Here is a 288358-nt window from a genome sequence, read left to right on the forward strand (position 1 = left end):
CCCTTATTCAAGCAGCAGTTTTGAGATATTTGGAGACTTCAGACAGCTCTGCTTGACCAATGACAAATAATTATTTTTAAAAAAGGAAAGAAAAGAAAAACAGAGAAAGACAACAAATATTTAGGAAATTTTAGCTGCCCCTTTAGAATAGTATAACCATAAAAGGCAAAGACATGAGTTTATATGCATTGCTGCTAGTTTCCCAGGCAATGCCTAGCCTACTCTTAGACTGTGATTCAAAAACAGTGTTCTAAGAAGGCATTCTCCTTTTCAGTTTGCTGTTCCCACTTGGACCGGTATATATTGGTGAGGCCCATGTAAAGCAGCTGGAGCAGACCCTTTTCATCTCCTGTGCCTGTTAATCTCCCTCTTCCTCCTTCCACAATTTGATGAGGGCTTTCTTTGGACAGAGGACTTCAAAGTTTAGAGAAGTTACCCATGTGTGTAGTGTGTTGTGAACTGTGAATGCTGCGGATTCACAGCATTCAATACCAGACAGCCAAAGAGCTGCTCTTGCAATCATTTTGGCTCTCAAACTTTGTTGTTCATCTCATTCTCATTTCTGTGTACATTTGCAAGATGTGTGTAATGTCATTTTCCAAAAATAAAATTTGATTTCAATATTTCTGGCTGACATTCTCTTTTTTAAAAGCATTGAACCGATGATCATATAACCACAAAATGTCCAAGCTGGCAGGAAACTTAGACATTATTTTGTCCAACCCTTAATTTTATAGATGAGGAAACTGAGGATCAATGTATGATGGAAACACCGTAATTAACAGCACAGCATATTTGCAACATATAAGATCTTGGATCTCCCTTCCAGAATTGAGCAGGAATCTAATGATTTCTTTGTATATGTAAGATGCTTTGGCCAAGGTTAGTCTGTCCCATCAGAATAGGTGGTCACATCTAGTACTGTGTTTTCAAAGGCTGAAGAAAGACTCCATGTGGGTTCCTCAAAAATATGTATACTGGCTTTCTGCAATTTCTTTGACTGTGGCTGTTCTCCCTCCATAGGTTGATGGTACAACCACTCTTTGGATAGGGAATGCCTAAATAAGAATTCACCCTCAGGCATAAGTGACTAATTGAATATTTTTCTTAGATATGATTTTATTAATAGGGAGAACACAAGTCACTGGGCTTGTGAAGAGGTTGACTGGAAGGGAGGTAAGAAAGGGCACAGAAAATGGAGGTGGAGATTTTGGAAAACTGATCAACCTTACAATGAATGCCAATCCTGGAGCTCTTACCTGACCTGTGTTTGAAGAAGCAAAGATACCAGTATCCTAGTTTTTCCCAAGGACTGAGATGGTTAGGAATGCTTCCTCCATACAGTATTTTATCAACTAGTCCCATAACCATTACTCTGGTAGAGACAAAGAAAGTAGGTGAAACTTTAGAGTTCCTAATCCAAAGAAATCAGGCTGGCCAGGCCAGTCTTTATCCCCACTATCATCAGGCCCTCATCGCTGATTTCTCATGATGTTACTTTCTCCCAGCTTGGTCTATCCTGGTCTCCATTGCAAGTAAAATCTTTCTAAAAGATTATTTGGATTGTGTCATTCCTCTGACCAGGAGCTTATGATAGCTGTCGATTGCCCACCAGATCAAATCCAACGGCTCTTTATTGTTATTAAGACATCTCTGGAGCACTAATTATGTTCCAAGTAATCTTAGGCCTCCAGGAGCTCCAGCTTAGTGAAGACAGGGCTATAAATAAAAGAGTCAAGTGCAAAGGAGCAAGTGCTATGGGAACACCAATGTTGGGTCAATTAATGTCCCAGGATGACAAGGACAGAAAAACTTCACAGAATTGGCAGTATTTGGGAAAAATTAAGAATTTTCCAAGTGGGCTGTGAGCATTCTAAGCAGATAAAGTAGCATGGGAAATGGCAGAAAAAGCAAGGACCTCTCTGAGAACTGAAAAGTACCTGATGTGGCAAGGTTATAGGCCCAGTACACAAGTTCTGGAAGGGAAACACACATGCATAGTCTGGAATTATAGTTTAGGTGGTTTTACCAGTGGTTTCTCTCTCGCAGTTTCTCTTCCTTAATCTTCCTTCTTAAGCCCCTTTCCTTTCTCCTCCCTTCCTCCCCACCCCCTACCTTTTTGCTCTTTTTATGATTTCCTTCCTTAACAGTTGCTACTGAAAGCCCTCTACACTCCAGGCCCTGTGCTAAGAACCTGGGGATTAAAGAGATGTAAAGGTTTCTGCCTTCATGGTACTCACACTGAAGAGCAGTGCATTACCACCATCTAGGAACTTGTCAGAAAGGCAAGTCCTTGGGTCCTACCTCACATATACTGAATCAGAAACTGTGGGAGTGGGATCCAGTGATTCCTGTTTTAGCAAGCCCTCCAGAGGACTGTGAGACCCTTTCTTGTTCTTGTGAATTTCACTTCCATTTCCTGAGTACTCAGTGAGAACCTAAGTAGTACATAAAATCTCATGGGCCATTTGAATCAGAGTTTGCATCTTGTTCAGAAGAAAAAAGACTCAAGAGACTGTCAATTCTGGCAAGATCTCTATATACTTAGTTTTCTGAAAGAAAAAAAAAAAAGACTACTTTTTCAAGATTGAGACAAAACTTGCATAGGTAAATACATACTGAGAATGAGTCTTTGCAGCTGTTGCAAATGTCCAGGTGGGGACATGAGGAGACCCTAAATTAAGGCCAGAGCAATGGTGCTGAAGAGAAGGGATGGAGTAAGGAGCTGTTGATATAGAAATGACAGTGCCAAATAGACACTGGATGTATGGAAGAAATGTGAAAGAAAGCCCAAACTTGACTCAAGCAATTCAGTTCTAGCTTACCCTGTTCCCAGACATGGTCCTCTGTTCTGCACAGCTCAGTAGCCTCCCTCATACCCACCTCCTCCACTGACTTGGGCCTTGGCTATGCAATGCTCATTTACACTTCATTCTTGCTGACAGAGTCTACCCTTCTTTCCTTGCCCAGAAAAATACCCTCTGAATGCCCTTCCACATTCCCTCCACCTGTCTAAATCTCAGATGTAGCCAAAAACTACCAGCAACGGGACTTAAGGCATATTTATAAGAAAAACAAATCCAAACATGAAGAAAAAACTGCAACTACCCTGAACTTTCCAGGGCAGTTCTGATCTTAAGTATTTTTTTTTTCCTTTTCCAAATAAAGGTGATTTGTTAAACATACAACTGAATGTGATTTTGTTTTCAGACCTTTATTTAAATTTTTATATAAATACACTCACATATTGGAAAACATCCCTTGTCAGTACACACATTTGCATTGAGAGTTTGGAAAATATGGTTTCTTTTTGGGAAAGCTTTTCTCAGGTTTCCTTGTTAACTTGTCTGGTCCCCCGCTCCTCAATCCCCTTGTCTGTATGGAAGAGATGTTGCCTTCTCTATCTCTAATCCTGCCTTTTTAGTATTCCAAGAGAGTCTTTCTGATTGTCTGAGTATGTTAAGCCTGATTGCTTCAAGGAGATAGTTTTGAGTAAACAGGTAATTTCTCTTTGAACCTGGGAGGATGCTGATTTTCTCCAATCAAGAAGACTTGGCTTAAGTGGCTATAATCCCTCTCCCTCTTCCTCCTGCCTGCACAGCCCTGTATGATTCTGAAAATACTTTACCCAATTTAGAGTGTAATGTCCTGGAGGCCTGAATTATGTACCACAATTTACTATTCTCACTAACAAACCAGTTGCATACAGAATTGCAGAATGTCAAAGGTGAAAGAGCCCCTTTGAACTCCTTGTCCAATGTATCCCAAACTTTCACAGGAAGGTGTCATTTGGGGTACTTGTTACAAATAAAATTCTTGAACTTCATATAATCTCATTTCATTAGGATCTCCAGGACAGTGGCCAACGTTGTGTGTTTAACAAGGTGATTCTTTTATTAGGAAAGTTCACAGTGCTTTACTAAATTTACTGTGGGTAGAATCACCTGATGATCTTGTTAAAATGCAGATCCCTATTTATGAGGTTTACTGAGGGAGCAGATTCTGAATTTCTAATAAGCTACCCACTTATGTTCCATGCTCCTTATATGTGGACCACATCTTAAGTAACAAAACATTAAATTCAAACCCCCCATTATTCAGAAGAGGAGGAAATTTAGGCCCAGGAAGGGAAAGGAAGTTGTCCACATTCACACACTTGGGTAGAGGTTAGAGAGGGGCTAGCACTGGGGACTCCTGACTCCTGAACCAGTCTTCCTTCCACATGACCAGGCTTACTACCACCAGGAGGCACTAAAAGCAGCCCAGCCGCAATGGCACTGTTTCCAATCAAAGGCTAATTGGAAAAATTATGCTTCTGAGTAACCAATGGGCACACTGGCAGGGAGTAGACAAAGGATGAGAACAGGTTCAGAATTTATGTCTTATTTTAATTGAAGAAATGAGCCAAGGTCCCTTTACAAGGAGCTGGGGGTGCAGGGTTAAAGTTACACCATGTCCTCCCTCCTCCAGGAAAAAACACACACACCTAAACTAAACTAAATTAAAACAACCAACCGACCAAACAAAAAAACACCACACAAAGACTTGGCAAAGTGTTATAATGGAGGTGCTACAAGGAGTCAGGAGAGCCCAGAGAAAGGGCAGTCTGGCTGCTGGGGTGATGAAGGCTGCTAGATATTGGAGTTAGTATAATGAAGCATTAATGATGAAGAATGAGCTAAGAATTACCCTGTCTAGAATAAATCTTTAGTTTAATGATCCCCTTCAGGCACAGGGTTTACCGAGGGAATGAAACTTGAGCTGAGGCTTACACAACAAGTTGCAGTGTGTTAGGTACAGAGGGGAGGGGTGGACAAGGGAATTCCAGCCACAAAGACCAGTATGAACAAAGGCAAAAAGGTATGTATGATCCATGTCTAATGTGTCTGGAAGTCAGAAAGACTTCCAATGAGGTGGAGAGGCCTGGAATACAGGAGGGTGAGTAGATAAAGACCATGTTGTCAAACAGGCAACAAGCTACATGCTGGATACTGTACTAGGCTGTGGGGGTAAATATACTTGACCCACAGAACTCTAAGTCTTGCTAAGGTAGGCAGTAATTATAACAGAGTGTGTTGAGTGCTATGACAATAACAATCATAAAATGGAAGGAAAACCACAAGAGGCACCTAATTCAGCCTGTGGGGGTTGGGTGGAACCTTCCCAGAGGAAGTGAAATCTTAGCTGAGACTTCAAGATGCATAAAAGTTAGCCAGGGGGAAAAAGAATGTTCCAGGTCAGAGGAAAAAGAATATGTGAAGGCCTTGAGAAAAAGCACTGTTTTGTTGGAGCAACTGAAAGCAGTCCAATATGGCTAAAGTATGGAGTGTGATGGAGGAGAAGTGTTGAGAGATGACACCAGTGAGGCAGACAGAGGACACATTATGTAGGGCCTCTAAGCCACATGAAGGAGTCTGAAGTTCCCCCATGAAGAGCACCCAGGGAGTCATTAAAGAATTTTATGCAGGAGAGTGGGAGGAGCAGATAAAGGTTGTAGATAGATCACTCCTACTGCTGCTGTGTGGAGGCTGTATTGGAGGAACACATGAGCAGGAGACAAGGAGAACATTGGGGTGGGGGGTGATGTACTGATTCACATGAAGAAATAAGTGAAAAATGAACAAAGGCAGTGGCAGTGCAGATGCAAAGGAGGCAAAATAGTGGAGAGACTTTTAGGAGGTGAAATCTACAGGGCTTGGTGAGGGAGAAAAGGTTTCAGTTCTGGCTGGAGGAAAGTGAGCCAGAGGATAGAAAAAAACTTCAGGCCAGTAAGAACTGAAGGCCACTGAAAGGCTTCACCAAGTGAGACATGTTTGGGGGAAGCTGCAGGTTCTCACAGAACCGGGGCTTCTTGAGGCATAGGTATACCAGAGGCAAGGGGTCGATGAGGGAATTCTTCTGTTCCCATCCCTCAGTGCTGTACAGCCTGTGAGTAGAATGGACTGTGGATGGGCATGGTGATTTCTTCTGGCTGAAGAGTCTGGGCCCAGTAGGACAAACTACCAATTGCAGAGTTCTACTGTGAATTCCAGAAGGATATCTCAGCTATGGGGGCTCCCACTGAGCAGCACTCATATGGCATCAGCCTGGGATAATGCAATAGTTCCACCCTCTGTTCTCCCTGCTGCACCACCCTGCAGAGCTTGTTCTCTGCTGAGGAGAATGTCACCCAGGCAAGGGTGTAGAAGTCTGGGCAGATTCAGGGGGTGTCAGTAACTGGGTTTTGTAGTTTTAGGGTGGGAGTAATTCCCCTACTTTCCCATGGACCTTACTGCTGCCTCCCCTCACAGGAGATCTTCTAGCCCCACTTTCTGATCTCCCAGCAGTCAAACCATCCTGGATCCTGATGGCTCTAGTCTACCAAGCCCTGAGCAGAATCCTGGACAGACTGAGTTGTGAGGCTCTGGGGTAGGGACCATTCCCCACACTTTCCCCCAAGCCTGACTGGCACTTCCCCCCTTAGAGCAGATACACTAAGCTCCACCCTCCCAACTTCCTGTGCCCCCATCCCCCTTGCTGAGATCTGGCTCTAGGCAGAATATGGAATAGCCTGAATTTTGTAGCTCTAAGATGGGGTCCTTTTCCCCTTCCATGTACAACAATTGCAGAGCCCTCCTTTCACATGGCCAAATCTTGGTCTTTTGGGGCCTGATAAATTCTACTGGCCTCACTCTGACAATTATAGCAGATCTACCTTATATACAGAAACAAACACAAATAGGAAGCTAAAATGAGAAGACAAAGAAACATGCCCCAAATAAAAGAACAAGAGAAATACCAAGAAAAATAGATAAATTAAATAAAGGTAAGCAAGTCAGAAATAGAGTTCAGAAAAAAATGGTTATAGAGATGCTTGAGGAACTTAGCAAGAACTACAAGAAATTTAATGAGATCTACAACAGTGTGAAAAAGGAGATAGAAAGCTGTCAGAAATTAATACAATATCTGAAAAGAAGACTGAACTGGAAGAAATAAACAGTAGGATGGATGAAATAGGATTAAATCAGTGATTTGGAAGACAAGGTAGTAAGAAACACCTAAACAGAGCAGCAAAAAGAAATGATTTAAAAAGAATGAGGATAGATGAGAAGAGTTTTATGCAACAATATCCACATCATAGGGGTACCAGAAGGAGTAGAGAGAGGGAGAAAGGGATGAAGAATCTTAAAAAAAATAATGACAGAATACTTCCCTAAGCTGGCAAAGGAATAAGACACACAAATTTAGGAAGTGTCAAGAGTCCCAGAAAAGATAACTCCAAAGAGGCTCACACTAAGACACATCATAATAAAATGACAAAGATTAAAGACAAAGAGAAAGAAACAGCCCACATACAAAAGAAAAAAAGGAATCACCTGAAAAGGAAATAAATGAAATAGAGGCAAGCAATATTTCAGAGAAATAATTCAGAGCAATGGTCATAAGGATGCTGAAAAGGATGGAAGACAAATTCAACAATATGTGTAAGAACCAAGAGGAAATGAAAAATAACATTGCTGCAATAAACAACTCTATAGAAAGCATCAATAGTAGACTAGTAGAAGCAAAGTACCGCATCAGTGAGCTAGAAGACAAGGTAGGAAAAAATACCCAAGCAGACCATCATCTAGAAAAAAACTTAAAAAACAGGAGGAGAGCCTAAGGGAATTTTGGCACAACATGAAACAAAAAAACATCCAAAACAATTTCAATAAAGACAATAAAAATATCAAACACCTGGAGGCTAAATAGCATACTATTAAACAATGATTGGGTTACCAAAGAGATCAAAGAAGAAATGAAAAGCATCATGGCAACAAATGACAATGAAAACAAAACAATCCAAAATCTATGGGACACAGTGAAAGCAGTCTTGAGAGGGAAGCTCATAGCTCTACAGACTTACCTCAAAAAACAAGAAACAATGGTAATAAATTATCCAACCCTACAATTCAAAGAATTAGAAAGAGAGCAACAAGAAAAGCCCACAGTAACCAGAAAGAGGGAAATAATGAAGATCAGAGCAGAAATAAACGACATAGAAACCAAAAAACAAAACAAAAACAACAACAACAAAAATCAACAAAACCAAGAGCAGGTTCTTTGAAAGGATAAACAAGATTGATGAACCACTAACCAGGCTCACCTTGAAGCAAAGAGAGAGGACCCAAATAAACAAAATCACAAATGAAAGAGGTGAAATAACAACCAACCCCACAGAAATACAAACAATTTTGAAAAAAATACTATGAACAACTCTATTTCAAAAAAATGGACAACCTAGATGAAATGGATATATTGTTAGAAAAATACAAGCTCCCAAAACTCAATCAGGAAGATACAAAAAACCTGAATAGGCCAGTAACTACTGAAGAATTTGAAGCAGCGATCAAAAATATTCCAACAAACAAAAGCCCTGATCCAAACAAGTTTACAGGGGAGCTCTACCAAACATTCAAAGAAGAACTAAAACCTATCCTCCTCAGACATTTCCAAAAACTTCAAGAGGAAGGCACAATTCCAAGTGCTTTCTATGAAGTCAGCATTATCCTAATCTAAAAACCAGATAAAGACACCACAAAAAAAGAGAACTACAGGCCAATATCCTTGATGAACATGGATGCTAATATCCTCAATGAAATTCTAGCAAATAAGATTCAGCATTACATTAGAAAGATCATACACCATGATCAAGTGGGATTTATTCTGGGGATGGAAGGATGGTACAATATCTGCAAATCAATAAATGTGATACATAATATAAACAAACTGAGAGACAAAAAACACATAATCATATCAATTGATGCAGTAAAAGCATTTAACAAAATCCAACACCCTTTCTTGATAAAAACTCTCAACAAAGTGGGAATAGAGGGATCATACCTTATCATAATAAAAGTCTTATATGACAAATCTACAGCCAACATCATAATCAATGGGCAAAAGCTAAACTTATTTCCCCTAAGAAAAGGAACAAGACAGGGATGCCCACTTTCACCACTCCTGTTTGATAGAGTACTGGAAGTGCTAGCCATAGCGATCAGACAAAAAGAAGAAATAAAAGACATCCATATTGGAAAAGAAGAAGTAAAACTGTCCTTATTCGTAGATGACATGATACTATACATAGAAAACCCCAAAGATTCCATCAAAAAAACTACTATACCTAATAAATGAATTCAGCAATGTAGCAGGATGCAAAATTAACACCCAGAAATCTATGGCCTTTTTATGCACCAATAATGAACTCACAGAAAGAGAAACGGGGAAAAACAATCTCATTTACCATTGCACCAAAAAAAATTAAGCTACCTAGGAATAAACGTAACTAAGGAGTTAAAAGACCTGTACTCAGAAAACTACAGGACATTGAAAAAAGAGATAGATGAAGACATAAACAAATGGAAGAACATACCATGTTCATGGATTGGTAGAATCAACGTCATTAAAATGTCCATACTACCCAAAGCAATCTACAGATTCAATGCAATACTCATTAACATACCAATGCCATATTTCAAAGATCTAGATCAAACTCTCCAAAAATTCATCTGGAATAAAAAAAGAACCCAAATTGCCACAGCTATCCTGAGAAAGAAGAGTAAAGTTGGAGGGATCACAATACCAGACATTAAACTATATTACTAAGCCACAGTTCCCAAAACTGCCTGGAACTGGAACAAGAACAGACATACAGACCAATGGAACAGAATAGAGGACCCAGAAATTGACCCAAGCCATTATACTCAATTAATATTTGACAAAGGAGGCAAGAGCATATAATGGAGCCAAAAAAACCTCTTTAATAAATGGTGCTGGGAAATTTGGTCAGATACATGCAAAAAAATGAAACTAGACCACCAACTTACACCATACACAAAAACAAACTCAAAGTGGCTAAAGGACTTGAATGTAAGATGGGAAACAATAAAAATCCTAGACTCCTTAGGCAGAAAAATTGCAGACATATGTCATAGCAATATCTTTACAGACACAGATCCTTGGGCAAGAGAGACTAAGGAGAAAATAAACAATGGGACTACATCAAAATAAAAAGCTTCTTCACAGCAAAAGAAACCATCAACTAAACAACCAAGAAAGCCCACTGCATGGGAGAACATATTTGCCAATGTTATCTCCGATAAGTGTTTAATCTCCAAAATTTACAGGGAACTCATACAACTTAACAAAAGGAAGATAATCAATCCAATCAAAAAATGGGCAAAGGACCTAAATAGACACTTTTCAAAAGATGACATACAGAAGGCCAAGAGACATATGAAAACATGCTCAAAGTCACTAATCATCTGAGAGATGCAAATCAAAACAACAGTGAAGTACCACCTCACACCTATCAGAATGGCTATCATCAACAAATCAACAAATGACAAATGCTGGAGAGGATGCAGAGAAAAAGGTACCCTACTGCACTGCTGGTGGGAATGCAAACTGGTGCAGCCACTGTGGAAGACAGTATGGAGTCTTCTCAAAAAGTTAAAAATGGAACTCCCATTTGACCCAGTGATCCCACTTCTAGCAATATATCTCAAGAAACCAGAAACACCAATCACAAAGGATATATGCACTCCTATGTTCATAGCAGCACAATTTACAATAGCTAAGATTTGGAAACAGCCTAAATGCCCATCAGCAGATGAGTGGATTAGAAAACTATGATACATCTACATAATGGAATACTACGCTGCTATATAAAAAAAGCAATTCTTACAATTTGCAGCAGCATGGATGGAACTGGAGAGCATTATGCCAAGTGAAATAAGCCAGACAGTGAAATAAAAACACCACATGATCTCACTCATTTATGGATAATAAAGAACATTATAACCTGATGAATAAAAAGATAGATACAGAGGCAGAGAAGCATGAAACAGACTGTCAAATTACAGCGGGAAGGCTGGGGAGTCTTGTGGTGGGAGGAGGTAAGAGGTCAACCGAAGGACTTGGATGCATGCATATAAGCATAACCAATGGACACAAGACACTGGGGGGGTGGGGTGAGGGCATATGCCGGGAGGTAGGGGAGGCCAGGGGAAGGTCAATGGGGGAAAAAAAGAGACACATGTACTACTATTTGTAATACTTTAAACAATAAAATAAAATTTTTTAAAAAAGGTCTATCAATATGAAAAAAAAAAACAAGAAGTGTTGACAAGAATGTGGAGGAATTAGAATCCTTGTGCATTGTTAATGGGAATGTGAAATGGTGCAGTTTCTATGGGAAACAGTATGATGGTTGTTCAAATAATTAAAAATAGATTTAGCATTTAATTCATCAATACCACTTGTAGGTATATATCAAAAATAATTGAAAGCAGGATCTCATTGATTTTATTTGTATACTTAAGTTTATAGCAGAATTACTCACAATAGCCAAAATGTGGAAGCCGACAAATTGATAAACAAAATGTGGTATATAAGTAGAATGGAAAATATTTAGCTGTAAAAGGGAAGAGCATTCTGATATATGTTACATTTGGATAAATCTGGAGAACATTATGCTAAGTGAAATAAGCCAGTCATAAAAAGGCAAATACTGTGTGACTCCACTCACATGGATTCCACTCATATCTAAAGTAGTCAAATTGATAGAAACAGAAAATAACATGGTAGTTACCAATGACTGAGGGTAGGGGAAAAGTGGAGTTGTTTAGTGGGTGTTGAGTTTCAGTCTTGCAAGATAAAAAAAAAAAAAAAAAAAAAAAAGTTCTGGAGCCCTGGCTGGTGTTGCTCAGTTGATTGGACATTGTCCCGTGCACTGAAAGGTTGCTGGTTCAATTCCAGGTCAGGACACATGCCTGGGTTGTGGGCTTGATCCCTGGGGGTGGGGTGGGGGAATGCAGGAAACAGATGATCAATGTTCCACTCTTATATTGATGTTCCTCTCTCTCCCTCTCCCTCTCTCTCCAAAAAATCAATAAAAATATACTTTTAAATCATTCTGGAGATCTGTTTCACAACAATATGAGTATACTTAACACTACTGAGCCATATGCTTAAAATTGGTTAAGATGGTAAATATTATGTTATGTTATATCTATTTTATCACAATTATAATAAAAAAATTAAATGTGACCTGGGTTCAAATTTCTGTGAGTTTCTTCTTTCTCTAGAAACTTCAGTTCCTCTAGCTCCTAAGTTTTTCTGAGCTCTGTTCCTAAGCCTTCTCCAGGAAACTTCTTCAGACAATGGGAAGAGTGGAATGATTCTCTCACCAGGCCACTTCCAAACCACCTCCCTCCCTCCCCAGCCTCTTTTTCTTATAGCCAATGGTTACTCTCAGTCTGTTTCCAGTGTGTTCATGGAATGAGCATTCTCAGAGGTACTGGATAAAGGCTGTTGAGAAAGAAAAAGGTGTAGACAGCTTGTTCTAGCTGCATAAGTTATAAGGAGCTCTGCTCTTGTCCAGCAATAGCATAACTTTGTAGACTTCAGGCAAGCCTATGTTTCCTCTGAAACGTTCTTTCACTGTAGGTACAAAAATACAGTAAACCACGATCCAAAAAAAACCTGTCCACCCATGAATGGCACTTTGTATGCCAGTTAATGTATAACACTTTAGAAAGCTGGGCAGGGAGCATGTTTGCTTTTTTAACAAGAACCACATCAGGGGTGTCAGATGCCAATAATCCCAGGATTCTGTGGTCATAGGCTTTGAATCTGCAGCCAAACGTTGGCATCCAGACATGGAGACCAGTGATTTCCAACCTTTTCACCACCAAGGATTCCTTTTATTACTTTTTCCCTAGGGCCCCACGTTTGGAAAGATTTTTATCTAGCAGAGCTACATTTATTATGGAATAATTCATTTCCCAATTTTTTTTTTTACTCACAGCTTCTGATCTGTATGAGATAACCACACCAAGCTAATACACATTTGAGTCAAAAGCAAAGAAACATGATATAGTACTTAGCTCTCTGTGGCTTTGTCTTGGCTGAATGTACAATTTTTATTCAACTTTTAAAATAAAAAAATAGCGTAAGGGTACCAGTTACTACCTTTAGAGATTGAGAACTGCTAGGACAAGTTATTGGGGGAGCATTAACAGGATAGCTATCAGCTTTAGATGTTCTCAAACCCACAAGTAGAACAGAATCTATCCATCAGGAAGACTCCCTGCTTTATTTCCCTCATACTTCACTAGCTTAAGTGTTTTTTCCCATGTAAAAGAAAAGAGATTGTTCCCAAAACAAACACGACACATATTTAACAAAGCCCTAGCTAGTTGTCTGGTACTATTACAGGACAAGTTTCAGACACAAAAGTCTGCCTTCCCGCCCTCCCCCCCCCCCCCGGCCAGGCCCTGTTCTTCAGTTTTAAGGCTTGCTCCTTATAGGTCAAGGATCTTTGGTCAGAGAGTGTCTTAGACGCTCATATAAACCAAACATCCCTTACCACACTGAATACAAATGGACATGTCTACGTGTCTTTCTACACTACTGTACTAGACTCAGATTGAGGTCAAGGTCCTTATCTTTTTTTCTCTGTATCTCTATATCTCCACCAACCAGATCATTACAATGCCTGACACTCAGCAAAGTGCTAGTGGAATGAAAGACAGTGCGTGCTAGGCTGCATGAATAGTTGAACTCCTGGTAATGGGGGCTAGACTGTGAGCTCCTTAAGGTCAGACATTGTGTCTTATTCATTTCTGTGTTCCTAGAGCCTGGCACAGTGAATGGCACAGTGTGGTCACTCAATTAATGTCTGAGTGAATGGATGAATCACTGGATTCCATTATGCAAGACCTTGTACCCTGAGGTTGGAAACCCAGTGATGACCCATAGACCAGTTTTACAGTTATACAGATCAGGGGCCACAGGTAGAACACCCTCTTCATCATTTATTTATTTTTGTAACTTATCACACCAGTGCTGCCTTGTCTCTGGCTAATTCTTGGCCACCACATTCCCTTCGGTGAGATTCAGTATAGCTTCCTCCTCTTCCTTCTCTCCCTCCTACCTCATCACTCTCCCACCTTGACATTGATTGCATATAAAAACCCACATGCACTAGTCCAATAAAAGCACATGGTTCAGAGTCCTGGAACCCCGTTTTGGAAAGGGTACTGACCCCTGCTATAAAAGAATCTCAGAAAGGATGAAGAATGCAGCCTAGACATGTCTCTCCTGTGGTGTCACTGGGTGTAATTTAAGCAGAGGCATTTCTGCAGTTGTTACACCCAGGCAAGTGTGGGGAATGAAACAGTTGTCTGTGACTGATTTAAACTGTGGTTTTTGACAACTGTGCCCTGGATTGAAGTGTCCCATCTGTTAAATTTAGTGTCCAAGGGAGTTGTGAACATGAGCTCTAACAGCAGCAGCTTCAATTCTGTGGGGTCCTTTACAACTCAGAAAGTGTCTATCTCCAAACAATATTGGGAATTTTCTCTGCATCTAGGGCTATTTAATAAATACAGTTATTCTTGGCAGGATACTGGAATGCAGGAACAAGGTAGGCAGACTGTGCAGGGGGGAGTAAAGGTAATGGGGGGAAGGCTCTTTTTAAATATTTATGAAATAAACAGGATTATCCTTGTGGAAAAGTTACCAAAATGCCCCCTTCTCAAATTCCCACATCTACCTCCATTCTCACTCCATCCCCATCCCTATACCCTTTTCTCTTATCCTGAAAGTCGCCTGACAACCTTGCTTCTAGCAAAAACATTTTAGGCTGCCATTCAAATTTAAATGTTATGAAGACATTATCAACCAGTAACATTTACTGTGAATTTGTTTATCTGATTTATGCTAGTAACATGATACTGCCCTAAGAAAAAGTAATATGGTTCGAATGGAGAAAGGAATGGGACTAGTGGTGACAGAAAAAGATGATTCCTAGGCAAGGTGGTCCTGGGTGAGACTTTCCAGTGGTAGAGGGTAAGAGCGCTACATGCAGAAGACAGGATGGAACTATGGAAATCCAAGAGAAAAGGAGAGCAATAAATACAGGTGAAGAGACCCAAGGCACACAGTTTTGCCAAATGTGGGCTCTAGCTTATCATCTCCATTCCAGAGGAGCTTGATATGAAATAAGTTTTAATTATAATACCCATCGCCAGTGGCAGCCTTCCCAGCTGCCCCAGTCAACTAATCCATGAAGGTCTGTATCGTTATATTTGACTAGGGAGGCTCCTGTGTCTACACATATTAACTCATGTAAACTCAGAACTCTTCCAGATTTAAGCTCTACCTGATCTGATCTCCATTTATTTGCCAATATGAACTCTGAAACGCATTCCTCCTCTTTGTTATTCCCTGAAGCCCATCCCCAACACACAACACATTTTTACCTGACTGACTCAAGGACTTAAACTCTACAAGCCTATGCCCGGTGCCACAAATGCCTATTTTCTCTCAAAGCACTAATATCCTTCCAGATCTAGCTCAAGTTTCATAGATTGCACAAAGAAGTTCCCGATGACTCTAAATTTTACAAAATGGAAACAAAAATTAAAAATGTACAATCTAATGTGTCATGTAGACAAGAAAATAAACAATTACAATAAAAGTATGATGAATGGAGTACCTAGGTTCAAATTCTGGTCCTGCTACTTACTAGCTGCATAACTATAGAAAAATCTTGAACCTCAGTTTTCTCATCTGTAAAATAGGGAAATTAACAGTGTTTACCTCATTAGGCTAATGGCAAAATTCAATGAAATAATGCATGCAAAACACCTGGCATATTGCAGTTCTGTTCTGTTCCAGAGCCTTGGACTGATGGAGTGTTTATCCCTGTTTTTTTAGACAAGAAAAGCTTTGATAGAGAAGCAGAAATACACAGCTTAAGCAGAGTGCCTCTGGGTTCCAGAAGAATGATAACCTATAGGAATATTTAAGAAAGGAAGTGGCCTAACTTCTTGGTAGATACAAGACTGTAGGAGCTATTTGGAAATGAACAGTGTGATGACCATATTTGTTAAAGGCCAACCTGGACAAAATACTACTTGGTAGACAGCAGTAACTCCTCAGCTTCTGGAAAGAGAAGAGAAGGAGGAGAAATATATTCCAACCCCATCCACACATACTCTGTAAGGCACAAATTATAAAGATTTTTAGGGTATTTCTTACTGAGGATAAATACTACTACTCAATTCAGGGAAAACAAGAAGCTAATTATTGTGGGTCTTCTGAGAAGACAGTCCCCAGGTTACATTTTCTCTTGGACTTTTCCATTGTGAAGCCCTTAGTTTCCCCTTTCAGTCTCATCACCTTTGCCACCTCCTCCCAGAAGCAGATGTGTTAAGTCATATGAAATCTCAGCCTTCAAAAGAGCAATTTTAAATCCAGAACCACAAAAATCTTTACTAAGCTTTGGAGCAAGTACCTTAGATACCTTCAAAAACGGATCCTTGCCCTAACCAGTTTTGGCTCAGTGAATAGAGCGTCAGCCTGTGGACTCAAAGGTCCCAGGTTCAATTCTGGTCAAGGGCATGTACCTTGGTTGCGGGCACATCCTCAGTAGGGAGTGTGCAGGAGGCAGCTGATCGATGTTTCTAACTCTCTATCCCTCTCCCTTCCTCTCTGTAAAAAATCAATAAAATATATTTAAAAAAAATGGATCCTCACTGATTAGGAAATAACTTATATTGTTAAAATTTTAAAGGTAGAAAACAGTATGTAGTTCAAAATCTTCCTCCCCATCCCTACTCTCCTCCAGTCTTCCCTGGGTGGAAACTAGTCTTATGAAATTCTTGTGTATACATTTTAACATATATGTTATTTTTCATATACTAGAAAAGTATAATATATTATTTACTTCTTTTTACACATAGTAAGCAAGCAAACAAACAAACATACTCACTCTAAGTTTGTGACTTGTTCAGTGTTCGTATTCCTTGGCTACTGACCCTCTTCCCATGGTTCTATAGTGTTAGGAAGTTTAACTCTCCAAGTAGGATATGGTGAGAAAATTTTAGTCAGAGGAATCAGTGACATCACCCACCCTTGAAACCTACAGCATAACCTCTCCCAAAGTCATAGCCAAGTGGCATCAAGGCATCAAGAAAAGTTGACTGGTGTAGACCTTTACCTGACATCTCACAACTGAGCTTCACTTGGGGAAAGAGTCCTGTTGCAGCCAGTTCCCTGGTTACCCTCCAGAGGGTCCTTGTGTAAATTTCCTCATCAATCTTGGAAGTGTTTATGGGTGCCCCATTCCTGAGGTGTCTATGTTCTCCTGAATGGGGTATCTCAGGATTAAAAACCTATAGAGGGAGGAAGAGAAGGAAGAAAAAAGTTCACAAAAATGCCTCTGGATCCCAAACAGGGGCCCAGATAACTATGGCAATATGGCACAGTGTAAGTAGCCAGGCCTTGCCATCAAAAGGCTTGAGTTTGAATCTCAGTTCTGCCACCGAGATACACATCTTTTATGGAAAATAAGTGTGAGAGTATACAGGAAGCACATCACACATGAAAGATGCTCAATCAAAGTTAGCTGAATCAGAACTGCTAAGGAAAAATTTGCTTGCTGTGCTTGGAATATCATGTCATTTGGAGGTCAGTGTGCTTGTGTTCATTCTCTAAGCTTGAATTCCCATGTCTTCCAGTAGTCCAGCACTCCCATAACTCTTGCAACACTTTCCTTTTTCTACCTGCTTAAATGAGAACATGTTTGGACTGGCCACTAACCTGATTTACTTGCCAGCTTCTCTTTGCCAGTGGACACCCAGGATTTCCCAGGCTGCCTTCTGACTCTGCACTCTGCCCTCCTTCCTCTCTTATTCTATATCTGGTCTATGCTGCAGCAGCGTAGTCAGGTCAGTGGGGATTTTCCAAGTACCCAGAACTGTGACTTCACGATGAATAGGTCCCAAAGGGCCACTTGGGCCTCACTCATTTCAGTCAATCCAGATTAGCAAGGAGAGTTTGGAAAGCGGGTGCTGGTCTGTATTTTCTAGTTGTTGCAGCTGTGAGGATTTAGCAGAAATGTTAACTGGGGCCAGGACTTGGGCAATCACACAGGGTCCAGTGCTTAGAGAGGCCCCATGACTGGTTTAATGTTCTGCCGTCACCGTCTTGAAATTCCATATACAATTTAAATAAGAGGCCCCACATTTTCAATTTTCACTGGGCCTCACATATTATGTAGCTGTTTCTGACTGAGGCCCATCATAATCAGGTCTCTGGGAGCAGGGTTCAGTCTCCCAGAAAAGAGCAGAAGTACCTGCAAAATTATGGCCTTGAATAAAAGGCCTCCAAGTGTGAAATTTGTTTCTTAGAATTTCACACCACACTCCCATTATTTTGCACTCAGTCAGGCATAGCGATCTGTGTGAACTTTCTCCTTGAGCTCAGAGCCCCACCACCTCCAAGTCTTGGCTACACTGCTCAAACTGCTCAAATCTACCAGACCACTGAAAAGTCACCTTTCAAAAGTGATTTCTGCCTGAGTAGATTGAATATAATTTCACTACATATAATTTATTTTTGATTGAAATGTTTGAAGTAATTGTAGATTCTCATGCAGTTATAAGAAATAATAGAGAGATCCTGTTTACCCTTTCCAAGTTTTCCCCAATGCTAACATTTTGCAAAACTCTAGTATATCACACTGGGACATTGATATTGATACAATTTAGCAATGTTCTTCTGATTTCCTGTTTGACTTATAATAATTCTTGTGTGCATTTTAGCCTATATAATTTTATCACACATGGGTTTATGTATTCACCACCACAGTCAAGTTACTGAACATTGCCATCATCTCAAGGATCCTTCAGGGAGTTACCCTATCATAACTGCAGCACCTCCCTTCTGCTACCTCCTCTCCTACCCAAGGCAGACACTAATGTGTTCTCCATTTCTAAAATTAGCACATCTAGGCTGATTGTAGGTTTTGGCTATTACAAATATCGCCTCTATTTTTGACCATGTGTTCTTCTCATGAATTCATGGCCACTTAAATGAGTTAACAAATAAAAGTATTTAAATTCCCTATCAGTCAATGGTTATTTTCAATTTAGAAGCAACACAGTTTAGGAAAAAGCTGGAGTATTTTATAGTTGGAAGAATTTAAAAAAAACAACAGGCTTCATTATTTCTTGTGTGGCCTGAGGTTGGTTACTTAACACATCACCACCATCACCTCACCCTCCACCTAACATCTCCGTCTCTCTGTTAACCAGGAAAAAACAATACCTCTGTGCAGAGTTGTTTCTGTGAAGATTAAATGAAATAGCACATGAAATCTCCTGTAATTTGCGATTTTCCATAGTCCCTTTTTTCTTGGCCCCAGCTGAGGACAGGGAATGGTTCTAAAATAGTGAAGTCAAAATTGTAAATTTTTAAAATGTAGTTTTAATATTCTTAATTATTTATAATAAGGGGAAACATAGGACAAGAATTATTATAAAACCTGGACTTAATAATTAGCTTAATAAAACTTCTAAAGATCTCTAGGAGGAAACTGGAAAAACTTCTTTTAACTAAGTCAAACAAGACATTGTCTTATACCCCAATACCTCTCCCAACACCAAGGTGGCTTAATTAGTTTAGCAACTTATTTCTTTCAAGGTCTATCTATAACAAGCTACAGCCTCCCTTAGTCCAATTTTTCAAAAATCCTACATTAGTAAAGCCCAGGAGAATAATATTTTATTGGAATTGAAAAATATTTCTTTCCCCCGTGTTGAAAATTCTTTGTAATCTTGTTTCCAACTTGCTCCCAAATTTTACTTCACTCTTAGGGTCAGTGACAGTTCAGGCTGCCTCCACCCTTTTTGTTCTAATTCTATAAGCTTTCCAAGAACTCAAAGGGCTGTTTATAGATGTGTAGCTCTGACAAAGAGATATTATCATTTCCCTTAGACCTCGCCTGTTTCTCAAGTTTTGAAATCCCAGAAGACAATCCTATTTGATTTTCTAAGCACTTTTGTGAGTGTGTGATGGGCCTGTCTCAGGGTCTCTTGCTAAGTTGCTCCATTCTGAATGTCTCTGGAATCCATTGCCAAGTATTTACTGCACATCTACTTGGTGCTTCACACTATGGGGAGTGGAAAAACCAGAGGTGTGGTCTTTAAGGAGTTTATAGATTGAAGAATATCAAGTACACACATGAAATAGTTGGAGAATGATTAACTAGAACCCTGCATGATATGATACTGAAACAAAGGGAGATGATTGGAGGTTTCAGGTCAACAGGAAGGAAAAAGACGTCATTAAAAGTAAGGTTGGAGAATCAAAAGATACTCAAAACTTGGATAGATGAAGTGACAAAAAAGAACAGTCAATAGGGAGACATCTTGAGGAAAAACATGGGGGTAAGGTTGAATCATAGTATCTGGCACACAGTAGGAGTTTGGTAAATGCTTTTATTTTAACCATGCATCCAATTCTAATGGACACCTGATCATTGACTTTGTTCTTAGACTTTGCCTTGCACTATTTGGCTCCATCCCACCATACACTATGCTTCCTGGCCTGTGAGTTATAGGTTACCTAAATTCCTGACTTCTCACCTTACCTTTTGTTGATGGCCTTACCTACTTTCACCTACTACCCAATGCTCAGTTTTCTGGGGCTGACCCTCAGCTACAATGTATGCTAAAGGCTTGAACGACATATGTATCAAAAGCATCATCTGCAGCCAATCTTTCTCACCTCTGAATTCCCTAACCCAACACCAGTTAATCGTGGTTATGTTCCTGGAAATTTTTTACAGCCTTGAAAAATAGAACACAAAGACCAGCAAGACCAGCAGCACCAACAGTGGTGAAGCCAATCATGAGAAATGGCTAAAATGACATCCCTTGGTGAAGGAAGGGTCTTGGTGACTAAACAGAAGAGTGTAGATTTGATAGTCAGGGATTAGGAATGACTGCATCCATTTATTTCAATTTCTAGCAACAGAGGCTTCCTTTATAGAGAAACTAGAACCCTTTATTTGACAAGGCAAATTAGTTGCTTTCCTTAATTAAAGGAAGTTCTGCTGACAACCCAGTGAAGCATATTTTTATTTTAACCAGGCCAACAGGAAAGATGTCCAATTTACCCCCTTCCAAAGTCTTGGTTGAACTATACCCCACACTGGTCCAAGGCTATTTGCTTTGGAATCTGACAGTCCATCCTCTTCTGTGGCTTCTGTTCATATTCTCACTGGCCTTGGGGGATTGTAAAGTCAGAAGAAGGGACTGCGGTTAGCTGGCCAAAACCAGATAGTGCTGCCCCACAGCCACACTACCCTGATGTGCAGCAACCTCAACACACACACACACACACACACACACACACACACACACACACACACACACTGGGTACAGCTGTTTTTTCTTTATAGGGGGACTTGATTTTACAATCTATGGTTATAAAATTCCCAAAATGGAGGAAATAATTGGGCTAGGGATGAGGCTGGAGGATGCAAAAGAGCAGAACCCAATACTTGGATGAAGGCTTACATGGAATTCATTAGAATCTATAGCATCTTGGAGAGAGTAGCCACGAATGTGCTCCACAAATCCTGGGCTACTAGATTAAAAGGTTGTTTACCACTATCCCCACAAACTTTTGAAGAAATAACTAAAATGTAACATTTTACCTAGAATATTAAACAAACAAGAAAACAATTCAGACTATAAACTTCCACAAAATAAACAGAAGGTTGATCTTATCTCATTATTCATAGTTATACCCCAAGGACCTAGCATAGTATCTGGCACACAGTAGGAGTTTAGTAAATGCTTGTTGAATGAATAAATTAATCACAGTAATAATAATAATTACAGAAATAAATATTTATCGAGCCTCATTTGTATGCCAGGCAGTGTTCTAAATACTTTACATGTGGTAACTAGCTGATTGAATACTCACAGCAACCTTCTAAAGTAGGCCTATAAATACTTCCATTTTATAGAGCAGGAAAGCAAGGCTCAAGAGGATTGTGCCTTGCCTAAGCATATACAAGAAGTAAACAACAGAACTTGAATGAACTGTTACTTGCTAATGGAAGGCAGGAGCACCCTGGCAATCTCTTGATCATTTGTGGTCTCTTTGTATTGTTAATGGTCAACTAAGTATACTGTGAGGCAAACTCAGGTGGTTATTCTTTATTATTTCCCCTGCCTAGGATGCTATCCTCAGTCTCCTCTATTGTCCTGCCAAATAAGCACACATCACTTCTTTCTTTGTATTGGAATCCTACTCATTATTAAAGATCCGATTTAAGTTTCTGATGGGGAGCACAAGAGACTTTGTTGGAAAGTTTGTAAGGAGGGCATTCTGATAAAAAGGAAGTGTGTGGAAGGCTGCCTGCCTTGTTTATTGGAATTCCGACTTAGGGAAGACTTAGGGGAGTGTCAAAGGCAGTGCCCCTAATTATTCCTTGACCTTTCCAAACAAGTCTGTGCTTACGCAGACCCGGGAGTGTTTACTGGAATCCTTATGCTTATTCCCTGGATGCCCTTGCCTAGAGGACAATGTAAACACATGTGTCCTTCCAAGATTACTCACCCTACTGATTGTATCTAAAGATAAAAATTCTAATAAAAGCCTAACGAGGCAGGCAATCGAGGCTGCTTGGACCCTTGAGCCAGGCAAGCCCCTTAGCCCTCTTTCACAGTGAAACTATGTCAGAGTAATCTGTTCATCTGTCTTTCAAAGGCTGCTGGTCAGCCTTGGCAAATTTCATCTCTTTTACTAAGCTTGCACTGACTACTCTTACTAGAAGAGCTCTCTCTCTCTCTCTCTCTCTCTCTCTCTCTCTCTCTCTCTCTCTCTCTCATAGTACCCATGGGCCATATCACTATTTGATACTTGAAAGCTACATAGCACACTGGTTAAGAGTCAGAATTTAGAGTCAGACAGAGCAGGATTTAAATTCTAGCTCTGCCAATTTACTAGGTGTATGATTGTGGGCAAGTTACTTAACCTCTCCATCAGGAGCATGATCTTTGAACTGGAAAGAGAATTAAAGCCCAAGATAGATGAGGAGATAATAAGGGAGCACTTAGCTTCCTTCAATGAGTTCAAGTTTCCAGACCCAGACAAATTACATCCCAGGATACTAAGAGAATGTGCAGATGTGATCACAGAGCCAGTCTTAATAACCTTTGATAAATTATGGCAAAGGGAAGAGGTGAGCTATACAAAGAGGCAGACAAACATTGGTCTAATTTTTAGTGAAAAGCGGTGGTGGTTTTTCATGGTACAAAATATAGATCCTGGAAACTGTAGACCAGTGAACATGGCCTTGGTCTTTGGCAAAGTCAGGCATGCACTATTAAGCAGATCATTTTCGAGGCTTTAGAAAGGGAGCGGAAATCACTAAAGGTAAGCATGAGCTCACTGAAAGCAAGTCATGCTTAACTAAGCCCATTTCCTTTTTTGAATGGGTATCTAGAATGGTAGGTGAAGGGAATACTATAGTGTAATGTATCTGAATTTCAGCAAGATATTTGAAAAAGTCTTATAGTAAACTCATGGAAAAGATGGAAAAGTAGGAGCAAGGAAGTAGCAGAGTAATAGAGATTGCCTCAAGTTTGAATGACCTTATTAGAAGTTATTATTAATAAGGGGAGGGTTCTAAAGTTATGTTTCAGTATTCTGTCCTATACATTAAGTTATCTAATACTCTTTTAGTCTGGTTGATCAAATATGCAAATAAAGAAACTTGGTAATATAGAGCATGGACTCTCAATGGGAGTGATATAAACCCCAAGAGAGCAAAAATTAGTTGTATAGGAATAAATATATTTATATATATATATATATATATATATATATATATTTATATACAGAGCACAGATATACATATAGTACATAAACACATATACAGCATATCTATGTTATTAAAATTTCATAGAGATTGGGGAAAATGTCTAAAAAGATTATTTATGAGTATGATAAAAAAGGCTAAGAAACATTGTTATACGTAATATGATATTCTAGATGAGAGACTCAAGATCTAGGGAAAAAAAACATAAGGGTTGAAATAAAAAAAACCAAGAAGGCAATGGTTATTGAAGGTGTGCATTATACCCAGCATCTGGGTTAAAATAAAAATAAGTTAGGTAAGCATAGAATCAGGCAAATAATAGTAGTTCATTCAAGAAACAAAGGAGGGTTTTAAATAAACTATGCAGATCTATGCTCAAAAGACACCAGAATGGTAAAAGATCTGGAAACCATGTCCCACGAAGCATGGTATAAATGAATTGAGGATATTTAGCCTGGAGGACAAATGACTGGGGGTGACATGACAGATATTTGAAAACTCTGTCATGTGAAAGAAGAATTAGAAATAATGTAATGCTCATTTTTCCTCAACATAAGGAATACATTTTTAACCATTAGGGGATGCCTAAACATGGAACAAGCTGCTTTACAGAACTTTGTAGATTATCAGGAAGATAATTCTGCACTGAGTAGTAGGATATGTATGGCCTCTAAAGTTCCTTTTCATTCTGATTCTATGATTCCTTACTAATTTTTAAATCTTGGAGATGGAAAAGATGGTTGAAAAGATGAGCCCAGACAAGACACCCACCCTTTGTTTCAAAGCCAAAATGCCATAATGTGGGGATACTGGTGTGAGAAATCTGTCACCCAAGAACCAAATTGGGTGCCAATATTTAACTCCCTAATTCTCCTGGGTTCTGGCATTTTAGGTTGACACTTTCCTCTAGCTCAGTTTCCATCGTGGCATAGAAGGAGAGAAGACACATAGGGAGCTATAGGGAAATGTGAAGGGGGAGTTCTCAGAGACCACAGTTATAGAACTGCTTAGATGTTTCACAGAAATATTGGTATGGAGCCAGTGATTAGGAAGAGCACACATCCTTTCTTCTCAGGCCTCTCCTTGCTCACTTGTTCTCTCTCTCTCTCTCTCTCTCTCTCTCTCTCTCTCTCTCTCTCTCTTAATTACTCCCCCGCCCCCCAAAAAAAGAGACTTGGTGCAGACGGTAGTAATTTCAGGTCAAAAGGTTAGCACCACATTGCTTGGGAAAAACATAAAAATTAAAACTCTTATTTAAAACCCTCCTTTGTTTCTTGAATGAACTACTATTATTTGCCTGATTCTATGCTTACCTAACTTATTTTTATTTTTACCCAGATGCTGGGTATAACATGCATCTTCAATAACCATTGCCTTCTTGTTGTTTTTTTTTTATTTCAACTCTTACATTTTTGTGTTTTGTTTTGTTTTTCTAGATCTTGAGTCAGATCTTTAGATGTGAGAGCTAAAACAAAACAACTTGCAAATTGTGTTCCTGGAATTGTGTCTCAGTGAATGCCTCAGGAAACAGGACCTTGACTGGGGTACAACATAGTATTTTACAGGGGTCTGAGTATCCTGCAGAAACCTTTTGGTTGGCTTTTAAGAGCAAACATGGTTATTTGCTCTCCTTGTCACCCAACATTGCCAGACAGAATCTACACATCCCCATTGCTAGACATTAAGTAAGCTTCTTACAATGTCAGGGCATCAAACTCCATTCACCTCCCCCTTAATGCTCCTTTCTCTGTGTCCTTGGCCAAATGTAACCCATTTCTTCACAAAGCAATGTTTTCTTCCCTGTGCCCCACTAACCCCTCTTTCACTGCCACTCACTTGCTGAAGTCCTCATCATTATCATAGATCCATGTATAAGGGCCATGTCTGAAGACTAACCCACAAGAACTTTCCCAACACTTCAAGCTTTTTCTTGCCATGTCGTTTTTCAAGTAATGTCTATGTCTGCACTATTAACCCTGAGAAAACAAAGTCAGAAATCTATCAGACCCCTCCTATAAGTCCTATTTCTCTTTGGAAGGGAAAATATATTTCAAATGTGGCTTCCTGAGTTTTCCAACTTGTTGGTGGATGGATCTGGAGTGGGCATCCCGTCTGCACATCTGGCAGAGGCGCTTTCCAGATTTTCCTCATGACTCAGGATCAGTTTCTGACTGCTAGGCGGGGCAAAGTCTCCTGAAGTTTCTGCGAGTCACCTCCCCCTGTGAGCAGAGCTTGGTACAGCCCAAATAGTTTTCAGGTTAAGAAAGCCAGAATCTTTGTTCAGCCGCACTGACTGAACAGACTTTGTAGGGGTTACCTGGCCAAGAGCAGCAGCAGCAGCAGCAGCAGCAGCAGCAGCAGCAGCAGCGGCAGCAGCAGCGGAGGCAGCAGCAGCAGCGGCAACTGGGATAACTCAGGTGAGTAGAAAGGGAATTCACAAACTTATCCTGGAATTTTATTTGCTGGATAACTTGATGTAAGAAAGAGGTAAAGAAACTTGAACTTTATAGTTAATCAAAATCCACAGCTATCATTGTATGGTTTGTCTGGATAGAATGTGCATGTGTAATAGCAGTTTGGAAACTTCCAAACTGATGGATTTTTTTGATTAGTTATTTTGGGAAGGATGGTTGTGGTTGTTGGTTGTTTGACAATGAAATTTTTCTAGTGATATCTCTGTGTATGCATGTGTGTGTGTTTTGTCTTCTGTTCCCTGAAATCCCTGGTAAGAAAGGACAAACCTTCCTTAGTCAAGTGAGAAGAACCCAGGCTGATTGTCAAAGCTTCCTTCTAGCTTTGTCTGAACCACAGCTGTGGGCAAATTATTGAAATGCAGGCAAAATCTTGGAACCACACTGTGTACAAAAAGGCCTTTAAGCCCTGGAAGTGGGGTGCACAGGCTGTGCACTGTTACACTGGAGGGAGTGGCAGCAGAGGCTGTTCTGTTTGCACAGCCAGGAGTCCTCCTGTCCTGGTGACAGGTTGATCTTGGCTATTTTATTTTCAGCCCCTGGCCAGCCTGGTTTTGTTCTTCTCTAATTCTTGCTTTGGTTTAAATTTTAATTTGCAGCTGTGGTTCTATACTCTCCCACTGCCCCACCTCAACCCACGCACAGTATGGTCACTGGTGTTCTAGGGGCTTAATGGGACTACTTGGCCAGAGCGGGCAGGGGGTGGAGGGAGGGCAAGAAAGGATTAAATTATTGCAACTGAAAATTGGATGTGAAGATTTGGAACTTAAAGTTTGGTGAAACGCACATAGGAAAATTAAACAAAGTCTGTCACCCTAACAGTCTCTTCTAACTTCAGGATAAAGCATCCTGGTTTGTACTAATGTTTTCTTGAAATTTGGCTGTCTCGCTTAAAAACCTTTGTTGTGAAATTAAGAACCTTTTATAGTCTAAAGGAATTTTTTTTAAAGATTCCTTGGGGACTGCTAATTAACTCTTTTATTCCTCTGGCAGTTTGCATGCATGTACATGTGTATGCACATGTGCGCATGTGTGTGAATACTTTGGATTTGAATAGCATTCTTTATTAGCAGTCTAGGGAAACTCTAAAGACACTTGTGTAGTCAGGAATAAGTTAAAAAGTAGGCTTTTTGCATCCTTGGGTGTTTTCAGTTCCTAAATTAAAAACAGAAAAAGCCCCTTTGTGACCCCAAAACAGTGTTTCTTTGATTAGCCTTGATTTGAAATCATCTCACTTTCTGACAGTTTGCAATTCAAAAACAAAACACCTAAGTGCATTCTTCTAAGAAGAAGACAATTAGAATTTTCCAAAGCAATGTCTTGAAATTTCATGCTTGCATGCTTACCCCGCCCCCTTTTAAAGTGTGGTGAAAAGTGTCAGGAAGTCCTGGTTTTAGTGCTAGCTCTGTCGTTAACTATGTAACCTTAGGCAAGTCCCTTCACCTTCCTATAAAAACAAGGACTTGGGTTAAGTGATTTCTAAGAGTTCTTCCAGCATAATTCTATAAAAATTGGGATTATATTCTCAGAAGGCTATAAAATTAGACTTATAGGATGAGTTTATTTATCTAAGAGGGGGAAAAGGGGTAGTGGGGCAAGTCAGCCAAAAAGGAAGGGTGGAAAAGAAAGGAGATATTGAATGTTGGAGGGGCCATTTTATACTGGTCTTTTAAATGTCTTTGAGTATCTTATTTAAAGCATGTGATCAAATCTCCTCCTTTTCCACTAAGGACAGAAAAGAGATTGAAATTGCTAAAAAAAAAAAAAAAATAAAAAATCTTAATACTACTGTCTTACACTGCTTATCCTTAACAATTTAAAAATATTTCATGTATTTAATGTCATTAGATTTCCCCAATAACACAGTGAGGTGTATGGGGCAGCCATCATGTATAGTCTCATTGTGCTTGTGGGGAAACTGAGGGAGCTGTTATCTACACTAAATGGTGGTATTTTGGACTTGATTCTGGATCAATGCACCATTTCTCTCAATGCACCACCCCCAGGTGTGAGGAGAGGAACTGTTGATTGTGGCTAAAGTGACCCCACAGCTGTGGTTCAGACCTAAAGAGAGTTAGGTCTTCAATATTCAGTTTGCTCAGCAAAAATACCTTATTGTTTTTACCTCTGATTTTGTCCCAAGTATAGCGCAAAGCAAAACTGGGGAAAGGGAGAAAATAGCAAGGGCCAACACTTCAGAGCCATCCCTTCTCCCTCTCTCTCCCTAAAATGCCTTCTTTTACCCTCCCACAACAGAAGTTTGTAAATCACAAACTGGGTTCCTATATCAGTTAATTATCCTCTTTAATAAACTGAGTTAGATTTCACTTTTTAGAACAAAATCTGGTTTCTACCCTAAGACTAACCTGCTGGTCAAGAACAAATGATTTTCCTCTTAAGATTTTTGCCCAGCTTCTCAAGCATTCCAATCCAGTGGGTAACAAAAGCTTTCTCTCCTAACTGTAGCCTTGTGCTCTATGTGTCGGGCTCCCTCAACTTCCCCTGCCAATTCTCAACTTTCTATACTTTGCATCTACTCCTTCCACTTGCCTTGATCCACATGGACTTCTTCCTGCTTCTATCTCTTGGCAGTGGATCCTAATTTAAGTATTATTGCTTAATACTGTTATCTCAGTGCAAAACCCCACACTTGGTTTCACCCAACCATTCATGATACTTGTCTCAGGACACAGTTGTCCCTCTTAGATGTGCATGTTCCCTTTGATAGCTATTTCTTAGCTAGAGGCTTTTTTCGGGTTGATAACTTAAATCCCTAGATTTGATTCTGTTTACTGACTTTCTTAATATGTGGTTATTAACCTAAAGACTCTCTCTTCTTAACTGTTGGGTGTAGCAAGATGGCAAAGAAGGAACAGTCCTTCCTTCACTCTCCTACTCTCTGACAGGGCAAGTTGTTATGACAAACCTAACTTACAAATTTCTGGGTTTTCAAAAGTTTTCTGAGGGTTAGCTGATGAACCCTCGAACGTCAAGGGTTCTGATTCTCTCATGATCATCAAATTATGGAAATAAAACCCTTTTTAATATCCACCATGACAATAAATTCTAGGCAGAGTGTTTCAAAGTTAGGCATTATGTTTGCTTTGGAGGGTTTTCCTTAACTGAGCTAAACAAACAAACAAACAAACACCTTCTTCAAAAAAGGCAGTGACCTAAAGAAGCAGCGTGATGTGATGGAAAGCTGCACAGTAGATCTGGCGTTATACAGACCAGGGTTTGAGTTGACTTTGCAAGTTTCTAGCTGCCCTTTCTCTGAGCTGCCATTTCTGCAGATACAAAATAAAGGTACATACAATATCTGCTAAATGTAACTGCCATGAAGAGATCTTGAACTTAGATGTATATTTCAAACAATAACTTGGCATATAAATGTGAATTTTCTACATAAGGCATTCATCCATTCAACAACTCTTTCCTGAACAATGGTTGTGTGCCCAGTTTTGTGCCAGGCAATGAGGCAGCTTACAGTGTATATCTTGCATTTATGAAGCCCTTTCTACTTATTCAAAATACTTTTAAAAATGTTTTTATTGATTTTAGAGACAGAAGAAGGGAGAGGGATAGAGATGGAAACATCTATCACAAAGAAACATCAGTTGGCTGCCTCCTGCACGCCCCCCACTGGGGATCCAACCCAAAACCCGGGCATGTGTCCAGACCAGGAATCAAATCAGGGACCTCTCTCAGTTCTGGGGTAGAAGTTCAACCACTTAGCCACACCGTCTGGGCTTCAAAATATTTTTTACACTACCTATCTCATTAAGTACAGTGTAAGAAGGGCAGCATAGATAACCCCATTCTCCCAACGTGAAAATTGAGGCACAAAGAAACCAAGGTCACAGAAAATGGAACATAGTTGTACTAATACCTACTCAGAACAGGGGTCAATTCTACTCTGTAAGTATAATGGGACATGGGACTATAGTTGTACTCTAATGGATATCTATCAAAGTATAGGCTGATAGCTGCTATTCCTTACTTACTGGGATCATACTGGTTTTTTAAAATTGAACCTGATTTTCTTTGCAATTAATACTGCTTCAGTCTGTAGACAGGCCTCCTTTTTATAAGCATGATCCCCTTTGCATAGCCATTTGACTGAGTAGGAGGGGGACTGATGGGGCAGAGGACCTTCCCCAAAACAGGAAATACTCATTTATCCAAAATGATTAAGGACTAGGAAGTTCTGGCAAACTACACATTCTAATCACCCCAGAATATCCCCCATTTATAGTCCTCAGCCTCTGGCAACCTACCAAAACTTTTCAGGGAAAGCAAGAGTCACAGTACTGTTTGTTAGTTTGAACACATGCAAAAATTGGGGTCCATTTGTAACAGGCTCCACAAAGGAGCTTGAGCAAACATTCAGATTGGCTCTGATGCTACTTAATGGAAAATTATTACTGATACCATCCATGACTTCAAACACAGTGAAATACACTTTAATTTTAAAACATAAAAGCACAGTTAAATCTGATAACTGAAGGCATTTTTTTTTGTATTTTGCAGTGTCTTGTAGCATTCAATCTGAAAACAAACAAACAAACAAAACAAAACAAAACAAACAAACAAAAAAAAAACAATTGTTAACAAATAAGATTAGGGAAAAATTGTGGTTATTTCCAGCTTCTTATTCTTTGGGTTTAGGAAAATGGTAAGCTTGTTTATATATATTGTAGGTTGCTAAGAACATTAATTTTTTTTTACGTTTCTCAAATAGGGAGACTTCTTTACCAATAAGGCATTTCACTATAATGCTGAAATAACATGAAGCAAGATAGTAAAGAGGTCTGATTAATATTACACTTTTTATAAAATTGCAACTGCCAGTTTATTAAGTGGGTTTTGACCTATGTTATCTGCACAGATAATTTTTAAAGTGATAATTAGCCCTTTTTCAAACCTCATCCATTTTATAGCAGATACTCTATCATTATAATTTTTATTTTCAACCCTCATGTGATAATATAATATAAAAATTATTATCCTTAAAATATATTGTTAAATATTTGGTGCCATCTAAATTTCCCAAAACCCCCTCTTATCTACCATTGAATGTCATTAGCAGATCATTAAAATCATTGCAAATCTATCTTTGTGATCAAGCAAAGGCATTGAAAACCCTATTGTCAATTATCACCCTGAAGTTATTTAAAATCAAATTTGCCTTTCAAATTGTCCTCATAAAAACTAGTTGTTTGAGATATTTGAGTGTGAGGTATTCTAATACACATTGCCTAAAGAGCCACTATATTAATTCTCTATTTAGTCATGTGGGATTTTTTTTTTTAAGAAAAGAAAGCAATGTGTATTGCTATGGGATAAAAATCCAGAGTCCACCAAATCGGTGTAGTTGAATTTCGGAGTCTGCCATTTATCAAGGGCAAATGATGCACATTAGACTTTGAAGAAGAAGACACATAAAATCTTTCTATCTTTCCTTGTCTTTGGAGACCATCTGCTGAGCTCTGTTTCTTGTATTAGCCTTTCTGGCCAGTAATAAAAATGTAAAGCTCTTTAACAATAAAAGAGAAAGAACTGTGTAAAGGGGCTTGTTAGAAGTGAAAGGGGTTGCTTCTCCCCTCAAGCACAAAGTCTGTGGCCCTTCAGGACACCAACTTATTCCGAATATAGTAAAACACAAATTTAAAATTGCTTTTCGCTTTGAACTTCTTTCAGCCAGTGTCAAATGGAAGATTGCCCTTTAAATTGACTCACATTTAACTAACAATGTTAACATTTATTATCTATTTTTCCAATAATATTATTAAGACCCATATTTCCTTGTTTGATTAAGAAACTGAGACTCTCAGAATGGTTTAGGTACCTTACCCAAAGCCCCAAATTAATTAGTTGCAGAGCCTGAACGCTCCCCTCTGCCTGAAAATGGTGACTTTTCCATTAAAGTCAAACTTGAAGTGCCTACCTTTGGGAATAAATCATTGGGATGACTACCATTTGTCTAATCATGTAATCTTTAAAAGACTCGAGGACTTCTTCCTCTAATAACAATTTTTTTCTCATTCTAGACATAGTTCGACACTATGGGTCCTCCTCTGAAGCTCTTCAAAAACCAGAAGTACCTGGAACTGAAACAGGAATGCATCAAAGATGGTATACTTTTCTGTGATCCAACGTTTTTGCCTGAGAATGATTCACTTTTTTACAACCGACTGCTTCCTGGGAAGGTGGTGTGGAAACGTCCCCAGGCAAGTTTCTTTTTGCAATTTCTGTCTCCCTCTTTATTTTAATTATAACTACTTGGTCCACTGTTTCACTCACACAGTCTACTGCATGTAGACCAATTTAGAAGACAACTTTATTATGGGGAGTTTTAAAAATCTGTGTTTCTGGTTATAACTTGAGGAATCTTGAACCTCAGTCAAATTTTGTCAGGTTTAGTAATTTTAAAAGAGCAAAAAAGAAATATACCATTTTTTTCCTTTGGAAGTTCATTTGAGTAAACATGGTGACTCAGAAAACAGCTATACACTTTACTAAGTTGCCTATCACAGCAACTTTATGATAATCTCAGACCAATGCGAAGAAAATCTCCTTATCTGCTGAGCATAAATGAAAACTCTATAGAGAGAAGATGGAGCTTGCAATGGGAGAAGGAGGCTTCTTTGCTGCTGTTTGGATACCATCGTCTGTATCCTCCCACAATTAGCAAAGTGAGATTCAAGTAGGACTGCAGCTCTTTCACCACCTATTAATATGGTTCTTTGTGGAGCATCTGTATGTTGTCTCTGAAGCAAGTCTTTTTAAGCCTTCATTAGCCCTATAGGAGCTGGAGCTCAGTGCATAAAATGACAGGAAGATGGAGTCTAGAGAATAAATGACAACCTTTCTATATCTAAAGGGTGTTAACTGTATAGAAAGATATACTAGCTGGGTTCTTTCCCAAAGTGTGTGACCAGGAATATAAGCCACAGAGGACTGTTATGAAATACAAATTCTCGGATCTTCACAGTATCCTGAAGACTTTCTGATTCTATTTAATCACATACCTTTTGGGGCACTATTATTGACCCACCTCAGTTAGCAAGTTAAGGTTTGCCTTCTTTAATGAGCAAGCTATCACGCCTTATTTGCAATTTTCACAGCTTAAATTCCTAAATGTAGTTCTTACAAGAGCTACTTCAGTTTACGTATGTTGCCACCAGGTGGTGCCAAGATACATCAGCTAAGGCACTTGTTTTCTATGGGATTCAAAGGAGGTCTTTCTTTTTATTTATTTTTTATTTTTCAATTACAGTTTACATTAAATATTGTTTTGTACAGGCTTCAGGTGTACAGTTTAGTGGTTAGACAATTATATACTTTACATTGTGTTCCTCTTGATATTTCCAGTACCCAACTGGCACCATACATAGTTATCACAATTTCATTGACTATCTTTCCTATGCTGTACTTTACACCCTCATGACTATTTTGTAACTACCAATTTGTACTTCTTAATCCCTTCACCCTTTTCAAGTCCCCCAACCTCTCCCCTCTGGCAATCACCAGTTTGCTCTCTGTATTTATGAGTCTGTTTCAATTTTGTTTGTTCATTTATTTTGTTATTTGGATTCCACATATAAGTGAAATCATATGGTATCTGGTTTTTCTCTGACTGACTTATTTCACTGAGCATAATACCCTCTAGGTTCATGTCTCAGTTTTTCCCCATAAAGTACGATAGCCATTGAGAGTATGAGAGCTGGAGACGTCTCTCCATCAGAAGGAAGATTATACTTTTCCTGACTTTATGTGCCTCCAGTTTTTAACATTCCTGCAGATCATTCACCTGCAATAAAATCTGGGAAACGTGAGTAGAATTCACTAGCTATTAATTGAGTATGCAGAGAGGTAAGATTTCCCCCCCCAGAAATGCATGAAGAAAATAGAACTATATTGTCGAACCATGCCACTGTTATGAATGGATGACGATAATAAGGGGGACTATTCTTTTCTGATGCTGGATATAAAAGAAAAGAAATCAGTACGTCTGAAGTAGCTGAAATGGAGGCAGGGATTGGAGGAAGGTTTTTTCTGGGGGTTAATAAATAGAACAGACTTGAACATATTCATAGTCTAAGCAGTAAATAGTAAAGCAGAAGAGGTTGAAGATGCAGAAGAAAGAAAAAAAATGATTGATGATTGATAATTGAAGGAATGAATGATTCCTGGAGGAGGTGGGAGGAAATCCAATGGGAGGCAAAATTGCAAGCCAACATGAAGCCATTCCTCAGATGTGAACCAAGCCAATAGTGCTTCCTGTACTGGCCAGTCTTTTGGCACATCCTTCCTCCTTCTTGGCTAAGTCTTTTGCTTTCATATTCCAAATTCTGTGGATTGAATCCTAGGTGAATTAGCAGGGAAGGAAAAAACTTAATAACTGTGGCAATAGTCCATTTTGCCTGTGAGGTAAGCAATACCTCTTCCAGAGTGAGGGAATGTCAAAAAGAGAGGGTAAATGGGGATGGGCATAAAAAGAATCACCATTTATGGCATGCCTACTATGTATGGGCCCAGGTACTATGTTTAGAGTTTCCTATACATTTTTTCATTTCATCCTTATTTTCCATAGCTTAGCAAGGTAGGTATCTTAAAAATCATTTTGATATAACTTTTTTCTTGTTTAAAAAGTAAAAGTTGAAAAAAAAGTAAAAGTTGATACTGTATGTCCATTTTATGCATGAGAATACTGGGTCTTGAGCCCAGTTGGAGTGGCTCAGTTGGTTGAACATAGTTTTGCTTAGAGAGAAGATAAAAATTTGTCCAGGATCAGACTGTTAACATGCTAGAATTTGAGTCCAATTTTGACTGCAAAACCATTATTATTCACCAAGCTGCCATTTTAGGGACATAGAATTGTATGTCTCTTTTGCTAAAATATACAGTTCTCCAATCAGTTCTCCTCACTGTCCCAATGCTGTACATGATTAATTGATCCATATTATCCCTTTTGAGAGCATACAGTGAGTCTAGTCTTAGTTAAGCCCAAAGGGAGAAGCACTTGAAAAACATTCTATGCCAGCTTCTGTGCAAGATATACTTTCATTCTAGTTGAAGAGATGGATATTGAGTTATCAGAGAGTTAAATAATAAATTAATGCCAGATATAAGAAATGCTATTTTCAAGCATATAAACAATAAATCATGTAAGATTCTGAAGAAGGAGAGATTTTTGTGGATTGAAGTGGTTGGAGAGGGGGCCTCTTATGGAAAGTAGGGGAAAATTAAGGTTCTGGACCACCATCTGAGTCTCCTCAAAAAGGTTTGGTTTCCTTTTCAGTCAGTGTTGAGGCCAAGCCTGTGGTCAAGAACCACGTCAAAGTTCTCTGGCCTCCCATCAGGAAATTTGAGAGACAGCCGTGGGCCTCTCTGAATTGGCTCAGGAAGACCAGATGGGTAGTTGGCCTCATCCACCTCATTGGCAAGGTTGAAATCCTGGTTTGCAGAGTAGCTTACAGACTTCTTGTCCCTTGGCATACCACATAGCCACATACTCAACCAGGCTTATTTGGAAGTCTCTAAAATGGAAGAAGCATGATTATCCTGATATTTTCTCTTTCCTCTCCCATGTTGAAAATCTTCTGCCTTCATAGGCCCCCATATCTGTAATCACCACTGGTAATTGAAACAAGTAACACAAGTCAATCCCCACCATCTTAGGGCAGGATTGAGTTCCTCTTATTTCAGCTTATAGCTTCCTTGCTATGTACTAAGGAGCCACATTAGATAGAGTGTTTTTGCAATTGATCAATGCCCATACCCTTCAGAGGAAAATACTTTGCCTTAATTTCTCCAGTGGTTCCATGGCCCTAGTTTACTGGGTACACAGGTATATTGCTTGAGACATGTACTCTTGGATTTCCTGTACTCCTGGGTTCTCAACCTATAAATTCTTAGTGAATTCTAAAAACTGAGTGTTACTGAGTTACAGTGTGATTATAAGGCTGAAGGTAAGATTTTTATGCTGAAATTTGTTCACCACATTCCCACAGAAAATCTCTTCTCCAGCTTCCTCCAGCCATCCTCTCCTCTTACCCATCTCTGATTTTTTTTTCCTGGATGACTTATACTCAGCTATAATAGTCTCTTATAGAAAGATGCATCTAATCTCAACCTGAAATGGAGCAAAGCTCATGGGAATTTGCATAACCAGCTGTAGGAGAAGCAAGTGCACCTGCACAAGATCTTCTGTGAGCTCTTCTGGACAAAATTTGAGTTCAGTTTTCACTATCATTGCTCTTTACCACATCTCCCACTAGGTAACACTTTCCACTGGGGCCATTTCAATACATTGGATGGGAAGAGGGTGGTGAGGTTCTGGATTAAAATAAAGAAGATAGGAATAGAAGAGAAAGGTTGATGAGAGGAGACATTAGAAACAGAGGACACAAGTCTAGGTGATAATTTGCATGTGAAGGAATGGTAAAAGAAGAAAGACTTCTCCCTTTTCTAATGGAAATTGCCAACATTCAGCTGAATGTAACTCCTCTGCACAGTAGTTTTGGCCTCAACTGTTCATAAGTTTATTTTTCTTTCCATAGATCATGACCCCCACCACCTGAGTAGTCCTGAGTATTTTCCACTGTTAACACATTTGAAGATAATTGAATAGGCCTATACTTTCCATCTATCCTACTTATTTTAAATTCTGCTTAAAAGAAAAAACTTTAACAGCTTTATCAAAATGCAATTTATATACCATAAAATTCACCTATTTTAAGCATACATGCATTGATTTTTTAGTAAATTTACAGAGTTGTGCAAACATCCTCACAATCCAGTTTTAGAACAATTGCATCATCCCAATAAGATCCCTTGTACACATTTGCAGTGAGTAAACACCTTCTACCCCTAACACAAGCAACCATTAATCTACTTTTAGTTTCTATCTAGATTTGCCTATTCTGAAAAATTCACTTAAAATGGAATCATAAAAGTAGCTGACTTCTTTTGCTTAGCATAATGTTTTCAAGGGTCATCTATATTGTAGCATATATCAGTTTGTTCCTTTTTGCTGCTGAACGATATTCCATTGCATGAATATATAAACTTTTCCCAATAAAGCAGTTTGGGGTTTATATATGAAGTCTCCTAACAGACGCTTGATGATTCAAATTTTAAAAAATATTATGTTGTGACTTGGTTGTCTAGGTTGGAAGTGGAAGTTGAGCTTAAGACCTTATTCCCGGGTCCCATATTCAATTTCCTTTGGAGGGGTTAGAAAGGAAGGGAATGTTTCACTGAAGACAATATCTTCATGCAGAAGCAAAACTCCTCCACAGCTAAAATGGACTTCTTGAGAGACTGGTTCAACAATGGTTCTTGCACCTAGGTTCATCTATCAACGTCCTGTCTGCAGATGGTTCAGTATTCTAAGGCTAATATAATGGCACCTTGGACTAGCTCACAAAGCCCACAGGTCCTGAATGGCAGCCCTGAACCTTCTGGGACTACTTAGAGCCCCAGATTTAGTCATAATATACCTATTGCAGGGCTGGCCTCACTTGTATTTACCATGCCACATCACCCTAGTATTGGTTTTAAAGTGTCTCCACTTTTTAAAGTGTCTCTGTTCTTCTGGTTGCTAGTTTTCTAGGCAGGCATTTATTTTAATCAATGTTTATTGTCTTCAAATTGTACCTGTGTTAAGACAAATTCTAGAGATGTGGATGTGGTCGGTGCAAAGAGAGCCACATAGAGTGCAGGGCTCCAAGAATTTTAATTGCACGCCTCTCTAGCCCTCCCAGAGGTGCCTGGCAAGGGAGATTATGTGAGGACAAATGGGAGGGTCTCTCAATGCTCAGCTAAGAGAAGATATTTCCAGAGAAGCTGCTTTTTTTTTGGAAGGCTTTGGCTCAGGCATGGATATACGAAGGAACCATTCCTGGCTTTACTTTTAGTTCTTGACTTCCTATTTATGTGTATTTTCCCCATAAGAAATTATTTTGCCTTGACAAAAAGCCCAGTTCAAGGATCATGTTAACTATGCCAACACAGCTGGGAGCCATTAGGAGCTCAGCAATCTTCCCTCCCTTTCAAGCCACCCAAATATGTGACTATGTGAGCTGTCACCTCTCCCACAACTCCACTCCCTACTACTTTTAGATTTGCATTGGCTCATTACCCTTTACCCTTTCTACCTCCTTAGTTGCTTTCTAGTTTTTTACTTCCTTAAAGAGGTAGAAAATATGGCTTAGTAATAATCTGCTCCCATGTTTTACATTGTAATGCTGATATACAGAATAGATTGATTCATATTTAGTATATTAAATAGAGGAGATTAAATCTTATTAATGAGGTTTAGCCTGTACCCAAAAGTTAAGATATAATTTAAGCAAGTGTTTCAGAACAATTGAGAGCTTTTGTTTGTGATAAGAAAAGAAGTGTAAAAAAGGGGTTGATGACTGAAAGAGGTAGTTGCAGTTCTGTCCCTTGAAAAGCTACACAACATTATCCTTTATGTGGTGCCCATTGATAAACCTAAAGGCAAAAGGATGTAAAGGATGTACCAATTAATGTGTTGGGTTCTTTCTCTAACTGTATATGGTTTTAAGAACTTAAAACTTCAATGCTAGGTCTAGTTACTAGCTGGATGATTAAAGGGGTACGTAACTGCCCTTCTCTGAACTTGATTCCTCATTCGTATAATAAACAGGTTGACTAAATAGTCCCTAAATTTTTTTCCAACTTTGAAAATCTATAGACTTCTAACTTATCATATTTTAAAACCCAATGTTAAATAGCCATCCTTCATATATGAAAAGTGGTGAAGTAAACCTGGGTCATGGGCCAGTTTACAAGGGGAAATGGAAAGTAAGGTGGGCTTGTGCCCAAATATATATTCTGCCATGAATATATTTAGCTTTACACACACACACACACACACACACACACACACACACACACACCATATATGTGTATATATATATACACATATATACATATATGCATACACACTTATATATGCATATATATCAGGACTGGTAATATATATTACCTAGGTCCTCAATTTAACTTCTATTTACATGTCTTTTTGCTCATTTATGTGACCTTTTATGTATTGAATAGAAGTTGACATGCCAAAAATGTTGGCTGAGCCTAGATCTCTAGTGTGAAATGAAAGCCTTGTATAAATTGAAGACACTGTAATGTAAGTCCAATTACTAATAAACCTAGAAAATAAAATTTGTTAATGATCTAAAAGATACTTTTTCACATATCAATGTTTACTGTACTGTTTTTCCATGCTAAGAAACTATTGTATGCATCATTTAAGTCTGAGAAATCATTGTATAACTTTACATCTTGTGCAAAATAAAATGCTAACACCTGATCCAGAAAGAAAAAACTCTGCTTAGTTCCAACTTAGAAAGGGCAAAGAAACAATAAGAGAAAAAATATCAGGATATAGTTCATCCAACACACCCACTTTATGTTCATTAAGTGAAAAAAACAGGCATCTCCCATCCCACAAAAAAATAGTATGGTAGAAGTCTTTCCTAAGACACAAAAGTAATGATGAGACACCGGACATGCATTAAAAACCACACACAGAAAATCCAAAGCTGACAACCCACCTAACCTTCTCCTTTTGGCAGAGGGACACCCAATTAATCTTCAGTTTGGACTTGTCCTTGCCCAGAATGCTTATTCCTTTCCAGAGTTATTTTGGCTTTTAAAGAATAGATGGAATGTTTCATTCTGTAGACCAGACTCTTCATCAAGGAAAATTATGTCCATTAAAAAAGAGGTTTGAGAATCAGAAAAATATAGCTGTCTCTCTTTAATCATTTTAAATGAATATATGTCTAGATTTCTTTCCATTTGAGACTTGGATTTGTTTTTGCTGGGTAAGCAGAATGTCAAGGTACTGGCGAATGGCCTCCTCTAGGAAGCTTTCTTCATCTTCTCAAGACTTCACTGGTATTTTCTGCTTTTTAACTATGCAAGTGCTGATCCTCTGAATCACACAATCATGTCTTCAATTATATGGTGTCACATATGCAGCTATACCTTTGTCCATGCTTGTCTTTCTACCCATGATGTTTCCATATCCCTCCATTGCCCAACTGCCTAACTCTAATGGTTCCTAAGGCTTCAACATGAGCATTCCCATTCCAATTCAATCTACTCACCAGGGAAACTTTGGGGTCTTTCATTTAGACAGTGATTATACTTTGAAAATGCCTCAACTCTGTCTTCATTACATTTTGTTGTAATTGAGTTATTTGGGTCTCGTTTTTCTACTCACAGTGGGAATGGCACTGCTGATGATACATTGGGGAAGACACACACACACACGAACCCCTCCCAAATGTTGCTCCCACTCTATCCAGGTTCCCTCATAATAGCCATTGTGATAATAGAGTGTATGTTGAAATGCTCCTGTGACTGATCTATTAGTGTTGCTGCCATCTATATTTATCCAAAAATGTGGAACAAATTTAATCAACTTTCTATCTAAGCACAATTGCTTCAGAAAATCTCTTCCTGACAAATATGATCAGAATATAATGAGCTAAACCTTAGTTCTCCTCTTTAAAAGCTCACTGCTGAGCTGAAAACTCTTCCAAACTCCAGTGATAGCAATGTCTGAGAGCCCAGACCAGTACATCTCATCCTGTTTCATTGTATTCTCTCCTTCCATTTCTCTTGCCACTTCCTATCATTACCCTTTTTCTGTGTCTAGATGATCTACTGCTTTGTAGGTTTTTTGTTGTTGTTGTTTTTACTGCTTTGTGTTTTTGTCCACAGCCCCCAAATTTCCCTTTGTTTCACCTGTGTAAGTTTCACCTAAGTCATCTTTCAACCCCACCTCTTCTATCCTTCCTAGCTCAGCTCACTTTGGCTCTTTGGAAAGACTTTCCAGACTCTAAGAACCAATTGTTATATCCACAGGACATCTGTGATGACCCCCGCCTGATTGTGGGCAACATCAGTAACCACCAGCTGATCCAAGGGAGACTTGGGCACAAGCCAATGGTCTCTGCATTTTCCTGTTTGGCTGTCCAGGAGTCTCACTGGACAAAGGTATTTCTCCTTCTATGGTACCTTACTCAGTTTCCACCTTCTTGTCTTCTTTAATAATTTCAGTAAAAGTCAACTTGTAATTTCTAGATTGTCTAGTTCTTAAAATCAGAGTAATAACTAGGTAATTTTTTCTATTTTATTATGAGATTTTCCACAAATACAGGAAACTGAAAGAATTTTACAGTAAACATCCATATACACCCCCATTTTCTACCATTAAGGTTTTAGTCTATATGATTTTTCACACATATTTGTTGATCTTTTTCACTTGCAGTATTTTGACCCATATCTCTGCATACTTGTATTCTCTGTACCAACTGGGATATAAAGCTAGGAGGGCCAGGAATAACCAAAATGTGATAAAGACTGAAATAGATCTTTGAAAAAGTTATCATAAATTATTAAGACTAAAACATTTCTGCCCTAGCTGGTTTGACTCAGTGGATAGAGTGTCATCCTGCAGACTGAAGGTTACCAGGTTTGATTTCAGTCAAGGGCACATGCTAGGGTTGTGGACTAGATCCCCAGTAGGGGGCATGCAGGAGGCAGCTGATGGATGACTCTCATCATTGATGTTTCTCTCTCTCTCTCTCTTCTTCTCCCTTCTTCTCTGAAGTCAATAAAAATATATTTTTTAAAAAAGAAGAGTAAAACATTTCTTTGGCATTTAGTTAGAATTCAGGGCAATGAAGCGTTGACTGAATTTGGGACAAATTAGAGCATTTTCTTTAGAAAAATAATTTTAGTAGACTAATGTGTAATTGTATAGAAATGGAGAATTTTCTAAATGTGATTTTACTCAAGTTGTAGATGGAATCTATATTCTATAGAATCTACATGAAAACTCTAGGATGGACTTTCAAAAAAATGAAACCACAGGAGACCTTGTATTTTGATTGAATTTAATTTTAAAAATGCCTTGTTTATTTGACTAAACATGCAACTATGGATATGTCTGTATAGACATTTTTTATGATCAAATTTGTAGATTATTTGTGGGAAATAATTTAACCCCTAACTGGCTGTCCCCAGTCACCCTCTGTGTATTCAGGACAGACGTGTTAATATTATCCTCAGCAAAACTGAACCAGGAAAGCAACAGTTGTAGAAAATATATGCCCTACCTGGACTTCCCAATCTAGATACAAACCAGATGTAGTATTTAGTGTACTTCCTGTTGCCACATGAATTTGTTGGAAGTCAAATTTAATTTCAATATTTGGATATAGTCTGGTGAATAACAGTTTATTGAATATTCTTATATTTCCAGACAATTCCCAACCATAAGGAACAGGAGTGGGACCCTCGAAAAGTAGATAAATATGCTGGGATATTTCGCTTCCGTTTCTGGCATTTTGGAGAATGGACTGAGGTGGTGATTGATGACTTGCTGCCCACCATCAATGGAGATCTGGTTTTCTCCTTCTCCACCTCCATGAATGAGTTTTGGAATGCTCTATTGGAAAAAGCTTATGCAAAGTAAGTAGTAGGTGTTGATGAACACATGAGAAAAGTAAGGTCACGTATTCCCTTGGGAATTCATTCTCTCCCAGCCCAAGTCCCTTAACTTAAATTGGGTAAGATCTGAGTCAAATCCAAGACATTGTTTTGGGCCTTGGATTGGCCCTAAGAAATCCTAGCTTAGAGAGCAATCAGATGTTCTTGTTTCTATTACCCCGCTACCTGCTCCTAGATGTCCCTTCCTGCTGCTAATCAGCAAATAATATGGCATTAGCCTTCAGTTTTCTCCTTGTCTAGTATTTACCCGTAGAAAGAAGTTTCTGCATGGACTGTCCTTGAAAAACATAGCCTAAGCCTATAAATCTCTGACTATAATCTCAAAATAACTTTCATGCCATACCTAGAGAAAAGCCAGATGGTAAAGGTTAGCTGGGAAGAGACTGTTCTAATTCTTGGGACAATATGTCCTTAACTTGGAAAAATAGCTTTACAAAGATAATTTTGCATATTTGTTCCCAGGCTTCTTGGCTGTTATGAAGCCCTTGATGGTTTGACCATCACTGATATCATAGTGGACTTCACTGGCACATTGGCCGAAACTGTTGACATGCAGAAGGGAAGATACACTGAGCTCGTTGAGGAGAAGTACAAGCTGTTCAAAGAATTGTACAAAACATTTACCAAAGGAGGTCTGATCTGTTGCTCCATTGAGGTTTGTATTCACCAAAAACAACTACTCTTTGCCCATTTCTGACATAGGAGACTACAAAATTTAGTAAGGAATATCACCCTTACTGCAGAGATTCATGAAAAGCCATTATGGGACTCAGAAAGCTAACAATCAATACACATTGATGGCTTTAACTTTTTATCCTGTTGTCCTTCTGAGGGGCAATGCGGCATTCAAGCTGATGTAAATAGCCTCTGCTAAATTATGCCTTCTGTCTCTGTTCCTGGATGTTGAGGTTATAGGTTTTTTGCTCAAGGAGTAAGCCAACTGCACCAAATTTTAATGTTGTTCATATTAGTGCAGTACTGTGGGTAGTTTAAGTTTGAATTGTTTAAGTGATTGTTATATTAAATTCTTTATTTATTTCCTTCACTTACTTTGTGTCATGTTAGGTGTTTGGATCAAATTTCTATCTGCATAGGGAGAACTAGCTTCAATCATACTTTGGTAAACCAATCAAGGAAGAGGAGGAACCAGGTCTTGTGTCTCCCAATTATTATGCTCTTATGTACCTTTCTTTGCTGTCAGTCTCCCAGTCAGGAAGAACAAGAAGTTGAAACTGATTGGGGTCTACTGAAGGGCCATACCTACACAATGACTGATATACGGAAGATCCGTCTTGGAGAGAGACTTGTGGAAGTCTTCAGTGCTGAGAAACTGTACATGATTCGCCTGAGGAACCCCTTGGGAAGACAGGAATGGAGCGGCCCCTGGAGTGAAATGTGAGTGCCATTCCACTTTGCTACATCTTGAAAGCCTTATAGTTCTCCCAAACCCATTCCTTCAAACTGCTAGTGGGCTGTCAATGCTCAGTGACATCTGCCAGCTCTTCTTAAGTATGGGGTCTCTGACCTAGCCAGAGGTGAGATAAAGCAGGCCTAATCTTCATGCATTCTGTTTCTTTGGCATACTGCTTACTGTTGCTATTCAATGGCAAACATAACGGATTGTCCTTTTTTTGATTATTTGCTTTTAGTTCTGAAGAGTGGCAGCAACTGACTGCAGCAGATCGAAAGAACCTGGAGATTGTTATGTCTGATGATGGAGAGTTTTGGTGAGGAGAGATTTTCTGTGCTAAGGGAATTGTGGCTTCTACATGGAACTAAAGGGGTAGGTATTAAGTACCATCTTATTTTTTTCCTGTACTCTTTCTATTCAGGATGAGCCTGGAGGACTTTTGCCGCAACTTTCATGAACTGCATGTCTGCCGCAATGTGAACAACCCCATTTTTGGCCACAAGGAGCTGGAATCAGTGGTGGGATGCTGGACTGTGGATGATGATCCCCTGATGAACCGTTCAGGAGGCTGCTATAACAACCGTGATACCTTCCTGCAGAATCCTCAGGTTTGAAATCAATTGTTTTTCCTTGTCTCCAAGTTATCAAGGCAATAAGAACCCAGGCCCACCTTGGAGTATTCCTTTGACATAAATTATTCCATTTGCAGGCATTGTGTAATATTCATCAACCAAGATGCCTAGAGATTGGCCCAGATGCTGGTAAAAATGGCAAACTGTGTCTCTGGAGAGATATACCTTAGAAACATTATCAAGTCTGAGCCCTCTCCTCTAGCTACCTCTCTCCTGGCCATATTGCTTAGTATGGTTCTTTGACACCCGCACTTCCTTCTGATGTTCCCATATTGGATAGAAAGGATCTTCTCCCAGACACTTTCTCAATTAATTTTTCATTTCTTTTCTGCCCAATTGTTCTCTTTTGTGCACATTTAACTATACATGTTCTCTTTGTCATAAAGGTTATTCTTTTGAACTTAATCATTATGTCTCTAGAACCAGGGCATTTCCCCCAGGATTTGAATGCCTATCCTGTCATCTATCCCTCATTACAATGCTAGTACAGGTGATATATTAGTGTTCAAGCCTAGGAATACCCCAAAGCAAAACATCCAAACATCCAAAGCTTGAATCTATAGTAACCTGGATGGTTTTATCCCCAAATGTGCTGATGAGCTAAGCCACAGGCAATAAGATTTCTGAATGTACTGCAGCCTTACATGGGTGTGTATTTTCTTTGCATTGACCTCATTGATAGGCATTAAGGTTGATGGCCTAATTTACTTGACTCATACTTTTCTCCATCCCTTCCATTTTTATTGTCCCTAAAGAAAAGAAACCTCCTATTACTCCCTCCCTACACCTCTGTTTACAATCTGGAAATGTTTTAAGTATCAAGCACATAAACCTAGCTGAAGAAATGACCCTTTTGACTTACTGTTAAGTGTCTGTACAAGATTGACCTTTGGTGGCCTTGAAAGCCTATGGTTCTGCATATGTTTCCTGTTTTTTGCTAAAGGGGGGTAGAGAAGGAGGAAGGGAGGGAGGGAGGGGAGAGAGACAAAATGAAAAAGAGGAAGAGAGAGAGAGAGAGAGAGAGAGAGAGAGAGAGAGAGAGAGAGATCTGATGCCTTTTAGTTTTACTTCACATTGGCACCATGATTTCCCATATGATGTTTGAAAAGTCTTTGGCACAGGCCTGTAGCTTCCTAAAACAGTCGTATCAAAACATTAATTCTCAAGGAAGTTGATCCAGCCCTTCCAGGAGCCACACATCTGCCTGGCAATAGGAGGTTAGCCTAGGTGCCGTGGTCAGTAAACTGACGCTCGCGAGCCACATGCTGCTCTTTGGCCCCTTGAGTGTGGCTCTTCCTAAACCTTAGGAGTACCCTAATTAAGTTAATAACAATACACCTACCTATATAGTTTAAGTTTAAAAAATTTGCCTCTCAAAAGAATTTTCAATCATTATACTGTTGATATTTGGCTCTGTTGACTAATGAGTTTGCTGACCACTGGCTAGGGGGATGCTGCACTGTTAGTTTAAGTTAAACCAGAATAATTTCTGTTTTTATATATTCTGAAATTTTCCTGTATATAGCTTTTACTAATAAGAGGACAATAATAAAAACAAAAACACCCAAGATCTTACCAAGAAATTATTAAAACAAAGCATAATACCTTTGGCATCAAATGGATAGGCATGAAGTTATCTCTCACAATACATGCTGAATGCCATTGGGAAAAACAAGTATTATTATCTACACTTATCAAGTCAATGGATTATCCAAGGCCTCTTTGTGTGGTCAGTGGCAAAGCCTAGAGAATAACTCAAGTCTCTGCTTTCCAAAGCGGAGTTTTCTTCCCTGAAATTTGAGCTGGCTTACCTGAAATGGAAATGCTAACTAAGCTCCTTGGTGGACTCTTTCCCTTAGTACATCTTCACTGTGCCTGAGGATGGGCACAAGGTCATCATGTCACTGCAGCAGAAGGATATGCGTACATACCGCCGCATGGGAAGACCTGACAATTACATCATTGGCTTTGAGCTCTTCAAGGTAGGAATGTGCACTTGGAGAAGAGAGAATGATGACTAAGGGAGTAAAAATTAGGATGGCTTGGAGTTAGGGGAATTAAGAAATGTCCAGGAATAAAGGAAGCAGAGGACCTAGTCCTAGGATCTTCCAACACAAAGCTATGACTTGAGTGGAATGGAACATTTCATTCAATTTTATTTCCAGGTGGAGATGAACCGCAAATTTCGCCTTCACCACCTCTACATCCAGGAGCGTGCTGGGACTTCCACCTATATTGACACCCGCACCGTGTTTCTGAGCAAGTACCTGAAGAAAGGCAACTACGTGCTTGTCCCGACCATGTTTCAGCATGGCCGCACCAGCGAGTTTCTCCTGAGAATCTTCTCTGAAGTGCCTGTCCAGCTCAGGTTGTTTCCTTGGCCAGCCCTGTGAACTCTAATTCTCTGCTTTGCCTCCAAAAGAACAGCTTGTTCAAATTATATTTAACTGAAATGATGGTGGTAGAAATATATTTTAAAGTGGGGTTATGATAAATTCCCCAGTGGGGGATCTGAACTTGAAATCTCTGACCAGCTATTTAAGGGGAACAGGCCTATAGCCTAACATTTTCCACTTATATTTTATCTTCTGTTCTCTGGCTGACTCTCTCTTCTCTTAGACAGCTGGACCTCCTCACTGTTCCTCTATTATGTTCTAGTGCTGGGTCACCAAAGCTACCTTTTCACCCCAACTCTCACTTCTTTGATCTTTATCTGCTGGTCCTTAAAATAAGGGGACAGGAAAACAGTCATAAAATATAAGCCATGTCTAAGGAAAAATGAGCTAGGTCACTCAGTAGTTCATGTTTTTTAGCAACAATGTCTGCTTTGGCAAGACTATCTCCTCATCAAAAAAGGACATTCAACATCAATAATGTGTCTTCTCTTTCATGTTTCAGGGAACTGACTCTGGACATGCCCAAGATGTCTTGCTGGAATTTGGCTCGTGGCTACCCGAAGGTAGTTACCCAGATCACTGTCCACAGTGCTGAGGGCCTGGAGAAGAAATATGCCAATGAAAGTAAGATCTGCAAAGGTGTCTGGGAAAACAAAATTTAGTTTCAATTTTTGCATGTGTGGTTAGAAAAGATGGTCACAAATGATTCTCTCCAATCTTATTTTCAGTCTAGACAAGTCAGGATGGCTTTCAACCATGGCAAAATGGAATGTAAACTATGGGAAAGGCCTAGATAATATTTATTTTATATTCCTTTATAAAGTGTATGTAAAAAAGGAACCAGGAACAAAAGTGCTGGGTCGTTCTGGTACCCCAGTGTTATGCTCAGTGTCCCAAAATGGACTTAGTGATATAGTGTCTTAACTATCTGGAGAGAAATTTAATCATTGTCTTAATAACAAATGTAACTTTGTTCCAGCTGTGAACCCATATTTGGTCATCAAGTGTGGAAAGGATGAAGTCCGTTCTCCTGTCCAAAAGAATACTGTTCATGCCATTTTTGACACACAGGCCATTTTCTACAGAAGGACCACTGACATTCCTATTATAGTACAGGTGAGAATGTGAATAGGGACCCCCAGGGTGGCTCATATTTAGTATTGCACACTAGACTATCCCAAGTGCCTCACATATGTCTAGAATACAGAGCAAGGGTTAACCTGGGTTTTTGTTTGTTTGTTTTGTACTGAAAGGCACTCCCCACCAGGAATAGACACTGACTTCCTTATTAATCTTTATCTTAAATAGCCTCTTTTCCATTTATTTCATTATGTGAAGAAGCCCTCATGATCTCAGGTACTGTAAAAACCCGTAAGAGAAAGCATACCCCTGTTCAGATTATCCTGAACCTACTATGTCAGGAAAGACCACTACAGTTTGGTTGTTCTTCTGACTTAAAGGCTTTGCATCACTGTTACAGGTATCGCCCCCTCAGCCAATGAGGTATCAGGAGAGAATTTTTTTAGTTTTAAACAAACCTTTCTAAACTTAGCATTAGGTTCTAGATGCCACTGGGAAAAGTCCAATCTCACAGAGGGTTACTCACCTTCACTCAACTTGTCTCTCCAGGTCTGGAACAGCCGAAAATTCTGTGATCAATTCTTGGGGCAGGTTACTCTGGATGCTGACCCCAGTGACTGCCGTGATCTGAAGTCTCTGTACCTTCGTAAGAAGGGTGGTCCAACTGCGAAAATCAAGCAAGGCCACCTCAGCCTTAAGGTTATTTCCAGCGATGATCTTACTGAGCTCTAAATCTCCAGCTCCAGAAAAACCTGACAGCTTTCCACCCTTTTATTTTCTGTCAGATGCCAGATCTTATCTCAGATTCATAATCTTTAAAAAAAGAAATTAATAGTAATTAACTTTTCCTTTCTTCTGATAAGTTCCCCATACCTCCCGATCCAAGTAGCATCAGTAGCTACATAACCTATATACCTCCAGCAGCTGGACAGGGGGAGGTGACAGTCTTATCCAGAGATCATATGGATGTTTGCCAAGAAATATCTCTGGAGCTTCCGGGGGTGAGATTTAAGCAGGACAACAACAGTTTGGATAGCCTACAGATGTCTTTGCTGCTTTCAGGTGCCCAATATATCTCCTCTGTAAAGCATGTTGAGGAAGGAGGAGAGGTGATCAAGGCCAAGCTGGTCTAGCCTGACATCCCTGCTCCTTACTGAACACTACAAACAACCCTGCAGCATTGTATTCCACAGCCAGAGCCTGCTTATAAGTCCCCAGCCCTTACACCACCATCACCACCACCGACACTCCCACCATCACCACCACCAGTATCACTACACCATCATCATCACCTCTGGAAAGTGTAGTCTTGCATTAACCTAAGTCACCTCCCATAGTAGGTTTTACTTTCATGTTGAGGAAGCTTCCTTGGTGCTTAATCAAGAGCTCAAGTTCAGTGAGGCCTAGATAGTGGGAAGGGCCTGAGCTCCAGCTCAGTGGAAGCCAGCTGTGTGCCACAAGAGGGAAAACGGAAGAAGCTGCAGTGGGAGACAAAGCCTCTGTCCCCCACCCATCCACACACACACCTACACTCACACACGCGCATTTGGGCGCGCACGAACTACCATTCAGGCCGTCAGTGGGCAAGAGGAAGAATGTATAAGTACCACACACCCTGAAAAGATAAGAAAATTCATCCAGGCATAGTACAGCCAGTTTTGGGCCCCTGACTGCAATGTGAAACCTCCTGCTGCTGCTAGGTTTACAAACAAGCCCATTGTCCTGTGCCTCCTAATATCATTGGTACTGAAGATCCCATCTGAGGCCTTGAGGCTTTGGTTACAACCCAGGCCCCTCAAGCATTTTTCTCAACTGGGAAGCTTCACTCCCTGAGGGTGTTTGTTTGCCCTCATTTTTTCAGTACTTCTACAGAATTTTCTCTAGAGTCAGTCATTCCAAAATGTTCTTCCCTCCATCTCATCTATCAACATTCTACCCCTCCTTTAAGGCCCAGCATAAATGCCACCTCCTCCATGAAGCCTTTCCTAAACCCCCAAATCCCCACTTCCAACAATATTTCAATGCTTCTGCAATGTTAAAAAAAAAAACCACATAGTTGTAGTACCTAGTGTAGTCCAGCACGTATTCATTTAAAAAATATTTTGTAGAGGTTTTTTTAGCTTGCTCATTTTCTATCATATTTTTCAGCCTGTGTTACTTCTGCAGTGCCTTCACTACACTGTTTTACATAATCCAAACCACAATAAAGTTCAAATTCAATAAAGTGACCAGTTTGACTTGATTTGATGGCAAAGGAGAGATGGCAAGAGTGGCCATCTGTTGAGGCTTGTTTTGGAGCCACTGGAGGTCGGGTGGGATGGGGTGGGGGTACTTCTTGCAACCTGAGCCAAGGTACAATTCTGATGGATGCAGAGGCATTGGTTGTATTCTGAAGGTACAGTACTCCATCCAGGTAGGGATAGGGGGAGGTGGGAAAATGGAAAAGGGCGCTCTTCTATTCCATTTTAAGGAATATTTGGGTAGTATTTAGGGTTACATGATTTTGAAATGCCTCTGGGATTGGATTCAAGGTCAAAGACACTGTGCCAAATTTTTCAAGGGCAGACCTCTCAACAGGAAAAAATAACAACCTCTCCCTTTCAGTACCTCCCTTAGAGCTGAATAAATGTGAATACTTCACTCACTTGCTTCCACACTCAATTTGCCATTTGCCCATCTTAGAATAGGCTATGGGAGAAGCTCTTCTCCTTTTTCTTGAGCACTGCTTCCTGACAGGAAAGAATGTCCAGGCAGGGGAGAGGTCTCTGAACTCAGTAGAGCAGTCTTCAGGCACAGCCATCATTCCCTGTCCCTTCAACACTAGCCTAGAGATGACATCTTTAATACAGGTGTAGAGCCTTGTCAGAAATGCAGTATCCAATACAGGTAATGTAATAGTTCTACATGGTCACCAGATGGCACTATGATATTACAATTAACCTCAAAGAAACTATACCCCCGCCCCCCACCTTTTTTTCAAGATGAGTTTTCCTCAAGTAAAAGGTAGAAAAGAAAGGGAACTAACACTTTTTGATTATCTTCTATGTGTCAAACTCTACCCTAAGTGCTTTATATATGTTACTAGAGGCCCAGTGCACAAAAATTTGTGTACTCAGGGGGAAGGGGGGCCCCTAAGCCCGGCCTGTGACCTCTTGCAGACTGGGACCCCTCAGGAGATAACGACCTGCTGGCTTAGGCCTGCTGTGGCAGTGGGCAGGCCCAATCCCTAGGTGCACCCCTGGTTGTTCTCAGAGCAGGGCCGATTGGGGAATTGGGGCGCTGCCCCTGTCATGCACAGAGCAGGGCTGATCAGGAGGTTGCGTTGCCACCCTCAGTCACGCTCAGGGTAGGGCTGATTGAGGGGTTGGGGCACCCCCCCCTGTCACACACAAGGCAGGGTCAATGGGGAGGTTGCAGCGCCACCCCCTGTCACGCACAAAGCAGGGCCAATCAGGGGATTGATGCGCTGCCCCCTGTCACTCACAGAGCAGGGACCATCAGGGGGGTTGGGGCTCCATACCCTGTCATGCACAGAGCAGGGTCAATCAGGGGGTTGGGGAGCTCCCCCCTGTCACACACAGAGCAGGGCCCATCAGGGGGTTGGGGAGCTCCCCCTTGTAACTCACAGAGTAGGGCCGATAGGGGAGTTGGGGCACCACCCCCTGTCACACACAGAGCAGGGCGGATCAGGGGGTTGGGGTGCCTCACCCTGTCACACTCAGGGCAGGGCTGATGGGGAGGTTATGGCTCTAGCCCATCACACACAGAGCAGGGCCCGTGGGGGGCGGTTGGGGCACCGCCCACTATCACTCACAGAGCAGGGCCGATCATGGGGTTGGGGCGCCACCACTGTCACACTCAGGGCAGGGCCAATGGGGAGGTTATGGCTCTACCCCATCACACACAGAGCCAGGCCCGTGGGGGGGAGGGGGGTTGGGGCGCCGCACCCTGTCACACAAAGAGCAGGGCCGATCAGGGGGTTGGGGCACCGCACCCTGTCACACACAGAACCTCAGGGTGATCAGGGGGTTGGGGAGCTCCCCCCTATCAGGCACAGAGCAGGGCTGATCAGGGGGTTGGGGCGCCTTCCCCTGTCACGAACAGAGCAGGGCTGATAGGGAGGTTATGGCCCCATCCCCTGTCACACAGAGCTGCAGGGCGATCAGGGGGTTTGGGCCCTGCCTCCTGTCACGCTGATCCTGGTGCCGGGAGGCCTCGCGGCTCCGCTGATCCCAGTGCTGGGAGGCATATTACCCTTTTACTATATAGGATAGAGGCCTGGTGAACAGGTGGGGGCTGGCTGGTTTGCCCTGAAGGGTGTCCTGGATCAGGGTGGGGGTCCCCACTGGGGTGCCTGGGCAACCTGGGTGAGGGGATGATGGCTGTTTGCAGCTGGTCACACACCCCTCAGGGTAGGGGTCCCCACTGGGGTGCCTGGCCAGTCTGGGTGAGGGGCTGAGGGCTGTTTTCAGGCTGGCAGGTGACGGAAGCTCCCAACTGCTCCTTTTTTTCTTTTTTTTTTTTATTCTGGGCCAGCTTTAGCTCTGAGGCTCCAGCTCTTAGGCCTCCACTGCTGAAAGCAGGTATCTGGTTTGTTTTGGTTCTATAATCGAAACAATGTATAACTCCAGCTCTGAGATCCTGGCTCGCTGAACGCAGGTTTCTGGGGGTTTGTTTAGCTTCTATATTTGTTACAATGTTTCAAACTGCAGGCTCAGAGGCCGGCAAGGCAGGCGGGGAATGTTGGTTTCCTCCGTCACTGAAGCAAGCAAGCCTCATGTTAGTTTCAAGCTGCCTGGCTGCCGGCTGCCATCTTGGCTAGCAGTTAATTTGCATATTTCCCTGATTAGCCAATGGGAAGGGTAGTGGTTGTACGCTAATTACCATGTTTCTCTTTTCTTAGATAGGATTCCCTTTAATACATGTAACAATCATAAGTGCTGACATTATCTCCCAGTTTTTAAAGGATAATGAAATTCATAAACAGAGATGTGAAATAAGGATGTTCAGGCACTAATCATATCATGGTTATTATTTGACCCAGGACCTTTAACCTTTTCCATGAAAATATGCTGTCCCCAGAAAGTGGTAACATATTCCCTACATCTGTATTATTGTTTATCCACTATACTATAACAAGAACTGTGCAGATATACCAAATATTTCTTTCAGAACCTTTATCACTCTAACATATGTATATATGTATATATTTATGCATACATGCATATAATGTTTTGGTAGACTTAGTCCTCCCAAAATGAATCCAGTACACTAATACACACTACTATGTATTTGATAACAAGAACATGAATGAATCTCAAAATAATTATGCTGAGTGAAAGAAGCCAGAAAAAAAAGATGCACCCTCCCTAATTCTATTGATAAAAAATCCAAAAAAAAGGTAAAGTACTCTATAGTAACATAAGCTTGTCATTGGAGAGAAGAAAGGAATAAAAGGTACCTGGATAAAATTTTGGGAGTAATGACTATGTTCATTATTTTGAACATACTCTATATATATTTTGGTTGTGCTGGCTGCATGACTATGTGTCTTTTAAAATTCAACTTATTTTTACTGTAAATAAATTTTAAAGAAATAAAACCACATAACCAAACCATATCACTCTCCCCATCAAATCCTTTAAAGTTCTTATAGGTATTATATTTAAATCCAGACATTGCTATAATTTTTGTTTTCAATGATCATACATATTTTAAAGAACTCAAGGATGGGAAAACAGTTTTTTATATTTACTACTAGAGGCCTGATGCACAAAAATTTGTGCCCTCAGGGTGGTCCCTCAGCCCGGTCTATGCCCTCTTGCAGTCTGGGACCCCTTGGGGAATGACCACCTGCTGGCTTAGGCCTGCTCCCCGGGGAATTGGGCCTAAGCTGGCAATCAGACATCCCCCTGGCAGCCCGGCAGCCCTCGGAGGATGTCCACTTGCCAGCGGGGAGAAGGCTTAAGCTGCAGTCGGACATCCTTAGCAATGAGGAGGTGGGAGAGGCTCCCACCACCACCGCTGTACTGGCAGCCGACAGCATGGCTTGTGGCTGAGCAGAGCTCCCCCAGGTGGGAGCGCAATAACCACCAGGGATAGGACCTGCATTGAGCGTCTGCCCCCTGGTAGTCAGTGTGTGTCATAGTGACCAGTCATAACCAGTTGTTCTGCTGTTAGGGTCAATTTGCATATTACCCTTTTATTATATAGGATAGAGGCCTAGTGCCCGGGTGGGGGCAGGCTGGTTTGCCCTGAAGGGTGTCCTGGATCAGGGTGGGGGTCCCGCTTGGGTGCCTGGCCAGCCTGGGTGAGGGGCTGATGGCTGTTTGCAACTGGTCACACCCCCTTCAGGGTGGGGGTCCCCACTGGGGTGCCTGGCCCATCTAGGTGAGGGGCTCAGGGCCATATTCAGGCTGGCCTGCGACTGAAGCTCCCAGCCTCTCCTTTTTTTTTTTTTATTCTGGGATTTATTTACCTTCTATAATTGAAACTTTGTTGCTGTCATTGGAACTGAGAGCTGGCTCCTGCTCACTGCAACTCTAAAGCCATGGCCTGCTGAAAGCCAGTATCTGGGGTTTCTTTAGCTTCTATAAATGAAACTTTGTTGCTGTCACTGGAGCTAAGAGCTGGCTCCATGACCAAGGCCGGCTGAAAGCAGGTATCTGGGGTTTGTTTAGTTACTATAATTGAAACATTGTTGCTTTCGTAGCTCAGAGCCGGGCCGCGGCAGGCGGGGAACCTTGGCTTCCTCCATCACTGGAGTAAGCAAGCCTCCTGCTCGCTTCAGCTGTGTGGCTGCCGGCCGCCATCTCTGTTGGTGGTTAATTTGCATATCTCGCTGATTAGCCAATGGGAAGCATAGTGAAGGTACGGTCAATTACCCTTTTTGTCTTTTATTAGACAGGATAGAGGCCTGGTGCATGGGTGGGGACCGGCTGGTTTGCCCTGAAGGTGTCCTGGATCATAATGGGGGACCCACTGGGGTGCCTGGCCAGCCTGGGTGAGGGGCTGATGGCTGTTAGAAGCTGGTCACACCCCCTTCAGGGTGGGGGCCCCCACTGTGGTGCCAGGCCAGCCTGGGTGAGGGGCTGATGGCTGTTTGCAGGCTGGTCAAGCCTCCCCAGTGGGGGCCCTCACCCCATGCAGGTTTGGCCAGCCTGGGTGAGGGGCTGATGGCTGTTTTCAGGCTGGCCACACCCCCTTTAGGGTGTGTGTGTGGTGGGGTCCCACTAGGGTGCCTGGCCAGTCTGGGTGAGGAGCTGAGGGCAGTTTTCTGGCTGGCCAAGCCCCCAGGTGACAGAAGCTCCCAGCCTCTCCTTTTTTTCTTTTTCTTTTTATTCTGGGATTTATTTACCTTCTATAATTGAAACTTTGTTGCTTTGAGTGGAGCTCAGAGCCACGTGGCATCGGGAAGCTTGGCTTCCTCCATCATTGGGGCAACCAAGTCTCCTGCTTGCTCCACTTTTTGGCTGCCGGCCGTCATCTTGGTTGGGTTAATTTGCATAGAGTTGCTCTGATTGGCTGGTGGGCATGGCTTAAGGCATAGCAAAGGTATGGTCAATTTAAATGTTTGTCTTTTATTAGTGTAGATTTCTGTTTCTCTGTCTTTATTTCTGAAGTTTCACTATTCTTTTTGGTATCATTTAGGGTCAGCCTGAAGAACTTCCTTTAGTACTTCTTTTAGAGCTATTGATGAATTCTCTTAGTTTTTCTTTATCCAAGAGTGTTTTCATTTTGCCTTTATTCCTGAAGAGTATCTCACTGGATATAGAATTCTGGTTTGACAGTTCTTTCCTTTCAGCAATTTGAAGGCATTGTCAATCTGTCTTCTGCCCTTCATGGTTTCTGATTAGAAAACTAAGTATTTAAAATTATTGTTATCATATATTTTACATGTCATTTATCTCTAGCTGCTTTCAAGATTTTTCTTTATCTTTGGTGTTCAGCAATTTTATTATCTGTCTAAGAGTAGTTTCTTTCTGTTTAAATAGTTTGAATTTTACTGAGTTCTTGAATTCATCAATTTAGGCCTTTTTAAAAATTTTGTTTTATTGCTTCAAGTATTACAAAGAGTATTACATATGTCTCCTTTTTTTCCTTTTGAGTAAACTTCATAATGTCTTCCATAGTGGCTGTACCAGTCTGCATTCCCACCAGCAGTGCATTTTAGGATGTTCCCAGCAATTATTTATTCAAAAATTACTTTCTGCACCAATATCTTTTTCTGCTTTCTTTGGGCCTTTAATAACCTAAATGTTAGACCCGTTGACATTCTCTCAGAGATCTTGAAAGTTCTGTTTATTTTTTCATTTTTTACTGGGTATAATTTTTCATTTTAATTTTTTTCTATTTCATAGATTTATTTTTATTGTTTAAAATATTAAATATGTCTCCTTTTCCCCCAATTAACACCCAGCCACTCCCACCCTCAAGTGGAAGTCCCCATCCCCCCAGTGTCTGTGTCCAATGGTTATGCTAATACGCATGCATACAAGTCCTTTGGTTGCTCTCTAACACCCTTCCCCTATCTTCTCTCTGAGATTGGACGTTCTGTTTAGTGTTACCTTGTCTCAGGATCTATTTTTGTTCATCAGTTTATGTTGATTATTATATTCCACATATGAGTGAGATCATGCGATATTTATCTTTCTCTGAATGGCTTATTTTGCTTAGCATAATGCTCTCCAGTTCCATGCATGCAGTTGCAAATGGTTTATTTGCTTATGGCCACTTAGGCTGTTTCCAAATCTTAGCTATTAAAAATTGTGCTGCTATGAACATAGGGGTGCATATATACTTTTTGATTGGTGTGTGTGGTTTCTTGGGATATATTCCTAGAAGTGGAATCACTGGGTCAAATGGGAGTTCCACATTTTTTTGGGGGGGGGGGGTGAGTTCCACTTTTAACTTTTTAAGAAAACTTCATACTGTTCTCCACAGTGGTTGCACTGGTCTGCATTCTCACCAGCAGTGCACGAGGGTTCCTTTTTCTCCACATCCTCTGTCAGCACTTGTCAGTTGTTGATTTGTTGATGATAGCCATTCTGAAAGGTGTGAGATAGTATCTCATTGTTCTTTTGATTTGCATCTCTTGGATAATTAGTGACTTTGAGCATGTTTTCACATGTCTCTTGGCCTTCTGTATGTCATCTTTTGAAAGGTGTCTATTTAGGTCCTTTGTCCATTTTTTTAGATTGGTCGTTTATCTTCCTATTGTTAAGTTGTATGAGTTCTCAGTAAATTTTGGAGATTACTCCCCTATCAGTGATAACATTGGCAAATATGTTCTCCCATGCAGTGGGCTATCTTGTTGTTTTGTTGATGGTTTCTATTGCTGTGCAGAAGCTTTTTATTTTGATGTAGTTCCATTTGTTTATTTTTCTCTTTATTTTCCATTGCCCTAGGAGCTGTATTGGTGAAGATATTGCTTCAGCATATGTCTGAGATTTGCTGCCTTTGAATTCCGCTAAGATTTTTATGGTTTTCCATCTTAAGTTTAAGTCCTTTATCCATTTTGATTTTATTTTTGTGTATGGTATAAGTTGGTGCTCTGGTTTCATTTTTTTTTGCATGTATCTCTCCAATTTTCCCAGCACCATTTATTGAAAGACTGTCTTGACTCCATTGTATGCTCTTGCCTCCTTTGTCAAATATTAATTGAGCATAGTGGTTTGGGTGGATTATTGGGTTCTCAATTCTATTCCATTGATATATATGTCTGTTCTTGTACCAGTACCAGGCAGTTTTGAGAACAGTGGCTTTGCAATACAATTTGACATCTGGTATGGAGATCCCTCCTGCTTTGTTCTTCCTTCTCAGGATTCCTGCAGATATTCAGGGTCTTTTTTATTCCAGGTGAATTTTTGGAGAGTTTGTTCTAGGTCTGTGAAATATGCCATTGGTATTTTAATAGGGAATGCATTGAATCTATAGATTTCTTTGGTTAGTATGAACATTTTGATTTTACCAATCCATGAAAACGGTTTGTTCTTCAATCTGTTTATGTCTTCCTCTATCTCTTTTTTTGGTGTCCTGTAGTTTTCTGAGTACAGGTCATTTACCTCCTTAATTAAGTTTATTCCTAGGTGCAATTTTTTGGTACAATGATAAATGGGATTTTTTTTATCTTTCTTTCTATAACTTCACTATTGGTGTATAAAAAGGCCATAGATTTCTGGGTGTTAATTTTGTATCTGAATTCATTTATTAAGTCTAATAATTCTTTGATGGAGTCTGTAGGGTTTTCAATGTACAATATCATGTCATATGTGAAAAAGGACAATTTTACTTCTTCTTTTCCAATTTGGATGCCATTTATTTCTTCCTCTTGTCTGATTGCTATGGCTAGCACTTCCAGTACTATGTCAAACGAAGTGGTGAAAGTGGACATTCCTGTCTTGTTCCTGTTTTTAGGGGAAATAGTTTTAGGTTTTGCCCATTGAGTATGATGTTGGCTGTAAGTTTGACATATAAGGCTTTTATTATGTTGAGGTATGATCCCTCTATTTCCACTTTGCTGAGCATTTTTATCAGAAAAGGGTGTTAGACTTTGTCAAATGCCTTTTTTTTGCATCAACTGATATGATTATGTGATTTTTATATCTCAATTTGTTTATGTGATGTATCATGTTTATTGATTTGAAGATATTGTACAAGCCTTGCATCCCTGGATAAATCCCTGGTCATGGTGTATTATCTTTCTAATGTAATGTTGAATCTGATTTGCTAGAATTTTGTTGAGGATTTTGGCATTAGTGATATTGACTTGCAATTCTCTTTCATTGTGTTGTCTTTACCTGGTTTTGGTATTAGGGTAGTGCTGGCTTCATAGAATGAGCTTGGAAGTGTTCCTTCCTCTTGAATTTTTTGGAATAGTCTGAGGAGGATAGGTTTTAGTTCTTTCTTGAATGTTTGGTAAGCCATCTGGCCTTGGGATTTTTTTTTTTGCTGGAAACTTTTGGATGACTGCTTCAATTTCCTAGTTATCAGTCTATTGAGATTCTTAGATTCTTCCTGATTTAGTTTTGGAAGGTTGTATTTTTCTAGAAATATGTCCATTTCCTCCAGATTGCCTAGTTTGTTGGAATAGAATTGTTCATAGTATTTTTTAACAATCCTTTGTATTTCTGTGGGGTCTGTTGTTATTTCGCCTCTTTCATTTCTGATTTTGTTTATTTGGGTCCTCTCTTTTTGTTTCTTGGTGAGCCTGGCTAGAGGTTCATCAATTTTGTTTATCCTTTGGAAGATCCAGCTCTTGGTTTCATTGATCTTTTGTGTTTGTTGTGGTTTTTTTTTTGTCTCTATGTCATTTATTTCTGCTCTGATCTTTATTATTTCCTTCCTTCTGTTCACTTTGGGCTTTTTTGTTGTTCTCTTTCTAATTCTTTAAGTTGTAGAGTTAGATGATTTACTACCATTTTTTTCTTGGCTTTTTGAGGTAGGCCTGTAGAGCTATAAACTTCCCTCTTAGGACTGCTTTCATTGTGTCCCATAGATTTTTGATTGTTGTTTTCTCATTGTCATTCATTTCCAGGAGGTTGTTAATTTCTTCCTTGCTGTCTTTGGTAACCCAATCATTGTTTAATAACATGCTATTCAGTTTCCGAGTGTTTGAATTTTTTTATTGTTTTTATTGTAGTTTATTTCAAATATTATGCCATTGTGGTGTGAGAAGATGCTTGATATGATTTCAATCTTCTTGAAGTTGGAGAGACTTTGCTTGTGACCCAATATGTGGTCTACCTTTGAAAATGTCCCATGTGCATGTGAGAAGAATGTATATTCTGTGGCTTTGGGGTGAAATGTTCTGAAGATGTCCATTAAATCCATCTGATCTAGTGAGTCATTTAGGATTGCTCTTTCTTTGCTGAGTTTTTGTCTAGAGGATTTATCCAGTGATGACAGTGGTGTATTAAAGTCCCCTGGTATGATTCTATTGTTGTCAATCTCTCCCTTGATATCTTCCAGGAGGTTTTTTAAAATGTATTTGGGTGCTCCTGCATTGGGTGCATATATGTTTTTCAGGGTTATATCCTCTTGTTGTATCGATCCCTTTAGTATTATGAAGTGGCCTTTCTTATCTCTTGTTATGGCCTTCACTTTGAAGTCTGTTTTGTCAAATATAAGTATTGCTATCCAAGTTGTTTTTTTTTTTTCATTTTCATTTGCCTGAAATATATTTTTCCATCCCTTCAGTTTCAGTCTGTGTGAGTCCCTTGTTCTGAGGTGGGTCTCTTAGAGACAGCATATATATATGGATCATGCTTTTTATTCATTCAGCCACTCAATGTCTTTTGATTGGTGCATTTAATCTGTTTACGTTTAAAGTTATTATTTATAGGTATTTGTTTGTAGCCATTTTTATTTTTTGTGCCTGTGTTCCTTCTTCCCTTTTTGTTCCTTCTTTTTACACAAATTCCTTTAGCATTTCTTGCAGTGCTGGCTTGGTAGTGATAAATTCCCTTAGCCTTTTTTTTTTTTATGTCTGTGAAGGTTCTTGTTTCCCTTTCAAATTTGGATGATAGCCTTGCTGTGTAGAGTATTCTTGGATTCAGTCCCTTGCTTTGCATCACTTTGTAAATTTCCTTCTATTATTTACTGGGCTAATGTGTTTCTTTTGAGAAATTATTTGATAATCTAATGGGAGATCCTTTGTTGACCATATTACATTGACCTTGTACATAACTTTCTTTCTCTCTCTTGTAGCCTTTACGATTCTCTCTTTGTTCTGAACATTTGCCATTGCAATTATGATGTGTTTTGGTGTGGGTCTTATGAGGTTCAGCTTGTTTGGGACTCTCTGTGTTTGTGTTACTTTTTCTTCTCCAAATCAGGGAAGTTTTTTGATATTATTTCATCAAATAGGTTTTCTAACCCTTCTTCCTTTTCCTGTTGTTCTGGCACACCTATTATTCATATGTTTCTTCATTTCAGGTTGTCCCAAAGCTCCCTTAGGCTCTTATCCTGTGTTTTAATTTTTTTTCTCCAGTTGTAGTTAAGTTTGGGTGTGTTTTGCTTCCATGTCTTCTAATTCACTAATTCAGTCTTATGCTTCCCCTAGTCTACTGTTGAAACTTTCCATGGTGTTTTTTATTGCAGCTATATCACTCTTTATTTCTTCTTGATTCTTACATAAGTTGTTTATTATTTTATCCAGCCGGTTAATGAATTGTGCGACCCTTATACTGAATACTTTTTCTAACATATTGCATGCCTCTGTTTCACTTAGCTACTTTTCTGGTGATTTCGCCTTTCCTTTGGGTGTTTCTTTGTCTACCCATTTTGTCCTCACCTAAGGATCTAGGTGTCCCATCATGCAGGGTCTGTGCCTTGGGTGGCAGTGGCTCCTCAGGTGGTGGCTTCTCCTTGGGCGGTTGTGGCAGAAGCTGCTCCTCAGTTGGTAGTGGCTCCTCTGGTGGGCGCTGGTTGCAGCATTGGTGGCTCCTCTGGCTGGTGGGGGAAGGCTGCTTGCACAGCTTCTGCTCCTCAGATGGGGGCAGGATGCTCGCATGACTGCTGCTCCTCGGTTTTGGGCAGGCTGCCTGTGTGGCTGCTGCTTCTCAGATGGGAGCGGGCTGCATGCACATCTGTGACTCTTCAGGTGGTGCATGGGCCACTCACACAGCTGCTGCTCCTTGCATGGGGCAGGCCGTATGAGACTGTCACTCCTCCACCTGGGGTGGGCTGCTCATGGGGTTGCTCCTTTTTGGAGGGAGTCTGTTGCTCTTGTGTCTGCTGCTCACATGGTTGCAGTGCCCTTGGCTAAAATGTTGGGCCTGTCAGAGGGCAGCATGCTTTGGAACTCATAGGAAACGGTGCCTGGAGTGGCTGGAGTCTTGGTGATTGTGGGGCCACAGCTGAGGTAGAATGTCCCTGGGGTGGCTATAGAGTCCCAGGTATTGCCTGAGGGCACCCTGAGTGGAGGTGTGGCTGGGCTCCCAGTCACAGCAGCTCTACCCTTCAAAAGGTGAGGCTTCTGAGGAAGAGCCGGTTGCTCCGGGATTGTTTGCAATGGTAGCAGAGGCTGCCTAGTTAGGCAAGCCTGTTTAGCCTTCCCCCCGAAAGTCCTGTGGGACCTAACTGTGCTTCAGTCACACACACACACACACACACACACACCACATGACCACACACTCCTCTTTTGCTCCCTCACTCACTCATGCTCTCTCCCTCACAGCTGCCTTATTCCTGCCTCTGTGGTTGGGTCTGGAGTGTTATTGACCCATTTGTGGATGGAGTCTCCTTCCAGGGTGTCTGGTTATGTGGCTCGCTCTCTAGCACACTGGCCAAACAGGATAAAATTCACCCTGACAAGATATGATGTAAAGGGAACAAAACACGAATGTATTCACACACTGATAACCCCAATATAAGTGAGCATCAGAGAAAAGAGAATTAGGGGAGAGAAAAGAGAGCACAAATTATATTGAAGTTAGAAAGTGGTATGAGAGAAAAGGAAAGGAAGAAAAAGGAAGAAAAAGGGGAAAAAATATATATGGGGAGAAAATACCAGAGAACAAACAGGTAAACCAAAACATACATGCACCAAATTCCCAGTGAAGAGGGTGCGGGCAGAATCTTATATACAGAAAGTAAGGTTAAGAATTGGATGAATATGGGGAGGACCTCAGTTCAGTATAGAGAAAGTAGAAAAAGGATGAGTGGATAAGAAGAAAGAGAAAGATAAGATAATAATAATAATAATAAACAACTTAAAAACTTGATTTAAAATAGGTAAAGCATAATAATAAAATAAATTAGAATGATGGGGAAAAATGCAAAAAGAAATAGAAAGGGAAGAAACAAATGAAAAAGGAAAATAAAGAAAAAAGAGATAACAAAATACAAATAATAAAATAAAATAAAAATGAAAATGAAAAAGTGAAGTGTCATTCCTTTGGCTGGTTAAGATTCCACTCTTCTGTACTGTCTGTGGCTTCTCAGTTTCCTGTTTCTGGGACTGAAACTCTCCCCTTAAGCCAATCCTGTGCACTTTCAGGGACTATTCAGATTTTTTTATCCTTTGTACCACTCAGGGCATAGTCTTGGTATGACTGTATTGGTTGCCTGGAGACTGCAGGGAGGGACTATCTCTTCAGGAGAAAATGGCTACCTAGCTCCCATGCATCAGGTATGACTCAGTGCCAGACTCACAGGCACCTTTCCAGGGCCCTCTCCTCACGCCAGCCTCTTCCCATACTCCACAAGTACACACCTCCTCCAGCACCTCAGCCACGGGTGAGTGTCCATATCCAAAAGTCCTATGAACTAGGATCAGTGAAGAAAAGCAAAGACCACAAAGAGGGGAAAGAGCTGTGCCTCTGCAAACCCCTCTCCTCCCAGCACCTCGTGGTCTGGGCAGCCATCCTGAATGCCCCATTTGGGCTCATTCTGTTGTGACTGTGGACCCAGATCTAGAATATCCTGCCACCAGCAGTCCTGCAGACCTCCTTTCCACAGTCAGATGCTGTGCCTGTCCCAACGGAAGCGGCTCGTTGCCGTGCACATTCCCTCTGATCCTCTGGGCTCAGAGGTCTCGCAGTTCTCCCCAGCTCAGATCCCTGATTTTACCATTCTCCAGGTGTCCTCTGCCCTTCCCGGCTGGGAATTGTCTCACCAGTTGTGTCTACTTCGCCAATTAGGGGTGGATGTTATTCGACTTAGTTGCTTGTTCTATCTGCTCTGGGACAAGGCTCAGGGCACATCCATCTATTCCACTGCCACTTTGTCTCTCCTCTGTAGTTGTATCTTGAATGTTAGTTTCTTATTTGTGGGTGAAGTCTCATCACAGATTGGCAATGTGACCCACCCCTGGCTTTTTGTGGAAGCTGTTTTGGACGTGATCATGGTTCCAGCTCCTGTAGAAAAGGTTGTCTGAGGTCTCGCTGGCATGTGCTCACTGTGGGTTCCCAGAGTCCACAGCCTGGAAGAAAGACATCTCAGGGCCTCAGGCTCAGGTACTGTAACTTTGACCGGTGTGGTGTGAATCTTGGTGGATTAGCATCAATCTGCAACTAACTATGATGATCCCGGAGCCTGTGACAGTGGGGGTCGGGTGTCTCATAGTCTGTGGTTGAGGCAGTGAGACTCTGAACAAAGTGATTTCCCTCTCAGAATTACAAGGGGATGTGGGAATCTCAGAGTCTGTGGCTGAAATAATGTGATCTTGTCCAGGGAGGCAAGTCCTCAGTAACTCACCAAGCTGTCCAGGTAGCCACGAGGGGGATTTCATGGATCCTGCTGAGGGAGTTGTGTACCCTTGGTTGGAGAGGCATATGCCCATTGGCAGCTCACAGAGGGCACAGGAGCCCTCTGCAAGGGGTGTGTGCTCATGAGGCCCACATGCTGGATTGGAGTGATTATGGTGTGACACCAGCCCCATAGAGGGAGAAGTCCTGGTTTCTACTTTGGGGGATGTGCACCCTTGGTTGCATACACACGCCCAATTGCTGCTTACAGAGGTGCCCAGGAGATGTCTACTGGGACAGTGGGCTCAGGGAGCCCTTGTGCTGTAGTGGCTCTACCATGGGGACTGGATGCCAGCAGCCGGGGTTGTGCCTGTGGTGGCTCAGAGAAGCACCCAGGGGTCATCTGTTGGGGCAGCGGGCTCAGGATGGCTGGTGTGCTGAATCGGTGCAACTGCAGTTACTGGAGATTGGCAGCCAAGGAGGGGGAAGTCTGAGTTTCTCTTGCCAGGGCCTTGTGCCCTTGGTTGGATACAAGTGTGCCTAGTGGCTGCTCACAGAGGCACCCAGGAGTCACCTGCTGGTGTGGTGGCCTCAGGGGACCTGTGTGCTAAAACCATGTGACTGTGGTGTCTTTGGGTAGGCACCTGAGAAGGGGGAAGTTCAAATTTGTACTGCCAGGGCCATGTGCCCTTGTTTGAATATGAGTGTGCCCAGCGGGGGCTCAAGGACACACCCAGGAGCCACCTATAGGTGCAGTGGGCTCAGTAGGCCTGTGTTCTGGAAAGGCGCAACTGCGGTGTCCATAGGTCAGCAGCCAGGGAGGGGGATGTCCCAATTTGTGCTGCCTTGCATCTTTGGTTGAATTTGCGTGTGTCCAGCAAGGCCTCACAGAGGCACCCCTGAGCCGCCTGTCAGGGTGGTGGGGCTCAGGAGGCCTGAGCACTGGAAAGGCATGACTGTGGTGTCTGGTGGTTGGCAGCTATGGAGGGGGAAGACTCAATTTTGCTGCCTGGGCCTTGCATCCTTGGTTGGATTCCCTTGCGCCCAGCGGTGGCTTACAATAGCACCCTGGAGCTGTTTGCCAGGGCAGCACACTCAGAGGAGCCCTCACGCTGAAGCCAGGTGAGCGCAGTGTCTGTGTACAGGCAGGCGGAAGGTAGAAGACCAAATTTCTGTTGCCAGGGCTGTGCAGCCTTGTTTGGATGTGAGCGCACCCAACGGGGGCTCACAGAGGCACCCAAGAGCTGCCTTTGTGATGGTGGGTTCTGGAGGCCTGTGCGCTGGAAAGGTGTGACTGTGGTGTCTGAAGGTTGGGAGCTGTGGCATGGAAAAACTCAGTTTTTGCTGCCAGGGCGTTGCGCCCTTGGTTGGATTCATGCATGCCCAGTGGCTGATCACAGAGGCACCCAGGGGCCGTTTGCCAAGGCGGTGCATTCAGAGGGGCCCTTGTGCTGAAGCTGCGTGACTAAGGTATCTGTGGGCAGGCAGCCGGGAGGGTGGGAAGTCCGAATTTCTACTGCCAGGGCAGTGTTCCCTTGTTTGGATAATAATGCGCCCAGCAGAGGCTCACCCTGGCACCCAAGAGCAGCCTCTGGTGTGGTGGGCTCAGGAGGCCTGCACGCTGGGAAGGTACAAGTAAGGCATCTGGAGTTTGGCAGCTGGGGAGGAAGAAGTCACACTTACTGCTGCGGGAGCCATGCACTCTTGGAGGTGGACATCCTAGGGCCTGCAGGTCTGAAAGTGGGGCAGCATGATTTTGTCTGGAGTGGCTGCAGGGTCATTGGCAGTGTCCAAGGCCAATCTGGGTGGTGGTGCTGATGAGTTCCTAGAAGAGGCTGCTCTCCCCTTCAAGATGGCATGGGCTCTGTGCCTGAGCCTCACAGCCCGGGGAGTGCCTGCAGTGGTGGTATGTGCTCCCTGTCCACGAGAGCCTGCTCTGCCAGCCTCTGCTACTCCTGCTGGATTTAACTGTCCCTTACTCACTCACACACACACACACACCACACACATCCACACGCTCTCCTTTCACCTCTTCACTCACTCACACCCTCTCCCTCACCTCTGTCCTGCCAGCCACCATCTTCCTCCCTTTCCCTTAATACCATTTTTGAACTCTATATCTGATAAATTGCTTGCCTCCATTTCATTTAGCTCTTTCTCTGGAGAGTTCTCTTGTTCTTTTATTTGGGTCATGTTTCTTTGTCTCCGTATTTTATCTGCCTCTTTGTGTTTGTTTCTATGTGTTAGGTAGATCTGTTATGATTTCCAGTCTTGATAGGGTGGCCTTATATAGTAGGTTCCTGTGGGACCCAGTGGTACTGTTTCCTTGATCATCTGAGTTGGGCGCTTTAGGAATATGCTTGTGTGGTTTACGTGGGCTGTCCTGTTGTAATTGAGATTTAATTTCTATTGGCCCATTTGTGTGTGGGGTCGACATGCAGGTTGGCTTTTGTGAGTCTCAACCTTGACCACAGTGAATGAGCTGCTGTGCAGGTGGTGACGACAGGAAGCAGAATTAATCTCAGCAGAGTCTGGTGCCTGCTGAGATCTCCCTTTGTATATACTGCTTTTGAAACCAATTGGATTCTACTCTGATATTGTATGAAGCTGGCTTCTTAGTGTGTTGGTTTAGGGCAGCAGTTCTCAACCTGTGAGTTGTGACCCCTTTGGGGGTCGAACGACCCTTTCACAGGGGTCACCTAAGACAATCGGAAAACATATATATAATTACATATTGTTTTTGTGATTAATCACTATGCTTTAATTATGTTCAATTTATAAAAATGAAAATACATCCTGCATAACAGATATTTACATTATGATTCATAACAGTAGCAAAATTATAGTTATGAAGTAGCAACGAAAATAATGTTATGGTTGGGGGTCACCACAACATGAGGAACTGTATTAAAGGGTGGCGGCATTAGGAAGGTTTAGGGGATTCTTGGAAGGGACTCTGCACAGACCATTGTCAGATGCTGTTTTTGACTGGTTGTGGGCAACCTATTTGCAGCTACCTAGCAATCTAGTGTTTGTGGCTGCCTCTGATGTGCCTGGGTGTGTGTGGGAAGGACCAAGCTGCACACCAAGACTGGTTTTTATCAGCACCAAGCCAAAGACACCCCAAGATCCACCTCTACTTGCTCCTGCCTGTTAGGCTCAATCATTGAAAGTGTCTCTGGTGGTACTCGAATTGCATAAGGTAGGTTCTCAGTGAATCACTAGGAAGGGACAAGTGGTGCTCACCAGATCAATACAGGTTCAAAATTCATGCCAGTGCTCTGTCTGAGGCCCCTCAGCAAATATCCTACGGTATACCAAGTCTAGATGCAACATGCTGAGTATTCACAAACCTTTGTAGTGTGATGGTGTCTCTGGGAATTGTAAGGGTAAGAATTTATCAGGCACAGACAGACAACAATTTGGCTGTGTGAAAGGAGGTCTTTGCACTGGTTGGGCATGCAAGGGAAAAATGTCCCCCATCCTAGAGCCGACAGCTTAGTCTGACCCAGATTCTACCCAGAACTGGATCTCAGCAGGGTGATGCTACTATGAGTCAGGAAGTTGGGGCTAGTGGATCTCCCAGGTGGAGGAGGTTCCGGTCAGGCTTGAGGAAAGGTAGGGGGAGTGACCACATCCCAGAGTCATGTAACTCAGTCTTCCTGAATTCTGCCCAGCACTTGGCAGGTGAAGCCACTGGGAATCAGGAGGGTGGGACCACCAGGAGACCAGAGAGTGGGGCTAGCAGATTTCTTGTGAGGGGAGGCACTAGTCAGCTTCTCAGGAGAGTGGAGGGAATTACTCCCACATCCAACCCATGCAACTCAGCCACTGACACTGCCTGAGTCTGCCAAGAAATCTACACTCCTGCCCAGGCAACTGAATCCTCAGAAGGGCACAAGATCCACTGTGTGGGCAGCATGGAGTTCAGAGTTGCATTCCCCCAGGCTGATGTCATATTGAAAGGAGTGCTCCACCCAAGAAAGATGGTGTTCATGGTGTGGGAGAATAACTCAGTTCGTGTGTCCTGATTGTTGTCCCTTAAGCTCTCTCTCCAAAGCCACAACCCCCTGTCTCCCCTCTTGAGACACTGCTCTGCCTTTTCTCTGCTGGAGCCCAGAGTGAGTGGCTGCAAAGGAGGTTTTGTGTGTTGACCCTTTAAAGGGTGCCTGTGTAACTAGCAGCCTCCTGCTTCTCCCTGGCAGACAGAATCCCTGATAATTTTCACAGCCAGATGTTATGTGGGCACCTCTTCCCTGCTCTGGTGATATGGGCTGGGGAGTCGAGCTTGGGGTTGAGACTCCACATTTCTCAGCGATCACCTGTGGGAGTGGGGCAAGCCCTTTTTGCAACTCTGCCCTTCCTACCACTCTCAATGTGGCTTCTTCAGTATATTCTTGCTTATAGGACTTCTCTTCAGCTAGTCTTCAGTTGGTTATTCAGGATGACTGTGCTATAATTTACTTGTAATTCCAGTTTGGTCCTGGGAGGAGGTGAGTGTACCTTCACCTACTCCACCACCATCTTGGATCCTGAATTGTCTTTTCTATTTCTTGATGTTTTTCATTGAAGCACAACATTTTTTATTTTGATTATGTCAAATGTATCTATTTTTTGTTGCTTTTGGTTTTGGTGTCATATCAAATAAATCATTATCAAATCAGTGTCACAAGATTTATACTTATGTGCTCTTCTAACTATTTTGTAGTATTGAAGTATGGTAGCAACCATCTCAGGTAGAAATTATAGTTTAACTTTAACCCTGCTGTTTGGCTTATGTACCTATTTGCTTTGTTTAACAATGGACAGGTTATTTTGATTTTCTTAATTATATAAATTATCCCATTCAATTAAATGCCTTGTTGATTGTAATGTGAATATCCCATAGGTTGTGGTCATACTGGTCTTAGAAAACACATTTTCCTTTACCTGGGAAAGACAGCACAGTTATCCCAAGGTCAGAGGGCTCCAGTTAATGTATCCTTCTTGACTTAGTGTTCCAGAGACCCAAAACTGTAATTTAGATAACATGCCTAAGTTTAACCCAGGTTCCTCATTCCAGACCCGAGGGCTCTAGATAATGTGTTTCTGTCAATTCAGTGACCCCGAGACCCAAAACTATAATTAACATGCTGCTTCTGCTTCTGTAAACTGCTTTTTTGCAAACCAGGTTCCTCATTCCAAACCTTGAGATCTAATCAATACCTTTATGATCTTTGCCTATATAAGTCTGGTTTTGCCACCATCTTATCACTGAGATTTGGGGAATGGCCCTTCATAGTCCCCGATTGCAATAAATGTGACTCTTTAATGTGACTTTTTGAGGCGTCCTTCTGTGATTTGCGGGGTACATTATAACAGTATTAGCTCTTACATGTAGATCTTTGAACCATTTTGAGTTAATTTTTGTATATGCTGTAAAGCAAGGGTCCAATTTCATCCATTTACATGTAGATATTCAGTTGTCCCAGGAATATTTGTTGAAAAGATTATTTTTCTATTGAATAGGCTTGGCACTCTTGTTGAAAGCCAATTGACCACAAATGTGTGGGTTTATTTCTGGACTCTCATTCTATTCCATTGATCTTTATGTCTATTTTTTATGCCAATACCACACTGTCTTGACTACGATAGCTTTTTAGTAAGTTTCGAAATGATGAAATGTGAGATTTCTAATTTTGTTTTCTCTTTGAAAATAGCTTTGGGTATTTGGGGTCTCTTAACATCCATATAAATTTTAGGATAAGCCTCTGATTTCTGCAAAGAAGCCTTCTTGGATTTTGAAAGAGATTGTATTGAATTTGAAGATCAACTTGGGGAATATTGCCATCTTAAAAATATTAAATAACATTTAACTGAACAACATAAAATAAACATGGGGCATGTATTACTTTTTAGATAAAAGTAAAACTGATATTATCTATATATATAAAAGGCTAAGTGATGGTCTGATTATCTGACTGGCCGGTACATATGACACGCACTGACCACAAGGGGCCAGATGCTCATCACAGGAGCTGCCAAGCTGTGGTGACTTGGCAATGGTGGTTCTCAGGTGATGCCCAGAACCAGAGAGGTTAATTTACTTTCAATGTGCACAAATCTGTGCACCAGGCCACTAGTTTATTTACATAATGGTTCAGTAACCCTTTTTGAAGATTTTCCTTTCATAAAGGCTCCAATCTCCCTCTTGTGTTATTTCCAGTTTACCTTTTGGAGATAGAACCAAAGACCTTTCTATTAGAACTAGGACACATCAAAAAGGGGCAGCTGTGACCCTTCGGATTCTTGGTTTTGCAGACTCACTTTTCATACAGTCCCAGGGGCTGGGCAAGGTTAGAGGAAAGCTATAATTTATCAATAGCATAGCATTTGTCAAGCCCTGTGCCTTGCATTTCCCCACAACATGGTCTCACTCAGGCTATCAAAGGTATTCAGTTTCCTCAAATTAAAAACATAGATATAGTGCCTGGGGAAAAAAAAATTCTATTGCAATAATTCAAGCAAGAGATATAGTATATTTGGATCAAATCAGTTGCAGTGAAGGTGATGAGAAGTGGTCAGGTTATTTATATAAATGTATAGATATATAAATATATATATACATATAGATATATCCTATCTAATAATAGAGAAACATGGTAATTAACCATAAGTTCGCTACCCTTCCCATTGGCTAATCAGTGAGATATGCAAATTAATCACCAGCCAATATGGCGGCTAATTTGCATATGTCAGAGCCAAGCGATGGAGCAAAGCCCATTGACCCCAGGTAGGAGCAGCCCTCTGCGCTGCCGCCCCTGGGATCTGCCCCTGGGAGCCCAGCAGGGCGCGGGAGTGGAGAGTGAAGCCCGCTGCGAGGGTCCCTACCAGCCAAGAGCAAAGGCCTGGGTTACTGCCACCGGAGGAAAACTGGTGCCAGCAGCCAGGGAAAGGGGCCCCCGACTGCAAGAAGGCACAAGTTGGGCTTAGGCGGCTGCTTCCCTGCCCCTGCACTCGGCTTCTGCAGTGATCAATCAGTGACTGCAGAAGCCCAGTGTGGCAGCAGGGAAGCATCCGCTGCCAGCATCCCTGGCCAGCGCTTCCCTGACCACACCCGGCTTCTGAGATAGGTGACGCCTATGTTTGCATGACACATAACTGACTACCCTCCCTGGAAGCACAGAAGAAGAAGAAGCCCCCAGAAGAAGAAGCCGCCCACCTTTGGTCCAAGTGCCAGCACCTGCGGCTTGCTGCAGCCCAGGAGACGGACAAGCTACCCACCCAAGGTCCCAGGCTGCAGCCACCTGGAGATGCTGCCAGCCCTGTGGTCCAGGGCGCCAGTGCGTGTGGCCAGGGAAACAGGTTCCCTCTTCTTTGACTGCAGTCATTACTTCAATATTCCCCTTCTGAATTTCTCTCCTGTGCTGCAACCCAACTCCACTTTTCTTTTGAAGGATACAGAATAGAGAGAGCAGTGTTAAAAGCTTACATTTTTAAGCCAGTAAGGTTGGTACTTAAACATATAAATGGAAAACTAGACTCCTCCTTAAGGTAACAAAGGCTACAAAGGACAGGGACAGCACATGACCTATTATATCCAGCAATCCATATGGGGACTGAAAACTTTGCAATGATGACAATTAGTGAAGATATGAATCAACTAAAATAGTTGACAGGGACAATTCTTCCATCTTTGAAAATATCTACATCAAATCTGTTTAAATAGATTTTCATCTGCATAATATAACACATTCTGACAAGACCACCACCACTGCCACCAATGTGGTCAGTCAGTGTTGTGTGGATAAGTGTTTAATAACTGAGGGGACCCCCCTCCAGAGTGCACAAATTTTGCGCACCAGGCTACTAGTAGATATATAAATGTATAGACATATAGATATATAGATATATATTCATAAACACACACTCAAAATCATATAGTTTCTTTTTAATCAGTTTCATTAAAGTATAATTTAAATATAAGATTGCCTGATTTTAATTTTATGATTCAATTATGGGTCAATTGTACCTTTTAAAATTAAATCTTTATTGCTAAAAGTATTACATATGCCCCTTCTTTTCCCCCCTTGACCCCCAGTTGTATCTTCTATGGATGCTATAATGCCTCCTGCTAAAATGAATTGCTATATCTGGTTTCCCCCAAGTGTATTATCATAAGGTTTTAATAGTATTACACACTTACTTTGGCAATAAACAAAGGGAAAAATTTTGATAACTATTAAAGAGCTGGTCATTTCAACCAAAATAAATGAATTCTTGTAATAGAAATGTGAAGCATGGGCTTGGTTTCTACAGCACAAGCTCTCACCAATATAGAGAACATAACTGGAAGCTATCCCCAGATGCAAGTCACTGATGTTAGGGAGTAAAGATTTCTTACTTTTAGATGTACATGAGAAAAAATGTGGGGTACACGCTCACACTGTCTGAATAATTCACCAGCTAGGGACCAACCAGACGTTCTACACAGTACCAATTACTAACAATGGCTACATTATTGTGGAAGAAACACTTGTATGTGTTTGGGTTGCCAGCCCAAAATCACCCAGAACAGTGGTTACTATTAAAAGCATCTGGTTGGCCAGGGTATATTTAAAAGGTTAATAATAAAACTAGTTATGATTTTTTGGACTATTATCTTCTTTTATTTTTAAACATTAACATTTATTCTCTTGCAAAGTTTTAGCTTCTTCCACACCCAGCCTTTTCCAGGACATTTTGTCAAAGCAAATAAAAATCCAGTTATGATTTATTGAGTACCTACTATGTGACCAAATAAAATTTGTGATATGGTAATTTTTTTATTCTTCATAACCCCATGAGATATTTTTAGCCTTTTTATTATAATTGAAGCAAGTGAAATTATGAGAGAAGTGAAATGCAATTCTAGTTATGAAATCTAAACTCTTGATTTTCTATTGTGCTAAGGGGGAGCCATAATCTAAGACATTCAAGTTAATTGACAGAACATGATAGAGTCTAGCTGGGGCAAGAGCAAAAGAGGTGGTGGGAACCAGGATGGAGCATTTTCAGTTCAGTACAGTTACCACCTACTGGGAATGACAATTTTCCTCATTTTGTGTGTGTGTGTGTGTGTGTGTGTAAAACTCCACTTCTCAGGGACTTCTTCTATGGGGGGGGAGGAGTGGGCGGTATGGAGATTTACGGAGCTGTTATAATATGTGGCTAGACTAATGTAGAAACTATTAAAAATATACAGGTTGCCCCCACAAGGCATTTTGCAAGCAACCTTGAATGGAACAAGCACCAGTGCAATGTTAGAGTATGATTATAGGAGCTGCATGAAATGGTGCTGAGTTATAGTGAGGCATTGGGGGCCTCTTTGGTGAACTCCAAATGGATAGGGAGAAAAGTGGGGTAAACCTTTCACAATGAACCACAGTGTATATTCCAGCCAATAGGTAATTAAGAGAAAGTCGCTAGGCTGCCATCTATATGTTGGCTGGCAAAGTAAATGCCCCGCTAGGCAAGGTTCATTCCTTTACTTCTTTCACACTTAGAGGCTAGGGAGCCAAATTGGTACTTGGCCTAGCTCCTGCACCTGTAGGTGCCACCTCAGCTGTAGCCAGGCACTATGACAATGATGAGGAACACCATGATCAGAAATTATTCATTATTGATGATAATATATGGAATCCAAATATTTTATCCAAAGGAGTCAGAAGGCTCTAAATTACCAACTGGGCAATACTATCTTTCCACAATCAAGTCTTATAATAGAAATAACCTGAAAGCAAATTATGATGTATGCACTTCTTCAGGATAAAAACAGTTTACCAAACATAATACATTCAAAGTCAGAAAAAAGTCTTTGCTAAAGGTGGTTATGGACCAATAAAACTGGAGATTAGGGTCTTCCTGGAGGGGAATAGTTAGTAATCATGCTCTCTACTTGAATGCTATAGGAGTAATTATATCTCACTTAACTTATTAATTTTAAAAGTTGTCACACATCTATTAAATATGAAGGGGAGTCTGGCCATGGTGGCTCAGTGGTTGAGCGTCAACCTATGAACCAGGAGGACACAGTTACATTTCTGGTCAGGCCACATGCCCGGGTTGTGGGTTCAATTTCCAATAGTGCAGGAGGCAGCCTATCAATTATTCTCTCTCATCATTGATGTTTCTATATCTCTCTCCCTCTTCCTTCTTCTCTGAAATCAATAAAAATATATTTTTAAAAATATGAAGGGGATTTCAGCTACTATTTGCTAATGTCTTTTCAAAAGAATTTAGAATAAAAATGTGGAAAACATGGTGGGTCTATTCATTTGTGTCTACTGCAGGGTAATAGGACACAATGTCAAGAGCCTTATTCTGTAATATGAAATTGTTGGAACATAATATTGCCTTCCTGCATTTTAAAGCACAGCATTTCAGTTTTACCTGTTGTAAAATTAAAAGTTATTTCTCATTATGAATTTTATTCTCATATGACACCATAGTTTGAGGAACCATTCAATCCATGTCCATAGGGAAGAACTCATAAACAATTATATTTGAGTTCCCTGCTTCCCCAGTGAGGCTCAGAAGTGTCTGAAGAGAAAGTGGGAAGTCCTCCTACGTAAGGTGGGTGGGACTAGTGACAGGTGGAATTAAGTTAGGAAGAACTTCTTGATACCAAGGTGATGGTAGTTGCTTGTGGAAGTAGATTGGGGCATGATATCTAGCCTGTATCTTATATCCTTGCCACAACCTCTGAAATGTCATGGGGGAGGTATATTGCAGTCTGTTGCTCTTCTTATTGAACATCTTACTGAGGTAATTGTAGATCCACATGCAGTTTTCAGAAATAATAGAGAGACATCCTGTATACTCTTTACCCCCCCCCCCCATGGTAGCATAGTTTGTTGCTTCTTACTTTGTAGGAATGTATATACCTAGAAACAGGACCAGGGTACTCTAGTTAAATTGTTAAAGTAAAATGGAACCAAACTTCTAATTCCCTCTTGCCTCTATGCAAGGTTGCTTGGGTGAATATGGAGAATTTTAGAGAAATGGCTATAGCACAAGCTGAGAATTAATCTTCATGGGAGGTGGTGACCCTGAAAGTGGCTGGGATATGTACAGGTTGACCTGACAAGCCCAGGATGGGAGAGAGAGAGAAACTAAGAACAAACTTGATCCCAGATTCAGTGATATGCTAGAAATGGAAAAAAAAAACAAAACACCAAAATGGGTCCAAAGATTGAGCAAAATGGGTTGAATCCATGGGAAGGGTTTCTGCTCTGAGGTGTGGAAAATAAAATCAGTAAAAAGTAATTGGCTATGAAACTGCAAGTGGATGAGTCATCCCAGTGCACTACCGAGAGGCTACTAGAAACAGGGAGCGTTGTGAATACTGAGACATAGATAAGTAGAGTGACAAGCACAGTAGCAACAAATAGGACCAAGGTTTTGGTATAGGATTAGTGGATGTCAATGACAGCAGTAGTGCTTGACAAAGGTATGTGAGAAAGCTACCAGATGCCACCAAATGCCTGGGGGCCAGGGTCCCATGGGATGTGAAGAATGATAATAATTTGTGGTGCACCTCAGGGATTGTCCCTTCCCCACTTCAGCGGGTGAGGGACTTAGATGAGGTTAGAGTTCCAGAAATTGAATTAGTAGAGCTGAGCTGTGGAGTAATACATTTATCATTTTCTAGGACTCTTTTTCTTCAAGTTATTGTGGCAAAGGGAAATGCCTTTTAAAATTTTATTTTTGATGGAATATATTAGTAATTTGCTAATGCATAAAAAGTATTCCTACTTCATTTAATAGCTAAAAATAATTGGAGGAAACCTTCCAATCAAGGATGCAAAGATATGAGGTTAAGAGTAAGAGTAGCGCCGAAACCGGTTTGGCTCAGTGGATAGAGCGTCGGCCTGCAGACTGAGGGGTCCTAGGTTCGATTCCGGTCAAGGGCATGTACGTGGGTTGCGGGCACATCCCCAGTGGGAGATGTGCAAGAGGCGGCTGATCGATGTTTCTCTCTCATCGATGTTTCTAGCTCTCTATCTCTCTCCTTTCCTCTCTGTAAAAAATCAATAAAATATGTTTGGGAAAAAAAAAGAGTAAGAGTAGCAACTCAGTAATTTGCACACATGGGCCATAGATAACTTGTCTAAAGGCTAAGTAACAGCTAAGTGCTGGATTCTCATTCCCTTACTTCTTAATATTTATAGAAAATGCCTATTTTGTATGGAGAGATTCAGTAAGAGAAATAAAGCTTGCATGCAAACACAGTGAATTAGGAAACAAGTAGATAGCAGTTGGTAAGATCTTTAATCCATTCTGTGTATCCACTTACAAAAAGGTATCAAATTATATGTACTACTTCAGAGGAGCACTATATCCACTGTACAAGTAATATTGGTGGAACCAACCTCCAGTTTGCTAAGTCTCTGGTGTTTTTGTCTGGAGTATTGAAGACTCAGGGTTTCTGACAAAACAGACCCCAATAGGTGCATCTAACAGCTTTAAACTAGTTTTACTGTCATTTAGTCACATTTAAACATGGTTTTTATTTATTTTTATTTTTTTAAATATATTTTATTGATTTTTTACAGAGAGGAAGGGAGAGAGATAGAGAGTTAGAAACATTGATGAGAGAGAAACATCGATCAGCCGCCTCTTGCACATCTCCCACTGGGGATGTGCCCGCAACCCACGTACATGCCCTTGACCAGAATCGAACCCGGGACCTTTCAGTCCGCAGGCCGACGCTCTATCCACTGAGCCAAACCGGTTTCGGCTAAACATGGCTTTTAAAAGAAAGTCATCCTTATCAGAAATGTCCACAGTGCCTGATGCATAGCAGGATCCCAAGATATGCTTTTTTGAATGAAAGAGTGAATGAATGAATTAATGAATGTTCTCAGTAATGTGGGTTTGGAATCTTGCCACTGACTTAGGAACCTTGATATCAGATATAAGATAAAAATTAAACATTATGCAGATGACTGTACACATTCAGAATTTTTCAAGCAGAAAAATGAATATATATATATATTACATATTATTTCCTTTGGTAGTTTTCCTTTGCCTACCTCTTGAATCTGCCAGGCTTTTGTCCTGAATTGAGTATACATATTCGCCTGAGTTATTCTATGTGAGAACCAGATGGAGACTCTGTCTGAGTTATTTAGTGGCAGACTTTGCAGGACATTTCCTATATTGATCACAAGGCTGGGAATTTCCCTGCCTTGATACCTGTGCGTGCTACACTTCAACCTGTGAAATGGGTAAAATGACCAATGCCAAGAAGGTGGGAGGAAAGGTGACAGAAGGGAGAAGTACCAGCGCATTGATGTTTGTCATTTTTATTTGCAATACTTTAGGTCCAAGTTTCAAACTGCAATATTTTTACACTCAAGACACAGTCATGCACAATCCATATTTCAATTTTCTATTGCTTCAACCACATTTAAAATAACAATATTGGAAACAAAAGTGCTTAAAAATATTAAATGCTGAGGTCAGAAGGATGGAATCATTACATCAGCAGGTCTACAAAAGAAATAAATTACTTAAAAATCAAACAAACAAAAAGACCATAAATACCTTTAATCCAAAGTTACAGAAGAATTTCACTACACATGGGTTTACAGATAACATTTTAAGAAAAGTAATGCACAGCCAAATGAGATACAATTCTGATAAATAATGAAAATGTAGGTCCTCCTCAACTTGCTTTGTTTGGATATTATGAGAATATTCCCAGTAGACATCAGTACCCTATGATCTGACTCCTCCTTGCTAATGTACTGGGATTTAAACTCAACTCACTAATGGTTATGAGATTCTGTGAAAGATTTTACCATCCTTAGTGAATAATATAGTATATGTGGTCCAAAAAGCACACCACACACAAGCACACACATTGAACTCGAATTTCCCACTGAGGGCTGGTTGGCACTCTACTGTAGGCAGGGAATTGGGACCATTCACTAACTTCCATTTTATCCTCTTTCCAGCAGCATGTTTAAATAACTGGCCAATCATTATGGGAATTATAATCAGAAATGCTATCTTTGGTTCCCAACAAGTGGATTTATCAACATTCTTTAATGTTAATAGCATGTAATTACTTTTTTATTTCTCTCTTTGCAACCTGCAAGTGTGTAGGTCCAATCTTAGTACTAGTCCCAACCATTATAATACATGGGTTCTGCCATCTTGTGCCATTTATGAAGTAAATTCTATAAAATCCAGCACTGCTTCATAGGAAAGAAGAGGCTCAAGTATAGTTCTATTCTAGCAAGTGTGACAGTGTATTTTTGTTCTAGTTGCAAATATTGGGTATCGCTTAATGAAAACTAGACTTTACATAGAGAGTATATGTAAAATGAAACTGGGAACACTCAATAAGTAAAAGGACATTAAAACTAAAAAAAGAACAAAACAACTGTGAAGGAATTGGAAGGCTGTCACAAGCTTTATCAACATTCCCTAGTAATATTACCTTCATTTACTTGAGTTTTTTTTTCATCTTTCATAGTGCTATTGTTTAAATGTCACATAAGAGACCCAGGCTTAAACATGTGATATTTACCATCACCTTAAGCAGGTTGAATTTGTAAGGCAAACTATAATATCACAGAATGCTACAACTTTTGGAAAGACCTTGGAGATCAGCCAGTCCAATACTCTTAATGTATAGATAAGGAAACAGCCACAAAAATGTTAAGTGACTTGCCCAAGGTCACATGGTAAATTAGTAATAGAGCCTATAGTAGAATCCAGGTCTCCTTACTCCTAGACTAACACTCCTTTCATTACATCTGACATTTTCTATAACTGCTGTTGATTTCCTCTTAGGTACTAAATCAGGTGAACATGGTATCTGCATAACTGTTGGTATTATGAGATAGCATTCACCTGATGGTAGCTTCCAGAGACTTTGATGGCACTAACCAGCTTCTATAAGTTTATCTTGTAAGTTCGACTATATTACATAGTAGTAAATATTAACTGTAGCACAGTATACTTGTACACAGAAGTGTGCACATGGAGGTGATATATCGGTTCCTGAATTTGCAGATTTGGTTGGATATTGTTTAATATTAAACAGGCATTCCCAATGAGTGAGGAGTTAGGTTATATTTATTTAGTTACTAAAATAATGTGGGATCAGAAAAGAAGAGAAAAAAGTTAAAGCTAACCAAATAAACAATTATATCATAAACAAATCTCAAGAAAAAAATATTTTTTTTTGAAAAATATTTCCATGACCCCATTTATTTTCTTCCCAATCCACATGCAAATATATGTTCAGAATTGTGTGTTAAGTTCACTTAAAATCCAAGGCCTATTAGACTGTCAATTTACAAATGCTGAAATGCAGTCCTCTTGCTCAGAAACTAGGAGAAGCTTGCATCACTGGCCATGCCTTTATTTAACTGAATATTAACTGCAAGTAGCTCAGAAAAGGACCATGAGACTCAACTGGGGATGCCAAGGTTAAGACTTCCATACACATTTTTATGTTGAGAATGTTCAATGAAAAGCCTGTGGATTCTCTAAGTACAGGGTCTGCACTTGGTGAAACTGAGTAGCATCTGAGGCCACTTCCTCACTATGAAAGTCCTCACCTAAAATTTCTTTGGTGAGTTACAAGGAAATTCCCCACTTTTGGTAGATAGTCTCCCTTTTCTCTTTAACAATGACAACCACTGTATACAACCTATAATCAGGCAGTACAGAAAGTACATGGAGGCCATCTCAAGCCAATGCTAGCAGGACTGTGACTGAATGCCAACAGGCAAAATTAGTTCTAAATATTTCTCTTAATGTTTTCATATTCAGCTTTTAATTGCAAGTCATAATAACTTCTAGTTAAATCAATGAGAATTGCCTACTGGTCATTAAAAGAAGAATCTTAACTGTATGATATAATATCATGTCAGAAAAGAAAGTGGGACTTGGAAATTTTATCTTTCTCTTCTTCCAAAATTCAACCTGAAACTCTTCTAAAATGATCCAGAAGGGTGATACCTAAAACACATATGATCAAGGGGGCTAATCAAATGTCACCTATCCAATTAAAGTAACCAAAACAGAAACCTTGATGACATACCAAAGTGGAGGACAGCCTGGTTTAAAGCAGAAGGATGTGTTTAGAGTTCTAATAGCAACATCTCCCTAGCTTTAACTTATATTATAGATAATAGTCCCCTAAGAGAGCAGGTGCTATACCCAAGCATGGGCCAACTTCAGCACTCAAGCAAATATAAAGCCTATGGAATAATTGTAACTATAAAACATCTGTGCCCTGCATGCTCTGGGCTCTGGCCAGAAGGCATTTGTTTCCGGCATCTTTTCTATTTTTCTATTGTCCCCTTTCTGATGTTTATTTATTATAAAGCAATATTATAATAATATCAAAGAAACATTTTAAAAGAAAAATGATGTTGCATAATCCCACCACCCTAACACAACTGATTTCAATTATCTGTGTTCCCAGTCTTTATCCATATGCACACTTATTTTTACATAGTTGTAATCCCTGTTTATGTTATTTAAAAGTGATTTATAGATTCTCTCTGAGAACTGGCAGCCTTTAGAAATAAACAACCCATTGAGCAATGTAATATAATTATTTACACAATTTTTGAGCTGAGAAATATTATTTATAGACAAACTTCTCAAACTATCAAAACATTTATACAGACAACAGGAAGCAATTTCATATTTCTTTTTCTTTTAGCAATGGAATGTGCTTCATAGGGGAAGGATAGATGTAGGGATCAGGTGGTTAAACTCAAATGATGGGTTGCAATTCACAAGCCTGAAAGAAATCTGAATAACACAGTTAAAGAATAATTACTTGAATTAAATCTTATTATATGACTTGGCCATCCAGTAGCCAAAATGTAACATGGACACACAAATATTTACAATGACACATAAAGGAGATCAGCAAGAACGAAGTCATTACCCAACATGGTGACTGATTTGAGGAGATTGTGTCATCCAAAAATCCTCATGGGATTATGACAACGCACCGGATCCTTGTTACATTGTTTTTTTCTTTCTTTCTTAAATAAATAATCTTTACTGTGCTTCACACCCTTCCCTGACTTTCCCACTGCCCTATTCCAATCTCAGGACATTTTGGAATCAACATTTGATCATATGCCCTCATTATTCCAGGGCACATTTTCAATCTCAAAGATCTGGATAGACTCACCTGTGTCAAGATGAGCTTTAAAAAAATCCAGGGAAATGGAATAAACTATGAACCATCTGGAATCCAAGTTGTTCAAGTGTACCAAATGTGAATTCTTCAGCATCATTTTCAGCTTCTCTCTTAATAATTATTAGAAATATACATAACTCTCCAATGGGGGAAGGGACTTTAGAAACTTTTTATTTTAAATTTGACATAGATATAAATTTGTAAGAGTAAAGCCTATTGGGATATATTAGAAAATCTTGGTATAGTGGGATGTGATAAAGTAGTTGGCTTCTCATGGTTAATATGCTGAATTGAAAGCATAAAAGAGCAGCCATTTCTCTGCCTACAGTGATATGAAGAATCACTGCTCCAAGTCTTCCCCCGAAAAAAAAGGCCTTTATGATATAAAAACGATGTTAGTTGACAACTACCTAGTAGGAATCCCCAACCAGGTTTGAGGCTCTCTCCATTGGCAGGGTATAGTTATCAAATGTACTAAATTCTTTTTGCATCCCAGGTATTATTTCATTGAATTCCCTGACACTATGAATGAAAAAAATATTCAAATACTTAATTTTAAATGAAATAAAAATTAACAGTCCCCTTTCTCTCATTAGGACAGTGTGGCATTAAAATATTCAGGCCCAGCCATATTTTTTCAAGATAATGTGGTATGCTTCAAATTAATATTTCCATTTGATTTTCTTTTCACATTTGTTATTTTATCCCATTCATCCCACTGTGGACATTTCTGGGGTGGGGGTTCAAGCCCCTCCCAAATTTTATAGTTAAAGAAAACAATAAGAAAATAGGAAATCCACCAGTGGTGTCATCACCTAAACATAAATATGCACTATATGGTTAGCAGAAACTCTCTAATGAAAGTACTTTCATTATAAGGAATAAATGGATGGTTAGATGGATGGATGTATCTCAGCAGAGAAGGAGAGAGGTCCAAGGCATTGACCTCTTTCCCCCTCCTGCTTAATGTGGATAGGTTCTATTCAGATGTACTACTAATCAAGAAGCTTTCTAAAACACAAACGGTTAGCTTTTCAAAGGCTTCGAGAAACAACTTTGCAGAATTTATAAAATTTGACAATTCTTTCAAAAGAGAAGCATATCCTTTTCTATGCAGATATCCTCTAGATATTTTTCTACTCACAGAAGATTCAAGCAGTGCCAACTGTTGATTTTTAAATAAATAGATACATGGTGAAATAGTAGTCAAATTTTTATGTTTTCTCCAAGCCACAAAAGGAATTCAGTTGGACTTATATTTCTTGGGGTATATGATTGCACACCCGAATTATTTTCACTGGAGAACTTCCAAGTCTTTATGAGCATGTTTCTGAAATTCAAAAGCCCAAAACACTAAGCATGAACACACTATATGCTGAAACAGAAATTGGTGGTCTATAAAGAAAATTGAAACAAGTACTTATAGCCAAATGTTGATTGGGATATAGTTTTCACTGACCTCCCATTTCTTACAGAGTTGAATACTTACAAAAAAAATCTTTGTTCTCCAGATCATTTTAAATTTTAAGATGTTATAAATTGTCAAAATAAACATCTTTTATCCTAAGCAAATGTTAGTTAATGGGTTTGTTTCCCCCTGATGTGTCTATTTTAAGTGCATATATTTCATATGCACAAGAAAGGGCTCAATTAGGTATTTTTAAATTTTGTTTACTTACTGTCCATCAAGAATTTCAGTACTTCATACTTATTTTCCTTTTGGCTCTTGGTTAGCGTCCCATCTTGGTTTAAGTATGGTTTCTCCTATGAGGATTTCCTAGGTTCGGGACCTGGACTCACTCACTCATCAGGAGTCCCACAGTTTTGGTATGTCCTTTTTCACATATCATGAAGTTGCACAAGCTGATTTACATAAATGATAAATTAACTGCCTCTTAAGCATCATCATGAAAATGTGACAGGATTTCACCATCGGAGCTTTATTTATAAAGTTTTTAAAGCCTTTTCTGAACACATATATTGCTCCTTGCTTTTGGAAAGTATCTTAAAAGAAACCTTTTCCAGTGCAAGTGCAGAAAAACAGGTACACAAACCAAGCCACCACTGCAGAAGAAGAATAAAAAATTGCAATTCTATTAGGGCATGGACTTCCACATATTCACACAGTACTTGCTCTTTTTTTGTTCATTTGCTTGTTTTTTTTGTTTTTATTTTATTTTTTGCTTTCTTTTTTTTAAAAAAAAACAAACACATTTTTGACATCTTTTTTCTGGACATCTAATGACAATGCAAGTGAAAAACATCACATTGGGTAAGGAGCTTTGAAAGAGGTTTGAATGCAAGAGGGACTACTCTCTAACTTAAAAACAAACACAACACTATGAAGAGGGAGTGTGCACCTTTGAGAAACGTTTTTCTTCAAAGTGAATGCACAAAATGAGGGGATTCACTACTGGCTCTTTCGCTTCACGGTAGAAGTGACCACTTTATGGCCACTTTGACATTGCTGCCCTGTTTGGGCTGCGATTCAGGCTTACAAATAAATTACATAATCTTAGGGAGTAGGAAAAAGGCTTATAAGAAGTTTCTATTCATTGGAAAGTTAAAGAACCCCCACCCCATTTGACTGTCTTTCTTCCTTCTTTCCTGTAGCAGAGTTTTCAGTCTTACTCATGAGGGAGATGGTGCGGGGTAAGGCTTGCAGTCCTAGCGGCTGCTGTTCTTAATTGCTTCCTTTGCAGCGATAATCAGAGGAGTCAGACTGGAGAGAGGCTTGGCTAATTTTAAAAATGGATGCTGCAAAAGAAAAAAAAAAGGAATAACTGGAATTCTTTCATCCAAACAAGTATAGTACTTCACATTCTCAAGCAGCCATATTTATTTTTATTAAAATGTATTTGAGCACCCAATTAAAGATGATTTTATCAAAATAGTGCCAGCTTTTGTCCTTTATTTATTTTTTTAAATATATTTTATTGATTTTTTTACAGAGAGGAAGGGAGAGGGATAGAGAGTTAGAAACATTGATGAGAGAGAAACATCAATCAGCTGCCACCTGCACACTCCCACTAGGGATGTGCCCGCAACCAAGGTACATGCCCTTGACCGGAATCGAACCTGGGACCCTTGAGTCTGCATGTCAATGCTCTATCCACTGAGCCAAACCGGTTAGGGCTGCTTTTGTCCTTTAGATTTTTTTTTTCCTCTTCAGTATTATGAAATCCTCTGGAAGCTGGCTGGCAGAGCTAGAAACTCAGAGTTGGGGTTGTGTAAAATCTCAGTGTTTACAACAGTCTGACTTTCTGAATTTTTTAAACTGGTGATTTTATTAAGAGCAGCTCTCATGCTTGAAAAAAACGTCTTTGACCTTGACCCTAAAAACAGTGGCTTCCTAACTGCTAAATCCAATACTGTGCCTCCATCATTTCTCTTTTAGCCCCTCTACAGTACTTAATACAAGTGAACATCCCTTCTTTGAGATGGTTTCCTCTTTGGGGGCCTGTGACATTTACTATCTTGATTCTTTTCTACAAGCATGCTCACTGGCTACTCCCTCGCCATCTTCTTCCCTGTTTTCACCGCCATCCACTTCCCATATATTAGAACTTAGCTCTCAGCATCCTCTCTTTCTAATTTAATTCATTTGAGAGATCATTTCAACCTCTCATAAGCTTTATGGAAATGACTCCCAAATCTATATTGTATGACCTAATCTCTTTCCTTAATTTTGGTCCTATTTTTCCAATTGTCTACTGGATATTTCCTTTTAAATGTTCTTCTGTCACCTTGAATTCAACATTTAAAAATATATGTTAAGACTCCCACACAGGTTCCTCTTGTGTGATGTAAACCATAGGGGCTTTGGATTCAGAGCAACTAAATTCAATCCTCTTCTCTGCTTCTTACAATGGTTAAATCATGTAAGGTAAATAACAGTTCCTTGTAAACTACATAGAAGCAAAGACATGTTTTTGCCATTGCATTATCCTATATCACCTTTGCTTTTATTGAATGCTACCAGTGGTTATATATTCTGAAGTCACTTTTATCTCCTTCTGTCTTATGTTCTACATGAAATAAGCTATCAAGTACTTTCTTCTCAATGCTTCTTACAATGGTCTCATGCTTTCCCTAGTTCAGGCCTAATCAACTTTAATTTTGAACTATAACTATAATTCCTCCTTGATCTTCCACCTCCACTTTTAAATGGTCCTAATTCTTATTGCATACTATCAGATTAATCTTCCTAAACAAAGCCTTCATCATTTGATTCCCTCAGATATCTTCAGTATTTCCCCACTGTCTACAGTCCCAACTCTTTAGCCTGGTGTCAAGACCCTTTATTGTTCTATCTCCTGTAACTTTCCACTTGAACTCTTTAGCTATACTTTGTTTTCTGTCCCCTTAAACCTTGCCTACATACCTTTGGTCACACTATAGTTCTACCATCTGTAATTCCTGCCCCCTTTTTCTTCAACCTATCTAAAACTGATCTGTCCTTCAAAGCCCAACAGAACTCCTTCCTGTTTACAGACATTTTCTGATCACCTATACAATCATGGCCGTCATTGGCTTGAATGAGTTTTGAAACAACCTTGCATTATTACTTTTTTGTACCCAAGGAGACTGTGAACTTCTGGAGAGGAGGAATCACACTCTTAAGAGGTTTGTATCACCCACTGCACTTACGCCTTGCAAAGAGGAGTTTCTCAATAAATATCAATTAATGAAAAGAGGACTGCAGGCCATACAGAAAGTCACACAAATACTTAATACCTGTCTTGTCTCAAGCCTACCAGTGGTGTGAATGTCATGTACCTCTTTCCTTTCTAACCTCTAAACTGGGCATTGATAGGCTCAAGTCAGAGAATGAGTTATATGGACTTAAGAAGATATACAGGTTATTGCATATATATATATATATATATGTATATATATATATATATATATATATATATATATATATATAGAGAGAGAGAGAGAGAGAGAGAGAGAGAGAGAGAGAGAGAGGAAGAAGAAGAAGAAGAAGAAGAAGAAGAAGAAGAAGAAGAAGAAGAAGAAGAAGAAGAAGAAGAAGAAGAAGAAATAGGAAAACGATATCTTCATTTATCCTTGGAACATTCATCAGGAGGTATATACAGGGTGGTGGGAAGAGTGAAAAGATGTATAAGTGAAGCACTCAAAAGTTCAGATTTTTCATCTGTAATTTGAGATAGGATTAGCTAGAGGATTAATAAAGAGCCATTCCAGATTTGACATTGTAGGTTTCTATGAGCGCCTGTAAAATATAGGTAGCAAAAGAGAAAAGGTGTAGCTTCCTTAATTCCTTCAAGTTGGCTTATCCCTGGAGTGATTTGGGTTGGGGTGGGATATTTTTTGCCTGTCCCAGGAGGGAGTTCAGGAGTAACGGAAATATATATTGTTTTTGCCTTGAACTAAATCCATGGTTGTATCTTTTGTTTAAATTGAGTATGTGGTCAAAGTCACAGAGAGAACAATCAGTCATTGCTCTTGAATGTTACATAGCTTGTTACATTTCCCTGAGGAACAGTCCCCAGCAGTGAAGCTACATGTGTAATCATGAGCATGTGTTGCTTTATCAATATAAGCATAGACATACCTTGTTTTATTGCACTTCACTTTATTGCGCTTCATGGATGTTGCTTTTTTTTTGTAAATTGAGGGCAAGACTTCTCACCAACAAAAATATTATGACTCACTTTATTGTTATATTGGCTTTATTGTGGTGGTCTGGAACCAAACTTGCAATATCTCTGAGCTATTCCTGAGATATTGCTCTAAATTGCTTTGTGTGTTTGTGTGGTGGAAAGTCAGACAATCCAGGGCTCAAATCCCAGTTTACCACTCAATAGCTATGTGAGCCTTAATTTTACATCTGTAATTTGGGATAATAACACCTGCCCTATAGAGCTGTTGTTAGAATTAAATGAGATAATGTGGGTAAATAATTTGGTACATCATAGGTACTAATTATTATTGTATATACTAACCCCTGAAAGCCATGAAAAGGACAAATGGTTACAGAGGCACTCACCACTGGATGTTACTCACCCAGGCAAGCAGGTGCCTGCCATTTGGCATCACAAGCAAAGGGGCTTTGACCAGTAAAACTTTAGAGTAGCAAATGCCATGGAAATAATTGCATAGTTATGCAGAGAATTACCTCCAGCCAAGAGCACCTGCATACAACATCCAGGAGCACAAGTAAAGTTTAGAACAAAACAGCAACACCAGAGATTTACATTGTTTTTTTCCTTGCAAAATAAGACTCCAGGAAGAGCAAAGGAGATTTATAGATTAAACTGCCAACTTTTCAGAAGAAAGGCAATATGTCAATCAATCATGTAGCAGATGCATGTCTATACTTATGTGCCTGTGGTCTATAGCTTAACTCTCACTAGACATCTCTTGACAGAGCTCTCTTGCTGTCACACATTGAAGTTATAAAAGCCCAATATAATGACTCTTTGTAATTGTCTTATTTTATTTTCACCTGCAAAAGCTCCTTGGCAGATCCTCGCCTATCCACATCCATCTCAAGACAGCGATTTAAAAAGTCACGGAATACAGCCGACAGTCTTTCTGGATTCTGGAGCTCTGGGGTTCCATTAGTAGCTATCAGATATAATGCCTATAGAAAAAAATTAGAAAAATCTATTCAGCACATGTACATATTAGGATTATGAGCTGGCATAGAAGGTACAAATCCAGTTTCTTCTGGCTTATACAGTAGATCTTAAAAATTATTGTATACATAATGGCATTGACATATATTTCAAAGTTTCTATAACATTTAGAAATTATTACTCTTGGCAGTAACTAAGGTGACAGTGAGATGCCCTATCCCCCCAAAATTGGAAATAATGTTATGAGGTTGTTCTGTGAAAGTTAAACCAGTAAAAACACTTATACTATAATGAATGTGTGATGAACCACCTAGAAAATTAAACCAAGAATTGCCTGTGAATCTGTGACTCTAAAGAGTTGGGAAACAAATATACATCCCATCATGTTGACCTGAGTATATATAACCTCTGGAAGGCATGGTTGCAAAGGTGATTGTATGTTTCCCACAATCACCTGGGGTGATTTAAAAAATTCGCCATACCCAGTTCTCAGCCACGATCAATTAAATAAAAATCTCTGGGAGTGGAACTCAGGCATTGGTATTTTTTAAGCTCTCCAGGAGATTCCAATTTACAGCGAACATTGAAAAACAGTGGTCAAGGACTTGTGGCCCACTTAGTAACTCATAAGTACATCAAATTAGAGAGCCAAAAAGTCCCATAGAGGGGGATTCTCTTGCATAATAATGAGTGAGAATTACAATGTAACATGTTTATACAGAGTGAGATGAAACTTTTTTCCCTCCCCAGGATATTAAAAAAGCTCACATTTAAATACTCCAAACAAACAACTTCCTGTCCTTCTCTCCTCCTATCTAATTTTAAATTCCTTTATTGAAGAACAGCAAATGCAGGTGGCAGCTATTAGAACTTCCATGCCAAAATACAAGTCAGTGGCAAATCTAGTTTTAACTAAAAGGAGGTAGTATAGAAAAAGAATCCATAAACTGGCTTTTAGGAAGATATTGATTGGGGTAAAATCAAATGGTGCACATTCACAGCAGATAAATTAAGTTCAAACAGTGTTTTTAGTTCTTGGATAATTAGTGCTTGAAGCACATGTCCTCACAAAAGCATCTTAGTTCCCTTATTAAGAGAAAATTGGTTACTGCAAATTACATTTGCTGCCTCCTCCCAAAACTCTTCTTTCAACTGGCAACAATTCTGCCACACTCTGTCCTTTGCTTGTTTGCTTTCTGCTCTGTAGCCAAATCCAGCCCTAAATAAACAAATTTCTTTTCCTTCTTTCCACTCTGGAGATCTTTTTGCATATTATACTGTTTCATTTTTTCACATTTTGTTTAGTATTCTTAGCTTAATTCATTCTACTCCATATAATCTTGGTCCTCACAAGTACACATACATCTCTATCTGTCTTTCTCACCTCTCAACCCATGCCTAATTACCTCAGGAAATGCATATACCTCTTTCCATTCCATTTATGCAAAAAAAAAAAACACTTTGATAATAGTTGTGAAGGCTGAATGGTGCTAGTGATAAGTGTAGCCAGGGAGAAGAAAGGCCTGTAATTTTGAAGGAAAATCAAAAGTAATAAAGGAACCAGTGCTATGAATCTCTGCAGCACTTCCAAGAGTGCATATCTCCTCTTCTGAATTTCTATAAAAACAATGGCTGTGGTTTTTGTTGGGGGTGGGGCCAATGGTGGTGGGGAGGGGTTCTGGATTGGGAACCTAATAGATGACTCCTTCAGTTTGAATAGTGCTGATCTGCTTACCCTTGTCCCCCATTTAGGTATCAAATGCAAGGCTGCCTTTTACTCAACGCTATATCATAAATATTGTTTGATGTTTGAAAAAATTCTTCAGAAATATTATTTTGAGGACTGCATAATAGTTCAGCATGGGAATATACTATAGTTAATATTGTTGATATGATTTTAAAAAGTTGAAAGGAAACACCAATATGTGAACTGGTTCTCTCTGGGTAGTAGGATGACTGGTGACTTAATTTTTAAAACATTTTTCAATTTTCCAACTTTTCTACAATTTTATTATTTTAAAATTGTAAAACATTACTTAAATTTAAAAGGCTGTGCTGTCCAATTTACACAAAAATCCTTATCTATTTCTCTCTGTCTTCCTAGGTTTCAACCTGCTTTTCATCAAGTACTACTACTTGAAGGGAACAAAAAGCCAGATGATTGATTTTTCAACTGTTGTTTTCCTTTAATTGCAACAGTAATATTTTCAACTAATTTCCATTACAAAAATCCACACTTTCAGTTATATTATGGTCTACACTGGCTTTTGTGGACTAGCCTTGGAAACTACTCACTATGCATAATGCCAGTTCTATGGGAACATGCACTCTGAGTTTCAAATAATTAACTTAAAATGAACTTTTGGAACACATCCTGTGTGTCAGTTGTAAAAGGAAAACTGGTGCCCACAGTCCTGAATATGAGAGACAAATACAGTTGTAGCCAATACAACAATCACAGCAAAAAAGAATTTTACTAGCAAAGTTAAGTCTTAGATAAAGAAAGACTGAGGAAAACATATCCAGGCATGAGTGATCACATTTTGGTTTTATCTGAGTTAGTGAAAACTCAAGGAAAGTGAATGGGTATTAGAAATTAGACTAGAGTGAGATCATGTGGTATTTTTCCTTCATTGACTGGCTTATTTCACTTAGCATAATGCTCTCCAGTTCTATCCATGCCATTGCAAATGGTAAGAGTTCCTTCCTTTTTAGAGCAGCATAGTATTCCATCGTGTAGATGTACCACAGTTTTCTAATCCATTCATCTACTGATGGGCACTTAGGCTGTTTCCAGATCTTAGCTATGGTGAATTGTGCTGCTATGAACATAGGGGTGCATATATCCTTTCTGATTGGTGTTTCATAGAGACCATTATAAACTTTTGAACAATAATAGATACAGAGGCAGAGCTGCCTCAAACAGATTGTCAAACTGCAGCGGGAAGGCCAGGGAGGGTGGGGGTGCAGGAGGTAGGGGGGTAAGAGATCAACCAAAGGACTTGTATGCATGCATATAAGCATAACCAATGGACATAAGACACCGGGGGATAGGGGAGGCTAGGGGACTGTCTAGGGCGGGGGGAAAAAATGGACACATATGTAATACCCTTTGTAATACTTTAAGCAATAAAAAAATAAATAATCAAAAAAAAAGAAATTAGACTAGAGATTTCCTTTTTAGTTGGCTTCTTCTTCTTCTTCTTCTTCTTCTTCTTCTTCTTCTTCTTCTTTTTCTTCTTCTTCTTCTTGATTAAGGTATCACATATGTCTCTTATCACCCCATTGCCCCCCACCCTGCCCCCACTTGTGCCCTTATCCCCCTGGTGTCTGTGTCCATTGGTTATGCTTATATGCATGCATACAAGTCCTTTGGTTGATCTCTGCCTCTTCCCCCCTCCTTCCCTGCCTCCCCTCTGATGTTTGACGGTCTGATCAATGATTCTCTGTCTCTGGATCTGTTTTTGTTCATCAGTTTAGTTGGTTGCTTCTTAAGAAACCAAGAATCATTCTTGAGTCCTCCTTCCTCAACCAGCAGCCTTCCTCTCCCCCACCCTTACTATAATCAGTCTACTAGTTTCTGTTAATGCAACCTACAGAAATGTCTTTCATACCTATCCATTTCTCTTTATAACCATTGTCTCTGCTTAAGGTTGAGTTTCTCTCAGGCTGTATCATAGCCTCCTGATTGGTTTTCTTTACTCAAGCCTTTTTATTCTTCAATCCATTCTCTTTACCAAGCAATCCCATCAGAGATCTCATCATGTCATCCATAATTTTGCTTTGAAAAAAGTTAGTGGCTCCCCATGACTCATTGATGTGGTTTTCAATTGGGTTACCCAAAATTCCCCAAAGGACAGCTAAAAGGAAAAATAGGTGGAAGAGAGAGATAGGTGTAGAGATTCTAGGACCCTGTACCCACGCATATCTGTTTCAATCTAAAAAATATTTCTTTTTTTCCCATTTATTTATGCTTCCAAAACAAAGTTTCATTTGAACCACTGATCCAGAGGATATAGTAAAGATTCCTGAACAAGGCATATAACACCCTTAATGATTTGGAACCTGCTCACCCTTCCTGCCCATATTTATTTTCTTCTCACCTTGGAGTCATTCTTAGTCCCCACCCCCACACACGGGCACATAATGGTCAAAGGTATACACACCAATTTGTTAATAATTTCCATAACTGGAAATGTTCTTTCATATCTGCCTAAAATGCTTTCCCCATTTCCCTTAGGTGCCTACTGAAATTCTACTTGTCTTTTAAGCTCTATTTCAAATGGCAATTCATTTTTACAGACTTTTCAATCTCTCCTAGGTAGATATGGTGATCAACCACCTCAGTTTTCTGGGGACTGTCCTAGGTTTCAGCACTGAAGTTCCCGTGTCCTTCAATATCAAGCAAAGTGGGACAGTTGGTCACCCTGCAGATTGAGTTAGCAATTTCCTCCTTTGAGTTACCACAGTCCTTTGTTCATATGCCCATTTTCACACTTTATTGTGTATACTTGTTATGTCTTTATAGGTCTGCCATCCTGGACTATGAAGGTGGAAATCATAACATGACCAATGCTGGATTTCATGGCAATGGACTCAAAAGAGGGGCTCAATAAATATTTCTGTGGCTGAATGAAATGAGAGCCAAAAATATAAATAAATTTAACTGAGCTCAGAATATAACAGATGACATACAAAGTATTGAAGCTCAGAACCTAAAGTAAACTAATAAACATGTCAGAAGATACACCGAGAATGACAAAAGCAACTTTTTGTAGTTGAACAGACCTGGCATGTGATAACTTCTAATTACTCATTCCTCAGTGTGGGAGAAGGAAGAGAGATCCATGAGCAGTATATGTAAGGAGATTCCATTAAAGGGATGGAAAACTGGAAAAAGATGACCACAACATGATAATCTGCTTTGGGCAAACCCAGAGAAGAAAGGGAAGAATAAGTGTTCTCCAGAACTTGGAACATAGTTCAGAAATTTAGTCTTCTCTGACTGATCTTCAACAGAAAAGGTGCTCTTCTTTAATATTCTGATACACCATTGAACAAAGTCTGTTTAATTCTTAAGTAGAGGTAATATAGACCTTACGATCTATTGACATTATTTATAATATTAGAAAGACAACCCTTGGCCCCCAAATGGTGTCCTTATGCACTGAGATATACCTAGATGTTTGTGATGCTCTGGAATTCTTAATAATCCAAACATCTTGGTAATAACACACAAACAACACAATTTTCACTGGCCCCAATGTGCAACTAAATTTACCTAAGTACTCAGAGAAAACTATTTCACTCAGTTGAAGGAATAATTCATTTTACATTATTGGCAATTTTCTCAGCTAAAAAAAATCAAAGCAGTCATTTTAGAAGTTACCACATTTCTTCAAAATAATCCATATATAAATATTCATTAAGGCAGTTTTACAATAGGACTAACCATTTAGTTAAAAAGCTTCAGTTTCTGACTTTAGTTCATTAAAACAGTTTATAAGTCTAGGTTAGAATGTTAGAAAACAAACTAGGGGACTTACATGGAAATATGTTAATAACCATGAGAGGCCAAAGCACTGATATAAAGACATACTTTACAAAGAAGATAGACTATGGTACAAACATTTCCTTTTAACTTGAATACTTGAGGCTCAAATTACATTTTTCCTATGGATATTCTGTTATAAATGGTGAACAGGCTCCCAACCTAGTTCATATAAAACTATTTAACATAAAATGAAGTTTAACTATAAGACCAAGAAGAAAGGCTATTCATCTAAATATAAATATCTATATAAATACTATGTGCATGGGGAATATTAATATCTAACATTTACTGAATAATTACTATTAGCTCATTTAATCCGTACAACTCTGTGTAGTAGACTCAATTATGATTCCCAATTGACAGATAAAAAAACTGAGGCCTGCAGGGTTAATATTACAACTAGCTTAATATCACACACCTAGCAATGAGGGATTCAATATTTGAATTCAGAGAGTGTAAGTCCAGAGTCCATTCTCCTGACCACTACATAGAGATTGTATACAGTCTCTGAGGTAGGAATTCTCCTACCAGAGGCAGACAAGGACTCTTCAAAAAAATGAGGCATATGTGGGACTATAATGAACAACATAAACTGATTAACAAAAACAGATCCAGAGGCAGAGAAGCATTGATCAGACTGTCAAACCTCAGAGGGAAGGCAGGGGAAGGTGAGGGTAAGAGGGAGAGATCAACCAAAGGACTTGTATGCATGCATATAAGGCTAACCAAGGGACACAGACACCAGCGGGGTGAGGGCATGAGCGGGGCGGGGGGGGGAGGGTGAGGGGGGCAGTGGGGGGATAAGGTCACATATGTAATACCTTAATCAATAAAGACAATTTTAAAAAATGAGGCACACTAAGCGTGAGTTACTCCGCCTCTTCCTCTATGGAGAAAATAAGCCCTCTTGAGGTTGTTTTTCATGTGCTAGGAAATGGTAAACAAAAGGCAGGTAGTCAGAGAGGTTTTATATTGTTTTCAACAGTGTCTATATATATATGTTGACAGTTTATAAGCAGCTTTTACTCTGGTTGTTACCTGCAACCTACTGCTGTTCTGATTCCTTTCTCATTTTAGAAATTTAAATTGCCTTTCAGTGTTTTATGAGAGAGACTTGGAAATGAATGACTTGACACCTTAGTTTACTCATGACCTGGGATGTCAGAGGTTAAAGGCCAGAATATATTTCTGTCTCTAAAGTGTTTATGGATTTCATGAAAGGCCCTGACATTTCTTTCTTTCTAAGAAGAGAGTAAATGGGTCCAAATCTCCAAAATATAGCTTTATATAACTGATGTTGTAGTCTATACTTTAAACTTATTCAATCCAATAGTCCATTATGATTACTGAATAAACAATGTGGTCTAATTTAGCTTTCTACTTGTCTTGCATAGTAGTTCTCATCTGTCACCAAATTATTGGGATATTTTTGTTGTCTTTTAATCCTTAAAATGTCATTTAAAATAACCTAATGTAGATCTACCTTCTTATATGTTGATGGTAAAAGGTAACTAGGTACCACTGACAGATTAGGTGTTGGCCTAGCTTTAGAGTGCTCCTTTCAACCATAAAGGAATGACCACTGCCTGAAAATAAATTCCAGATGACTCAATGCATATGCTCATTCTAATATCTCAGGATTAATAGTGCTTATCAAGAAACGTGGAGCAGGCTATGTGTACTCAGGAAGCAATCCTTGGCAGCCTAAGCATAACCCAAGGTTTAGAATCACAGGGGATTTGAAAGTGGGGGTTGGTGTAGAGATAGAAAAAGTAGGAAAACAAAACGAAGCAGGAGGTAAAGGAGAGAAACTATGAGAAGCAAAGGGAATAAGAGGACATAGGACAAAGACAGGGGTCAAAGGGTAATGGGGAGAGAAGGTGGCTAGTGGAATGAAGAGCAAGAAAAATAAAGATAAAGACTAGAAAATCAGTGAGGTCAAGGGGACCTGATTCTATTTCCCATTATATATACTGGCCCATATCTCTGGTCCTTTTCGCATAAAACATTTCAAAGCATTACCTATATTTGGTATATTGACTTCCTCACCTCCCATTTTCTGTTTAACTTACAACTAATTTATATTTCTAAGGTAACATTTAACATTATATATTTGTTTATATTTCATTTCAGAATATTCAAGCAGGAAGAAACTAACTCCCAGATTCTTTTCCAGATAACCATATTAGGATCAAAACAGCCAGACTGTGATATGATCTGTGAAATGTGCATTTTAGATTACATGAACTTATTTCAACTCATATTTTATATGCAGTTCCTCAGCTGAATAGCTCTGTACACAATAACATACAATTATTCCCATCACTCCACAGACCATTGGTCTCTGCAACAGTTTTACCACTGCAGTGCTCTTCTCTGGCTTCTCCCCAAGATTCCTGCCAGAGTGGGGTTGCCCAGTTTCACATCATAATCAAGTATCTTTACTTGGTAAGAAAAGGGAAATCTTTCCATTCTATGAGATACAGACTTAGTCAGGAGGTGAGGAGAGGTCTCTGAGAAGCTTTCTGAAGAAAACTTCTCTGGAAGTACTCCTAAAAACTATGCACACTCAAAGCATGGCCCTTCCAGCAGTCAGGGAAGGCTGTAGCCTATCCACAGCCTAAGAACACAGAATCAGAGCAAGAGATGCTGAGCTTCCCCTTTTATTTAAGTGAATGTCATGTGGAAGCCCAATACACATGGAAACAAATTAAAAAGGAATTGTTCTGGTGGAATCAAGTATTACATGACCTCTCCCTTGGGCACTTTAAGCCCAAGGAACTCCATGGAATTCCAGAGTCTCCTGGTAACCAATAATCTAACCAAATTCCACTTGTTTGAAGCCATAAGGAAATGGAGACCCAGCAAGAGGTAATCTATATAAGGTTATGGAGCTCCTGACTGGCAGACCTGGCAAAGTAATTCACTGTTCAACTCATAATGCATACAGTTGGTAGTGACATTAGACAGTTCCTTTTCTGGTCTCCTCACATTCACTGGCTATGCCTAGATGAAAAGTACTGATGAATTTTGCCATCTAAGCACTATGGCAATTCTTTACCAAAAAAAAAGAGGTAGAGGAACAGGAAAATGAGGAAGAAGGAGGAGGAGGAACAGAGGGAAAGAAAGAAAGAAAGAAAGAAAGAAAGAAAGAAAGAAAGAAAGAAAGAAAGAAAGAAAGAAAGAAAGAAAGAAAGAGAGGAAGGAAGGGAGGTAGGAAGGGAAATAAAGTCATCCTGATATCCTGATTTTTGGCAATATTGTTAGAACATTGGATCTCCTAGCTATAGGCCTAACAATGCCTTAATCAGGTTAACTTTCTCTGCTGAAATGCTTGTGTAAGACATCTCAGAGTATCCTTTTATCACAATACAAAGACTCTTCTAAAATAATGTTAGAAACAGGTTGGAAAAGGTATACATGTATTTCAAAATAATAAAGGTCAGAAATGTTCTTAGTTATTAGGAAAACCCTGACTTTCTTGTTGAAGTCATTTTTTTTTTTTTTGGGCAAAAGCACAGATTTTAAAAAGCCATAGAATAAAACATGTGAGTGAGTATTTCAGCAGGCAAATATCTACCACCACATTCCATGCTTTGCCTATTTAGAATGAACTTTGATTATGAGGGACTTAACTCCTTAGTTATAAGTCTGATACCTATGGTCACCCCACAGGGGCACTTATATTTCATAGCTGTTCAGAGATTTGTGGCACCATGATCTAAGCACATGCAGATTGGAATCACACCCTGTGCAGCAGAAAGCAGTGGTAAATCACTACATGTTCTTTTCTCAAATTGTATCTTTCTTAACTTTCTTACTTTGAAAACCCTATGTTGAGACTTTCCACTTATTTATAGGGTCACCAAGAGTCTGAGCACAGCACATAAAGACAATCTAATAGGACAATAAACATTACATACCCTTGGCTTATTCCCAAACCATGCTTTAAGGACACCTGGGAATGATAATACTGGATAAAAGAAGGTGAAGGGATTAGCTAAAGAACATATATGCATAACCCATAGACACAGACAATAGTGTGGTGAGGGCCAGAAGGAAGGAGGGTGGGGACTGGGTGGAGGCAGGCAGAGGGTGGTGGGAAATGGGACATCTGTAATGGGACATCAACAATAAAGGTGAAAAAAGTATACATACAAATTATAGCTAGATAGATACATAAAAGAAATATGGCAAAATAACTGTTTAGTCTATCTGGTGGGTATATAGATATCTATTACCCTATTTTTAGAAATTTTCTGTATAATCAAAGTTTTTCACAAGAAATTTTTGAGGAAAATTTGAAAAGAAAGAGTAGGATAAGGGAATATCAGTCTTGGACAGCAGTAGGTCCCCAGTCAAATTTTAATAATTTTTCCCACCCAGCCCCTTTCACCTGGCCAGAGTCTCTTAGATTTTAGTTTGCTGTGAAATCAATTTCTCCTTTGGCTATCTTCTGGGTCATAACTCATCACTTTGAATCGTCTGCTTCTGAATTACAATCTAAATGAGACTTGCAGCTTTGCTATGGTTAGGTCCCACTTTACTATGCTAAATTCCTGACAACCAATGATTCTTAAAAGCTGTCTATCTTTTGACAGGCAATGTTTTCTTCTGACTAAAAAGAAACCTTGTTACTGTTCTATAATTATTTTAGCTGAAGTTATCCCAACCGGTCCCTACTATTAGGCATAGGCTTGCCTTCAAAGTAGGAGGAGTGTCAACAAACCATCAATAAACCTTACTGTTCTAAAGTGGCTTATGGAAAAAGAAGGGAATGCTCCCAGCTCTTCCTGAAATACATTCAAAACAATATTGACTGAGTGCTAGCAAAGTATGCTTGCTTCTCTGGTGATCAGGAAGTTTATGTCTGACTTTAATTCCAAATGAGCACGCGCCTTCAAACCCAGACATTCCAATGCACAACACAAGTTCCAGTGGCTGGAGGAAGCTAGAAGCACTTTGGTCCTGAGTTGCTGTTTTTTGGTTGTTAGATATTCTCTTCTTCTGCTTTTACTCTCTTCTCAAGAAATACAAGATAACCAGAATTTCCCTGGTTCTATAATAAAAAATAAGAATAATATTTACGTAGTGCTTTAAATGGGGGAAAGGGAAAGTAACACATCTACTAGTGTAGACAACAGATCTGAATTTAGATTTCTTCCCTTCCTTCTCCTTAGCCATAGAGATACTGCACTCCTAATCATAAGTAGTCAGACTGATAGTTTTATTATCACCAATATATACAACGTACTCAGAAACTAATATATTTTAATGATGAACTCCATTTTCAAGAGAAGCAAAATTTTAAAAGAAAATGGCATATCATGGAGGTATATACTGAACTAAAAATGTCATTTCTTTTTTGATAGTGTTACTGGACAGATAAATCAGAGAATGCCATATAGAGTTCATCAGGATTTCAACAAGGCTTTGAAAGTGTTACTCATGACAATTTTGTAGATGAAATGAGAAAATGTGGACAGAATGATAGTGTGCTCCTTTCTGATTGAATAACCATGCTCAAGAGGGCTGATGAAGATTTGTTTTTCAATCTAGACAGGGTTCTATAAAAGGCTTGCCACAGAACTTCGCATTTATTTGGTTTAGTCCTTGAAACCTGACATCATTGGTTCTTTGAAAGCTCCCCAGGCGATTCCAGTGTGCAGCCAAGTTGAAGAACCGATTATTACAGGATAAGTGGTTTGCATACTATACTGCATATTGTTTTTAGCATTCAGATGCCTCTTATTGATACCAATAACTCTCTTCCAAAGATCCAATGTTTGATTCCATTCCACAGATGATTAAAGCAAGGGCAGAATGAGAACACTTAAATTTCATTTCAATTTGGATAATGGTTTGGAAAATTACACATAAAAAAGGCTCCATCCACAAGGTCCAGTAAGGCCTTCAATTCAACGTCACTGAGACATTTCACAAATATCAAATTCCATCAGAATTCATTGAAAAGACACCCCCCCCCATTATGTGTGAATGCAAAGTTAATAGAGAGGCACTCTTTTGGTTCTGAGATAAAAACAAACCCAAGATTTGTAATATGAAAATGATTTTGCATCCTTATTTAGAATCAGGTCATTATAATCACAGGTTTTAAAAATTAACAAAAACAAGTCAGGTTGATGATCATAACACTAATATTTGATTTACATATTGAGGGAAAGTTTGATTTTAACATTAGTCACTTTGGTAAACAAAGAATAAGACACATCATTATTAGAGACTACACTAAAAATGTCCATGGGTCACATAACAACATGTCCAAGGTCAATTATGTTCAGTACAAAGACTTCAGGCGGCAGTGGAGGAAGGAAGAAGAAGCTTGTCTCCTCTCTGTCCCTGGAAGGGTACCAACCTCATAACATTAGTACAGTCAATTATTCTGCAACGTTTAAAAGGCATTTTATGAACAAATTAGGTCAATTAGTACAGAGCAATTTACATTTTAAAAAATCCCAACTACTTTATAACTGGGGGTGGGTGGAGTAGTAGGTAATTCCTTGCCTCTATGATGCGTTAACAGGCAAAATTCATAGACTACGTGCTCAGTTGTAACTGACACAACAAAGACACACACACACACACACACACAAAACACACAGTGAAATGCAAACAACCTTTAAATGTATAGCCCTAGTCTTCACCTTTAACCTCTCCCGTTCAGTGTTGCCTGTTCATGATAATATAACTGAACTGTGAAAACCCCCCACTCCTTGAGGGGATGGGAATATAACCAGTGTGGAGGGGAAAGTTTGAGGAAGTGGGGAATCCTATCTCTCCTCATGGATGAGTAAAAAGCCCTCTAAGGATTATTTTTCTCATTTTCTCTTCTCACATTTTTATCCTATATAATAAAGAGCTAATGTGCAAATGGTTGTCACGCCCTCACACCATCACACCATAATGGTTCAGACACTTAACACTGGGGAGAGAGGAATGGGGACCAGCCAGGCTGCAGCCCTGGAGAGGGACAAGCCACCCACCTGTGGCCTTGGGCACCAGCACCAGCACCTGTGTCTGTGGCCTGGGAGAGGGACAAGCCACCAGCACCACAGTCCTGAGCAACAGTGGCTATGTCTGCACCTGCAGACCAGGAGAAGGACAAGCTGCCTGCCTCATGGTCCCGGGCACCTGCGGCTGCAGCCCAGGCAAACCCACCTGCCCATGGTCCCCTGTGGCTGTGGCTGGCCCTGGTGAAGCCGGCCTGGGACCTGGGTGCCTGCAGCCAGCCAGAGGGAGGGAAGCCCGGGTCTCGGGTGCCTACAACTGGCTGGAGGAGGGAATCCTGGGTCCCAGGTATGGGGCGAAGCAGAGGTGGTTAGGGGTGATCAGGCTGGAAGGGGAGCAGTTAGGGGCAATCAGGCAGGCAGGCAGAGGTGGTTAAGGGCGATCAGGAGGCAGGCAGAGGGGTTAAGGGTGATCAGGCAGACAGGCAGGTGAGCGGTTAGGAGCCAGCAATCCCGGATTGCAAGAGGCAGTCGGACATCCCCCAAGGGGTCCTGGATTGGAGAGGGTGCAGACTCGTCTGAGGGACGCACCCCCCCGTGCATGAATTTTGTGCACCAGGCCTCTAGTCCTATATAATAAAAGAGAATCATGCAAATTAACCATCCCTCTGCTACACTCAAGACACGCCCACCAGCCACACCCACAGGCCAATCAGGAATGAGTATGAAAATTAACCCAACTAAGATGGCAGTGGCCATGGAGCTGGAGTTAGCTGGGGGCTTGGGTTGCCCCTGGAGATGGAGGAAGCCAAGCTTCACGCCTGCCCTGGCCAGCCCTGGGCTCTGCTCAAGGTTACAAAGTTTCAATTATAGAAGATAAATAATTCACAGAAAAAAAGAGAAAATAATGAGAGTCTGGGAGCTTGGGTCACTGGGTGGCGTGGCCAGCCTGAAAATGGCCATCAGCCCCTCTCCCAGGCTAGCCAGGCACCCCAGTGGGGACCCCCACCTGAAGGGGCTGTGGCAAGCCTGAAAACAGCCATCAGCCCCTCACCAAGGCTGGCCAGGCACCACAGCAAGACTCCCCACCCTGAAGGGGGTGTGACCAGCCTGCAAACAGCCCTCAGCCTCTCACCCAGGCTGGCCACACCCCCATGGGGTGAGGGTCCCTGCTGGGAGGCTTGTCTAGCCTGCAAACAGCCATCAGCCCCTCACAAAGGCTGGCCAGGCACCACAGCAAGACCCCCACCCTGAAGGAGGTGTGTCCAGCCTGAAAACGGCCCTCAACCCCTCACCCAGGCTGGCCAGGCACCCCAGAAAGACCCTCACCCTGATCCAGGACACCCTTCAGGGAAAACCAGCTGGCCTCCACCTGTGCACCAGGCCTCTATCCTATATAATAAAAGGGTAATATGAAAACTGACCCTAACAGCTTAATGACTGGGAATGACTAGTCACTATGACACACACTGACCACCAGAGGGCAGATGCTCAATGCAGGAGCTGCCCTCTGGTGGTCAGTGCCCTCTCACAGTGGGGAGCTCTGCTCAGCCACAAGCCAGGCTGATGGCTGCCAGTACAGTGGTGGTGGTGGGAGCCTCTCCCACCTCCTCAGCAGCACTATGGATGTCCAACTGCAGCTTAGGCCTGCTCCCCGCTGGCAAGTGGACATCCCCCGAGGGCTCCCAGGTTGCCAGAGGGATGTCTGACTGCCAGCTTAGGCCCGTTCCCCTGGTGAGCGGGCCTAAGCCAGCAGGTGGACATCCCCCGAGGGGTCCCAGACTGCAAGAGGGCACAGGCTTGGCTGAGGGACTCCCCTGAGTGCACAAATTTTTGTGCACTGGGCCTCTAGTTCATCTATAAATGTCTCTCTCTAATATATTTCCGACAATGAGCTAGATACTGTAATAGGTTAGTTACATGCATTATTTCATTTAGCTTTCACACTAATTCTGCGAGATAGATATTGTCCTCATTTTACACAAAGGAAACTGGCATATAAAAGTTTTACATGACTTGCTGAAGGTCACAGAGCTTATAGGAGCCAGGACACACCCATATTTGCTTGACTACATGGGTCATTTTTTTTCATATCAACATGCTATACTCTATCACTCTGTCTTCTTTCCACTTCTTTCCTTTTTCCTCTTCAAAGCCCATAGTGGTGGATGTGTGGTAGTACTGGAACGATTTTAAAGAAAGAAGCACTAACCTAATCCTCCTTTATACTTCTCCTGAAGCTATGTATTTCCTATTTCTCCCCACATGGCCTGGTGACCAGCATCCAAGAAAACATTGGCTTCCTACAGGCTCATGTTATGTTTTCTTCTCCAATCTCTTCATGGTTGCAGTGACTACATTTTTAAAATCCCAAATAAGGGCATATAGCTTGATACATTGTGATTCCATTAGAGAATACAAACACAACACATTTAAAATTAAAACTAAAAAAGTACTTGTGGTGCATAGCAGAGAGATAGAGGGCTGGCTAAATATGGATTTGTTGAATGTTTTCTTGGCGATTTATCACACATGGAGAGTAATGAGCAAAGTTAGAGTACATCCTTATCAGTGGACTTCAACAGGGTGGTCTTTCTGACAGGTCTTTTTGTTATATAGCCTTAATGTAGGCTTCCTGAACCTGGTGTTTTATTAATCTGCAAGTACTTGTTTAGATACAAGGCTGTGGATTCTAAGAGATAAACTGTTAATTATGCATTCTAATCCCAGGCTAGAAGATGTTTATAAAGATTAATACTTGTTTCCTTTTTTTCCTAACAGCTAATGGCCTAGAAAAAAAGATCAGTTGTAATTGAGAAACTGAAGAAGATAATAAATGCATTACTGAGGCCAGTTGCTTTACAAAGTCATTTATTTAATCCGTAAATTTTGAAGGTTGTAAATTACTCATTAGAAGGCAGAAAGCAAAATAGCCATAATCTTGTTTAGTGCCTCCAAATTCCAAAAGATTTAGAGAAGGAAATCCATGGAAATAAGAAGCCTTATGTGTTTTTTCACTGATATTTCTTAATTGGCAAAGGATGTTAAACAATAAGGACAAGCTCAAGTAATTATCCTGATGTGCTGGTCCACAGGTCAGGGGTGGGCTTGATTAAATTAATGGCGAGCTGACCTACAAAGGGTGGGAAAATGCCCCTTCTTTTCCACTGAGCCCTGCAGGCAACTAATCAATGTGCACATCTCACTTCCAGATTGTTTTATGAGTCCAGAGCAATAGCTCATAGCATTCATTGGGGCATCCACTCCTATCTGTTGTTTTCTAATTAATTAGTGAAGGGACTAGGACAAGAGGACAACTAGAGGAATTAGGAAGGAATGAAGAGGAGGGTGCCCCCCCATATATAGGGAATGCAGCTCCCAATATACAAAATGTTCAACTGCAAAAGCAATTAGTTTGTAGGTTTCTTTACATGTATAGTAAGCCACATATATTTGGTTTGAATATGGATTTTAAAAGCTTAATGTGTAAATACTTAATCATATACTAAGGACAATGGTTTTTGTATACTAAGGGTAAAATAACATTTTAGACTCTTAGTGGTAATGATACAAACAATTTTCTTTTTTTCAAATATATTTTATTGATTTTTTACAGAGAGGAAGGGAGAGAGAGATAGAGAGTTAGAAACATCGATCAGCTGCTTCCTGTACAACTCCCACTGGTGATGTGCCCGCAACCAAGGTACATGCCCTTGACCGGAATCGAACCTACGACCCTTGAGTCCGCAGGTCCACGCTCTATCCACTGAGCCAAACCGGTTATGGCATACAAACAATTTTCAAGATGCCTTTGGCATTGTAGGTCTAGTAAATGCACTCTGCACACATTTTGAGAGTAGAATTTGAATCTGTGCATATTTTCTTTTTTCAATAGTGTGATGACTTTTATATATACAACACAGCTTCTGGCTCACCCTTAGGCTATGTACAACAAAACAGCTACTGGCTGACTTCTGTTCTGAGCAAGTATTTCTTTCATATTCCTTTGCCTTTTTCTCTCATGATCAACAGCATATGTGAATTAGAGGTGGTAGTACAAGGCTATGAAATGAAACTTTTCTCTTTGCATCATAACCAGACCATGTAAGGATCAAACTTCTAATTCCATAGTAGCAAACTGAGTTACCCAACACAAACTATTTCCATTCATTTTCTACTTGACAGTCTAATTATGTTTGTGATTTCATCAGACTTGCACTGTGTCTATCCTGTATTCCATTCAATAACCACCAAGCTGTTGTTGCTCAATAAATCATTACTGATAATGAAACAAAATCTAATTTAAAAAATTATAGCTGAATGGAAATGCATTTATTTACTTTGTTAAAGTAATTTTAAAGCAATTGTTTCCTAAATAGATCATTTAACCACAGCATGTGATAAAAATGCTCTTTTCTTCCCCCAGCTTGCTTTAAAAAGAGAAACTTTGCCCTGGCCAGTTTGGCTCAGTGGACAGAGCATCGGCCTGCAGACTGAAGGGTCCCAGGTTCGATTCTGGTCAAGGGCATGTACCTTGGTTGTGGGCACATCCCCAGTAGGAGGTGTGCAGGAGGCAGCTGATCAATGTTTCTCTCTCATCAATGTTTCTCTCTCATCGATGTTTCTACCTCTCTGTCCCTCTCCCTTCCTCTCTGTAAAAAAATCAATAAAAATATATTAAAAAATAAAAATAAATAAAAAGAGAAACTTTTTTAACAGTAGAAAGCGATACTAAAACATTTTAAGGACCCCTGTATTTAGAAATACTAATATCAAAGCCCTGGAAAAACCTATTGATACATCTTAAGAGAAACTAAAAATAACTAATAGTAATTTGGAGCTTCTATATCACTTATACCAGGAAAGAGCTCATTCTGGCCAATTTTGGTGAAGACAAGAAATGACATTTCACCTTTTCCCTTATCTGAAGATGAAGTACCTGAGTTTTAACTTACCCTGAGTGGATTTTCATTAAGGTATGGAGGTTCACCTTCCACCATTTCAATTGCCATAATCCCCAGAGACCAGATATCAACTTTCGGACCATAAGCTTTCCGAGTCACCACCTCAGGTGCCATCCAATAGGGAGTTCCCACCATAGTGCTTCGTTTACTTTGCTCAGGGGTGATCTGGGCACAGAACCCAAAATCAGCTGCAGAAAAGAAAAGTCAGTTAAAATCAGTTCAAATTATATTTTTTTTACAATAGGACACTTTCAAATATGGCTGTACTTTCCTTTGTTAGACACTGAGCTTCCACAACTGCCTAGCTCATATCCTTTTGTACCTGATCTCTCATCTAATCTTGATTTTAAGAGTCTGAAATAACTGACTGATATGATGCCATTTTTACTGGACCTCAATCTTGTTTCCTCCAACTTACAGAATCTTTCAGTCTTCTAATTAACTATTTGTCATTCAAGAGATGGGGTCACTAGAAATTCTGAAATATTACTACCCCCTCCCTAAAATCTGGTCACAATATATAGAAACACAGTGTTAAAAAATTCTGTACTTCAAACTGGGCTCTAAATGTTTTCAAACCAATCATTTTCAATAGCCCTTTTCTTCTCAAGATAGACAGCAAAAGAGCAGAGATCCCCAGATACTCTCTCAAATACTATCAGAACCAAAATACCTACTCAATTTAACAGAGCCATCCATCCCAAGGAGAATATTGTCACTCTTTATGTCTCTATGGATCACTTGGTTTGAGTGTAAGAAATCCAAAGCTTGGAGGCACTATTGAATCAGAAAAAAAAGTTAATTATATCACAAATAATTTTTTTAAAATTAAGTTTAATCTAAATTTTGGGCAGGAGTATAATTTTATGTTGCCAAGTGAAATAGATAATGAAGTGCTTTGACACCATTTTGAAATCATATTACCATTTACATCAGTGATGCAATTTAGCATTATACGTATGAAAGCTCCTGAGTAAGACTAGGACATGAAGAGTGATGGTGTGATAAGTAGCACCAAATCATTAATACAGCCAAACTAACCAATTAATATAATCATACTTTGACCTAGTTATCTAGAGGATATGAATTCACCTTGGTCTTAAATAGATGTAGTAAGTTTCTGTTTCCATTGTATGATTTGATTCGGTAGGTCTGGAGTGAAACCCAAGAATCTGCATTTAAAACAAGTGCCCTGAGCTATTTCTGGACAGCCAGGTTTGAGGACCACTATGAAGTAACAATAGGCACTTGTTTGGAATTTGTTTTGCACTGTAATACTAGAAGATGGAAACAACAGACTCAGGGTCCAATATACCTCTAAATATTAAAAGTTTGATTCATTGCATGAATAGAAAATATATGTTTTTAGTGGATATGTTTACATCTTTGGGGAGGAGGAAATGAGAATGAGAGGAAAACAAAGAAGGGGGAAATTTAAATGAACAATTTAAAATAAAATAAAGCAAAGACTAGCTGAAATTACTTGGTTTTGTGTGTGTTTTTTCTATCAATGGTTCTCAAGTTTCAGTGGTTCAGAGTTCCTAATGTATCTATAGAAAATCTTACTACAAGGAATGTGGTAGATGGTAAGGTCCAAGATAAAATTCCAATGAAGAGAGTTTTTAACATTGAAAAAAATAATATAATAAAATATCCTTGGTTTAAGTTGAAAATAGGTATTATGACACTGTTATTGGAAAAGAGGCAGACACTTAAGACACACTAGAAAGCTATGAGGGATGCCCAACTTATACTGTGAAAGTAACTACTTTCCAGGCTGAGGGGAGATCTTGGTTAAAATACCTTCTAAAAAATGATGTGATTATAATATGGTTTGAATTTTTACATGGCTCACATTGAACATCTAAGACAAAATAACTACCATGTAAAAATCCCTCCAAATCAGAAAGAAGTTCCTTGCCAACATTACTATTTTCCATGTTCACTGGGACCTAAAACCATTCAGGCTTATATATGGTACCCTGTGGATGGCATAATGGAACTCAAAAGATCCATAGCAAAGCAGCAAAAATAAACTAGGGGCTGGGGAAGAGGAGTGCTATTACTTTAGGATTTAAACTGAATTTAGGGTCTCCAATTTTTTTAGTAGGAAAAATGTGCTATTATTACTTTGATGTTATAAACATCCTGAATAATCAGAGATAAAGAAAGGACTGCCAATTTTGGTGTTATCATCAGCTAGAAATTCTCTATTTTCTTACCTCTCTGCAGACAGCTGCTATCTGCCCTTCATCCATACAGGTCTCTGTGACCACATCAGTCAAAGAGCCACCAGCCAAGTATTCCATGACTACCCATAGTTCATCACCCACTAAGTAGCTATAACAAAAAAAGAAAAAGACATTGACTCCAGCCTAAGAAAGTGAGAACTCTTCTATATTCCTATTAAAAAGGTAATTTTCATTCAGTTTCTATGCATTTGATTATATTATATAACAAGAAGAAACATACATTGGAGTCAAGACAGTCTCTTCAATAACTGGTGCTGGGAAATTTGGTCAGATACATGCAAAAAAATGAAACTAGATAACCAACTTACACCATACACAAAAATAAACTCAAAATGGATAAAGGACTTAAACTTAAGATGGGAAGCCATAAAAAATACTAGAGGAATCCACAGACAGAAAAATATCAGATATATGCCGAAGTAATATCTTCACCAATACAGATCCTATGGTAATGGAAACTAAAGAGAAAATAAACAAATGGGACTACATCAAAATAAAAAGCTTCTGAAAGCAAAAGAAACCATCAACAAAACATCAAGAAAGCCCACTGCATGGGAGAACATATTTGCCAATGTTATCTCTGATAAGGGTTTAATCTCCAACATTTACAGGGAACTCATACAATTTAACAAAAGGAAGATAAACAACCCAATCAAAAAATGGGCAATGGACCTAAATAGAAACTTTTCCAAAGAAGACATAAAGAAGGCCATGAGACATATGAAAACATGCTCAAAGTCACTTATCATCCAAGAGATGCAAATCAAAATGATAATGAGGTACCATCTCACACCTGTGAGAATGACTATCATCAACAAACAACAAGTGCTGCTGAGGATGAGGAGAAAAAGGAACCCTCCTGCACTACTGGTGGGAATGCAGACTGGTGCAGACACTGTGGAGAACAGTATGGAGTTTCCTCAAAAAACTAAAAATGGAACTTCCATTTGACCCAGTGATTCCACTTCTAGGAATATATCCCAAGAAACTAGAAACACCAATCAGAAAAGATATATGCACCCCTATGTTCATAGCAGCATAATTTACAATAGCTAAGATTTGGAAACAGCCTAAGTGCCCATCAGCAGATGAGTGGATTAAAAATTGGTGGTACAACTACATAATGGAATACTATGCTGTTGTAAAAAGGAAGGAACTCCTACCATTTGCAAAAGCATGGATGGAGCTGGAAAGCATTATGCTAAGGGAAATAAGTCAGTCAGAGAAACATGAATATTACATGATCTCACTCATTTGGGGATAATAATGAACAACATAAACTGATGAACAAAAACAGATCCAGAGACAGAGAATAGTCGATCAGATGCTTAAACCACAGAGGGAAGGTAAGGGGGAGAGATCAACCAAAGGTCTTGTATGCATGCATATAAGCATAACCAATGGACGCAGACGCCAAGGGGGTGAGGACATGAATGGGTTTGGGGTGGTGGGGCAATGGGGGGATAAGGACACATATGTACTACCTTAATCAATATAGGAAAAAACAAAACAACAACAACAGAAAAAAAAACAAGAAGAGAATATTGTCCTCGCTGGTTTGGCTCAGTGGATGGAGTCTTGGCCTGCAGACTGAAGGGTCCTGGGTTAGATTTCCAGTCAAGGATACCTACCTCAGTTGAAGGGTTCATCCTAGGCCCTGATGCAGGAAGCAACTGATGTTTCTTTCTCTCTCTCTCTCTCTCTCTTTCTCTCTCTCTCTCTCCCTCTTTCCCACCCTTCCACTCTCCCTAAAAATCAATGGGAAAATATCCTCAGGTGAGGATTAACAGAAGAAGGAGGAGGAGGAGGAGGAGGGAATATCAGTGATAGTGAAAATGAGACACTTCCTTAACATTGGAAGAGAACATTTATTGGAATCAAAGGACCACCAGATATGACTGTGCACCATGGAGGAAGGAAAAGAACAGGGAGGTTTCTGTTTACTGACTACTATATTCCTTGTAAAAGCTAGTTTCAGTGAACAGGATCAATGGATAGCCCTTTTGGATAACCCAAATCACAATGTTGACTTCTGTACTGAACTGGCCACATGGCATACAGATGTACAGGATATTTATTCAGATCTTGGCATTATTATTTTTTCATTCTACTGAATTGATTATTGAAATGTTTTCAAGTAGTCACTAAATCAAAGAGATTCATGTTTGTAATGGATTTACTGTGATTATGTGTCAGTTCTGATAGAAGGCAGTTGTGACACTTTATGAAACACTGATTTCTACTATAAAATTTGACCCTCCCTTTTCTTGTCTCCCTTTCCTCTCCTGTACTACTGGTCTACCTGGTGTAAAACACAGAAAGCAAGATCCTAAACTCACTGATATTGTAGGCCCAGTCTTATTTCCTTTGTATCCCCAGAGTACACAGCACCGTGGTGCCAAACGAACACTTATTGAAATTGAGTGAGACAGAGGTTAACCACAATTGAAGAAGAGCTGGTGCTGTCTTTAAATGCCTATGTATGTATGTATGTATGTATGTATGTATTCATTTATTCATTTATTTTTCATAATCCACTGCTAATACCACTGATGAAAGAGACATTCATTACCTGGTCTAAGAAAAAGGTTTGAGATTAAAGTCTCGATTCCCTGGGGCCTCACTGTCAGTTATTTACAAAGCACACATTAAGCAGGGACATTTTAGACAGGTTTCCTCACTTAGACACTCAGAGACTGCACTAGCTTCAGACAAACACTTGATGAAATTTAACGCACCACAGCCCTCTCTTATATGCAATAGGCTATTTCCTGCAAACAAGAAGTCATGATCCTCAAAAGGAAATTACAAAAACTGCTCATGTTTAAAGTCAAGACTATAAAATGTCTTCAAACGTTTGATGGGTGAATAAAGATAAGTGGATGCAAGTTTATCAATAGATCTGCTACTCTATTTTGTAACATTTGAGAAATATTTATAGAATGGATGTTAAATAGATTCTAAATAAAGTAATTTGCCATGAAAATGACATTCCATTTAAAAAAAAACAAGTACACAATTAGAGAGCACACTTACCTATCTAAATAATTAACAATATTGGGGTTCTTATTTTCCCTCATGACCAGAATTTCATTAATAATTAGTTCCTTTTTGGGCTGCTGTTGAAGGTTCATCTGCTTTATGGCCACCTGAATGATGATTAAAATATAAGAATGTATTATAATTATTAGACAAAAAACAAACATCCATATTTGGGGGTATACAAATTCTTTATCTTAAGAAGCTTTGTCTTGGTGCCACAAACCCTCCTTTTCTGTAGTTAATCTCATGCAAACTATCGACTTCAGATACTTTAGATACCAATAAAGAAAACTACAATATCAATCCAGTTGTACCCATTTTTTTTTCCAGGCATAAATGCCATCAAAGAGGAAATCTGATTAATATGAATAAAGGAAAGTAAAAATCAGGATTCAATATTAGCACTTACCTCTTGTCCTGTTGCAATGTCAAGTGCTGTATAGACAGTACCCGATGCCCTGTAAAGGTGAAAATTATCAACTGAATAAGCAGTCAAAGTGCTATCAATATGTTGTCTTCGAAATAAATGTAATTATTTTTAGGAGAAGGATATCAGCAAACTCAAGATTAAAGGATGAAGTACAAAAATAACAACTGTTTTGTATAGTAATTACACGTGAAATAGTCATGACATATTTCTTTTGGTGGGCCAGGAAATCCAGTCAGACTTCCTGGCAGCAATCTGTGTGCCATGGTACTACACAGTAATAAACTGAGCAAAGTGGCGTTGCTCCTTTTAGGAATCTCCTGGAACATTTTAAATACTAGTACTCCTTGGATGTTGCAACAACCAACATGACAGATCTCTAATTAAACTGAAAGAAAATTATATATATATATATATATATATATATATATATATATATATATTTGCTTAGCCAACTGTAAATTATTTACTTTATCATATAAACAAAGTAGCTTTTAAAATATATTTCTAATTCTTAATATCTTCATGTAACAAATAAATCATTCTCAGTGCTGTACTTACCCATAGCTACACAAACCAATAACAATATGGATTTACTGTTTAGCCTTTTTTTTTTCTTTCTGCTATATTTCTCAACAGCTTCTACTATGAGGTTACACTCCATTCCACAATCTTTTTTAAAATGTATCATTTTTTAACTCTTGGTAATACTCATTCTTCCATTATAACTTGAATTACAAGGCTACTTTGCTTTGCAATTAGAATTTGTCTAATAAAGCTGACTTCATGGTAAAATTTTGTGAAACACTTATGCATTCTGAACCACCTCCCCGCCCCCATCTCCAGGAAAAGCAAAAACCTAGTCATTTTTGTGGAAATGTTTGTGGTGGATAAAGGAGGAGGAAGAGGAGGAGGAAGAGGAGGAGGAGGAGGAGGAGGAGGAGGAGGAGGAGGAGGAGGGAGAGGAAGAGGGAGAGGAAGAGGATAGAGATCAGTTCTGTGATTCACCAGGAATAGTAATGCTTTAACAGTGCTGTCTAAACTTTCTGGTAATTATTGTTTCTCATTTGTTCTCTATTTATTCCTTGATGTTTTGTTTTGTGAGTCCAGGAATTCTCTTGCTATGTCAGCCATTTCCTTGTCATTCTTCTCTCTGGATGAGCTAAAATACTTATCACAGGCCTAGGAAGTTTACATTACCTGTTCCTAAGGATTAAACTTGGTGATGTAGTTTAAGGAATATTTGAGTACTAATAGAGATTTGATTTCTAATGTTTGTCCTAACATTAACAATCTGTGTGACCTTAGACTAGTCACTTCCCCTCTCTGTGTTTCAGTCCCCTCACTTGGAAAATAGTAATCACAATAACAGAAAACATATATTGAGCATGTTGCATGTGTCAGACACTGCACTAAAAATTTCATATAAATTGTCTTATGTAATCCTTACCTTATTTCTATAAGGCAAGTGCTATTATTCCCATGTTATAGATAAGGAATCTGAGTATCAGAGAGGTTAAGAAACCTGTCCAAGGTTATAGAGTTTATAATCTAAGCCTGTCTGACTCTCTGACCTGCAAAATATATAAAGAAATGGGTTACTTAATTTTTAAGATTCTTTAATTCCATGATCTAGCATCTATAAATGTTACTTCTCTTGTCACTCTGCATGGGTATTTAAGTATCTATTGAAATTAGAGTGAGAAATCACAATCAATAGGTCCCCTCTAAACCAGGATTTGGTAATTTTAGAAATTCCTTAGGTTTGAGAATTATATTAAACAAGTTGCTCTTTCAATTTTATATGTTTGAAATTCAGGGCTCAGAGCACATAGTTGGTGTTCAATAAGTATTATTTGTTGAATAAACCAAATAATAAAAGTCTTTTTAAGCAAACATGCACTTGCAACAACACCTTGCATTTATGTGAAGAAAGTGTTTTTTCTTTTACTTAAGTCTACATAAAACTCTTCCCTCTTGAAAAAATAATCAGACCTTCCTGATTTTAGAGGCCAGTTCGTGGTTTGCCCTTCCAAACTCAGAATTGCCTGAGTGTAAAGGAATAGGTCACCTCAACCTAGTGGGTATTTCAGCTGTATAAGCCCTGAGCAACTACTCAAATATATATGCAGCATTAAATTTAAAAATGCCTTCACTTGGTTTATTCCTATATATATGTAGACCACTTGCTCAATTCCTTCAGATGCAAAAAAAGTGATATCTGTAAAATTAGATACAGTATTTATCTCTTAGAAGTACAGAGAATTACATGGCACAGTCTGTGTAACCATTTAGCCATGTTCCCAAATCAGAGTTAGTGCTTTAATATGGTAACTGCTAACATTGTCATTGTTGCTGCTGCTGCTGCTGTTATTGGTTTCACAGTAAGTATGACTCACTTACTGAGTTGTTAGTAGGCTCTTCCCATTATCCCAGCCAAAACATTGTTAGCATCCATCACTATTTTTAAAAAGGACAAAGACTATTAGAAAACTTTTTAGAGGTTCCATGTCCTTTTTTTCTTACTAAAGTGGTTTTGCCGTTTTCTTTTTCTTTTATAAGAAAATACACTAAACTATGAGTTCTTTTTTTTAATTGATTTTAGACAGGAAAGGAGAGGGAGAGAGAGATAGAAACATCAATGATGAGAGAGAGAATCATTAATTGGATGCCTCTTGCATGCCCCCTACTGGGGATCGAGCCCACAACCCAGGCATATGCCCTTGACCGGAATTAAACCCAGGGTCCTTGAATCCACAGGCTGACACTCTATCCACTGAGCCAAGCTGGCTAGAGCTGCCTTTTAAGTTTGGAATCCCTTTAGCAAATGAGGAAAGCTTTATCATATGCAGAAACCCTCTGTATAAAATGGGAGCTGTTCTAGTTAAAGCCTAGAGCAGTGATGGCGAACCTTTTGAGCTCGGCGTGTCAGCATTTTGAAAAACCCTACCTTAACTCTGGTGCTGTGTCACATATAGAAATTTTTTGATATTTTCAACCATAGTAAAACAAAGATTTATATTTTTGATATTTATTTTATATATTTAAATGCCATTTAACAAAGAAAAATCAACTAAAAAATGAGTTCGCGTGTCACCTCTGACACACGTGTCATAAGTTTGCCATCACTGGCCTAGAGAGAGAGGCCCAAAATTTCTGCCAAGGTGGCTTTCCCCTTTTTCACCACCTCATCCTCCACTCCCTAAGCCCATTTCCACTGCCCTAGGGGTTAAAACTGTGATTGACTTGGAGTGTAAGGGGGATTCAAATTTAACATCTCCAGACCTTAACCTTTCAAATTCTTGGGATTTTTGTGGCTCCCCTCCCTTAGCACTTCATTAAAATTCCTAGAGTTCTAATCCGAGAATACCAATATCTTGGGTTATATGGAATTGCCAAGAATCCTTAATCCAAAGAGGCTTAAAGACCCTGAAACTCTAGGAATCAGTTATTAACTCAAAAATGAACTTTATTCCTCACTTCTCATTCCCTCGTCTTATTGTACATACACAATTGTCTAGTGGGAACCATTTTTCCCTTCCTTCCAACTCTTGTCCCAGAATTTAAAATGGTGATATCCTCCTCCACTTCAATTCCCACACCCAACCCCCCACCAAAGAAATTGTTAGGCATTTAGAATTCACTGCTTTGACCAATAAGTTGTTGGTTGTCCCAACTTCCAGTCTTTGTAGAATCCTTAATTCAAACACACATATTCAGGTACTAAACTTCAGAGTAAAACTTAGTGCAGTCTCCAACTCCTTCTTAGCACCTCTAACAACCTCTCTGTACCCCAGTTCTGATGCTTTTCCATATTCTAACTGGCACATATGTGAATTTCACTCCTCTTATTAGTTTATTAAAGAACTCTCTTTGTTCACTGATGGGTTAAGAACAACAATACTCACTCCCATCTACTCAAATCTTCCCAGGTTCAAATCTTATCAGTTCCTAGTTGTGTGACCTTGGGTAAATAATTTAACCTCTCCATGGCTCAGGATTAGAGGTTCAAATGTATACAATATATAAAAACCAGTACTGACATATAGAAATTGCCAATAAATATTAGCAAAAATCATCATCATCATCATCATCATCATTATCATCATCATCTATCTTCATCATCATCCACAGACTATAATTTTATTTGTAGGCCATTTAATTACATTAATTCATATTATCTCTCTTTTCCAATTGTATTGAAGCCAGACTGTGGAAGGAAGAACATTTGTTTATGATGGGGCTTATGTGTATCCTATCTAATAATAGACAAACATGGTAATTAACCATACCTCCGCTATGCTTCCCATTGGCTAATCAGCGAGACATGCAAATTAACCACCAACAAAGATGGCGGCTGGCAGCCACGCAGCTGAAGCGAGCAGGATGCTTGCTTGCTCCAGTGATGGAGGAAGCCAAGGTTCCTCACCTGCCGCGGCCCAGCTCTGAGCTCCGGATGCAACAATGTTGCAATTATAGAAGCTAAACAAACCCCAGGTACCTGCTTTCAGTCCAGAGCTTAGAGCGCCAGTGATGGCAACAGAGTTTCAATTATAGAAGCTAAACAAACCCCAGATACCTTCTTTTAGCCAGCCATGGCCTCAGAGCTGGAGCTGGCTCTCAGCTCCAGTGACAGCTATAGAAGGTAAACAAATCCCAGAATAAAAAAAAAAAGAGGCTGGGAGCTTCAGTGGCCCATCAGCCTGAGAACAGCTCTCAGCCCCTCACTCAGACTGTCCAGGCACCCCAGTGGGGACCCCCACCCTGAAGGGGGTGTGACCAGCTGCAAACAGCCATCAGCCCCTCACCCAGGCTGGCCAGGCACCCAAGCGGGACCCCCACCCTGATCCAGATCACCCTTTGGAGCAAACCAGCCACCCCCTCCCGTGAACCAGGCCTCTATTCTATATATTAAAAGGGTAATGTGCAAACTGACCCTAACAGCAGAAAGACTGGGAATAACTGGTCACTATGACACACACTGACCACCAGGGGGAAGATGCTCAATGCAGGAGCTGCCCTCTGGTGGTCAGTGCCCTCTCACAGTGGGGAGCTCTGCTCAGCCACAAGCCAGGCTGACGGCTGCCAGTACAGCAGTGGTGGTGGGAGCCTCTCCTGCCTCCTCAGCAGCGCTAAGGATGTCTGACTGCAGCTTAGGCCTGCTCCCTGCTGGCAAGTGGACATCCCCCGAGGGCTCCCGGGCTGCCAGAGGGATGACTGATTGCCATCTTAGGCCCAACCCCCCAGGGAGCAGGCCTAAGCCAGCAAGTGGTCACCCCCTAGGGGTCCCAGACTGTGAAAGGGCACAGGCCGGGCTGAGGGACCCCCTACCCCCAAGTGCACAAATTTTTGTGCACCGGGCCTCTAGTTTATTATAAGACTCAGCCATTCCCATGATATAAAGAAATCAAGCATTATCCAGACTCAAGAAAAAATAGAGATCATCTAAGATGACACAGCTAGTATGTCACAAAAGTCTCCTAATTTTGAGGAAAAGATTTTCAGTTAACCTATACTGTGGTTCAAGAATATTAAACCAATTATTCAACTGTTGTGTGTCATCATCAATTACAATGTGATGTTTTCTGCTGGGTTCATGTCATTACATTAAATGCTTTACTAACAGTTTCTTCTTGATCTGACCAAGCACTTAGCACCAAAATGAAAAAAAAAACAACAACCACTGGCATCTGTTCTAAAGGCTCTAAAAAGAAACATACAATTCACTATTTCTCCTTTTTCCTCCTAAGACAAATCAGTTTAAGTATCAGCAATCTTCATCAGGTTTTGATGCTTCCTCCTAAGACCCAATGTCAACCCATGATCATGTTAACATACCAAGACAATCTCTAAATAATGGACTAAAAGTAGTAACTGCATCTTAAATACTCAGCAGAAGATAAAGTCCAATTCTAAGAATTAATCATGGTCATAGTCCACTTTTGGCACACATTAAGCAGGGCCATTTTAGACAGGCTTCCTCACTTAGACACCCAGAGACTGCATTAAAGTATTCATGGACATTTAAATCTAAATAGAGTTATAACACATTATGAGTGTGGGGCCAGGGAGCTCAGTGGGTTATAGTCCAATGATAATGAGGCCACAGTTACAGGGCTTAATCTCTGGAAAGGCCAGATAACTCTCAACTACTCATTCCAACATTAAGTTTAAGCAGCTGTTTCACTATGTGCACCACTGGTTTCAAGAGGGCCTAGCCTAAACAGGCAAAAAGGGCAGGTGGCTTAACACAAGCTCCTTACTATGGCTGTAAAAAACAACTTAAAGTGCACAAACTCTGTTAATGGTGGTGGAGTAAGTGGCATCATCTTTATTTATAAGGTACAGCACACAACTCAGTGCTTTTAAAAACAAAAAGCATCTTCCATTGCTCCATAAGCATTATTCTTCACAAATGCTAATCTACTTCTAATCTCCTTCATCACAAAGCCGATTATAACTCTCAGACTACATTTATTTAGTGCCTCATAGCAGTGTTCTACCATGTATGGCCCAATTAGATCCCATGAGGAAGAAAATACTTTTTGGGTGGGTGGCCCTATGCAAAGACTCATCTAATAATTCTACTTTCAGGAATTTATTCTGGTAATAAATTTGCATATGTACTAAACAGCTCATTTTCAAGGATCTTCACTAAAGCCTTGTTTATAATAGCAAAATATTTGAAACCAACTGAATGTCTATCAATGGGGCCTGATTAAATAAATTACAGTACATCCAAATAACAAAACACTACTTCTGTTAAAAATAAAGTACTGACATGTAACCTTTAAGACAGAGGCAGATAACAGAAAAGAAGATAGTTTGTTACTACTTGTGTTAAAAACATACCAACCACACACAGAGAAATGTACCATATATGCCCAAATACTAAGGTGTTTTTTCCCTAAAATGATCCATCAGGAAAAAAAATTGCCCTAAATTCAAATCTTTATAAAATATCTTATGTAATGTGATGATTTTGCATATTCATTTATTTTTATACATAAAGTACTCTTTGGGAAAGACACATTAGTTTGAAATATTCTCAATAAATGCTGGGTTTGTATGCTTATAGAGAGTACCTGTCAGAATTGTAATAAAATGATATAAATAAATTCTTTCTGAAGGTATGACCTCTTAACTACATGTCCTAGACAAGTTTTTACAGGTCATTCTCAACATTAATGCTGTGAAAAGGGATCACATTACCCAAAGATAGGACAGTTGGACCATCAAAAATTGAATGAAACAAAATAAATGGTGAATGTAATTGAATGAAACAAAATAAAAATACAAAAAAACCACATGAGTTTATAAAGATATTTTTAAAAATAAAAGACAATGCCTCCAGAAAATAAGAGAATGCAGAACTGGTTAAGATGGCTGCCAGTGAGGGAGAGAATGTGAGTAAGCGAAAGAGGAGTGTGCGGACGTGTGTGCTGTGTGCTGTGTGTGTGTGTGTGTGTGTGTGTGTGTGTGACAGTTAGACCGTGCAGGAGTCTCAGGCTCTACTAGATGGGGAGCCCCTGCTACCACTGCAAGCACTCCCAAGGCGCTGGCTCTGGCACAGAAACCACGCCATCTTGAAGGGGAGAGCTGCTGTGATTAGGAGCCCAGCTTCATCACCACCAGACTGGCCTCAGATACAGTCCTGGACCCTGCAGCCTCTCCACCCAAAGAACTGCTACTTCATCTGCAGACCCACAAACTCCGGGACTCCAACCTCCCTGGCCATAGGCTCCTGTGAGCCCCAGAGTGCTCTCCCCTCCCGCCAAGCCCACCACCTCAGTTGTTCAGTTCAGATTCTCAGGGTAGGCAGGGGCACGTGCACTGTGCCTTGGGTGCCAGGGATGTCCAGTGAATTCCATGCCAGAGGGCTCTGGGCCTTCACAGGAAGTCATACACCAGAGGAACTGTGCATGCACCCCTGCTGACCCCGAGAATCTGGAGTCAACAACTGAGGCATACAATATGTCAGAAAAAGAATTCAGAGTAAAGGTCATACAGCTCCTAAACCGTCTGGATGAGAAAATCAACTTATGTAAGAATGAAGAGAAAATGAAGAATGATATAGCTACAATAAAAAACACAATGGAAGGTTTCAACAGTAGACTAGAAGAAGCTGAGAACCAAATTGGCTAGTTAGAAGACAGGATGGGAAAACACCCAATCTGAATAGCAATTGGAGAAAAAAATGAGAAAAGCAGGAGAGCTTAAGGAAGCTTTGGGACAACATTAAATGAAGTAAAATCTGTATAATAGGGGTGCCAGAAGGACAAGAAGAGGAGCAAGGAACAGAAAACCTATTTGAAAAAATAATGACAGAAAACTTCCCTGATGTGGGGAGAAAAATGTCACATAAACAGAAAGAGTTCCAAACAAGATGAACCTGAAAAGACCCAACACCAAGACATGTTGTAATTACAATGGCAAATGTTAATAACAAATAGAGAATCTCAAAGACTGCAAGAGATGGTCAGAGAGTTACCTACAAGGGATCTTCCATTAGATTATCAAATGATTTCTCAACAGAAACACATCAGGCCAGAAAAGAATGGACGGAAATTTACAAAGTGATGCAAAGCATGGGGCTGAATACAAGAATACTCTATCCAGAAAGACTATCATTAAAAATTGAAGGGGAAATCAGGAGCTTCACAGACAAAAACAAACAAACAAATAAACAAAAACAACTAAGTTATTTTATAACCACCAAGCCAGTAAAGCAAGAAATGCTAGAGGGACTATTATAAAAAGAAGAAATCGAAAGGGAAGAAGGAACACAGGCATAAAAGATTTAAAAAAAATGGCAACAAACAAGTGCCTATCAATAAAAACCTTAAACATAAAAAGATTAAATGCTCCAATAAAAAGACATCCAGTGGATAAGAAAACATGACCCATATATATGCAGTCTACAAGACATCCACCTCAGAACAAGGGACTCACACAGACAGAAAGTGAAGGGATAGAAAAATATTTTTCAGGCAAATGAAAAAAAAAAGCTGGGGTAGCAATACTTATACCTGGCAAAATAGAGCTCAAGTGAAGGCCATATCAATAGATAAGGAAGGCCACTTCGTAATACTAAAAGGATTGATACAACAAGCAGATATACTAGTAACTCTGGTAAACATATATACACCCAATGCAGGAGCACCCAAATACATAAAAACAAACAAACAAGCAAACAAAAACAACTCCTGTAAGATATCAATGGAGAGATCCACACCAATACAATCATAGTAGGGGACTTTAATACCCCATTGACATCACTGGATAAATCCTCTAGACAAAAAATCAACAAAGAAACCAATCCTAAACGACTCACTGGATAAGATGTACTTAACTGACATCTTCAGAACATTTCACCCCCAAGCTACAGAATATACATTCTTCTCAAGTGCACATTGGACATTCTCAAAGATAGACAACATATTGGGACACAGGAAAAGTCCCTCCAAATTCAAAAAGATTGAAATAATATCAAGCATCTTTTCAAATCACAATGGCATCATATTAAAAATAAACTACAATAAAAACAATCTAAATAAAATACAAATCTTGGAGGCTAAATAGCATGTTATTAAACAATGATTGGGTTACCAAGGAGACCAAAGAAGAAATAAAAAACATCCTGGAAAAAAATGACAATAAAAACACAACAATCTAAACCAATTGGACATAGTGAAAGCAGTCCTGAGAGGGAAGTTCATAGCATTACAGGCCTACCTCAAAAAAGAAGAAAAACTGCTATTAAATTATCTAACTCTACAACTTGAATTAGAAAGAGAGCGAGAAGAAAAGCCCAGAGTGAGCTGAAGGAAGGAAATAATAAAAATCAGAGTGGAAATAAATGACACAGAAACAAAACAAAACAAACAAACAAACAAACAAAAACAACAAGTAAAAAACAAACAAACCCAAGAACTGGTACTTTGGAAGGATAAACAAAATGGACACAGACACCAGGGGGGTGAGGGCATGAGTGTGTGTCGGGGAGGGATGGGAGTGCAATGGAGGGATAAGGACACCTATGTAATACCTTAATCAATAAAGGAAAAAAAATGAACCTCTAGCCAGGCTCACTAAGCAGCAAAGAGAGAGGACTCAAATAAACAAAATCAGAAATGAAAGAGGTGAACTAACAACAGACCCCACAGAAATACAAAGGATTATAAAAAAAATTACTATGAACAACTCTATTCCAACAATCTGGCTGACCTCAACGAAATGGACATACTCCTAGAAAAATATAAGCTTCTAAAAATCAGTCAGGAAGAATAAAAAATCTGAATAGGCCAATAACTATGGAGGAAATTGAAGCAGTAGTCAAGAAGCTTCCAGCAAACTTATGCCCTGGGTCTGAAGGCTTCACAGGGAAGTTTTACCAAACATTCAAAGAAGAACGAAAACCTAACCTCCTCATGCTATTCCAAAATATTCAAGAGGAAGGAACACTTCCAAGCTCTTTCTATGAAACCAGCATTCCCGAATCCCAAAACCAGATAAAGACACTATAAAGAAAGAGAATTGCAGGCCAATATTCTTTATGAACATAGATGCTAAAATCCTCAACAAAATTCTGGCAAATTGGATCCAGTATTACATTAGAAAGATCATACAACATGACCAAGTGGGATTTATCCCGGGGATGCAAAGTTGGTATGATATCTGCAAATCAATAAATGTAATACATCACATAAACAAATTGAGAAACAAAAATCACATAATTATATCAATTGATGCAGAAAAAGCATTTGACAAAATCCAACACCCTTTCGTGATAAGAACTCTTAGCAAAGTAGGAATAGAGGGATCATACCTCAACATAATAAAGCCTTATAATGATAAACCTACAGCCAACATCATACTCAATGTGCAAAAGCTAAAACCATTTCCCCTAATAAAGTGAACAAGACAGGGCTACCCATTTTCACTACTCCCATCCAACATAGTACTGTAAGTGCTAGCCATAGTCCTCACACAAGAAGAAAAAATAATAGGCATCCAAATTGGAAATGAAGAAGTAAAACCATCATTATTCACAGATGACATGATATTGTACATAGAAAACCCTAAAGACTCCATCAACACACTACTAGACTTAATAAATGAATTCTTAATCTAACAGGATACAAGATTAATACCCAGAAATCTACTGGTATTTTTAAACACCAATAATAAACTCACAGAAAGAGAAACTAAAAAAAAAAAATCCATTTACCATTGCAACAAAAAAGTTAAGATACCTAGGAATAAACTTAACTAATGCGGTAAAAGACATGTACTTGGAAAACTACTGTATGTTGAAAAAAGAGATAGAGGAAGACATACTATTAAACAAATGGAAGAATATACCATGTTCATGGACTGGTAGAATCAACATCATTAAAAGTCCATACTACTCAAAGGAATCTATAGATTCAATGCATCTCCCTATTAAAATACCAATGGCATATTTCACATACCTAGAACAAACTCACCAAATATTCATTTGAGGTAAAAAACAAAACAAAACAAAAACAAAACAAAACAAAAATAGCTGCAGCAATCCTAAGAAAGGACAAAGTTAGAAGGATAACAATACCAGATATCAAGCTATATTACAAAGCCACTGTTCTCAAAACTGCCTGGCACTGGCATGAGAACAGACATATAGACCAATGGAACAGAACAGAGAACCCGGAAATTGACTGAAACCATTATGCTAAATTACTATTTGACAAAGGAGGCAAGAACATACAATGGAATCAAGACAGCCTCTTCAATAAATGGTGCTGGGAAAATTGGACAGATACATGCAAGAAAATGAAACTAGACCACCAACTTATACCATACACAAAAATAAGCTCAAAATGGATAAAGGACTTAAACGTAAGAAGGAAAACCATAAAAATATTAGAAAAATCCATAGGCAGAAAAATATCAGATATATGTTGAAGCAATATCTTTACTGATACAGCTCCTAGGACAATGGAAACTAAAGAGAAAATAAACAAATGGGACTACATCAAAGTAAAAAGCTTTTGCACAGCAAAAGAAACCATCAAGAAAACATTAAGAAAGCCCACTGCATGGGAGAACATATTTGCCAATGTCATCTCCAATAAGGGTCTAATCTCCAAAATTTATAGGGAACTCATACAACTTAACAAAAAGAAGATAAACAATCCATTCAAAAAATGGGGAACAGACCTAAATAGACACTTTTTGAAAGTGGACATACAGAAGGCCATGAGACATATGAAAACATGCTCAAAGTCACTTATCATCCAAGAGATGCAAATCAAAATGATAATGAGGTACCATCTCACACCTGTCAGAATGACTGTGATCAATAAACAACAAATGCTGCTGAAGATGTGGAGAAAAAGGAACCCTCATGCACTGCTGGTGGGAATGCAGACTGGTGCAGCCACTGTGGAAAACAGTATGGAGTTTCTCAAAAAAATTAAAAATGGAACTCCCATTTGACCCAGTAATGCCACTTCTAGGAATGTATCCCAAGAAATCAGAAACACCAATCAGACAGGATATATACAACCCTATGTTCATAGCAGCACAATTTACAATAGCTAAAATCTGGAAACAGCCTAAGTGCCCATCAGCAGATGAATAGATTAAAAAGCTGTGGTATGTCCACACAATGGAATACTATGGTGGTATAAAATAGAAAGAACTCTTACGATTCACAACAGAATGGATGGATATGCAGAGCATTATGCTAAGCAATATAACCCAGTCAGAGAAAAATAAATATCACATGATCTCACTCATTTGTGGAATATAATGAACAACATAAACTGATGAACAAAAATAGAAACAGAAGCATCAAACCGACCATCCAACCTCAGAGGGAAGATGGGGTGGGGATAGGGGGTAAGAGATCAGCCAAAGGACTTTTATGTATGCATATAAGTATAACCAATGGACAGAGACACTAGGGGTTGAGGGCATGTGTTGGGGTGTGGGAGTGGCTGGGGAGAGGTCGATGGGTGGAAAAGAAGACATATGTACTACTCTAAACAATAAAGAATCGAAACACTAAAAAAAGACAATGCCTCCACCCACTAAAAAAAATCAAAACACCTCTTATTGGACACCTTTGGAAGTAATTTGAGTACCAACCTTTTACACTGAAAATTAACAATTAAAATGATGCGTTTGTCATGATTTCCCTGTATGAACTACATTCCAGAGTAACCAAAGACCCCTAGCTGATGAGGTAAAGTTCTTTTCAAGAAAAGTATCCTAGCAAGTTAGTATGGAAGGCAGGATAGTTTGTTTTTAAATCACTATTTTGTAAGCCCTAGTGAAATAGTTGATTTTTTGTAATAATCACCAATAGATGACTCCATTAGATGAACGGTTGATCAGGAACTTTGCATTGGAGGGGACAGTTACCCATTTAATATTGTGATCAATCTATGTATCCCTAAAATATGGAACAATAAGACACTGTGTGCCTCCTGATATAGTATTATACGCACAGCACCAAAAATGAAGAAATCTTGCCAAAAGTAGAACCTGAACCTTATTAAGCTTCTTAACTTATCTTCCACTTATAGGAATTACAGGGAATAGAGGAACAAGTTAAATGATATCAAATGAAATTAATAGAGAAACCCAGAACATGGTACATTCTATAAGACAATTACTAGTTTCCTTAAGAAGTCAATGGTAGTGGAAAAAGAAGGGAGATTGATTTAGAATACAGAGACAGGTGATACAAGCAAATGCAATGTGTGGATTTCTTTGGATACTGATGTAAACAAACCAATTATAGACTTAATTCTTCTGATCTTTTCAATATGCATTCATCAAATACTTGCTGAGTATCTTACTCTATGCCAGATACTGTTACAGGCCCTAAGGATGCCAAAGTGAATGAAACCTACAATCTGAAGCAAGAGTTCATTTGATTTCCTTCAAATGAAACTTCCTATAATCCCTACTTGTTAAATCTTATACCTTCTCAAGTCACTATTTAAATGCAACCTCCTCTCTAAGAATTCTTTATTAAACCCCCACCCTGGCTATAAATGATGTGTCCCTCCTTTCTGTCCACTTAACTCTCTGTAATTACATTACAATACTTACTATATTCTGCTCTAATCATAGTAGTTGCAAATGTGTATTTCACCCCTGATAATAACTAGCATTTACTGAGAAGTTCACTGTGTGCCATATACTTTAAATGCCTTCTATCATTCATTTCTCACAATCTATGAGGTATGTGCCTTCTGTATATTATGAATGAGAAAACCAATGCTTAAAAAATTAATTTGCTCACAGCCTTCTGAGTTCAGAATCTGGGTTTCTTCTATTTCTTTGAATTTTCCAGAAATCCTCCCTTTATTCCTTCATAGTTTTCAAAGTTTTAAGCAATTTTAAATGTCTAGACAAGCAAAGATATAAATAGTGTATACATGCCAGTGCTAATATAAGCTATAGGATTCAAATGGACAGAAGATAGAAATGATCATTTAGGGCTAGGACAGCCAGGGAGAGATCTGTGGTGGAGAATAATAATAATAATAATAATAATAATAATAATAATAATAATAAATGAAGGCTAATATGGAAAGTGTCTCCTCAGGAGTTTGCCCTGGAGACTGGGATTTAGATCGCTCACTATGATGTTTGCTGACCACCAGGGGCATCACAGAACAAAAGAAGGGCCCATCTGGCAGCCAGCAGTCATGGAAGGGAGGCCCTGGCCGGCAGCCGGAAGCAAGACACTGGCTGGCAGCCAGAAGGCCCCGATCGGCCCTAATCACCAGGCAGGCCTAGGAACCCTACCCATGCACGAATTTTGTGCACTAGGCCTCTAGTAATAACATATAAATAAAATATGGGAGAAAGTTACATGCATTAGGAATGGGGGTCCTGCTTATTCCTTGATACAACTTTCCTTTTCTCCCTGCCAGATGTTCAGAGAGAGGGCGAAAGGGAGCATAGCAGTCACTATAACTCCTAGAATCTGGTTCTTAACTATTATGTCATGTAATGTGCATTATACATAGTAGTCACTCAACAAAAATTAGCTGAATTTTTTTAAAAAGTTATTTGTTAAACTGGATCCAAACCATCTCCTCTGAGTTGCTTCCTCAAAAGTGTTTTTCTATTATAATGTTGAAGAGAAAACAAATATGAACCTGAAAGAGAAAAAAGGATTTGTTTTTCAGAGTATTCTCATTTAAAGAAAGGCCTTAAAATGAATTTAAATATATTAATAAGAAATCTGTGAGGATAGCTGCCAACATTAGTAAATTCTGCCTTCTGTTACATAGTTGCTCCTTATTCAGGAATTACACAGGCTTGCTAAAGATAGCTGCTGACTAAAAATAAATATTTGACTTTGCTGTCTTATCCTACTCCATTTATTAAACAAGTTATTTTATATAACTATCCTAGAAAGTGAAAATTCTTAAGTCACCACCAGATATATTTCTGACACACAAATGTTGAGTTAATGATAATTTGGGAGGTACCAGGCCTTTTTTTTCTTTCTTGTTTTTAAAACTTTCATACATCTGCTCAAAATATCCACTGCTGGTGACTGTAGAACATTTTTCACAGTAAAGCTGGTGAAATAATGTCATTTTAAACCTTCGTCTCATAGCTATGGCCTCAAATGATTAGTCATGCAATTCTGAACTTGATTTATGGAGGATGGAGCCCAATTCGCTGGCCCCAGGCCTGAATGCTGTGATGGTAGAAACCCATACTGGAAAAATTTAGTTTTCCAAGTAGATGAGTGTGATTAATGGAGAGGCTCTTCTCAAAGCCAGCTCCCACGATTAAGCTGTTGTGCTCCCTGAAGCTGAAAATTGAATACTGGAGCTGATTATTTCTAGCATCAAATGATTACTGACAGAGGTTTGAATGTCACCATTATAATAGGTAAAGGAAGACAATAAAGAACAGACTTAATTAAAAGAAAATAAAAGTTCTATATGTTGAAAGTAGAGGACAGTTAACCGGCTAATAATTCATGAAAAAATCAATTGAGAACAATTCAAGTAAAATGAAAATTAATTTAAGTGGGTTTTTTGGTTTACAGAGAAATAAGTCAATATTTTGATAATTCTTTTTAAAAATTAACAACAGAGAACAAACCTCTAAAAACAAAAATTTAGTAAATTAAAAAAATGATAAAATTACAGTATCAATATGTTAATAAATTTAATCTTAAAAGCAATTTAAAATATATCTTTATTTATATTATGACCATTTTGGTTGTGTGTGTGTGTGAGAGAGAAAATGCACAGTGGAAGGTGAAGATGAATAAAAAGGACAGATCTCAAAGGATAAAGAATTAGATGTGGTAAGGCTGATCAAGTCAATATGAGAAACAGAGATGAAGATAAATTGAGAAAAAAAGAGAGACAGATACAGAAAGAGCAAAGTATGTATGTACATACATACACAAAAACACAGATGTAGAGAAAAAGGAGAGCTAGAAAGACATTCTCATTAGTTCAACAAATCTTTATTGAGGCCAAAACAGATCTAGAGCGATGGGGGGGCAGACAAGGGAAGTTCTGTAGGTCTATCACCTTGGCCAAGTAAACTATTGCTGTGGACCCAAATTGTACAAAATTGTTTTGGGTGGCCTACTAATTGTAAAAGCACTGTGCTAGACACTAAAGGAGACAAAAATGAGAAATAAAATAGACTTCCTACCTTCTAAGGACTTACTTAAAAGTTCAATTGAACCTATAGGTGAAATATCTTCTGGTTTCATTATTCTTTTTTAATATTTATTTTTTATTGATTTCAGAGAGGAAGGGAGAAGGAGAAAGAGATAGAAACATCAATGATGAGAGAGAATCATTGATCGGCTGCCTCCTGCATGCCCCCACTCGGGATTGAGCCCTCAACCCAGGCATGTGCCCTTGACCAAAATCAAACATGGGACCCTTCAGTCCATAGACCAATGCTCTATCTACAGAGCCAAACCAGCTAGGGCTCATTATTCTTTAAAATGATGAACTTATGCCATGGCCAGGTAGCTCAGTTGGTTAGTGTTGTCTGAAAACATGAAGGTTGTGGATTAGATCCCCAGTCAGGGCACATACCAATGAATGCATAATTATGTGGGAGAACAAATCTCTCTCTCTCTCTCTCTCTCTCTCTCTCTCTCTCTCTCTCTCTCTCTCTTCATCCTCATCCTCCTCTCTTCTCTTCCTCTCCCTAAAAATTAATTTTAAAATTATGAACTCACTGGAAATTTAAAACAGACCTTTCTGCAGTGGCCAGCAGGATTTCTGCTTTAATTTTTCATTTTAGATTATAAAGGCTTTACAAAGGTATGCATAAAAAGAGAACTTTCCTGTTGCATCTTCAGAGGTCAGAAGCATAAATAACAACCAGGAAGGGAAAACTCTTTGGTATTCAAAGTCACTTGATGGCCTGATCTTTGCTCTTGGAGAAATCAGTCTTGCTCCATTGCCTGGTATCTGGGAGATATTTGAAACCATCACTTACTTTTTTCCTTTTTTTAAATTCAATGCTATTTTTTGGCTCAATTGGGTCTTAAAATGAATAATCAAAACAAAATTATAACATCTTCCACTCCCCACTTTTCCAAAAACAACTCTAAAAAATCCACTTCATGAATAAATAAATAGCTCCCATATTTAAACCTACAACTAGAACAATGTTGTCCATTAGAAACATAATGTCAGACATATTTTCAAAATTCTGAGAGCTATATTTTAAAAGTTTAAAAGGTGAAATTAAAAATGTCTATAAAATCTCATCTTAACATATAATCAATATAAAATTTATTAATATTTATTATTCATTTTAATCCTATATTTTAAAAATCAGTTACATATTTTATACTTATAGCATATCTCAATTTGTACCAGCCACATTTCAAGTGCTCAATAGCTACATATTTGCCATTTTTGATAGCAAAGGTCTGGAATGCTATTTCTCTGTGGATTGTGTATCCTTTCCTATTTTAACTATACCAAAGATTCAACCTGATCAAAGTCAAATCTAGAATTCACAGCTGGAAAGGGCAGAGGACACCTGGAAAACTGTAAAATCAGGGATCTGGGCTGGGGACAACTGCAAGACTTCCCAGCCCAGAGGATCAGAGGGAAACCGCACAGCACAGAGGCCACGTCCCTTGAATCAAGAACAGTGTTTGTCTGTGGAAAGGAGGTCTGCAGGACTGCTGGTGGCAGGAGATTATAGATCTGGGTCCACAGTCATGAAAGACTGAGCCCAGAGGGAACATTCAGGATGGCTGCTCAGACCACGAGGTGCCGGGAGCAGAGGGGCCAGTAGAGGCACAGCACTTTCCCCTCTTTGTGGACTTTGCTTTTCTTCACTGAGCCTAGTTCATAGGACCTTTTGGACATGGACACTTACCCATGGCTGAGGTGCGGAATTGTGGAGTCTGGGGAGAGGAAAGGGTCCGGGAGAGGTGGCCAAGAGTCTGGCGCTGAGTCATACCTGATATGTGGGACCTAGGTAGCCATTTTCTCCTGAAAGCCCCTCCCTGCAGTCTCCAGGCAATGAACTCAGCCAAACTCAGACTACATCCTGAGCAGTGCAAAGGGAAAAAAACTCTGAATAGCCCCTGAGAATGCACAAGGACTGGCCTGAAGAGAGGCCTTCAGTCCCATAAGCAGGAAATTGAGAAGCCACAGACAGTACAAAAGAGTGGAATCTTAAACAAGCCAAAGGAACAACACTTCACTTTTTCATTTTTATTTTTATTTTATTACTAGAGGCCTGGTACACAAAAATTTGTGTACTCGAGAGGGTCCCTCAGTCCTGCCTGTGCCCTCTTGCAGTCTGGGACACCTCAGGGGATGTCCACCTGCTGGCTTAGGCCTGCTCCCCGGGGGAGCGGGCCTAAGCTGGCAGTCAAACATGACTCTGGCAGCCCAGGAGCCCTCAGGGGATGTCCACTTGCCAGCGTGGAGCAGGCCTACGCTGCGGTTGGACATCCTTAGCACTGCTTAGGAGGCAGGAGAGGCTCCCACCACCACCGCTGTGCTGGCAACCATCAGCCTGGCTTGTGGCTGAGCAGAGCTCCCCCTGTGGGAGCGCACTAACCACCAGAGGGCACCTCCTACATTGAGCGTCTGCCCCCTGGTGGTCAGTGTGTGTCATAGTGACCAGTCATTCCCAGTCGTTCTGCTGTTAGGGTCAGTTTTCATATTACCCTTTTATTATATAGGATTATTATATAGGCTAGAGGCCTGGTGCATGGGTAGGGGCTAGCTGATTTGCCCTGAATTGTGTCCTGGATCAGGGTGGGAGTGTCCCGCTGGGGTGCATGGCCAGTGTGGGTGAGGGGCTGAGGACCTTTTTCAGGCTGGCCACACCCCCTTTCAGGGTGGGGGTCCCCACTGGGAATGCCTGGCCAGCCTCGGTAAGGGGCTGACGGCCGTTTTCAGGCTGACCATGCCCCCCAGCGACCCAAGCTCCCAGTTCCTACCCCCCCCCGGGGATTTATTTATCTACATGAATAAAAGACAAACATGCAAATTGACCGTACCTTTGCTACTCCTTAAGCCATGCCCACCAGCAAATCAGAGTGACAATATGCAAATTAACCCAACCAAGATGGCGACTGGCAGCCACGGAGCTGGAGCAAGCAGGAGGCTTGATTGCCCCAGTGATGGAGGAAGCCAAGCTTCCTGACTGCTGCAACCAGCTCTAAGCTCCACTCAAGGTAACAAAGTATCAATTATAAAAAATAAATAAACCCCAGATACCTGCTTTCAGCCGGCCGTGGCCACAGAACTGGAGCAAGTAGGAGGTTTTGGTTGAACCTGGCAATGGAGGAAGCCAAGCTTCCTGCCCTCCCCGGCCAGCTCTGAGCTCCACTCAAGGCTACAAAGTTTCAATTATAGAAGGTAAATAAATCCCAGAATAAAAAAAAAAGAAAAAAGGAGAGGCTGGGAGCTTCCTTCACCGGGGGGCTTGGCCAGCCTGAAAACGGCCCTCAGCCACTCACCTAGACTGGCCAGGCACCACAGTGGGGACCCCCTCTCCCTAAAGGCGGTGTGGCCAGCCTGAAAACAGCCATCAGCCCCTCACCCAGGCTGGCCAGGCACCCCAGTGGGGACCGCCCACCCTGAAAGGGGTGTCACCAGCCAGCTGCAAATACCCATCAGCCCCTCACCCAGTCCGGCCAGGCAAACCAGTGGGACCCCCACCCTGATCCGGGACACCCTTCAGGGCAAACTAGCTGGCCCCCACCTGTGCACCAGGCCTCTATCCTATATAATAAAAGGGTAATATGAAAATTGACCCAAATAGCAGAATGACTGGGAATGACTGGTCACGATGACACACACTGACCACCAGGGGGCAGATGCTCAATGCAGGAGCTGTCACCTGGTGGTCAGTGCACTCCCACAGGGGGAGCTCTGCTCAGCCACAAGCTAGGCAGATGGCTGCCAGCACAGCGATGGTGGCTGGAGCCTCCCCTGCCTCCTCAATAGCACTAAGGATGTCCGACTGCAGCTTAGGTCTGCTCCCTGCTGGTAAGTGGACATCCCCCAAGGGCTGCCGGGCTGCCAGAGGGATGTCAGACTATCAGCTTGGGCCTGATCCACCAGGGAGCGGGCCTAAGCCAGCAGGTGGACATCCTCTGAGGGATCCCAGACTGCAAGAGGGCATAGGCTGGGTGGAGGAACCCCCCCCAAGTGCACACATTTTTGTGCACCGGGCCTCTAGTCTTCTATAATTGAAACATTGTAGCCTTGAGTGGAGCCGTGGGCCGGCTAGGGCTGGCGGGAAGCTTGGCTTCCTCCATCACCAGAGGCAACCGAAGCATCCTGCTAACTCCAGCTCCCTGGCCGCCGCCATCTTAATTGGGTTAATATGTATACTTGCTCCTGATTGGCTTGTGGGAGAGGCTTGTGGGTGTGCCTTGTGCTTAGCAGAGGGATGGCTAATTTGCATGTTTCTCTTTTATTATATAGGATTGTTTTGTTATCTCTTTTTTCTTTCTTCTCTATTTTCCTTTTTCATTTGTTTCTTTTTTTTCTATTTCTTTTTACATTATTTTTTCCATCATTCTAATTTATTTTATTTTATTTTTTATCCTATTTTTAATCAATTTTTACATTTATTATTATTACTGTTATTATTATTTTCTTCTCTTTCTCTTTCTTCTTATCCACTCATCCTCTTTCTACTTCCTCTATACTGAACTGAGGTCCTCCCTATATTCATCTAATTCTTAACCTTACTTTCTGTATATAAGTTTCTGCCCCCACCCTTTTTACTGGGAATTTGATGTTTGTAAGTTTTGGTTTATCTGTTTGTTCTCTGGTGTTTCCCCCACTATATATATATATATATATATATATATATATATATATATATATATATATATATATATATATATTCATATTCATATTCATATTCATATTCATATTCATATTCATATATATACACACACACATACATATATATACTAGAAGCCCGTTGCATGAAGATTTGCGCAATATGCCTTCCCCTGGCTTCTGGCACTGGTTTTCCTCCTGCACCCGGGACCCAGGCCTTTGGTCCAGCTGCAGTGGAGAAGCCAAGCCTTGAGGCTAGGCTTCTCCCCTCCAGCTGCAGCGAAGTTTGGCTTCTCTGCTGTGGCCACAGCGAGGCTTGGCTTCTCCCCTCCGGCCACAGTGAGGCTTGGGTTCTCCACTGTGGCCACAGCAAGTCTTGGCTTCTCCACTGTGGCTACAGCTGAGAAGCCAAGTCTCTTTAGTCTTCAGTCTTCAGTCTTCACTCTGGCCGGAGCCTTCAGTCTTTGCTCCATGTCTGCATATGCAAATTAACCGCCATCTTTGTTGGCTGGTGGGTGTAGCAGAGTACCAATTTGCATGTTTCTCTTTTATTAGTGTAGTCTTTTTCCATTTTCTTCCTTTTTCTGATTTTTCTTTTCTCTCATACCATTTTTTCTCTCTTCAATATCATTTGTGCTCTCTTTTCACTCCGCTATTTCTCTTTTTTCTGGTGGACACTTATATTGGGGTTATCAGTGTCATGAGTGTTTTCAGTACATTCGTGTTTTGTTCCCATTATGTTGTTTCTTGTCAAGGTAAATTTTGTGTTAGAGAGTGAGCCACATAACCAGACACTTGGAGAGGAGACTCCATCCACGAATGGGTTAATAACACTCCAGACCCAACTACAGAGGCAGGAAGAAGGCGGCAGTGAGGGAGAGAGCGTGAGTAAATGAGGGAGCAAAAGAGGAGTGTATGGTCATGTGGGATGTGTGTGTGTGTGTGTGTGTGTGTGTGTGTGTGTGTGTGTGACTTAGTCACAGTTAGATCCCGCAGGACCTTCGGGGGCAGGCTAAATGGGCTCACCTAACTAGGCAGCCTCTGCTACCATTGCAAACAGTCCTGGAACAGCTGGCTCTTCCTCAGAGTCCTCACCTTTTGAAGGGGAGAGCTGCTGTGACTGGGAACCCAGCCTCACCTCCACCCAGGGTGCCCTCAGATAACACCCAGGACTCTACAGCCACCCCAGGGACCTGCTACATTGTATTTAGTCCCATGGTCACTGAGACTCCAGCCCCCTGGGCACAGGCTCATGTAAGACCCAAAACGCACTACCCTCTGACCGACCCAACACTTTAGACCAGGGCACTGTGACCACATGATCAGCAGCCATGCAAGCAGCCTTCCCCAGGCCGCGGAGTGGCAGCCTCATGCACCCTGCCCCATCCAAGGAGCAACAGCTGTGCAAGCAGCCCAACCCCCCAAATGGGCAGCAGCAGCTGTGCGCACACCCCACCCCTATCCAGAGAACAGCCTGCCCTGCCCGAGGAGCAGCAGGGGCACAAGCAGCCTGCTCACAACCCGAGGAGCAGCAGTCACACAGCCCACACCCATTTAAGGAGCAGTAGCTGAGTGAGCAACCCACACCCTTCTGAAGAACAGCAGCTGTGTGAGCATCCCCCCCATCCAAGGAGAAGCAGCCTCATGAGCAGCCTGCCCCCATCCAAGGAGCAGCAGCCATGCGAGCAGGCGGCCCTTGTCCTAGGAGCAGCAGCTGCATGAGTTGCCAGCCCCGGTCCAAGGAACAGCAGCCGTGCAAGCGGCCTACACCCATCTGAGGAGCAGCAGCTTCACGAGAAGCCTATCCCCATACGAGGAGCAGAAGCCCTGTGAGAAACCTGCATCTGTCCATGAAGCAGCAGCCTCATGAGCAGCCTACCCCCATCTGAGGAGTGGCAGTACCTGCGAGGATCCCACCCCCGTCGGAGAAGTAGCAGCTCACAAACAGCCTACCCCTGTCCCTGGAGCAGCAACTGCATGAACAGCCTACCCCCATCAGAGGCAGCAGCCCTGTTAGCAGCCCACCTCCGTCAATGGAGCAGCAGCCCACCCCAGTAGAAGGAGCAGCAGCCCTGTGGGAAGCCAGCCCCCGTCCAAGGAGCAGTGACCAAGTAAGCATCCCACCCTGGTACAAGGAGCAACAGCTGCGTGAGCAGCCTGCCCCCATCTGAGGAACAGCAGCTGCATGAACAGCCTCCCTCAACAAGCCAGTGGAACCACCACTGCTGCGAAAAGTGCCCACCAGAGGAGCCACTGCCAACTGAGGAGCAACTGCTGCTGTAACTACCTGAGGAGCAGCTTCCATCTGAGGAGCCACTGCCACCCAAGGAGCAGCTCCTGTAAGACTCGACACCTAAATGCTTTGGTAAGAACAAAAATGGGTAGACAAAGGAATCACCAAAGGAAAGAAAAGGAAGAATTGCCAGAAAAGAAGCTAAATGAAATTAAGGTATGCAATATGACAGAAAAAAGAACTCAAAATAAGGGTCATACAGTTCATAAACCAGGTGGATGAAAAAATAACCAACTCATGTAAGAATCAAGAAGAAATAGAGTGATATAGCTGCAATAAAAACACCATGTAAAATTTCATCTGTAGATTAGGAGAAGTGGAGGACCAAATTAGCAAATTAGAAGATAGGGAAGCAAAACACATGCAAACTGAACTACAATTGGAGAAAAAAAATAAAAGACAGGAGGAGAGCCAAAGGAAGCTTTGGGACAACATGAAACAAAGCAACATACGAATAATGGGAGTACCAGAATGACAGGAAGAGGAAGAAGGGGTAGAAAACCTATTTGAAGAAATAACATCAGAAAACTTCCCTGATGCAGGGAAGAAAAAAGTCACACAAGCACAGAGAGTCACAAACAAGATGAAGCAGAAAAGGCCCACACAAGACACATCATAATTAGGATGGCAAATGTTCACAACAAAGAGAATCTTAAAGGCTGCAAGAGAGAGACAGAAAATTACATACAAGGGATCTCCCATTAGATTATCAAATGATTTCTGAACAGAAATACATCAGGCTAGAAAAGAATGAAAGGAAATTTACAAAATGATGCAAAGCAAGGGACTGAATCCAAGAATACTCTGCCCAGCAATGCTATCATTCAAAATTGAAGGGGAAATAAGGAGCTTCTTGGCCAAAAAAAAAAGGCTAAGGGAGTTTATCACTACCAAGCCAGCAATGCAAGAAATGCTAAAGGGACCAGTGTAAAAAGGAGAAATAAAAAGGGAAGAAGGAACACAGACACAAAAAATAAAAATGGCTACAAACAAGTACCTATCAATAATAACTTTAAATGTAAACAGATTAAATGCTCCAATCAAGAGACATTGAGTGGCTGAATGGATAAATAAACATGACCCATACATATGCTGTCTATAAGAGACCCACCTCAGAACAAGGGACTCACACAGACTGAAAGTGAAGAGATGGAAAAATATCCTTCAGGCAAATAAAAATGAAAGAAAAGCTGGGTAGCAATACTTATATCTGACAAAATAGACCTCAAAGTGAAGGCCATAACAAGAGATAAGGAAGGCCACTTCATAATACTAAAGCAGTGATGGCGAACCTTTTGAGCTCTGCGTGTCAGCATTTTGAAAAACCCTCTTAACTCTGGTGCCGTGTCACATATAGAAATTTTTTGGTATTTGCAACAATAGTAAAACAAAGATTTATATTTTTTATATCTATTTTATATATTTAAATGCCATTTAACAAAGAAAAATCAACCAAAAAAAATGAGTTCGCATGTCACCTCTGACACGCATGTCATAGGTTCGCCATCACTGTACTAAAGGGATCAATATAACAAGAGGATATAACCTTGATAAAAATATATGCACCCAATTCAGAAGCACCCAAATATATATATTTAAAAAATTCCTGGAAGATATCAAAGGAGAGATTGACAACAATATGATCATAGTAGAGGATTTTAATATACCACTGTCATCACTGGATAAATCCTCTAGACAAAAGATCAGCAAAGAAACAGCAATCCTAAATGACTCATTAGATCAGATGGACTTAATTGACATCTTCAGAACATTTCACCCCAAAGCCACGGAATATATGTTCCTCTCAAGTGCACATGGGACATTTTCAAAGATAGACCACATATTGGGTCACAAGCAAAGTTTCTCCAAATTCAAAAAGATTAAAATCATATCAAGCATCTTCTCAGGCCACAATGGCATAATATTAGACATAAACTACAATAAAAACATCCAAAAAATTCAATCATTTGGAAGCTGAATAGCATGCTATTAAACAATGATTGGGTTAACAAAGACAGCAAGGAAGAAATTAAAAACCTCCTGAAAACAAAAGACAACGAAAAAACAACAATCCTCAATCTATGGGACACAATGAAAGCAGTCCTGAGAGCGAAGTTTATAGCTCTACAGGCCTACATTAGAAAACAAGAAAAAATGGTAGTAAATCATCTAACTCTACAACTTAAAGAATTAGAAAGAGAGCAACAAGAAAAGCTCAGAATGAGTAGAAGAAAGGAGATAATAAAGATCAGAACAGAAATAAATGACATAGAGACCAAAAAAAAAAATACAAAAGATTAATGAAACCAAGAGCTGGTTCTTTGAAAGAATAAACAAGATTGATGAACCTCTAGCCAGGCATACCAAGAAGCAAAGAGAGAAAACCCAAATAAACAAAATCAGAAATGAAAGAGGAGAAATAACAACAGACCCCACAGAAATACAAAGGATTGTTAAAAAATACTATGAAAACTCAATTCCAACAAACTAGACAACCTGGAGGAAATGGAGATATTCCTAGAAAAATACAACCTTCCAAAACTCAATCAGGAAGAATCTAAAAATCTCAATAGGTCGATGACTATGAAAGAAATTGAAGCAGTCATCAAAAAGCTTCCAGCAAACAAAAGGCTTTGGCCAGACAGCTTGACAAAGGAATTTAAGTAAACATTCAAGGAAGAATTAAAACCTATCCTCCTCAGGCTATTCCAAATAATTCAAGAGGAAAGAACACTTCCAAGCTCATTCTATGAAGCCATCATTACCCTAATACCAAAACCAGATAAAGACAACACAATAAAAGAGAATTGCAGGCCAATATCCCTCATGAACATACATGCCAAAATCCTCAACAAAATTCTAGCAAATTGGATCCAGCACTAACATCTGAAAGATCAAACACCATTACTAAGTAGGATTTATCCCGGGGATGCAATACTTGTACAATATCTGCAACTCAATAAACGTGATGCATCACATCAACAAATTGAGAGATTAAAATCACATAGTCATAGCAACTGATTCAGAAAAAAGCATTTGACAAAATCCAACACCCTTTCTTGATAAAACCTCTCAGCACGGTGGGAATAGAAGAATCGTACCTCAACATAATAAAAGCCATATATGACAAACCCACAGCCAACATCATACTCAATGGGCAAAAACTAAAACTATTTCCCTAAGAACAAGAACAAGCCAGGGATGCCCCCTCTCACCAGTCCTGTTCGACATAGTACTGGAGGTAATAGCCATTGCAATCAGTCAAGAAGAAGTAATAAAAGGCATCCAAATTGGAAAAGAAGAAATAAAACTGTCCTTAATTGCAGATGACATAATACTGTACATAGAAAACCCTAAAGACTCCATCAAAAAATTAGTAGACTTAATAAATGAACTCGGTAATGTAGCAGGATACAAAATTAATGCCAAAAAAAATCTATGGCATTTCTATATACCTATAGTGAACTTACAGAAAGAGACTAAAAAAACAATCCCATTTACCATCGTACCAAAAAAAAAATTAAGATACCTAGGAATAGACTTAACTAAGGAGGTAAAACACCTGTACTCAGAAAACTACAGTACAGTGAAAAAACAGATAGAGGAAGACATAAACAGATGGAAGGACATACTGTGTTCATGTATTGGTACAATCAACATCATTAAAATGTCCACAATACCTAAAGCAATCTATAGATTCAATGCACTCCCCATTAAAATACCAATGGCATATTTCACAGACCTAGAACGTACTCTCCAAAAATTCATCTTGAATAAAAAGTCTCCAAATAGCTGCAACAGTCCTGAGAAAGAAGAACAAAGTAGGTGGGATCTCAAAACCAGATATCAAGCTGTACTACAAAGCCACTGTTCTCAAAACTGCCTGGTACTGGCACAAGAACAGACATATAGACCAATGGAATAGAATTGAGAATCCAGTAATCCACTCAAACCACTATGCCCAATTAATTTTTGACAAAGGAGGCAAGAGCATACAATGGAGTCAAGATAGTCTCTTTAATAAATGGTTCTGGGAAAATTGGACAGATAGATGCAAAAATATGAAACTAGACCACCAATTTACACCATACACAAAATAAACTCAAAATAGATAAAGGACTTAAATATAAGACCGGAAACCATAAAAATACTAGAGGAATCCACAGGCAGCAAAATCTCAGACATATGCTGAAGCAATTTCTTTACCGATACAGCTCCTAGGACAATGGAAACTAAAGAGAAAATAAACAAATGGGACTACATCAAAATAAAAAGCTTTTGCACAGCAAAAGAAACCTCAACAATACAACAAGAAAGTCCACTGCATGGGAGAACATATTTGACAATGGTTTAATCTCCAACATTTACAGGGAACTCATACAACTTAACAAAAGAAGATAAACAACACAATAAAAAAATGAGCAACAGACCTAAATATAAACTTTTCTAAAGAAGACATAAGGAAGGCCAAGAGACATATGAAAACATGCTCAAAGTCACTAACCATCCAAAAGATGTAAATCAAAATGACAATGAGGAACCATCTCACATCTATGAGAATAACTGTCATCAACAAATCAACAAATGACAAGTGCTGGCTAGGATGCGGAGAAAAAGGAACCCTCCTGCACTGCTAGTGGGAATGCAGACTGGTGCAGCCACTGTGGAGAACAGTAAGGAGTTTCATCAAAAAACTAAAAATGGAGCTCCCATTTGACCCAGTGATTCCACTTCTAGGAATATGTCCCAAGAAACTCGAAACACCAATCAGAAAGGATATATGTACCCCTATGTTCATAGCAGCACAATTTGTATAGCTAAGATTTGGAAACAGCATAAGTGTCCATCAGCAGATGAGTGGATTAAAAATCGGTGGTACATCTGCACAATGGAATACTATGCTGAGGTAAAAAAGAAGGAATTCTTACCATTTGCAACAGCATGGATGGAACTGGAGAACATTATGCTAAGCAAAATAAGCCAGTCAGAGAAAGATAAATATCACTTGATCTCACTCATTTATGGAATATAATGAACAACATAAACTGATGAGCAAAAACAGATCCAGAGACAGAGAATCATTGATCAGATGCTTCAACCACAGAGGGAAGGTTAGGGGGAGAGATCAACCAAAGGACTTGTATGGATGCATATAAGTATAACCAATGGACACAGACAACAGGGACGTGAGGGAATGAGTAGCAGGTTGGGGGACGGGGGGACAATGGGCCAATAAAGACACATATGTTATACCTTAATAATGAAAAAATGTTATAAAAAATAACGGTAGCTAATTTCATAAGAAAATGAAATCTAAAAGCCAACATTTATTTTCTGAACCCCCTTAATACATAATATTGTGTTTTTACAATCTGCCTTGTGGAGTTTCCCTTTGGGGCATGCAAAAAGCAAGTTGAGGCTCACATATAAACATAAGAAGGTATGGCTTCCTTACTAAAGTTGTTTTACCATTCCACCAGAGGGTAAGAAGGAAAATTCTAGGTGGATAATAATGGCTATAGAAGCCAGTCCTGCTGGTGAATTCAGTAGGCTTGTCTTGATATTCTTCTTGCACCCTATATTGCCCTCTATCAGGCATTTATTATAGTAGACTTTAGTTCTTGAGGGCTCATACCACCAATACCCATCTCTGTGTGTGCTGAAAAATAAATTAATTCAAATAAATAATTTCTCATTTGCATTAGACATATTTTAAAGTGTTCTATAGCCACACATGTTAGTGGTTATCATATAGGATGACACAGATACAATACATCTCCATCATCACAGAAATTTCTATTGGACAGCACTGAAAAATGGACAGACATACTATTTGATTGGTAAAGTGACAGGAGGCCCCTAGAGACAACAAAACACTTTTTTTTTAAATGAACAAGTGAGGATACCAGTGGTATCAAATGAAAAAGAAAGAAGCAAAAGCACAAGTAGGTAACCTCTTAGATATGCAGCACTGTTATGGCTTCTATTGGGAAAAGTTTAGCTATATATTTCTCCCTGAGTTTGTGCCTCCCTCTTAGGGTCTTCTTACTTTGATTCCCACAAATCACAATCTCCACAAGTAAGGGGGTAAGATATGTCCCTCTTATCCTCTAGCCAAAATGTAATGAATGCTTCCCTTATTTCCCAAGATAACTTGACAATTTCAAAAGAAACTTTACTACAATAGCTAGGGGGAAGAAATAAATAAAATATAAACATCATGAAAAATAGTTGAGTTTATATATAATATATAAGTTTCTGAACCTAAGAATCCCAGAAAAAGCAGTGAGGTGCTTGAAGAAACTCCTACATTCATTTATTCAAAAACAAACTATTGGCTGAGGGGCTAGCATAATTTTGCAGGCACATTAGATATATCCCTTCCTTCTCAGTCCCCTGTCTCATGCAGGAGGCCTCTGAAGTACTATATTGGTTGCTGTCACACAATAATCGGTGCACCAAAATATCTTGTCCCATTCTCTATTTAAGGGCAGCCTTCAAGATCACTTCATTTCTTTAAAGAAAATTTTTACCTGTTTAAAACAGTTGGCAACTGAAGCCCTTCCACTTAGTTTCACATTGAGGCCTGAGAGACATACCTAATTACAGCTGATTTGTAGAACTGGTAACTCCTACCTTTAGCTCTAGTGAATGATTTAGCACCATTGGTTCACATGTCTAACTAATGGTCAGGATTAACTGAGGAACTTTTCCCAAGTTTAGTTTCCTGGTCCCCACTCCATACTTCAGAATCAAGTCTCTGGCAGTCAGGCCTGGGAATCTTTATTCTTTTTTTTTAATCTTTATTTTTAAGAGAATATAGATGTTCCCCTTTATCCCCACATTGACCCCCTCCAGCCAGTTCCTGCCCCACCCCAGGCCTTCACCACCCTATTGTCTGTGTCCATAGGAAATGTATATAGCACATAAGATCTTTGGTTAATCTCTTCCCATCCCCTCTCCCCCCTTCCCTCTGAGATTCATCAGTCCTCAGTCTGTTCCATGTTTCCATGCCTCTGGTTCTATTTTATTCATCAGTTTATTTTGTTCAATAGATTCCTTGGTTATTGTTTCTTTTTTTAGATTCAATTGTTGATAGATATGTATTAATTGCCATTTTATTGTTCATATTTTTTACTCTTCCTCCTCCTCCTTCTTTTCTTCCTCCTCCTTCTTCTTCTTCTTTCTTTCTTTCTTTCTTTCTTTCTTTCTTTCTTTCTTTCTTTCTTTCTTTCTTTCTTTCTTTCTTTCTTTCTTTCTTTTCTTCTTCTTCTTCTTCTTCTTCTTCTTCTTCTTCTTCTTCTTCTTCTTCTTCTTCTTCTTCTTCTTCTTCTTCTTCTTCCTCTTCTTCAAGAATAATCTTCGACATTTCATGTAATACTGGTTTGATGGTGATGAACTCCTTTAGCTTTTTCTTGTCTGTGAAGATTTTTATCTGACCTTCAATTATAAATGATAGCTTTGCTGGGTAGAATAATCTTGGGTGAAGGTCCTTGCTATTCATCATTTTGAATATTTCTTGCCACTCCCTTCTGTCTTTCAAAGTTTCTATGGAGAAATCAGCTGATAGTGTTATGGGATCTCCCTTATAGATAATCAACCGTTTTTCTCTTGCTGCTTTAATAAATATATATACTAATAAAAAGGTTATATGCTAATTAGACCAGGTCGACTGGCCATGTTCCGGATGTCTGACTTCCTTCCAGACAAAGCCATGCTGGTAAGGGCCAAGGCAGAAGCAGTTAGGGGCAATCAGGTCCATAGGGGAGAGCAGTTAGGGGCGAGATCAGGCTGGCAGGGGAGGGCAGTTGGGGGCATTAGGAAGGCAGGCAGGTGAGTGGTCAGGAGCCAGTGGTCCTGGATTGGGCCTAAACCGGCAGTCAGACATCCTCCGGGTCTGGATTGGAGAGGGTGCAGAATGGGCTGAGGGCCACACCTACCTGCATGAATTTCATGCACCAGGCCTCTAAAATATATATATATATATATATATATATATATATATATATATATATATATATATAAATTTCAGAGAGGAAGAGAGAGGGAGAGAGATAGAAAATCAATGATGAGAGAGAATCATTGATTGGCAGCCTCCTGCACACCACACACTGAAGATGGAGCCTGCAGCCTGGGCATGTGCCCCAACTGGGAATTGTACCATGACCTCCTGGTTCATAGGTCCACAATCAACCACTAAGCCATGCCTGGCAGGCCCTTGCTGCTTTTAATATTCTCTCTTTGTCTTTAATCCTTGGCATTTTAATTATGATGTGTCTTGGTGTGGTGGGCCTCTTTGGGTTTCTCTCGTTTGGGACTCTCTGTGCTTCCTAGACTTATATGTCTATTTCTTCCACCAGGTAGGGGATGTTTTCTGTTATTATTTCTTCAGATAGTTTTTTTTCAATATCTTGCCCTTTCTCTTCTGCTTCTAGCACCCGCATCATGTGAATGTTGGTATGCTTGTAGTTGTTCCAGAGGATTCTTTTTTTTCTTTTTGCTCTTCTGATTGGGTGTTTTTTGCTTCCTCATATTCCAAATCATTGATCTGATTCTTGGAATCTTCTACTCTACTGTTGAATCCCTGTAAATTATTCTTTATTTAGGTTAGTGTATGCTTAATTTCTGATTTGTCCTATTTCATGTCTTTGAAATTCTCACTAATATCCTTGAAAGTCTCACTATGTTCCTTGAAGCTTTTATTAAGTCCCTTGAAGTTATCATTAAGATCCTTGAGTAACCTTAGACCCATTGTTTGAACTCTGTTTCCAGTAGTTGGCTTGCTTCCATTGCATTTAGTTCTTTTTCTGGAGATTTCTGTTCTTTCATTTGTGACATGCTTCTTTGTCTCTACATTTTGGCTGTTTCCCCGTGTTTGTTTCTATGAATTAGGTAGAGCTTCTATGTCTCCTGGAATTGGTAGAGTGGCCTTGTGTAGTAGGTGTCCTGTAGGGCCCAGTGGCTCAGCCTCCCCAGTCACCTGAGCTGGGCACTCTAGGTATGTTGGGTCTTGGGCTTCTTATTGATAGGCATGTGGCATGCTGACACCAGCTGTTGCTTGTTTGAGATTTTAGGAATGTCTGAAACCTGAGACAGGACAGGCAATTCATATGGAAAAGCTGCTGCCAACACCTTGGGTGGGGATACAAATTGGATGGGTCGGTGTCTTAGGGAATCACCAGGGTAGAGCAAACAGTGTGAGCCAAGCTGATGGAAACTCAGATATGGCTGTCAGTCAGGCTTTCAATGGGGGAGATCCCAGCACAGGAACAATGATCCCTGCAAGCACCCCACTCTGAGAGAAAGCTACCCCTGAGTTCTTGCTCTGATGCCAGAAAATGCAGTTCCTCCTCGTATGTCCCTGGATCCTCAAATGCTGCCATCTAGCATTGGAGCCCAGAGGGAGAGGAACCATGTAAGTTTGTGCATTGCCCTTTTAAAATAAACTGCATGGGACTTCAGCAGCCTTCATTCACTCAGTCACAATCCCCAATGGTTTTTATAGCCTGAAGTTTTGGATACTCCTCTTTTTGGATCTGGAACCCTGGCCTGGGCATCTGGTGTGTGGCTGGGACCCCTTGCTCCTCAGGATAGGTCTCCACAGCCGAGCTATCTCTCCCAATTAAAAAAAATGTTGCACATGGGTACCGGACCAGCTCATTCTGCACCTCCACCCCTCCTACCAGTCTGAATGTGCTTCTTTCTTTACTTCTCTAGTTGTAGGACTGCCATTCAGCCAGGTTTCAGGCAGTTCTGAATGATGGTTGTTCTGTACTTTAGTTGTAATTTTGATGAGGTTGTGGGAGGCATCAAGTACTGGCATTTACTTGTGCCACCATCTTGGTTCTCCTGGAATCTTATTCTTACTGAGCATAATAGGTGAATATGATGCACTCCATCTCTTTTAGGGATTATTGATCAGTTTCTTCTTTACTCAGAAATTTACCTCTGGATCATTCAATAAGGACTTTCCCTACCCTCACTCTGTAACTTCCCAGTTTGACAAATAAGAGATATCTTAAGCATAACATTCATACAGGTGTAAGGGGGCAGGGATAAAGGGGGTTTCATACACACAAAAGGTTTCTGGTAACCCTACAACTTTTCTTGAGAAATCAGTTTGAATCTTCTAACCAAATGGGATCAAAATGTCCCTAACAATTTAATTGTCAGCCCAACAATAGAGAAGATTCCAGAAGGATATGTTCTAGTTGGCCAACCAGAAAGGCCAACACTGAGGATGAAAACATGAATATAACTCAGAAAGTGAGGAGCATAATTTACCAGAAATCCATGCTGTTATTAAATTTTATGTATATATTTGATACATATATGTTGATATTTCAATTAAGAATCACTTACCCTTGGCCAATTTTTTCAAATCTTGTGTATTTTTTCTTTGGATCACCAACACTCACAATACTTCCTGAGTAGGCAAGGGAAGGAGAGAGAGAGAATGAGGTTGAAACTAATTGATTTATCTTTATGTAATACTAAAAATTAAGATGTCAGAAGTAATGACAAAACATTGGAACAACATTCCTGTGTGATTTCTATAATTTATATGGATAATGATACATTTTCTTAAACAAATAGTAATCCATTAATTTAAGTACTAATAACAATCTATGCTATTTGTAATAAAAATTGATGATGTTTGTGAAACATAAAGAAAAGACTGGTCATAACTCAACATTTATTAAAAGTGCCCATAAACGATATTGTACATTAGGAGATAAAACATCTAAGAACTTATACACACTAATAAAATTGCTATCTTCTCTGATATGAAATAAAATTGAGCACTATACTACATTCAATTATGCTGAACAAATAACTATTAAGCAATTACTATGAACCCAGTACTGTGCTAGGAAAGATGCAGATGGAGATGGAAACAAAGTTTAATCATAAAGTGATGAGACTCATGCTTTAAAAAAAAATACACCCCTGAACCTAGTACCCTAATAGCACTCCAAACATCTTTAAAATATTTAAAGGGTATGATTTCCATAGCATAAAGTTCACCCATTTAAAGTGTACAATTCAACAACTTTTACTAAATTTTTAGAGTTGTACAAATTTACTAAATTTTTTAAAATATATTTTATTGATTTTTTACAGAGAGGAAGGGAGAGAGATAGAGAGTTAGAAACATCGATGAGAGAGAAACATCGATCAGCTGCCTCCTGCACATCTCCTACTGGGGATATGCCCGCAACCCAGGTACATGCCCTTGACCGGAATCAAACCTGGGACCTTTCAGTCCGCAGGCCGATGCTCTATCCACTGAGCCAAACTGGTTTCGGCAAATTCACTAAATTTTATCATGATCTAATATTAGAACATTTTCCTCATACAAAGTTTAAAGAAACCTTATACCTGTTACCAGCACTTTTCACCACCCCTCAGCTTTCCAACTGATTCCTAGGCAACCACTATTGTATTTTCTGTTTCCATTGATTGCTCCTAACTCTGTAGCATAAGTTCATAAGCCACAGAAGAAAACCATTAATCTATCATTTTGAATTTGGAAAAAATATTACTTTCATTATTTCAAAATATCAAATATACTACTCAGAGGAGGAATACTTTCCACCATTTGGAATAAATCCAGAGGAAGTGACAGTTGACTCTTCAGTGCAGTGCTCAAATAGGTGCAGAAAAATTCTGGGACATAGCATTATGGGAGTAACGGTACAGCTTCTCAAAGGGATTACTTTGAAGGGAGTAATTTATTTGGATGTCTCTTACCCTCCTTCCTTTCTTTTTAGAAGCAAACATATCAGTATCATTATATTTGAGTTATATTTTACTAATATGACCGCTGTCCCAAAGAATAGTAGAATCAGTTAGTAAAACAAGATTTACATACATGAACCAATCAAGAGAAGGTCTGTAGATTCTGTATCCTCATTGTCACTGTTATTTACCACATACTCTTCATGCCAGGGCCATTGTCATTGTTCAGATTCTCAACATCTCTTTACCAAGCAATCGTATTAGTTGTTACATACCTCTAACCAGTGGTTCTCAACCTTCTGGCCCTTTACATACAGTTCCTCATGTTGTGACCCAACCATAAAATTATTTTCATTGTTACTTCATACTGTAATATTGCTACTGGTATGAATCGTAATGTAAGTATCTGATATGCAGGATGGTCTTAGGCGACCCCTATGAAAGGGTCGTTCGACCACCAAAGGGGTCGCGATCCACAGGTTGAGAACTGCTGAGAGTCTAAACTCTGCCTTCCTTAATTCCTCTTCCACAATGCCTTTGACATATGGTAACTATATCATTCATAATGTGAGACTGTTTTGGATAAACTAAAATGAATGGTCAACTTACCATACATTTGAACCATTATTCTTTTTTTAAATATATTTTTTATTGATTAAGATATTACATATGTGTCTTTGTCCCCACGTTACCCTCTACCCCCCCCCCCCGCTCATGCCCTCACCCCCCCCCCGTTGTCCGTGTCCATTGTTTAGGCCTATATGCTTGCATAAAGGTTCTTTGGTTGATCTTTCCCCTTACCCCTCCCCTCCCCTACCTTCCCTCCAAGGCCCAACAGTCCAATCAATGCCTCTCCGTCTCTGGATCAGTCCTTGTTCATCAGTTTATGTTGTTCATTATATTCCACAAATGAGTGAGATCCTGTGGTATTTGTCCGCTCTCCAGTTCCATCCATGCTCTGGCAAATGGTAAGAGTTCCTTTTTCTTCTTCCTCTTCTTAAAGAATACCTTTCAGTATTTCATATAATGCTGGTTTGGTGGTGATGAACTCCTTTAGCTTTTTCTTATCCGTGAAGCTCTTTATCTGACCTTCTATTCTGAATGATAGCTTTGCTGGATAAAGTAATCTTGGTTGCAGGTTCTTGCTATTCATCACTCTGAATATTTCTTGCCACTCTCTTCTGGCCTGCATGGTTTCTGTTGAGAAATCAGCTGACAGTCGTATGGGTACTCCCTTGTAGGTAACTGACTGTCTTTCTCTTGCTGCTTTTAAGATTCTCTCTTTGTCTTTTGCCCTTGGCATTTTAATTATGATGTGTCTTGGTGTCGTCCTCTTTGGATTCCTTTTGTTTGGGGTTCTCTGCGCTTCCTGGACTTGTAAGTCCATTTCTTTCACCAGGTAGGGGAAGTTTTCTGTCATTATTTCTTCAAAAAGTTTTTCAATATCTTGCCCTCTCTCTCCTTCTGGTACCCCTATAATTCTGATGTTGGTACGCTTGAAGTTGTCCCAGAGGCTCCTTACACTATCTTCATATTTTTGGAATCTCTTTTCTTTTTTCTTTTTCGGTTGGGTATTTTTTGTTTCTTTGTATTTCAAATCTTTGACTTGATTCTTGGGATCCTCTTGTCTGCTGTTGGATCTCTGTAAATTATTCTTTATTTCAGTCAGTGTATGCTTAATTTCTAGTTGGTCCTTTTTCATGTCCTCCATGGTCTCACTATACTTATTGAGGGATTCATTAAATTTATCGGCGGTTTCCATAAAATTCTTGAAAAACCTTATAAATGTGGTCTTGAACTCTATATCCAGTCGTTTGCTTTCCTCCATTTCTGCCATTTGTGACCTGTTTCTTTGTCTCCACATTTTGGCTGCTTCCCTGTGTTGATAGAGTGGCCCTGCACGCCAGGTGTCCTGTAGGGCCCAGTGGCTCAGCCTCCCCAGTTACCTGAGGTGGACACTCTTGGTGCACTCTTGGTGCCTTGGTTGTTGTAGGATCACTGGGAGGAATTGACCTCCAGGCCAATTTGCTGTGAGAATCAGCTGTGTCTGGAGTGGGAGAACTTCTGTGCTGAAGACACCCTTCTGGGGCAAGACTTGCTTCAGTGGGGCTTTGGTGCTCACTGAATCTGCTCCCCGAGTGTGTCCCTTATGGATCTGAGGGGTTGCAATCTGACCACTGGGTACAGTGGCTCCTGGATCTAAGGAGGTGCTAATTCAGCCTCTGCCTGAGGCCACACAGCAAGAGCCACGAAGAGGCTCAGCTGTGAAGCAATGCAAGCCGCTGCGGGGCCTTGGGCCTTCTCTTGGAAGTTCCGGGTCTTCCTGGCTCGGCTGCAGTTAGGTAGGTAATTATCAGTTTGCAAAGGGCCGGTACATTCACATGCAAAAGCCTCTGCCACAGCCTGGGTGGGGCGGGGTCTCAGGGAATCAAAGGGCGGAGCAAAGAGCTATGGCTGATTCTCCGCCCAGCCCTAAGGAGTCCCAAGTCTCAGTGACCCGATAATTACTGCAAGCACCTCTGAGGGAAAGCCGCCCTCAAGTTTGCCCGCTGTCCGACAGTGCAGCTTCTCCCGGTATGAGTCCTGGGTCCCCAGAGACTTCCTGGAACCGGAGTTCAGAGCAGTCGAGAGCTTGTGATTCAAAAAGACAGCCGTGTCCTCAGGTGCCACCCACTTTCCGCGCGCGAGCAGCCGTACCTCTGCACTTCACCTCTGCAGCTCCTCTGGCTCTCCCTGTGCTTTTCTTTCCTTCTAGTTGTAGAATTTACACTCAGCCAGCGTTCCTGTTGTTCTAGATGATGTCTGCTCTGTCCTTTGAGGTGTTTTTCAATTGTTGTGGGAGGAGGCAATTTCCCGGTGTTTATCTATGCCGCCATCTTAGTTTCTCCTTCTTGAACCATTATTCTTAATTATTCAAAAGTTCCTCCTCATTACAGGATCAAGTTCAAATTTCTTAGCCTGGCATAGAAAGCTCTACCATCAAGCACCATCTAGCTTGTACTTAACCAGTCTAGCCTCATATTCCTTTCTTCTCAATCCTTCCAACTTTATATCCTAGTAATACTATCATTGTCCAAGGCTTTGCAGATGCTCCCCCTTTCCCTTTCCTATTTAACACATGAATTATTATTTATCACTTAAATATAATCTCAAGTCATTCTCCGTTATGATTTTTTTTTCTGATCCTTCTACTAAGGCTAATGTGCTTCTTCTTGAGGACAGAAACCTTGTCTTTTCATTCCTGCAACTTCAGTGCTTAGAATATTGGCTGCTACTGAATTCATTTGTTGACTAAATGAATAAGAACAAGAAAATATATATTCAAGTACTAAACTGTGCCACAGACAATGCCTCATGCTCAGTTTCAACAATGATCCATTCTCTGGGCTAGTGAACAACTTAATTTAGAACTACCGGCAAACAGTATATCTTAAAAAGTAATTAATTAAAAATTTCACTCAGGGATTGCTCATCAGCTTTGTTGTTGTTGCTTTTTTGTTGTTTATTGTAATAGAAGTCCATGTTTCAGGTTAAATTAAGACTTGCATAATATGTGAGTTGTTATATTATAATTCTTTTTCTCTTGTATTTTCAATCTCAGTCAATGATACTACCATCTATCTACTCAGTAGCCTGAATCAGAAACCTGGAAGTCTTTTTTGACTCATCCATTACCTTCACTCCCCACATGCAGTTGTCCACTGAGTCTTGGGCCTGTATCTGTTTACTTCCTAGATATTATTTGAATCTGTCCCTTCCTTCCTACTACTGTTCTAGTTGGGATATTATTATTTTTGTCTGGGCTACTTCAAATGCCTCCTACCTGGACTCCTTATTTCCAGCCCTGCCCACTTCAGTCTAGGCTTCATACCTCTGTCAGAAGTACAAAATTGATCATATGATTATATAGTTGAAGAGTCTTTGATGCTCCCCCAACACCTACAGGGTAGAGCTTAAACTCCTTGGCATGAAATATAAGGTTTTTCATGATCTGGTTCTTGCTTCATTCTCCATCTTATTGGACCACTTTCCCACCAGCAACTTATGCTTTGACCATAACAAATTAATTGTAGCTCATGATCAGCTCCTGCTTAACCTTTTAGCTTCCTCTCTTAAAACTCCAGTACCACCATCCACCACTAATTTTATATTCAAGTGATATTGAATAAGTTAAAATTATCAGGTATATGCCTTCATACCTTCTTTATATGCTATTCTCTGACTGTAATGTCCTTCTTAAGTTTTCTTCCTGGCAAGTTCATACTCATGCTTCAACTCAGCTTCAATGTTGGCAGTTCTAGAAAGCCTTCCCTGATTCTTTTGAATAATGTTAATAATTTCCCCTCTCTGGACTACTACTGTTCTATCTCTTTCCCTTCCACCCTCCATCCCTCTGTCTCTTCCTTTCTTGTTTTTGCCCTTCCTTCCTTCCTTCCTTCCTTCCTTCCTTCCTTCCTTCCTTCCTTCCTTCCTTCCTTCCTTCCCCCTTTCTTTCTCTGTACTTAATATGCCATATATATATATACTAGAGGCCCGGTGCACAAAAATTTGAGCACTCGGGGGGGAGGGAGGATCCCTCAGCCCAGCCTGTGCCCTCTTGCAGTCTGGGACCCCTCGGGAGATAATGACCTGCTGGCTTAGGCCTGCTTCCGGGTGACAGAGGGCAGGACCAATCCCTAGGTGCAGCCCCTGGTCGGCTCAGAGCAGGGCTGATTGGGGAGTTGGGGCACCACCCCCTGTCATGCACAGAGCAGGGCGGATTGGGAGGTTGCGATGCCACCCTCAGTCACGCTCAGGGTAGGGCCGATTGGGGGGTTGGGGCACCGCCCCCTGTCACACTCAAGGCAGGGTCGATGGGGAGGTTGTGGCACCACCCCCTGTCACACACAGAGCAGGGCCAATCAGGGGGGTTGGGGCTCTGTACCCTGTCACACACAGAGCAGGGTCGATCAGGGGGTTGGGAAGCTCCCCCCTGTCATGCACAGAGCAGGGCCCATCAGGGGGGTTGGGGAGCTCCCCCCTGTCACGCACAGAGCAGGGCCCATCAGGGGGTTGAGGAGCTCCCCCCTGTCAGGCACACAGCAGGGCTTATCAGGGGTTGGGGTGCCTTCCCCTGTCAGAAACAGAGCAGGGTGGATAGGGAGGTTGTGGCCCCACCCCATCACACACAGAGCTGCAGGGCGATCAGGGGTTTTGGGCGCTGCCCCCTGTCATGCTGATCCTGGTGCCGGGAGGCCTCATGGCTCCGCTGATCCCGGTGCTGAGAGGCATATTACCCTTTTACTATATAGGATAGAAGCCTGGTGCACGGGTGGGGGCCAGCTGGTTTGCCCTGAAGGGTGTCCTGGATCAGGGTGGGGGTCCCCACTGGGGTTCCTGGCCAGCCTGGGTGAGGGGATGATGGCTGTTTGCAGCTGGTCACACACCCTTCAGGGTGGGGGTCCCCACTGGGGTGCCTGGCCAGTCTGGGTGAGGGGCTGAGGGCTGTTTTCAGGCTGGAGGGTGACTGAAGCTCCCAACCGCTCCTTTTTTTCTTTTCTTTTTTATTCTGGGCCTGCTTTAGCTCTGAGGCTTGGCTCCAGCTCTTAGGCTGCTGAAAACAGGTATCTGGTTTGTTTGGATTCTATAATCGAAAAACTGTTTCAACTCCAGCTCTGAGATCCCAGCTGGCTGAAAGCAGGTTTCTGGGGTTTTGTTTAGCTTCTATATTTGTAACAATGTTTCAAACTGCAAGCTCAGAGGCTGGCAGTGGCAGGTGGGGAATGTTGGAGTCCTCCGTCACTGAAGCAAGCAAGCCTCATGTTCACTTCAAGCTGCCTGGCTGCCGGCCGCCATCTTGGCTGGCAGTTAAAATGCATATCTCCCTGATTAGCCAATAGGAAGGGTAGCGGAGGTACGGCTAATTACCACGGTTCTCTTTTATTAGATAGGATACTAGTACCCCGGTGCACAAAAATTTGTGCACTCGGGGGTGAGGGTGAGGAGTGGGGCCAGACCCCTCAGCCCAACCTGCACCCTCTGTCATGTTCTGGGACCCTGGCCACTCTTGGCCTAGGCACAGGCATACAGACTTGGGCAGCCTGGTTCCCGATTCCCCAATTTATCAAGAGAACAAAGTCAGCATTAGTTACAGCCCTCACAGAACACAGTACACTGCATCTGTGCATACAACTGCCTCGTTCATGTGCCTGCTTCGCCCTACTGAATTACTAACATCTTGAGGACATAGCTCTGTCTTATCCTGCTTCAACTTCAGTGCCTGGCCTGGTGCCATGGACCTGAGAGTGTTTACTGAGTGAGTGAATAATGAGCGAGTGAATTAGTGAATGAATGAGGGAGTAAGTGAATAAGCAAGCAGCTAAGGGGCGGGAACTTCTGCCTCGTTGCCACGGCAACATGGCAGAAGTTCTGGCCCCACTCCCGGCTCCCTGAAGCCCACCCGGGGAAAGTTCCCCCCTGCTCCCAGCGTCCTGGCGCCCCTCTCCTGTCTGCATACTGAATTACTAACATCTTGAGGACATAGCTCTGTCTTATCCTACTTCAACTTCAGTGCCTGGCCTGGTGCCATGGACCTGAGTGGGTTTGCTGAGTGAGTGAATAATCAGTGAGTGAATGAGTGAATGAATGAGCGAGTAAGTGAATGAGCAAGCAGCTGCCAGCAGGGATAGTTCGCACTCTGCTCTGAGCTGCCTGACACAAACCTCAGGAAGTTCCCACCCTGCTCCCAGTGGCCCCACTCCCCTCTCCCAGCTGCATAGTTCGTGCAGGGCAAAGGCTGCCCGGGTGTGCGTTTTGGCAAATCAGTGCATTAGCACCTTCTAGCCTGGGATCCCCGCTGGAGGGCTGTTTGTGGGTGTGGCCAGTGGCAGATCAGTGCATTAGCACCTGTCAGCCAGAATCCCTGCTGGAAGGCCATTTGTGGGCGTGGTCAGTGGAAGATGGGTGCATTAGCACCGGTCAGCCTCAGATCCCCTCAGGATGGAAGTTTGTGGGTGTGGCTGGTGGCGGATCAGTGCCTTCAGCCGGGGATCCCGTTGGGAGGTCCATTTGTGGGTGTGGCCGGTGGCTGATCGCAGGGGTCCCACAGCCAGCCCTGGGTCTGTTCCCATAGGGGCCGCCTGCCACTCGGGTTGCAAATAGCAGACCCGGATGGCAGCGAGGCAGGCGGGATGGCACTGTCCCACCCTGCCTGCAGTATGCAAATTAGCCACCATCTTTGTTGGCAGTTAACCGCCATCTTGGCTGGTGATTAATTTGCATATTTTGCTGATTAGCCAATGGGAAGGGTAGCAAAGTTATGGTTAATTACCATGTTTCTCTATTATTAGATAGGAGATATATATATATATATATATATATATATATATATATATATATATTATATTTGATACCCCCTTATAGACTGTGCCTTAAAGACAGAATCCATGTCTTATTCACCTCTGTATCTTCAGTGCCTCTTTACACAGTGCTGTATATGGAATATTTTGGAAATTCAATAAATGTCTGCTGAATTAAACTCAAGTAAAACTATGCATTTCCTTTTGTATTGCATTGTATATATGTGCCTTTTGTAAATGCACCATATTTTAAGACAGGGATTGAAGAATGTATTTTACTTGAGTTATATGTGTAGAATGCCACCAAATTAACAATTTCTGAGTTGCAATTTCATTTTTCAAATTGTCTCACAGATTTCTACATCATTGAGAACTATCCTTATCCAAGTCAGCTAGTAATGGGAAAGGGCCTGGACTACTTCTTCTTTTTTTTAAAATGAAATATCAATTTTAAAGTCACTTGAAATCATAGTTCTTTTAAGCAATTTCTAGTCTTCTAAGAAAGTTATGCTATTAAGTTGCTGAGCAAACTCTTTTCCATAGACTGAACAAAAGCAAATAAGCTTCAGTCCAAGCCACTTTTTAAATTATAACCAATTTCAATTGGCAGGGTTCAGTTAATGAGGTTTTATGGTAGTAAATTATTCAGCCTTTATTTCCATGGCATGCATGGTAAAATAAACTGGAAATAAATCCTTTCGCAAAGATTACTAAAAGACAACCATTTTGATGACATTCTGCTTCTGAATTTAACTGCTGTTCAAATAAAATGGAATCCCCACACCCATAACCCTTCACAGGAGAGTGTTTGCTGCCATCTACTGATGTTAGGCAAGTACACAGGAGGCCTTGTTTAGTATTCTAAATCATACAACAATTGTGCTTTCAAAGTGACCTCTTTCATCAGAGCCATTATAATTTGCTTTTATACAATTTAATAAAGGGAAAAAAACATTATGACACAACAGGGAAAAAAGTGGCAAAAATGAGCAACTCAAAATAAAAAGGAAAAAAATGATAGCAATACCAGAACAATTTCCTACTAGAGTGATTTCCTAAATAAGAAACAAATTATTCATTTTAAACTAAAGGATTTAAGAAATCAGGAAATACTAGTATTTGGGAATAGGGTTCATGATTTGGTTTCAATGGCAGAAAAGCCCATCAATCTGTTCTCCTACATATTAAACTAAGTTGAACTCTAACTACTAAAACATCGCTTTAGTATAATGAAACTTTTGATTCCTGAAAAAATGAAAAATAATTATCTAACTTAATTTCAGTTCTATGAGAGGGCAAATTAAGAGAAAGCGTTTTGAGTGAGAAATGCTGGGGTTGGTGAGGAACAAGACAAGGAAGTGATTGTAGGGCCCAGAAGAGACAGGCCAAAGACAAATTTCCTGCATTGCACAATTCTGCTGACAGTAAGTGCCTTTTGAATATTTTCACTGAAATGTAGGGTTTTCTTTTTCACAGATTTTTAAATCATCACATGAGGACATGCTTTTATTGATTTTAGAGAGAAAGGAAGGGGACAGAGAGAGAAAGAAGCATTTGCTATGATAGAAACATTTATCAGTTGCCTCCCATATGCTCCCTGACCAGGGATCAAACCTGAAAATCTGGGTAGGCACCCTGCTGGGACAATAACCCTCAACCCTTTGGTGTATGGACTGACACTCCAACAAACTGAGCAACCTGGCTAGGGTGGTTTCTTTATTTTCCAACAGATTCAGATAGACTACAATGAACAAGCCAGACCCAGGCAATCTGTCTGTGTGAAACTGAAAGATGATCTCTCCATTTCAACCATTAGTGATTCCATGGTCTGATCCTCACAATCAGTATCTGCATGGAAGATAAATAGCCTGGAGGGGTTTTTATCTGAGCTTCCCACCTCACAATAATTGGATTCCTGAGACTAAAGGTGAGGCCACCATCACCTCTTCTCTATGCCTATGATGGGGGGTCTACTCTGGTATGGGCTATAGCCATTTCCTCTACCTCCCTGTCTCCTTTACCTAACTCCTTTATATCTCAACACAGGCTCATCTACTTCTTCCCCAAGTTCCAAGGTTCTCATTGATCACAAGGTTCTCACTGACTTCTGCATAGGGGCCATACATTTGGAATTATTCCTGATTTCAAACATTGTGTCCCACTAGAAGATCCCATGCTCCATTTTTTTGAATCATAATAATAAAAGGCCAGTCATGCCCAAAATGACTGATCACTATGAAGTGCATGGAGTGCCTCTCGGTCCCTCTCCCATGGCCCACAGACTCTGATTGCAGAAAGGCTGGCAGCTGGCAGGCGGGCAAGGCGGCAGGCAGGTGGGCGCAGCAAGGTGACCATGGCGAGGCACATATGGGTGGGCTGGGCTGTGAGCACAGCAAGGTGTGCATGGGTAGGTGGAACGCACGGTTTCACACACTAGGCCTCTAGTCTACACTAATAAAAGAGAAAGATGCAAATTAACCATCACTCCGCTACACCCACAAGCACGCCCACCAGCCAATCAGGAACCAGTATGCAAATTAACCCAACTAAGATGGCTATGGAGTTGGAGCTGGCAGGAGGCTTGGGTTGCCCCTGGCGATGTAGGAAGCCAAGCTTCCCGCCTGCCCTGGCTGGCCCTGGGATCCACTCAAGGCTACAAAGTTTCAATTATAGAAGATAAATAAATCCCAGATACCTGCTTCCAGTCCACCCTGGAAAAAAAGAAAAAAAGGAGAGGCTGGGAGCTTGGGTCACCAGGGGGTGTGGCCAGCCTGAAAACGATCATCAGCCCCTCACCCAGGCTAGCCAGGCACCCCAGCAGGACTCCCCCCCCCCTGAAGGGGCTGTGGCCAGCCTGAAAATGGCCCCAGCCCATCACCCAGGCTGGCCAGGCACCCCAGCAGGACCCCACCCTGATCTGGTACACCCTTCAGGGCAAAGCAGCTGGCCCCCATCCGTGCACCAGGCCTCTAACCTATATAATAAAAGGGTAATATGCAAATTGACCCTAACAGCAGAATGACTGGGAATAACTGCTCACTATGATACACACTGACCACCAGGGGGCAGACACTTAATGCAGGAGCTGCCCCCTGGTGGTCAGTGTGCTCCCTCAGGGGGAGCTCCGCTCAGTCACAAGCCTCTCACGTCTCCTCAGCAGCACTAAGGATGTCCAACTGCAGCTTAGGCCTGCTCCCTGTTGTCAAGTGGACATCCCCTGATGGCTCCCAGGCTGCCAGAGGGATGTCTGACTGCTAGCTTAGGCCCGATGCCCTGGGGAGTGGCCTAAGCCAGCAGGTGGACATCCCCCAAGGGGTCCCAGACTGCGAGAGGGCACAGGTCCTGCTGAGGGCCCCCCCCCCCCGAGTGCATATACTTTTGTGCACCGGGCCTCTAGTCTATATATAAAAGCCCAGTGACCGGAACAGTGGAACAACCAGAACAACTGGTGGCTATGATGTGCATTGCGGCAGCCAACCAGCCTGATCCAGGCCCATCTGTCCTGGCCCCTGATCAGCCCCCAACACCCGGATCGGAGGCGGGGCTGGCCGCCAACTACCTGCGGCCCCTTCCCTCCACCAGCCCAGCCCAAAGGTCACTTATTGGGGTGGGCCAGCTGGACCCCACCTATGCATTGGTCCTCTAGTGTTGAATAATATGGTTGCTCCCTTTTTGCAAAAGTAGCATAATAATAATATACAACTATGTATTGTGCTAGGTGTCTTCATTTAGTCCTCACAAAATCCCTATTATATTATATTGTATTGTTATCTCAGTTTTTAAGATGAAGAAACTGAAGTTCAAAATTGAGTGACTTGCCTAAGGGCATACAGCTAGTCTATATTTATGACTCAAAGTCAGTTATTATTCATCTAAAAGCCTGTCTCATTGTATTATCTTAATAAGATTTTTATACTTATGTAATAAAATAGTTATTACCACTTTTTTTTGCATTCTAATCCTAGATTTATTCAACACAACTTTTTTACTCTACACAAGAAAGTATAAACACATTATCTAAAATGCTACAAAGTTACCAAAAAAATTCAAAACAGAAAATTCATAGTACTGACTGTACAGTAATAGCCCAAAAAAGCAATGTACACGTTGTCAAAGTAACCTGAAAGACCACCACGAAGGGGGAGAAGGTCTGTGATGACCTTGCAGAGCTCTCAATTTGCTCACCAATTTCAGAGAAAAAGGAGATGTGCCATATGGATATATGTGCATGAGTACATGTGGAAACACAACCATTTATAACAACTAATATGGGATGTTTAACTCTAGAAGTCAGAAGAGCTCAAGCAGGGGAGTAAGGCCAGGTTAATAGGAACAGCAGTTGCACAAAAGCATGCCTTTTTCTGAAGGATCCTCAGGCTACTAGACTGGCCCTAGGTCATCGATGGAATGGAAAAATGTGCTCCCAAGCTGGGGTGGCACTGCCACCTGGAACTCTGCTCTGTTCTTGCTGGCTCTGCCACTAAACTGACTCTCAGAGCCTGGAAACGTGGGAACTTTCTATTCAGGAAACTGGAGAGCATCTTCTTAGGCACAACCCCAAATGAACTACACTTCTGCAGCCAAACTTGGCCTTCAAAGGAAACGTCTCAATGCCACTTTTGGAAGCCTGCCCCTGACTGAGGATTTGTTTCCTACTGACTGTCCTTCAGCTAGAAAAGTCACAGAAATGAGTTGGATGGGATATAAGTTTCAGGGCAGAGGTTCTGTGGCTTGCTTATCGGTAGGAATTGGATAGGCTCCTGTGGCTGCAGCAGTCAAGGAAGCAGGATCACCGAGGCACCAGGGCCTGTGGGTCTGGGAGTGTGACCTTCTCCTCATCCATGGAGGTGACTGACACCACATGGCGGGTGGTGGTAGCATACTCCTGAGAGGGCTGAATCGCTTGAGGGGTGGCCTAGTCTAGGGGGCCAGCACAGCAGTGGCGGTGATTTCCTGGCCATCAATTTGTCCTCCATCCATGTGCTTCAGCGCCTTCTCAGGTTCATCTGGATTCTCAAACTCCAAGTATGCATAGCCTTTATCAGCGGTTCTCAACCTGTGGGTTGCGACCCCTTTGGGGGTCAAACAACCCTTTCACAGGGGTCGCCTAAGACCATCGGAAAACACATATATAATCACATATTGTTTTGTGATTAATCATTATGCTTTAATTATGTTCAATTTGTAACAATGAAATTGGGGGTCACCAAACATGAGGAACTGTATTAAAGGGTCGCGGCATTAGGAAGGTTGAGAACCACTGCTTTAGATAGATGGGAGTGCATCCTTTCTACAGGCATGTCAATCATTTTAATTTTTTCATAGGTGGAAAATATCTCCATGATGTGATCCTTGGTCACATTCCTGGTGAGCCTACCAATGTGTACTTTGGTGGGTTTAGGGCAGTGGTTGGCAAACTGCGGCCCCTTGAGTGTGGCTCTTCCACAAAATACCACGTGCAGGCGCTCACATACAGTGCGATTGAAACCTCGCGGCCACACTCAAGGGGCCAAAGAGCCGCATGTGGCTCGTGAGCAGCAGTTTGCTGACCACTGGTTTAGGGGAAGGTTTGCACCTTTTCCTTTCCTTTTCATTTCTTTTGGGTGGTTTGGATTTGGAGTGGGTACGCCACTTGTTGTTATGTCTGCACTGAAAAGGACTTGGAGAGCCAGAAGAGCTGCTGAAACTGGAGCTTCTGGATGTGCTGCAACTTCCTGAGCAGCTTGATGCTGATGAAGAGGTAGAGCCGCTGCTTGAGCCAGTGCTAGTACTGCAGCCAGAGTTGGAGGTAGAGCTGAACCGAGATCTGGTGCTGCTGCTACCAGTGGAAGCGCTGCTCTTCTGAGTTGATCCCTGCCACAATCCTTCTTGCTCAACTCCTTGGTGGCCCGTTTATCTTTACAGCGATCCTTGGACTTCTCATCAGAGTAGTCTTTGCATTTGGAAGGAGAAGGAGCCTTAGTGCTGGACTTTTATTATTTTATTTGACTCCTAGCAAGCTCTTCTTTTTCACTCCTGATAAATTCATTCTCCCCTTCTGAGGTATTCAAAGCAGCAATGGCGGTTTCACTTATCTGAACTCTCACTTCTAACTTGAGTCAGAGAAACGATCCCTAATCAATTGCAATTTACGCCATAGCGCAGCATCTTCCTGCCACCTGGCTTATTCCTGCTCTCCTCAGCCACTGAGGTCTGCGCAGCTCAGTAGTCAGGGTTAGGGAACAGGAACGTTACTACCACTTATTAACTATTTTGTACCAGAATTTTACATGCATTATTCTCATTTAATTATCACAATGCTATGAATATGGTACTATTATTATAGCTATTTTATATGAGGAAAAAGAGGTCCAGAATAGTTAAATAACTTTCCCAAAGTGAGACAGCTGTTGGCAATTGTCTTGTAATTTAAATTGGGGCCTTTCTGACTCCAATACCTGCCCTTTCAGCCATTGGTAGAGCTACATAAAATCCATCCTATATAGAGAGTACTAATATGTAGTTATGATTTGTATCCCAATTTGACAGATAAGGGACTGAGGCTTAGAGGGGTTAAATAACTCGTCAAAGGTCACAGTGAGAAAGTGGCAAAGAAAGGGCATTAGAGGGTGCCAGTGGAGCAGGAATAGGAAAGACTGACTTTGCAAACTATGAAGTACAGCTCAGCTGGAATCTGATTCATGAGAAGTAATCTCCCATTTCTTTAGATGTTCTCCCTGCCAAGGTCTTGTAAGTACAAGGTAGGGTTGGTTGTTATAGGTGTCCCACTGGCTAGGGCAGTGATGGTGAACCTATGACACCTGTGTCAGAGGTGACACGCAAACTCATTTTTTTGGTTGATTTTTCTTTGTTAAATGGCATTTAAATATATAAAATAAATATCAAAAATATAAATCTTTGTTTTACTATGGTTGCAAATATCAAAAAATTTCTATATGTGACACAGCACCAGAGTTAAGTTAGGGTTTTTCAAAATGCTGACACGTCGAGCTCAAAAGGTTCACCATCACTGGACTAGAGGGAAAATGATTCTCTCTAGGCCCAAACATTCTCCAACAGAGAAGAAAACAATTATTAATTAAAAAAAATTCAAAGGTAGTTTTCTCCTCTTCCTCATGTTGCTCAATTCAGAACAGAGTAAACAACAAATTATAAAGTAAACAGATCCAGTACTGTTACTGTTTGCAAGCAAAGCAAGATTTTGGCCCATGAAAATAATGCTTCTTTCTCTGTCACTGAAAATAAGGAAGCTATAAATTTAATTATAATAAATCTAAAACAGATACCAAATAATAGTCATTTTTACCAAAACTAGGCTATTAGGTTTTTAACATCTAATAAATCTCATAGGTCATGTTTATATGTACAAGATAAAGGAAAAAATTGAGGCAATTGTCTGAGTAATTGAATTGAAATTATTAAAGCAATTCTTTCATTTTCCCTTTCTTTTTACATATATAGACAGTTGAGACATGCAGATGCAAAATGGGTAGTAGAAATAGTGTAAGCTATTTGAATTCAAACTCTGGCTCTGCCAGTCATTAGTGAAACTTTTTTGAGGCATACGTACACTGATCTGTAAAAGGAGGCTATTAAAATCTAACACAGGGGTTATTGTGAAAAGTAAACCTGATAATGTATGGAAAGTGGCCACCACATAAAATACTCAATAAATTGGAATAATTACTGTTAATACAGCAAATAGTATTAGCACTAAGTTCAGCAATTTCAGTTATGAGTGCTTACAGACAGCTGCAACCTAAACCTTTGTCTTTCTAAAAAAAACCCTAGCTCAGAATGTCTCAACCTCAGCATTATTGAGGGGAAATGAGGGGTGCTGTCATTTACACTGTAGAGAACTTAGAACCATCCCCAGACTATCCCACCAGATGCCTGTAGCACTCCCTGTGTCGTGACAATATACGTCTCTAGACAATGCCAAATGGACCAATGACCCTGTTTGTAGAGTCTTCCTGTGACCTATAGCTCCCCTGAACTGCTCTCTTTCTTTTCAGCGACCTTTTAGATAGACATTTGCTTGAAATAAAATGGCCTTCTATTCACTAATTGAATCACACGATTACATCTTATCTTCCAAATAAAATTGCAAGTTTCTTGATGACAGGAAATTGTTTCCTTAAACGATTCTGTTATGCAACAGACAAGGTGAAGCCCAGTAAAGATATATTTGTTTGCTTATTTTTTCATCCATTTACTCAAGAAGAATGTGTTAAGTGCCTTTATATGTACCAGACACTTTATTAGAGCTGGGCATACAGGAAAAGAAGACACAGTCCATGCCTTTGAGGAGCTCCAAGTCTAAGTGAAGGAAGATGAAAGATTAGTATAATGTGATATTTTTGTCATAAAGGCAGCAAAAAAGAAGGGTACTTAACTTAGACTAAGAAAGACAAAGAAAGCTTTCCTGAGGAGGCAACACTTGAGCTGAGTTTTGAAGGGTAAGTAGTAACTAGATTGAGGGCATTGATCGCAGATAACTAGTAGTTTGTTAAATGCTTTTGTAATATGATTTTAATGAATATATTTCATAGACTTTTGACTCTTTCAGCAGAGAATGTTTTTTAAAGCTCTTTGACCCAGCAAGATAACTGGAAGAGTGTTTTTGCAAAACTGGAGTGACTGTGTATACACAAGCATGTACATACTAATGACACTGTGGAAAGGAGGCTGGGCTGTCAGCATTTTCTGACCATCGTCCCTCTCCATATAGAAATGCTCCTAAAATTAAGGGAAAAGGATATATTATTGTGGCTGCCAGTTTTGATAGACTCTGTGGGGTTCTGATAGACTTATCTGTCATGATTCGTCAGTTGGGAGCCCTTGGGGTAAGATCATAGGATATGTCATCAGACTATTTTCTTCCTTTTGGGAGTGTAATCTTAAAATAAAACTTACTGCTTAATTCATTTTGTCAAGTTTTCAGCTTAATTAATTTTTCAAGTGAAAATATTTAGTTTTTGTCAAATTAGGAGTGTGAGAAAGAGAGTGATCTATAATACACAGTGAGTCCCAAACTTTACATCTTGTGACTTCAGGGAGTATGGAGTTCATACAAGCAGATTCAAACTTCTAAAGAATCAATTACAATTCTATTTAAAGAGAAACAATTCCATGAAAAAAGTAATGATGGCAAAAGACTCACTCAGCTTCTCTAGAATCTCCTCATCTGTCATCTTGGATTTTTTCCTTTGTCGGTCTGTATTTCTATACAAAGTACTGGAATTGGCATTCTCAGCAGAAGGTGGTGTGACCTCTTTACTTGGTGCTGCTGGTGAAGCAATGGATTCAATCACAGAACGAGTATAGATCTTAAAGACAAGAAAAGAAGTTCTACAATTAAAACAGCAGGCCAAGGAAAGAGTATGAAGTCAAGACACTCTCATATCAGTGAGTTTTTGTGTTGTTTTTTTTAATCAAGATAAATTTTCAAGGAGTTTCAGGTTCACAGCAAAATTTAGGGGAAGGTACAGAGAATTCCCATATACCCCCACCCCCACACATGCATGACTTCACCCATTATCAACATCCCCTTACCTGATTGGTGCATTTGTTACAATTGATGAACCTACACTTACATATTAATCACCCAAAGTCCATAATTTATATACAGTTCACTCTCAGTGTAGTACACTCTATGGGTTTGGATAAATGCATAATGAGATTTATCTATCTTTATGGTATTATGCAAAGTATTTACACTGTCCTAAAAATTCTCTGTGCTGTCTATTTACCCCTCCTCCTACCCTGAACCCCAAACTTCAGTGAGCTTTATAAAACAAGTGATTTATATTAAAAAAACATTTTATGTTTATTAGAGCTGGGCATACAGGAAAAGAAGACACAATCCCTGCCTTTGAGGAGCTCCCAGTCTAAGTGTAGGAAGATGACAGATTAGTATAATGTGATATTTTTGTCATAAAGGCAGCAAAGAAGAAGGGTACTTAACTCAGACTAAGAAAGACAAAGAAAGCTTTCCTGAGGAAGCAACACTTGAGCATAGGTATATGGTATATATTTATGTTGTTTACTCTGTTCTGAATTGAGCAACATGAATATGGCAACCAAGTGTTGCCTCCTATATAGGCCTGGTACATGGTATATACCTATGTACAAATATATTGTCCTTGAAAGCTCTGAGGAGCTAGTCCTTTGTGACCCCCATATAAGCTGTCCTAATTCTAGTACTAGTGCCTCTGCTCATGCAAGTCTTCCTATTTGATTCACATGAATTTTCTTCTCTATTTTAATCTCTGGAGCAGTTTTATAACTTAGCACTTATTTGTATATTGTTTGGTATTATTCCCTAATTGTCAAGTGCTAATCTTGTATCCCAAGTTTTGGAATATAGTAAGATGTTCAATAGGTACTAGTTGATTAACTAGACTCTGGTTATATGAGTGTTCCAAATGACATCTTTTGCATCATTTGGAAATAGTCACTTGTTACTTACTGATTTTGTATGCTCAGGTCTTGGTGCAATAACTGGTGGGGGTTCATTGTCATCTTCTTCTTCTTCCTCTTCTTCATCTTCTTCTTCAGACACAGGAGGAGCCAAAGGAGGCTCTGATGCTGTTTTTGTACTCTTATGACAAAAACAAAGTTAAAAGACCAGGTATTAACTCCTCATTGCTTCCCTTCGGAAATGAGTCAAGGGAAATGAAATATTTAACCATATAGGGTTATGAGGGAGCTGCATCTTTTACAAAGCAACAGAACCATCTAAAATTTGGTGTCCAGGACTTGCCCACATCTAGAGATACATTCAGATCATGGTTTAAACAACATAAAAAAATTTAAAGTTATGCTTATTTTCCACTTAGCCAAAAAAAGTGAGCTATTAATTTATTATTTTAAAGTTCCATTTTTTGTAAAATCAATGAGTATATTTTAAAAATCAAATTAATTACTATTAAAGCTTTGATTTTTTTCTGGGCAGATTGTCAATTTATTGATTGACAGGTTGTTAACCAAAAAAATGTTATTTTGTGCTTACAGATCAGAGCATGTGTATGGATATGATATTAAGACAACTCTGCAAATACTCACTAAGTACAAGAAAGCCCATGAATGTTTCTTCCCTGTTCAGCCTCCTGAAATGAAGCACTCAGAAAGTAACAGACATGAAGATCTAAGGAATACCCATCTTCATAAATAATTATTCAGTTTTAACCAACAGGTAAATGGTGATGTATAATGCTAAAAATGCAATAATACCAGCACCACCACCACCAACAACAACCATAAAATCTAGGGTCAGTTCTTGATCATTCATGTCAATATAGGGGTAAAATGGTACCAAAGCTGGATTTTGAAAGAACTATGGTCATGATTCTAAAATTGTGGTCCTCAGAGCAGCATCATTAACATTATCAAGGAACTTATCAGAAATTCAAATTCTTGGACTCAATGCAGATCCATAAAAACTCTGGAAGTGGGGCCTTGCAATCTTTGTTACAATAAGCTTTCCAGATGATCTTGATACAGGTGCAAATATAAAAGCTAGTGAAGTATGATATAGACATGTGTTGTCCAATATGGCAGCCACTAACCTTACATGGTTATTGAACACTTAGAACTGATTAGTCCGAATTGAGTAAAGTTGTAACTGTAAAGTGCATACCAGATATTGAATATGCAATATGAAAAAAAATTCTTAGGCTTTTTACAGAGTATATACATTGACATGACTATATTTTGAATATATTGGGTTAAGTAAAATATTTTATTAAAAATAATTTCACCTACCCTACCTAGCTGGGTGGCTCAGTTGGTTGGGGCATTGTTCTCTACACCAAAGGTTGTGAGTTCAATTCCTGGTTATGGTATATACCTAAGTTGTGGGTTCGATCCCTGGGAGGCAACCAATCAATGTTCTTCCCTCTCCCTTTCTCTCACTCTAAAAATCAATAAAACATATCCTCGGGTGAGGATTAAAAATAATAAAAAATAATTTCACCTATTTTGTCTTACTTTTTAAAATATGTCTACTAGGAAATTTAAAGTTACATATATGGCTTTTATTAAATTTCTGTTGGAAAGCACTATTATAGATTGTTTTTGTTTTTTTGTTTTGTTTTGTTTGTGTATGTGTATATATTTATTTATTTGTTCTCTGTTTATTCCTTCAATTATACTAGTTTTGGCTAATCTTACAAAGAATTTTCATTTCTTGAGGACAAATCTCCAAAGTCAGATAAAGGCAGGCTACTAGTAGATTTAAATAAAAAAAAACCTTAGTCTATGATTTATAAGTTCACTATGGATTTTCTACAATCATGTAGAAACCTATGATGGAATAATAATAAAGTATAATCATATATTTGATTGGAGCCAGAAAGGTTTATCTCTAGTGAGAAGGAAGACACCTTAAAGTTTATAAATAAGTACTTGAAAAAATATTTGATTGCCATATATACATACTGAATGGTTTATAGATTGAAGTGTAGATGCTTACTTAATATTGGTTTTCTTATTTATACACCTATATTTATTCTTTTTTTGTCTAGCAAGTCAGAAAATTATTTATTTACTAGAGGCCTGGTGCACGAATTAGTGCACCAGTGGGGTCCCTCAGCCTGGCCTGCGGTATTGGGCTAAAACCAGCTCTCTGACATCTCCCTTAGGAGTCCTGGATTGCAAGAAGTGCAGGCCAGGCCAAGGGACCCCACTGGTGCATGCTTGGGCATAATTGAGCTGTGGGAGGTTGGCCAGCTGGGGAGGGACCACGGGAGGGCTCCAGGGTATGTCCAGCCCATCTTGCACAGTCCCTGTTGGCCAGACCCCAGCAGCAAGCTAACTTACCGGTTGGAGCGTCTATCCCCTGGTGGTCAGTGCACATCTTAGCGACTGATCCACCAGTTGACTGTCTGGCCCCTGGTAGTCAGTGCACCTCATAGCGAGTGATTGAGTAGCCTTAGCATATCATTAGCATATTATGCTTTGATTGGTTGAACGGCCAACTGGATGACTGGACAATTAGCGTAATAAGCTTTTATTATATAGGACTAGAGGCCCGGTGAACAAAAATTTGTGCACTCGGGGGGAGAGGGGGGTCCCTCAGCCCAGCCTGTGCCCTCTCGCAGTCTGGGACCCCTCAGGAGATAATGACCTGCTGGCTTAGGCCTGCTCCCGGGTGGCAGAGGCCAGGCCTAATCCCTAGGTGCAGCCCCTGGTCAGGCTCAAAGCAGGGCCGATTGGGAGGCTGTGATGCCACCCTCAGTCATGCTCAAGGTAGGGCCGATTGGGGGGTTGGGACATCGCCCCCTGTTACACTCAAGGCAGGGTCAATGGGGAGGTTGCAGCGCCACCCCCTGTCACGCACAGAGCAGGGCCAATTGGGGTTGGGGCGCTCCCCCCTGTCACGCACAGAGCAGGACCCATCAGGGGGTTGGGGAGCTCCCCCCTGTCACACACAGAGCAGGGCCCATCAGGGGGTTGGGGAGCTCCCCCTTGTCACTCACAGAGCAGGGCCCATCAGGGGGTTGGGGCGCCACCCTCTATCACCCACAGAGAAGGGCTGATCAGGGGGTTGGGGTGCCGCCACTGTCACACCCAGGGCAGGGCTGATGGGGAGGTTATGGCTCTACCCCATCACACACAGAGCAGGGCCCATGGGGTGGGGGGTTGGGGCGCCGCACCCTGTCACAGAGCCACAGGGTGATCAGGAGGTTGGGGAGCTCCCCCCTATCAGGCACAGAGCAGGGCCGATCAGGGGGTTGGGGCGCCTTCCCCTGTCAGAAACAGAGCAGGGCGGATAGGGAGGTTGTGGCCCCGCCCCCTGTCACACACAGAACCGCAGGGCGATCAGGGGGTTTGGGCGCTGCCCCCTGTGATGCTGATCCCGGTGCTGGGAGACCTCACGGCTCCACTGATCCCGGTGCTGGGAGGCATATTACCCTTTTACTATATAGAATAGAGGCCTGGTGCATGGGTGGAGGCCAGCTGGTTTGCCCTGAAGGGTGTCCTGGATCAGGGTGGGGGTCCCCACTGGGGTGCCTGGCCAGCCTGGATGAGGGGATGATGGCTGTTTGCAGCTGGTCACACACCCTTCAGGGTGGGGGTCCCCGCTGGGGTGCCTGGCCAGTCTGGGTGAGGGGCTGAGGGCTGTTTTCAGGCTGGGACTGAAGCTCCCAACTGCTCCTTTTTTTCTTTTTCTTCTTTTTTTTTATTCTGAGCCAGCTTTAGCTCTGAGGCTCCAGCTCTTAGGCCTCCGCTTCTGAAAGCAGGTATCTGGTTTGTTTAGGTTCTACAATCGAAACTCTGTATCAACTCCATCTCTGAGATCCCAGCTAGCTGAAAGCTGGTTTCTGGGGTTTTGTTTAGCTTCTATGTTTGTAACTATGTTTCAAGCTGCCAGCTCAGAGGCCGGCAAGTCAGGCGGGAACGTTGCAGTCCTCTCTCACTGAAGCAAGCAAGTCTCATATTAGTTTCAAGCTTCCTGGCTGCTGGCCACCATCTTGGCTGGCAGTTAATTTGCATATCTCCCTGATTAGCCAATGGGAAGGGTAGCGGTCGTATGCCAATTACCATGTTTCTCTTTTATTAGATAGGATAGCCAAGATTTGGAAGCAGCCCATGTCCATCAGTAGATATGTGGATTAAAAAAAAAAGCTGTGGTACATTTACACAATGGAATACTACTTGGCTGTAAAAAAGAAGGAAATTTTAACCTTTTGTGACAGCATAGATGGACCTGGAAAACATTGTGCTTAGTGAAAGAAGCCAGAGAAAGACAAGTACCATATGATTTCACTCTTATATGGAATCAAATGAACAAAATGAACTAATAAGCAAAATAGTGACAGACTCATAGATAGAGAGCAGACTGACAGCTGTCAGGGTTGGTGGGTTGGTGGGCTGGGTGGAGTGGGGATTGAGCAAAAAAGGAAAAAAAGAGAAAAATTCATGGACAGAGGCAATATTGTTGTGATTGAGTGATAAATGGTTATGGACAGGGATTTGACTTGGGATGGTGAACACACAATACAGCGTACTGATGGTGTATTATGGTATTGTACAACTGAAACCTGTATAAATTTGTTAACCAGTGTCACCTCAATAAATTCAATAAAAAATTAGCCTGTTTACCAGGACTCTTTTCAAGCCCCTCATGTCACTGTATTTGCCAATCCAAAGCTATCTATCTATCTATCTATCTATCTATCTATCTATCTATCTATCATCTATCTATCATCTATCTAAAACCCTAATATGCAAATAGACCAAACAGAGGAACAACCAAACAACTGAACAACCAGTAGCTATGATGTATGCTGACCATCAGGGGGCGTGTGCTGAACATGGTGGGCTTCAGCCATGGAGGGATGGTGGAGCAGGTGAGTGGGGGTGCCAGACCAAGGCGGGGTGCCGGTCACTGTCATCACGGCGAGCCTCTAGTGTTTACTGAAAATTCTTTGCTACTGCATGCTGCAGTCCCGCCCAGGACTCACACCTGCTGCCAGTGCTGGCCCCACTTGCACCTGCTGCCTGCCCCAGAACCACTGCTCACACCCACTGCTGGTGCCTGGCGCCAGCCCAGATCGCTCAGCGCTGTCAGTGTGTGCGAGCGGTGGCTCCCACCCCAATCGCCCCTGAGGACTTCTCCACCCCTGCCCCTGCTCCTGAGGGGTGATTGGGGCTGGAAGCTGTCTCTCGCACCTGCTGCTGGCACCAGCCCTGCTTGCACTCACAGCCGGTGCTGGAGCTGCTGCTTACACTTGCTGCTGGCATCTGGCACCGGCCCTGATTGCTTGGTGCAAGTGGTGGCTGCCCACCCTGATAGCCCCTGAGGACTTCTCCACCTCCCCTTGATCCTGAGGGGTGATCGGGAAGCAGCTGCCACTTGCATCCACTGACAGAGCCAGCCCTGCTTGCATCTGCTGTTGGCACCGGCCCCAATCGCTCTATGCTGTCAGTGAGTGTGAGCGGGGCTGGCACTGTCAGCATGTGGGAGCAGTGGTAGCAGGAGCAGGGCTGCTGGCAGAGAGGGGACCAGGGGCTGTGGCAGGAAGGGCCTGGTAGGGGCATGGAGGATGTGCCGAGACTCATCACTGTGCTCACAGCCAGCCTCGCAGCCCACAGTTCCTTTCAAGGTGCACAAATTTGTGCACTGGGCCCCTAGTTTTATTATAACACTGTACAATTCTAACTTGTTCTTTACCTTGCAATACCTGCTTCAAAATCACACAGTCATGCACTAAAACCCTATAAATATTCTTCCTTGACATCCCCTTTTAAAGACACAGCTAATACTATTGAGGTAGGGCTCTTTCTTACTGCTGTAAGTTTAATAAACTTAGCTTTGCTTGATTAACAGGTTTATCTGGTGGCATTTTTGGGAGGCAAAGATATAATGCTGCTACACTTTTCCTTCCAGGCTGAGAATTATTATGTCTAATATGTCTAAAGTTACAAAAATAAAGATATATGGATAGCAAATATTTTTGTCTTTTTGAAAATTAAGTATTTTTGACACTCATTATGCCATACATTGGGTCAGGGGAGGTAATTCTTAATCTGGATTGGGTCCTGTAGTCTTTTAGAATTCCAAAGAGTTTGGCCTATTCTTCCCCTCCCCCCCACCCCTCCGCCCCACCAAAGACAAGTATATACATGCTCTTACATATAATTTCTTTTTTATTGTTTAGAGAATTATAAATAGTGGTACATATGTCTCTTTTTCCCCCATTGACCTCCCCCCTGCCTCCCCCATCCCCCAGCACATGCCCAGGCACTAGCAGGGTGAGGGCATATGTCTTACACATAATTTCAAGGGTTCATAGATCTTCTGAATACTATCCTTGAACTCCAAGTTGTAAGCCCTGTTCTAGAGAGTAAGTACACCATCTAGAGAAACTACCTCAGGAAACTCTTCTTTCTTTGAGTTAATTTTTTAAAAAAATTACATATGTTCATTTTTCAATTTTAATTTTTAAAGGTTAAAGGAATTAAATTTAAGGACTTTGGAGACTTTAGATAATGCAATGTGTCGTCTGGGCCACTTTCAGTGCTTGTTTAAAATGCAGATATCAAGGTTTCATTTTAGAACTACTCTGAAAAGTAGAGTCTTGAAATCTGCATTTTATCAGACTCCCCAGGCAATTCTGATGTACAATAAAGTAAATGAACCACTAATCTAGATGGACAAAGTAAATCAGTACTGCAAATCAAAAGCACAATCTGTCAAGTGTACATCCAGGTTCTCTAGGCACAAATCATGGCATATTTATGTTTTTGCTATTACCTTCCACTTGGAATACTGGCCCAGGATTCCAAATGCATTATGTCACTCTCAATCTACACTAATAAAAGATAAACATGCAAATTTGTGGCACTCCGCTATGCCCACCAGCCAATCAGAGCAACTATGCAAAACCCAACAAAGATGGCAGTTAATTTGCATGTGCAGGTGTGGAGAAAGACTGAAGGCTCCAGCCAGAGTGAAGACTGAAGACTGAAGATTGAAGACTGAAGACTGAAGAGGCTTGGCTTCTCTGCTGCAGCCGCAGTGGAGAAGCCAAGCCTCGCTGTGGCTGGACCAAAGGCCTGGGTCCCGGATGCTGGAGGAAAACCGGTGCCAGCAGCCAGGGGAAGGAAGGCCTATTGCGCAAATCTAGTGGTATAATAAAAATATTACATTTTAAAAGCAGCCTTAAATTGAAGAGCAGGTCCATGAACAGTTTTTAGCATTTAATACAATAATATCAAAGAAGCTACCAGAGTGAGAAGTAAAGCAGATGTTATATGATTATGGGAAGTATCACTGAATTCAATAGCAATTATATAGCCAATATTTAAAAACACTTAATGACTACAACAGTGCTTCTATTTTAATTCCCACCAAGGCTACTAGAGGGTGCCAAAACTTGTGATCACTTCAGGCTATGTCTATAAAGGGTTGTCAATCCCATTAAATCAGATACTGTAGGATAGCTAGGTCTACTGGGAGTGTTTCTAATGAAAAAAATGATATCAATAATAATAATAAAATAAGCACTGCAAAGTGCAGTCGCCCCTTAGAATAGTGGTTCTCAACCTGTGGGTCTCAACCCCTTTGGTGGTCGAACGACCCTTTCACAGGGGTTTCCTAAGACCATCCTGCATATCAGATATTTACATTATGATTCATAACAGTAGCAACATTACAGTTATGAAGTAGCAACAAAAATAGTTTTATGGTTGGGTCACAACATGAGGAACTGTATTTAAAGGACCAGAAGGTTGAGAGCCACTGCCTTAGAATAATAATGAGAACACAAGGTGCAATTATGCATTCCTAAGTAACTGAGTCCCACAGAAATGATCTAACCTGAACTTAAGGGTCTAATTCAGTTCATTCAGTCAATAAAAATACAGCCTTAGTCAAACAGTTTAATCAAATATGTCCACCTGAAGTCCTGCCAGCCCTTCAAACTCAAACTGTCCAAGAGGAAACTCAGCATTTTCTCATAGAAATTTGCAACTCCTGAAAGATGACACCCTATTTCTGGCCAACCACATATCATTTTAAGCCTGCAATCATCTTTGACCTCAACTTCTTCAACATCCAATCATTAACTTAATCATCTTGGAAATTTGAATTTAATCCTCATTCCTACTGCCACTATCTCACTCAGGACCTCATTACGCCTGGCCTGGGGGATTGCAATACTCCCTCAACTGGTCTCCTTTCATCCAGTCTCACCTTCTGTCCTTAATTCATCCTGAACATTTGCTGTCAGACTACTTTTCTCAAAGCATAAGCTTTAATCATTTAACACTCTTGTTCTAAAAAACTTCAACCTTACCCTGACAGGTTTGGCTCAGTGGATAGAGCATTGGCCTGCGGACTGAAGGGTTCTAGGTTCGATTGCAGTCAAGGGCATGTGCCTTGGTTGTGGGCACATCCCCAGTGGGGGGTGTGCAGGAGGCAGCTGATCTATGTTTCTCTCTCATCAATGTTTCTAACTCTCTATCCCTCTCCCTTCCTCTCTGTAGAGAATCAGTGAAATATATTTTAAAAACCCCAAAAACCAAAAAACAAAACTTTATAAAATAAATAAATAAATAAATAAAATATAAAAAACTTCAACCTTTCCACTAAACACTGAAAAAAGCCATATCTCTAAGAATACCACTTAAGGGTGTATATGATTTGGCTCCAAGTTAACTTTCAAGGCTTATTTCTTACTAGAGGCCTGGAGCACAAATTTGTGCACGGGTGCGGTTCTTTGGCCTGGCTGGCGATCAGGGCCAATTGGAACAGTCTCACCCAGTCCCCATCAGGGCTGCAGGAGGTTGGCTGGCCCAGGGGGGTTGGGGTCGCGGGAGGTGGCCAGCAGGGGATGGAGGAGCCATGGGAGGTTGGCCGTTTGGCCTCCTGGTTGGGGCCATCAGGGGGGCCAGCCGGCCAAAGGGAGGGACTGCGGGAGGTTGGCTGGCCACAGGAGGTTGGCTGTGGGAGTGCACTGACCACCAAATGGAAGCTCCTGCATTAAGCATCTGCTCTTTGCTGCTCAGTACACATCATAGTGACTAGTCTACTGGTTATTCCAGTTGTTTGGTCATTCGGTCACTTAGGCTTTTATACATATAGATGATTTCCTTTCTTGAATCTCAGTCTTCATTCATACCTACATCCCTTTCTCTCCTTGCTCTCCTCACTACCACGTCCTTTTCCATGCTTTTCCTAATGCTTAGAATGCCCTTCCCCATCTTCACAGATCCAAATCCCATGTGATTTCCAAGATCTAGCTTAAATGCCACCTTTTATATAAACCATTTTCTAGCTCAACCTTCAATAAATGTGTAGCAGCCACTGAGCTTAAGACCTTGGGACAAGGGCATGCTTCCTTTAACTTCCCCAGCTAAAAGTAATCTATTTTCTCTGAATTCTCATAGCAAATGAACATAATTTACAGTATGTAACATAATCCATATTGTGTTGAGCTTGTTTATGTTTATACTTTTTTCCCTTACTAAACTAAGCTCCAGATTTCCTAGTGATTTTAATGAAGCATTTGATAAAAATATGTTTAATAAGTGAATATCCAGTGGTTTTTATCTCCAAACAGTGATATTACCATAGTTTTCTGATTTGGTAGAATATTTTGGTCATTATATAGATTTAGTTTTAATTCTACAAGCAAAACCAATAGAGGCAAGCTCAAAAAGGCCAATATCTTAGGGAGTATAAACTGTTTACAAAATAAAACTCCTGCACAGACCATCCTAGCAGATTGATGTGTTACATAGTTGACTTACCAAAAAAAAAATAACAATATTTATTTGCCAGGATACCTGGTCAGTATTACACAATAATGATATTAATTAAATCAAGGGGCATAAGTTATGTGTTGATCATGGAAGGTTGGCATTTTTATCTTTCCCATGCTGCTATTACCTTCCTTCACATGCTGTTTTCAGTGTGACCCAATAAGTTGTCATGGCATAGAAAAAGGAGAAGGAGAAATGACCAGTGAGAATACGAGGGCTATATTCTGTTGTGTTTTGGAGAATCTGAGTAAGGCACAAGTACCATCGCCTCACACAAGCTTTGTCTATGAAGAGAATAAGTTTTTCCTCTTGTTATCATCTAAAAAATAATAGTAATAGTAGCTTATAATTAATAATCACATAGGGTGTGCTAGGTAATATACTAAGTATATTATATGCATTAACATATTAATGATTCACAAGTTTTAGGAGGTAGGGTATACCCAGTTAAAGCTGAAGAAAGAGAGGCTCAGAGGAGCTAAGCCATTTTCCCAAAGTTGCTCAGCTTTTAAGAGGAGGAATAAGACTAAATATCTATGTCCAAGGCCTTAATTCTTTTTTTTTAATTTTATTGTTAATTGTGGTAAAACATATATAACATAAAATTTAACATCGTAACCATTTTTAAGTATATAGTTAGTAGTGTCAAATGTATTCACATTGTTGTGCAACCATCACCACCATCCATATCCAGAAATCTTTTTATCTTGTAACATTAAAACTCTGTACCCATCTAATCTAATAAAAGGGCAATATGCAAATTAAATGTCACTCCGTCACAAAGGTGGTGGCGCCCATAGCGTCCTGCACCTTGGCAGTGGAAGGGGGGAGGGCATCTGGGCAGGCAGCATGCCCCCAGGCCAGCAGAAACAATGCAGAGGTGGGGGTGTGCTCTAGGCAGCCGCCGTGGGGCTCAGAGCATGCCCCCACCCCAGCGGACACAATGCAGGAGGGCCTCTGCATGTGAGCTACAGAGGAAACACTTTTTCTGACCACTCATTGGCTAAGCTCCCTGTATGCCGCCAATCGCAGTGTTCTTGATAACTTGGGTAATAAGAATCCAAGAAGGTGATCTAGGGTTTTCCACCACACTCCTAGAGGAAAAAACTAAGGTCTGCTGCTGGAGGGGCTAAGAAAAGTCATATCCTCCCTAGCTGGTTTAGCTCAGTGAATAGAGCCTTGGCCTGCTGACCACAGGGTCTGGGTTCAATTCTGATCAAGGGCATGTACCTAGATGCAGGCTCCTCCCTGACCAGAGCCCAAGTCAGGGCTCATGTAGGAGGCAACCAATCAAAGTGTCCCTCTCACATTTATGTTTCTCTCTGTCTTTCCCTCTCTCTTCTTAGCTCTCTAAAATTCAATGGAAACATATTCTCAGGTGAGGATAAAAACAAAAGAAAAACAGAAATGTCATATCCTATGAAAGAGACATCTTGAAAATGCCTAAAGAAATTTTTCATGGTGAAGGTACTGGAGTCCATGTTGATGAAAACACCTTGATGGCTGCGGCAGCCGGCAGTGGTAGCAGCAGTGGGGTGATGGGGCTGACACCTTCCTCTGATTAGCCTAGTCATCTCCCACAAAGGGAGGCCAGACTCTGGCTTAGGCCTGCTCTCCATGGGGATCAGGCCTAAACTCTCAGTAGGACATCCCCTGAGGGCTCCTAGTCTGTGAGAGGAGGCAGGCCGGGCTAAGGGAGCCCAACCCAGTGCACAAATTTCATGCACTGAGCCTCTAGTTAACAAAAACTCCCCATTTCTACCTCTCCTAGCAACCATTTTCTGTCTCTATGATTTTGATTACTTTAGGTAATTAATGTAAGTAAAATCATACAGTACGTATCTAAATTATACTTTTAAAAACCATTTTTAAAAGATTCTATATATATAAAAAATAGATATGCACAAGTGTGTTCTATTGGACTACCAGAAACACTGATTACAGAAAACTGTTTTAAATGTTTCACTTACCGAAGAATGGGCTGCTATGTATCCATGTGCACTTTTATCTGAAAAGTGAAGATAAAGCTGTCACCTTTGTTTCATAAAGACTGCCTTATTTAAAGGCGATACTTAAAAAAACAAAAACAAACAAACAAAACTTCACGTGTTTGACCAGATGGGAATTCTTCAATTCATTATTAAATAGATATTATGAAAATGACATTTTTTGTTATAATTTATACCCTTACATCCCCAACATATTATCACCACATTATGTTATAGACCTTTAATGAAGGCCTCCAGTGATTCTCATCTATATGGAGAAATATTACGATTACCTACTCCTGGGTTGCAATGATTCCATACAGTAGTCCCCCCAAAGTGGGGGATAGATATATTTAGGCCTGAAACCTGAGATAATACCAAACCTTGTGCATGTGTGTGTGTGTGCATGCACACACACACACACAGAGCAGGTCCTGGAATAACATTATTTCATTCGACATTGCTTTCTTATAATGTTGATGAGATGCTGTAGAAACTTAACTCTTGTTTTTATCAATTAGCCTATGATAAAACTGGTTTCATTATATGTTATTTGAACACAGTTCCAAGAACTATGGAAGACATTAAGTGAGGATTTATGGAACCCAGTTTTTCTGTTCATGTCATCTACCCACAAATTTAATGCCTTTTCCATTTCAACTAAGTACCTATCACATACTGTGGCTGTAATTTTTGCATTTTGAGTTGTGACAGAGAAACTAGCATGGATTTCTTCTTCACAATTATGAATAGAAGATTCATTCCTCCCATAGATCTTAGCAATTTCAGCATATGTTTGTTTTCTTTCCCTAGTAAGTTGACAACTTTTCAGTTAAATAAATCACTTTATGGATTTTCTTTGAAATATCTGAATTGCAAGTATTACTACTCTTGTGCTTTGAGGAGAATTATTAAGTAAAATAGCGGTTACTTGAACACAAGCACTACAATACCTCAACAGCTGATCTGGTAACATAGATGGCTACTAAGTGACTAACAGGTGGGGAGCGTGTGCAGCATGGAAACACTAAACAAAGAATGTTTCATGTTCCAGGTGGGATGAAACAGGACCACCCAAGATTTCATTTTATTACTCAGAACAGCACAAAATTTAAAATTTATTTTTTAATTTTTCCATTTAATATTTTTGTACCATGGTTAACCCTGGATAACTAAAACTATAAAAAGAAAAGCACAGATAAGGGAGGACTACTGTACATATACACTGAGTGGCCAGATTATTATGACCACCTGACATTTGTAGGCAAATTAGCTATAATTTTGCACTGAAGTTGCTACCCATATCTTCAGAAAAAAATCACTTCTACTGTCATGGTAAACAACCTGCTTCCCTATTTATAATGGTCTGGCCCTCTAGCAACTTCAGCGCAAAATTATAGCTAATTTGCCTACAAATGTCAGGTGGTCATAATAATCTAGCCACTCAGTGTATATCCAGAATTTTTACACCACTTCCTCTTTCCCTTTACCCTTTACCCCCTTTCCCTCCCTCCCTTCTACCCTCCCCTCCCCTCCCCTACTCCTCCTTTCCCTCCCTAACCTATTAGTCAGTTGTGACATTAGAGCATCCAAAAAACATATGGTGGCACTTCACTCAACTCAGAATAGTGCAATAAATCAGATACTATTGAGTTTTAACATAACTTTTAGGATTGATTCTTTGTAAGTTGAGAGAATTCAACACAAAACCAAAAGGGTTAAAAAACAGTGGCAACATGGAATAAAGACAAATTTTTAGAATCTGAAAAGTATTAATGGGTACACTGAAATGATTTCTTGAACGCATTTTTGGTTCTCATACCCTATGGTTCTACAGTGTACTTGGAGCATAGCTCTAGATTTCTTCACATTAAACATTTTTTGATGTGTCACCAGGATCTCTTAAATATTTTATTCCATGTGATAAGCTAAATATCTTAAAAAGTTCTCCTTGATGGCTTTTTTCTTCTTTTAGGTTATTTGCCATTGGATAACAGAAGTTAATCTTCTCATTAAAAAGAATCCTATTGAGCATAAAAATTGCCATATGTCTTTAAGGTTGGTCTTTGATATTTGATATGGCCAAATAAGAAACCAAGTATATTCTTGTACCATTGTTGAAGAGATCAAGCTTGCCCTGGAACTGAAGAGCATTATGCTAAGCGAAATAAGTGAGTCAGAGAAAGATACATATCACATGATCTCACTCATTTGTGGAATATAATGAACAACATAAACTGATGAACAAAAACAGATCCAGAGACAGAGAAGCATCAAGCATCGATCAGACCGTCAAACCTCAGAGGGAAGGTAGGGGAGGGTGAGGGTAAGGGGGAGAGATCAAGCAAAGGATGTGTATGCATACATATAGGCCTAACCAATGGACACAGACACCAGGGGGGTGAGGGCATGAGTGGGGTGAGGGGGGCAATTGGGGGATAAGGACACATATGTATTACTTTAATCAATAAAGAAAAAAACAATGCCAAAAGATATGGGTTCATTATAGGTGGGACACTAATGATAGTATTCTCTGTTTTCTTTGAATGTTAAATAAGAGATTGCTCTTGAGAGGCAACCCAGATAATATTTCTCAAAATGCAAAAGTATCATTTGGTATATGTATTGTAGTTGCTTATAGTGCAAATTTGTATATCAAAACTTAAAACAAAGACCAGGTCTATAAGTTAGCAAATGAAGTTGAAATTTGTCAGACTCATGGCCTTTCAATCTCTTAGAAATAGCAAACCATGATTTCTTCTTTAAAGTCTGATTTTGAAATCTGATAAAAATAACCTGGCAGCCACAACATTTGTACTGCATTCTCATGATTAGATGATTCTAAAGAATAAAACACATTTCAAGAAACCATGGTTTGATCCATACATTTCTCACTTCATGAACACATCACAAGGCCTGATCATGAGTAACTGAGTTTCCTGCCAGTGAAGAAACCAAACAATAATTGTGATTGCTGATTCAAACTGACAATTACTGCTTCACTGAACAATTTCCTTATTTCAATTCTAAAATTATCCAAGCACTGTAAGTCTCTTAACATCAACTTCAACTTCCAACTCATCATTTGGTTTACTTCTTTTGAAGTCGTTCAGAGAAGGAAATAGAACTGACTTCAAATACCATACTGGTATTCTCTTCTAATCATGAAGCTCTGAGATTGGAATTTTTTTACTTTATGATATCCTAGATTTACTCTTACCTCCTGATGTAAAGCTCATGTATTTCTGGTTGTTGACTGTTTCTTTGGAATCATAGAATTTGAGAACATCTAGAACTGCTTGTGGGTTCTTCTTCTGTTCCAGTTTTGTTATGTTGGAGGTTTGGAGTAATCGTGCCCATTGCTCAGGAATTCCCTGTGGACAACCAAAGGCAAAGAATGGCATATCAGAACATTCAGCAGCTACATTTTTCTGGTCCAGTAAAGTTCTTCACCAAGAAGCCCATGCTACCTGTAGAATTTCACTTGGAAAACTGAAGTTACACTCTAGATTTAAAGTTAGTAACTTAATAATGCAATCATTCTCTTCTCTAAATAAAACACATAGGTAAAATTAGGATCCAACTTAAAAAGGGTGGGTGGGAGTATGACTGTGATAGAAAAAAAAAAGTGCATGAAAATCACCTCCATATTAACTCTGCTCATCCATGAAATGATGTTCACAGCTTAGCTTATTTTTTCTGGTGACTCAGGGCAGACATAGCAAGACTTCTCTAAATTTGTGCACTGCATAGTATTGTGCAGATCAATAGATTTTATTTTATTGTGAATAATATTAGCTGTTTCTCAGCATGTTGTAATTAGAATATCTTTTAGGATAAAAGGAAAGCCTCACCCTTAGTCAATTCATACTTTTTATATCATAAAATATAATTTGGGAGGTCTAGAGCTTTAATAGAAAGGGTGATTGAGAAGAAACAACAACAGAATTGTGGGGGAGCAATAACCATTGAGATTATAAAGAGTAACATTAATGCTGCTTTGGGTATTTTCCCTGCAGCTTTGTCGGCTCCTCCCTTCATCCCCTGCTTCACACTCCATTCACTGGCCACATAGAAGAACCTGGGGACTGTGACAACCATGCCAAAGCCTTGTGAGAATTTGAAATAATCAGAAGCATTTAGAGCAAAGAGGAAGGAGTATTTGGAAATCTAAACATGGCGAATTGCAAAAATTACATAGAGGTTAGTTTTGCATTAGGCAATCAGTATTCTTTCCTAGTTGTTCAGCCTACAGATGTCCCCATTTCATGATTATTCAACTTCCAAGAGCAATTTGGAGTGAAAAACAGATACACTACTCCTGAAGTGCATTTAGATACAATTTAGGTGGTTTTGTCCTATGAAGTCTCGGCAAAACAATGTGTGACGTGGGCCTCCAGAGTTTGGGAATGACAACAAAAAAGTGAGATAAGCCAAGCAACAACTCTACTGCACACACATGAACCTGCTGCTGCAGTGCTATGACATCTCAAAGAAGCACTTTGATGCAAGCTTCTTTTGGGCCTGTGACGCACCTCTGGGAGCTTCCCTGGGCACATCTGTGAGCCATAGAGATCTGGCTGTAATGGACGTAAATAAAGAAAGAAAAGAAAGTTAAAACAGAATGTGGGACAACTTAGAAGGTGGGAGGAGATGAAACCAATGGGTCTGAATGGGGTGGGGATAATCCCATCTAAAGTGGGGTGGTTATAAAAATAGGGGGGTATTAACTAAATCAGGGGCAGGACAGACTATAGTACAATATATTTAAAAAACAGTGAAAACAACAATATTCCAAAGTTTGGATGCAAAATTTCACTTTTAGCCAGATGCTTCCTCCATAAATACACACTAATAAGAATTATCATTAAATGACTGAAGAAGTTACTAAAAGGTAGAAACATGAATTTGGAAGGAAGAAGGATGGCATTATGAACAGTTTAAATAATAATTTGTAAGTTGTTTTTGTAACGGGTGATCCATCACAGGTAGCCAATGGCCATGAGATGAACTTATAAATTTCAGTTTCCAATTCTAGTTAATCACTTTCAGATTCATATTGTAAGTGTGTATGTGACGAAAATTCAAAGTATGGCTATAGGGTGATGTTGAATTTAACATTTACTTTCATTGATGTGATTTTTCTGTATTTTGTAGATAAAATCATGGCTGGCTTAGAGAAAACTAGATGGAGGATTTCCTACACAGCCAGACTCTGTATTTGAATTTCTTAGACATTTAGGCCAGGGAAAGGGAAAACAATTCATTTCAAGTGATACAGGAATAATTTCAATTTTAATTCTACAATTCTGAAGTCTTGCTTTCTACAAAATAAGATCAGATATAAGGTAGCAACTTTTTCAAAATAAAGACATGTCCAATGCTACAGAAACATGCTTTGACTCAACTGGTTTAATTTGGGATATGGTTTGATTCCTAGCATTTGGGGTTACTCCAAGCACAGTGAAGCAACACTTTTACATGCATTCATCACGCAATTTGATGCTAAAGCCTTAAGCCAAAAATTTGAACTCAGAAGCCCATGCATGATCCCAGTTCTGATTCTAAGTGCAATTAATAGCATTTGGTTAATACTGTAATGGCTAAAGGAGTTATTAAATGTTACAAAACCAGGTATGCATTGCACATAGCCACTAGTATGATCATTTCCATAATCATTCAAATATTTGCAGTTATTATACATTCTCATGGCACTTCTAAACTTTTGTGATAAATAAATAGTCTTGTGATCACTAGACCACAGGGAAAAAAATGCTATCTACTGCAGAAGATCCTCCAGATAACTCTACTTACCACATGAATACACTCCTGACATAATTTCTATTTTCTTTTCTAAGTTGAAATAAACCAGTTAATCAATGAAACCTGACACTCAAATTTGAATGTATGCCACGAAGGCACATGATCAGAAAGCCATATCGTTACTCCAAACTGAGGTACAAATCCCAAAACTTAGACAGCTAATGGAGACCTGGATGTGAGAGCATCAGAAGCAGAAGCATGTATAAATGCCTGGCCATATATACAATAACAACTAGATGTACATCAAGCTCGGGATTGGCCAGTATAGCCCAGGAGAATGGCAGCATGATACAACAGGCCAAGCATCTATCTTATCATAAGAAATGATAATTTATATCACTCATACCATTTTTCCCTCTGATTGACTTGAAGCGACCGTCACAGGTCTAGAGGTCTGGAAGGGGGAGTTCTGAAGTATTTGGGACAAAAATGGCAATATAAAGGGTAAGGACTTGTCATAATTCAATACCCCAAATCTCACCTCCCAACTTAATTTTAATATCAGGGTCCAAGTATATAAACGGTTATAGGGTCCAATTAGCCATAGGGTAATCACCAAGCAACACACCAAATCAGTGTCCAAATATTCAAAATAACAATACCTTGTAAGACAGTTGGATTATATTGCTCAAAATTCAATGTAAACAACTGCAATAATCAAATTAGCTATGCACACAATGAATTAGTGGTACTGTGGAATTAGGACCCAATTTTAATTCCTACCAATGAAATGATTTTTTTAATATATTGATTGATTTGAGAGGAGGGAGAGAAAGAGAGAGAGAGAGAGAGAGAGAGAGAGAGAGAGAGAGAGAGAGAGAGAGAGAGAGAGAAAGAGAAATTTTTTTGTTCCACTTTATGTATTCATTGGTTGGTTCTTGTATGTTCTCTTAGTGAGGATCGAGCCCCCAACCTTCGTGTATAGGGATGATGCTCTAATCACCTGAATTACCTGGCCAGGGCCCAATAAAATTATTTTTAAAAGTTTATTGTCATTTTGTATTTTTAATTTGTAAATTTAAAAAATAGGTTAAGGTGGTAAAAATAAGAGGCAGAATTTGGCATCTTTAAAAATAATATGTGGACAAGTAATTGTAAAAGATCAAGATGACAATAAAATGCATCAGATTTTCAAATTTAGCCTGTGTCTTATCAATATATTCAAACGGATTTCTAACAGATAACTGCATCCAAACAACTGCTTTATTTCAAATTAGGTTTTTGGTAGGAAGGGACAGGTTTTTGGTTTGGTTCAGTTGCATCAAACTCTATTTTACAATTAAAAAGATTGCCTACCACATGTCCCATTCTATCCCTCTCTGGTTGGTTCTCTGGGTTCTAATTGATAGAAAAGTGAAATTGGCTGACTGCAGTCAGCAAGATGATGATGATTCACTTTCCTTCATTTCCATTGAGAACCCATAAAGAAACAAGAAAGAGCTAAAGATAGATTGTATAAGATTTCAAGCAAGTTGAAAAATTTGGGAAAAAAATTTGAAAGGAAACAGAATGTCACATTAGAATAGTGAAGGAGGAAACTTTTACATCAGAAAGTGAAACGGAAGAAAAATATAAAATGATAGTAAAACATAAGAGAAATTTAAGCAGAGGGAATGCACATGGAACATGAAAAGGTCAAAAACTGAAAAAATAAAGTTCATCAAATAAAAAAGGGAAGCGATATCAGACAAAACTTATAAAGTTTAAGTGTTTTACCGTTACTTATGTAATAAAATAGTCATTCTATGACTTTTTAAAAATAATATCATGCTCAAATTATAAAAAATATTATTTGGTGGTGATGATGGTGGTCATGGTGGTGACAATGATATATTTTCTAGGTAGAGCCGAGAGAATATTATCACATATAGTAAAGAACAGAAGCTGGGCTCAAACACAAGGCCATTTGAATAATGTCTCTGACTCCAAGTGGTAAAATTGTTTAAATCCTATCAGTGTCTTAAATTTGTCAATGTCAGTATTTCTTAATGTTCTCTTCTTGCTACTGAGAACATAGAAATAATTAGCTCACATCATTAAGTTCAAGATGTTTACCCAATTTCCATTTCATTCTCACATTGCTTACTTCCTGAATTGAAAAAAAATAGTATAATTTGGCTGTCAATCAAAGATATGGTCTGCTTCTTCGAATTAACTTAATTTGTCATCTCTTCTTTCATTTAATCATACAATAGCCTATTCACTAACCATCATGTTACATAAAAGGAGATTCAATTATTTAATATCTAAATTTATCTCTGGCTTAAGAACCCATGAATCAATTGTGATGGTTCTATCAGAGATGTTTTGTTTGAATGCATTGAAAATTACTCATCTCAGAATGTACATTGTGACTGAGTTCCTTACTAGTGTGGGAAAGATAGTTTATCTTCCAGGTACATATTTCTAGCCACATCTTTTCCTTCTTCCATCTAAAAAAATTTAGTCAGATCTTAAGTATAAAATGCCATTGATCTGAGATCCTGTGCTATTTGAGCACTATAGATATGTGGGTTTTTCTAGAAAATTCTTATTGGTATTTATTGTGGTATATATATATAACCACTAAAGCATACACAATATGTATATCTATCAATATTCCTTCCTGAAGCATGGAATTTGTTTTTTCAATGTCTATAAAATATACTTGTTAAGCCTAAAAATAAGCCATGTTCTTAAATTCAAAGAGAAAAACAGGTCACTTTTACGGAGTTGTTTGTTTGTTTGCTGTTAGTGTATGTGGTTAGCTGATCTGATTAATCCAGACTCCAATGTAAAGCCTGAATTATTCAGAAAGATTGTCTTCCCTGTCCAAGTCGAGTTGATGATTCTCTGATTAACTTCAAATGACAAAGAATAGGCATAATCAAGCAGGGTCTAGGACTACCTCTTCTATGCAATGGTAAATTAGTATTTTCAATCAAGTTGAAGACTATACAGCCATCAAACATTTTTGTTAAGGTGGACAAAATTATTTTGCCAATATTCTTTCCATCAAAAACTTCAAGTCTGACATTTTGGCACATGGCAATTCTTGATTTATTATAAAATCCTATTATAATAAAGGACTTTTTCATGGCTTACAAAACAAAATAAGCTTACTTACAGTGAATTCCCCAGTGACTGCATCAAACCCCACATGAATCGTATGTTCAAAGTCTGAAGGAAGAGAGATCTCTGGGCGTTCTTTCTCTTTCTTCTTATTGGCTAAAGGCAAAATGTTAACATGCATTTATTTGGGATACAGTTTTGGATCCAAAAGTTGTACAATTAGATTAATCTAAAACAGTTAAAAATTTGAAAGACAGTTGCTTTGAACACAATTTTAACAATACTTAACTACAGAAATTATAATTTTATTTGCAGAAGTGGCTGGCAGTTGGACAAAAGTTATTATGTCTAAAAAATTTAAATTTCCAAAATCCAATCCAAACAAAATCTGCACTCAAACTCATTTATGTCCTCTACCAGTCTAATGATGTAACCACCAGGTATCTAGGTTATTGTGTTTAACTGGCTTTGTTGAATCAAATACTGCTTACTAAAGAATAAATTCGTTACACTCAAGTCAAGCCAAGGCTTACCATTAGAAGAAAAAGAATAGAAAAGAAAATTGCTTATGCTATCTATAAAGGTGTTATGAATTGCTTCCATGTTAACCATAGTTAATTGTAAAGTAGCTAGCACATCTTTCATTTACATGTTTACATTATAAAGCATGTCTTAATAGACTCTTGTTCTTCTTTCAACACGAATAATATTGCAAATCAATAATATTACAAATCTTTCTTTATCATTAGAAATGTTTTTAATCATTTACTACCCATAATTTTCCTAGTTAAAAAATTTACTGCTTTTTACTGAATTAATTTTATTTAGTTCTTAGAAACCTCAAACCAGTTCCTTGGTTTAGTCTTTTATTTTATTTTATTTTATTTTATTTTATTTTATTTTATTTTATTTTATTTTATTTTATTCTATTTTGGTTTAGTCATTCTAGTTTGCAGCTATTTTCCATGTCCCTGTTATATTCTGTCCTATTAGCCATTCAAAATCATTGTCCTCAAGTAGCAGATTTTTTCATAATGACAATTATGAACATGCAATCAATAGATAAGTCAAAAGCCTTTAAAAATACAATCACTGAAGAAATTAACATGGGGACTGTAATGAAATCAGTCCATCTTGAAAGTGATCCCAGAGAAGTTAGTGTGAAAATATTGTAAAATGGTATCTAGTAGCTTCCATAATAGACATATAAGCAGATTTGAGCATGTTTCTCTGGTAAGGCTGAAATTCACCCTCAAAAAATAATACTCACATTCCTAATACTGGCAAGTCAGTATGAATCCGTATGCTCAATCAACTTTAGATGTGCCAGAGTGGTCAATTTAGAACATCCTGATTCAAATAGATATTTCCTTGGCCTGAATTTCAGACATTTAATTAACCATAAATGAATTGCTAGTTTTGTGGGTTACCTAGTATAATTTTAAATTCAAAGCCTTTTAGTTTTGAATGTCATTCTTATGGCTTCTTTTCTCTTTCTGCCCTCTCTGACTGATCCATATCGCCAGTCAGGGGACAGAGATATGGGGCAGAAATATGGAAATTCAAGTACTGAGGGGATTAGGATACAGGATTAGGAGCTGGACAAGGGTCACTCAAAGCTTTTGCCTGACCATGGAACACATTTAGGACCCATTTTGAAAAGTACATTATGTACCATATAACTTAACTTCAGTATAGATCTCAATGTTACAGTGAGACTATGTTATTTTTTAAAATATATTTTTATTGATTTTAGAGAAAGAGGAAAGGAGAGGGAGAGAGAGAAACATCAATGTGAGAGAAACTAATCAGCTGCCTCCTGCATGCCCCTTACTGGGGATCAAGCCAGCAACCAGGGAATGTGCACTGTCCTGAACCTAACTGGCGATCTCTCTGAGCATGGGACGATGCTCAACCAACTGAGTCACACCTGCCTGGGCAGTGAGCATACTTTATTGATGACCGTATCTTAACTGAATAGTGAAGTTTAGAGTTTTCTGTTGGTACTTTCATCTTCTTGAATGTTTGTGGACTATAGCTACCATTTACACTTATTCAACTACCATTTTTACTTGTTCAGAAAGGCACAAATAGAACAACCAACTTTCTGTTCTTGCCACTTCCTTGAAGGTGTGCTAGCTACTCATGTAATCATTTCCTTATTTTTATTTTTCCTGATCTCCCATTCATGTTGGACATGGCTAACCATCTCTCTTTCTACTTCTTTGACAATGTGCTCTCAGTCTCCTCCTCCTTCAGTGACAATTCTTTATTTGATTGGCATTGCTTCTCCTTCTGCCTTAGTGCACTCTTTGGCCTTTTACAATCCTTTCTTTACATTCATTTCTCTGGGATGGCATCCACTTCTGGATATCAAGTAATATTACATAATTCCCTATTCTATGGTTGGCAGGGGATACATCCATCTTTTGTGGAACCAGACACTTTATATAATTTAAAAGGAATGCATCCTCTAAGCAAAAAAAATTAAAATTAAAAAATATAAAATTACTAGGGCTCCTCCTAGGGGCTTAGAAGAGTCCCAGGCAAGTGAGAAACTCTGAAGAAGAAGGTTTATTTACTTCATAGTAAATCTACACCTGGTGGTTGGTGATCTTTTGGGGGTCAAAGACCACTCTGAACAATCTGAAGCTATAGAACTTCTGCCCATAAAAATGCACTATACATACATACGTACATACATACACAATTTTGAATGTAATTTTATAAGTTCACAGTTTTCCTGAACTACAGGTTAAGAGCCCATAGCTTAATCTATAACTCCAATTATTATATCAACTTGCATTCATCATCTCTCTTGACAGAAAATAAGTTCTCCCTATTTCTCCATTAGTATTGGCTGCACATTTGAAGCATATTGATTTAGACATAAATACTCCATTTGATCTAAGCTATGTGAACTGCCTTAATGGTATCTCCCTTGAAGGCCGCCTGACTGTCAGTCCCTTACCAGCCTAATCATGCCATTCCCATTGCTCAAGGGCTAAGCATAAAAGACACAGGGAGCCAAAATTTGCTCTTTCTCCATTGTCTGTGTTTTAGTGAAATGATACCACTAACCAGCCAGATCAGAGAAGGATTAAGGCCTTATACTCCTTCTCCTTGGGGAGGTTCTAAATAATGAAAAGATTAGGATCACCCCTCTCTGACATTTAATTCAAATAAAAATAATACTAAAGCATTAAAAAGTAAGGAAACCTAAAGGGTTCTGATATTACTATAATGATTAAGTCTTTTAAAAACAATATACCCCAAATTAATGTTCCGCATTTTGGGTACCCCTGATTAAGCATATGCTTACTCTGGTTATTGGGTAATCCAGCACTGGCCCAACTGTCCAAACCATAAATTTGGGAGCTTCTTGATCCTACTTAATTCTATCTTAGTTTGTCACCAAGTTCTATCTATATCCCAAACTCATCTTAAGCCCATCTTCTTTCTTATCCCCACGAACCATTATTTTGGTCCAATGTACCAGCACTACTCACCTGGTCTTACTCTCTCTAATTTTGCTCCCTGCAATTTATTATGCTGGGCCAGAGTAATCTTTTGAAATATAATAATCTCACTGCATTCTTGCCTTTTTAAAGACACTTAAATGGATTCCCATTACCCATGCTTCTGAGCATGAGATCCAAGGGCCTGAATAATCTGCCTTCATCCCTCTCCATTGTTTATTCTTGCCATGGTCCCTGGTGCCCCATACCCATTTCATGCTCCCTAAACTGCTGGTGTTCTATTTTCTAAAATTTATTTTTCAATACTGTATTACTTTCAGGTGTATAACATAATGATTAGACATTTATATACCTTACAAAGTGAGGTAAGTCTAGAACCCACTTAGAATAATAATATTTATTGCAATATTATTAACTATATTCCCTATGGTATAATTTACAGCTCCATGACTATTTTTATAACTGGAAATTTGTACTTCTTAATCCCTTTCACTATTTTCATCCATATCCTGCTAGCATTCTCTTACTGCCAAGCGTTTACACATGCTAGGTCAAGGCCTGGAAATGCTTACTTTTTACCATTTCCGATTTGGTTTGTGTAGATAACTTCCATTAGTCTTTGTTCTTGAAGACACCCTCTTGGGCTTCCTCTCCTGTTGCAAGTATGTTCCTGTCTTCAGTCCGCAGACAAAGTTAAATGCCCTTCTCTTCATGCTCCCATGGACTATCCCGTGTATACTCTGAGCTTGACATTTATGAACACTAGATGGTTTTTCCTTCTTTATATACCTATTTCTCTAGCTAAATTTTGACATATTTGACAGCAGCCATTGTATCTTATTCAGGCTCACATTCCTGAATGTGAAACCTTCAGGAATTTCTGAAACATTCACCATGTACAAAGTGCTTCTAAGGTTATCTCATTTAATCACCAAAATCTTATAAGGTAGACCATATTATTATTTTCATAGATGAGGAAATCACTCAGTGAGATTAAACCACATACCCAAGTTATATAGCTGGCAGGTGTTAGAATCAGGATTTGAAAAGAGGTACCAACTGTGCCTATAGAGCTGAAGCTCTTAATAGCTTCATTATTTTTTTATTCAATCACATTTTAAAAACTTGACACATTTGAGCCCTAGTCTTCAGTAAATATATAGTGATTGAATTGGAGCTTAGATAAAAACTTTTTTTCTTTTTAGCAACACTAAGATGTTGGTATCTCCTTCAGAAAATTCTGTGAGCATTGGTCATTTCTGTTAAGATTTAGCCTAACCTGAACCTTGGGATAGTAAGACTCAGCCTGATCATCTGTGTTGATGATTGTAGAGAGCAGAAGACCAAGTGAGTATTATTTTTGAAAGCATACCATGCATATTCTATTGGAATATAGAACAAAGGCCACACATTTCTGACTAGACTACAAACTGCAAAGAGCATTTGGCTTTGGGACCCTCTAGGTCAGTGGTTCTCAACCTGTGGGTCGCGACCTCTTTGGGGGTCGAATGACCCTTTCACAGGGGTTGCCTAAGACCATCGGAAAACACATATAAAATTACATATTGTTTTCGTGATTAATCACTATGCTTTAATTATGTTCAATTTGTAACAATGAAATTGGGGGTCACCACAACATGAGCAACTGTATTAAAGGGTTGCGGCATTAGGAAGCTTGAGAACCACTGCTCTAGGTGTACATGAGTTCTGATTTTAACTCCAAGGAACAGCTAATCTTTCTTGTCTCTCATGCTGACACTTTTCTTCATCTTACTACTTTTGAAAGAAAGAAAAGCCCCTCTAGATATCAGTCATCTCCCATATGGTCCACCACAGTGTTCCATACTTCCTCCAGTGGCTAGAGCTTTTCCCAAATTACATATTACAAATATGTAAAATATTTACATATACAAATATTTACAAAATAATTACAAATTCCCCTACACCTTCAACCTCTTATTTTATTTTTTTAATCCTCACCCGAGGCTATTTTTCCATTGATTTTTCGAGAGAGTGGAAGAGAGAGGGAAAGACAGAGAGAAATATTGATGTGAGAGAAACACATCGATTGGTTGCCTCCTGCATGTGCCCTGACCAGAGCCCAGGCCAGGATTAGCCTGCAACCTAGGTACATGCCCTTGACTGGAATGGAACCCAGGCCCCTTTGGTCTGCAGTCTTGATGTTCTGTCCACTAAGCCAAACCTGCCAGAGCTCAACCTGTTCTTTATATGCTCTCTTCACTTCCTGCCTTAAGTTCTCAAATTTCACTGTGCATCATTCTTATCTGGGAAGCTTAAAAAGAGAGAGATGTCAAAACCCCACCCCCAGAGATTCAGATTCAGTTAGTATGTGCTAGACCCAAGCACCTTTCATTTTTAAAGCTCCTCAGGTATTTCCATTAAGCAGCTGGGGTTGAAAACAACAACTGTAAGCCTTACTATCCAATGAAGCTACCCCTTCCACAAATATTTCTGATAGGTGCTTCTCATTCTTCCCCATCCTACGTCCTTAGGTATAAGTGGGTGGGAAAGGACAGAATATCCCTATTTTTTACATAATGTGCATTTGAATCAGTACTACTGCACTTGCCCACAAGTCCCCCTCCTTGAGGTTATTCCCACTTAGTTCTCTTGACCAAGTCCCCTTATCCATTGAGGACTTTGATTACTAGTCTTCATTCCTGCACTCAATACTGCCATCACTTTGTGAAATGTAATATATAAATGGATATCTCGTTCACACTCTTTCCTTTTAACTCCTTGCCTTCCATAAACTCTAATGAACTGGACCACCCTTCCACATATACAATACATTTTCATGACCATCTTTTAAACCAGTGACTCTCAACCAGGGTTGCACATCAGCATGACTTGTACAATTCCATAAAATATCAATGTCTAGGGCCCACCCAGAATCTACTATATAAGGATTCCTGGGTGCAGAACCTGGGCAAATAATATTTCAAGCTCCATACATGATTTTCAGACTGAGTGGAGAATCACAACTACCCCACACCTTTTCATTATCTAGAATAAACCTTTCTCTGAAGTATTCAACCCTGTCATTTCATTCTCTGAGCCCATCTTCCCATCCTGCTAACCTTCTCACTCTCTCAAGCCCTTACTCTATTTTACCTGTTCTTTGATTTCAACAAAACCTCCAGTTCCTGTATGCCTACATTTTTAACCAATTTCTCAGCTCCCTCCTGGTCCAGACTCTATGGCCCATCATTTAAATTGCTATTAAGCCACTGTCCTGGAAATTCTTGCTCTTTGACTTTCTCTTGCAATTGTCCTTCAAAACCATACTCTGACAGAATCCAACCACAAAACCTCCACTTCCATATTAAAGCTACAGAAAGTTGTTGGGGAAAAACCATACAATTATGCATATTGGTGTTCACAGATAACAGTTGGCTCAGAAATGGTGCTTGGCAATATTCTTCTTTCCCCTTGCCAATTTCAGTTCCCACTCTTCTTATTGAATATTCCAGAATTTTATCACTCCAGTCAAACTTTTGTTTCACCCTCTTCTCTCTTACTTTCAGCATATGGAATTCTTTGTACCTCTAAGATAAAAATGGAGGCCATTAGTTTTGAACTCTTTTGACTTCCCTCTCTCTCCCAGTCTTTTCATTTATCTCACATTTCACTGGAAGCAGAGTCCCATCCTTCTGTGTAAGGTTTATCCTTCCACTGGTGTCTAGATACCAGCCCCTCTCACTTCTCTTATTTCTCATTGTATCTTCTATCTCTCCCCTTCTACTGACACTCCTATTTGGCTTAAAAGACATGCTGAGATCTCTTTTGTACTTAAAAATTAAAACCTTCTGTCACCTCACAGCTCTCTCTAACTGTAGTAGTCTCTCAGCCTCTCCTTCTATAAACACCTTGAAATGGCAATCTATGCTTCCTTAGACCTCACTCCTCAAACCACTGAGCCCCTGAGGTCACTGAATATGGCTACTTTTCAGTCCTTACCAATAATAACCTCTCAGTCAAAACTGACATTTATGAACATAAACCTCATGAAATTAATTCTTCTATATATTCTTTCATACAACACTTTTCTAAAGTCTATTCCAATATTTCTGGGTCTTCTACCAACTCTTTAAATAGTATTCCCCAGGAGCTGTCGTAGGTCTTCATCTCTTCTTATTATCACACTTTTCTCCCTTAGGTCACCTCATGTGCTTGTATGGTTTCAATTACTATCTACACTAGTGACTCCCCATATGCACCTTCAACCCTGACCTTTCTGCTGTACCCTGATCCCAAGGAATTAACTGCCTACTGAATACCTCTATTTGGATGTCTCATAGGGCCCTCACTCTAAAAGTAAACTATTCTCCACTGCCTTTCCTCACTTAAAACTAGAACTACAACTCCTCCTGTGTTTTCTACCGCACCATCCTCCAGCTTCCCCTCCTGCTTTCTGAATAGTTGCTTAGTTCTAGTTCTATTAATTCTTCCTCCTAAAGAATTCCCACTGTATTTTCCTCTCCTATTCATAGATACTGGCCCTTAGCCAGGCCACTGCCATTTCTCACCTGTATGATTCTAACAGTCTGACTTGTCTCCTTCCATCTCTCTTCTCCCAAATCCATTTTTCTCCTGTGACTAAAGTGATATTTTGACACACAAAATGATATAATTTCCCTGCTTCAAATGCCTTCAGAATCAAATTCAAAGTCCTCAATATGTCATAAATAAGTTCTCCAGGATCCAGTACCTAATTTACTTCCACAGCTCCCTATCCACCCCTCTCCCATTATCACTCTATGCACTAGCTATTCTGAACTATTTGTAATTGTATTCATAAAACCTCAGCTAATAGTGTGACATGCCTACTGCCTTTATAATGTTCCTTATGTCTGAAATGCCACCCATGTTTTACATGGATAGCTCTATTATTTCTTTAAGACTCACTTCAGTTCAGTGGTCACCTCCTCCAGGAAACCTTCCTTAATTGCCCCTCTCCTCAACCTCAAGTTTGAATAAATGCCCCTCTTCAGTGCTCACTTCTATTTTATACTCACCATGATAGACTCTAATCATTCATTGACTTGTCTGTATCCCTCACTAGGCTATTAGTTTCTTAAAGGCAGGAACTGATTCACCTATGCACCCCAACATCTATTTAGAACAGTACCTGATTCAATAAATATTTAATGAATAAGCAAATGAACAAATGAATGGGTAAATGATCTTCAGTATATGAAATGAGACCCAATACATGGAGACAGGCCATGCATATTTGCCATTATGTGTTGGTGGATGAGGAGACAATGATCCAGGTTCTCAAAGAAGGCTCGGGGGTGGGAGGATATATTTTAGAGTGGTTGTTATAGTTGAAGTTGTTGATGGCATTATTGCTGTTTTTCTCCAACAGTGGGGATGACTCTGTACTCATCAGGCACATCTCTTCCCGGGTGCCACTTTGGGGTCAAAACCATATATTGGCAACACAGATGGGCAGTGTTCAAGGTACAGCAAAACAACAATTCTCCCCAAGATGAAATCCCTGGATTATGCTATACTTGTCTTCTGAAAGCATTTTAGAAAACTGTCACCTGAGTCTTCCTTGTTGTAGGACTTCCACTTCTCATCTTTCCCTAAAATTTCTGGAAGTTTTGTTGGGCCTTCTTATTGAATGTCATATTGGTCACATCCAGAATTATTTTTTAAGAAAACTTTCTAGCTCTTTGAAAACAGAGCATGCGAGAAAAGAGCAGGAATGACAGAGGATAGACATAGAGAAATGCTTTCCCACATAATTTAGCCTGAAAACACAGAACAATGATAATTTTTAAAAAATAAATTGGAAGCATGCAAACCCACAGTATATGGCATAATTTAAAAAGTGACATTTATACACAAAGCTAAAAGCAAAATATTATATAGAACATTTTTGAAATACAGAAATAATTTTTTGAAAGAAAAAAAGCACAGATGCTGCCTAATTCTCAGAAGCAGGCATTTCACAACCTTGGCTTTAACGACCAAGCTCCCTCCTGCTACTGTTCTAGATTCCTTTCCTTTGAATCAGTCACTGGTCAGTTAACAAGTATACAAAGAATTGAGAATCAGTATAGTGACAGATTAGGCTGAATAACTCATTAGGAATTCAATATTATAAACTTGTGATCTAACTGGAGAAATAAGCTGAGAAAATAAAAAATAGAAATTTATAATACCAGATCAAAGAAAATAAGGTGCTAATATGGGAAGAATAGAGTATAAATGCTGTAGCATGTCAAAAGGAGATCATAGAAACTTGTGGGGACAGTGAGTGCTTACTGATGGAGGTAAGATGAGAGAGAAATGTGTATAGCATATTGATGAGGAACTGAGAAGACAGAATGGTGAATAGATAGGGTATGGCCTTGGGAATCAGCAAGGAAGATGCAATTGAAGATAGCAATGGAGAATTTACTGGGAAAGTTTTTTGAACAGATGGATGATATGATAGAAAAGGTGTTTCCTCAAAGACAAGCCAGGTAACTATGTACTTCTAGGTACACATAGCAGGCTTCAAAATGTTTGCTATCATGCAGGCTGAGGAGAAAAATAAATGGAATGGGGAGAACCTATCTGCCACTAACTTTGTTGCCTCTAAGATCACCTACTGGGCATTTCCTGTAAACTGGGCATGTCTGATTCCTGCAACTAGATTGAAAACTACCTTAGGACAGGAAGCTTGTCTTATCTGTAGTATCCCCGACAACACTCAGCACAAAGCTAGGCACATAAAAAGCAGGCAAAAATCCTTTCTGAGTGAATTATAAAACATGCTCCAGGTTAGTCTATATTAACATCCACTTTTATTATATCTGATTTTTAAACTGAGATAGCTATTAAACTAGATCTGCTCAAATTCAGCATGCAGCTCTGATTTATGCACTGGCTGGTTGCACATAGGTTTCTAACCAATGATCTTCCATGAAGTTTTTTGAGGTAAAGGAGGTCTATTAAAATATTTTGTTAGAAGATTTGTGCTGGAGTTGCTGATGTTGAAGCTCTCTTGGGAGGTGCCCTTTTCCCTACCTTGATACTAAAATCCCTTCCCCCTCTCCTCCCTATTTTTTCTCACTCCCCATGCTGATGTGCAATCTATACTGTGTTATATGTTCCTGAAGCCAAACCACTTGTGCAGATATAGGGGCCATTTCTAGCAGGGGAAGTGAGAAAGGCCGGTTAGATATCTGTCATATTAAATGCCTGTTTATCATCTCAGTATTCCTGTACTTTGCTCAGGGAAAGTCATTTTGGAAGGATATAGAAGTATTTTAATGGGTGATCCACTTCCTATGGGTGGCAACCACCACTTTTCCTAATAAATGATATTAGTGACTTGGTGACTCTTCAGCTGAGTGATAGGTACTTTCAGTGGCTTATTAATTTCTTTAATTCACTAAGAGGCTGCTAGTCAATGCCTCACAAGGATCTTTTACAAAATGTTGCCCTTGTGGCCTTTAAGAATTAAGATGTCTTAGTGTTTACTTAACTACCAGAAAAGTAAATTAAGTAAGCACTGGAGTTGTTTTGTTCCACCCTCTGACTTGTGGGTCACAAAGCACATAGTGCCATAACCCCCCAAAGGAAGCTTTCTGAAGTATTATACTTGGGAATAAATAAGTACCTGAGAACAGTTAGAATATTCTGTTTGGGGCACATTATGAGAAGGAATCCAAAGGAATTTATTACCACCTGGATTCATGAAATGTATATTTTCTCTTACATAGGGAGAGATTAATTTTCTAGTTTCAATCTATTTTTTGGTAAAAATGTTATTTTGTGGGTCTTCAAATTTATTTTTCCAAATGGAAATACTACAAACTATATGTGATAATTATAGTGAAAAGTTAGACATAAAAACAGTTTATTCTTGGCTTGAAGTATTTAAAGAAATTGACATTGCAAGGTGGGTAAAAGATTTAAAAAGAAGTTCTACATAACAATATATTTCTGGTTTAAATCTAGCATTTTGAGCAAAATATATACTGCTATTGATCAGATAAGGGAAAATGGGCCCTAATCTTTAAATACTGAATTATGAATGAATCTAAGGGGAAGGATGAGAGCTGACTGTCATATTCTAATATAGTTTTTAAATATTTTAATCATAAGAGCATCAGATACCTTTGTAATAGAAAAATATTTCAAAAGTATGACTACTGTTGTAGTGGCTGATTGAGAAAATGGGTTAGATTCACCAAGGTTTCACCTACCTCTGTAAAGATATCATTTTTATATAATGCATGGACTAAAACCTATTTTCAAAACAAGTTAGGTCACTCCTATTTTATGACAAGCTGTGTGGTGTTCAACCACCACTGGACTGGGATTTGGGGATCTAAATTTTAGGTCTGCCTTGCTTTGTAGTTAGTAATATGGCAGGTTTGTGGAAGTCATTTAACCTCTCTAAACTCCTTCTTTCTGTAACATTGGGCTAATCCTTGCCTCCATCATAAGGAGGTTTGAAAGAGGTAATTGATATAAAAACACTTTCAACATTGGAATATTCCTGTAACTGCCATCCAAAATACATCATCTCATTAACAATATACTTAGTAACAGGGTGTCAGAGTTTGCTGGAGAACTAAGTAATCTGACACTTTTATAATATAGCACTTCCATGCTATGAATGAAGTCCTTAGAAATATAACTACTGGGCTGAAAGAGGATTAAACTGGGATGTTTTAAACATTCACTGCCCTTATAATATCTTACATTATATTAGCAAATCTCAGGTGTATATAGCTGGGAAGGCCCATGGCGGAAGTTTCATTCTCTCGCCCTCAGGTAGGAGGACCTGCTAAAGCCATGAGAGACCTAATAGAGAACCTTGGTAATCATAGTATCCAAGCAGCACATCTGGAGTTTCTTTATGTCTAGTTTCATTCTTTCTGGTGAAATTGGGAGCCCATTTCCTCCTGCCAGGTCTTTAGTGGCTATGGTAAACAATATACCTCCTCCATAAGATAGCAGCCTTTCATGTATAGAAAAACAGTCAAAATGGAACCTGATTCTGCAAGATCCCCTACAAGCCCAATTCATAGTCTTAGTGTTCCATGAGGATGATGGAGGAAAGGAAATGATGGCCCTATGCTAGCCCTTCTAGTGACCCCCACTCACACGTGCTGACAGCCATCACCTCCAATGGTATCATCTTCAAAGATATTCAGCAACAGTGATCATTCTGACAAATCATTAAGAAGTTGATTTTACACCTATCTCCTTCCAGAAAACACACACTGGTCTCACTCTCATTTATACCCAATTCACACGTGCAACAGTTTCAATGGAAAATGTTTGAAAACAAAAAGCAAATATGAGGCAATGTCCTAAACCAGACACAATCTGATCATGTGGATAATTATGCATGGCACAAGTTAGAGAGGAAAAAAATGGAGCCTCATTTGCTTTAAGCAGGAAAGTAACTTTATATCCTTTAGCTAGCATTTTCTCCTTTCAATACTTCATTTTAATTTTTGGTACAACTCTTTTCTTCTCCCTTCTCATCTATCTCCAGTATCTTCTCCACTTCTTAATCTCCCTCTCAAACATTATTTCTTCTCTCAATTTATTTCTCCCTATAACTTACTTCCTTTAGTGCATATATCTCCCAATCCTGCCTTCCATACTTGTCTTGAATTTGACTGCTGGTTTTAGTGGGCTACCATATTCGTGCCCAATTTTCCTGTTTATTGGCCTTGAAATAGAAGCACAGGCCCTAGTAGATAGAGTGCATCATTATCCCACCTTATTCCCATTTCAACCATAGAGGACTTATAAGAGTAAAGGAGTTGTACAGGAGGTTCTTCTCCTGAGGCACAGCACTGACCCTGGACAAGCAAGATGTCATGTCCTTCAGGCTTTCCAAAAGGTAGAGCAATGATCTCCTAAGAGCACTCTTTTCTGAGCTGTACAGGATACTTTGGAGAACCAAGAGGAATGTAAACATCATTCAGGATGCAGCAGTCTCTGACATCTGGCATTCTGATAACAGAACCCACGATTAATAGAGATTCCCATTGATTATTAGTGTAATGATCATAACTTTGAGCTACTGCAAGATCCCAAAGGATCTTCAGCATCACTGAAGAAAGATTGCATACTTTTCAGTCTAGTTATCACACTAAGTATTTTTTATTGTGCATTAATTAGGTGAAAGTTAGTAACGTGCATTGACCAAAACATTTGCTTAACAAGACCATAAAGGATAACTGAGAGTCTTCTTTAACATAATTTTTGCACAGTAATGCTTTCTGCTTTATAGCATATATAGAAAATAGCATACTCTAAGAATTAGAGCAAACTATACAATAACAAACTATATGGCACTTTAAGAACTTTTCACATATATGAGCACACTCATTTAGAGCCTCAACTTTCTCAAGTAAGCAGTATGCAAGCCTGTAAAGCAGGGGTAGGGAACACCTGGCCTGCAGGCCATATAAGACTCACAAAATCATTTGGACTGGCCCTGCCAAGCCATTAGAAGTGAGTTAATTAAATGTTTGACCAACTATAGCAGGCTTACTTTTAAGTAATTTTGTATGGCCCTCAAATCTATAATAATGAAAGCGTAATATGCTAATAAGACCAGACAACCGAATGACTTTCTGGACTTCTGGAAGGACGAAGCAGGGACTGCGAGGGCCAAGGCAAGCCTCACAGCTACGAGGGCTGAGCCCCTTGCATAAATTTCGTGCATTGGGCTTCTAGTGATATTATAAATATCCAAATGGCCCTTGGCAAACAAAAGGTTCCCCACCCCTGCTGTAAAGTATACACACTAAATGAGAATCTAACCCACAAAACACCTGAATTAAATGTTAGCATACCTCTATGATGAAGAATATTTTCTTGCCATCATTTTATAAAAAACATGAAAAAGTTTTCTTTTTTTCTACTGAGTGGTGATAATAAAAAAGTCCCGTTTTTGAAAGTGAGAAAAGTTTCAAAGCGCACTACCATATATTCTTAAGGGAAAATGAAAGCCACTGCTGGTTTTTAGATGCTAAGAATGTAGTTTCTTATTCCCATATATTCCCTTTGTTCTATTGCAAGGGAGTGTTATAGAATAGAAAAATCATAGGGTCTGGAGTCCAAGAGACCTGGGAGACTTCTGGCTTCCATCATTTGCTATGTGATGCTAGGCCAGTGATGGCGAACCTATGACACGCATGTCAGAGGTGACACGCGAACTCATTTTTTTGGTTGATTTTTCTTTGTTAAATGGCATTTAAATATATAAAATAAATATCAAAAATATGTCTTTGTTTTACTATGGTTGAAAATATCAAAAAATTTCTATATATGACATGGCACCAGAGTTAAGTTAGGGTTTTTCAAAATGCTGACACGTCGAGCTCAAAAGGTTCGCCATCACTGTGCTAGGCTGTCTAAGCACTTTGAACTTAAATGCCTCATATGTAAAAAGGGGATAATATAGAATGGTTGTATGGATTGAAAGACTCAATACATGTATAGTGCATGAAATACAGCTTAGCATACAGGAACTCATGGTAGATCAGTCAGTAAATGGTAGATCACTTCTTATTTGTCTTGATTTTATTTATATCCAACTACCTTCTAATATTCCTCTAGGAAGAGGGGCCTTTACTTCATTCCCAGGCTCACCAGCTTCCAAATCTCTCTGGATTCCCACAAACAAAATGTAAATAAACTGTGCTCTCTAAGGACATAGCCCTTCACACAGTATTGCATATCCTCTGAAACACACCTGATGCTCAAGTGCAGCACAGGACTGCTATGCATGCTTCAGAAGACACAGATATCACACAGAATATGTCACCTGCAAATGCAGCCTCACCTGCTTCTTCCCCACATGTTCTTCCAATTTTCAAGTCCTTAACACTGATTTTTTTTAAGAGGTACTATGCCATTTTCAGAGTCCTGGCAGATTCATTTACCTCACTGCCTTTGTAATTTTCTCATGTATTTATTTATTCATTCATGTATTTATTCCCCACCTTGTTCCAAAATGGCTATCAGGTGGCTTACAAGAATACACAAAATACAAATGATAGTATAAATTCAAAGTAGATAAGAAAGTAAAAGGGGGGCGGGGAGATAGAAACAGCCCTGCCTGTGTGGCTCAGTGGATTGAGCACTGTCCCACGCACCAGGAGGTCAAGGTCATGATTTGATTCCCAGTCAGGGCATATGCCCAGGTCGCAGGATTAATCCCCAGTAGGGGGCGTTCATCAGGCAGCCAAGTGATTATTCTCTCATCATTGATGTTTTTATCTCTGTCTCTCTTTCCCTTCCTCTCCCTGAAATCAATAAAAACATTTTTTAAAATCTTAAAAAATGATAGGAACATAAAATGGAGCCTGGAAGAAAGCTAATACAAAGCACATACACACCATAGAGTCCCCATGGCAAGTGCTATGCATGGGCCACATATTTGGCTCCAAGCTTTCTAGTAGCCAACAGAAGAGAAACCTAGTAAATGGTTTCTAGAAACCAACAAAAAAGAAGTAGTCTCACACTTCTCAGGGTACATAAAATAAAAACAAAACCACTTGTTAAGGATGTTCTTTTCCTGATCTAAGTTCTGAAAACTTTCCTATAGTGAAGTATCATAAAATGGTGGCAAATTATCTCTCCAAAGTTGCTCTAACATCATGATTCAGCTCTTGGAATAGTCTCCAACAAAGATAGTCACTCTTGAAATTACATCTACTACTACTTTTTTTTTCTACCTATCTCTTGAAATTCCATTTGTTCAATGAAGTGTAGTTAAAGAGACTTCTTAAAACAAAACAAAATAAAACAAACAAAAACATCTTTCACCAAAGCAAGTATTTTCATTTAATTAAAGAAGTAGACATTGTGACATAATTTATATCAAAAATTTAGAAAGTTCCCCAAATATCCAATGAAAGAAAATTATTAAATAAACCATGATGCCACTATTGCCAATATATGATGAAATATTATACACTTCAAAAATAATATTATGAAAACTTTTTAAAATGTAGGAAAATATTCATGATAAAAATGTAAGTGAAAAAGCAGGATATAAAACTATATATTATGATCTCAACTATGTAAAAATATCCCCAATATAGCCACAAAAATTCTGAAAAGAAATCCACCAAAATGTTAACATTGTTTCTGAGATCTGTGAATTTGGGTGATTTCTTTTCTATTTGCTTGTGTTTATTTTCCAAAGTTTTTGATATTGATGAAAAACTTCTCTATAATGAGGAAGAAGAATTAGGAAGAAAATACCAACCTAATCAGTTATCACTGGTCTATGGAGTTATGGGCAGTTTCAATTTTTCAATTTTCTATAACTGACATATAAATTCTAGTCAGGAACAAAGTTATTTAAAGAAACAAGTATTCTAAAATCTAGCTTTTTGGTTGTTTGTAAGGGCCAGAATGATGCAAATCTAATAACACCTCATAATCATTAAGCACTTAATAATTATAAAATTTATTTTACATTTTAATAATTAATAAATTTATTTATTTTACATTTTAATAATTAATAAATGTATTTATTTTTAATATTATTAAATTTATTTGTAAAAGCATCCTGATATTTATAATTATATTTGATTATCAACAATAGCTTGTGAGATAAGCTAGATATTACTCTTCTCATTTAACAGGTGATGAAATTGAGACTCAGAGAAACTAAGTGACTAGCTCAAAGTCACAATAATCAGTGACACAGTTAGACTTAAACCCAGGCCTCCAGAGCCCAAGTCCAGTGTTCTTTCTATTCATTCAAGACTGACAGTGGTGTAACCTAATCAGTCACTGAGAGGCAGAAACATAGAAACAGTAACCACTCCCTACCTATAAAGATGCTATTCTTGAATGACCCCCAAAGTAGGGGAGTTCAGCTGATGAAATTATGATTTTAGGAGGTTAAAAAAAAAGTAAGAAAAGTGAGGTTACATGTGAATTTTGAAAGCCCTCGTAAATACTTTTTTGCACAATAATATAAAACAATAACAACAGTACATTATATAAAAAGAATGAAAGTTTACATAGCTTAAATTAGTAAAAATGACAGGTTCTACATAGTTTCCATTTTAGATACTGAAATGATTTCCAAAGATAATGAAGATGTACCACTCATTATGGCAGTGGAAAATGGGAGTGACAGTGAAGCAATGAACAGAGCTGGACTATTTCAAAATCATGGCTCTCCATACTCTCAGAGTCATCTAAATTCAACCCTAAAATTGTAATGATTTGCTTGTGGTTTTAGCCCTATCAAGCAAGTGAATTTAAGTGGTACAATCTCAAGTCTTTTTAAAAGACACCTTAGCACTTTGATATAGAATTCAAATTAAATCATTCAAGCTTTTCTGAAGTCAGATTATCAATTGTCCAACACTGGTATATAAATGGCACTACTTGATGATTTAGGCTCTTGCTTTATTCCCATTATGGTGTTGTCAAAAGACTCTTAGAATCTCCTTATAGAGTTCAAGTAAAGCATTCAACCTTCATCTGAATGCAGCTTATCAGCTTTCCAGCACTGGGATTTGATTATTTAAGTCCCGCTGAAGATGGTTTCTGTCCAATGTGACATATTTTTAGGCAGCAGAATACCTCTTTATATAATTCTTCTAAATTATTCAAGCTTTGAAGAGGTAAGGTTTGACATGTAAAGGTATCAATTTTCCCTACTTTCTTGGGGAGTTGCTAATCTTGTTCTAAAATATTTGCTTCTGTTGCTGCAGTTCCATAGATCCTAAGCATCTCCATCATCACTTATGCTAATCATCTCTGGAGTATTGGAATTTTTCTGAAATTCATCTTCTAGCAGCATCGCATCATTTGGGTTAGTGTCAACAGGTTCAGATTCAACTTTAGCCAATGACTGCTTGTGTCAAATATTCATCTGCACCCATAGGTTCTTCTTGATCCAAATATTTTTTTCAGATGGGACTGCTGAAAGATATTCCACCATATCTAGCCAAATTTTCCCTCAGGTTGTATTAATTAAAGGCCCTGTTAAACTATCAAATTTCTCTTTTATTAAGAATATAGCATTAGTGATGGTGTAGGAATCCAATGCACTAGGATCTTCAGACAGAGGAAACTTTGTGAAATTTTGAACAACAAAGTTATATTATTAACTTGGCATTAAGTCTTCTTGAACGACTGGATTAAACACTGATCTAAGGCCTCAAGGATCTGAGACATGAGAGTAGTTATCAAATCAACCTTAACATTAGGATGCACATTGGCAAGTACATCTGAGGTTCTGAAAGGACTGTGAAAAATCAGTAGGACTTTGAATTCAAGATTTTTTAAAAAATAGTCTTGAACTTCCACAAGAAATTACTTGTCAAACAATTCCTTATAGAGAGAAGGAGTCATCCTGGCTTTTCTGTTTGCATGAAAATGCATCGGAAACTTGGCTAGGTTTTTTCTATTGGGAAGATTTGGGCATAGTTTCATGTAGAGTAGTAATGATTTCACTATGAGGTCACCTGAAGTAGTGGCACAAACCACAAATGTAAGCCTTCCTATTTTTGCTGACCTCATACTAGCATCAGTTGGCTCCTACTCTTCAAAAGGTAAAATGAGATTGTTCAAGGGTTTCCAAAACATGGTGGTCTCAAGAGCACAGATTTGCACAAAAACATAATCCCCTGCTTCAATTATTTTCTGAAATTGTGGCAGATACAACACAGAAGCTGCAGGCTCTGGTAGTTCTTTCTTTGGCACCACTGTAACATAAAACTTGGTCTCCAGGTCATGGCATTCCATAAGTTTCTCAAAATATCCCTTGTTACTAGCAAATATTTTTTCTGGACCCATTTCAATGTCTGAAAATATTTCTTCAAAAATTTCTCTTACATGGTCACAGATCCCATACATGGAAAGTGTTTCCTTATTATTTTGCTTGTATTTAATACAGATGTTTAACATCATTTCCAAGTTTTCCATCCTTATGTCACAAGGGATAAAACATCTCTTAAGTGATACAGGTATACAAGAGACAATACTGACCTTAAAAGAATTTGGGTTTTCCTTATAGTACAAATTATGGATTCATTAACACCGTGAAAGCAACCTATGAAGCCGTTTGTTTTGCCTTGAAGAAGCAGATGAGGAATGTTCCTTTTCTCTTCTAAAGACATCACCCTTCTTGCCCTTTTGGCAAGTTTCTGTGGTAACTGTCCCTGTACTTCATCCACTCTATTCTGCCTCAATAGTCACATTTATAGAAGCCATGTTTAAACTTTAGGCTAATTAATGCAACCTGGCAATTACTTACTAGATATTTTATATCCCCCAGTGTTACAAAGTGTCAGCATGTGATATTTAAGCACCAAATGGTATTATGAGCAACACAAGGATAAATGATAATATGCTGTTGTAATATCCAGTGCAAATAGGGCTGGTTGTGTAGGGGACAACTGACAGAAGATGAGAAAGAAAACAAATGACTTGGACTGACTCCTGTATACTCAGTTCAAAATTTTCACAGCTGTCAAAAAGGTGTATAGAAGTAAATCCACCTATAGTCCAATTTCCAATAAGGAGAGCTTGCAGTTTAGAAAAGATTACTGTAAATTCTTCTCTAAGTTATCAGAAAGAAAGTCGTTCATATATTCAAGACAGTATTATTGCTATGATTCCCTTGGCTTAACACTATGAATTCAATATGATGTAAAAGGTAAATACAACATAAGTATATTTTCTGTATACCACAGTACATCAATGCAACCTCTGAAGAAGTAGACATAAATATCAGGCAGTCCTTAAACAACTAATGCTCAAGAAATGACTACCCAAGAAAGAAAGTGACAATGAAAGAATAAACTAGCCCCTTTTCAATGCCCGGCCACTGATACTTTACTTTTATCCCCTCCTCCTGGGAAGATAGAGCGAAGCCTGGCTTTCTTATTCTTCTCTTCAGGGGCCATGGGAAGCGGTTTGGAGCTGTGGTTGAGTGCTGAAGAATCCCGATTGTTACTATTCATCCTCAGTGGGGGAGCTGGGGGTTTCTCTTCATTATCCAGATTGTCAGACATTTTCAGTTACAACTAATTGCACAGCTCCTAAAGAAGGAGGAGGAGAAAACAGGAGTTAAGAAAGGAGAGGTCTATAAAACAATCTAGTAAATATAGGGATTCTAATATCTTAGAAACAAAGGTATTGGTATCATATTGTCTCAGGTTTTTCATTGACCATTTTGAGGGGTTTCTTTTCTAGAGGAAAAGGTACTGCCTCCCTAATGACCAACAGCGGAATTTCTCAAAGAGAAAAGTGAAGGCTATGATTAATCGCTTTTCAAGATGCACACACAAACACATAAAAGGTCCCTTCCTTTTCTTACGATGAAACTCTATTTTCTGCTGTACACCAAGTCTTTTCATGATCAAGTTACAATCTTTCTTCTTTAAATATTCTATCTATCCTGATCATTGCTATGGTAGGGTAGCACAACCTCTTCAGAATCCAAAAATGACACAGATTTGGCTGTTGATTTTAATGACCCATAAGAATGATGTGTTGAATGCTTTGACATTGGGATGCCTTTGGTGTCTGATTCTCACTTGTGTGTACCTGATCTACAAAATATATTCTACTGTTTTATGAGAAAGAACTGAGAAGCAATCTAGTAGCCCTGGTAGTTTCATCAGAGTTTGGGTATACAGATAGAAGAAATGATTTCCCATCTTCAGGTAGCAGGTAGAAGATAAAGCTGAACCAAATGTCACCATAAGCAAAGAGGAGCTCCAAGGAGAGGACCACTTCCTGAGGAGACACTAAAAGCTTATTCATTGTCATATTTTATGTCTTGGAACAGGGAACAAAGAAGTTGACAGGGGTAACAGCGTTGCAAGAATCTGTCTGGGTTTTAGCAACTTATTTGCTTTTAATTTCATTACTTTTGCATTTTGTGCTTAGGGCTGAATATATTTGGGTTTTATCCCACTGGGAGGGTAAAGTGAACTGTAAAGCATGGACTTCCCAAGGAAATGTTTCTGTTTCCAGCTGTTTTCCTATTCCAATTCAAGTTCTTCATTAGGGACCTGAAACTTGCCATGGCAAGTCAGGTGTTAAGAGTAGCTTCCAAGTAAATCTCCAGTTTGAATACAAGAAAAATCAAATTTCATTGCAACAAAATCTCTGTAAATTCAAATATTAACTGGCACTCATTTAGGAGCAAAAGAACTCTCCAAACACAACTTAGCACATCACTTTATCCCAACAATATTTACTATAAACAAATCTAAGTACAACAATAAAACCAGGATCTCCTCATTATCTACACTAATAAAAGAGAAACATGGTAATTGGCGTATGACCACTACCCTTCCCATTGGCTAATCAGCAAGATATGCAAATTAACTGACAGCCAAGATGGCGGCCAATAGCCAGGCAGCTTGAAAATAACATGAGGCTTGCTTGCCTCAGTGACAGAGGAAACCAATGTTCCCCGCCTGCAGCTGCAGGCCTCTGAGCCTGCAGTTTAAGACACTATGTAACAAATACAGGACTTCAGCCAGCAGGATCGCAACATTGTAAGCAAAGGCCAGAAACCTACTTTCAGCAGTGGAGGCCTAAGAGCTGGAGCCAAGCCTCAAGCTAAAGCTGGCCCAGAATAAAAAAAAAAGGAAAAAAGGAGCGGTTGGGAGCTTCAGTCACCCACCAGCCTGAAAACAGCCCTCAGCCCCTCACCCAGACTGGCCAGGCACCCCAGGGGGGACCCCCACCCTGAAGGGTGTGTGACCAGCTGCACACAGCCCTCAGCCCCTCACCCAGGCTGGCCAGGCACCCCAGTGGGGACCCCTACCCTGATCCAGGACACCCTTCAGGGCAAACCAGCCGGCCCCCACCCGTGCACCAGGCCTCTATCCTATATAGTAAAAAGGTAATATGCCTCCTAGGACTGAGATCAGCGGAGCCGCGAGGCCTCCCGGCACCAGGATCAGCATGACAGGGGGCAGCGCCCAAACCCCCAATCGCCCTGCGGCTCTGTGTGTGACAGGGTGCGGCGCCCCAACCCCCCCTCCATGGTCCCTGCTCTGTGTGTGACAGGGTAGAGTCATAACCTCCCCATCAGCCCTGCTCTGAGTGTGACAGTGGTGGCGCCCCAACCCCCTGATTGGCCCTGCTCTGTGTGTGACAGGGGACGGTGCCCCAACTCCCCTATCGGCCCTACTCTGTGAGTGACAGGGGGGAGCTCCCCAACCCCCTGATGGGCCCTGCTCTGTGCATGACAGGGGGCAGTGCCCCAACCCCCTGATTGGCCCTGCTCTGTGTGTGACAGGGGGTAGAGCCACAACCTCCCCATCGACCCTGCCTTTAGTGTGACAGGGGGCAGTGCCCCACCCCCCCAATAGGCCCTACCCTGAGTGTGACTGAGGGTGACATCGCAACCTCCCAATCCGCCCTGCTCTGTGCATGACAGGGGGCGGCACCCCAAATCCCCAATTGGCCTTGCTCTGAGCCCGACCAGGGGCTGCACCTAGGGTTGGGCCTGCCCTCTGCCACCCGGGAGCAGGCCTAAGCCAGCAGGTCGTTATCTCCCGAGGGGTCCCAGACTGCAAGAGGGCATTGTCTGGGCTGAGGGACCCCCCTTCCCCCCCGAGTGCACAAATTTTTGTGCACCGGGCCTCTAGTCTATTAGCACATCACTTTATCCCAACAATATTTACTATAAACAAATCTAAGTACAACAATAAAACCAAGATCTCCTCATTATCTATTATAATGAAAAATAATCTATCATAAATATTTTTAGCTCTTTAATTGTTACAATGCTTATTGTTTTCAGTATTGAACTCTAATTAGGTTGCATCATGTTATGTAGAATTTTTTTTTAATTTTACTATGTTCTAAGTTTTCTCAAATATATACAGCCAGTGAATATTTAAGAATAAGTGATTATTGTTCAGTGGATAGAGCGTCGGTCTGCGGACTGAAAGGTCCCAGGTTCAATTCCGGCCAAAGGCATGTACCTTGGTTATGGGCACATCCCCAGTAGGAGGTGTGCAGGAGGCAGCTGATCGATGTTTCTTTCTTATGTTTCTCTCTCATCAATGTTTCTACCTCTCTATCCCTCTCCCTTACTCTCTGGAAAAAATCAATAAAATATATATTTTTTTAAAAAAAATAAGTGATTATCAATAGCTTCTCCATCTGCATAGATGACTACCAACTAACAATGATTGGCTTGATCTTGATTTGGACAAGAGATCTCTTTTCCGTTCCTAAGTGTCATGACTTGCATTATCTTAAAAAATTAAGAACAATTCTGTGTTGTTGTTTTTTCAGTTAGCATGATAGTGAAAATACTCAGTATTAAATGTTTTGTCACAAATGGCAACAACTTGACAAGTCTCACATTTTCCTATGTAGGTGAAACTACAGTATACAGCAAAATTAAAACTAACTGATGTCAAGGATAAGGCCTACTCATGGATATACTAGTGCCTATTTTAATTAGAATATGAAACTAGTGCTAATGGGTTTACATTCCCTTTTGTATTTGATTTTGGTCCTTCTAAATTCACTGTTTCCCCAAAATAAAAATGAGTTTAAGACCGATTTCATCGGTGGCATTATTCTGTTTTGGACAGATGTGGTTTTAACTTAGTCACTGAGAAGAATTTGCCACCAGAAACAAAGCACTATTTTTTCTTTGGTTTTGTTTGTTTGTTTTACTTTTCTCAGTTCAAGAATGATGTCTGAATATGAGATTATTAAATAAAGCTCAATTATACAAAATCTACCTCATATGATACTGAACTTTGGTAAAAAATATCAATGAAAATTTAAAGTTATTGCAAAAGAACTGTGTATTTAAATAGAAATACCTAAAAGAGAGGTTTCTGAAAAATATATATCACAAGGAGAGAGGAACCACACTATTCAGATGATACATATTTTCTGATTACTGATTACTTGAGATGAAGAAGTCAGAGGAACATGCATGGCCTCTTTAAAATGGTATACAGAGCTAGTCTTGCACAATAAAAGCAAGTTAGAGTCTGGGCCAGTCAGGATTCTAGGGCACCTATGTAATTGAAAATACTAGACTCCTTTGTTCTTGATAAATGGGTGTGGCTAACTAAGTGGCCTTCTTTGTTCCTAATTAAGGGCTCTGGCCAGAGACTCACAAAGTAAGTGCCCTGTTTTTTTTCAGGATGCCTGATTATTTTGACCTTATTTGACCTGGTATATTTTAGGTTGGGAGACAAGGGCTACTTGTAATAAAAAAGAATAAAAAACTCATACTATACTTTCCTATATTACACTAGAAATTCCTGACTGAAACGTCTACCCCACACAATTGATGTGGTCCATATCACAGGTATCTTCAAAGGACCTGGCTTATATAACATACTTTCTACTGCCCAGTAAATTAAATTTGCTTCAATTCCATTTAAATCATCAGAAGATTATAAGAGGAGTTGAAACAAACATTTTATAGGCATGAAAATGAAGTTGAAGAATTTTTGTCTAGTTCCACACCAGGAATATGTAGCATGAACCAAATAACCACTTCTTTAACCTATATATTTCAGATTTGGTTTTCCTCGAATTGTCCTCTTACTAGAGGCCAAGTGAACAAAATTTGTGCACAGGTAGGGTCCCTAGGCCTGGCCAGCAATCAGGACTGATCTGTGGGGCGGACTGGAGGGGTGATCAGGAGGCCCTCGCTGGCACCCGCCTTGGCTGGCCAGGGGCCTGCAGGTTGGGGGCAGCTCCTGCATTGAGCGTTTGCCCCTTGGTGGTCAGTGTGTGCCATAGTGACTGGCCATTCCACCGGTCGTTCCACCTTTTGGCCAATTTGCATATTAGGCTTTTATTATACAGGATTACTTCAGTTCTTTACAAGGTACAACTTATCTTCATCTTCTTCTAATGGTTCCAAATAATTCTGATTTGATGACAAGAGAATAATGCAGGAGCATCTTGTTATCATTAACTCAATTTCAAAGCAAATGCTTCAAAGCACACTTTTAGAAAACTGATGGAGAAAGGGTAGGGACCTGTAAGGAAGCCTTGCTGCTAATGTATTTGTTTCCCAAGTGGGAGATATCTCCAACTATTCCATAAATGTAGATAAAAAGGGGAATTCCATTATGTTATGTTTATAAACAATGCCAAATTACCAAAGCAGGTTCCTCCCCTGATATAGCTTTCTACAAAACATACTGTTTAATGGATTGCTGGTTCAATCTGACTATGATGTCGTTATTTCCAAGATCTTGATAGAGACTATTTTGTTTGGAGTAACTGTAGGCTCTATTTCAAGAATTGTATAAAAGCACCATTATTTTCTAGGAACTCAATTAAAAAAATGTTTATCTTTAAAGTTTAACTGCCGTCATTCCCTTCTGCAACAGAACAGGAACTTACAAGTGAGTGGCACATTGGATCTAGCCACAGGGCATTTGTTTAACTTTTAGAACTTGGCCCTTAGCATTGTAGAGAAACAGCTAACTTTAATGGACAACCAGCATCAAAACTGTTATATCTGTTCACAGATTGATTTCATACTTGAGTACTAGGTTTTTCACAGAGAATTCAAATGGCTTCTGTGAATTGTATATATTTATAATCCAGCCCCTGGGACTTAATGAGGTTCACCAGCACTCAGTAATTACAATATAAATTCATCAGTAAAAAGAAGTGAGCTTCTTGTCTCATGATAACCAAGGAGCCTAAACATCCCTTTTGCAGAGTACTGGGAGAGATTACTCCTCTTTCCCCCTCACTCATCTTCTTTTTTCTCTCTCTCCCTTTCCCCTCACAAAGCATGAGGGCACGCATACAAAGGCCCATATACAAACACATACACACCGCTCTTCACTGACTTGGCTTTTGACACGGAGATCTACTGCAAAGAATTTTAAAGGAATCTTTTTATCAAGACGCATGGGACTTTAAATGAAATGATTAGGAATTATAAATAATTTTCCATCATTCTCTCATTTCTCCAAAATGCATTATCTTAATCAGTGCAGTGCCAAGGTATACATAGAATGCCCCATAGTTTAAAAAAAATGCATCAATATGCATATATCAGGAACCAAGGGAGAGCTAGGTAATCAATTGTACTCTCCCTAATGTGGCCAAAATTCATACTCTGGCATACATGTTGAATAGGATGCAACCAAAAATGCCAATAATTCCCATTGGCCAGAGGTGTTCTATCCTGGTGTGTAAAAAATGAGTCCAGAAATACTATCCCTACAACTTGCAAGCCCACATATTAAGCCATAAGCAACCAAAACAACTATTTTCATCATATCTGGTGCCATCAGAGACAACTGACATGTCTGCATTATCCTGTCTGATTTTAAAATTGAAATAACTATTTGCATAGCTTACCAACAAGAAACAAACTAATACTGGCCTCCTTTCAAAAACAGAAGCCCAGGCCAGCAGATGCAAAGCTATGATCTAATTAATCCAGAGGTAAAGCTCCTAAACCACCATCCACACAAGGTTATTACTACAAATTGGTGAGCACACCAATATTCTTAACATCCTTTTCATATCAAACTAGAAGCAGTGGTTCTCAACCTTCTTAATGCCACGATCCTTTAATACAGTTCCTCATGTTGTGGTGACCCCCAACCATAAAATTATTTTCGTTGCTACTTCATAACTGTAATTTTGCTACTGTTATGGATCGTAATGTAAATATCTGATATGCAGGATGTATTTTCAGGGGTCACGACCCACTGGTTGAGAACCGCTGAACTAGAGGATCTAACATAGGAATGAGATATAACCTAGGGGAAATTTCCAGGGTGAACTTCCCAATGTTTCTGAGATACCTACATAAAAAATGGGGTTGCAAGATATTTTGAGCTGATGACTGCCAAACTGACAGGAGTACATAGGAAAGAAGATGGATTTTAGGATCTCAAAATTAAAGTAAACAAGTCAAAGAACTCTCACTAAGTTAAAAAGGTTAATAATACATGAGGGTATTTCAAATTTTTACAATTTGAGAAATCTTTATAACAAGAATTAGCTCTATACATCAAGACAAATTGAAGATTTAATGAGAGCTTTCAGACTTTCAGGTATGAAGCAAACATAGATTTAAAGTCAGCCAATGTCTATTTAAACAATGATATCAACACTGGGATTTTTTTGTATTTGAGGATGAGGTTGCTTTACTATCAGAATGAATTGTACTTTGGTGGCAGTAAAAAGGTTCTAATAGTTTCCTGCCAGTTCTTTCCTGGCCTCCCTGTAAATAAAAGCATATGTTTTCAAGATGGCTACCTGAGCTTCCACATATTGTCTGGGACTGGGAAACAAACTCTGCTTCGCTAACTAGCCTACACAGATATTAAGTACACGTTATATTGGACACATTATTAGCAACTGAACCAACTGGCTCAGACACTGACTGACAATGAAAGAAGATGTAGTGGACTGGTTTTAATTGCCAAAAAAAGTAATTATCTAGCCTTTCACAAAGGGGACAATGTACTTTAATTTAAAAGAAAGATTATACATTGTGTTGCATTTCTATAGAAACTTGCATCTGAAGATTTTGAGTGACTTTTCAGACATTTCCACAATATGCTATGATTCAAAAGTGTAGAGAAAGAACATTTATCTCATTTTACAAGAAAGAGTAAAAGCATAGTCTTGGCCTCCAGTAGTTCCAAACTCATACTCCCATTCCCAGACTAGGTGGGCAAGAGACAGTTCACCACTAACCTTAGCCAGCTAGATGAGCCCGACTGAGAACTTCTATCATCTTCTTTCAAATTGCACATAGTCATTGTACATGTCATTCCCTCAGTAGGTCATAAGCTCCTTGAGGGTAAGACCCCCTCAGTCATAACTGTAGCCCTACAACTTGCAATACAGTGCTGCCTAATACAGTGCTTTATCCCCAGTAGGCATTAAATACACATGTAAGGTAATGACACTGAACTTTATACATGCTATGCATTTGTTGCAGTAAGCTTGTCATAAAGTCATATAAGTCTATATGGCTACTCAAAGCAGGCCCATCTTTGGAAATATGGGCACTAGTCTAACTGCCAAGAAATTGGGCATGATGAAGAAACCAGCTACCATTATTAACACCTCTTTTTTTTTTACCATATGACTTTGTCATGTCAGTAGAACTTCTATGTCTTGTTCTTGAGACAGACACCAGCATGTAAAGAAGGAAGTAGCATACCCACTTTCCGCATGAGGAATTAAAAGTGTATAAAAGTTAAGTGACTTACCCAGGATGACAAAATAAGTGAAAAAAAATGAGACTAGAATTTCAAACTCTTCTCAATTCCCTTTTCACTACACCTATTCAATGTGTATCCAAGTAAAACCACAAATACACACACACTCTTCATATATACATTTTTATCTTCCCAAAATATTCATATGAAACTTCCAGCTTTTTCACTTAAACCCACTTCAGGATGGTACTTACTGATTTCAACTGCTTTTCTCATCCAAAGACCCAAGGATAGGTGATTTACTGACAGAATTCCCACAGGTTTCGTTGGCCAGTAATACCAATTCTTAGATGGCCTTGCTTTGGAGCTTGTCTGTTCTGGGGCACTCACCAAGGGAGCTCTGCTATCAGAGACAGGGGTGTGCTGTTTCAGAAAGCCTTGTCTGGGAGATACCATTACAGTGTGTAATGGAGGGAAGCCATTTCTAAGATCATTTGATCAGGAGGAGCTGAGCAACTTGTTAGGCAGATTTACAAAAGCAGCCAGACAAGCAAGGAAGGTAACTAGCTCTTTTTACAGCTGCCTAGTTTCAATCTTAGATCCTATAAAAGATAACTAACTACTGACACTCATACAAGCACACTCACATGGAATAAATTTATTTGCTTTCATATACACAAGCAAATGAGGTAGGTTCTGCTGTAGTCCTGTTTTCTGCTAATGGAAATCTTTATGAGTGATTTCCATTGTTTTGAGCAACAACTTGACATTAATTGAATCCAATAAGCCAGCATATTATAGTCGCAAGTTTCAATGATAGGTTGCAAATAAGGAAATTGATAAGTAGACCCAGCATCTAGACCTCATATACTTCATATATTATGTGGGACAAATAGTTCCTTTTCCAATGACTTCTTAAACTTATAAATGTATGCAGCACCATACTTTATTATTTATTGTGTAGGCTACATGAGATAATGCCAAGAAAATGCTAATGATCATCTGACGTGTATTTATGTTTGCAAATTGATGCATTATTACAGGTTTCAGCTTTCCATGTCCAACATCAATGCTTCTACTAAGAGAAAATAAAATGCCTAAAGAGCAGAGGTATACATTTTTTTAAGCATAAAAAAGTGACAACCTTAAAAGGTGCCTCAAAGAAATGTGTGGGGGAAAGGTAAGGAAAGTAAAATCTAGTAATAGAATATTTCCTAGTTCTCAAAACAGAATGTAGAAACATATAACGCATTGAGATGGAAAAAATAGATGCAGACTAATAGCCTAAGTGAGCAGATATGGTAAACCAAGATCTTGAGTGTCTGGGGTTCTAGCTGCTGTGTTACTATGCATGGGTTATAATTATACCCTTTCCTGACCCACTCCAGTGAAAGAGCCACAGATTTCTTCAAACGCAAGGCTAAAATTTCAATTCCAGTAATTTTTAGGGCTCTTTGTATACCATATAGATGCCTGAACAGTGTCTTCCCACCTGTGTGTCATGGCTCATCATTCTAGGCCCTTACTGTAGTCTGAATTTGTCTGTACCCAAATCAGCTTTCTAGAGGGAAGGTGCTCCCTGCAAATCTGAATAAAAGAGCCACATGGTATCAATTGATACCTTGGTATTATTTCTAAACCAAGAATTTAGATCAATGTAACAATGCTCATATTTCAAAAAAGACAACTTACCAAACTGGAGGTCAAAGAATTTGAGCTAGCATAAAATGTAGCATAAAATGCAACAACTCTTTCCCAAACTTTTGTTCCTTGATCCAAGTTCACATGCCTACATTTTAAAAGAGCTGAGCATATATCATAGCATCTTACCTAAAGGTTATGGCTAAGGAAGAATAAATACCATCCGTAACAAACAAAAAAAATTGTTTCTCTCAAATACTGAAGAAAGAATGGGACATGACAAGGTCTACTTTCTATCTATCCTGTTTCACAAATGTTAGAGTATAAAGTTTCAGCTGGCCATGCCTTAGTTATAGGAATATCCCCACCTCTTACCCCCACTAAAGACAAATTTTTGTGTCTTAACAAAAATGGCCATGGGTCTAAGAAAAGATCATTCCACCCAAAGAAAGTTCTTCTGGAAACCGAAAGACAAATTTGAAAGATGACCTTATAACAAAGCATATTGGCTTTCTCATGGTTTTCCTCTTCCAAGTTTATAAAGATCTTCATTTGAAACCTGTTGGATACACCAAATAGTGTATTCCCTTTGCTGCTCATTACCCTACTTACCTGGCTGCAGCTGCTACTATGCACCTATATAAGCTATGGCTCATTATTGGTTCATGCTAGTGTAGATCCTTAGTGCAGCATATGATAAGTTTTGCTTCCCCAGAGCTCTCACACACACACACAAAGAGAAAATTGCCATCTGCCCAAGTCTTTCTGTGTCTTGGGAAGGCCCAAGGCTGAAATCAGAGGATCCAACCCTCACCTCAAAGTAAGATATAGCATTCTGGTAGGAAAATGGAAGATAAAGCAGAAGTAGAGTTTGGTGCAAGGAGCTGAAGTCAGTAGGCCTGAGAAGGAATCAGTTAGTAGTTCCCAAATTATTCCTATGGAGCCTGGACTGTAGCTTATAACACATCCTAACAAAAATTTGGGTAAGAAAAAAGGGAGGAAAGCTTGGTGTTTAATATATATAAACTCGGCAAATGATGTTCATCTCAGAGTATTGTTTTTTTTAATCCTCACCTGAGGATGTGTGTGTGTATATGTATATGAATATGTATTGTAATTACTCACCTGATAATATTTTTCCCATGAATTTTTTTAGAGAAACTGGAAGGAATGGAGAGAGAGAGAGTGAAACATTGATGTGAGAGAGACACATCCATTGGTTGCCTCCTGCATGTGCCCTGACTGACTAGAGATCAAACCTGCAACCCAGGTATATGCCCTTGACTGGGAATCGAACCCATGACCCTTTGGTGCACAGGCTGATGCTCTAATCACTGAGAAACACTGGCCAGGGTGAGGATATATTTTAAAAATTGATTTTAGAGAGAGGAAGGGGGAAAGAAACATAGATGTGAAAGAGAAACATTGATGTTAACTCTCCTGCTGCCCCAACTGAAGATTGAACCTGTAACCTAGGTGCCCTGACCAGGAATGGAACCCTCAACCTTTTGGTGTACAAGATGAAACTCCAACCAACTGAGCCACCTGGCCAGGGTCAGAGTATTCTTTCTCCTTTGAGTTTGATCCTGGTATATTCCTTGCACTCACAATCATGTCAGCCAGCCACCAGTCAGTTGCGTGGCCTTTAGCAGGTCACCTAGCTATACCTATATTCTTCTGCCCAGCTTAATAACGAGGTTCTGTAGGTTACACAGTTGTATAAAAATGAAAATAAAAGACCTTGCATCAGCCTAACATAGCTTTTTACAGAAAAGTAAACTACTTACATGTCTTCTTCTTGTGATTTCTGGTTGGCTTTCATTTCAAAGAATCCTGAGACCAAATCCTAGACCAACTACTCTTTGAGGGGCCAGATCGTAACTGTAAGAAAGTGTCTCTTAAGCAAACCTATCTGTGCATGTATTCATTTATTCAAACAAAAATATTTATTGAAGTTTATGTGCTGGGCATCATTCAAAATGCTGGGAGTAAAAAACTAAACACCCAGCCTTGAGTGAGGCTACATGTTTGAGCAGTGAGTTTTATCCCTGGCTGTCATCTAACATGTATATTAAATACACAGATAAAAACGTACCTACAAAACAAGTAAGGGCATGTATATTGCAAAATAAAGAGTGCAAAAATTAGAAGACTGCAGCAGTTCAGAAAAGAACATGACTCTTTTACTGATTGATATCTGATTATATGAGAAATTGGTGCCAATGATCATACCTTCATACATTAAAAAATTGTTTGATATTGTTCTAAAGAACATCATTGCTTTGCCTTCCATCTCCATGCTACCAACATTCATATATACCAGGTATTGTGTCAGATACAGGCCATATACAACAAGAGGTCAATAAAGACTAGTTCCTCTCTTCTAAGAGCTCACAGTTCAGTGAGAATAGCAGACATGTATACATTCAATAGAGAATGTGATGCAACCTAGGTAGGCACAGGATGCTTTGGATGGACAAAGCAGGAAGGGTCTCTAATGTTCCCAGAGGGATCAGAGGATATAACACATGAGCAGGTTATTGAGGATGAGTAAGAACTCACCAGGATTTGAAAAGTGGAAAGCACTAGATTGGTGTAAGCCATTATTCAAAGTATATTCTAACCAACAAATACCCAAACATAAGTGTGTGTGAGTGTGAGTGTGTGTGTGTGTGTGTGTGTGTGTGTGTGTGTTTAGCTTTGTGCCCATTTCTGTTTAACTAAGTGATACTGGCATTATGTAAGGAAGAGAACAGTTCTCTTTAAATTCTGGAAGAAAGTAACATGTACAATTTTTTTTTAAAGCAAAAACAGTTTTCTAATCCACTCATCTGCTGATGGGCATTTAGGTTGTTTCCAAATCTTAGCTATTGTAAATTGTGCTGCTATGAACATAGGGGTGCATATGTCCTTTCTGATTGGTGTTTCTGTACACAATGGAATACTATGCTGCTATAAAAAAGAAGGAATTCTTACCATTTGCAACAGCATGGGTGGACCTGGAGAGCATTATGCTAAGTGAAAGAAGCAAGTCAGTGAAAGAAAAATAACACATGATCCAATTCATTTATGGATAATAAAGAACATTATAAACTGATGAACAGAAATAGATGCAGAGGCAGAGAAGCATCAAACAGACTATCAAACAACAGCAGAAATGCTGCGGAGGGTTTGCAGGGGGAGGTAAGAGATCAACCGAAGGACTTGTATACATGCATATAAGCATAACCAATGGATGCAAGACACTGGGGCGGGGGAGGTGGGGGGGCATTTGCTGGAGGGTAGGGGAGGCCGGGGGAAGGTCAATGGGGAAAAAAAGGAGCCAAATGTACTACTATTTGTAATACTTTAAACAATAAAATAAAAAAAGCAAAAACACTTGCTCCTGATGTACTACAAGAGCATTTGTTATAATTATATTCATACTAGGGGCCCAGTGCACGAAATTCATGCACTGGGTGTGTGTGTGTGTGTGTGTGTGGGGAGTATCCCTCAGCCCAGCCTGCCCCCTCACACATACTGGGAGCCCTCAGGCATTGACCCCCATCACCCTCCAATCGCAGGATCGGCCCCTTGCCCAGGCCTGACGCCTCTGACAGAGGCGTCAGGCCTGGGCAGGGGACCCTCATTTCCCCCCATCACTGGTTCTGCCCCCAGCCCAGGCCTGATGCCTCTGGCCCAGGCATCAGGCCTGGGCAGGGGACCCCCAGACCCCTCCGATTGCTGGCTCTGCCCCTTGCCCAGGCCTGATGCCTTGGCCAGAGGTGTAGACCCCCATCACCCTCCGATCGCCTGATCGGCCCCTTGCCCAGGCCTGACGCCTCCGCCAGAGGTATCAGGCTTGGACAGGGGACCCCCATCTCCCCCCGATCACTGGCTCTGGCCCCCGCCCAGACCTGAGGCCTCTGGCCCAGGAATCATGCCTGGGCAGGGGACCCCCATCTCCCTCTGATCGCTTGCTCCACCCCCCGCCCAAGCTTGACACCTCTGACCCAGGCTTCAGGCCTGGGCAAGGGGACCATCATATCCCCCCAATCCCTGGCTCCGCCCCCCCCACCCAGGCCTGATGCCTCAGCCAGAGGAGTTGAACCTCATCATCCTCCGATCACCAATCACTGGATCGGCCCCTTGACCAGGCCTGAGGCTTCCGGCAGAGGTGTCAGGCCTGGGCAGGGGACCCCCAGCTCCCCGCGGTTGCAGGCTCCGCCCCTGCCCAGGCCTAACACCTCTGGCCTAGGCGTCCGGCCCGGGCAGCGGGGACCCGCAGTGGCAGCGGCCCCACGGTCGTGGGCTCCGCTTTAGGCCCAGGCAAGGGACCCCTAGCTCCCGGGACTGCCAGCTTCGACCGTGCCCAGCTCCCATCGCTGGCTCCACCCCTACTTCCTGCTATCACTGGCCAGGGCGGCAAAGGCACCTGATTCTCTGATCATGGCTGGGGGGCAGGGCAAAGGTGGCCCCAGGGCCGCCTTTGCCCTGCCCCCCAGCTCTTAGCTCTCCCCTGGGTTTCCGATCACTGTCAGTGGCAGGGGGCTTCTTCCTGCTTTCCCTTTGGCCTCCCTGCATTGTGCCTACATATGCAAATTAACCGCCATCTTGTTGGCAGTTAACTGCCAATCTTAGTTGGCAATTAATTTGCATATAGCCCTGATTAGCCAATGAAAAGGGTAGCGTCGTATGCCAATTACCATTTTTCTCTTTTATTAGTGTAGATATTAGCAGGACAGACTTCTTTTTGAGAACTAACTGTATTAAGAACAGGACACTTGGGAAAAGAAATTCCTTCCTTTCTCTTAGAAGAAACCTCTGTTCTTAGAAGAACTAAGTTGCATCTTGTTATGCAGTTTTAATCTGGAGGTGGTGTTGATTTTCAGTTAGTAAGACTTTTATAAAACCAAAAGAATATCTCTAACAAAATAAGAATGGCTAATTCCAGCTCCACTTCTGGCTTATTCTGTGATCTTGAAAAAAAAATCATTAAACCTGCATGAACTCATTCATTCAGCATTTACACAGTGTCTAGTTTGTTCTTAGAAAGATAGAGGATGCTTTGGAAGGGCAGCAGAGGAAGGGCAGTTAATGCTACCCAGAGGAGTCAGGGGATATAGCATTTGATCAGGGTATTGAAAGATGAGTAGTTTAGCAGGATCTAGCGTGGGAGATGAACAAGGTACAGTCCCTTTTAAAATTCCCAAGCATTCCCCTAACAGGTTTGGCTCAGTAGATAGAGTGTTGGCCTGCGGACTGAAGGGTCCCAGGTTCGATTCTGGTCAAGGGAATGTACCTTGGTTGTGGGCACATCCCCAGTAGGAGGTGTGCAGGAGGCAGCTGATAAATGTTTCTCTCTCATCGATGTTTCTAACTCTCTATCCTTCTCCCATCCTCTCTATAAAAAATCAATAAAAATACTAAAAAATAAATAAAATGTACTGTATTTTGTCCATGGCAGCTCAGTGCAAAGATGACAACAGATTGCTACTAAAGGACAGAGAAAGGAACTCCTAACAGCCTGAGGAAGGAGATTTTACAGAGGAAGTTCACTTAAGCTGAATTAGGAAGAACAAGTAACAAAACCATGGGGAGGGCATTCTTCAGGTGCAAGGAACAACAGTTGTTAGGACCCATGGGATATTATAGACAATATAGTGCATTAGAGGAACAGCAGAAAACTTGGTGTGACTATAGCAAAGAGAAGGATGGAAAAAATATAAGATCAGTAGAGACCAAATGAAGAAGGGTCTTCTAAGGCTTTCTTTGAGGTTTGGACTCTTCTTGTCCAGATGAAGTTTCAAATAGTAGAATGACAAGATTAGCTTAGAATTTCAGAAGTATTACTCAGGTGACTATGTAGCAGATGTCTAAGGTTGAAGACTTAGGGACTTTTTCCCCCATGGAGTGGGGTGCCCCATGTAGCAACATGGAAATAATTTTTAAAATAAACAACACTGAAAAAACAAAGCAGGGGAGAATAAGCACAGATAGTATGGAAACAGAAAGATAGGAAAAGCTAGATTTTAAGAACAGCCTCTATTTTGGACATTGGCCAAAAATCGAAGGGATGCTAGGCATAGTGGGATGAACTGATCTCAGGACTCTAAATGGAAATCTGGGTAGAAATATATTTCTATACTATGTGCCCCAGAGGAGTTTGGTAGGCCTGAAGAGTTTTTTTAGTCTTTAGGTGATTACTAGCTTTATTGAGGTATAATTAAGAAATGAAAATTATATATATTTAAGGTGTACAATGTGATGGTATGATATTTGTACACATTGTGAAGTAATTTCTAGAATCAAGCTAATTCACACATCCATCACCTCACATAGTTACCTTTTTTGTTGGTATAGTAAAAACACAAGATCTCCTCTCTCTTAGCAAATTTCAGTTGTACAATACAGTATTATCAACTATAGCAGTGGTTCTCAACCTTCCTAATGCCGTGACCCTTTAATACAGTTCCTCATGTTGTGGTGACCCCCAACCATAAAATTATTTTCGTTGCTACTTCATAACTGTAATTTTGCTACTGCTATGAATTGTAATGTAAATATCTGATATGCAGGATGTATTTTCATTGTTACAAATTGAACATAATTAAAGCATAGTGATTAATCACAAAACAATATGTAATTATATATGTGTTTTCTGATGGTCTTAGGCAACCCCTGTGAAAGGGTCATTTGACCCCCAAAGGGGTCGAGACCCACAGGTTGATAACTGCTGAACTATAGTCACCATGCTGCACATTACATCTCCAGTATAGCCTTTAGTTTTTGGTTCAAAACAGAATAGTGCCTCAGTTTCTGCTTGTTTGATTTTTGGTTTTTGTTGTTGTTTTTGAAATGAGCATAAACAAGTACCTTAAAATGGGATTATCAGAAACAACCAATAAAGCCAATGTGATAACAAATATAATTATCCTGGAGACCACTTGTATTATCAGTCATTGGATCATCAGTAACATGATAATATTCCCAGAGTATTATAAGAGCACATTATTCTGCTCCTGGCCAACAGGACTGCACATATGAGTTTTATAGAAAATTCATAGACTCAACAAACAAGCATAAATCCTATATAATAAAGAACTAATATGAAAATGGTCGTCACACCCTCACGCCAGCCCACCATAATAGCTCAGACACTCAACACTAGGGAGAGAGGAATGGGAACCAGCCAGGCAAAAATGAGCTCATGGGAGAGGAATGGAGACCAGCCAGGCTATGGCCTGGGAGAGGGACAAGCCACCCATCCCACAGTCCTGGGCGCCAGCAGCTGTGCCTGCATCTGTGGCCCAGGAGGACAAGCTGCCCACCCCATGGTCCCAGGCGCCAGTGCCTGTGGCCCAGGTGAAGCCACCTGCGCATGGTCCCTGCGGCTGAGGCTGGCCCGGGTGAAGCCAACCTGGGTCCTGGGTGCTTGCAGCCAGCCAGAGGGAGGGAATCCTCGGTCCTGGGTGCGGGGTGAGGCAGAGGCAGTTAGGGACAATCAGGCCAGCAGAGGAGCAGTTAGGGGCAATCAAGCAGGTAGGAGAGGGGTTAGGGGTGATCAGTCAAGCAGGCAGGAGAGCAGTTAGGAGCCAGTGGACCCAGATTTCGAGAGGCAGTTGGACATCCCCTGAGGGGTCCTGGATTGGAGAGGGTGCAGGCCGGGCTGAGGGATCCCCCTCCAGTGCATGAATTTCATGCACCAGGCCTCTAGTATTCTATAAAGGCTATGTAATGCAAAATGGACTACAAATATATAAGTTTTGTATAAGTCAATATACTAAGAAGAAAGGATAAACACGGTAACATACTTGATATCTCAGTAAAAATTCAACTAGGAATATCTAGTGGGAAGCAAAACAAATATGTATATAAGCATCTTGTCTTTGAGAGGTATAAACTACATAGCAAGTAATGAAAAACTGAAGGAAGTGTTAATTCACATGTGGTGAAAAAATATATCTCTAGCTAAATCTACTCCTCTCAATACATAAAGCAATATTAATACAGTGAATACAAATGTAATAGCAGCAGCTCCAGCATGTTTATTTTTATTTTTGACAATATGACATTAATTTGGAGATCATCAGCATCAGAGTAAGGTTCAACTTGTCAATCTAACATCTTCAGCCCATGTGTCCAGTTCTCCATTGAGCCATTTCATGACACATGTCCCAGACTCCAAACATTTGGCATAACTCTAGCACAAGCGTGTCAAACTCATGACCTGCGGGCTGCATGCAGCCTACAATGAATATTTTTGCGGTCCAGCCAATATAGCGGTATGTAAGACACATTTTAATAAAAATTTCATAACTTAATTTTTACAACATCCTATTATACTAATTATTAATAACGAACTACAACGTTCGCTAATGACTGATTACTATAATCGTGTGGCATTCATTTCCCTTTCGTGTCTTACACACAGGTGCACCATTTCTCTCAACTAATACTAACAATGAATATTTTAGCAGCTGATTGCCATATTATTAGTCTTGGGCTGACTTGTTTGGTGTGTGCAACAGGAAATATTTTTCTTTTGTAGAACAAGAAAAATAGGTTTATTTGCATTACACTTATTAATTTGTGCAGTTATTCAGTGTCTGGTAAGTTAATGTTCAAGAAAAAATATTAATTTTTATTAAAATGTTCTATTATTTTATATTAATGATTACTCATCTATTTCAGCCCTTTGTATTCAGCATGTCTCTATGGAAATAAACCTATGTTTCTATGAAAATTGAAGCTTTTGTTTTTTTTGTGGCCCACATAAACTTAAACCTTGTTTATTTGGCCTGTGTTAGCCTTTGAGCTTGACATGCTTGCTCTAGCAGCATGAACAGAACCAACACATGCCTTGACTTTTGATGGTGAATGGTACCTCTGCCTCTACCAGCATCAGCAGTCTCTTCTATTCCTCCTCTCAAGTTTCTGTACCACCAAATGAAGGTGACAACAGTGAGGGCTTCACTATTTCAAGACGGACATTGGAGAACTAAAGGGGACATTTAAATTAACAAGAAACATTGGTGCAATGGCCAGATAAACATGTCCTAAAATGAAAGGAATTGAGGAAACCCCATGGGTTAATTCTGTTTTTCACTCATCTTCTTAAGTGGGAATGAACACTGACTCCTAGCTTTTGGTTAAGCAGAAATAAAGACTTAAAAGGAAAGCAGGCAACATGTGCTATGAAAATGGGGTGTTTGGCTGCAAAGAGCCATACTGTTTCTCTGTTATCACAAGGTTCTGTCCTTTTGAAGACACCTACCTCAAAGGGTTGTGGTAAGGATAACACTAAGATCTATAATTTGTAGATCACTTACTATAGGCCAGACATTGTGCTAAATGCTTTCATAGATTTATCTAATTTCATCCTCATTATAACTCAACTAGAGGCCCAGTGCATGAAATTCGTGCATAGATAGGGTCCCTAGGCTTAGCCAGTGATCAGGGCAATCAGATTCCCTGAATCCCTGCCTCTCTGCTTCCTCCCTCACTGCTGACCCGCATGTCACCACTGCACTTGGTTCCCATCACCTCCCTGCCTCCTCCTTCATTCATTCCCTCAGCACCCCACCACTGCTGGTCACCTGCCATGTTCCACGCCGCCCCCTGGTGGTAGGCGCACGACATAGTGAGTGATCAAACTCCCAGTCTCCCAGTCGAACTCCCAAGAGGACACTTTGCATATTAGCCTTTTATATATATACTAGAGGCCCGGTGCACAAAAATTTGTGCACTCGGCGGGGAGGGGGGGGTCCCTCAGCCCGGCCTGTGCCCTCTCGCAGTCTGGGACCCCTTCGGAGATAACAACCTGCTGGCTTAGGCCTGCTCCTGGGTGGCAGAGGGCAGGCCCAATCCCTAGGTGCAGCCCCTGGTTGGGCTCAGAGCAGGGCCAATTGGGGAGTTGGGGCACCACCCCCTGTCATGCACAGAGCAGGGCGGATTGGGAGGTTGCGATGCCACCCTAAGTCACGCTCAGGGTAGGGCCGATTGGGGGGTTGGGGCAACGCCCCCTGTCACACTCAAGGCAGAGTCGATGGGGAGGTTGCGGTGCCCCCCCCTGTCATGCACAGAGCAGGGCCGATCAGGGGGTTGGGAGCTACCCCCTGTCATGCACAGAGCAGGGCCCATCAGGGGGTTGAGGAGCTCCCCCTGTCACTCACAGAGTAGGGCTGATAGGGGAGTTGGCACACTGCCCCCTGTCACACACAGAGCAGGGCGGATTAGGGGGTTGGGGCGCTGCCCTCTATCACCCACAGAGCAGGGCCAATCAGGGGGTTGGGGCACCGCCACTGTCACACTCAGGGCAGGGCCAATGGGGAGGTTATGGCTCTACCCCATCACACACAGAGCGGGGCCCGTTGGGGGGGGGGTTGGGGCGCTGCCCTCTATCACCCACAGAGCAGGGCCGATCAGGGGGTTGGGGCGCCTTCACCTGTCACGAACAGAGCAGGGCCGATAGGGAGGTTGTGGCCCTGCCCCCTGTCACAGACAGAGCCGCAGGGCGATCAGGGGGTTTGGGCGCTGCCCCCTGTCACACTGATCCCGGTGCCAGGAGGCCTCTCAGCTCCACTGATCCCAGTGCTGGGAGGCATATTACCCTTTTACTATATAGAATAGAGGCCTGGTGCATGGGTGGGGGCCGGCTGGTTTGCCCTGAAGGGTGTCCCGGATCAGGGTGGGGGTCCCCACTGGGGTGCCTGGCCAGCCTGGATGAGGGAATGATGGCTGTTTGCAGCTGGTCACACACCCCTCAGGGTGGGGATCCCCACTGGGGTGCCTGGCCAGTCTGGGTGAGGGGCTGAGGGCTGTTTTCAGGCTGGGACTGAAGCTCCCAACTGCTCCTTTTTTTCTTTTTTTCTTTTTTATTCTGGGCCAGCTTTAGCTCTGAGGCTCCAGCTCTTAGGCCTCCGCTGCTGAAAGCAGGTATCTGGTTTGTTTCGGTTCTCGAAACTCTGTATCAACTCCAGCTCTGAGATCCCAGACGGCTGAAAGCTGGTTTCTGGGGTTTTGTTTAGCATCTATATTTGTTACAATGTTTGAAACTGCAGGCTCAGAGGCCTGCAGTGGCAGGCGGGGAACGTTGGAGTCCTCCGTCACTGAAGCAAGCAAGCCTCATGTTAGTTTAAAGCTGCCTGGCTGCCGGCCGCCATCTTGGCTGACAGTTAATTTGCATATCTCCCTGATTAGCCAATGGGAAGGGTAGCGGTCGTACGCCAATTACCATGTTTCTCTTTTATTAGTGTAGACTAGAGGCCCAGCGCATGATTGAAATCATGCAAGGAAGCACCCCACGGGCTGCCGCGGGAGTCTGGCCAGACCTGCGCCGTGGGAGGCCAGGACCCATGCCTGACTCTTTCAGCGCCAGCCGCAGGCCTAACTAGCACTGCGGGCAGCCAGGACCTGCGCCTGACTTCCGCCCAGGCACCCCTGCCCTCCTGCCTGTGTCTGTGCTGGGGCTGCCTGAGCTGGCACGGCGGCTCAGCCAACCCCAGGCCTCCCCGGCCCCTCTGCCTGTGTCCACTCGGGGCTGCCGGAGCCACTGTGATGGCTTGGGCAGGCCCCCCCTGTGTCTGTCTCTGTCTTTGCTCTGGGCCTTACCTGTGCGTGCAACCTCCTCCTGTCTGGTCATGACCCGTTATGGAGTCCCAGACTAATTTGCATATTTCCTCTTTATATGTATAGATAGATGATGTAGATGTGCCCACTTTACATATGAGGAAATTGAGGATTAAGAGGGATAAGTAATTGACTCAAGCAAGGTTACATAGCTAAGAAGTGTTGTTCTTAATGCCACTATCATAATGGATGAATGAGTTATTAAATGTTTTGAAAAGTATAAAATATCATATAAATGCAAAGGGGTGGGTTTCATCACTTAGCACTTTTCACTGCATTCAAGCAAATTCAGGCAGGTGCATTTTCCCTTCCTAAAATTCAGCCAGTCCTGTAAACTACCTAAATTATTTTTGGTGAATCTTGGTATATCAACAGAAACTATCAAATATAAATTGGCCAGGCAACTCTCTAAGCTGTCTCCTCGTGGAGGTAAAACATTTTCATCAAGGTCTATAGTTCGTTTTAATTCCTCTACTTGAGGCCCAGTGACAAAGAGCTCTTTTACACAATCTTCTGGAAAGATGGCACAGCCCTGTGCTTAGCAAGATATCTACAAAGAACTTTGCTTTTGGAAGTGATTTACTTATATCTTGACTGCTGTGCTTAACCACTCATGGGCCCTCAAGACCTTTGGAGCCTGAAGGTCACTGAATTACATGACAAAGATTTTTCTAATCCCAAATTTCAAGACTGTTGCCTTATTCTACTGTTTCACAGTGACTTCATCTTTCTTATTCATATGAAATAACTTAAGGGCAGAGTATGTTTCTTTCACCCATTTGAACCTTAATCTGGGCCTAGTAATATGTGAGGACTATTGAAGAGTGTCCATCCATACTGATAATGCCACTGGAATTCTAGGATTGAGGAAGAGATGCACTGCAACATCTTGACAACATGTTGCTGTCCACATAACCCTTTCAGTTTCTTTATTTTATTGATTTTTTTACAGAGAGGAAGGGAGAGGGACAGGATAGAGACTTAGAAACATCGATGAGAGAGAAACATCAATCAGCTGCCTCCTGCACACTCCCTACTGGAGATGTGCCCACAACCAATGTACATGCCCTTGACCATAATCGAACTGGGATCCTTCAGTCAGCAAACCGATGCTCTATCCACTGAGCCAAACGGGTTAGGGCACCCTTTCAGTTTCTTAACTGAGCTTTACAAGTAGCTGCTCAGAGCCTGACATTGTAATAGGCATTGGGAATCCAAACTAAGATGATGTGATGTCTGCTAGCAAATACGTTTTCAATCTAATGGCAGATGTTTTGGGTGGTAGGTGGTATTCCAGAGTATAGGCATTTCCACATGGTATGCCAGAACCCATATCAAATGGTGGATTAGTCATATTTTGCAGTCATTGTTCTAGAGAGACTATAGCAGAAACTGTGGGCTAAGGAGATTGCTACAAGGGGCTTTCATGTTTCCAAATCTCTGCTAAGGAACTGGGAGGGCACATGGCTCTGGCACCAGGCTCCTGGTCTACTGGTTCACTCCCAGATTTTGTGCTTCTTTTCATCCTCTTACAGGGAAATCTACAGTCTGTCTGGAGTGCAAGGAAGTTTCTTTAGTTTGTCTTTATCCAAGCTTACTGATAAATTTTCTCTGTTAACTTGTTGTTTACAGCTGTTGAAATTCCAGTAGGGTCTGTGGATGCACATGCACAATATAATTTATTTTATCATCTTGCTATCATCTTTTCTTTCTTTCTTTAATTTCATGTCCATGGGTTAACAGGTTAAAAGTAGACCTGCCAGATCAGAGGTGCCTGCTTGTAGTAGGACTACTCTTTCCATGTGTATAATCCACAGGCAATTCCAGAGCATAAACACAAAATTGGAGACACACACTTTAGTATAGGAAAATATTGAGTGCATAAAGAAACACATTCTTCACCTTTCCCTCCCCTTGGAAGAGAGATGAGGTAGCAAGTTTAGCTATAAACTCCATTAAAAAGAAATAAACACCTAAATCCCAACCTCTTTTGGATAGGACTGGGTAAGGTTCTATTAGAGATGATTTCTGTAAGAGGAAACTGGCAAAAGGATATAAAACTCGATATGTGCGTTTGTGCTTTCTCTTTTAAATCCTAGACATAAATTCCACTCCTTTCTGCTCAGGAAAGATCTAGTTCCCATTAGTACCCTGGTTGAGACCAACACTCTTTCTTTGGCCACAGGTTGCTGGAAAGCCTTTTAGCAGGAGTAAGGAGAGTAATAGTGCAAGTAGGAAAAAAGAATGATGGCTGACTATAAACTATTACCTGTAATTGGGTGTGCTACAGAGTGTGTGTCAGTGAAGAGGTGTGTGAATATGGCAATATCAGTGTGGGGTATGTATAAGAGTTTGGCAAAGTTGCCAGGACCAGTTTGGCTCAGTGGATAGAGCGTCGGCCTGCGGACTGAAAGGTCCCAGGTTCGATTCCGGTCAAGGGCATGTACTTGGGTTGCGGGCACATCCCCAGTGGGAGATGTGCAGGAGGCAGCTGATCGATGTTTCTCTCTCATCGATGTTTCTAACTTTCTATCTCTCTCCCTTCCTCTCTGTAAAAAATCAATAAAATATATTTTTAAAAAAAGAGTTTGGCAAAGTATATATGGGTGTGTAAATGAGAGTGTGGGTTGCTATAAGCATTTTGGAATCAATGTGAGTAAAAGTGGATCAGTGAGATAATCTCAGAGAAGGAGTGTAGGTTAGTGTCAATGTGAGTATGTATCAGAGTTGATATGTCCATCTGAGAGTCCAGGTAAGAGTCAGTGGAAGGTCAGGAGAGTGTGTCAAATGAGAGTAGTGATTTATGTATCAGTGACTGTATGGTTCAGTGTGAGTAAGTGTATCAGTGTAAGAGAGGATGTGACAGGATGACTATGAGCCTGAGTGAGGGTCAGTCTATGTGGACTACATCTATATAAGTGTATATATGTATTCTTGTAAATTGATTGTGACACTGAATTGTATGGGTTGCTCCGGTGTGTGCCAAGGTAAATGCAGTCAGTGGCTATTCATGTCACTACATGTGTACTGGTGAGAATGTATACAGCAATGTGAATAAAGGTGTGTCAGTGTGAGAGTAGGAATGTATAAGAATGTGGGTGTGTGGAAAGTGTGATTGTGCCAGTGTGAATATGTGTGATGTACAAATGGGAGTTGGTGTATGAGAGAGTGTACATGTGACTGGACATGAGTGTCAGGGAGTATGACTGTGAGTCCATGAGGATGTGTGGAACAGTATGATTTTAAGTGCAGTTGTGAATGTGAGAATATGTAAAAATGTGACAATGTAAAGATGTAAGCCTGTGTGTGCAGTGTAACTGTGTGTTAATGTTATTTTTTGTGGGTACTGAATGTGAGTGAGCATATGTATGTGTTAGTGTGTGTCAAGGTGACTGCAACTGTGTGTATGTGATTGTGTATGAGTGTGAGAGTAGGGTGATGTGTCTTAGTGAAAATGGCTGAATTTATGAAAGTGAGTGTGTTTGTGATTATATTTGATGAGTTTGGTAAAGAGTGCAATTATGCCTCAGTGAGAATAGGAATGTGAATATGTAACAAAATAAGTTTCCATGTGTATGTGTGAATGTGATAGGATAGGGATATTGTGTCAGTGGTGAGTATATAAGAGCATGTAATAAAGTATAAAAGTTTAATGGGTGAGATTGTTTTTATCGTGTGAGCATATATAAATGTGAACATATGATTATTCATGCACATGTGTATATCATTGTGATTAGTTATAAGTTGTTTATATGTGTGAATGTGAGGAGGAAATAGTGATAGTGCAAATGTGTGGGAGTGATAGAAATTGAACATGGGTTTATCTATGAGAAACAATTAGAGGCAAGTCAGTATGTATTTGTGCGTAGAATATGTGTAACTGTGTAGGAATTTTAGGCTTAAGGGTGACTGTGTGTCAGAATTTAAGAAAACATAAAGGTATGAGTGAGTGAGAACGTGAGAGTGGGGTGTATGGCAAGTATGAATGTGTGTCAGCATGAAAATATGAATGTATAAATGTATGTGGCAGTAAGAATTTGCCTGTATTTAGTGGATTTATAAATATGATTGTGTGTGAGGGTGGGGGAATAACAGTGATCATCACTATGAATGTGTTCGGGGTGAAAAGTGTGAGTTGAAGCAAGTATGATTGTGTGAATGTACAAGTAGGCAAGTGTGCTTGTGAGAGTGTTTATGAGCACTGAAAGGTACCAAAATAATTTGGGATTCTGAGAAATTCTCTAATAAGTGTCTCCCCCAAAGTCACATGTGTCCAGTTATAGGCAATTACGTAGCACCTCTCAACCTCTATCTCCTCATGGGTAAAACAGTGATGATAATAATAATAGGTACCCTGAGATAGCATCACTTTTATAATAAGAAACATATAGTAACTATTAGAAAAACATACTACCTTGTAGAATTACTGTAGAATCAAATTGGCTCATGCAAGTAAAATGCCTAGTATAGTGCTAGCAACAATAGTTACTCAATAAGTACATTATATTGCAGCTGTCACAAAATACCCAGGAGAGACCCGTGGCTTGCTTCTTATTTTAGCCAGTTCTAGTTACCTTCTGTTGTTCAAGATCTATAGAGGATCCTCTACCAGAGCATCTCTAGAAAGCTGAATGAATCAATATCGGCAAGGCTGTAATTTCATACCTTTAATTTCACAGCTGAAACTCTGGAGCTTCCCCTTCATGAGAAGGCATCACATAAACACCTGTCGCTGAGACACAGTTTTCCTTTGTTCTTTAGGCCCAGGACAGGCTCAGTTTGAAAGGGAATTGGATTTCATATTCCTTGTTTGTTTTTTGTTTAGTTTGTTTTTCTCTTGGGTTTTTATTTTGATTTTGGTTGTTTGTTTTTGACATGGGCAATATGAGAGATGCTTAAGTAACTGACAAAGGGACAGACAGAAGACCAGATAGAAAGGCAGAGAGATAGTAAGATACAAACAGATGCCTGGACTGCAGCACATAGCAAAAGAAGGCCAGATGGAGAAGCCAACAGAGAAGCTATAACAGATGCCTGAGGGGTAAAGAGACAGGGAGATGATCAGAGAGTCAGGCCAAGAAACCCGAAAGAAGTAGAGAAAGAGAGAGAGGCCAAAATTAAAAAACTGCTGGGGAGCTGTCAGGCACTTGTGAGAGACTAGAGACCTATGAGTTCTAGTCCCTACCCATGAAGAGCTTAAAGTATAGTTTACCTGCCAAGATTAATACTGCAGAAACCATGCAAGAATTATTTTAGGCACTAGAGAAGAATAAACTATACTACAAGCCAGACTCAAATGTTGTTGGAGAGCTGGGGAAGGAAGTATTCCCTGGTTGGGTGGGAATGCAGAGAGAAGGTTCTGGAAGGTTTAAGTTAAGAAGCTGGGATGATTGGGTTGGAAGTTATGCTTTAAATAGGCAGGTAAAATTAATGTTTTGAGGTAGTGAGGTAGTCGAAGTTATAGGAACCAATTGGTAAATTTGTGGCATGTGGCTGAAATGCAACTTCAGCATCAGGAAAGCAGGAAGAAAAGAAATGATAGCTTGTTTGGAAGCAGGTCTGTGTCACACTAAATCTCTTAGATGGAGCTTGACATTAATGAAGGATTTGCCAGTGACTGTGAGTTTGTTTCTACTACTCTCTCTAGGCTGTAGGTCAAGAGTGTCATTCTCATATTAGAGATGGGGGGAACCAAGAAACCAAGGGAAGCTGTACAGAAAGAAGGGGCCATGCCTTGGGGCCTGGCTGATGAGGCCTAATCAGGGTCTTTAAAAGTAGGAGCTTTGGTGCAAAGGTGGCATTTACCTGGGCTTAGAGATCTCTAACTCCCTGCCCTGGAATCCATTACTCACCTCACACCACCACTGCTGCAGGACCTTAGCATGGGTGGGTGCTGCCCGTGAGAAGGGACCAGGGTGCCTTCAGCTCCGACGAACTCAGGGCTGGGTACACCAGCTGCCACAAGATGCAAGGACTCAGCTGCTCTTTCTTGGGGGAAACCTGCCAAGAGAAGCATTGTGGGGGAGCAGGAATCTCTTTCCCCACCTACTACTACTCCCTCATCCACTCCCCACCCCCCAAAAAAATATCACACACTCACTACAGTGAATTTCAGTAAATCCCTTCAAAAGACAGAGAATCAGAGAAGTATTAAAACAAAACAAAACATTATTACGTAGGAGTCCAGAAAGACCAATGAAATTGGAGTTTCAAGTTGGGAAGTGCTGTCACTTCACCACTCTGGATCGGTTTGCTATCAAGTGGACAAGATCTACCGTAGTTACCTTGGCTAAGCATTGGGAGGACTAAATCAAATATGACAGATGTGAAATATTTCATAGTTACTGGAGGTGTATAGTCTAATGTATCATGGAAAACTGAGAGATAATAGGGAATTCAGGTGGGCTCTGAGGATACCTGAGCTTCCTGAAGACCTGGCACTGCTGTTCACTCCTCAACTCCAAGTGTCTACCTTCATTTCCATTTTCCTTCTCAATAAGCTACACTAGGGTGGGAAACACTCTAAAGTCATCTCATAGCTGCTGATGCCCTCAGCCTCTAGTCCTAATAGGAAATTCTCTCTGCCTTCCCCTATCTCCACCACAGGGATATCTTTTACAATCTTCCCAAGATTTTATTGGGTAATATATACTTGGGTTCTTATTTTTATTTTGTATGTGCATGGCAATTTACCCTATCTTCCCAACAGAGGTTTCCATGTCCAATCTTGAAGGAGATGGAGTCTCTTTAATCCTTCTCTTTTCTGTCTATCCACACATTCACTTGAGTCTCTCAAGGGTTTAGTACTCTCAAGGAGGAGACAAAACTTCCCTTGACAGGACCCCAAGCTCTGCAATCCTTCCTACCCCGTCCCCTTTTCCTCCATGGTGTTTATCCTCAAAGAAAAGCAGCACTTATACGTAACTCACAATAAAACCAGATTCAGGCTAGCACACATGCTATTAGAGAACACCAGAATTCACAGGGTCCTAAGCCAAAGTCAGGGATGGGTGGATGGATGGATAGTTGGATAACTAAAGGTGGAGATAAAAAAAATTAGAGCCTCAGGGAGCCAAGAAAAGCTCCCATGATTCCCACAATACCACTTCTTGACTAAGAAGACCAAGCCATACCCCAGGTCTTCCACTTGTTCCTGGAAAGACTCCAGAGCACATCTGTCCCCCAGGAACCCTGGCATTCCCTTTGTGTTGCCCACATGCACACTCCAAAGAGCCTTTCCAAATCCCACCCACTTTGCAGCTGAGTGGTGTGCCTGCAGCCTCTGACACTGCAGGAGCTCATCCTGTAAGGGGATGAGGTGGGGTGGGGGTGGAGAAGTGAGGGCTGTCAAAGCTCCAGAGAGGGTTGGGGCTTGAAGAGGGCTCAAGACGGATGGCCACAAAAAAACCTTCACCTATCCTCAGAACTGAGGGTTACTCCCAGGGAGGCAGCGTGCATCCATGGGGGCAGAGGTGGGGAACAGTGCTAGAAGACCTGGAGGAAGGGGGAAATGCACCTTACTAACCATGCACCTCCAGGTTTCTGCATAAGATCCAGAGCTTTCCTTAGGCCTGCCTCGACATCCCTTCATTCACTTATTAACTCCATGCAGCCTGCCTCAAACCCACCAGTTGCATAGCTGGAGCCAGTGCAGATGCCACGGGCAGGGCACAGGACTCCACCTGGTGGCTACACTCCTCCTGTAGGCCTGGGTATATGTCCTGAATGAGAATATGGTGGGTGGAGTATATATCTGTGCCAAGTTATGTGCCCTGTGTGCCTATACCATTTTGGGTGTGTGCCAAATCATATCTATATTATGTTGTGTGTATAGCAAGTCTGTATTATGTTTAGTACATGTGCAGTCATGTTTATACTGTGTTGTGTATGTGTATCATGTCAGTACCATATTGTGTCCATGCTGTGGGTCTGTACTGTGTTGTATGTGTATTGCATCTATTCCATGCTGTGTGTGTGTGTACCATGTGGCTAATCCATATTGTGTCATATGCCTATGCCACATTGTATGCCTGTATCATGTTATGTGTCTCTACTGTCTTATGTGTTCACCTGTGGCTCAGGCCTCCTGCTGGACCTGAGATAGGGATCAGTGCACACATCTTCTACCTACTAGCACCGCAGACTTGCTGCATTCCAGCTTTCTGCCAGCATCTCTGTATGGGGACTAGGGCTGCCACTTTGTTGGTGATGGGATGAGAGAAGCTACAGACAACCACTCTTTCTACTACAGAACTCTCCAATATCAAGTGCCCTGACCAGCACTGAAGAATTCTGCAGCCTTTTTCAGGCTCTAAGAAGGAAACTGGGCACTGGGGGTGTAGGGGATGGCCCCTTCTCTCAATCCCCAGCCCCATCCATATATGAGAAGGGCTTACAAGAAGCCACAGCTGCACCTGAGTCTCTCCTTCAGGCCAATTGGAAGGACTGGAGCCTTTCTCCACAGAGACTAAGAGCTGCACAAGGGTTAGCATTGGCACCAGAGCTGGGCTATGGGATGCATGTATGGGTAGCTCTGCCAAAGGTGTCTCCATTGAGGTCACTATAGGGCGTGACTGTGTTGATTGTTAGGGGTAGATTTCTTGAGGGTTGTAGAATTTCCAAAATTCTGCCTGGCTCAGAGAGAGATAGGGGAGAAAGATAAAAGGGAAAGGATCCACAACCAAGCCAGGTCTTTCATTCACCCTTACCCCAAGCCCTTCTCTTTTGAGACTCAAGGTCACTAGTGAATCTCTGTACCCATACCATATAAGACCCCCACAGAGATTTTTCTGGGCTTGATTATAGGGTCCTTAGGAGGTTCTCCACTTGAGCTTCTCTTTTCCCTATTTTTACCATTCACAAAAACAAAAGTGTAGTCATACTGGTGAAGATATGATATGTGGGTAGGGGTTGCAGGTGTGTTTTGTACTGTTTTCCCTCAAATGGAGAGCATATGGAAAAAGAGTGTGCTTTAGAAGGGGTAATTTTGGGGGAGAGGGCTATCCTTTAGCAGGCCTTTCTTTATTACCGAAACAAATGGGCCCACTTCCTAAAATGTCACAATTATTTTAGAAAGCACCTCCCCCAAACAGCACCATTTGAAAGACAAGGAAACTGAGGTACAAACACTCACGCCAGAATGCCTGACTTCTGATTTCCATGGTTCATTCCACACCAGATCCTGATACACTAGTCCTTACAAAACTTACTTCTCCAAATCCAGTCCCCTCCTATCTCACAGCGTAACACTAGCTAGCCTCCATCCCACTGTGTGGCCTCCAATACCGTCCTATTCCATCTCAGGGATCAGTCTCCCTGTCTGTGGCCACGCCTTTGGAATGATTTCCATTCTCTACCAGTATATTGTTCATCTATTTCCAGTCTTCAAGGTTTACCTCTCCCATTTTGCTTCCCACCCGCAGACCTAGAGATAGCTACGCCTACATCACATCCCCTGGGTGCAGCACAGATTGTCCCAACGTGCAGATAATTGACTGAATGTGCAAATCAGACACTGATTAACATTTCCAATTAAACTCCCAGTTAGGCTGTGTGTATTATTGATACCAGTAATCATCTCATATGTAAATGCACATACCTTCCAAAGTCACAGAGCAAGATAAGAAGTGACACATTTCTTGGGGGGAAATGGAAACAGACTGCTAGATCTGGTGGTTTATTTGGTTTGTTGATACCTCTATATCAGATACTACATGTCTGGATGTTACTGGTTCCCAGGCTAGGGCTTCACACCTGAAATGGAGGACTCAGGCCCTGCACACCACTGCACGCCCTTTCTGCCCCTGCTGGAGAAGCCTCCTAGTGCCTAGTTGGCAGGGGAGTCCACCCCAGGCCCTGCAGAGGAAACCACCTAATTTCTGGCAAATGGAGAGGTTGGGGAAAAACAGGACAGCAGAAGCATAAGCTGCACCCCAGATGCCTCGAGAGCTGCACTTACCTTCAAGTATAGTTGTTTTCACCGTCCCTCAGCCTGCACTGGGTCCCATGGGCCCCTGACTGGAAATGAGGGCTTTAATATTATTTATTTATTTATTTTGTTTTGAGCACAGGCAGATACCCCTATATCTGGAGCAAAGACCTGACACTCCCATGTAAAAGCAGTCAACCTACCTGTCTCAAACAGATTCAAAGCTCATCCAGTCCCCTTTGGGTCCCTGCCCCTCTATTCCCTTTCCTTGCCCAGAAGGTAAAATCTGGTTGTTGAGCTGCCACCCATGGATTTTCTTCTTCCCTTGATCAGAAGTAACTGGATCCTGAAGGTGGGTTACATGGGTGGGAATGCTATTGATTCCCTAAATATTGAGATATCATCCCTTTAACTCTGGACTGAGCCACAGGAACCTCAACCACCAAATTCCCCTTTCCACCGGGTAAATCAGAGTTTTTGAGTTCCTGGTAAGACAATGTTGTTTTCTTCTATCACTCTGTTCTTATCTACCTACTCTGGATTCTAGATCTTTACTTTATTTTATTTTTATTTGGGAGAGAGAAGGAGAGAGAGATAGATGCAAAGATTTGTTGTTCTGCTTATTTATGCATTCATTGATTGACCCTTGTATGTGCCCTGACCGAGGATCAAACCTGCAACCTTGGCATATCTGGATGAAGCTCCAACCAACCAAGCTTCACACGGCTACTCGCTTCGACCTCGTAGTAGCTTGGTCTCTGACCTCCTAATAGCAGAGTCTCTAATGGGGACAGCACCTCCCCATCCCCATAATTATTCTTAATTTCCCTCACCTGTCATGTCCACTGCTCTACCTTCAAAGACCTCAGCAAGCTTATTTGCTCTGTATACCATTTCCACCTCCAACCAGAAAGTCTGTAACCTGTGGGAATGGTCAGCTAGCTGGGACATGTTGTGGCCCCTTGCCAGCACCTCTATCCCAGCTGAACCTCCTTTTTCTGTTAGGTCTCTCCTACAAGGCTCAATTGCCAGCTTGAATGGTCTGGTCTTTGACATATCAAGGTACCTCTGTCCTCTAGAGTCTCAGCTGTCATCTTTATCCAGCATACATCCCAGTCACTTTTCAGTTTGCCTCTTTCATAGGGGAATGGGGTACAACATTTGTATTCAGAAACAGAGGCTTACACAGCTGGCTCTCCAAGCACTTGCCTATTAATCATCCATTACCATATTAAGTCCCTTTGCCCAAAGATGGCCCTGATTTAGGGGACTTAAGCACCAAATCACAGACCTACCCAATTATAATTTTGCAAATAGTCCAGTGAAAACCACACTGACCTTCATACATCGGTCATCTCAGAACAGGGCCACAGTGTTATCACCAATAGGAGTGGACTTTCTTCTGTTCCAGCACCTCAGACAGCCATACAGTTGACCTGGATTTGAGTCTGCAAAACCATGAGGGGAGCAAGACTAACATGGCTAAAGGCTTCCCTGCTGAAAGCCATTTTAAAAAAAATAGTGCTGCAACCTCCCCCTGCATGCTTCCCAAAGCCAAGCCACTCACCCTTCTTTCCTTCACTTCTATAGACCATAGTCCAGAACCCTCAAGTCCAGAGTCTGGCACTGGATTCTGGAAGGTAGGACCAAAAACAAAACAAAACAAAACAAAACTCCAAGTGGAGCCTTTAGCTCCCTCCCTCCTGGCACCACCCTCCTGATATATCCCACCCCACCTCTCAACCACCAGCTCAGGAAGGAAAACCTGCTGAGATCAAGACTGTAAAATGTTCAACCTGCCCAAAAGTGCAGCAGTAATCTTGTCAAATCCAGTTCAAAAATTAAGGGCAATGCCCCCTGCAAGCTGAGGAGGACAGGGAAGGAAGAGCCACTGGACCTAATGACCCCTCTCCCCAGACAAAGACAAAGGCCAACTGAGGGACCCAAGGCTTTTTAGGGACATTATTCCATAATTCCAAACCCACAGAAGAAAAGAGTCCTCCTGCCTTTACCCTTCTCCCACCAAAAAAAAAGGGGGGGTGGCAAGGGGATAAGGAAAAATAAGGAAAGGGGGAAAGGTGCCCCTTTTTAAAATAGTCACTTTTTTTGTTTGTTCAGGTCTGGTTCTTCCCCCTATGGACTTGCTAGGCCACAGACACACACCCCGCCCCCTGGAGGTGGGGGTGGGAACTGCCATCCCAGCAACAGTGGCTGGTGGAGGGGGCTCATAGAAGGCACAGGATTTACAGGCTGGCATAGCTTTGGGGACGGATTTTGCCTCCAGCCCAGTATGGTTGTATAAGGCTTGCCCCAGCGTAGGAGCCCAAGCCCTCGGGAAGAGCCCTGACACACCCACTTGTCTGCTTTCCCAACCAGAGATCCATCGAACAGCGCCCTTGGTCTCAGGACTCCCTGGGAGCCACATCAGGGACTCAAGGCTGGAACGCCTTAAGAGTCAGAGGGGGATCTGAGAAGGCAGAAAATCTTCCCAGCCGCCTAAAAGCAAGGCCCAGCCGCCACCCCCTCCCCTGAGTGAGCCAGGTGCCATAAGTGGATTTACCTGCCACTGGTCCAGCCAACCTGTCAAGACCTTTCCTCTACCTCAGAGCACTGGAGATAGCGGGATAGCGCGGCTGCGGAGCCACAACCCCGTGGCTATAGCCGCCGCCTCCGGCCCAGCCAACTCCCCGCCCCCCTCCCCTGTACCCGCTCCCGGACGCGCACCCTTGCTCTAGGCAAGGGAAAGCTGCAGCATCCTACACAAGACCCCAGAAGGCCCGCCTCTGACAGCTGCCAGCCAGAGGTAGAGTCCCAGCTCCGCAACCACTCCCTAGCCCTTCTCTGCTATGACATCATCTGGGCTCTGCGCAGTACATAGACCAATCAGAGGATGAGCATCAAACTAAAATCGCCCTGAGTGGGCTACTGGGGACCAATCTTTTGTTTCCAGGCAGGAAGCGCCTTGGAAGAGGAAAAAAAAATAAAGGGGAGGGAACTGGGAGAGGGGAAGGAAAATAAGATGGAAACTTCTACATGTCAGGGTTGTCTAGGCAGAGGTCTGGCTATCAAGAAAGAGGCTCTTCTGAGAATAGGAAGGAGAGGGGGGTATTTAATTTCTCTTCCTTAACTAACCCTTCAGGAAGACTTGAATTTCAGATAAGTTTTAGGGGAGGAAATCTGTCCAGCTACACGGGCACTCTTTTGAAAGGAAAATGGCTTGGATTTAGGACACCACCTGTCAGGCAAGCAGGTAATACTGATGTAGTCTCTGGAATGCACAGTAAACGCAGGGAGACAGATATGGCACTGGGATTCAAAGAGATGACATTCTTCATAGGGAAACTACCTTGCTGCACATGAAACATATATTTTGGGGGAAAAAACATATCTTTTTACACCACAAAAAGAATAATTGATCTACTTTATATAGATATATTTTATTTCTTTAAAATGTGGCTCTCCCTAAAACCTTCCATGACCTCTCGTCTTTAAAAAAGAATTCATTTTTTTGCTGGTGTCCAATGCCTAAAATCTAACTCCAAAATTATCTTTTACTATACTCAAATCCATACTCCCACCCCAGGATTTGGTAAGCTCATGTAAATCATGCTAAATCTCAGTGAGGAGACTTTAAATTTTCATAAAAAATGACAATGAGCTCTGGCTGGTTTAGCTTAGTGGTTAGAGCATCAGCTCACTGTTTGAATGGTCTTGGATTCTATTCTGGTCAAGGACAGTACCTCCATTGCAGGTTTGATCCCTGGCCCCAGTCTGGACATGTGCTGGAGGCAACTAATCAATGTGTCTCTCTCACATCGATGTTTCTCTCTCTGTCCCTCCTCCTCTCTTCCACTCTCCCTAAAAATAAAAATCAATGGAAAAAAATATCCTAGGGCGAGGATTAACAAAAACAACAACAAATGCAAAATAATAAGCTCATTTGAATTATAATGATGTAAAATATGCCTGTAAATAAGAATCAGAAAAGGACACATAATTATAACAGTTGGGTTAAAGTAATAGGATTATGGGTTATTTTTTCCTCTACACTTTCAAACTTATTTTTTTGTAAAGATAACTATATCCTCATATACTTAAATTGTAAAAATGGGTCATGATACTCCCGGTGCACTTTTATCCAATTTTTGTCAACTCCTCATAACATCCAGCAATCATTTCTCCATAATGCCAACAAAATAAGTTTCAAGACTGGAGTGAACTAATATATCTGCCACTTTTAGAAAAGTCATGCAACAGAACTCTAGATTTACCAGAGGCAACATCTGGGAAAGTTAGAGAATGGGATGCATCTTGGACTAATTTATTTTAACATGTGATGATACTGGGAATTGAAAAGAGAAAAATGACTCTTCAGGAAAGAGGGAGACAAAGACTAAGTGAACTATATACCCTAGATTTTTAAAAGGATAACTTTGCATTTTACTTTGAATTTTCTTGAATTGAAATATACTTGTGCATACATGATTATTACATGAACTTTGCAGAGGATGGCAGAGCTGAATTTTGTATATAGATTTGAGACCAGAGAATATGCTTTTTCTAATATGAGACATGGCTTTACTGGTTTGGTTAAAATGCATATTTTCTTTGGGGTAAAAAAGCCCAGAGTATACCAGATTGGTGGTGTTGTTTCTTGTTGTTGTTTTTTGTTAATTTATTTTTAATCAGGCTTTTTTAAATAGCTTTTTTTTTTGGCATGGTGGTTACTTGTCTTCTAATGGAAAAACACTCATCACCCTCCTTCTCAAATCCCTAATTAATAGGTTGAAATCAGGATGGTTCTGCTAATGATTTTACAGATATTTTTAAAATTAACACTGAGGTTAAAAAAAAGTAACCCATCACAGTAAGTTTTGTTTTTACATCATGATAAATTTTATCTAAAAGTGTTGATCTGAAAATGAATGTCATTCACTTAAACTTTACATTTCTAACTTGTAAAATGCACTTATTCAAGTTATTTTTTAAACAATAAGAATGTTTTTTTTAAGAAATAGAAAGATATAACTGGATTTTCCTGGCTAATGATTTAACTTGGGTCTTCTAGGCTATTGATTTAAATAGTAATTAAAAGGTATTTGATTTCACTCTAATCCTCCCGTATAATTCTGCTATAACTCAGAGCTATTTATGTGGTCACCGCACACAGTTATTTGAACATTTCATGTGTATATTTCTTCTCTCCCTGGTGGTTACAGAAAGTTGCACAGGGCCACAATCCTATTAGGTGCATGAAAAGTTAAAGCATAGTGGTGTCATAGAAAGAGGACTGGACTTAGGAGTCAGGCCCAGCACAAAATACTTTAGTCTTCCTGTGAAAGGAGAATAACCTATTTTATTTTTGATACCATAAAGCAGTTTTTACTGCCAATGTGGTTGGTTCTCCAAGAATATAGGACAACTGCATGGAAATTTTCAGTGAAGCTGAAATGTCTTAAAGATTTCCCACTTAACTCTCACTGTCCTCCATTCCTTTCCCCAAGCTCATTAATTTAAGGATATAATCACAACACTACCATAATAACTACTTGGCATGTGCATCCTGCTTTGCAAGTTGCCAACCACTTTTGTATCTCCCCGTTTTATCCACACAACAACCACAACAGTGTACTATTATGATCTGCATTTTACAGATGAGGGAATGGATGCCCAGCAATTTAAAGTACCCTGTTCAATGCCTCAGAGAGATGGTCCTAGAAACCAAGTCTCCCACTCTCAGTTCTGTGTTCTTTCTACCACCCTACATGGCATCTTCACTTGGATTTCTTATTTGGCTCCCACCAATCCAACCAGCCCCTTGAGTCACATGAGAAGTGAGAGGCTCTGGGATGGTACTTGTAGCAACAGAAGTAAATTTTAAAAAGTATTTTCAAACTGCTCCAATCCAATTCCAGGAAAGGGAAAAAATTGCTCACTCTGATATACATTGATGGAAGTATAAAATGGCACAGCTTTTTGGAGGGCAAGTTGGCAATATTTGGGAAATTTTAAAATGCATATGTCACTTGACCAAGCAATTTCAACTCAAGGAATTTGATTATGAAAATACTCATAAAAACCATGCCAGGATATGTTCAAGTATGTTTATTCCTGAATTTTATGTAAGGATGAAAAAAAATCTTACATAAAGGACAATCTGCCCCTCAATAAAGTAATTGTTAAATCAATTCTGGTATATACATATTTTGGCATATTATTCATTAGCTAAAAAGAATCAGGTAGATTCCTAGGTATTAAAATAGAAATACACCCTGACACATTCTTGAGTGAAAAAAGTGACAGGACAGCATGTATACTATTTTATTTTTGTTAAAAAAAATTGTGTGTGTTTAACCTGGAATTATACATACCAAAATGCTAATAGGGTAACTCTAGGAATTAAAAAAAGGTGAAAAGGAAGATATGTATGTGTGTATGGTTGGGGCATTAACCATTTTCTTCTCCATTTACTTCTCCATTGTTTGTATAGTTTTACAATAAGCATACTTGGGAAACTATGGTCTTCTTTGGATTAAGATAAAACAAACAAACAAACAAACAAAAACACCCCTGCTATCATAAAAAGGGTCTGATTTCCAGGTCAATGTTTCAATAAAGGTTAAGGTGTGTCAGGCTGAGCTGAGCCATACCTGAACAGGCACTGGATGCAAGGCAGAAATGTATAACCCACTGAGCAAAAGCAGCCTGAATACCCTGACTCCCTTCCCACCCCTACTTCAAGCCAGAAGTGGTTTCCAGTGATAGACTCTATATCTCTGTGGTTTTCAGTCTTTACAGCTTTTACTACAGTACTACACTTTAAAAAAATCTCCCTTTCTGCTCTGAATACAAAAGAATCTGGCATGGTACAGCTAGTGTACAAGGCATTGACTGGGAGCACAGTTCCCACTCCTTTACCAGGGCCTATTCACTACAACCTGTTGCCATCACTAAGATCAGGCCCTACTGAACCCCTTCCTTACTGCCCCCCTCCCTCATCATTAGGGTTACAGCTCTTCTCTAGGAGGCAACATGGTAGGTAATCTGCTGGACAAAGAGCAAGAAGTCTCAGAAATGCCAAAAAGTTACATTCTAAGTCCCTTAAAAACCATAGTGTGGGGAAAGAACAAAGGCCATGGATAGAAAATCCCCATCCTCTTGGGCCTTCATAGTTATTGACAAGGAATCAGGAAATACAGATTATTCTAACTTCTGGGTAGGAAACCTTGAGAAAGATGAAAATTTTCCTGGGCTTTAGTTTTCTCCTCTGTGAAACTTACCCAGCCTATCTCCCTAGATTCTTTTTTTTTTTTTTATTGACCTCAGAGAGGAAAGGAGAGGGAGAGAGAGACAGAAGCATCAATGATGAGAGTGAATCACTGATAGTCTGCCTCCTGAATGCTCCCTACTGTGGATCAAGCCCGAAACCCAAGCATGTTCCCTAACCGGGAATCAAACTGTGACCTCCTGGTTCACAAGTCGACACTGAACCACTGAGCCACACAGGCCGGACTCTACTTTTGGTCCTGAAGACAAAACAGGCTCGGCGCTTAATGTGTTAATAGACTTGATGAGTTTTCATTTACATATGTTCCCTGTATGGTGGGACCTTGGGAATGGGATCTCTCCTCTCCTTCCTTCACTATAATTAGCAGCCCTTAGAAACCTGCCCTGTAGAACCTATGGGCTTTCAGAAGCCCACAGACTCTTTCCTCCCTTCCACCAGGAAGTTAATAAAGGAAAAGCAGAAGACAATTAAGTGCAGATGGACCTGGATGAATTAGTATGAGAATGGGAAAGTTCCTCTCTTCTGACTTGATTTTAATTACCCCTCTTCCACGATGGTCCTACATATCAAACCACATTATTTGATTGATCTGATGCTTTGTTTGATTTTGCAGTGGATCACATTATACATTTCTTCCTCACACATTCCAATCACTGCACTGCCCAAATCTAAGTCAAACTGCAGAATAAATTGAATTTGGAAAGTTGGTTTCATTGCTCTCCCCATTTTACTAGAAAAACAAGAGAGAGAGGAGAAAATAGAGGACAAAATCTAAGGAACAAAGAACCAAGAAAATAAATAGCACAACAAATCTTAATTTTTCTTTTGGACCGGCTGGACTATGATGTCACACTTTCCCAACTCACCTGTGATTGGATGCTCAGTTCAGCATCTGCTGAGAGCTAAAGGCTGATTATTTGCCAGAGATACGGACCTTTCAGGGAAGCATTGAATCACTACTGGTTGTCGTGACAACCTGGGCAGTGTCTGCTCCTGATAACCACATAATGAGATTGTCAGGAACAGAAGAGTCCCCCATCCCTACCATTTGAATTGGTGAGCAATGGAATATTTCTCTCAGGGGGCTAAGAGGGAAAATCACCTACAGGCATGGTGGAAATCACCTTAGATAATGTACACTAGCCAAATTCTGGGGGGAGGGGGGGATCTCCTTTATAAGGAATTCCTTACCTGCCATCTTCAGGTCATGCTTGCATACCATTGTATTCACTATAATTCAGAGATCTGAAGAACAAGTAGGGGAGGAGGGAGACAACTTTGCAACCCTCCAGCAAAGCTAAACAGAGAGAAGTATGACTGGAATGCTAAATCCCTTAGGGAAAGGCACATCACCTTTTTTTTTCATAGGATGTCATTATGGCATGATCCAGGGATAAGGGGGGTGGGGCATGTGTCAAAGATAACAGGGCATCGCCATCCCCAGTCACCAAAGTCAGACACAAGGAGAGCTTGAGGGAAATAAGTTGTGTGATTTTCTACCAGTTACCCTCATTTCCCTGAATGTAAGCACACCATTTAACATTATCTTGGGGTTCCAGATGTTCTAGAGAGTGAATATCAACTGCATCTTTGTAATATGTTATTCATTCCTAGGACAATTTTATGAGCACCTACTAAGTGCAAAGAACACAGCTAGAGGCAACAGATGCTACATAATGAACCAAACTTGGACTATCTCTTTAAGGGGCTTGGAATCTCATTGGGGAGAAAAGATATATACTCAGGTAACCTTGATATAAGAAAGATGTAGTACTACAAGGGAAATCCAAAGTCCTTATTTTCAGAGAGAGGAGAATCACATACAGACTGTCCCACTTCAGCTCCAACCCATCCAGATTCTTCTTTCACCAGTCCTCCCTTATATCCCAAAGAGAGAGCCCCATCAAACTATTATCTATTTCCCTGGTATGCCTTGACTTTCATATCTCTGTGTCTTTCTTTCCTCCTGCCCTCCCCTTTGCCTAGTATAACTCTCTTCCTCCTCTCCCTATCTGGGGATATTTAATGAATATTCCCATACTAGACTCAAATGGCATCTTGTGGATGCACAAACTGGTCCCATATTTACAACCCCACAGGGATCTGTACCTGGTATACATCACTACTATGTACTGCATTCAAATTTAGCGCATTCAAGTCCAGTGACACATAAGAGAACATTGGTACAACCAATTTTGGATTGGAGGGGAAGAGCATAGGTTAAGTTGGACTATTTTTAAAAAGTCTTACTTACATAATCAACACAAACCTGTTTTTCCACTTGATACATATATCTTTTTTTTGAAATAGCTTAAAGCTCATATGAAGTTGTAGAAATAATACAGAGATTCCCAGATTTTCCTTCCCCTGAGTTTTCCCCAAGATTTTGATCTACTATTGTACGAATATTATTTTGCACATCCACAGTACATTGTCAAAGCCCTGAAAATTGATATTGGTACAATACTACTAACTCAAATTCAGGCCTTATTCACAATTCACCAGTTTTACATACACTTTTTCATTAGTAATTTTCCAATTCCACTGAAAAGTAGCAAAACTATGAATAGTTGATTTTTCTGTCAACTTTTTCCTCAGGCCTATCCCTCTGAAAAAGTCAAAACTTGCTTGGGACTGAAAGAAAGAAAATCAGCTTGGACTAAGGAAAAGCAGCCCTGCTATTAATCAGCCTGGGAAGACAGACAGATAAAGCCAGCTGCAAAGTTAGCAGAAAACACTGTTTCTCCCAAGGTCACACAGCAGTTGTAAAATGACATCATGACCTCCACATTCTTTGACTTCTGCTCTCTTATTGATGATGCTCCAGATCTGCTTTGCTATTTTCATTTATTAATGGGGATTCCCAATTGCTCAGTCACTCTCTCCTCATGACAGTGCCCAATTTCTAGTCAATATCTTCTTCTCCTGATCCCTTCTGATCCCACTGCAGAAACTGCAATCAATTCAGAATTTATTCTTGCTTCCTTAGACACTCCTCAGAATCACTCAGTAGGAACCCAAATGTTACAAACGATGTTCTTGCTTTTAGCTAGTGTGTCTCAGTGGTTGAGCATTGATCTACGAAACAGGAGGTCATCTTTCGATTCATGGTCAGGGCACATGCCCAGGTTGTGGGATTGATCCCCAGTGTGTGGTATGCTGTGGGGCATGCTGGAGGCAGCTGATTAATGATTCTCATTTATTTTTCTATCTCTCTCTCCTTCCCCTTTCCTCTCTGAAATCAATATAAATATCTTTTTTAAAAGATGTTCTCTCCTCCCTCTTTTCAATGCACTTCCACAATAAATTTGACTTTGTGGAACTATACTCTTGTCTCTGGTAGTCTTTGGTTAATCCCCCAACATTTTAATTTAATTGTATGGCAGTAATCTGAGCATCGGGGTTTTTTTAAAGTCCCCTCAGGTCCTAATCTCCTCAGATTCTAATGTGCAGCAAAGTTTAGGACCATTGCATTAGGGATTTCATTGCTTAAGTATTATCTTTCCTCCTTAGGTTTGTGTATACATTCTGGCCATTTTCCTCAAAATGTCTAAATTTCACAGGGGCAGAAAGTAGAATTGGGGGATTTTTCCAAGGGCATGCTTTTAAGTTTGGTTCTCTCTGAACCTTCACCCAGTTTTTTTTTTTTCTGCAATCCTTACTTATTTTCCCTTATGGTATATTCAACTTGGAAAAGAACATAGCTTTCTTTCACTTTCATAGAAAAATGATGAAGAAATTGACTATTTGAGTAAAACTGTAGCTGTAGTCCTTTCTCTCCTTTTCCCCCTTCCCAAACATAACTCAGTCACACTTCAAATTTAATGGTCTCAAATGTGAAGTTAAAAACAAAGTTAATATGTGTGCAGAGAACCGGCTGACCATCACAGATGTGTTTAAGAGATGTAGACCTCAGTGTGTTGTTGTTTCATATAATTAAGCACCTGTTGAGCCTCATAATCAATCCTTATTTTGTTATAATCCAGGAACTCATTACATTTAATGTTCTCTAATGTTTACTTGGTCAGGTCACTTGAGGAGGAAGGGTATTGAAACAGCTTGCCCCTTACCCCTTTGACTTATCCAAGATAATACATTCCCTACTCAGAAAATAATAAATATGAATCAAATAATGAGTTTTAAAGGTCAGCTAAATAGACATTTAAAATATGTACATGTTGATTTTTAAAAGTTGTTCACCTTCCTCCCTCCCCCCCCCCCCGACCCACAACTTCTTATTCATTCCAGTTGCTAATATGGAAAATTTAATGAATTCTGACATGGTAGGCTAAAGTTTATTACTAAAAAGGGAAGGGAGCAGGTGGCTAGGCTAATTAATACTATAAACAATAGAAAAGTGACACCCTGCTAGGGGAGTATGTTAACATGCTGGGTTTTTAACTGCACTTTGCATTCAAATGACCAATATGCTAATTATAGCCCTTATCTGTTCAAGGCCTGAAAAGTCAGGACAGCTCAGAGCACAGACCTCAACCAGCAGTTTGACTGCAGGTTTTTGGAAATAACAGCATGGCATTTCTTTAAACATATTTTCAAATTCAAGCTTCTTACAAATCAAGATTGGCCTTTCCCCCATTCAGGGAATTAGTGAGGCTTAACCGTGTTCACTATGGTGTCGGCCCCCACAAAGCCCTGCTAACAAAGACTCTGACTCCCACTTGAGCATTGCCTGTTGGGCAGATTTCCATGGTAATTTGCTGATTCTCTTTAGAAAGAATTAGGGCGTCTTTGTAACCAGGAAGGGGGTGTACTTTCTCATTATTCTTGGGATGTCTTTGACCCTTTTTAATTTTCACCACCCATGTAAAAAATAAAAGGTCATAAAGAACTCTTAACCCGGCTTTTTGTAATTTAAAGCAGACACCCCCCTAACTCTGTTCTTAAAAGAGAGGTAAAGAAAGCATTATTCTCCCTTTACTTGTGTTGAAATTATCAGACCTTTATCAGAGCTATATTGGGAGAGAAGTGGCACTATTTGGATTCAGCTGGTAGAGGGGGATTATGGTGAAATTATCCTGTTCTAGTTACACCAATCAGCCTTCAAATCCTTAGATTTTTAGTAAAATCTAAATATAGAATCCCCAAAACAGCAGCAGTTTCAAATAATAAGTTTATTATTTTCATTATGTTCTACTTTTACCCGCCCCCCCCCCCACACACACACACATGCATGTGCTGATATCAGAGTTTTCTTTCTATAGTTTAAGACAAAGACCAGTGGGCAGGACAGGCTTGAACTAGTCTTAAATTGTCCTTTCCTTTCCTGAGTTCTATTCTTCCTTTCAGACACTTCTCCTTGCACACCTAGAAGCCCAAGGAGCTAAATTTACTCCTTCTTTCATTCCTGAGTTTGGGAAGGAGGAAATTTGATTGACTTCTCAGTACAGTCTTAGGGATTTCATTTATTGAATTTCTTAGGTCTCTGTATTTTAGAAAGACCCGTATGGCATGGGAAATGTTTGACTCAAAGGAATGAATTGCAGGAGGGGAAATGTGAAGGTCACAGTAGGCTTTGGGAGAAAGGATAAGAGAGGGATATTTTTGGTGGAGAAATATTGACAATCACAACAGTAAAAAGCTCTTCCACACACAAATTTGGTTCTAGTGTGGGCCACTGCCAGGGTTCTCCATCACCAGACAGTAATCCATTCCATAATTTCAAAGACAGGCTTCTGCATGCATACATGAAAGCAAGACTTTTCATCAACTCTGAGAAGCTTAAGACAAAAATGGGGCTTTTGATTAAATAGAAACTAAAAATGACTTGCAGTGCTGATGACTGGCAGCTTTCTGGTTAACTGCAATCTGACCATATTAAGAATCAAGGCACGGAGCATATTTCTTTGCTGTCATAAATTTTTATGCATGCTGATTTAGAAGGCTTGGGGAGACAGTAGGATTGGGGAGCAATTTCATGGCTACTTTAGCTGAGCTTGGAACCTGGATTAGAACCATCTGACAAATTGAAAAACCATTTTCTGGTCTGAGGATTTTGATTGGCTTCAATGCACTGTTTTATTTTAAAACTAGTGACCTGGTGCACGGATTCATGCACATTGAAAGGAAATTAATTAGAAGGTGGCCGGCGGGGTGGGACTGGGTAAGGCAGGCCTGACAGGCCCTGGAGCCAACTTCCCTTGGTCCCTCCCCAGCCCTCCGCACCTGAGGCAGTGCCAGGGCTCTAAGGGCATCTGCGGAGTGAGCGGGGTCCTTCTGGCAGGTGGGGTCCCTCAGCCTGGCCTGCGGGGATCGGGGCTAAACCAGCTCTCCGACATCCCCCAAGTGGTCCTGGAGTGCGAGAGGGCACTCTGCAAAGTTGCTGTCGTACATCTTTATAACATGGCATATGTGCTTACCCAATAGGTTATTTGTAAAGCTCCTAGAGAAAGTGATAGAAGTTTTTCAAATAATTTACTGTGATAAACACAAAAAAAGGAAGGCACAAAAACCAAACAAAATAAAGCCTGAATTAGTAAAAAGATAGTTTCAAAGTTTCTGAATCAGAAAGATAAATAAATTACAGAGGCTCAGACTCAGCTGCTAGACAAGGTAGTGTGAAACTATCCTGGGTGTAAAGCATCTACAAACTTCATATCAGAGCTTATACTTTACTCTGCTCAACTAGGAAATGATTGGGTGCCATCCATCCACATCTCAGCAAGGGAAGCAGGTCCCAAGGAAGCAATCTAGAAAAGATGTTGCTTTCTAGTGTGCAGCTTGATCTGAGGGTAGAATACAAAAACCCATAAGCACAGAAAGAGGATAAGCAGCCCATGTTTAAAAGTTGCCTCATAATTGGGGCTAAATATTTACAGCCTGTGATTAGTTTATTCCATTGCATTTTTAAAAATTTATTTTTATTGTTGACACTATTACAGATGTCCCTACTACCCCGCCTCCCCTGCTCTTTGCCTACCTCCACCCAGCCCCTGGACCCCCTTCCCTCAGTCCATCACCTCACTGTTGTCTGTGTCCATGGACTATGCACATACGTTCTTTGGCTAATCCTTCACTTTCTTTCATCCAGAGGCCCCCCCCCCCCATGCATCCCTCCGTTATGACAGCAGTCAGTCTGTTCCATGTATCCATGGCTCTGGTTCTATTTTGCTTGTCAGTTTACTTTGTTCATTAGATCTCACATATACTAGTAAGTGAGATAATATGGTATCTGTCTTTCTCTGACTGGCTTATTTCACTTAACATAATCTCCAGGTCCATCCATGCTGTTGCAAATGTAAGAGCTCCTTCTCTTTATAGTCCTGTATATATTCCACTGTGTAAATGCACCACAGTGTTTTTATCCACTCACTTACTTATGGGCACTTGGGCTTTTTACATATCTTGGCTATTGTAAACAATGCTGCTATGAACATAGAGGTGCATATATTCTTTCTGATTGGGATTCTTAGGATATATTCCCAGAAGTGAGATCACTAGATCATAGGCAGATCCACTTTTTGAGGAAGCTCTATACTGTTTTCCATAGTGGCTGCACCATCTGCATTCAGAGCAACAGTACACCAGTGTTCTCTTTTCTCCACATCCTTGCCAATACTTGTTGTTTGTTAATTTATTGATGGTAGCCATTCTGACAGATGTGAGGTGATATCTCATTGTGGTTTTAATTTGCATCTCTCTGATGATTAATGGCGTTTTGCATTTTTTTCTTGTCTCTTGGCCATCTGTGTGTCCACTTTGGAGAAGTGTCTATTCAGGCCCTTTGCCCATTTTTTTTAAATTGGATTGTTTGTGTTCCCAGTGTTGAGTTATATAAGTTCTTTATATATTTTGGAAATCAACCCCTCATCAGATGTGTTATTGGAAAATATGCTCTCCCATATGTTCATGTCACATCATTTCATTTTAACAATCATTACTTCCCTTAGAAAGCACAGAGAAAAGAAAATGAATTAAATCCGGTGAATCACTGACCTTTCTTACATGTTATTTTTTATTTTTTATTTTAAAATCTTCATTGTTGAAAGTATTACATATGTCCCCTTTTTTCCCCATTGACTCCCTCCCGATTCCTCTGCCCCCCTCCCCCCGACCCAGGCCTTCACCACCCTATTGTCTACATCCATGGGTTATGTATATATGCATACAAGTTCTTTGATTGCTTACCTCCCACCCACCCACCCTCCCCACCTTCCCTTTGAGATTCTGCACTCTGCTCCACGTTTCCATGTCTCTGGATCCACTCCATAAGTATATTTTGTTCTTTAGCTTCCACATATGAATGAGATCATGTGATAATTGTCTTTCACTGAATGGCTTATTTCACTAAGCATAATACTTTCCAGGTCCCTCCATGCTGTCTCAAGAGATCTCTTACCCAAGAGATCCTTCTTTTCTATAGCTACATACTATTCCATGGTATAAATATACCACTGCTTTTTTATCCACTCATCTACTGATGGGTACTTGGGCTGTTGCCAGATCTTATCTATTGTAAATTGTGCTGCTATGAACATTGGGGTGCATATATTCTTTCTGATTTATATTTAGGGTTTCTTAGGATATATTCCTAGAAGTAGGATTGCTGTGTCAAATGGCAGCTATATGTTTAATTTTTTTTTTAGGAAACCCCATACTGTTTTCCATAATGGCTGCAATAGTCTGCATTCCACCAGCAGTGTACTAGGGCTCCCTTTTCTCCACATCCTCACCAACACTTGTCATTTGTTGATTTGTTGATGGTAGCCATTCTGACAGGTGTGAGGTGATACCTCATTGTCATTTTAATTTGCATCTCTCTGATGATCAATAACTTTGAGCATTTTTTCATATGTCTCTTGGCTATCTGTCTGTCCACTTTGGAGAAGTGTCTATTTAGGTCCTTTGCCCATTTTTTAATTGGATTGTCTTCCTTTTGTTAAGTTGTATGAGTTCCTTATATATTTTGGATATTAACCCTTTATCACATATATCATTGCCAAATATATTCTCTCATACAGTGGACTCCCTTTTCCTTTTGTTAATAGTTTCTTTTTGCTATGCAGAAGCTTTTTATTTTGATGTATTTCCAGTTGTTTATTTTCTCCTTAGCTTCCTTTGCCCTAGGACAGTGGTTGGCAAACCACAGCTCACGAGCCACATGCGGCTCTTTGGCCCCTTGAGTGTGGCTCTTCCACAAAATACCAGGTTCAGGCGCGCATGTACAGTGCGAAGTTGACTTAAAACTTTAAGTAAAGTTTATTAAGTTAATTTTAGGGAACGTTGTGGAGTGAAAGAAGATGTAGTGTCGAGGATTGAGAAAGGTATGTTAAGATGGTTTGGACATATAGAGAGGATGAATGAAAGGAGATAGACAAAACAAGTATACAAGACGAGTGTGGATGGGAGAGTTGGAAGGGGTCGACCTCAGCAAATGTACCTCAATCAGATTGAGGACGTTTTTAGCAAAGGCCAGCTTAGGAGTACCCTAATTAAGTTAATAACAATGTACCTACCTATATAGTTTAAGTTTAAAAATTTTGGCTCTCAAAAGAAATTTCAATCGTTGTACTGTTTATATTTGGCTCTCTTGACTAATGAGTTTGCTGACCACTGCCCTAGGAGATGTATCCATAAACATATTGCTATGAGACATATCTGAGATTTTGCTGCCTATGGTTTCTTCTAAGACTTTTATGATTTCAAGACTTACATTTAAGTCTTTTATCCATGTTAAGTTTATTCTTGTGTATGGTGTAAGTTTGTGGTCTAGTTTTATTTATTTATTTATTTATTTATTTATTTATTTATTTATTTATTTATTTTTGCTTGTATCTGTCCAATTTTCCCAGCACCATTTATTGAAGAGACTCTCTTGACTCCATTGGCTGTTCTTACCTCCTTTATCAAATATTAATTGACTTGGACGATTTATGGGGTCTCTGTTCTGTTCCATAGATCTATATGCCTATTCCTGTGCCAGTACCAGGCTGTTTTGATTATGGTGGCTTTGTAGTATAACTTGAAATCTGTTATTGTGATTACTCCAACTTTGTTTTTCTCAAGATTGCTGCAGATATTTGGGGTCTTTTTGGCTCCATATACATTTTTAGAGTATTTGTTCTACATCTGTGCAATATGCCAGTGTTTTAATAGGGATTGTACTGAATCTATAGATTGCCTTGGGTATTATGGACATTTTAATGATGGTAATTTTACCAATCCATGAATACAGTATATTCTTCCACTTATTTATATCTTCCTCTATCTCTTTCTTCAATGTCTTCAATGTCCTGTAGTTTTCTGGGTACAAGTCTTTTACCCCCTTGGTTAAGTTTATTCCTAAGTATCTTAATGTTTTTTTTGCAGTGGTAAATGGGATTGCTTAGTTTCTCTTTCTGAGAATTCATTATTGGTATATAAAAAAGCTATAGATTTTGGGGTGTTGATTTTGTCTCCTGCTACATTGCCAAATTCATTTATTAAATATAGTAGTTTTTTGGTGGAGTCTTTGGGGTTTTCTACATACAACATCATGTCATCTGCAAATAATGAGGGTTTTACTTCCTCCTTTCCAATTTGGATGCCTTTTATTTCTTTCTCTTGATTGCTATGGCTAGGACTTCCATGTACATGTTATTTTAGATGCAATGGAGTGATGTGGCTCTGAGGTTAGTTTCCCTAAAAATAGAATCAAACTAGCCTGGTGCCCACCCTTTGGATGCTTGCAAAGAAAGATAATCCAGGAAAAAATAGAAATGTGTATGCAAGAAATATTGGACAAACATTGTGCAGTATCACGTGGCCTCCCTCTGAAATGTCATGGACACATTTGAATGAATCAGGCAGTCAGTTCTCCAGCACACTATGGGTTTATTGAATGTTATATCTCAAAAAAAAAATGCAAATCCGTTTTTAATTTGAAATTAATCAGGATGGGTACATCTTTAAGCAGAAAGTTAAAAATGATTTTAAAGTTGCCTTTATCCATGTTATGGGTAAAAGATTTGACTGTTCCAGAGAAAGGTAAGTATCACATGATCTCACTCATATGTGGAATCTAATGAACAAAATAAACTGATGAGCAAAATAGATCCAGAGACATAGATACATAGAACAAACTGATGAATTTCAGAGGGAAGATGGGGGTGGGTGGGGTAAGGAGGGATTAACCAGGTAATTTGTATGCATATGTGTATAGCCCATGGACACAGACAATAGTGTGGTGAAGGCCTGGTAGGAGTGGGTGCAGAGTGGAGGGTGTCAGTGGGAAAATAAAACAAAGGGGATATCTGTAATACTTTCAACAATAAAAATAAATTTAAAAAATAATTAATTAATTTTACAAAATAGTTGGCTGTCCATAAATAAAATAAATAAGATCAATGCTTGATGGCAAAGCCATGTTCACCTCTATCTCTCCAGTGCCTAGCACTCTGCTAGGCATCTATAGCTATGCAATATTTGTGAGCTAAGTGAAAGATATGCTGTATAAACAAAAGAGTTGGTGTATGCAGCGGGGAAAATACTGGTCAATTGTGGAAAACACTGCTTGAGTGAAGAATCCTTTCCTTGCTCATTGTCAAGAACATAGTGTTGCACCTTCCAGAATGAACAAAAAATCAGAGATGAAGCCTTATGTGCAGCAGCTGTTCATAGAGGCTAACAATTGGCTGTAATGAAAACATAGGAAGAAGGAAGGACACAAACAAAAACATAATTGATCAGTTCAAGTGTTTAGAGCATACTTAGGGTGGCAAAGGAAAAATAGAAAGTCACCACTTAAAGAAGGAGTTAAGAAGAATAGAAAAGGCTCATGTGAATACATCAGGGAAATGAGAAAGAGACTAAAAATTAGCCTTGTAACAAATGAGAGAGGATATAAAATGAGCAATGATGCAAGCCTATGAGAGTGGAGTCTTTTTAAAAGTCAAAATGAATAAACTAATTTAGGTGAGCAGCAATTCATGAAGACCTCATAAAAATAGCTATCAACCAAAATGAGATAAGGGACTACTTAGGAAATGTGAGCCAACTGAAACCAGCAGCTATGATATATCAAACTGTATGAAGAAAAGGACTGCTTATACTTTCTGTGCTGTATTCTGTTTTATGGGAAGGAATGTCAAAAGCCACAACAAGAAATTTTTAAAAAGCCACAACAAGAAAAACAAAGAGGAAAACCTCATATATTTGGATCCACCCAATCCAGTTTTTTAAAAATGATCCAAGACCTAGAGTTGAATAAAGATATATTTTGCATTTCATATCAAAGAACTATTTGCTAAGCAAATTGTTAGTGTTCATGTCAGACAGGATTTAACAGTTTGAGAGAAAATAATTTATTTTAAAATTTCTGTGGCATAAATTTGTATATCCATATCCTAATTATCAATATGTCTCATTCATTCAATTAATGTTTTTATTAAAACCTACTATGTGACAGAAAGCATGCTAGGCATCAGAAAACAAACTGCGTCCCCCAACCTCAAGAAGCTCATAGTTAAGGATCAGAGATGGAGGAGGGGTATTAGAGGAAAATATCCATTTAAAAATCATTACTCAATGTAATATATATATATATATATATATATATATATATATATATATATATATATATATATTGCATTTACCCATGATTAGCAGCACATGGGTGCACATGAATTCACCTTAATAGTAATAATTCAAGTAAAAATAATTTCTTCTTGGAAAAGTAGAGAACAACAGAAAACACTAATCAGAGCACTTCTTGAAAAACGCGTGTTTCTGTTAGTTAGCCACCTTGGTAATACCATTTGTCACAACTCTACCCTACCCTGAAAAGAAGTTATTTTCTAAGAGTATGTTTTAGTACTACTTTTAGAAAACTGATACAGGGTTAATGGGAAAAGTAAAAAAAGGTAATTCATTTTTAAAGGGTTCCATGATGTTTATCACTTTACTCTCTGGTGGGGACAAGTGGACTTGCATTAGAAAATCTGAACAGTACTACTTGCTCAAGATACCCATCTTTGTGATCAAATAAGCCATGCTCCAGAAATGTCACAGTTTCATGATATACTCCCAGAACTTTAATAACCATAATCATAAGAGTTGCTATTTTGAAGGATGGGAAACATTGCTATATAGTTTATATCACTTTATTTAATGATCTTACAACAACCCTGAAATGTAGAGATAGTGATGATGATAACAATAGCAATGCATTAAATCTTTACAATGTGGTATACATTATGTGAGCTAAATTCTTTATGTGGATTACTTCAATCCTCACAACAAACCTGTGAGACATGTACTATTATTATACCATTAAAGATAAAAAATTAAGACATAGAAAGTTTATAATAATGTGTCTAATGCCACACAGCTAGTTAAGTGGTCAGTATTTCATATTATAGCAAAGCTAGGAATCCAGTTCTATCCATTTCCAAAAACCAATATAGCCTCTGTGAGGTGGTTTCATCAATGGTGTACGTAAGAATCTTCCAAAAACACTTTTAATATCTAGCTAAATAATGTAAGTATGCAACAAGCTGTCCCATTAGATTGGGCCACTTACATGAATTCTGGAGTCTGATATGCAATCACTCATTAACTATGAGAGGCACCTAATGAATACATGCACCCAATGAAGTATAATTGGAAAAGATATTTTAATATAGACATCAAAAGATAGGTAAATGGCAGGTTGCACGTGAAAGAACCACATGCAGCTCCAGAGGCTGAGAGGAATTATCATTGCATTAAAGGATATAATAATTCTCTACAGGCAAATAGGAGTGAGTTAGATCTGCCCTCAATTAAAGGAGTTGGAAGTAAAAATTATCCCCAGTAGATGCCCAACATGTAGCAACATGGCCAGACTCTTTGGAGAGCATATTCAGATCAAAGCAGTGACCAAGACAGAATAGCACAACACAGGCAGAGTACAGACAATGGCAGAGTCAAGTATGAAGTCTTCAGCTGATCTTGGGACTACAGAATGGCATTTTCTGTAGACCCCATTTGCCTTGCCTGTAAAATAGGATCACAATAGCATTCCTAGCTGAAGGAAGGGAGATACATCAGATAGCCTCAAGGTCCTTTCTAAATCTAAGGTCTATTATTCATTTGAAAGGGCCACTCCTGAGGTATAGTGATGACTACAAGTACACAAAGGCCTTAACATTAGGTTAAAACTTTCTTGTTCTTTGAAAAAGTCTTCCCTAAATTGCAAAGATTTCCCTGCTATGAGGATTTGCAAAGACTTTTCTGCAGCAAATATAGCTCGGCCTCGGAAAGGCAAGATGGCTCCATCTGAGGCATGTCCTGACCTAGACACATGACTGCAACTATTATGAAGTCACAGATACTGGTAAACTCACTGGAAGCACACACAGGGAAAAACTAACCTGCTTTGTCCATATAGATGATCAAATTCAGCAGTGAAAGATAGGGGCTTCACAACAGTTCTGGGTTAGTGCAACTCTCCTGGAATCCCAGCCAGTCTGTTCCTTTGTTTCAGGGTTACCTTTTGCCGATATAATGCAAGATCATCTTGTAATGGCTTAATTTAGTAGAAAATTGGCCAGAAAAAAAAAAAGAGCTAATAGATAATCCAGTGCAGTGCATAGGGGTTTCTGGCAAGGAGGTTAGCAGAATGCAGATCCTGCTTTATCCTGCGCTGTCATTAATGATACAGAAGTGAGGAAGAAAAAAAAACAGATTCAGTCTGCAAAAGAGCCCAATTAAGGATCGACAAGGAAGCAAGGACATTAAAACAAAGGATGTGGGCATAAAAGAAAAACACTTTGCTAGCGACCAGTTGGAAGGAAAATGGCCATATTCATTTGGAAAACAAATTAACACGCACCATTCTCAGGATGCATGTATCATGCGGCACTGGGGTAATGGCAGTAGCAATGAAAAGGAGAGACCACAATAGCAGCCTGAAGGAGGCCCTAACCTGAGATATGATAAACAGTCTGTATTGCAAGGCAATGAGACTATGTTCTTATAGGTAAGATATAAAGGGAGATAAAATACCCATCCAAACTGTTAAGCAGGAAAAAGATGTACTTTGTTTTAGTTTTGTTTTATTCTGATAAGAATATATGGTCTTTATCCACCCATTACATTTATTCTTTCAGCAAGCATTTACTGATGCATTTGTTTTTCTTTGCTCTGTACTAAGTACTTGAGAAACTATTGTGGAGCCAGATAAAATGCAGTCCTTGAACTCAAAAAGCTTAAAATATAAGTGGGGAGGCAAGAGAACTACTTGAGTTATAAACATAAGCAAAACAATAGCATAGGTTATAATGGAAATATACACATTATTTCCTTTGCTGTGGACACTGTGGGCTTGAAGAACAAGAAGACAGCAGTGTGGAGCAGAATCAAAATTAACCAAAAGTTCTAATTCCATAGACCAATGCATTGTTTTTTCCCCAGAACAGGACATTGAAAATTCTTCCTCAATCCCACATGACCTATGAGATGTGCCTATACAGCTAGTCAGGACTTTTCAGTGTAGCCACAAACCACTAGAATTAGATAAGTCAACATGGTAAATGTGTCCTGCCTGGCAAAGTGGGCTAATAAAGCAAATACTTTCTCTCAAACCCTGAAGAGAAAGCACTTTTGGGAAGGAGCTGCCCTTGTCTTGGTAGATCAGTTGACTTTTTGGAGCTGACATTCATTCTCATTTCTCATATGCCAAAATATTTACCCTTAGGTAATGCTGAATACAAAAAAAAAGCTAAAATTACACTGCCTACACACTGGGAAACAGAGATACACACTAGACAGACAAGTACTGTTTCTAGTGATTGAGAACACAGAGTCAAAATCCAGTCATATAAAACTCAAAAACAATAAGAAATCAGCAATAAAAACCCAACCAACTTCCCCATTTCCATCACACAGCCCCAATACAATATACATCTATAAATTAAAAACACTAACACACTTTTAAATAACTCTTAAATAAAAGAGTAATTTAAATGGATACTACAAATTCTTTAGAATTGAATGATGATAAAAACACTACATATAAAATTCTGTTGGATATTATCAAGGGAATATTCAGAGAATAACATATGACCTTAAATTAACTTATTAGAAAACTAGAGGCCCGGTGTACAAATTAGTGCATGTGTGGGGTCCTTCAGCTTGGCTGGTGATGGAGGCCTATCAGGGGGCCAGCCAGCCAAGGGGAGGACCCTGGGAGGTGGGCCGGCTGCCCCCCCCCATCAGAGCCCATTGAGGGAGGGCGCCTGGGAGGTTGGCTGTGGGAGTGCACTGAGCATCTTCCCCCTAGTGGTCAGTGTGCATATAGCGACTGGTCGACCCGTCATTCTGGTCATTCCAGTCATTCAGTAGTAACAGTTATATATATATATATATATATATATATATATATATATATATATATATATATATATATATATAATGAATTAAGCTATCAAATCCAGAAGTTAAAAGTACAATAAAATAAATCTATGGAAAGTAGAGGGAAAAGATTGATGAAGCTAAAATCAGAAATGGTGAAATAGACAATAAAGTTGATTCATAAAACCAAAACTTTTTATAAAGTCAAATCTTCAGCAAGACTAAAAAACATACAAAGATACACATTAATGCCATCAGGAAGCTAAATAGGGTTATCAATACAGATACTGAGGTGATATTACAAATCCTACATAGATTCTAAACTAATATATTTCAATGGGAAAAATTCTAAGAAAAGAGAAATTACTAAAATTTATCCAATAAGAAGTAGAAAAATCATAGACAAATATCATAGAACAAATTGACAGGAATATACATTCCATACTATAGAAAAAGATGAGTTGCTCCTGCAAAATGGATAAACAGGACAAGAAAGGATAAGAAAATTATAAACTAATCTCACTTATGAATATAAATATAAAATTCCTAAAGCAAATGAAATATAGAAGCTTATTAAAATAATACATTATTCCTAATGATACATCTCAGGAATGTAAGGCTAGTTTAACATTAGCAAATTTACAAATGTAACTCACTAAAATAGCAGATTAAAAAGTCAAACCATACAGTCATTTCAACAGATGCAGAAAGAAACATTTAACAAAATTTAATACCTATCCATTATAAAAACCCACAGCACACAAGGAATAGAAGAGAGCTCCCTTAACAAAGCTTTAGAAAACTACCATGAGGTAATTTTGGCTATGAGCACAAGCACTGGTGTCAGACAGTTTAATTTTAGATCTTGTTTACATCATATGTAAGCTATATGATCTTGGGAAAATTATTTAATCTCTCTGAGCTTCACTTCCCTCATCCATAAAAATGAGGAAAGTGATAGTACATTCCTTACAGTATTGGCATAAGGATTAAATGATATAAAATATATAAAGATGCTTACAGGAAATTTTAAGTACTCAATAAACATTAGTTTTTATTAGCAGTACATTTTTGACAAAACATAAAGATGAGAAACAAAGGATGGACACTATAACTACGTACTATTCAACACTCTGATGTCTTAACCAATGAAATACAGTAAGAAAAATAAATCAATAAGGAAATAGGATTAGAAAGACAAAGACAAAGACAAAATTGCTCTTCTTTACAAAAAATGTGGCTATATAGAAATATAAGACAGTCAACTTTCATATAAAATCAATATGAAAGTCCAGCAGGGTGATTAGATAAAATATCAGCCTATGAAAATCAATAGCTTTCCTATAGTTCAGCAATAGCTTATTAGGATATCTGATAGAAAAAAATATCTCATTTGTAATGCCAACAGAAACTATAACATACTAGTTATGAGACCCTGAGCAAGTTATTTTATCTCTCTGGGCCTCAAATTTCTCATATGTCAAATAGGTGAACTAATAGTACCTACCTCACAGGGTTCTCATGAGAATTGAATAGGACAAAGTATGCAGGATACTTAGTGTTTTCCCTGAAACAGACTATGTTAAATGGTATCATTATTACTACTATTGTTGTTATTATTGTTATTGTTTTAGAATTGTCTAAATTTCTTCCTCAAAAAAATCTCGGTGAAAGAGATGTAACCCAGTTTGATTCTCTTTCTGCAAAAACGAAATTGTTCTTATGAAGTAGGGGAATGGTTTAGATAAAGTAGGAGCATTTCTAAGTCCAGATTAGAGACACCATCTGGTCTGCCACTTAAAGAACCAAGGCACTCAAAATCCTCAACAAAATCTTAGCAAATCGGATCCAGCAGTTCATCAGAAAGATCATTCACCACAACCAAGTAGGATTTATCCCAGGGATGCAAGGATGGTACAATATCCACAAATCAATAAACATGATACATCACATAAGCAAAATGAAAGAAAAAAAACCACATAGTCATATCAATTGATGCAGAAAAAGCATTTGACAAAATTGAACACCCATTTTTGATAAAAACTCTCAGCAAGGTGGGAATTGAAGGATCATATATCAACATAATAAAAGCCATATATGACAAACCCACAGCCAACATCATACTCAATGGACAAAAACTAACACCATTTCCCCCAAGAACAGGAACAAGACAGGGATGCTCACTGTCACCACTCCTGTTCGACATAGTACTGGAAGTAATAGCCATTGCAATTAGACAAGAAGAAGAAATAAAAGGCATCCAAATTGGAAAAGAAGAAGTAAAACTGTCCTTATTTGCAGATGACATGATATTATGCTTAAAAAACCCTAAAGACTCCATCAATAAACTATTAGACTTAATAAAAGAATTCGGCAATGTAGCAGGATACAAAATTAACGCCAAGAAATCTATGGCATTTCTATACACCAATAGTGAATTTGCAGAAAGAGAGACTAAAAAAGCAATCCGATTTACCATCACACCAAAAAAATTAAGCTACCTAGGAATAAACTTAACTAAAGAGATAAAAGACCTCTACTCAAAAAACTACAGGACGTTGAAAAAAGAGATAGAGGTAGACATAAAGAGATGGAAGAACATACCATGTTCTTGGATTGGTAGAATAACATCATTAAAATGTCCATACTGTCCAAAGCAATTTATAAATTCAACGCACTTCCCATTAAAATACCAATGGCATATTTCACAGACCTAGAACGAACTCTCCAAAAATTCATCTGGAATAAAAAACGACCCTGAATAGCTGCAGCGACCCTGAGAAAGAACAAAGTAGGTGGGATCTCAATACCAGATATCAAGCTGTATTACAAAGCCACTGTTCTCAAAACTGCCTGGTACTGGCACAAGAACAGACATATAGATCAATGGAATAGAATAGAGAGCCCAGAAATCAGCCCAAACCAATACACTCAATTATTATTTGACAAAGGAGTCAAGAACATACAATGGAGTCAGGACAGTCTCTTCAATAAATGGTGTTGGGAAAATTGGAGAGATACATGCAAAAAAAATGAAACCAGACCACCAACTTACACCATACACAAAAATAAACTCAAAATGGATAAAGGACTTAAATATACGACAGGAAACCATAAAAATACTAGAAGAATCCTAAGGCAACAAAATCTCAGACATATGCTGAAGCAATTTCTTCACCGATACAGATCCTATGGCATTGGAAACTAAAGAGAAAATAAACAAATGGGACTACATCAAAATAAAGAGTTTCTGCACAGCAAAAGAAACCATCAACAAAATAACAAGAAAACCCACTACATGGGAGAACATATTTGCCAATGCTATCACTGATAAGAGTTTAACCTCCAACATTTATAGGGAACTCATACAACTCAACAAAAGGAAGATAAACAATCCAAACAAAAAATGGGCAAAGGACCTAAATAGACACCTTTTAAAAGAGGACATTCAGAAAGCCAAGAGACATATGAAAACATGCTCAAAGTCGCTAATCATCCGAGAGATGCAAATCAAAACAACAATGAGGTACCATCTCACGCCTGTCAGAATGGCTATCATCAACAAATCAACAAACGACAAGTGCTGGAGAGGATGTGGAGAAAAAGGAACACTTGTGCACTGCTGGTGGGAATGCAGACTGGTGCAGCCACTATGGAAGACAATATGGAGTTTCCTCAAAAAACTAAAAATGGAACTCCCATTTGACCCTGTGATCCCACTTCTAGGACTACATCCCAAGAAACCAGAAACACCAGTCAGAAAGGATATATGCACCCCTATGTTCATAGCAGCACAATTCACCATAGCTAAGATCTGGGAACAGCCTAAGTGCCCATCTGTAGATGAATGGATTAGAAAACTGTGGTACATCTACACGAAGGAATACTATGCTGCTGTAAAAAAGAAGGAACTCTTACCATTTGCAACGGCATGGATGGAACTGGAGAGCATTATGCTAAGTGAAATAAGCCAGTCAATAAAGGAAAAATATCACATGATCTCACTCATTTCTGGATAATAAAGACCAATTATAAACTTATGAACAAAAATAGATACAGAGGCAGAGCTGCCTCGAACAGGCTGTCAAACTACAGCAGGAAGGCCGGGGAGGGTGGGAGGGTAGGAGGGGGGTGGGTAAGAGATCAACTGAAGGACTTGTATGCATGCATATAAGCATAACCAATGGACATAAGACACTGGGGGGTAGGGGAGGCCAGGGGATTGTCAAGGGCTGGGAAAAAAAAGGAGACATATGTAATACTCTTTGTAATACTTTAAGTAATAAAAAAAATAATAATAATAATAAATAAAAAGGTAAAATGATTTTACAAAATATACATCTAAGACCAAAAAAAAAAAAAAAAAGCACCAAGGCACTCTGATGTTCAGAGCAGTAAACAAATTAGCATAGTTCAGGGTACGTGGGAGGGGTCTGTAATGTAGAGCTGTCCTGGAATTGTGCCCTTGCGAACAACATCCTTGCAAGGCTAGGACAACCTTGGAGTTAATCAGGAGTTAAATCAAGTCAATTTCAGAGTCCCACTAATCTTGAGCTGTGTTGAGAGATCTAGAGCTTCTCATGTTTAAGAATCACTGCTTTTGAAATTAATGTCCAGTTTCACTTGCCCATTCTTCCCCACAAGAAGAGATGGCTGGTTTAGAAGCAGGGGTATACTGAAGACCTCTTTGTGGAATCTTGGTTTTCTCTGGTTGGATTAAAATAATTTAGTGGGAGGAGAAACCAAGATGGCGGCATAGGTTAATGCCGGAGATTGCTGCCTCGAACAACCACTTCAGAGATATAACTAAAGGACAGAACAGACATCATCCAGAACCACAGGAAGGCTGGCTGAGTGGAAATTCTACAACTAGGAGGAAAGAGAATGTCATATCCAGACTCAGAGGAGGCGCAGTGCTGAAGTGAAATACTCAGGTGCGGAGTGCGCGCGTGGAGCGGGCTGGCGGCGGAGGGTGCAGTTGTTGTTTTCAATCAGGAGGGAGTTTCAGACTCTGAGCTCCAGATCCGGGCGAGTCTCTAGGGACCCAGACTCAAACTGGAGAAGCGGGACTGTCTGGCTTCAGTCGGAACTCGAAGGCAGCTTTCTCTCCGAGGTTTGCAGTGGATGCTGGGACTCTGTGAGGCAGAGCCCCTAGGGACGGAACTGAGAGCAGCCATAACTGCTTGCTCCACCCACCTTGTAGATCCCCGAGGACCCGCCCCGCCCAAACCCTGCACAGAGCCATTTGCCGGATAGCCTCAGGCAAATGCTAGATTAGCACCGCCCTAGAGATCCAGCACAGAAGTTCTCCCACTGCAGACACAGCTGACTCTCATAGCCAGTTAGCCTGGAGGTCAAATCACCCCCAGTATTGCCGACAACAATCAAGGCTTAACTACAACAAGACTGCGCACAAAGACCACAAGGGGGTGCACCAAGAAAGCATAAAAAATGCGGAGACAAAGAAACATGACAGAAATGGAGTATATAGAGCTAAAAACCGCAATTTTAAGGTCTTTCAATAATTTTCTAGAAACTGCCGATAAATGTAATGAGATCCTCAAGAAATCTAATGAGACCCTCGATGTTGTGATAAAGAACCAACTAGAAATTAAACATACACTGACTGAAATAAAGAATATTATACAGACACCCAACAGCAGACCAGAGGAGCGCAAGAATCAAGTCAAAGATTCGAAATGCGAAGAAGCAAAAAACACCCAACTGGAAAAGCAAAATGAAAAAAGAATACGAAAATAGTGTAAGGAGCCCCTGGGACAGCTTCAAGTGTACGAACATCATAATTATAGGGGTGCCAGAAGATGAGAGAGACCAAGATATTGAAAACCTATTTGAAGAAATAATGACAGAAAACTTCCCCCACCTGGTGAAAGAAATAGACTTACAGGTCCAGGAAGCACAGAGAACCCCAAACAAAAGGAATCCAAAGAGGACCACACCAAGACACATCATAATTAAAATGCCAAGAGCAAAAGACAAAGAGAGAATCTTAAAAGCAGCAAGAGAAAGAAACCCAGTTACCTACAAGGGAATACCCATACGACTGTCAGCTGATTTCTCAACAGAAACTTTGCAGGCCAGAAGGGAGTGGCAAGAAATATTCAAAGTGATGAATACCAAGAACCTACAACCAAGATTACTTTATCCAGCAAAGCTATCATTCAGAACGGAAGGTCAGATAAAGAGCTTCACAGATAAGGAAAAGCTAAAGGAGTTCATCACCACCAAACCAGTATTATATGAAATGCTGAAAGGTATCCTTTAAGAACAGGAAGAAGAAGAAAAAGGTAAAGATACAAATTATGAACAACAAATATGCATCTATCAACAAGTGAATCTAAGAATAAAGTGAATAAATAATCTGGTGATTATAATAGAATTAGGGACATAGAAAGGGAATGGACTGACTATTCTTGGGGGGGAAAGGGGTGTGGGAGATGCGGAAGGAGACTGGACAAAAATCGTGCACCTATGGAAGAGGACAGTGGGTGGGGAGTGAGGGTGGAGGGTGGGGTGGGAACTGGGAGGAGGGGAGTTATGGGGGGAAAAAAGAGGAACAAATGTAATAATCTGAACAATAAAGATTTAATTTAAAAAAAAAAGAATGTTCATAGAAACATTATTTATGACAGCCCAAAAGTGGAAACAACCTAATTGTCCATCAACATAGAGATAAACAAAATGTGGAATACCCATGTAATGGAATATTATTCAGCTACAAGAAAGACTAAAGTACTCATACATGCTAAAACGTGTATAAATCTTGAGAGAGTTATGGCTAAGCAAAAGAAGCCAGACACCAAAGGTCATATATTGTATGATTCTATTTATATGAAATATCCAGAACAGGCAAATCTATAGAGACAGAAATAAAATTATTGGTTGCCAGAGATTGTGTGCAGTAGGAATGAGCAGTGACTGCTAACAGGAATGAGGTTTGTTTTGGGGGTGATGAAAATGTTCTGGAATAAGATACTGTTGATGTTTGCACAATCTAGTGACTTTACTAAAAACCATTGTATTTTGCAATTTAAAATCGTTTTGGTATTTAAATTAGATTTCAATAAAAATGTAATTTTGTAACCTTGACTGGATCCTGGCTTCCAAAATAAAGTATTTTAAAAGACATTCTGAAACATTTAGAGAAATTTGAATGTGAACTGGATGTCCTATCTAATAACAGACAAACATGGTAATTGACCATACCTTCACCATGCCTCCCATTGGCTAATCAGCACAATATGCAAATTAACCGCCAACAAAGATGGTGGTTAATTTGCATACTGCAAACAGGGCGGAAGCCGCCTGCCTGCCTGCCGCCTGGGATCAGACCTAATCCCGGGCCACAAGCCGGCCCCAGAAACCCCAGAAGCCACCTAATATGGCAGTAACTCTATCAGTAAGCGCTCTGAAAGTCAGTGGCATAAATGCACCAATTAAAAGACAGATTATGAGGGTGAATCAAAAATAAAACCCACTTTAAATATAAAGACACATATAGATTAAAAGTAAATGAATTAAGCTGCAGCCTGTTTTGCTCAGTGGATAGAGCATTAGCCTGTGGACTGAAAGGTCAAAGGTTTGAGTCCAGTCAAGGGCATGTACCTCAGTTGCTGGCTTAATCCCCAGTCCCTATCAGAGCATGTGCAAGAGGCAACCAATCAATGTGTCTCTCCCTTTCCCTTCACTCTCTCTAAAATTCAATGGAAAAATATCCTTGGGTGAAGATTAACAAAACAAAGTAAATGGATTAAGTAACATTAAAGAGATTATAAGAAAAATATATTCCAAATTTTGTTAGTTGTATAATGGTTATGTTTAAATTATTAACACCTAAGAAATTGGGTGAAGGGTACATATAATATGCTGTAGTATTTTATAGTTTTTTTTTACATTTTGAGATTATTTCAAATTAAAGTATTACAAAATTAAAAATTAATAAAATATTAATTGAAATGTATCTGCATTACATGAAAAATCTCCTAATTGCTTCTAGCATAATTTATTATATTGTGCTAAAATTTACCAGGGTTCAATTAAAAAATATCTTAATTCTAAATGATATAATAGAAAATATATAATAGTGCAGTTATAAGCACTTATCTGAAAATAAAAATTTAAAGAAGTGAATTTAAAGAAGGGATTAACCAAAGAAAATATATGCACAACCCATGAACACAGACAACAGTATGGTGATGGCCAGAGAGAAGTGGGGGGCAAGAGCTGGGTAGAGGGGGCAAAAGGGGGGAAATAAGGACATCCTATATAATAATAATAAAAGGCTAATATGCAAATTGACTGAATGGCAAAATGACCGGTTGCTATGATGTGCACTGGCCACCAGGGGGCAGATGCTCAATGCAGGAGCTGCCCCCTGGTGGTCAGTGCACTTCCATATGGGGAGTGTCACTCAGCCAGAAGCTGGGTCATGGCTGGCCAGCGCAGAGGTGGTGGCGGGAGCCTCTCCCACCTCCGTGGCAGCACTAAGAATGTCCAATTAATGGTTTAGACCCAATCCCTTGGTGTCCTAAGCCTTTAGTCGGACATCCCCCGAGGGCTCCCTGGCTGCCAGAAGGATGTCTGACTGCAAGCTTAGGCCTGATTCCCCAGGGAGTGGGCCAAAGTCGACAGGTGGACATCCCCCAAGGGGTCCTGGACTGCAAATGGGCGCAGGCCGGGCTGAGGGACACCCCCTGAGTGCACAAATTTTTGTGCACCAGGCCTATAATTAAATAATATAAGGTATAGTAAGTTATTATTTTTCATACATGTGATAAGATAATGGGTAAATATAAATTGCATGTATGTAGAAGAATGTCCTTATTTTTAGGAGATTCTTACTAAGTATTTAAAGGTCAAGAGTCATGATACTTAAAATTTACATTGAAATGGTTCAGCAAAATAGATGATAGATAGATAAATAGATAAAACACACATAGCAAATGCTAAAAATTGAATCTTGGTATAATTATATGAATGTTCATTGCACTATCATTTTTTATGTATGAAAATCTTCACAATAATAGATTAAAAGTTATTTAGAAAGGATTGGGGAAACATATACATTCATACACTTTAGTGGAATGTAAATTTGGAAAAGCCACTTAGGTGTTCAACATTGTTTGAAATAGTAAAATATTGGAGACAACCTAAATATCTATTAATAAAGAAGCAATTACATAGAGATATATCAAAATATGCCATACTATGCAGCAATTTATATAAATTAACTAAGTCTACATGTACATGACAAGAACTTCAACATAATGCAGAGTGAAAAAGCAAGTTGTAGAATGATATGGACTGCATAGAATATAATAAAAAATCCACAAAGACAATACTCTGTATAGGTCTCAAAATATATACACCAAATGAATAATACTGTAAACTTGGGGAGCAGGTGAGATTGAGTGTGGTGGTGATACCTACTTATGAGACCAAAATTCAACAGATAGAATATAATGAAAGAAGAGAAATGGTTCGATTCTGGTCAAGGGCACTTACCTCAGTTGCAGGCTCCTCCTGGGCTTGGACCTTGGTCAGGGCTCATGCAGGAGGCAACCAATTGATGTGTTTCTCTCACATCAATGTTTCTCTCTGTCTTTTCCCCTCTCTTCCACTCTCCCTAAAAATCACTGGAAAAATATCCTTGTGTGAGGATTAACAACAAAAAAAAGAGATAAATGGACAGAAAATAGTTTAAGAAACAATGAATTATGGTTTATTTAAGTGTTTAATTTTAAAGATTGACAACAAACCTACACATGTAGGATTTTTTAAAACAGCTATTTTTCACAATATGCTATAGCAAGGAGTGAGGTAGCAGGATGCACGGAAGACTTTACCTACTTGAGTTTTTTGTTTAAGGTCTCCTTTAGTCCCTCTCCATTTGGCTGTAACATAACCTTTCATTTGGAACTAGCCTTAGATCACCAGCAGCTGGCTTGGGACCCTGCTCACTAGAGAAAATGTATTTTGTTTCACACTATTCTGCTTCTAGGAGCCAAAACTCCACCAACAGATTCTCATTCAGTAGGCCCAGTCTCCCACAGCAGCCTTACCTGGGGTGGGGGTGGGGGTTAATACTGTCTTAGATGTGTCCCAAGTTTTCCTCTGGCCAAAATATGACTGGGGGCACATCAAAATTATTATAACAATTAAATCATATAGCCCTAATTTGACTGAGAGAGAAAGAAAATAAGGGGCACAGAAAATGGGAGCAAAGGGGAGAGAAGAAAAAAAAGAAAAGAAAAGAAAAGAAAAGAAAAGAAAAGAAAAGAAAAGAAAAGAAAAGAAAAGAAAAGGAGGGGAAAAAAGAGGAGAGATGAATGTGAAGAATTGGACCATATGCCTTATCTGTTCAAAAGTTGTCTCATGAAGTGCAGGGTGCTTCTGTGGACTCTGCTCACCTTAATTGCTTCTTCAAGATTTCATAGTCTCCTCAGAATTTGCCTCAAGTTTTTCAGGTTGCTGTTAGTTCCTTGGCTTGGTCAGGGTTTGCTTCAGGATAAGTGGAGTGGTTGTGTGTGATTGTCTGGTCAGCGTTGATGTGAATTCTAGTCTGGTCAGGGATTACCTTATGCTCTGTGGAGAGCAGGTATGGCCTTGAACCTTCAGTGTCTTTGGTGGTTTCAAATGCCTGTTAGGAGTAGAGATCTGTGGTTGGGGGAGAGGGGTTTGGATCTGACTCTGATTAGAAGCCTCAAATTTTTGGAAATTGTTTTATGGATCTTGATTTTATAAAGTTATGCCTAATATTTTGTGAAATGGGGGTGTAGGACCCTGTTAAGAGCTGACAACTATATCTCAAGTGGACTCTGGTCTGGTCATAAGTTGCCTCAGTTTGCCAAAACTGGCACCAGCTATGCGGAACTGGTCTTGTCAGTCATTTCCTTATGTTGGAGCCATGTCACTGCCCAGATCATAGGTTATCCAGGGAACAGGGGCAGTAGTGAGAGGCAGGCCAAGTCAATAGATGAACAGAAGGCATGGTTATAACCTGCCACATGGTATATGGAGATTGGCATATAGCTGCAGAGCTGCTTTGTGAAGAAATTGGTTAATGTAAGTCTGCTCAGGGGTTTCCTTAGGGCAAAGGGTACATTTAAATATAGGGAGTGGTGGTGTTGCCTAGTGGTTGGTGCACACAATATACCAAATGTTGGAGTCCTCGCTGGTTTAGAATATGCATCTAGGTAGTAATGCCTAGAGAGCTGTATAGTATTTGATGCATTGGTTACAGGAGGGGATAATATTCAAAATATTTAGCAACAGACTTTGTATGGGCACCAGCCAATCAGTACAAACATTGAAACAGGAAGCTGAAGCAGGCATTATTCCTCAGTTGCTAGATTATGAGGAGGTCCAGGAATCCTTAGGGAGTGTGTAGCGAAGCTTGGGTGATGGTGGGATACACAGGGGATACAGAGGATGATTCGGATAAAATAGTTCAATATTTTAACATCTGGCATGACCATACCCATATATTCTGGATGATTATTCTGGTCCTAGTTATAGGGTTACTATTCTAGACAAGAGTTGGCTGGCTAATGGTGTGAGCCATTTTGGATAGTGGCAGATGACTACTCCAGAGTTTATGGAGAAACAGAGAGTATAGGGCCAAATAGGTCCTTTGGAAGCCCTAATCACTGAAAAGCTTTTTATGTCAACTCTCCTCTCTATAATTCCAATGGAAACAATTTTAAACAGTGCAAGTGTAAAAAAAAATTCAAAAAAGTTTTTTTCTTATTAATACTACTTCATTTTTAATAACAAGTTTCCAACTTTTTAAGTAATTATAAGACTTTTGGATAACACAACAATGATTAGGGGCACTGAAAAGTTGCTTCACTGGGTGTACAGTGAGATGTGAATCCTGGTCTGGGAGAAGGTTGCCGTTACTCTGAGCAAAATGGTGGTGTAAGCCCTGGTGAAGGTGAAAGCTGGTGAGTTCAGCCTCACAGTGAGCCCAGCAATGGGAGAGTCTCTGGACTGGTTGTCCTGTGGAAAGTGGTGGCTCGGTGGTTAGGATTGACCTCATGATGTTGTAGTTGACAGAACATGTAGGGCTAGCTTCACTGCATTGGAAAGTTTAGTGAGAGCTCTAATCTGAGCAAGGATTGCTTCAGAGTAAAGAGTAGCTAAGTAGTCCACGGAGGTCAATGTCAAGGCTGCATAATTGTAAGGTATACTCTGGTGGAGAGAAGATTTGTCTCAGTTTGTATCACAGCTAAGGTCTGACCTCAAAAAGAAAGTTTTTACTCCATGCACAGATAGGGTATGCCCTGGTGTAATCAGGGCTGCCAGGTGGTGTCTGGCATATGAGTGAGTGTCAGGAGGATTGCCTTGGGGTATACACTGTGGTGGTGTAGATCTTGGTCTCAAAGGCACTGTGTGAGATTATCCTGATCAGTGTATGAGGGCCCCAAAGGGCTAAAAACAGGGCAGGGGTGTCCCTGGGCTGGATGCAAGCCTGCCTAGTATGGTATGGAACAGTTCTATGGATCTTATGTGGGGTGAGAATTACCCCAATGTATGCAGCTTGGTCTGAGGGTCTCCATCTTGGCAAGATCCTGCCTATTAGCACACTGTGTCAAAAGTGCCTGGGCCTGAATTGGACCTTTGAGCAAGTTACGGCCAATCATAGTACATAGGGAACTGGTACAACAAAGTCCTCAGCTAATGTTGCTTCCTTCAATGTAGTTTTGTTATAACATTGATGAGATGACATAAGAACTTAACCCTTATTTAAATCAATTAGCCTATGGTAAATTTGATTTCATTATATGTTGTTTCATTTAAAGTTGCAGACCCAAACAACAATGTTAAGGACTTACTATACTGTAGAGAAGTTGCCAGTCGGTGACTAATCAATGGTCTACAACATTCTACCATTTAATAGCTATATTGATAGAAATAATCTGACAGTCTGGGGTCTGTTCCAGGAGCTATGAGCTTATATAGCCTTGTATCCTGAAAGACATTGTGCCTTCAATTACCTCATCTGTTATAGCAAACACTGGGCTTTGGGAACCTCAGACTTTAGAACCTGTTGTGGTCCCAACTCTTCCACCCACTCTTGAGACAGTGGTGGAAACTCATTTCTCATCCAGGCTCACTCCATCAAAGTATAACTGTCTCTATATTCTAATCTCAGTTCCCTCATGGATTAAATATTTTTTAAAAGGCCCTGCCTCAAATATGCTTCACCTCAGTTACACAGGAGTTACATTCTTGACTATGTCACACAACTCAGAAAAACATGTGTGTATGAGCTGCCTATACTTTACATCTATCAATATTTCTACAGTAAAAGCCACAAATATCTACTCATAGCTTAATAACATATATAATATAGTTTGTTATTTAATAAAAGTATAAAATATAACACAATATATTTATCTTTTGAGCTTTTCTGACATATATAAAAGTGACAGTTCTTATTAAGTCCCATTTTCTATGAAAGGAGCCAAAACTTTTACGAAATCATCCACTTCCATTAAGGCTTTATAAAATTGTTAATTTATGTAAAAGAGTTAAAGGAAGGAACATACCTATTATAGTGTATTGGTTAACAGCTTTGGCTCTGTGGTTAGAGACTGCTTCATATCCTATCTTTATCACTCGGTAACTATATTACCCAGGAAAACTTATTTGCCACTCTAAGCCTAAGCTTTATCATCCCATGATGTCCCATGGGAATCATAGTAAGGATTAAATTAAATTATGAGATAAAATGCTTAAGAGGATTAAGACAGTGTCTGGCACATAATAAACAATAAATGTTAGCTGCCATTATTGATACCACAAGGTAAAGGGACAAAAAAGAGAAACTTGACCATTAGTACTCTGTATTATCTATAATATAAAACAAAGATAAATCAGTTCTGTTTAGGCTACATAGCTTAAACATTTTAGGGGGAACCTCTGGTTCACATTCCAGTGTTTTGTTGTCTTAAATGACTCATTCTCCTGTGCTGCTGACCTATATATAAATTGTTCATGATCTCTAACACTTGCCTTCTCCTTCAATTATTGCCCATTCACCGTTAAGAGATCTAAATTAATGCTAATGTCCCTTCCTTAGCAATTTATGGAGATGGTGGGAGAAGTTGGGAGGAAGGCTGGGAGGTCATGACGCTACTTTCTAAACTAGGCAGCAAGAAGAGACAGGCTCAGCATGGGCCAGGGAAATGGGTGTGGTACCTACTGCCCCCAATGTCCTCCACACAGGCAAGTGAAAGCATTGTTTATTGCCATGGACCTGCTTGTCTTCTGAGCTTCCATATTCTTATTTTACAATGACCTTGGAGCTGCTAAGAGTTAGTGGGTTCACCATCTCTATATTTTTGGAAGGCCAGCCACTGCCTTGAACTGAGAGCTCCACCTTAGGCCAATCTGGGGCTTAGTCTCAATGAGACATGGTTTCCTGTCTAGTACACATAATAGCTCTAGTGATAGGTTGAGAAGTGCCTAATCATTTCATTTTCCAGGTAAATCATCACTCTCCATTGATTTCTTAATTTCTTCACTTTTTACAAGCAGTTAAAAAAGCATACACACACACACACACACACACACACACACACACACAATGAACAAACACATTTTCCGTAAGGACTACACCCACTGATGTCAAAATAAGCAGAGATCAGCATAAAAATAGACATCTAAGGCTGAGAATGGGACAACTCAGAGATACAGGAGGAAAAATGATAGCTTATGAAAAATATTAGTTCAGGAGAAAAAAATTGAAAAATGCTCACAATGGAAGACCAGGTCTAGAGAAAAACAGAAAATAGGAAATGGGCATAAGACCAATTTTTAAAAAAGCAATCTCAATGGGACTTGGCTTATTGCCTGGAATGGTACACAAATTAAATTATTTTTTGTGCTTTTATTTTTCAGTTACAGTTTACATTCAATATTATTTATTATTGACTTAAAGTGTACAGCATAGTAATTAGATACTCATATACTTTACAAAGTGTCTCCATATATTTCCACTACACACCTGACACCATACATAGTTATCACAATATTCTTTTTTTATTCTTTTTTAAAGATTCTTTATTGTTTAAAGTATTACATATGTCTACTTTTTCCCCCATTGACCTCTCCCCAGCCATTCCCACCCCCCAGCACATGCCCTCACCCTCCATGAGTTATGCTGATTTGCATACATACCAGTCCTTTGGTTGATCACTTACACCCCCCTTCCCCTGCCTTCCCTCTGAGGTTGGAGGGTCTGTTCAATGTTTCTATGTCTTTGGGTCTATTTTTGTTCATCACTTTATGTTTTTCATTATATTCCACAAATGAGTGAGATCATGTGATATTTATCTTTCTCTGACTGGCTTATTTTGCTTAGCATAATGCTTTTCAGTTCCATCCATGATGTTGCAAAAAGTAAAAGTCCTTCATTTTTACAACACCAGAGTATTCCATTATGTAGATGTAGCAAAGCTTTTTAATCTATTCATCTGCTGATGGGCACTTAGGCTGTTTCCAAATCATAGCTATTGTAAATTGTGCTGTTATGAATATGTGGGTGCCTATATCCTTTCTAATTGGTGTTTCTGATTTCTTGGGATATATTCCTAGAAGTAGGATTACGGAGTCAAATGGGAGCTCCATTTTTAATTTTTTGATGAAACTCCATACTGTCTTCCACAGTGGCTGTGCCAGTCTGCATTCCCACCAACAGTGCACGAGGGTTCCTTTTTCTCCACATCCTCACCAGCACTTGTTGTTTGTTGATTTGTTGATGATAGCCATTCTGACAGGTGTGAGATGGTACCTTATTGTCATTTTAATTTGTATCTGTCAGATGATTAGTGACTGTGAGCATGTTTACATATGTATTTTGGCCTTCTGTATGTACTCTGTCGAAAAATGTCTATTCAGGTCCTTTGGCCATTTTTTTATTGGATTGTTTATCTTCCTTTTGTTAAGTTGCATGAGTTCCCTATACATTTCGAGATTAGAACTTTATCAGATATGACACTGGCAAATATGTTCTCCCATGCAGTGGGCTTTCTTGTTGTTTTGTTGACGGTTTCTTTAGCTGTGCAGAAGCTTTTGATTTTGACTTAGTTAATTCCTTTATTTTCTCCTTAGTTTTCATTGTACAAGGAGCTGTATTGGTAAAGATAATGCTAAACATACGTCTGATATTTAGCTACCTATGGATTTTTCTAAGATTTTTATGGTGTCCCATCTTACATTTAAGTCCTTTATCCGTTTTGAGCTTATTTTTGTGTATGGTATAAGTGGGTGGTCTAGTTTCATTTTTTTTTTTGCATGTATCTGTCCAATTTTCCCAATACCATTTTTTGAAGAGACTATCTTGACCCCATTTTATGCTCTTGCTTCCTTTGTCAAATATTCATTGAGCATAATGGCTTGAGTCGATTTTTGGGTTCTCTGTTCTATTCCATTGGTCGATATGTCTGTACTTGTGCAGTACCAGGCAGTTTTAAGAAAAGTGGCTTGGTAATATAGCTTGATATCTGGTATTGCGATCCCTCCTATTTTGTTCTTCTTTTTCAGGATTGCTGCGGCTCTTTGGGGTCTTTTTTAATTCCATATGAACTTTTGGAGAGTTTGTCCTATGTTTGTGAAACATGCCTTTGATAGTTTAATGGGGATTGCATTGCATATATACATTGCTTTGGGTAATATGGACATTTTTAAAAAATATATTTTATTGATTTTTTTTTACAGAGAGGAAGGGAGAGAGATAGAGAGTTTGAAACATTGATGAGAGAGAAACATAGATCAGCTGCCTCCTGCACACGTCCCACTGGGAATGTGCCCACAACCAAGGCACATGCCCTTGACCAGAATCAAACCCGGGACCCCTTAGTCCACAGGCCGACGCTCCAGCCACTGAACCAAACAGGTCAGGGCTGGTAATATGGACATTTTAATGGTGTTGATTCTACCAAGCCAAGAGCACGGTATATTCTTCATTTGTTTAGGTCTTCGTCTATTTATTTTTCAATGGCATGTAGTTTTTTGAGTACAGGTCTTTTACCTCCATAGTTAAGTATATTCCTAGGTATCTTAATTTTTTGTTGTTGCAATGGTAAATGTGGGGTTTTTTTTTTATTTTCTATTTCTGTGAGTTCATTATTGATCTACAAAATGCCATTAATGCATGTTAATTTTATATCCTGCTACACTGCTGAATTCATTTATTAAATCTAATAGTTTTTTGACGTAGTCTTCAGCGTTTTCTATGTACAATATCATATTGTCTGCGAATAATGAAAAGTTTACTTCCTCCTTTCCAATTTGGATGCCTTTTATTTCTTCTTCTTGTCTGATTGATAAGGCTAGCACTTCTAGTACTATTGAACAGGAGTGGTGAAAGTGGGCATCCCTGTCTTGTCCTCGTTCTTAGGGGAAATGGTTTTAGGTTTTACCCATTGTGTATGTAGGTTTGTCATATGAGGCTTTTATTACGTTGAGGTATGATATCTCTATTCCCACTTTGCTGAGAGTTTTTATCAAGAAAAGGTGTTGGAATTTGTCAAAAGCTGCTTCTACATGAATTGATATGATTATGTGACTTTTGTCTGTCAATTTCTTTATTTGATGTATTATATTTATTGATTTGTGGGTATTATACCAGCCTTGCATCCCCGGAATAAATCCCACTTGGTCATGGAGTATGATCTTTCCAATGCAATGCGGGATCTGATTTGCTAATATTATGTTGAAGATTTTAGCATCTGTGTTCATCAGAGATATTGGCCTTTAGTTCTCTTTCTTTGTGGAGTCTTTATCTGGTTTTGGAATTAGGGTAATACTGGCTTCATAGAAAGAGCTTGGAAATGTGCCTTCCTCATACATTTTTGCAATAGTCTGAGGAGAATAGATTTTAGTTCTTCTTTGAATGCGTGATAAAACTCTCCTGTGGAGCCATCTGTCCCAGGGTTTTTGTTTGCTGGAAGTTTTTAAATTACTGCTTCAGTGTCATCAGTAGTTATCAGACTATTCTGTTTTTTTTTTTTTTATTCTTCCCGATTGAGTTTTGGAAGCTTGTATATTTCTAAGAAGATATCCATTTCATCTAGGTTATTTGTTGTAGTAGAGTTGTTCGTAGTATTTTTTTTACAATACTTTATGTCTGTGGGGCCGACTGTTGCTTCATCTCTTTCATTTCTGATTTTATTTGGGTCCTCTCTCTTTCCTCCTTGGTGAGCCTGGCTAGAGGTTCATCAATCTTGTTTATTCTTTCAAATAACCAGCTCTTGTTTTCATTGATCTTTTGTATTATTTTTTTGGTCTCTATGTCATTTCTTTCCACTCTGATTTTTATTATTTCCTTCCTTCTGCTCACTCTTGGCTTTTCTTGTTACTCTCTTTCTAATTATTTAAGTTGTAGGGATAGATAATTTTTTACCATTTTTTGCCTTGTTTTTTGAGGTAGGCCTGTAGTGCTATGAACTTCCCTGTCAGAACTCCTTTCACTGTGTCCCATAGATTTTGGATTGTTGTGTTTTTATTGTCATTTGTTTCCAGGATGCTTTTTATTTCTTCTTTGATCTCCTTGGTAATCCAATCATTGTTTAGTGACATGCTATTCAGCTTCCGAGTGTTTGATTTTTTTTCATTGTTTTTATTGTAGTTGATTTCTAATTTTATGCCATTGTGATCTGAGAAGATGCTTGATATGATTTCTGTCTTCTTAAATTTGAAGAGACTTGTCTGTGTACCAATATGTGGCTTATCATGGAAAATGTCCAATGTGCACTTGAGAAGAATGTATATTCTGTAGTTTGGGGGTGAAATGTTCTGAAGATGTCAATTAATTCCATCTGATCTAGTGAGTCATTTAAGATTGCTGTTTCTTTGCTGATTTTTTAGAGGATTTATCCAGTAGTTTACAATGGGGTATTAAAGTTCCCTACTATGATTGTATTGCTGTGTGTCTCTCCCTTAATATATTCCAGAAGGCTCATATATATATATATATATATATATATATATATATATATATATATGTATTTGGGTGCTCCTGTATTGGGTGCATATATGTTTACCAGAGTTATATTCTCTTATTGAATTGCTCCCTTTAGTATCATGAAGTGGCCCTCTTTATCTCTTGTTTTGGCCTTCACTTGAGGTCTATTTTATCAGATATAAATATTGCTACCCCAGTTTTATTTTAATTTCCATTTGACTGAAGATTTTTTCCCATCCCTTTGCTATCAATATCTGTGAATCCTTTGTTCTGAGGTGGGTCTCTTGTAGACAGAAAATATAGGGGTCATGTTAATTATCCATTCAGCTACCTTATGTCTTTTGATTGGAATATTTATTCCATTTACATTTAAGGTTATTATTGACTAGTGCCCAGTGCATGTATTTGTGGACATTGAGAGGAAATTAATTAGAAGAAATATTTTACTATTGCTATTTGCCCTTTCTCTATAATAGAAGTGTCAATCAAATTCACGTACAACAGTCACAGATAGACACACATGGGTGAAATTGGCACCAGCAAGAGCTTTATATGTATTATGCATGCACGAGTCAACTTAGCCATATATATATATTTATAGTACAAGAGGCCTGGTGCACAAAAATTTGTGCACTGGCGGGGAGGGAGGGTGCCCTCTCACAGTCTGTGACCCCTCAGGAGATAACCACCTGCTGGCTTAGGCCCGCTTCCTGGGTGGCAGATGGCAGGCCCGATCCCTCTGTGCCTGCTCCGCCTCCCCGGGTTGTGCACACGGCAGGGCCGATCCAGGGGTTGGGGCATGGCCCTGGGTCAGGTTGCACACAGGATGCCTGGGCGGGCTGGCTGATCACTGCTGCCCTGCCCGGCCTCCCTGGGTCAGGTCGCACACAGGATGCCCGCTGCCCCGGGTTGCAGATAGAAGGCCAGATGGCGGCAGGGCAGGTGGGTTGGCACTGTCCTGCCCTGCCTGAAGTATGCAAATTAGTTACCATTTTTGTTGGCTGTTAATTTGCATATCATGCTGATTAGCCAATGGGAGGCGTAGCAAAGGTATGGTCAATTACCATGTTTGTCTATTATTAGATAAGATATATATATATATATATATATATATATATATATATATATATATATAACTTGCTTAATTAGACCTGCTTTCTGATTTAGCTAAACTTTATCCAGCCCAGTGGAGCACTCCAACTTCTCTTTCCGGTAATTGTCAGCAACACAGTAGTAAATATCAACACAAAGCAGATTATTATTATTATAGATCATGCAGGGAGAACAAAGGGTAAAATATTTAACTGCAGCAGTGTTTGACTATATTCTGTGCAGTGAGAAAACCTGAAGTCATTTTCAAATTCCACCATTTCTTACTTCTTTTGTCAGGTCAAGTTTCTAAACTTTCTAAATCTCCATTTTCTGGCTAATGAAAAGAAAATAGGATTCCATTGAATCTCCTATCTACTTACTCTAGGATTTCTGTGAGGATCAAATGAGATAAGGCATGGGAAAATGCTTCACAGATATTTGTTCAAAGTGTAAAATGTTTGCACCTGGCTCCAAAGTAAGTCATGTTTCTGGGCTGAAGAAGCTGCAAGGAGGCTTGTTGATAGGGAGAGGAAGCTGGACGTTTCTATGTGATATCATTACCTGGACAGACACTAAGCATTTTAGCACTGGAGCAGGGATCCCTCAGCCCAGCCTGCCCCCTCTCACAGTCCAGGAGCCCTCAGGGAATGTCCTACTGATGGCTTAGTTCTGCTCCCCACAGAGAGCTGGCCTAATCCCCAGTCTGTCTTCCCTCTGCGGGAGGCAACCAGGCTGATCAGGGGAAGATGCTGCCTGCTTCACCCCGCTGCTGCTGTTGCCTCTGCAGGAGGTGATGGGGCCAATCAGGGGAAGGCCCTTCCCCCATCACCCTTCCACTGCTGGCCACCGTGGCTGCCTACCCTCAGCCCTCGGCTGTCTGGTCTAATTAGCATATTATGCTTTTATTATTATAGATTATTATAGATAGGTACTTGTTTGTTGCCATTTTTATTCTTAATGCCTGTGTTCCTTCTTCCTTTTCTATTTGTTCTTTTACGGCAGTCCCTTTAGAATTTCTTGCATTGCTGAATGATGGTAATAAGCTCCATTAGCCTTTTTTTTGTCTTTGAAGTTCCTGATTTCATCTTCAATTTTGAATGATAGCCTTGCTGGATATAATATTCTTGGATTCAGTCCCTGGCTTTCCATCACTTTGTATATTTCATTCCATTACCTTCTGGACTGATGTGCTTTTGTTGAGAAATCAGTTGATAGTCTAATGCGAGATCTCTTGTTGGTAACTTTATGTCTCTCTCTGGCAGCCTTTACCATTGATGTTTGCCAATTTAATTATGATGTGTCTTTGTGTCTGTCTTTTGGGGTTCCTCTTCTTTGGGATGCTGTGTGCTTCTTGGACTTGTGTGACTTTCTTCTTCCCAAAATTAGAGAAGATTTCTGTTATTATTTGTTCAAACAGTTTTTCTATTCCTTGCTCCACTTCCTCTCCTTCTAGCACCCTTATTATGTGGATGTTGTTTCATTTCATTTTGTTCCAAAGCTCCCTTAGGTTCTCCTCCCGCTTTTTAAGTTTTTTGTTTGTTTGTTCGTTTGTTTTGCAGTTGCTGCTCTGCTTTGGTGGTTTTTCTACCTTTTCTTCTAACTCACTGATGCGGTCCTCAGTTTCTTCTAGTCTACTGTTGAAACTTTCCATTGTGTTCTTTATTGCAGCTGTCATTCTTCATTTCCTTTGATTCTTCTTCATTTCCTCTTGATTCTTACACATGTTGTTGAAATTGTCTTCCATCCTTTTCAGCATCCTTATAACCAGTGCTCTGAATTCTTTCTGTGATTCATTGCTTGACTCCATTTCATTTATTTCCTTTTCTGGTGATTCCTTATTTTCTTTTGTATGGAGGTTGTTTCTTTGTCTCCTCATTTTCCTGTTCCTTGTGTTTGTTGCCATGTATTAGATCAAACAGCTATGCCACCCAGATTTTTTGAATTTTTCATGTATAGTAGATGTTTTATGGGACCCAGTCTTCAGGTCTGGGTATTCTAGGGATGTCCCCTTCTTTGTTTATTTGGGTTATCTTGTTGTATTTGGATCTAGAGCAGCCGTGGGCAAACTACGGCCCGCGGGCCGGATCCGGCCCGTTGGGCTGTTCTATCTGGCCTGCAGAGCTGAATGAGTGGAGGGTTCTCTTGCTCTCCCCTCCGCTCCTTCACCAGCAGCAGTGTTAACATGGCAACGTTGGGAAACACGGCCGCAGCTCCTTCTTCTGAGTGGGCGGATTTATATCCGCCCATTCAGTAGAAGGAACAACCTCTCAGTCTTCCAGAGGCTCCTTGTAATGCCCTCGGACACGTCTCCCGACATCACCCTGGGAATGCGTAGACACGTTATCATGGTGATGTAGGGAGACACGCCCCTGGAGAGCAGAGTATCAGAGCCTTTCTGAGGTAAGATTAAGAGCTCTACTCAAACACAATTTTTTCCTGTTCCCATATTCTGTACATCACAATGACTTGTTAATAAAACAACAAAGACTTTCAGCTGTAAAAATGCGTGCTACAGGGCATTTGTGTTAACATGTACCACTGCACATTAGCATCAACACAAACATGATGGAAACCTGTGTATCCTGCATTAACCCTAGCTGCGCTGCATTGCAGTACTGCACCACACTGCAATGGCAGCATGGCTAGTGTGAACAAACCCTAATTCAGTGGGTTGAACAAAAAGATTGTATAGAAATGTGATGAACTAAAGATTTTATTACAAAATCGCTTAATTTCAGGGTTTCAGAAGTAATTGGACAAATGAAAAACTGAAAATCAAATGTTCATATCTAATACTTGGATGAAACCCTTTCCTGGTAATGACAGCCTGAAGTCTTGTACTTATGGACATCACCAGACTCTGGGTTTTCTCCTTTGTAATGCTCTGCCAGGCTGTCACAGTAGGGGTATATATATACATATCCTGCCATTTCCAGCTTTTAATAAGAAAAACTGATGCAATGGGCATTTAAAAGTGGCACTTGGTTGTTTTTTTAGAGTCCAGTGGATGCAATCTGACATTGATAATGGGCTCTTTCACACTATGTGCACTGCGGCTGTTTTTTGCCAGTAACGGAAGTGGTAGTGGTAACTACTGGTTACTCATGTTTTGCACTGCCCTAGCACCTCCCATACAAGTGTGTCTGGAAGACACAGCAATGTGCAGCTATGTGTGTTACCATAAACAAAGGGCCTATGTGAAAGATACACAGGTTTCCTATGGAGGAAAGGGGTTGTTCTCTATGGTCAGGGTGTGCCTCTGTGCCATGTCTGAACTTTTTCAGATGATTTTGTTATATATATATTTTTTAGAAGACCAAAAATGTTATAGTAGAGCAAATTTAATCACTTGTTTTTATACTTTACTGTCTTATTTTAGTAAAGAATTTAATAAGAGAACGGTACTGTTGGTTTTAGCCCAATATTAAACATGAGTGGACCAAAGAAAAGGAAAGTGGACAGTGAATGCCGAGTGTTTAAGAGGGAGTGGACAACAAAATATTTTTTCACCGAAGTCTGATCAATGCCGGTATGTCTGATATGCCAGGAAACACTTGAAGTCTTCAAAGAGTACAATCTCAGCCGTCACTTTGCCACAAAGCATGGCAACTATGCTAGCAAGCAGTCAACTCAAGAACGGGAGGCTACTGCACAGAGGTTGATGGATAAATTATAGGCTCAGCAAAATGTCTTTCACAGACAAACTGCAATTCAAGAGACAACTACCAAAGCAAGTTTTATGCTATCATTCAAATTAGCAAAAGCTAGCAAACCTCTCTCTGAAGGCGAGTTTTTGAAAGAATGTATGATAGAAACAGCAGGTCTCTTGTGTCCAGAGAGCAAAGGCAAGTTTGAAAAACTCAGCTTATCACACAGGACAGTGACTCGTCGAATGGAACCGATTGATGAAGACTTGGCCAGCAAGTTAAATAGTAAGGCAGAGTTCTTTAAGTTTTATTCACTAGCATTAGATGAAAGTAATGACGTAAAGGACACTGCTCAGCTCTTAATTTTTATCCGAGGGATTAGTGACAATTTTGAAATTACGGAGGAGTTTTTAGCCATGGAGCCACTGAAAGGAAAAACTCAGGGAGAGGACTTGTATGACCGGGTGTCTACTGTCATCGAGAAAATGAAGCTACCATGGAGTAAACTTGCTAATGTCACGACAGATGGATCTCTAGATTTAACTGGAAAAAAATGTTGGACTGCTAAAAAGAATTCAGGATAAAGTGAAAGAGGAGAACCCTAACCAAGATGTTATTTTTCTTCACTGTATTATTCACCAGGAATCATTGTGCAAGTCTATATTACAACTTAATCATGTTGTTAATCCAGTCATAAAGCTTGTTAATTTCATTCAAGCAAAGGGACTTCAGCACCGTCAGTTTATTAAGTTTCTGGAGGAAACTGATGCTGATCACCACGACTTACTTTACCACTCTCATGTCCGCTGGTTGAGTTTGGGCAAAGTTTTCCAACGAGTGTGGGAGCTCAAAGAAGAGATTGGTGCATTTTCGAAATTAAAGGGGAAGCCTGATGAATTTACTGAGCTGAGTGACAAGAATTGGCTGTGTGACTTTGCATTTGCTGTAGATATATTTTCACATTTGAATGAGCTAAATGTGAAGCTACAGGGAAAAGATCAGTATGTACATGACATGTACACTAATGTGAAAGCCTTTAAATCGAAGCTGATTTTCTTTTCCAGACAAATTTCAGACAAAGTCTTCACTCATTTTGCCACACTAGCCACACAGAAGGAGACCATCCAAAACGTGAAGAAATACAGCAAATCACTGGATGACCTGCATGCAGAATTCTGTCGTCGGTTTTCTGATGTTGAAAAAATTGACCAGTCACTTCAACTGGTGGCCTGTCCTTTGTCACAAAACCCTGAAACAGCACCAGAAGAGGTGCAACTGGAACTCATCGATCTTCAGTCTGACTTTGTCCTAAAGGAGAAATTCAGCTCTCTTGAACTAAGAGACTTTTATGCTTCACTTAATGAAGCCACTTTTCCAAACATCCGGAGGATGGCACAGAAGATACTGGTGCTGTTTGTGTCAACCTATGTTTGTGAGCAGACTTTTAGCGTCATGAACATCAACAAAGCCCCTCACAGATCCAGCTTAACTGACGAACACTTCAGATCTATCCTGAGAATAGCCACAACAAAACTAACTCCAGACTTCGATGCATTAGCTAAAAAAGGAGACCAACAACACTGTTCCCACTGAAGTTGATGTTTTAAAGACCACAAACCTTTCAACCCAGTCTACATTGCCATCTACATCTATGTCCCAGGCATAATTTGGAAGTTGCACTAAAGAAAATGTTTAATTTACTGTTTACACATTTTGTTCTTTTCTATTTATTTTTGTTTTAAATTATTTTATTATATTTAAGTTTAATTTGAAAGGCTTTTGTACCTTTCCTTTGTTAGGCAATTTTATTTTGCCTTTGCCATCTTCAATATAAGGTATGTTATTGTGCTATGATTCCTCCATTTTTTGAGGTTTCAAATTATAATAATTAGTGTTTACATTCTTCTTGTTAAAATGTTTGAAATGAATAAAACTATTGAAATAAAAAAAAGACCGTACCCTTTTATGTAATGATGTTTACTTCGAATTTATATTAGTTCACACAAACACTCCATCCATGCTTTTGTTCCAGCCCTCCGGTCTAGTTTAAGAACCCATTGTGGCCCTCGAGTCAAAAAGTTTGCTCACTCCTGATCTAGAGCATTATTTTCTGTTCTTGGATGGAGTCTCTTCTCAGGGTGCCTGGTTATGTGGCTTGCTCTCTACCATGTTGACTGAACAGCACAAAATACAACTCAACCAGACACAACACAAACAGAAGAAAACAAAAGTACTCATCACACTCACAACCCCTACAAAAGTGACTACCAGAGTGTGGACGAAAGGGGCCACATGCTGACCTGACAAGCTCAGGAGAGGCCTGCATGGCAGTTTTGCAGACTCGGAGACCTAAAATAACCACAAAGGATGGTCTGAAATTAAACCTTAACTAAAAGCAGTTATGGTGGGCAGTTACGTCCTAAGCCGATATCTTCACTGATAAGGTCAACCTTTACTGTAGCTGAGCCTATCTGTCCTTTTGCATCTATGATAACATACCCTTGAAATGTCTGGGTAACTTGTGATGTCCCTGTATCTGGAGCCCCTGGGGCATGGCCAGGTGTGCTGGGCCCAGGACAGATGCAGCAGATTCTTTCATTTGTCATGTTAATTGTTCCTGCACCCACCTAAGTATGTGTCCATCATTTAACTTTTTATCCTATCACAGAGGTTTCCCCCACTTCACTTAATCCCACCTCCTTAAATGTGTCACCAATGAATTTCATGTATAAATACGGATGTAACCCTGCCATTCTCCGGAGCACTATCTCAATTCGTTGAGGTTCTGCTTCCCGGCATATGTCGACAGTTTGGCTCAAAGAAACTCACAAAAATTCTTTACAGGTTTCAATGGTTTTTTACGTTAACAAGAGAAAAGAGAATTAGGAGAGAGAAAAGAGAATGAAAATGATATTGAGAAAAGAAAAAAAATGTAGGAGAGAAAAGAAAAAGAATAAAAAAGAAGAAAAAATATATGGGGAGGAAAGACCACAAAACAAACATATAAACCAAAAAGTGCAAACAACAAACACCCAGAAAAAAAAAAAAAAAAGGCGGGGGCAGAATCTGTAGAGGCAGAGCTTATATACAGAAAGTAAGGTTAAGGAATGGAATGAATAGGGGAAGGACTATGGTTCAGTATAGAGGAGATATAAAGAAAATGAGTGGATAAGAAGAAAATAAAAATAAAAAAATAAATAGTTAAAACAAAAATATTTTAACTTTATCTATTCATTTATTCATTTATATTTGGAAAAGGAGAATAGAGGAGAAACCAGATAGGCTTGAGTTTAGTGAGTGAAACTAATTAAACAATTAGGAGAAGATGAGAGCAACAGAGGAGTGGAAAAACAAAACCAGGAAAAATTAACTAGTGAAGAAAGAGAAAATAGACAGGTGCATGGACTTGGAGCAGAGGAGAGGAAATTAGATATATGAGTAAGCCAACAAGACTACAATAATAATAACACATCACTAAAGCAGATAAAGAAGCTCAATTTTTTACAAAGGGTAAGAGTAAAGGAAAGAGAAAAACTAAAGCGGAGACAGAAGAAAACAGGATGATAAAGGAAGAAGGGAGGAAGAAAAGGGTGGAAAAAATAAAATAACAATAACAATAAAAATAGAATGAGAAAAATAATACAAAAATAAAAGATTAAAAAACAAAATATAAAGAAAAAAATTAAATAAAAGATAAATTAAAAAGTGAAGTGTTATTGGCTTCAGCCAAGTTTTAATGCCCCATGCGGGCTGGTTTATGATCCCACTTTTCTGTTCTGTCTGCCACTTCTCAGTTTCCTGTTAGGTAGTCAGCACTGTGTTGAAGTTTCA

The 288358-nt window shown here is 40.1% G+C and overlaps 2 protein-coding genes and 1 long non-coding RNA gene across 3 annotated transcripts; 1 reads left to right on the forward strand and 2 right to left on the reverse strand.

Annotated features, from left to right (window-relative positions):
- The first annotated feature begins 25973 nt into the window (after positions 1-25973).
- On the forward strand, positions 25974-50493 carry CAPN6 (calpain 6). The gene is made up of 13 exons (XM_059678945.1): positions 25974-26130; positions 32235-32414; positions 41107-41238; positions 42509-42717; positions 43219-43411; positions 43958-44151; positions 44406-44483; positions 44589-44775; positions 46659-46781; positions 46965-47167; positions 47698-47819; positions 48175-48311; positions 48825-50493. The coding sequence occupies exons 2-13, from the start codon at positions 32250-32252 to the stop codon at positions 49005-49007; spliced, it is 1926 nt and encodes a 641-aa protein (XP_059534928.1). The 5' UTR covers positions 25974-26130; positions 32235-32249; the 3' UTR covers positions 49008-50493.
- A 27284-nt stretch (positions 50494-77777) lies between these two features.
- Positions 77778-205879, reverse strand: PAK3 (p21 (RAC1) activated kinase 3). The gene is made up of 15 exons (XM_059678904.1): positions 205682-205879; positions 185385-185485; positions 180991-181035; positions 179676-179829; positions 176438-176475; positions 164665-164796; positions 163357-163522; positions 145477-145540; positions 111469-111517; positions 111054-111166; positions 107988-108105; positions 106443-106542; positions 105757-105953; positions 88147-88284; positions 77778-84428 (listed from the first exon to the last, which is right to left on the reverse strand). Exons 1-15 carry the CDS (start codon positions 205854-205856, stop codon positions 84339-84341), a joined length of 1680 nt encoding a protein of 559 aa, XP_059534887.1. The 5' UTR covers positions 205857-205879; the 3' UTR covers positions 77778-84338.
- Positions 205880-238513: 32634 nt separating this feature from the next.
- Positions 238514-239840, reverse strand: LOC132224230 (uncharacterized). Its single transcript, XR_009450628.1, has 3 exons — positions 239738-239840; positions 238745-238810; positions 238514-238625 (listed from the first exon to the last, which is right to left on the reverse strand). It is a non-coding gene; the product is annotated as an uncharacterized LOC132224230 (long non-coding RNA).
- Positions 239841-288358: the final 48518 nt, after the last annotated feature.

The sequence above is a fragment of the Myotis daubentonii genome, chromosome X (assembly GCF_963259705.1).
Source record: "Myotis daubentonii chromosome X, mMyoDau2.1, whole genome shotgun sequence".
Classification (NCBI taxonomy): Eukaryota; Metazoa; Chordata; class Mammalia; order Chiroptera; family Vespertilionidae; genus Myotis; species Myotis daubentonii.

Excerpts from the sequence above, each read along its gene's own strand:
- CAPN6 (XM_059678945.1), top strand. The coding sequence starts at position 32,250 with ATGGGTCCTCCTCTGAAGCTCTTCAAAAACCAGAAGTACCTGGAACTG. Across the intron at positions 41,239-42,508 it reads AGGAGTCTCACTGGACAAAG|ACAATTCCCAACCATAAGGA; the intron begins GTATTTCTCCTT and ends TTATATTTCCAG. Across the intron at positions 44,484-44,588 it reads TCTGATGATGGAGAGTTTTG|GATGAGCCTGGAGGACTTTT; the intron begins GTGAGGAGAGAT and ends CTTTCTATTCAG.
- PAK3 (XM_059678904.1), bottom strand. The coding sequence starts at position 205,856 with ATGTCTGACAATCTGGATAATGAAGAGAAACCCCCAGCTCCCCCACTG. Across the intron at positions 176,476-179,675 it reads CATGAGCTTTACATCAGGAG|ATAAAAGTGCACATGGATAC; the intron begins GTAAGAGTAAAT and ends TTCACTTTTCAG. Across the intron at positions 111,518-145,476 it reads TTTGAAAAAATTGGCCAAGG|GGCATCGGGTACTGTCTATA; the intron begins GTAAGTGATTCT and ends TCACCTTTACAG.